The sequence below is a fragment of the Symphalangus syndactylus genome, chromosome 23, assembly GCF_028878055.3.
Source record: "Symphalangus syndactylus isolate Jambi chromosome 23, NHGRI_mSymSyn1-v2.1_pri, whole genome shotgun sequence".
NCBI lineage: Eukaryota > Metazoa > Chordata > Mammalia > Primates > Hylobatidae > Symphalangus > Symphalangus syndactylus.
Genome location: NC_072445.2, coordinates 69592425 through 69836217, shown reverse-complemented (window position 1 = coordinate 69836217; position 243793 = coordinate 69592425). Strand labels below are relative to the sequence as shown.

The 243793-nt window shown below is 43.3% G+C and overlaps 1 long non-coding RNA gene and 1 other non-coding gene across 2 annotated transcripts; one reads left to right on the top strand and one right to left on the bottom strand.

Moving 5' to 3' along the window:
- Positions 1 to 1482: 1482 nt before the first annotated feature.
- On the bottom strand, positions 1483 to 155010 carry LOC129473094 (uncharacterized). Its single transcript, XR_010119230.1, has 10 exons — positions 154757 to 155010; positions 152657 to 152864; positions 147581 to 147689; positions 48751 to 48880; positions 42578 to 42720; positions 42222 to 42402; positions 41646 to 41875; positions 31859 to 32120; positions 3495 to 3664; positions 1483 to 2792 (listed from the first exon to the last, which is right to left on the bottom strand). It is a non-coding gene; the product is annotated as an uncharacterized lncRNA (long non-coding RNA).
- An 82795-nt stretch (positions 155011 to 237805) lies between these two features.
- Positions 237806 to 237908, top strand: LOC129473882 (small nucleolar RNA U13). The gene has a single exon (XR_008654408.1). It is a non-coding gene; the product is annotated as a small nucleolar RNA U13 (small nucleolar RNA).
- The last annotated feature ends 5885 nt before the right edge of the window (positions 237909 to 243793 follow it).

Sequence of the window (243793 nt, the reverse complement as noted above, 5' to 3'; positions counted from 1 at the left end):
TGCATCATTGATTGAATTTTTTCTTTTAGATCCAGTGATCCCTAAAAGATAAGAATTTGAAATGTACTCAAATGTCCCAAGAGATGCAACACTCTGCTCATACTACACACAGCCTACGACCTCTAATCACACGTGCGATGGATTCAGGACCCATTTTCAGAGCTTCATCCCAAAGACCTTCTATGGGAAACAGATGGGTCGGATGAGTAAGGGCTGAGTCAGCCTCACAGAGGCTGAATCTTTGGTTCCAAGGAGTCTAAAACCCACTAAGCCATCCCCTCTGGTGAAGAGATTATACGCCAGATGGGAGCAAAACTTGCCCTTTTCTGATCCAGAGGCCGAAGTGTTCCTCATTAGAACACTGCTGTGCTTACTGGAGGCCTAAAAATCAAATCCTTCCAATATACTATTTAATATGGCTAAGCACAAGCAAGGGACAAACTTGCCCAACTCTTTTCCAAAGATCAAGTTTTTCTCATGTATAATTCAGTTTTTATCATAGTCTTTAGTTTTTGTCCATGTTGGTATTATGGTGTCTAGCATTTCTCAAGCCTGTATTTTAAGACACGTATCGGAAGAATCTTACTGATATTTACAGTTTAGAAATGACTTTCCACTAAGTTGTAGCTATCTAGAAAATAAATCAAATTGAAGCTTTAAAAGAATATTGCATACAAATTGTTCTGATCAGCTGCTTCCCTGTATAGCCATCTACTTTTGTATAAAAGACACGCGACAGCAAATATTATCTCCAATGAATTATTTCCGTGATTAGAACTCCAATACGATGTTGTATTTCCAAATATGGTCATGTTCTGAAGTAGTAATTAAATAATAAGTCTAAAGGAATTTAATCATATCAGTCTTTTAAAATCTACTCTGTTTTCTCAGAATGAATTTTTAAAAAGTGCATCATAGTTGTACTAGTGCTATATATTTGTATGTCTGTTTCTGGAGCAGATGGTTGTTCTAGGGTTAGTTTATCAAATATGGCAGCTACTTAGCAATATAGCATTATGGTAACTATTAAGCACTTTATGTGTTGTTAGTCTAAATTGAGATGTGGTGTAAGTGTAAAACATACTAGATTTTGAATGTAAAACATGTCAATATTTTTAAATTCATTGCCTGCTAAAATGATAATATTTTGGATATATTAGGTTAAATAAAATGTATTGTTTAAATAACTTTTATTTTTTTCTTTTGAAAAATGTGGCTGCTGGGAATTTTAAAATTACACATATGATGGCCATTTTTGCTTTTGTTCTATTTCTATTAAGTAATGCTAATCTACAGTCTCTAAGTACATAAAATAAGTAGAACTTTCTGGTTTTTCAGCTATCTGTAAAATCAGAGTACTTCTTTTAACCTAGTTTGACTCTCTAGTTCAGCACAACCATCACTTGCTATATTGTACCTAGTGACAAAAGCAGTTAATTTACCTCCCAAATATGCTCTTTTACAAGGAGGCAGTGACTTTATTTGGAAAAATTTGGCTTAATAAACTTTAATTGATGATAATATTAATAAACAAAAGAAGGATCAATTCACAATTACAGTTTATAAATAATAAGTAGTAAAAGACTCTGAGAATGTATTTATACATAAATTCATATGTACCATAATATATACTGGATGTAACTTACTACCATACCATGATGATATAAAACTACATGATTATGTATGTGTCTTGGTGCTTGCCTTCTTAGTTACTGGTAAATTGGCAGAGGTTTAAAATATAAAATTAGCTTCTTAACAGCTAGGCATAATTAGTTTTGAAATTCTTTTATCAAATCATTAAAACGTGAACACACAATGACTCACAAAAATAATTCAGTCTTGTTTGTTTATATGCTGGTAGGTATCTCTTTTATTCATCAGTTTCCCAGCTTGGCCTTCGACAGCAAGTGTTCCTGGAACCAAAGAGAAGCTGGTTCTTTAATTCCAACAACTCCCTCTGACAGGATTATCTAAGTGTTCTCTGCCCATCCGGATCCCTGGAGGGCCAACTTAGTGTGTTTGCGTGGCCTTGTCGTTTACATAGGATGCTGTTTTTGTTCTAACGCTAATCGCTGATGGTTTGTTGTCATGCTTGTGCAGACCGACGGGTAATCTCGCTGGTGACCTTCCTTCTATTCTCTTTGAGTTTTGCCATTGTCATTTGTCTCTACCCTCACACAATGATCTTCCTTAACTTCTCCTTCATTAAAAACAAATGTGCAAGGGGGTTTTGTGTCCTCCCAGACAGCATGAAATCCAACCAGAAGAAGCGGGGAAAGATAGACCAGTTTAGTAAACGTGATTAGTTAAATAATCAATATCAAGTGTGAAGCATCCAGTGGTGGTCTGCTACAGAGTGGTTTAATGAAACGACATGCTTTAATGATGAAAACAAGCATAAATGCTCCATTGATGAGTAGCTATTTTCATTATAGAGTAGAAACATTATGGCAATGAATTCGGTTTATTTACGAACCTAGATTCTTTTTGGCTCATTAAAAAAGTCGTGTTTGAAGTAGCAGGAATATTGTACATGTGGTTTATACGCCAAAGTGATTGCCTAAGAGGATGTAGTGTTTTTAAGGTCAGCACGATTTAGCTGACCACGTTTCATTTCGCTCTGTTTCCATTGAAAAGAGGCAGCCACAGTTACATGACTTCTGTAGATACAGAATCAATGATGACAGTGTTCTAAGAAGGCCATTGGTCTGGTGTCAAGCCTTTGAAAGTGCCTGTAGCCCCACAAGTTTCACTGAAATCCTGCAGCTCAAGGAAGGGCATCTGGATTCATTCTGGGAAGGAAAAAGCAACAACTTTTACTGAGTGATCTCCGCAAGGGCTTGTTCTCCTCTTGCCCCCATCAGGTTAGACTTGTAAGCCTTGGAGCTCTGGGCTTTAACTCTCTCACCTGGCTGGGGATCTCCTCTTTCTCTCCCTCCCCTGTTTGCCTCGTCCAGCTTGCAGGACCCTTTGTACCTCCCCGGGGAGGAGCTGCCTGTGGAGCTGGACTGGGCAGGAAGGGAAAGTACCTGCACCTTTGCAGGGCCCACAGCAGGCCTGGTGGCAGGGACCACAGCACAGGCCCTGCAACTCCCTGACCTAGAATCAGAGTCCCCGGACCAGGGGCCACATGGGCCATGCCAGCAATGCCTGGACTTTCCAAGGAACTTCTTTCACAGGCTGGCAGGAGTGCTCCAGTCACAAATGGACATTCCAGCTGCGAGTATCCAGGTTGGCATGGTTTATGTGGGGAGGGAAAGGCTTACGAGACATGCTATGATATTCAGCTCTGACACATTTCCTGGCGCTGCCTGACTTTTCTTTGTCCCTTTTCAAACTCTTTGCTGCACGTATTTGGAGTCCCAGCCAGCACAACACGTACCCACTTTCTTCCCCAAGCCATCCCTCTCCTATGCCTCCACTTTCAGACACGACACCATCACTTTTCACTTTCACCCCAGGATTAGCTCTGACCCCTTCCTTCCTTGTTTTACCTCCCCATCTTCACATCTAATCAATTGCTGCAGCTTGCAGATTTTCTTTTTTTCTGTTTTCTCAGGCCAGCACTCACCTGCAACCAGGCCCTCCTTGTGCCAGTCTTGGAATTTTATTGCTACGTAGCTACCACATTGGGCAAATTGGCACCAGATCAACCATCTGCTCTCTAAAATAGACACACACATTACATCATTGTTGCAATTATTGATTCATTTTCTTAAAATTCACTGTGGGAAAGACAAGCAGAGTGAATTGAGGGAGATTGATATGATTACATCTATTTTAAATATATCCTTTATTAGTACTTCAGAACATGGCCTCCTCTCATCTCCCTACCTTCCTGCAGGTGCATGCTTCCTTTGTCAGACTAGCCTCCCCACACGCCACTGACTACGCCATACCACGGGGCTTCAGCATTGATTTCCTGCTGGATAAGCTCCAGTCTGACATTCATGATTCTCCACTGCAGGGGTTCAGTCCTAGCTCTTCCATCTCCCCTGGTGAAGCCAGCACCCCAAACACTCATTCCACAGTTCCTCCCACACCATGCCCCCTAGTGAAATGCCTGCTCCCTGATTTCCCCCCATAGCTCCTTCATACGCCACTGAAGTCTAACTTTCCCATAAAGCTTCTCGGTTGACTTCACCCATCAAGCCATCCCATTACTAGGTATATACCCAAAGGTCTATAAATCATGCTGCTATAAAGACACACGCACACGTATGTTTATTGTGGCACTATTCACAATAGCAAAGACTTGGAACCAACCCAAATGTCCAACAACGATAGACTGGATTAAGAAAATGTGGCACATATACACCATGGAATACTATGCAGCCATAAAAAATGATGAGTTCATGTCCTTTGTAGGGACATGGATGAAACTGGAAACCATCATTCTCAGTAAACTATCGCAAGGACAAAAAACCAAACACCGCATGTTCTCACTCATAGGTGGGAATTGAACAATGAGAACTCATGGACACAGGAAGGGGAACATCACACTCCGGGGACGGTTGTGGGGTGGGGGGAGAGGGGAGGGACAGCCTTAGGAGATATACCTAATGCTAAATGACGAGTTAATGGGTGCAGCACACCAACGTGGCACATGGATACATATGTAACAAACCTGCACATTGTGCACATGTACCCTAAAACTTAAAGTATAATAATAATAATAAAAAAGAAAAAAATGATCTCTTCTTACTCTCAACTCATGGCTCATAGTGATTAAACCCCTCCTTGGCTAATAATTAGCTACCTCTTACATTTCTGTCTTGAGAAGTCTCACTATTTGATACACATATTGTTCGTCTACTTTTTACCTATGTGCTCATTTCTTCCTGACAAGATTATGCATTCTAGAAGAATTCCAATGAGGTTCACAGATTCAGGATTTTTTGTTTCAAATAGTCAAGGCTCTCCCCCTCTGAGCATTTACTTGGCGTTCCCTCTTATGCTCTTGCTTGTGATACTTAATTTGTTTTGTTTCTTCTTTGGACACCAATGAGAGTTTGTTTAATAAATAGATTATTTGCATAATAGTCCAGTAAAGTAGTAAAATTTCTTCTAGTGTTTTGTTTTCTGCGTAAAAGGTTTTTATTTAAATTTATTTTTCATTAGCTATTTGTTTTTGCTCCATTATTCCAACCGCTTTCAAAACAGAGTGCATCCCATCAATGGGAAGGGTGTGATTTCCTGAGCATCTTGAAGCAATTCTGTTTGTAATTCTGGGAGTAGTAACTGGGAAAGGCAGATTGTTCTATGGACACAGAGAGGAGGAGGAGAAGATGGAAAAGGAGAGACCCTAGGAGGACCGGCACCTAGGGTGGAGAAGAGAAGGGCCAGTTTTGAACAGCAAGGCAGCCCTCGGGGACAGAAATGCCACATGCGGGTTTGACTGTTTAATGTGAAGTGTGTGCCTCACCTCCATCTTCACATCAAGAATCTTCAACAGAGCTCACACTGGTTCCTGACAATCTTATAAGAATGGGCTATTTGGGGGAACTAGAAGGGATGTTGACTTTCGCATCTGGGTCAACAAAGTGCAGAGGTTAGGAAGGCTCGTCTTGGCCCCTGGGACTCATCTAAGGCCTCTCAGTGTTGAGAGCCACCAGAGAGCCCTCTCGTCTTCAGATGAGAGATGCAAAATCAACTCACATTTATAGGGCTCTTCACAACTAACAAAGGAACGTCATCCTTACAGAAACTCTGTGTGGCAAGTGGGATGGATTTTGCTAATTCCACATTACGAACTTAAACACAGAGATTCAGAAAAGTTGTGTCATACGCCAGCAAGCAAAGAATTCAAAGCCATGGTCTGCTCTTTTAAAACAACAAACAAACAAACAAGCAAACAAAAAAACTAGGACCGTGTAAGTAGCGTCCGTTCTTCCTCCTTCTTCTCCCCGTGCTAGCTGGGGTGTGCCTGCAGACTTGCTTCTCTGGAATTCATAGCATCACTCTGTGTCTGTTGTCAGTCGGCTTTCAGAAGAACAATTGCCCTGCTTTTCTCCTATATGTGAACTTTTACCTTAATGCTTAAAATGTTTGGCAATTTGTCAAGCTCTAGGTTTCAGGATATGTGTCATCAGAATCTGAATTGCATGTCCAGAATTATCCACACATGATAGTTCACATTCTCCCTCGTTAAGTCCTGTTCTGTAGTCTCTCATTACTTTGTCATTTTTCATCATTATTTTCATCTTTCTCATCAAATACACATTTTGTAAACAATTGTGATTTATTATTATTATTTGCTTTTTGAATTCAGTTCCGCTGCAGTGGTTTATGAGTTGTTACTTTTCCTCTGTGACTTGCCTGGACGTTATTTGTCCAGTGCTCTCATGCTCACAAGCCCTTCTGGATCATGGGTCTATGATTCCCAGCATCTGTTTCTAGCTCCACCTTGAAATGCATTATTTGATGAAGATTTTTTTTATTTTTTTCTTCACATGATTTAATTCTTGGCTAATCACTGTGATTAATCTTTTGGTTGAAAATTTCCAGTTGTCTTTTTAAATGGAAATTATTATTTCTCTCTTAATTTTTCCTCTAGTATGTTAGAGAGGCTCAGGAAATGGATTCTTAGTTATTTTATACCCTCTCACTGAGTAAAATTAATGTGCTTTAAAATTAATGCCATTAAGAAGCAATTGTTATTTGTAGTATGGAAAATGTGCAAGAACCAAAATGCCAAACTTCTAAGGGAGCTGTTAAATAAATTACTCAAGTCCTCTGAAACAGAGCATGATTTATAAATATAAAAAATTGGAAAGGGTTTAAAAGATAATTGTAAAATTAAATGCAATATAGCCATAAAACCATGTTTTTGAAGAATAGGTTTAACAAAAGTGCACATGGTACAATACTGAATGAAAAGATTTCAGGACACAAAAATATACATGCAATTTGATTCCAAGTTCCTTCTATTCTTAATAAATATGATTAACGTCGTATGAAACAAGCTACTTCTCATTTTAGATGTGTGCTTATTTTGCTTAAAGTGAGAATTGCAGTTTCATTGTATTCTTCTGCTTTTAATTTTTAGTATAACAACATAAATGGTACCTATTTTATTGCATTTATTCCAACACAGAGAAGTATACGGAGAAGAGATGCTGTCTGTGCTCTCCTGCAGTACATGCCCTAAGCCCACAGAGAGCAGGTTAGGCATGGAGGGAGAGGAGGGTAATCTGGGTGAGTGATTCACTCATGCTAAAAGGGCCCTGGCTCCCCTGGACTCATCTCCCAATTAACATTTCACTGGTGAGCAGGTGTGCGATCCCAGTAGAAACAGGGAAGGCATTGAGTTAAAATGAGGTGTTCTCATAAGAACTTAATTCCACGGACCCTTTGATTATGAAGTGCTTCAGAGAAGGGTGCGGAAGGCTTAAGAAGAGATTTGAAAGACTTCTTGCACTTGGTTTCTACCAAAGAGAATTTTGAACAATGAAGCCAGTGAAACAGAAACAGATGGCTCAAATTTTCTTTGAAATGTAGACAGATTGAAGAGGAAGAAGTCTGGCAAAAATACATTTGGGATATGGCCAAACTGAAAACATTTGAGAAATGGTATGAAACACTTTTGGAAAAGCATGAAGGTGCCTGAAACACTCGCACTAAGTGTAATGTGATGGGGACACATGAAGAAATGGAGCTTGTACAGACAAAGGCCACACGTTCTGGTCAACCATGGCCACCATGGCTTCATTCTGAGGGAGGACAGACACTGTCGGCTGGTGGCTCCACCTCAGCGACTGGAACCACCTGTGTGACTGCAACACCCTATGAGACTGTAACTGCCTGTAAGAATGACGCTACCTGTGTGTCTGAAACACTCTGTGAGACTGTAACTACCTGTATGACTGAACCCTGTGAGACCAAAACACCCTGTGAGACAGCAACTACCTGTGTGGCTGAAATGTCCTGTGAGATTGTAACTACCTGTGTGACTGTAACTACCTGTGTGACTGTAACTACCTGTGTGATGGAACAGCCCTGTGAGACTGCAACTATCTGTGTGGTTGAAATGTCCTGTGAGATTGTAACTACTTGTGTGACTGTAACTACCTGTGTGACGGAACAGCCCTGTGAGACTGCACAGCCCTGTGAGACTGCAACTATCTGTGTGGCTGAAATGTCCTGTGAGATTGTAACTACCTGTGTGACTGTAACTACCTGTGAGACTGAACAGCCCTGTGAGACTGCACAGCCCTGTGAGACTGCAACTATCTGTGTGGTTGAAATGCCCTGTGAGATTGTAACTACCCATGTGACTGAAACACCCTGTGTGACTGAAACTATCTCTGTGGCTGAAGCGTGCTGTGCAAATGAAATGACCTGTGTGGCTGAAATGACCTCTGAAACTGTGTGACTGAAACTATCTGTGCAACTGAAATGGCCTGCATGGCTGTAACTCCCTGTGCGACTGTAACTTGCTGGGTCTCCTTTTGCTTGTCTCTAACTTGAAGGCCTTGCAGTGGATGATCTGACATTCTTTAATGGAGTAGCCACCCGACTACCATGTCTCTTTCCCTCTCTCTGGGAGTGAGAAGCATTTAAGCTGCTTTTCGTGGAGACCAGGAAACATTCCTGAAAGAAATATTTGCCTGAGAGCTACAAAATCTATTTTTTTCTAAGACAGGATCTCACTCTGTCACCCAGGCTGGAGTGCAGTGGCATGATCTTGGCTCACTGCAGCCTCAACTTCCCAGGTTCAAGCCATCCTCCTGTCTCAGCCCCCTAAGTAGCTGGGACTACAGGCATGTGCCACCATGCCTGGATAATTTTTTGGTATTTTTTGTAGAGACAGGATTTTATCATGTTGCCCAGGTTGGCCTCAAACTCCTGGGCTCAAGTAATCTGCCTCAGCCTCCTAACGTGTTGGGATGCGTACCCATTTTTCAATGGACCTTTCTTTGGTAACATTTAAGTGAAAAAGTATTAATGCGTGTTTATGCTAATAGTCAGGTAAAAAGAAAACAACACCCACAGCAAAGGGCATGGAAATATAAATTTCTGCTTCGGTTTCCAAGGGGCTGATCCTTCTGAGGAGATTGGAAAGTCTTGAGTTGGGGCATTTGAGTCCAGGAAGCGAAGGAAAACCCAGGAGAGCTTATTAAATGCGCCATTTCAAACAAAGTAAAGATGAAATGACCTTCAGGTAAAGAAGAAAACACTGAAACACAATGAAAGGAGAATAAGAGCCCTATGATTTACAAATTACTTTTTAATTTTTAAATTGAGGATATTTCCCCAAAGTATATCAGGCTTTGGAATACTGGCTGGGGGCGGTTGGAGGAGACAAAACTATAAACAAGAAAGAGAAGTTTCAGGGGCAGCTGGGATGAATTCTGCTCTCCACACCTTACTTACTAACTCGTGGAAAAAGGGCAGAGGCACACGGGCACACGGAGATGGTCAAAATGGGAAGCAGAAAGGGTCAGAGAAGCCAAGCTGTGGGAGCTGGGAGGTCAGCGGAGACGGGACAGGCTTCCTGGTCCTGAGACAAGTGCACCTGGTATGGCAGTGGCTACCTGCGAGGTGGGGAAAGCTAGCAGCACTAGAGTTTCCTGGGGGAAGGATGAAGGGAGGGTGGCTGATGTAAGGAGGTTTGCAGAAGCAATCTGAGAGCAGATAAATCCCTCGGTACCCCCGCCACCTCCATGTGCCTGCCTCCCCCCTAGTGGGGCTGAACTCTGGAGGCTTTTTCTCTGAACAGAGTCCCTGGAATGGGGCTCTAAGCATAGTTGTGTTATACCCAAAGCAACGGACCTCACTGATTGCACGATTTAAAATATTCATGTAATTTAGCGATGAGCATGTGTCAAACTCATTTCAAACTTGCTCTAAGGAAAGAAACCTGAGACAAGCCTACTGAAATACTAACCCTTGCTAGGAGCATTTTAATGAAAAAGGCTAAGTGAGATCTCTCAGCCTGACTATAAGGTAAAGAATATCTTGTTAGAAATCATTAATCCTGCTGGCAGACTGAGGGGTGAGAAGCCAGTGTCCTGGAAGAGATCTCAATTCCATTAAACTTTACCACCTAACTGCTTAAACATTTGATCAGGAATTAACATTTCTTCTAAGAGGGAGGTTGTAAATTATATCACATGAAAAGTTCTGTCCTAGACCAGGTTTGATTTTCCTGTGGGAAACCTGACCAGCTAACCAGTTCGAGAGGTACTGAGGCAGCAGGCAGGGCTTGACCCTGGAGCCAGGGCTCGGACCCGGAACCAAATGAGGACTTGCTAAAACAGGGATGGGGTGGAAGCAGCTTTCCATAAGACAGGCCTACCAGCATGCCAAGTCAGTTTATCATCGCCATGGCAATACCCGTGAGTTACTGACCCTTTCCATGCGAAGACCAGATGACCCGAAAGTTACTACCCTTCCCTAGGCCGTTCTGCATACACAGCCCCTTAACTCGCATGTTCCCTAGGACGTTCTGCATACACAGCCCCTTAACTTGCATGTTATTAAAAGTGGGTATAAATGGGACTGCAGAACTGCCCTGAGCTGCTCCTCGGTGCCTATGGGGTAACCCCGCCCTGCAGGAGCAGTCACAGAGCATGACGCACACTGCTGCCTCAGTAAAGCTCTTTTCTTCTGCCTCTGGCTTGCCCTTGAATTCCTTCCTGGACAAAGCCAAGAGCCCTCGCAGGCTGAGCCCACTGTGGGGCTGACCTGCTCTGCATCAGTACAACCAGAAAATTGCTATCGGAGTTTTCCTAAAAGCAGATAAGATATTGGATTTAAGAAACCAGAACAAGATGCTAAGGACATTTTTGCAGAATCAAAGCATGATCTTGATGAATAAAAACAAGGTAGGAGAAAGGAGAAAAAAATAGAGTCATGAAGAGGGCTCTGGAAAGATGGCAGAGGGGGAAGCACCGGAATCCACCTCCCCACCTAGTCAACTGTTGCCCTGGCGGGATCTGTCTGATGTAGCTATTTTGGAACTCTGGGGTCTATCCAAAGGCTTTCAACTTCCAGAGCAAGGCTTGGATGTGCAGCTTTCAGCTTGGCAGCCACCCCCACCTTACCCTTCAATCACAGAGCAGCCAGCCATGCATGAATCCCAGTTTAAGTGTTGGACATGTCATTTTTAAAACATTTTTCTCTCTCTTTCTTTTCATCTCTTTGTCATTTGCTCTACTTTTGGTACACGTTGTGCTACATGATTTTATTTTTTAAGCTTTCTATCACTTTTTAAGAGAATTCCTTCCTGCAGCTCATCCTTCTGCTCCCACACGCCCACTCCCAGGATGCTGGAGCCATGAGACTCAGCCTACTGCTCTCTGATCACTATAGCTCTGCAGGACTCATGGCTAAGTCAGCCTCTACAGAGGAAAGTGCTGACTACTTGGTCTTTTCTGAGTATTCAAAGCCTCTCTCTGTTCTTATCCTTGTTCTTATTATTTTAGAGAATGAATTTAATTTTTTTTTTTTTTTGAGATGGAGTCTTGCTCTGTCACTCAGGCTGGAGTGCAGTGGCAAAATCTTGGCTCACTGCAAGCTCCGCCTCCCAGGTTCACGCCATTCTCCTGCCTCAGCCTCCCGAGTAGCTGGGACTACAGGCACCCGTCACCACACCCGGCTAATTTTTTTTTGCATTTTTAGTAGAGACGGGGTTTCACTGTGTTAGCCAGGATGGTCTCGATCTCCTGACCTCGTGATCACCCGCCTTGGCCTCCCAAAGTGCTGGGATTACAAGTGTGAGCCCCTGCGCCCAGCCGAATTTAATTTTATTCCTTTTATTGATGCTATGATACATTATCCAATAAAAAGCCCAAAGGAACAAATATGCAAAGAGTGTGCATCCAGTGCGCAACTTCCCCAGCCATGCTGTTCTTCTGTCCACAAGGCACAGAGTCTCGGGTGGTCTCTCTGGGATATTCCATCTAGATGTAACCAATGTGGCTGTATCCTGATAGCTTTGCGTTTTCATCTTCACTGCTGTCTACAGGGATCAGGGAGATCTCGTCCACATGAGGCATCTCATGTCTGTGTAGCGGCTCAGATTACGAACATATTTTTTGTGTTTCCCTTTGGTTTCAGTCATTTGCCATCGTCTTTGTGAACCTCACCAATAAAACAGAAGGTGCTTTTTACTTCTGCCATGTCTGGTTGTTCAGCTGCAGGGTGGCTATTGATATAGAGCCCTGCACATTCCACAACCTCAAATATTAGAACTCCTGCCATCGGTCTTGCTTGCCCTTCATTCTTGCTGGTCAGCTATCATTTTTGGGTCCCCATTAACCATCCTTCTTGAAATTTGACTATACTCTTGGTTATCCTGTTCCCTGAGTCCCATGTATTTATTTTTGTTCATTTATTTACCTTATTTGGTAGAGCACGTTTCCATTACCTTAAGAAATTGTCTGAAAAAAATGTTTTTCTTCTACCTTCCTCCTCAATAGATAGTTTAGCTGGGAATAGAATTTTAGATTAAAAAATGGTTTTCCTTTGGAATTTTGAAAGTATTGTTTCTTTGCAGTCTACCTCCCAATGTTGTTGCTGGGAAAAAAAGAAAGTTAAATTCTAATTCCCATCCCTTTCTTGTGACCTGTGGATGCTGTCGCTGCTGCTTTCTTTTCTTTCAGAAAGCTTGTAGGATCTTACTTCATCCTCACCATTTTGAAATGTCAGTGATTTGGGTTGATATGAAACTATTTTCATTGATTGTTTTGGACTTAGTGTCTCCTTCAATCTAGAAACTCATTCTAGGGAATTATTAAAATTCTTACACTGATGTTTTCTCTTCTCTATTTCCTCAATTTCTTTTTGGAAATCAGGACATTTATTAAGAATGTGAAGTGAGGATGGATGTGAGTGAAAAGTATTCAGTAAAACCCCACTACAAGCGTATAGCTTTTGGACATTTTTCCATGTATAGGTAAATATTTATTTCCCAGAATGAGATTATAAAAAAGATTGTTTTGTGATTGTCTTTCTTAGCTTGTGTGTATATGCTCAACTTTACTGGGGAATATTTTAATGTTAATACGAACATGCCATTTTCATTAGAAAATTTTCATTATATTCCAGTATATTATCATACAGTGAAAACTTCTAAAGGTGACTTCATTCGATACTTTTTTCCCAGTTAGAAACCTCATGGACAAAACAAGCCAGATAAGTCATAAATGAGGGACATGTATAAAATAATTTATAAACAATCACACAGTGCTCAAGGGGTAAACGTGTCCCAAACTAAGTACTGAACAGTTCAATGTAGGGATGGTGATCTACAGAAAGCTCATATTTTCATTTCGAATTGACCTTATATGGAAGTAGGTATTTGAAATTGAAAAATGCAGTAATACGTATGGCACAGGTTCTGGAAACGAAGAAGCAAACAAAAACATTTGACTTCCATTTAGGAAAGCATGTTCCAGAAATCATGTCCTCTAAAGTAGTAAGAACTCATGTGTTCATGAGTCCAAATTGGGCTACTTCTGTAGGTGCTAAGTAAATGCTTGTTAAAAGAAATTATTAAAAAAGAAATGTAGGTTAGAGTGCTGGGGCTGCTCTAACAAATACCATAGTCTGAGTGGCTTGGACAATGGGAATTTATTTTCTCACCATTCTGGAAGATGGACGTCTGAGACCCAGGTGTGGGCAGGGTTGGTTTCTCCTGAGGTCTCTCTCCTTGGCTTGTGAATGGCGTCTTCTCCCTGTGTCCTTGCCCGGTCTTCCCTCTGTGCATGTCTGTGTCCTCATCTCCTCTTCTGATGAGGACACCAGGCATACAGTATCAGGGTCTACCCTAATGATCTCATTTTAACTTAATTACCTCTTGAAAGGTATTCACATTCTGAAGTACAGGACGTTAGGTCTTCAACATAGGAATTTTGAGGGACGCAATTCACCTCATGACACAATGAATGAATTACGAAACCATGAGAAAAGTCAGAGGAGGAAGAAAACTCCTAGAAAGCTATTAACAAACTGAGCATTTCTTATAAAAATGATTTTGCATTCCATGGTTTGATGAGATGGGGAGATATGTTCAGAAGGGGTGGCTTGTCCCACCTGGGATTTCCTGAACCAAGCAAACCTAAGGAGGACTCTTGGCGACACTTGCCGAACCCTGTGTCTGTGTGTGGAAGACCTGCCCGACTACATAGACCACAAAACCATGCCTCATGACCCCTCTCAGCTGGTGATGTGTTCAGGCCAGGCAAAATCAATAGACTTACATGTCTTGCCCCTGCAAGCACCATTCTATATTTAGGCAACAGAAAATTGTCTTTGCCCTCACTCGGCCATTGTGTCGTGTGAAACAACAGCTTACTTGAATTTTATAAACTTGGCTCCTATCAGATAATGGGACACATATTTCCTGGTCCCCCACCCCTGCCCTCACCAGCCACCACAGACCTGCCATGCCACTGTTCCCAAACATGTCTGTGTCTTGGAATCACGCGAGTGTTTCAAGAGTCTGCTGCCTGCCTCTCCCAGCCCAGACGTCCTGCTTCAATTAGTCTGCGGTTGTGACCTGGCCACGGGGATATTTTTAAAGCTCCCTAAGTGATTCCAATGAATTTGAGAACCCTATCTCAGGCTAGTCTACATGAACTCTCTGCCATACACTCTATAGCACTTACTTTGTGACCAGCACTGCCCTAGTAATGACTGGATACTAATGACTGTCCTCCCCACCGCACTGTAAGTTCTTTCAGAGCAGGGATGTCAGCTGCATTCTTCACTTTGAGGTACCCAGAGCCCCACATTGCACTTATATAAGATATGAGGGTGATTAGGATAAACACATTTGTCCCCAGCCTCATCTTTTACAGGTGCAGGAGGTAGATCTAGTCCCAGGTGGCATGACAGACTTCAAAGCTTCAAATCTTCACTCTGTTACATTCCACTTTTTAAAACATTTAGGGCCAGGCTTGGTGACTCATGCCTGTAATCCCAGCACTTTGGGAGGCTTAGGTGGGAGGATAGCTTGAAGCCAGGAGTTCAAGACCAGCCTGGGCAAGATAACCAGATCCCATCTCTATCAAAAAACTTTTAAAAACTTAGCCAGGTGTGGTGGTACATGTCTGTAGTCATAGCTACTTGGGTGGCTAAGATGAAAGGACCACTTAAGTCCAGGAGTTTGAGGCAGCAGTGAGCTATGATCATGTCGTTGCACTCCAGCCTGGGCAACAGAGCAAGACCCCAACTTAAAAAAATAATTAGGTAATAATTTAAAGTTGGCTGACCAGTATTTTGGTATGCTTAGCAGGAGGGAAATGATATGCAATTAAAGAACTTTGAGATCCTTGGATATTTGGTGAAAATCTCAATCATCCTAGACTGTGGAACTCTAATTTCTCAGCTAAATTCTCAGTGTATTTTTGGCATATAATTTTTCAGTATAAATTTATACATACATAAAAAGATGTATTATAAATTTATATTAGAAACCTTAAGATTTGTCAATTAACGTATCTGTGATGAATGTCTATTAGAAATGAAAACGTTGTAGATTGCAGCTGGGACTATTACAGTTCTTTTTTATTTTTTTAATTTTTAAAATTATTTAAAACGTTTTAAATAAGAAATGAATCCACTAAACAATCCACAAAGAAAGCCGTCTGTCTTAAAGGTTCCCATGTTCCTAAAACTCCTGAAATGTGTAGTTTTTCTTTGGTAATTTAATTTCTTCTGTCTCTGTCCATCCAATTTATTTGTGATTAATCATAGATTTATTTTATCTTATTATTTCAATAGTTTTTGGGGAACAGGCGGTGTTTGGTTACATGGATTTCTTTAGATATGATTTCTAAGATTTTGATGCACTCATCACCCGAGCAGTGTACACTGCACCCTATTTGTAGTCTTTTATCACTCACCTCCCTCCCACCCTTTCCCCAAAGTCCCCAGAGTCCATTATATCAGTCTTATGCCTTTGCATCCTCATAGTTTAGCCCCTACTTTTAAGTGAGAACATACAATGTTTGGTTTTCCATTCCTGAGTTAATTCACTTAGAATAATGGTCGCCAAGTCCATCCAGGTTGCTGCGAATGCCATTATTTTGTTCCTTTTAAGGCTGGATAGTATTCTATGGTATATATATATATATATATATATACATACACACACACATACATATATATATATATACACACACATACCATATATATATACACATACCATATATATATGTGTGTGTGTATATATATATTTACCATGGTGTGTGTATATATATATATGGGCATTTATATGTGTGTGTGTGTATATATATATATATATATATAAATGGTGTGTGTATGGTATATAAATGGTATATATATATATATATATATGGTGTGTGTGTGTGTGTGTGTGTGTGTATATATATATCACATTTTCTTTATCGACTTGTTGGTTGATGGGCATTTAGGCTGGTTCCACATCTTTGCAGTTGCAAATTTTGCTGCTATAAATATGCATGTGCAAGTGTCTTTTTCCTATAATGACTTCTCTTCCTCAGTACTGAGATTTCTGGATTAAATAGTAGTTCTACTTTTAGTTCTTTAAGGAATCTCCACACTGGTTTCCATAGTGGCTGTACTAGTTTACATTCCCATCAGCAGTGTAGAAGTGTTCCCTGTTCACCACATCCATGCTGACATCTATTATTTTTTGATTTTTCAATTATGGCCATTCTTGCAGGAGTAAGGTGGTACTGCACTGTGGTTTTGATTTGCATTTCTCTGATAGTTAGTGAGGTTGAGCATTTTGTTCATATGCCTGTTGGCCATTTGTGTATCTTCTTTGAGAATTGTCTATTCATGTCCTTAGCCCACTTTTTGATGGGATTATTTGTTTCTTTCTTCCTGATTTGTTTGAGTTCTTTGTAGATTCTGAATATTAGTCCTTTGTTGAATGCATGATTTGTGAATATTTTCTCCCATTCTGTGTGTTGTCTGTTTTCTCTGCTGATTATTTCTTTTGCTGTGCAGAAGTTTTTAGTTTAATTAAGTCCCATCTATTTATCTTTGTTTTTGTTGTATTTGCTTTTGAGTTCTTGGTCATGAATTCTTTGCCTAGGCCAATGTCTAGAAGAGTTTTGTTCTTCTGATATTGTGTTCTAGAATGTTTATAGTTTCAGGTCTTGGATTTAAGTCTTTGATCTATGTTGAGTTGATTTTTGCATAAGGTGAGAGATGAGGATCCAGTTTCATTCTTCTACATGTGACTTGCCAATTATCCCAGCACCATTTGTTAAATAGGGTGTCCTTTCCCCACTTTATGTTTTTGTTTGCTTTGTTGAATATCAGTTGGCTGTAAGTATTTGGCTTTATTTCTGGGCTCTCTATTTTGTTCCATTGGTCTACATGCCTGTTTTTACACCAGTGCCATGCTGTTTTGGTAACTATAGCCTTGTAGCATTGCTTAAAGTCAGGTAATGTGATGCCTCCAGATTTGTTCTTTTTGCTAAGTCTTTCTTTGGCTATGTGGGCTCTGTTTTTGTTCTCTATGAATTTTAGGATTGTTTTTTCTAGTTCTGTGAAGAATGATGATAGTATTTTACTGGGAATTGCCTTGAATTTATAGATTGCTTTTGGCAGTATGATCATTTTCACAATATTCATCCTACCCACCCATGAGCAAGGGATGTCTTTCCATTTGTTTGTGTTGTCTATGACTTCTTTCAGTAGTGCTTTGTAGTTTTTCTTGTAGACATCTTTTACCTCTTTGGTTAGGTGTATCCCCAAGTATTTTATTTTTTGTAGCTTTGTAAAAGGAGTTCCACAGCTTTTGTAAAAGGGGGTTTGTAGCTTTTGATAAAGGGGTTGAGTTTTTTATTTGATTCTCAGCTTGGTCACTGTTGGTGTATAGAAGTGCTACTGATTTGTGTACATTGATTTTGTATCCTGAAACTTTACTGGACTCATTTATCAGATCTAGGACCTTTTAGGATGAGTGTTTAGGGTTTTCTAGGTATATGATCATATCATCAGGAAACAGCAACAGTTTGACTTCCTATTTATCAATTTGGATGCCCCTTATTTCTTTCTCTTGTCTGATTGCTGTGGCTAGAACTTCAAACAAGTAGAAAAAAGAACTTCAAAGAAGCTCTAGAATGATTTAGGGAGGGTTCCAACTTTGTCTATCTTTTGGAATAGTTTCAGTAGGATTGGTACCAATTCTTCTTTGAATGCCTGATAGAATTCAGCCACGAATCCATCTGGTCCTGGACTTTTTTTTGTAGGCAATTTTTTAAAATTACTCTTTCAATCTTGCCGCTTGTTATTGGTCTGTTCAGAGTTTTTGTTTCTTTCTGGCTTAATCTAGCAAGGTTGTATCTTTCCAGGAATTTATCCATCTATTCTAGATTTTCTAGTTTGTGCACGTAAAGGTATTCATGGTGGCCTTGAAGGAGCTTTTGTATTTCTGTAGTATTGAATGTAATAGCTCCGATTTCATTTCTAATTGAGCATATTTGGATCATGTCTCTTCTTTTCTTGGTTAACCTCATTAAAGGTCTATTGATTTTATCTTTTCAAAGAACAAAATTTTGTTTCATTTATCTTTTATTTTTTTTTGTTTCGATTTCATTTAGTTCTGCCCTGATCTTTGTTATTTCTTTTCTTCTGCTAGATTTGGGTTTGATTTGTTCTTGTTCCTCTAGTTCCTTGAGGTGTGAGCTTAGATTGTCTATTTGTTCTCAGGTTTCAGACTTTTTGATGTGGGCATTTAATGCCATCAACTTTCCTCTTAGTCTCGCTTTTGCTGTATCCCAAAGGTTTTGATCAGTTGTGTCACTATTATCATTCAGTTTAAAGAATTTTTAAATTTCTATCTTGATTTCATTGTTGACTCAAGGATCATTCAAGAGCATATTATTTAATTTCAATATATTTGTATAGTTTTGGAGATTCCTTTTGGAGTTAATTTCCAATTTTATTCCACTGTGGTCTGAGAGAGTGCTTGATTAATTTCAATTTCAATTTCCTTAAATTGATTGAGGCTTGTGTTTTTTTTTTTTTTTTTTTTTGAGACAGAGTCTTGCTCTGTCTCTCAGGCTGGAGTGCAGTGGCGCAATCTCGGCTCACTGCGAGCTCCGCCTCCTGGGTTCACGCCATTCTCCTGCCTCAGCCTCCCGAGTGGCTGGGACTACAGGTGCCCACCACCACACCCAGCCAATTTTTTGTATTTTTAGTAGAGATGGGGTTTCACCACGTTAGCCAGGATGGTCTTGATCTCCTGACCTCGTGATCCACCTGCCTCAGCCTCCCAAAGTGCTGGGACTATGGGCGTGAGCCACCACACCCGGCTGAGGCTTGTTTTGTGGCCTATCATATGGTCTATCTTGGAGAATGTTCCAAGTGATGATAAAAAGAATGTATGTTCTGCAGTTGTTGGGTAGAATGTTCTGTGAATATTTGTTAAGTCCATTTGTTTTTGGGGTGTAATTTAAGTCCATTGTTTCTTTGTTGACTTTCTGTCTTGATGACCTGTCTAGTGCTGTCAGTGGAGTATTGAAGTCCCCTCTCACTATTATTGTGTTGCTGTCTCATTTCTTAGGTCTAGTAGAGCTCCAGTGTTAGGTGCATATATATTTAAGATTGTGATATTTTCCTGTTGGACTAATCTTTTTTATCATTATATAATATCCCTCTTTGTCTTTTTTTTTAACTGTTGTTGCCTTAAAGTCCTTTTTGTCTGATGTAAGAATAGCTACTCCTGCTTGCTTTTGGTGTCCATTTGCATGGAATATCTTTTTCCACCCCTTTACCTTAAGTTTATGTGAGTCCTTATGCATTAGGTGAGCCTCTTGAAGACAGTAGATACTTGGTTGGTGGATTGTTATCCATTCTGCCATTCTGTATCTTTTAAGCGGAGCTCTTAAGCCATTTACATTCAATGCTAGTAGTGAGATGTGAGGTACTGTTCTATTCATCATGCTAGTTGTTGCCTGAGTACCTTGTTTCTTTTTCATTGTGTTACTATATTATAGGTCCTGTGAGATTTATGTTTTAAGAAGGTTCTATTTTGGTGTATTTTGTGGGTTTGTTTCAAGATTTAGGATTCCTTTTAAGCATTTCTTGTAGTGCTGGCTTGTTTGTGGTGAATTCTCTCAGCATTTGTTTGTCTGAAAACCTCTCCTTCATTTATGAAGCTTAGTTTTACTGGATACAAAATTCTTGGCTGATAATTATTTTGTTTAAGGAAGCTAAAGATAGGATCCCAATCCCTTCTGGCTTGCACAGTTTCTGCTGAGAAATCTGCTGTTAATCTGATAGGTTTTCCTTTATAGGTTACCCGATGCTTTTGCCTCACAGCTCTTAAGATTCTTTCCTTTGTCTTGACTTTAGATAACCTGATTACTATGTGTCTAGGTGATGATCTGTTCGCGATGAATTTCCTGGGTGTTCTTCGAGCTGCTTGTATTTGTATGTCCAGAATTCTGGCAAGACCAGGGAAGTTTTCCTTGATTATTACCTCAAGTAAGTTTTCCAAACTTTTAGATTTCTCTTCTTCCTCAGGAACACCAGTTATTCTTATGTTTGTTCATTTAACATAATCCCAAATTTCTTGGAGGCTTTTTTCATTAATTTTTTTCTTTGTCAGATTGCGTTAGTTCAAAAGCCACGTTTTCAAGCTTTGAAGTTCTTTCTTCTACGCATTTGATTCTATTGTTGAATCTTTTCGGTGTATTTTGCATTTCTCTAAGCGTGTCTTTCATTTCCAGAAGTTATGATTGTCTTTTCCTTATTGTATCTATTTCTCTGGATACTTTTTCTTCCATATCTGGTATTGCTTTTTAATTTTCTTTAAGTTGCTTTTGATCTTTCCCTGGTGCCTCCTTGAGTAGCTTAATAATCAACCTTCTGAATTATTTCCCTGGCAATTTGAAAATTTCTTGGTTGGTGTTCATTGCTGGAGAGCTAGTGTGATCTTTCAGGGGTGTTACAGAACCTTGTTTTGTCATATTATCATAATTAGTTTTCTGGTTCCATCTCATTTGAGTAGACTTTCAGTGGAATGATCTGAAACTCAAGGGCTGCTTTTCAGATTATTTTGTCCCATGGGGTGATCCCTTGATGTGGTGTTCTCCCCCTTCCTCTAGGGACAGGGCTTCCTAAGAGCCAGACTGCAGCAATTGTTATTGTCCTCTGGATCTAGCCACCTAGTGGGGCTACTGGGCTCCAGGCTGGTACTAGGGAAGGTCTGCAAAGAGGTAAGGCCAGAAACGGCTTCCCTTGGCTGAAGGTGGAGATCAGGAGTGCCTACTGCTGATCTTCCCACTGCTTCTTCTACTCTTATATTTTGCTGGGCTCCCTAAATCAATTTCAGCTCTAAGTAAGGTTAAATCCTTCCCCATGATCTGGATTTTCAGGTTCTCCATTGGGGAAGTATGTTCAGAGGCCAACTTTTCCCCCTCTCACACTTGGGGAACACATAGTTTTTCGACTGTCTCACAGCGTTTGCAATGGCAAGCCACTTTTTTCAAAGGCTCTTTGAATTCTCTTGGTTTTCCTGGTATGTTCCTGTGGTGGTTCTTGGAGAAAAAGTTCACAATGTGAATCTCCAAACACTGTTCTGTTCAACTAAGTGGGAACTGCACATTAGTTCTGTCTCCTTTCCACCATTTTTTCCTAAAACCCTATTATGATTCTTATCTTCAAAATTTCTTATGGGTATAAAAAGAAAGAATGCATCTGATTTGCTTAGCACAGTTCCTGCTTTTATGGTAAGAGTAAAAGGAATCCTGACCAAGTTACACATCTAAATGGAATACAATTTTATAGGGGCCTTTGTGAAAACCCTGCCTCCTCTCTGTCCACACCCATTTCCTCCACTCAGAGGAGTTAGCAGGTGCTTCTGTTTCCTCCCGGAGATGTTATGGATCTCTTTTTGTTACTCTAAGTTAACAGGGTATGCACAGTCCTTTGCATTCAATTATAAATGGGCCTGGTGCTCTTTGGGGATTAGTTCTATTTCTTTTGTGGTCTATTTAAAGTTTTTCCTTTTCTAAAGTTAGTTTTGGCATTTCATATGTTCCAGGAGAATCATCCATTCCAGTTTATTACATTTTCCAAATTTATTTGCATAGAGTTAAGCAAAGTTATTTTATAATTTTCTAAGAAACATTCTATTTATTCTTTAAAAGAATTCCTAGGACATGTTACACAATGTGACAGATATAAAATTATACACTCTACAAAAATCAGTCTGCTTCTAACATTGTTCCTCAACCACTTAAGAGTCCTTCATGGGAATCATCACTATAAACAGCTTATTTTGTAAGCTGACAAAAATGTTCAATTCAACTGGCTTGTAATATCCCCATAAGTACAATTGTAATAGCATATTCTATGTCACAGGTTTGAATTCAGAAAATATAGCCACTTCATTGTTCACTTTTAAGTTGCTAATTCACAAAGAAACTGCATGTCCACTTTGCCCTGTAAAAATTCAAGTTATACACCAATTGTTTTATATCTCCCTAGTCCTGTTCCCCAAGGTCACCAGCAATTTGAGGGCTTCTAATTAAAGACTGAAGCTCAGATGACAATTCAGGGAAATTAAGAGCTTTGCTCAGCTCTATGCAAATAAATTTGGAAAATGTAATAAACTCAAATGGATGATTCTCCTGGAACATATGAAATGCCAAAACTAACTTTAGAAAAGAAGAAACTTTAAATAGACCACAAAAGAAATAGAGCAAATCTCCAAAGAGCACCAGGCCCATTTACAATTGAATGCAAAGAGTTATGTGTACAGTTCCTAAATGTCATTTTTTCTAATCTGCGCAATTATACCTTGTACTAGAAGTTCGGGAAAGCCAAGGCACTTCCATGCTGTGTCACATTTTGGAGTTGCAATCTGCATCCCCTGAGTGGTTTTGCTTGGTTGGGTGAAATGCCAACTCAGAGGACCTGTGGATGGGCACCGTGGCAGAACACAGGAGGGAGACAGCACTATGAGTAGGACATACAGGGTAAACAGCCACCAGGAGCAGGCTTGTTTGTCTTTTGCATTTATGAAAAATATACAAATGATACTTAAATGCATACAGCACTGAAGGAAAGATACTTAAAAAAATATTTGTAACTAGCAGCATGGCAGAATTATTTGTTTATCTTAATCCTTTGGCCAAACAAATGTTTAACAAGGATTTAATATTGAAAAAAAGAAGAAAAAGCCAGCAGAGAAGAATGAAGCACCAGGTCCCTTCTATATGCAAAATCCCGTATCGCCCTTTGGATCCTGCATAAGTCACCAGAATGGCTTAGCATTAGTGGGAGTTAGGATATAATATTTCCTGCTTATGAGTACTTGGCACACACTATTATATAATAAATGCATCTGACCAGAGATTCTAAACTGTCAACATGCAGGAAGATTGAGAGTCAAAGACTTAAAGGATGATTAGTTACAATTGAATACACTTTAATAAATTTAAAGTAAAGTAGAGAAATGGGAGAAATGGGCAGTGAAGGCTGGGAAGAGAGTGGAAACGATCTCCTTAGTTTTTGGTCAGTTACCAGAGGCTTTGAATTTTTTTATTCTGGCAGTGCGTTAGTGGAGTTAGTACTGCAGACGATTCCAGGAGTACCTTTCAGACTCTTAGGCTTTTTCTGCCTTTAGTTAATTGCCTTATAACTTGCTTGATTTCTTTTTTACTGGATGTGTTCTATGACAAATTTGGAAATACATGAAATTGGTTTTTCTCTTTGCTTCTCTAAAATTTTTTTTTTTGAAGGGATCCACTTTTAGAGACAGCATGGAGAAACTTTGCCATTCTGTGCCAATCCTGGTGATCAGCCTTTTAGTGCTCTTTCTAATGCTTTTCTAGAAAGCTCTCTACAGGCCTCTTCTATGAGCTTCTTAGTGTCCAAAAATGTCTTTGAACACCCCACTCCTCAGCGCTGGAATGAGAAGTTACAGATGCTCTGTACTCTTCTCGATTTTTTTTTTTAACACAAAACGTGTCAAGAGCTTACAACTTGTCTAAGTCACATATTAACCTGGCTCTGCAAAATGCATCAGAACCCTTTGAACATCTTGAATCTGGACAGTTACCTGGAGATCAGCTCTGCAATGGACAAATCTCACAAACTTTGGTGCTCCCTATAGCTCTTTGACACCAAACCAAGTTCTCCAGAACTCCATATGTGAAGTGCCTATTTTCAAATTTTAGCCATTCATTTGATGCAAGGCTGGTTCAACATACGCAAATCAATAAATGTAATCCAGCATATAAACAGAACCAAAGACAAAAACCACATGATTATCTCAATAGATGCAGAAAAGGCCTTTGACAAAATTCAACAACTCTTCATGCTAAAAACTCTCAATAAATTAGGTATTGATGGGACGTATCTCAAAATAATAAGAGCTATCTATGACAAACCCACAGCCAATATCATACTGAATGGGCAAAAACTGGAAGCATTCCCTTTGAAAACTGGCACAAGACAGGGATGCCCTCTCTCACCGCTACTATTCAACATAGTGCTGGAAGTTCTGGCCAGGGAAATCAGGCAGGAGAAGGAAATAAAGGGTATTCAATTAGGAAAAGAGGAAGTCAAATTGTCCCTGTTTGCAGATGACATGATTGTATATCTATCTAGAAAACCCCATTGTCTCAGCCCAAAATCTCCTTAAGCTGATTAGCAACTTCAGCAAAGTCTCAGGATACAAAATCAATGTACAAAAAACACAAGCATTCTTGTACACCAATCACAGACAAACAGAGAGCCAAATCATGAGTGAACTCCCATTCACAATTGCTTCAAAGAGAATAAAATACCTAGGAATCCAACTTACAAGGGATGTGAAGGACCTCTTCAAGGAGAACTACAAACCACTGCTCAATGAAATAAAAGAGGATACAAACAAATGGAAGAACATTCCATGCTCATGGGTTGGAAGAATCAATATCGTGAAAATGGCCATACTGCCCAAGATAATTTATAGATCCAATGCCATCCCCATCAAGCTACCAATGACTTTCTTCACAGAATTGGAAAAAACTACTTTAAAGTTCATATGGAACCAAAAAAGAGCCCGCATCACCAAGTCAATCCTAAGCCAAAAGAACAAAGCTGGAGGCATCAGGCTACCTGACTTCATTTTTGAATATATTCATATAATTTAAAAATTTACAGAAGGATGTAACAACAGAAAATCTCTCTCCCACTCCTCTCCTTCTCAGCCAGTTCCCTTCTATGTGCAAAATCCCATATCACCCTTTGGACCCTGCATAAGTCAGCAGAATGGCTTTGTAAGAGGCACTGAAATTCTGGGCTGCTGTAGGGACCCAGGTATTCTTGCAGCCATAATTCCCTGCTGGGGCTGTACATAGAAACACCTGCACAGCTTGAAGGCAGATACTCAGTTGCCACGGCATAGATTAAAACAGGCCTTAGCATGCCATGTAGAGCTGTGGTAGAAAAGCTTTGTACCACAGTCCCAACATCTCCTGTAAACCCAGAAATCAAATTGGTGTAGAGTGTGTGATACGCTGATGGACCATACAAAGGCTAGCCACAAGAGGAGGGTTCTCAGTGTGTCCAGGTAGCCGCCATTTACAGTGACCATCTGGAAGGTTGCTGACCAGGGTCTTGCTTGCCAATTATGCAAACTGTATCTCAAAACACAAGTTGGAAATCTTTGCACTTCATTGTATACACATCTTACTGTTTTGTTTTTTGTGCTTTTTTTGAGATGGAGTCTCACCCAGGCTGGAGTGCAGTGGCGCGATCTCAGCTCACTGCAAACTCTGCCTCCCAGGTTCAAGCGGTTCTACTGCCTCAGCTTCCTGAGTGGCTGGGATTACAGGCACCTGCCACCATGCCCGGCGAATTTTTGTGCTTTTAGTGGAGACGGGATTTCGCCATGTTGGCCCCAGGCTGGTCTCAAACTCCTGACCTCAGGTGATCCGCCCACCTCCGCCTCCCAAAGTGCTGGGATTACAGGGGTGAGCCACCACATCTGGCCCAGGTTACTCTTAGTACAAACAGTTATGCCAGACGTTCTTAATTTTGTAGCACAAATACTGTGTGCCAGGGACTGTCCACGTATTATTTTTAATCCTTACAACCATCCCATGAGGTTAGGCATTCATATTTTTATTCTAGAAGTGAGGAGACTGAGGAGCTAGGAGAGAGAAAGTCACTCGCTCAATTTCATACTGCCTGGAAATGGCAAATTTCAGAGTGAAACCCAAACCCGTCTGGTCAAAGTATGGCCCCTGCATGTCACTGGGCTGCTCTGCTCTTTACAAAGAGGTATTGGCTTAAAAGAGATGCAGTGGAGAAAAACGAAGAAGATTTAACGCCAAGAAGTAGTCATTCTAACAAAGATGACAGGAACTGGGAACTTTATGTGGAGGCCACAGAATGAAAGATAAGTAAAATATTTAGTGCCAGGGAATGATAACCTGCCAGCCTCAATCTCTTTGAAGACAGAATATGATAAAAAGAGAATAACTTGGGAGGCTGAGGCAGGTGGATCACTTGAGGTGAGGAGTTTGAGATGAGCCTGGACAACATGGTAAAACCCTGTCTCTACTGAAAACACAAAAAAATTGGCCAAGTGTGGGGGCCTGTGCCTATAATCCCAGCTGCTCCGGAGGCTGAGGCAAGAGAATCTCTGGAACCCAGGAGGCGGAAGTTGCAGTGAGCTGAGATCAGGCCACTGCACTCCAGTCTGGGCCACCATCTCACAAAAGAAAAACAAAAGGAATAACTTTCTGGGGAATTTAGTTAGCTACAAGAAATAACTTCCTGTGGTTAGGCTGTGGATGCTCTATCCTTTGTCATCATTAAGAACCATGTTTACGGCTGGGCACGGTGGCTCACGCTTGTAATCCCAGCACTTTGGGAGGCCAAGGTGGCAGATCACGAGATCAGGAGATCGGGACCATCCTGGCTAACATGGTGAAACCCCGTCTCTACTAAAAATACAAAAAAAAAAAAAAAAAATTAGCCAGGCGTGGTGGCGGGTGCCTGTAGTCCCAGCTACTCGGGAGGCTGAGGCACGAGAATGGCATGAACCCGGGAGGTGGAGCTTGCAGTGAGCCGAGATCGTGCCACTGCACTCCAGCCTGGGTGACAGAGCAAGACTCCATCTCAAAAAAATAAAATAAAAAAAAAACCATGTTTAATTTAACTTTGGAGAGAAGCTCTGCTATTGGGAGGTGGGGGGAATGGTGGGCTTGGCTGCAAACAGCGTTCATTATTAATCTTACTGAAAAGATGACTTTGGGCAGCATTTGTCATGTCTTGATATTCTCGTCTAGAAAACTGAGAAAAATATTCAAGTGGGAAAAAGGATGATTTTGAGGATAGAATAAAATGACAGAGGCGAGTGCCTGGTGTGGGATCAGTGTGCAATAAAGGCGAGCTCTCTGCCTTCTCAGTTTGTAGAATAGTTTGCAGGACTTCTTCAGATACCTCTTTCCTTTAAGAGTTAGTTCTAGATTATGTGGAAAGAGAATGGGATTTCTGGCAAAAAAAAAAAAAAAAATTGTAAAAAGAGAATACAAATAATACAAAACTGGAGGAAAATCTCAAACAGTTATCTGTAAAAAGAAGATATAATACATGAAAACTGAAAAGCTGGATGCCACAGACCAGTGACACTGCAGTGCCACTCACAGATGAGGGGACTGAATCCTGCGACTTATGGGAAAGCCCACAGCTGGGCGCGTTGCCCCCTCTCGCACTGGGTTTCCCTGTGTGCACAGGTGTCTGCATACATCACGACTGGCAGTTTGAGCAGGAGTTTTTATGTCCTCTTCTGTATCTTGAGATCCCTCTGTCTGTGACAGTTTATCTGGCTCTAACCAAGCTACAGTCACCCTAGTAACTTTACATAATTCAATATTTTGCTGTTTTCTAAACATACAAAACATGTTCTAACAGTGAAGATTCATGATTCAGTGACTCTGCCCCAAAGCCTTAGGCTAACTTTTGCATGTGGCACAAGCTTATGAAGACACAGCTTAGGAGCAGGGTGGGGCTGGCAAGTAAAATCTAATTGGGTATGCTTTATTGAATAGCTTCATTTTGTTTAAAAAGAGGGTTTTCGGCCAGATTATAATGACAGTGATCTATTCAACTTGTGTACAAAAGTGTTTCAGGTGGCACTAATAGACTTAAAGCGCTTTGCATTCTATAGTTAGTGTACTGTTCCTCAGAGATGCAATCTTAAGCTCAGATTGGGTGCAGCTCTTCTTCTACCGGGATGTGAAGTGCAGCAATTCAGTGCTTCAAATATATTGCGGCAGTAAAGTTTCTGAGCATTTTGAATATTTGTATTTCACAGCTGTCATTTCAGTGTTTCCTGGGGTTTTAATTGTTTTACTTTTGGGGTGTTGAATAAACTCAAGCCATGCTCATTGCTGTGCAAAGTTAATCACTGCCAAAATACACCTCAGCATCACATGTCCGCTTGCCCCAGGATGTTGCCAGAAGCATTGAATGTGACCTGCAGACAGAAGTGAGTTAAAAGTTTCTTTTTCTATTTTTTTGTTTTTTACTTTAGGTTCTGGGGTACATATGCAGAATGTGCAGGTTTGTTACATAGGTATACATGTGCCATGGTGGTTGGTTGCACCCATCAACCCATCATCTAGGTTTTAAACCCTACATGGCATTAGATATTTGTCCCAATGCTCTCCTCCCCTTGTCCCCAACCCCCTACAGGCCCAGGTGTGTTATGTTCCCCTCCCTGTGTCCGTGTGTTCTCATTGTTCAACTCCCACTTATGGGTAAGAACATGAGGTGTTTGGTTTTCTGTTCCTGTGTTAGTTTGCTGAGAATGATGGTTTCCAGCATCATCTATGTCCCTGCAAAGGACATAAACTCATTCTTTTTATGGCTGCATAGTATTCCATGGTGTGTATGTGCTATATTTTCTTTATCAAATCTATCACCGATGGGCATTTGGGTTGGTTCCAAGTCTTTGTGATTGTAAATAGCGCTGCAGTAAATATATGTGTGCATGTGTCTTTATAGTAGAATGATTTATAGTCCTTTGGGTATATACCCATTAATGGGATTGCTGGGCTAAATGGTATTTCTGGTTCTAGGTCTTTGAAGAATCGCCACACTGTCTTCCACAATGGTTGAACTAATTTACACTCCCACCAACAGTGTAAAAGTGTTCCTATTTCTCCACATCATCTCCAGTATCTGTTGTTTCCTGACTTTTTAATGATCACCATTCTAACTGGTATGAGATGGTATCTCATTGTGGTTTTAATTTTCATTCCTCTAATGACCAGTGATGAGGGGCTTTTATTCATGTGTTTTTTGGCCTCATAAATGTCTTCTTTTGAGAGGTGTCTGTTCATATCCTCACCCACTTTTTGAGGGGTTGTTTTTTTCTTGTAAATTTGTTTAAGTTCCTTGTAAATTCTGGATTTAGACCTTTGTCAAACGGATAGATTGCAAAAATTTTCTCCTTTTCTATAGATTTCCTGTTCACTCTGATGACAGTTTCTCTTGCTGTGCAGAAGCTCTTTAATTAGATCCCATTTGTCAATTTTGGCTTTTGTTGCAAATGTTTTTGGTGTTTTAGTCATGATGAAGTCTTCGCCCATGCCTGTGTCCTGAATGGTGTTGTCTAGGTTTTCTTCTAGCGTTTTTTATGGTTTTAGGTTTTACGTTAAAGTCTTTAATCCATCTTGAGTTAATTTTTGTATAAGGTGTAAGGAAAGGGTCCAGTTTATGTTTTCTGCATATGGCTAGCCAGTTTTCCCAGCATCATTTATTAAATAGGGAATTCTTTCCCCATTGCAGGTTTTTGTCAGGTTTGTTGAAGATCAGATGGTTTATAAATGTGTGGTGTTATTTCTGAGGCCTCTGTTCCATTCCATTGGTCTACATATCTGTTTTGGTACCAGTACCATGCGGTTTTGGTTACTGTAGCCTTGTAGTATAGTTTGAAGTCAGGTAGGGTGATGCCTCCAGCTTTGTTCTTTTTGCTTAGGATTCTCTTGGCTATATGGGCTCTCTTTTGGTTCCATATGAAATTTAAAGTAGCTTTTTCTAGTTCTGTGAAGAAAGTCAATGGTAGCTTGATGGGAATAGCATTGAATCTATAAATTACTTTGAGTAGTATGGCCATTTTCATGATATTGATTCCTCCTATCCATGAGCATGAAATTTTTTTCCATTTGTTTGCATCCTCTCTTACTTCCTTGAGCAGTGGTTTGTAGTTCTCCTTGAAGAGATCCTTCACGTCTCTTGTAAGTTGTATTCCTAGGTACTTTATTCTCTTTGTAGCAATTTTGAATAGGAGTTCACTCATGATTTGGCTCTCTGTTTGTCTATTATTGGTGTATAGAAATGCTTGTAATTTTTGCACCTTGATTTTGTATCCTGAACCTTTGCTGAAGTTGCTTATCAGATTAAGGAGTTTTTGGGCTGAGATGATGGGGTTTTCTAAATATACAATCATGTCATCTGCAAACAGAGACAATTTGACTTCCTCTCTTCCTATTTGAATACGCTTTATTTCTTTTTCTTGCCTGATTGTCCTGGCCAGAACTTCAACTTCTATGTTAAATAGGAGTGGTAAGAGAGGGCATCCTTATCTTGTGCCAGTTTTCAATAGGAATGCTTCCAGCTTTTGCCCATTCAGTATGATAATGGCTGTGGGTTTGTCATAAATATCTCTTATTATCTTGAGATATGTTCCATCAATATCTAGTTTATAGAGAGTTTTTAGCACGAAGAGGTGTTGAATTTTATCGAAGGCCTTTTCCGCATCTATTGAGATAATCATGTGCTTTTGGTCATTGGTTCTGTTTATGTGATAGATTACATTTATTGATTTGTGAATGTTGAACAAGCCTTGCATCTCAGGGATGAAGCCAACTTGATCATAGTGGATAAGCTTTTTGATGTGCTGCTGGATTTGGTTTGCCAGTATTTTATTGAGGATTTTCACATTGATGTTCATCAGGGATATTGGCCTGAAATTTTCTTTTTTTGCTGTGTTTCTGCCAGGTTTTGGTATCAGGTTGATGCTGGCCTCATAAAATGAGTTAGGGAGGAGTCCCTCTTTTTCTATTGCTTGGAATAGTTTCAGAAGGAATGGTACCAGCTCTTCTTTGTACCTCTGGTAGAATTCGGTTGTGAATCTGTCTGGTCCTGGGCTTTTTTTTGCTTGGTAGGCTATTAATTACTGCCTTAATTTCACAACTTGTTATTGGTCTATTCATGGATTCGACTTCTTCCTGGTTTAGTCTTGGGAGGGTGTATGTGTCCAGGACTTTATCAATTTCTTCTAGATTTTCTAGTTTATTTGCACAGAGGTGTTTATAATCTTATCTGATGGTGGTTTTTATTTCTGTGGGATCAGTGGTGATATCCCCTTTATCATTTTTTATTGTGTCTACTTGCACACCTTACCACCTAGCATGAAGTAGAAGCTCAAAGTCTGAGCATTGAATGAATGGAATCAAAACCAGCTGTCAACCTCTCAATCCCCTGCTAATAATCTGTTACATTCCCTTTTTCAAGGAATTTACTCATTTATGCAATTTTAATTAGTTCTTCCAAATTTTCCCCATTCCCATCTAACATGACCTGCGTGGATATTTGTGACAGGTTGGGTTCTCCAAAACCAGGCTGCCTCAGGATGGCGGGACCTCCAGGGAGGCAGACCTTGAAGGAATTGGTAGCCGGAGAGTGTGTGCCCTCATTCCCCACATTGGGAAGCAAATCCTTTCCTGAAGGGAGGTCTGGCAGAGCATCTCCACTGCTATTACAGTATCTTACCTATTTTATACCTTCATCCAAGGCAGAAGTGTAACTGTCTCCCAGGAGCTCATAACTTTCCATTTGTTTTTGGTGTCATATATAAGAATCCTTTGCAAAATCTAAGGTAATGAAGACTTACCTGTATGTTTTCTTTTAGTATTTCTATGGTTTTAGCTCTTAAATTTGGGTCATTAATCCATTTTGAGTTAATTTTTGCACATGGTGTGAGGTACAGGTCCAATTCCATTCTTCTGTATTGGCTATCCAGTTGTTCTATATCATTTTTTGGAAAGACTCTTCTTGCCCTCATTGAATGGTCTTGTGACAGTTGTCAAAAAATTTTTGACTATAGATTTATCGGTTTATTTCTGAACTCTCAATTCTACTGCATTGATGTCTACCTATGAATTGAAGAACAAAAAAAGATATAAGACATATAGAAAACAAAATCAACGTGACAAAATTACCTTCTTCTCTTATCAGTAAATACTTTAAGTGTGAATATACTAAACTCTTCAGTTGATACTCTTCTGTTTAGTATATTCACACTTAAAGTATTTACGGACAAGAAAAGAAGATACTTCTGTCCTTAGAATAGGCAGAGATTGGCAGAAAGAAAAACTCCACAAAATCCAACTATATGTTGTCTATAAGTGACTCACTTAAAATTCAAAGACACATATAGGTTGAAAGTGAATAAGTGAAGAAAATAAATTTTATGCAAAGAGTAACCAAAAAAGATAAGTCAAGTAAAGGTATACAGGAATTATATAATAAGAAAGCCCCCAAATATGCGAAACAAACATTGACAGAATTGTAGAAAGGAATAGTTGGAGCCTTCAATATCCCACCTTCAGTAATAGATAGAACAAATAGAGGATCAAAAAGAAAACAGATAACTTGAATGATACTATAAACTAACAAACATATCAGTAAATTCTACCCAATAATACATATGCTACCCCAAATACACATTCTTCTCAAATGCACTTGGGACCTTCTCTGGAATAGATCATATGTTAACCCACAAAACAAATCTCAATACATTTTAAGACACTGAAATAATGCAAAGTATCTTCCCTGACCACAATGAAATAAGACCAGTGAACTAGTCTGTTCATGCATTGTTATAAAGAAATACCTCAGACTGCATAATTTATAAAGAAAAGAGGTTTAATTGACTTATGGTTCTGCAGGCTGTACAAGAAGCACGATGCTGGCATCTGCTTGGCTTCTAGGGAGACCTCAGGAAACTTAACAATCATGGCAGAAGGCAAGGAGGGAGCAAGGCATCTCACACAGTGGGAGCAGGAGCAAGAAAGAGCGAGAGACAAAGGTTCTGCACACTTTTAAACAGCCAGATCTCATGAGAATTTACTCATTGTCATGAGAACAGCACTAAGAGAATGGTACTAAACCATTCATGAGAAATTCTCCCCCATGATCCAACCACCCCACACCAGGCCCCACCTCCAACTCTGGGGACTAAAAATTTGACATGAGATTTGGTGGGGGCACAGGTCCAAGCCATATCAACTCGAACTCAAAAGCAGAAAGAAAATTTTAAAATTTACAAATATATAGAAATTAATCAACACACTGTTAAATAACCAAGATATCAAAGAAGAAATCCCAAGAGAAATTAAGAAAATACTTAAAGGCAAATTAAAACAAAAATATAACAAACTAGAAGTTATAGGCTGCTGCAAAAGCAGTGCTTATGAATAAATTTGTAGTTGTGCATGCCTATATTAAAAAAATAAAGATTTCAAAACAACTTAACACCATAGGAGACTAAATAAATAAGAGTAAACCAAACCAAAAGACAGCAGAAGGAAAAAATAATAGAGCAAAGTGAAATAAAATAGAGAATTAAAAAACAATAGGGAAAATTAATGAAACCAAAAGTTGTTTCTTTAAAAAGATCAACAAAATTGAGAAATTTTTAGCCAGGTTGACTAAGAAAACAGATAGAAGACTCAAATTACTGAATCAAAAATAAAAGTGGGAACATTACTACTGACTTTACAAAAATTAAAATGATTATAGGAGAATATTATGAACAATTGCATGATAAAAAAATTAGATCAAGAAGAAGAAACAGAAAACCTGAAATGACCTATGATACGTAAAGATTGCATCAGTAAACTAAAGCCTCCCAACAAGAAAGTCCAGATTCACATGGCTTCACTGGTGAATTCTACTCATCACTTAAAGAAGAATTAACACGGCCAAGCACGGTGGCTCACGCCTGTAATCCCAGCATTTTGGGAGGCCAAGATGGGCGGATCATGAGGTCAGGAGATTGAAACCATCCTGGCTAACATGGTGAAACCCGGTCTCTACTGAAAATATAAAAAATTAGCTGGGCGTGGAATCCCCATGTGTCAAAGGAGGGTCCTGGGAAGAGGGTAGGAGGTGATTGGTCATGGGGGTGGTTTCCCCCATGCTGTTCTCATCATAGGGAGCTCTTATGAGAGCTCATGGTTTTAAAAGTGTTTGACAGTTCCCCCTTTGCTCTCTCTGTCCTGCTGCCTTGTAAAGAAGATGCCTGCTCCCCTTTCAACTTCTGCCACGATTGTAAGTTTCTTGAGCCCTCATCAGCTAAATGGAACTGTGAGTCAGTTATGTCTCTTTTATTTATAAATTAGCCAGTCTCAAGTAGTATCTTTATAGTAGTGTGAACATAAAGTAATACAAAGTTCTAAGAGTAATTAGACAAGAAAAAGAGATTAGAGACATCCAAAATGAAGGAAAAAGTGAAATTACCCTATTAACAGATGACATAATCATATATATATGTATAACCTTGAAAATTTACAAGAAACTATGAGAGATAATTAACAAATTTAGCAAAATTGCAGGATACCACATTAACATACAAAAATCAGTGCACTGGAAATGAATTATATGTAAAGAAAATTAAGAAAACCATTCAATTTACAATGGTATCCTAAAGAATATAATACCTAGGAAGAAATTCAATCAAGAGAGCGAAAGACTTGTACAATGACATTGTTTGACTACAAAATATTGCTTATAAGAAATTAAAGAAGACATAAGTAAATGGAAAGATATCCCATGTTCATGGATTACAAAACTTAACATTGTTAAGATGGCAATAATCTCAAAACAACTTACTGATTTGATGCAATCCTTATCAAAATTCTAATGGCCTTTCTTTGGAGAAATAGAAATACTGATTCTCAAATTTATAGGGAATTGCAAAGTACCCAGAATAGCCACACACACAGAGACATACACACAAATTCTGAAAGAGAAGACATATAATTCTAAACTTACTACAAATCTACGGTGATTGAAATAGGATAGTATTGGTATAAGGATAAATATAAAGACCCATGGAATAGAACTAAGAGCCCAAAAATAAACCCATACATCTAAGGCCAATTGATTTTTGACAAGGACACCAATAAAATTCAAACGCGAAACACAGTTTCTTCAACAAATGATGCTGGAACAGCTGGCTACCAATATGAAAAAGAATGAAGCTGGAGCTTACATCACATCATTTACAATAATTAACTCAAAATGAACCAACAACCTAAATGTGAGAGCTAAAACTATAAAACTCTTAGAAGAAAACACAGAAGTAAATCTTCATGACCTTGGATTTTGCAAGGGGTTTTTACACAGGAAGCCAAAAGCACAAGTAGCAAAAGAAAAAAATAGAAATATTGGGCTCCATCAAAACCAAAAGCTTTGTGCTTTAAAATACATTATAAATAAAGTAAAAAGACAACCTATAGAATGGGACAACTATTTTGCAAATCATATATTTGATAAGGGTCTGCTAGCCAGACCATATAAATAACTCTATGATTCAATAACAAAACACAAACACCCAATTAAAAATGGGCAAAAAGCTTGAAGAGACATATCTTCATTCAGTCCTCATTACTCCAGTGCAGATCACGACCAACTCAGAGACTCAAGGAGAATGCTCCCCACAACTCTGGAGTTTGTTATCACTCCTTGCCTCTACAGCTTCCTGTGTTCTAGAGTTTAGCTTCAGAAATTCCAATTGCTTACAGTGGGGAGGGAGGCAGATCCAGTCTGGTACATCATGAGTGAAAAGAAAATCTCTAGATATGGCTTTACTGTACAGTGGAACACTGTACCATCCCTCAGAAAGAACGAGGAAGGTCTCGGTAGGGACGTTGAACAATCGCCAAGGTCTACTGCTAATTGTGAAAAAACAGGTTTCTTAAGAGTCTAGCAAAGAAGGAAAATGGAAATATATTTTCATGTTTTCTTGCATTTACATAGAGATACCGAAGAAATTTATAAAATAATGACTAAAAGTGGTTGTCTGTAGGTGCATAGGTGGAGAAGTGGGTTGTGAGGGAGGGGGAAGTAAGACTTTTCACTGTAAGCCATTTGACATTGCTTTGATATTTTGCTGTGTGTGAATGCATTATCAATTCAAAAAACTTTAAAACATTAATGTTGCTGCTTATCCAAATGGAAAAGAATGAAAGTGAATTTCTATATTACACCAGTCTTAAACATCAATTTCAGATAGAATAAATGACTATAAAAGACAAACTCATAAAATGTTTAGATTATGTAAGAAAATATCTTTACAAATTTAGAACAGAGACATTCATTATACAAGACAAGGATGTACAAATATTAAAGAAAATACTTGATAAATTAGACTACAATAAAATTTAAGAATTTAATTTTAACAATCAATTTAATTATGTATCTTGATCAAAAAACACAACAAAGGGTGGAAAAAAGACAAAAACTGAAAGAGAAATGTTTGTATTACATAAAACTAATAAGGAATGTATGCAGAGAAGATATAAAGAACCACAAATTATAATAAAATGGCAAACAGCCCAATAGAAAAATCAAGTGAGAGCCTTGAGCTGTCACTTAGCAGAGGAGGAAAGATGACTAGCCCATAATCATATATGCTTCACCTCAGTGGCACTGGGGCAGGGCAGATGGAGACCATGGTGACATTCCGTTTCACCTCCAGCAAATTGGCCCATCTTAAAACCAGGCTAGTGAGGGTATGCGGGAACACCAGCTCTCATCCGCTGTGTGGAAGGGCGTACATCAGCGGAATCCCTTGGAAAAGGTCTGGAATGACTTACCAAACTTGAACATGCCTATATTCTATGCGTAGTGACTCTACTGCTAGACACACACCCGGAGAAACTAGTGCTGTGTGCCAGACCTGAGCAGTAGCCCACAGTCACACTGTAACAATTGGGAGTCCACGGGTGCACAAGGAGCAGAGCTTGCAGGAAACCCAGTCGCCCCAAACTCTGACCACATCTCAGTGCATACCATGCCTAAATAAGCTACGGGGCAGGCACACAGGGAGTCCTACACAGCAGTGGAAGTGAAGGAAACGTGAGGGCACACATCAACATAGGTGAATCGCAGCTCTCATTGAGTAAAACAGAAAGTCACAGAAAAAAAATATGGTATAAAATTCCAATTAAATAAAATATGAAAGAAACAAACACTAAAAACTACACTATGTATGTACATGATTATGTATCTACATCTATAATCTACTTATCATCCATCATTTATGCATCATCTACTTATCTATTTACCCATCACCTATCATCTATCTATCCACCTATCTCCCATCTATATATCATGTATCATCTATCTATCTATCTATCTATCATCTATCATCTATCTATCATCTAACATATATCAACCATCTACCAATTCATCTTCTATGTATGTATGTATGTATGTATATATGTATGTATCTAACATGTATCAACCATCTACCAATCCATCTATGTATATATGTATGTATGTATCTATCTACCTATCAATCATCTATGTATCTATGTATCCAATTTGTCTATGTATGTATGTATCTATCTATCTATCTAACATGTATCCACCATCTACCAATCCATTATCTATGTATGTATGTATCTATCTATCTATCTATCATCTATCTATCTATCATCTATCTATCTATCTATCTATCTATCTATCTATCTATCTATCTAATCTATCCTCTAGCTAGCTGGCCATTCAGGATGGCAGTTAACTGGGCACAACAGAGCTTCTATCTATGTTAGTGGGGATATTCTATTTCTTCAGTTGTTTGGAAGATAGATGGGCATTTGTTTCACTTTTATTTGAATGGAACATGGATATTCTATTTACTCTTTTGTGTGAAAAATATATTTCACAAATTTTCTCTGCAGGTAAGGTTTTTTTTTTCCATTTCCTTGTACCACCATTTATTTTATACAAAGATGTTTTAATTAAATATTTACATACCCATAGACATAAAGAGACTGAATGTTAAGAAAAGAAAAAAAGATTAGATTGATCTCCAAGCCAGGGGAGCTGTAAACATTTGTAAAGTAACTACGACTATTTTAGCTAAGTAATAATGAACAGCTTTATTTATAAGGCAAGCTTTCCTTTCTGAATTATAAATTGTTTTCACTCAATATCTTTCAAACTCCTATTCTTAAATGGCTGTTGTAGGTGAGGTTGCCCAGGAAGCCGCTTTGCTACGGTGATGACGGTTCAGGAAATTTATTTGGGAATGCTCTCAGGACCAACACCTGTGGGAAGGGAAAGCGGCAGATGAGCAGAGGGACAGGTTGGGCTTCTACGTGGTCAAAACAAAAGCCTCAGCCACCCCACAGGAAGATCTCTGGAGTGGGGGCAGCCCTTTAAAGTTGTGTGGAATCGGGGTGAGGGGGCAGGGCCCTCTTATCACAAGGACATCACTGAACTGAGGCTGCTGCAGGGACCATGGGCAGGGTGGGTCCCCTCAGCAGAGGGCAATGTCTAGAGAGAGGGCAGGTAGGGGATGGTGCTGGCAGCACTCACAGCAGTGGGGCATGAACCCCTCAGTCCTTCAGATCTCAGAGAGGCTGGGCTGCGTGTCCCAGCTCCACACCCCCATGGTAAGAACACGTGTTAAGCACCATGGAGTGTCAAGATGCATAAGGTCTGGTCCTGCCCCCGAGAAGCTCATGCTCTAGTGCCATGTGGCTGAGGGTGGGCAGAAACTATGAAAGGGGAGGATCCAGATGGAAGCTCCAGAACTGCAGCAAAGGCTTGGGAGGAGATGGGAGCCAGCTCTCCCTGACCACAAGGAGGAGAATGAAGGCAGGCTGCAGGAACACACCTCAGGGAGGGCATCTGCACGGTTACAGGATTTGCTCCCAAAACTCTGGCAGCCAGGGAGGAGGAGGAGGACGGGTGGTTTTCAGGTATAGGACTGCTGAGGGAAAAAGAGCTGAGGCCAGGGAGGAAGAGTCCCAGGACACACATGATCTCACTGCTGTGCTGTCTGCGACCCCCAGCCCCTGCCTCCTTCCCTCTCCATCCTCAACTGCTTCCTGCCAGCTTCTGGGTGTGGGAATCCAAGAACAGCACAGAGGGCTGAGTGAGCAGCAGAGCTGGGCATACAGGGTCGTACAGGTGGGAAATTAAATGAGGCCGGCAATCCACCAGCCGACACTGGATAGACACATTGTGATAGGTCATAGCTGACGGAATATGATTCAGGCATGAATAATTATACATAATCACGTAGCGTGACACATGCTATGATATGGTGGACCTGGAAGACATTATGGGAAAGAAACCAGCCACAAAAGACCACACATGGTACGACTGCATTTATATGAAATGTGCAGAAAAGGCAAATCCTTACAGGCAGAAAGTAGGTTAGTGGTTTCCAGGGGCTGGGGCCTGGGGGAAGCGGGGAGGGACTGCATATAGGGACAGGGTTTCTTTTGGGGGTGGTTTAAATGTTCTCAAATTGATTGTGGGGAAGGTTGCACAACTCTGGGAATGTACTAAAAACCACTGAAGTCTACACTTTCAATGGGTGAACAGTGTGGTATGTGAATTATCTCTCAGTAGAGTTGTTGCTAAAAAGAACGTGAGGCCATGGGCACGAGGACAAGGTCCACAGTGGAGATGTAGACAAGTGGCTGAATAAACTTTTCCCATTTTCCTTTTGTTTGATCTGGTTCTCCTGGCCTATTGATCTTTCCTTTACACAGGCAGTGCTGGGAGCCTCGTGGTGGGTGGGCGTTCCCTTCTGTGCCTATTCATCTTATGTTCTCCATCAGACACTCCTCAAATTGCCTCAAAGAAATGTAGGCTCAAAACCAATCTAGGTACAGTAACAGAGGTATCAGAACATTCTTGAAAATGAAACTATAACTTTGAGACACTCCCTAGTCCCCCATTGTGAGCAGGTACACCCAATCCATTTCATCTTGTGTGCTGGGCTTTGTCATGCTGCCTGCTGGAACCTTGCACTTCCTCCCGACACCCCTCACTCCTGGTCTGCAGCACTAACCCCCTCTGACACTCTGGGCCATTGCTGTCTGCCTCTCTCTGTCAGAATGCCAGGCATGGGCTGAGAGCAGGTGGCACTGCCTGGCACAGGGCAGGGGCTCAGCAAATTCTTGCTGAGGGGATGAATAAATTCCACATCTCAGTGTCCCTGAAAACCACATTTCCTACATGCCTTGATGGATGCTGCAGACAAATCAAGGTAACACTGCTGTGGCCTGGAGGCCACTCATGTCTGCACAGAAGAAAGAGGAACAGTATCATAAACACATGACGGCACTGCCTGTTAGGTGTTTTCGTGCACAGTAATTTATTATCTGTACCGTTAATTTTAAAAAAGCTACTCTACCTACTGGAATATACAATAGGAACCTTGTAAGTTGTATAATGCTGGTCTGGGGATCTCTTTTTTATTCCGCCTACATTTATTGAGCATTTACTATGCCCCAGATGTTCATTATCTCATTTAATCTTCACAACATAATGTGATAAATACACTAATATAAACCCCATTTTTGAGATGAGAAAACTGAGACTGAAGGTTAGGAGAATTTTTCTGGATTCCATAGCCAGTAAGGATCGGAGACAGGGTAATCCAGGTCTCTCTGCAGTTTGGAAGGAGGAGATCACACTTCTCATTGTGCAGCTCGCCATCTCCATGCTCCATGCTCCAGGCATCTCAGCACTAAGTCAGGAGCCCTCCGTGTTCCTGGGCATCCCACTGCGCTGCAGCTCCAGCACATCTGCACAGGGGTCAGTGCCCTCACCTGCAGCCTGTATCTAGGGCATTGGGAAGGTTCCGCCTATCTTCTCACCTTCTCTTTCTTTCCTACCTGCAGCAGGAGCTTCACAGTTCTTCAGAGTTCAGTGGCTCTGGATCCTGCTCCAAGCCAGACCACACCCGCAGCCTTGCCAGAGGAGAGAACCCACCTGCTGCTCCTCTCCCAACAACAGCCAGCAGCCACCCCACCAAACCCTCCCACACAACCACTTTCAGTTGGTCCCGTCCTGTGCCAGACACTCATCTTTCCCTTCCAGGTCATCACCAGCCACCTCTCCCAGAGTTTAGTTCATGAGTTTGCATGGCCTGGAGTTTCTCTCTGAAGCTTTTGCTGTACATACATACTGAGGAAGAGAGGAGAAAAATTCTGAAACACGTATCAATACACGAGTATTACAATAGCAGTTTAACTGCCAAGATGTTTTCGGTACTGATGAATTAAGTTTCACACTCGCTTCTTCAGGATGCCATAGCAAAGCCCCGCAGACTGGTGAGCCTTAAATAACAGGAATTTATTGTCTCACAGTTCTGGAGTCTGGAAGCCCAAAACCAAGGTATCAGAGTTGGTTCCTTCTGAGGTCTACAAGGGAAGCTCTGTTCCAAATAGATGGCTGTCTTCTTCCTGTGTCTCTTCACGCCATGTTCTCTCTATGCACATCTGTCTCTGTTCAAATTTAACCTTCTAATAAGGACATCAGTTATATTGGATTAGGGCCCACCTGAATGACGTGATTTTAACTTGATTACTTCTTTAAGATTCTATTCCTCCAAAAAGGTCACATACTGAGGGACTTCAACATACCTTTTCAGGAGAACGCAATTCGGTCCATAAAAAGTATCAATAATGAGCTCCTTTCATATTTGGCTGTGTCATGCTTCATTAAGAATTGGCTTGGAGTACATTAAATAGATGCATTCATAAAGCCCATCACACACAGACCTATGCAGAATCTCCAGTCCTGCCACACCTTTGTGTCTGCCGGCTCAGAATCTGACCACATAAATCAGAGCCACTGGCTCACTAAAGGCCACCTACAATGGAGACAGATGTCAAGTTAGAATTACCAGATCTACAAATTGGAAAGGAGAGTTTTATTTCTTTTAGGGGGTTATGACCTGCAGACTGGCCACCCTGCGGGTTGGGAAGTGTAGCCTCCAGGAGAGACTGAAAGCACACACCTCAAGTGGGGAAAGGTAAGGCAGAAATGGATGCTGAACAGGTTGGCTAAGTAAACATATTCAGCAGGTTATAGGAGGAGCTATGGAAAGTCATGAAGGCGGGCGTGAACGTGCATAGTAAGCTAACGTGCGTGTCACACGGGCATCCTCGCCTTGGGGTGGAGATCAAACATTTAAATGCATTGCAGTTAGGACCTACACATCAAAAGGTGAAGCAAAGACATGAAGACACATGAAGGAGAAAGTGACTGAAATCAGCCTCTTGTCCAGTCAAGGCTTTAGTTCTGGCTGGTGGAACAGGGAGTCAACTAGTCAGCGTCCGGCAGCAGATGAGCTGCAATTGTTTCGATGTTGCTTGTCTTGTAGCCAGTGCTGTTTAGCTGCCAGAGAAAAAGAAGAACCTTTTAGCAGTTAGAACAGAGCTTATTGTTTAAGTGTAGAGGGGTGTGCATGGCCTTCGATCTTATTTATAATTTGGTATCTTATTGCCACAGAGTCCACTCCATCAGTCTGAGGATAGACTGAGGTTACATATGGATGAGTAAAACATCGTACCTTTGGCTCTTTCTGGAACAGAAATGGGCTATGCCATGTAGATGTCAATGATTGTCTCTATGTCCAGGCAGCAAATGCTTGTAAAAATGATGTCAGCATCCACGAACATCAGGGCTGAGTGGAAGTCATGCAGTTCAATAGATCTGAAAAATGCATGATGGAAGAGTCACAATTTTTCCACTGTGAGGCTTTCTCAGTTTCTTAATTTATATATTTCTTCAAGGGGAAACCTGAGAGGAGCTTTTGGTGTGCCCCTTCATGAAGCCCTAACCCTAAGCTGGCCACAGAGAAACATGAACTCTTAGGATCCGGGCATGGCCTGTGCCTGCACTTCCCGTTCCTGGTACGCAGCTGAGTTGGAAACATTTGTTAGCAAGGCTTTTTGAAGTCTGTTCATAGTAAAGCTGAAATGAATGTCTTTTGTGCTTTCTGAGCTGTTTTACACTGTCTTCTGGGAAGCTGTCCACTGACAACAAGACGGCTTTGGAGAAATGATCAAAGGAACCATCTCTAACGGTATGGTCTTCATTTCTGAGCAGCAATAACAGGCGTGCCAGCCCGCACTATTGTAGGAAGCTACAAATAATGCTGTGTTCCTTTGATCACCGGCTCTTCATTCTGATCTTATTTACTTTTCAGAAACAAACACTTGACAATGATGGTAGGGATTCTAAACCGCTTATGTGGGCAGAAAATCTGTATTTTAAAGTGGGAGTTTAGACTGAATGTGTCTATATATTTGCCCCTGAGCTGAACTATTCCATCTTTTAAAACCATGTAAATGTCTGCAGAGCTGTATCCACAAAAACACTGAAGTCTAGAGGGAAGATACTGAAAGCCAACTTCCCCTGGCAGGGTTTGTGACAGCCCAGCGACTCCCAGGGGCCATCATCATTGCTTTACCTGTTAGTTTCATGCTTGAGATAGAAATTGCCCTCTGAACTCTGACCTTTTGTTGCTTTTACCAATTCTGATTGTGAAGTTGGGACTGAGGACGTTCGAAAGCCCATGGTGAATTTATATGCCTTCAGAACATGGAACAGGGGGCCTGTTCTAATATGGTAAGCTTGTAAAACACTGTTAACATATGCACAAAAGTTTCATACATAAGATATACGAGGATATATAATTATATGGTCTCATGATTGGTACTATAATCTTCTGTGATACTGTATTTCTACTTTACAATAATTTTTCATCAATCACTGCTCCAAATAAGTCATTAAAAAACTTGGCAAACTTTGTCTCTATCTTACGTTAGAGATGGGGAATAGATTAAATTCATCATTCACCTGCCCTCTGAGTACCCAGGGAATCTTGTTGACATCCTTCTAGAAAACAAACGAACAAAAAAACACAAAAAGCCTGCTAAAATAGCTGTATGGTATTTTAACTTACCTTACACCATCCCCACCTTCCATTTAGGAAATGTATTATTTTATTGCAAGTCTTTTTCTGTTTCATTATATCCATGCTATTGTGAGGTAAAAAATGACCACACCACTGCTCTGTGAGTTTGATGTGGCTAGGTGATTTGTGGGACCACCCTAGACAAACAGATGACCCCCTACAGGTGAGGTGCCTTCTCTGAACCACAGAGGTTCTCTCTTGGGTCTCACCTGTGTCTCCCAAGAGCTGTGTGAACAGACAAAGCCCCAAACTGGTATTCCCACAGCCTCCTGTCCACCGCAGGCTGTTTGCTCTCTGCACTGCAGCCACCTCTGTGTCTTGGACCTTCTATCCTGACAAAACAATCGACAAGTGTCCTCAACACCAAACCTTATCCAATCTGGTCCCAGTCTATCAGCAGCTTTATCAGGGAAAGAATTCCAGAATAATTCTTATAAACAAAAAAACACCAACTGCCTTCTTACACAATAGACAAACATAAACCATCATGTTAGGGTTAGAAACAGGAAAGGTCAAACATGGGAAAGGGGATACTGTCTGTAGGTATCTGCAGAGCTGAGGACTGTGTCTCACCTGGAAGGCAGGGACTGCATTGAACGGGATCTACATCAGGCTAGTGTCACTTAGGATTATTTCATGTGGCCATTCTGATTCTTTGTTGCACAGAAATTTGTTCATGCAAAAAAGAAAAAAACTGTTCAAAATAACCAGGCTACTGGAGGTTTGAGACGCCTTTTGTCCAATGCAGACACTGTTTCATTTACTGTGCTGGGAACTATCTGTAGGGCCTATGGTCGTGGCAAGGAGAAAGCTTTGGTAAGGACCACCGTGGTTTTCCCAAGATTCTGGCGTTCAGGGATCACTTGAAGTTTAGAAAACACACGTTATTTTTTCTGAGGTCAATATTAGTGATGTCAAAACCCTCTGAGGTGGGCTCTACTGCCGTTTTCAAAAGATGAGAAAGGAGAAATCTTGTCTTCAGAAAGGTTCCCAGTCTAATCTGGTAGAGACCAACGATGCTGGCAGATGCTTCTGAGAGTCAGAATGGTTGGTTGGAGCAGCTCCCCCCTCACACGGAACCTTTTGATGTTCACCCAACCCCACTAACCCTGCCATGGAATGCACCAGCATAAACTCCACCACGAAACCCTAACAAGGCGCAATTGGGCCTGGAGACCAGAAACTGGGCCACGAATCTACAGAGCCAGCTGTGGGACTCATCATGCATGAGTTACCAAATACGCCGTGTCTTAGCTCAGCCATCTGTGGAAGACACTCATGCTTTCACCCTGGCCGCTAACCTCAAATCACTTTCAGAACAGTATGGTTCTGCCCCATGTTGATGTTAACTTAAGTTCAACTCCTGAGAATTACATGAAACAATGGCTCTGTGGGCCACAAATGATCATTATTTCCAAGTTTACAACGAACTTTGCCGCACAGAATCCACATTAGTGACATCTCTCTAAATATATGAAAATGTGGTGAACATCTCCCCTCTGCCCCAGGCATGATTTCCACCATGGAAGTAAATACGTGCTCTGAGTCAAAATAAAATAAGGCACCAGATGCGAAACAAATTGGCAATCTCACTCCTTTTTTCAATGCGCCTTAGTTTTATGAAAAATCAGGCTGCTACATTTATGCGATTGTGTGTTCACTTGCACACTCTTTTGGGTAAGGTTATGAGAAGTAGATGAGCAAAGGCTGTTGAGCAAAACTGAGCTGAGACATTCTAGGACCACACACTACACCCAGCACAAGATGCTCCGTGATGCCAAGAGGCATTATGAAGAAAAGAAAGGCTTTAACTTTGGCACCTTGTATATTGAGCGAAGAACATGAAGAACGGGAGAGCCAAAGATGGGGAAGGATACATTCAGGGGAAAAAATCGGGTAACTAGAAGAACAGCCAACTCTCTAGGCTGGGAACTTGCTGCCCCAGCTTTTAACGCCTGTTTCCCCTTTCCCCAGAGCCGGAGGGGGCCCCCAAACTCACCCCTCACTCCTCACCTGGAGCTTTTGCTTAAGCAAGAATAGATTTTCTTTAAAACAATGCCTCCAGGCCAAAAGGGGCAACTAGGAAATTAGAAGCTCCATATGCTATGTATTTACTTTTTTAGAGCATATCTATCTTGCATACCTTCCTCTTTTACCAGCCAAGACTAACCTACAAAGCACCTTATATTTTTCAAGAGAAAAATAATGTTTTTAGGAAATTGACTAGGCACAAATTATATCAAAAGCAGTATTTGAGGTGCTATAATTTTTGCCTAGATTTTTTATTTTTAAAAAACTTTTTAATGTTTTATATTTCAGACTTATGGCTTTTCACTTAGGGTGAAAAATCTCTGTTCATCCTTCATTCAGCTTTCTCAAATATTAACACCCGTAACCATAGCCATGATCAAAGTCAGCAAGTTAACAATGATAACACTATTAACTAATCTGTAGACTTCATTCAAATGTCTCTCTCCCCCATCTCCTTCTCTCCCTTTCTCTGCCTCTTCCTCTCCCTGCCTGTCTTTCTCCCTATCTCTTTCTCTCTCCCTCCCCACCATCTTTCCCTGTCTTCTCTCCCCCTCTCTCCCTCCCTCTCTCTCTCGTTCTCTCTCCCTTCTCACTCCATCTCTCCCTGTCCCCTCTCCCTCTCTCTCTCTCTCTCTCTCTTCTCCTCAGCGTTGGTTTTACATCCTCCTGTTGCAGACCTTCTTCCTCAAGAAAGTGAAGGGAACATGGGAGGGGCTGGATTGACTCTCTTCGCTAGTTCTGGCTTCAAAAACTCACAGAAGGACCCTGATGCGTAGATGAACAATGACCTCAGACAAGGTCAACCAGCTACCGCCAAAGAACAGAGTACTGGGCCCTGGGACCCCTGCACATCAGGGAAGGGCTTGCTGTGGGCCGGAAAACCAGCAAACCTTGACTTCACAGCTTCAGTTTCACCGTCAGCGTGGCCTCTCTTCCGGCTCCACACTGGTGGGTCCCAAGCAGACCTCCCAACTCCTCCCATCTCCATATCTACTTATCAGTAAGTCAGGCCAGCTCGACCCCTAAAATCCACCCAGGCCCCAGCCACCTCTCGCCACATCCACACGAGCCCACCACCTCATCTAGGCCACAGCCTTGCCTGGACTGAGGCAGGGACCTCCTTTGTGGCCTTTCCGGGTTCACTCTTGAGCCGCTACACCCATTCCCTGACGCAGCTGCCAAGGTGACTTCTGAAGCGAAGCGTCTCATCAAAGGGCTTTGCTTTGTGCTGGCCGGAAAGTCCAGCTCCTCACTGAGGATGACAGACCCCCCAGCGATCAGGACCATGGCCCCTTCTCAGACTTTAGCACATCCACTCCCAGCACCCCACAAGACCCTCACTTGCCCACCTGCTCCCAGCACCCCTCAAGACCCTCACTCGCTTGCCTGCTCACCCGCTAAGTCCTGCGGAGCTCCTGCTGCTCTTTGCCCTTCTGGCTCCCCTGCCAGGCCCCTCCTGGGTCTTCCTCACTCCCACCCCCACCCTGTGTGCAGCCAGAGTCACTGTTTCCACAGCCCCCTCTGCAGGTATTCACAGCATTGTCTCTAATGGGGTTACCTTGCTCAGTTAATTGTTTTCAGTCTTACCATGACTTTAAGATTTGCAATGAACAAATACAGGAAGAAAGAACGAGAGAATAGCTAAGGAAGAAAAAGTGAGCCAGGGAGGCTCCAGGTAGGGACTTTATTTCAGAGTTGATTTTAGACATTTAGAATATCCATGTAACAGTATTTGAAATTCTTTCACACGTTTAAAATAAATTTGAATTAATCAGAAGAAAAATTGGTTCCGTAAGGAAGTACTTCTGCTAGAAATAGCTCTACAGTTTGTAATCCTTATTTGTATTGAACAATAGAACGAGTTAACTCTTTTATATTAAATAGTCATTGTTCAGAAAGGAAAAATGAATTGAAAAGAGCTTTAATAACTTGATCTGCAAATTTGGGAAGAGGGGTGAATTAGTGGTATCATGTCTCATAGGGAGGAATTTTATTTATTTTATTTTATTCTTTTTCAAAACAGAGTCTTGCTCTGTCGCCCAGGCTGGGGTGCAGTGGCATGATCTTGGCTCACTGTAACCTTCACCTCCTGGGTTCAAGCGATTCTCCTCCCTCAGTCTCCCAAGTAGCTGGGATTACAGGCGTTTGCCACCACGCCCCACTAATTTTAGTATTTTCAGTAGAGACGAGGTTTCGCCATGTTAGCCAGGCTGGAGGAATGTTATTTTAAAAGGTTATTTTAGAAAAATAAAAAGCAAAACAAAATTAAAAACTCTGTGTTAGGAACTTCTGTCCTACAAGATACTCATTTTAAATGCAAAAATGTTCATGATGACTAATATCTAACCTACGAAATACTTTCTCACCTCCACAACTTTCATTTCTCTCTCCGTTTTTTCACACACACACACACACACACACACACACACAGACACACACACACACATCCAGGCACTCCTTGATAAGGATATAACTGGCCCCTGTTGAGAGATGTGTGCTTCAGCCAAACGTCCAGCTCTCAGTCAGTAAGGAGCTAGCAGGCCCTGGGAACCACACTGAACTCAGGTTTCCTTGCTTGCAGAAGTTATTCAGTGCTTTTCCCCTTCCAGGAAACAGAAGTAACAAATGATTTTTCTGATCTGGGGATGCATGAACATGTTTTTCATAAAGCGGCTGTATAAGATGGGGATTTTCTTTTCTAAGAGATAAAAGCAGTTCACATACACACAGACCTGATTCTGAGATGCGTCATCCTCTGAACGTGAATACCTGTGGTTTTCGGAGTTCATCCTGGAGAAGGGCTAGGTTGATCTGTCTCCTCAGAGCAGACTGCACAGCCTTCCCGAAGAAAACATGCAGGGCCTAAAATATGAAAATATGGAAAATTTAAGGTTAAAGTCCACTGGACAGCAAGAGTTCCCCTGTTCTCGGGTATTTTCAAGCCTCTCTTAAATGATTTGGATGTTGGACTTCCTTCTCTTGCATCTTCCTTCCTTTGTTAAACATGTGCCAGACCCACTCCAGGGAACCAGCTCCCTAGAGAATGGCTGACTCCAGGGCTGAGGCAGGAAAAGTACAGGATCAGCCTCAAAGTGAGGAACTGCTCAAATGATGGGGACAAAAGGACACAGGACTAGTTTGAAGGAGCTGCTACTGGGCACACATGAGAGAAACTGAGCATGAACATGGCTCATGAAGGCAGTGGGTGAAAACTCACTGCACAAAGAAACAAACCTGCGAGTACATAATGCTGGCAGAAAACAAGCAAATGAAGGGGTGGGACCCACGAGAAAGCCTTTCCTTCTAGAAGGCCAACGATAGAGGAGTTAGAAAATGACTGCTTTGAAACCAACATAATAATCGTGGGCCCAGGCAAAGATCATCGCTGAATATTAATATCATTCGGTGGAATTGTGGGGTGATATTGACCGTTGCCCAGTGCCTGCTCATAAATTCCTTTCTTTCCGAGGATAGAAGGTGCCTTTCCAGAAGGTAACTCTGGATGATACCACCTTAACCAAGTGACACCCAAACTGAGACCTCAGCAAAATGAAAGACCCTGAGCACTTCAGAAACGAACTTTCAGCCTCATGGAACAAAGAAAGGCTAAGGATTGCTCCTGATTAAGGAAGTCTAAGGGGACATGACACCTAAATGCGATGCATCACCCTAGATTGGATTTTGGTGTTGAGGGGAAAAAGTTGCTTTTAAGGCAATTTTGTAACCATCAACAAAATTGGAATATTCACCACATATTAGATAATAGTATTGTGTCATTGTTAAGTTTTCTAAATTTGATAATTGCACTGTAATTTTGTAGAATATAGAGATGGAGAGAGTTGGCATGGCTAAGTATCAATGGTGGGGCAACAGACAGGAAAAGCATATAATCATTAACTTGTCATATTCTTGCAACTTTGCTCTAGGTTCTGAATGTTTTCAAAATAAGAAGTTTAATTAAAAATCTTAAGAGAAGTTGAATGAAGAATAATTTCTTTCTAAAATTACGACTATTTCACAGTAATATGTGCTTTTGTAACAATATTTGAAAGGTGATTCAAAAAATGAAAGGTATCTGTTCTTTCACCACACATATTTAACATTGCAAACATTTAGGATGAATTTAGAAATAAATACATTTTTTGGGATCCCTTGAGGGCAGGGGTTCAAGGCCAGCCTGGGCAACATAGTGAGACATTGTCTCTACTACAAAATAAATTTTAAAAATTAGCCAAGCATGGTAGCCTATATAGTCCCAGCTACTCAGGAAGCTGAGGCAGGAGGATCACTTGAGCCCAGGAGTTTGAGGCTGCAGTGAGCTGTGACTGTGCCACTGCACTCCAGTCTGGGCGACAGAGCAGCACTCTCAGGAGGAGAATGGTGTGCCAGGTACGTGCCAGGTACCTGTTCACGGGAGGGTTTCAACCCCTCAGCTCTCCTCCTGTCTGACTCTTCTGTGATCTTCCAAGCACTCTTTCTTGCACATCAGGTGCAAATAATCAGTATGCCTACTCCCCAGAGCACGCTTGAGTGTTTTCTGGGAAGAGCAGAAGCAAAGTCAAGTTTGTTTTATAAGCACAGGCCCAGAGTGGCTGTGGTGCTGTTCATCATTCTCACAGGATAGTGGGATGTTTTAAACTCAGCTGGTGAAGTGAACTCTAAGAATGGTCCTAAGCCATTCATAGCTACCTGTTTGAAGATGGTGAATCAAGGCCAAGTGAGATGGGGTGCAGCCTGACAGGCTCCCCCAGACGGAGGGTGGCCCCTCACAGCAGGGTTCAGGGTCCCCATGTGCATGGCCTGCTCCTCAAAAAGCAATGAAATGCTACGTTAGGGCCATCGTTCAGGCTTGAGGCCCCAGAGTTATGCTTCCCTGACTAGAAGAGACGAAAACCTTGCCCTGACGGTTGGAGGAATGAAACTTAATTATCGTCAGTTGTTTACTTGGTGCCAGAGGAGACACAGGTCAGTTTCATCTATGTTATCTAACAGCAGATGTATATAAGAACAAAGCAGAGAGGGAAGACAGCAATGCAGGCAGTTTGCACACTTGGGATCAGCTTATTTGCTGTCAGCCAGCAAGGAGATCCACGAGGAGCAGGATCCGGCAAGGAGATCCACTTCCGGGATACCCGCGGAAGTGCCCCCAGGTGTTCATGGACTCTGCAGAAACCTTGCCATGAGCATTGGCACACACGTGTCAAGCCATCCCTGTGTCTGCCAGTGTCTGGTCAGCAACTGCACTTCAGTGATGCCGTCTCTGCCCATTTCCCCCATCGTGATTTCCAACTATGAGGCTGAGGCTAATGGCAGACTCCATCCTAGGGACAGGGAGAATGCCATCGCTGTTCTCCCTAGGAGGGTAAGGGCCTATGCTCAGGAGTGAGTCACACCAGGAGATGTGACTCTAATATCATCTGCCCCATCCTCGACTGTCAGCGCTAGACCAAAGTGCTCTTTGTGGCTCTTAAAAGAACCGCATTTGCTCTAAGCCAGGCTGTCTGCAGCCAGAGTGCCATCTGGGCTCAGGGCTGGGGAGAAGGGTTTCTTAATCCCAGGTGGGCAGAACGTAGGCTCACACTGAGGAGCAAACACTGCAGTAGAGACCAGGATGCTGACATTTGGAGCTGGGCAACACGAGGCAGTTGAAGCCTTGGCCACCGGAACAGACTGCCAGGATGCAGAACTTCCTTATGGCAACAGCACCAGGAGTTGACGAGTTTCTCGCCCATCAAGGAAGGCTCAGGATCTGCCAGTGTACTGAGGAGGAGAGGGAACTGGGAGACCAGACTCTGCAGCTCCCCCAGGTAGGGACCCGGTTAATGGAAATGCTTCTAGCATGCACACCCTTAAATAGCCTTCAGGTCCAGAAGAGCCTTCTGGAGTCAGGGTTGTTAGCTGATTTGACCTGAAATTATTCTAGAAGGCATTTTTCTCACTTAAGGATTGTGGGCTATTAGATCACACCATATTAAGCAGAGCCTGCTACTTTCGGACGACGAAATATGCTCATACCGTAGCCACATCAGTCTGAGTTACAAATATGCTAGATTTGTCAGCCTGGCCACACACCATCTCAGAAACACAAAACTTTAGAATTGGAAAGGATCCTAAGGATTATTTAATCCAAGTGCATGTTCTACAGATGAGGTGGCTGAGGCCAAGAGAAGCACAGCAGTGTCATTCCCAAGTGATTCTATGGACTGAAAAGCTGAAACCAAAGCAAGATTCCAGGTCTTCTGATTTGCAGGTGAATTATATATCAGCATCATGTGGTTACCTCCCTATTTACTGCTAAATAATTGTCTCTCAATAAGTGAGTGTATGTGCAACATTCATGCATTTTAGCCTCTTTATAATTATTGTGGTATACATATACTACATATATATGTAGTATATGTGTGTATATATATGTATATATACACACACACACATAAAATTTACCAGTTTAACAATTTTAAGTGCACCATTCAGCGGCTTTAAGTACATTTGCATGTGGTACAGCCATCACCACCATCCAAATCCAGACTTCTCTTCATCTTTCAAAACTGAAACTCCATCCCCATCAAACACTCACTCCCCATTCCTCTGCCCCAGCTCCTGGCAACCCCTGTTTGACTTTCTGTCTCTATGAGTTCAATTGCTCTAGGAACCTCAGACAAGTAGAATCACACAGTATTTGTCCTTTTGTGACCGGCCTATTTCACTCAGCGTAATGTCCTAAATGTTCATCCATGTTGCAGCATGTGTCAGAATTTCCTTCCTTTTTAAGGCCAAATCACATTCCATTGTGGGAATACACACATTTTGTTGATCTGTCCGTATGCATTTGGGCTGTTTCCACCTCTGGCTATTGCAAATAATGCTGCTATGAACACGTGTGTATGAACACCTGTTAAGATTCCCTGCTTTCAATTATTTTCAGTGTACACCCTGAAATAACATAGCGGGATCATATGGCAATTCTATTTTTAATTTTTTAAGGAACCTCACTGGCACAGTGAGGCATAGCAGCAGCACCATTTTATATTCCCACTAACACTGTACAAGGGTTCCTGTTTCTCCATATCCTCACCAGCATTTGTTACTTTCTGTTTTCTGTGTTTGTTTTGTGATAGCTGCCATCCTCATGGCTGTGTCTCTCATTGTGGTACTGATTTGCATTTCCCTAATGATTAGTGATGGGGAGCACCTGTTCATGGGCTTCTCCCTGTTTGTAATCCATTCTTCCTGTGGCCACCTGTTCTCTGTCTGCACAGGCAGCTACGTGTTTGCAGAAGGGCTCCATGAAATCCATGGCTTTAGGGCATCCATCCACCTGTGAACATTCAGACAGGGAGTTTGAAGTTGAAAACCCAAACTTGAAATCAGTCCCCTATGGCAGAGAGGCGAGAGGTGTGGTGGGGAGGGGTTTAAAGCCAGGGAGGCTGGTTTGATGAGCATGGGTTAATTGCTGAATTGTGGTTGCTCTGGTTCCCTCTGGTCTGACACCCAGCCAGGGCAGGTCCTCACACTCACTAAGTCACTGGGAACTGATGGCTTCTCTAGTAGCCAGGCTGAAGAGACCAGCGAATCCTCCCAAACACATCAAATTATGAGCTTTATGAAAGTACAGTGCAAACACAAAGAGTTTTTAAACAGAAGGCACACATTAGCCTTAGGCTCCCTCCAGCATCCTTGTGTCACTTACGCATGTGCCACAGGTGACAAAATCACTCCCAAAGACACAGGCTGAGGTTAAGCACCTCTTCCTGGGAGTCAGGACCCACTGCTGTTTGGCTCTAATCCCTCTTCCTATTTCCACTCATGTCTGTCTCACAACCATTAACTTATGCTCCCTCCCTCCCTCCCTCCTTCCCTTTTTCCCTCCCTTCCTCCATTCCTCCCTCCCTTTCTTCCTGTCAGCTTCCTACTGTCCACTAAACAAGCCACTCCTTTTCCTACCTCTGGCCTCTCGAGCCCCATCCCCCAGCACTGAACCTCCTTCCACCTTCTCTGGTTGCCCAGTCCTAACCATCTTACACACACTAGGGTCCTTCCTCCTCTGCTACTTCCCAGGTCATTGAAACCCTCACAGCGGCTTCTCCAGACCCCTTAGAATGACTGCCCTTGGCTCCTAGGACACGTGGAAGTAGGTCTCTCTTCTACTTTTCTTGCAGTTTGCTTCACACCCTTGAGGTAGTGACAACGTGTCACTCATCAAGAGATGGGGAAACCAAAAGGGCCCTAGTGTCAGGGACACATGTGACATCTACTCGCAGCCTTGTTGTGTAGTTTAGGGTCACTTTTCTCCTCAGTGTACAAGGACACGCTACTTAGTGATCATGACTGTGCTGTGATCCTTTTACCGTACACAGGGTGACATCAGCTTCATAAGCCCATATTGCCTGATGAGGTTCTGGGCTTCTGCGTTCCTGGTCTGCTGGCTACAAGGCACGCACACGATAACGTCGACTCTGAAAGCTGTCACTGCAAAGCTGACGTCCAACGTCCCAGTGCACATTTTATGAGTATCTCTGCCCTGTACATAACCCCAATTTCTGGTGCTTAGAGCGAATCAGCTACAGTCTGTCTTTAGTGTGCAGTAAATGTGCAGACCGAAAGAACATGTGCTTCCTGTGAAAAACCAAGGACGTTTTATTCCATCATTAAAGGTATTGCAGGTACTGCAAAGGGTTCCTCCCGTAGATGGTTTGAATTGGGCAGCATTTTTGAAAACCCAGGCAATTAATTTTAGTGACCTGAAAATAATATAGTTCAACCCTATTTTCCAGGTTTACTCTAGAGTAATTTCTTTTCTTGCAAATAATAAGCTTTTCTCTCAAACTCTTTTCCCTCAGTAATTTGCTCAATTCCTGAAGAAATAATGGAGTTGTCTATTTTGGAGTTTCCTCCCTTGGGCAGCCTCCTACTAACTGGGCAGCTTGAAGGGTTCTGCCGGCATCCAGGATTCAAGTCCTCTGAAAGCACTCTGCAGAGTCCAATCCTATGGGTCTCCTGGGTGCCTTCGCGCAGGCATCCGTGGAGATTGACTGCTTGTGTGATCCACAGAAGGCAAGGAAATTTCCAGGAGTCCTGGGCTCCAAGGACCAGGCCAGACACTGACCTCAAGATCCTGTTTCCCCAAACTCTCGATCTGGTGGTGAGGACGTAGTTGGGCATTTTATTAGTTTTCTATTGCTGTGTAACAAATTTCCACCAACTTATTGGCTCAAAACAATGCACACTTATTACCCTGTGATTCTGTCAGCCAGAAGCCCAAAATCGGTCTCACCAGGATAAAGCAAACTGTCATCAGGGCTGACCCCTCTGGAGGCTCTCGAGGAAGACCTGTGTCCCTGCCTTTTCCAGCTCCTAGAGGTGCCTGCATGCCTTGGCTCACGGCCCCTTCCTGCAAAGTCAGCAACATGGCATCTTTCTGAGCCTTCTTGCATGGCCACATACTTCTGCCTTTGACTACAGCAAAGACGGGGTCTCTGCTTGTGAGGATCCCTGGGATCACGTTAGGCCACCCGGATAATCCAGAATAACCTCCCATCTCAAGATCTTTCATTGCATCAGCGAAGCGACTCCAGCCTTCTAAGGCGACAGTCACAGGTTCCTACACACAGGTAGGATATGTGTGTGTGCGTGTGTGTGTGCGTGTGTGTGTGTGTGCGTGTGTGTGTGTGGGTGTGTGTGTGGGTGTGTGGGTGTTATTCTGCCTGGCACAGTGGTGGAGGGCAAGGGGCTTCCTTCACTTCCACAGTGCCTGTATGCTCTGCTGTTCCTCAGAGCTGGTCCCTGCTTGTCTTCCATCCCAAAGCTTCCTATTGCTGTCTATACTTTTCATCTAAATTGTCCTCCTGCTTTCTGGGTGTGACTTTTCTCTCCACTAGATGCTGCAGAACCAATCTGTCCAAATCTGCAGTCCCCAAAGCAAAAACCTTAGCAATCCCGGGGTGGGTTAGCTGTGAGTCGTTGTCCCCAACCCTCACAAGACAGAGCTCAACCAGGCTTCTCCAAGCCCTTGGTCTGGTTAGAGAGAGGAAAGAATTCACCTCTGTAGTTTTAAGCTTGGGAGCACTTATTTCTAACTGTTATGAGTTTAATAGATTTGCTTTAAAATCCAAAAATTGCAAGGCCATCTCCCTATATGATTATCTGTAACTTTCAAAGTATGTTGACTGCAAGCTGCTGTGAATTCAGTAATAAATATTTTAAAATTTGTATTTCATTAATAACAATGGCATCCACATAATTCAAAAGACAATACAGGTATGGGTAAGTGACGTTATTTGGGGGATTTATAGACCATGCATGCTGTGCATATGGATTTTCAGACACCAAACGTGACTCCATAGCCTTATAGGCAAGACTTCACCTGATGGTGGCTGACAAGTCCTGGTCTTATTTATTCTCCTGGGCTCCTCATTAAGTGACTCTGATATTGCAGGCTTTCCCAGACCCTCTCCAAGGAAAAGCCAGTGAGTGGTCTCCATAGGAACAACTTGAGACAGAGTGGCTGCATGTTAGTGGCTGTACACATGGCCCCTCCCTTAGTGCTTCTCCTGGAGGAAGGGAATCCATGTACAGCCCCAGAATACTGAGCATCCCCCAATAGGAGGCCAGGTCTTCTGGCCTTTCATGAAGAACCCACGCCCCCTCAGACAGTTGACATCCACATCCAAATGGCTTTTCGTGGTGGTGAAACCCACCCAAGCCCACTGTGACCTCTGCTCTCACTCTCTAAGCCCTACTCATCTGTCTCTGAATTTCTCCTCCTTATTTGTAGACTTGTCAGCTCAAGGCACTTTCTGTTAACTGATATTTTCAAGAAACTGCAAGAATCGTTACTTTCCTCCACTCTTCTGTCTTGGTCAATTTTGCCTTTTTGTTGTTGTGTTTCTCTTGAAACTTCAGCTCTACTCATTCTCTTCTGAGAATCCATTGTGGGCTTACCTGAGAAGTGTACTTTAGTTAAAGCTTAATAAATCAGGTTATATTTATGATTTTTTTTCTTTTGATGTAATTAACCATTAGGCCAAGTAAAGCTATGACTAACTTACAACTCATGTTATAAACACATTTCACTTGAAAGCTTATGTTTGCTTGGGATTATTGTCCTGCCTCTACAAGACAGATTTTTCATGAGTCTCAGCATTTTGTAATAAATACTCCCCGCTCAGTGCTTTCACTTTCCAGTTTTAGGACTGACTCAAGGGATGGGGCTTTCCAGTTGAAATGCTTTTCTAAGACTTTATTCTTAATAATGTTTCTCCTTAGACTTGGGGTGTTTCCTCTTAGCATCCCAACCTCTATATTTTTTAACAAATGTAGTACTGGTAGAAGCCTATCAGTGAAGTAAAATCTCCCCGGGGATCTATTCATCTTCCTGCTTGTACTTTATACTCATTTCAGGTGTTTTTGCACATGCTTGCAGGGGATGATGTTACTTTTCCTTCAGGTGTAAATCCTCAGCAGACGCACGGCAATGAAATGTCACCTGAAGGCCATTCGGGAGATTTGCACTCATAGAAACATTTCACAAGAAGCCTGGCCCAGTTTTGGGGGTCTGCTTGAAACTTTTGGTTCCTAAAACAATCGTGAGAGGTAAGTAAGTATAAAACTAAGACCCAACAAGGCTGAATGACTTGCCTGGGAACACAGCAAATCAACCCAAGTTGGGGCGAGATATGTCTTCAGAAATAAGTTCATTTCTGAACTCACTGGGAGTTCAGTGGGCCCTTTGGGACGAGGGCCCTTTGGGAGGAGATTGGGTCATGAATGGGATTTGTGCCTTCATAAAGGAGATCCTAGGGGCTGGCTAGCCTCTTCAAACATGTGAGGACACAGAGAGAAGGTGCTGCCAATGAGGCAGAGAACACACCCTCCCTAGATGCCGAATCAGCCAGCACCTTGCTCTTGGACTTCCCAGCCTCCAGAACTGTGAGACATAAATGTCTGCTGCTTATAAATTACTGAGTATCTTGTAAATTTTTTTAAGTTCCTTGTAGATTCTGGATATTAAACCTTTGTTGGATGGGTAGATTGCAAAAATTTTCTCCCATTCTGTAGGTTGCCTATTCACTCTGATGATAGTTTCTTTTGCTTTGCAGAAGTTCTTCAGTTTAACTAGATCCCATTGGTCAATTTTAGCTTTTGTTGCAATTGCTTTTGATGTTTTAGTCATGAAATCTTAAGTCAAACAAATTTATAAGAAAAAAAACCTCATCAAAAAGTAGGTAAAGGATATGAACAGACACTTCTCAAAAGAAGATATTTATGCAGCCCACAAACATATGAAAAAAAAGCTCATCATCACTAGTCATTAGAGAAATGCAAATCAAAACCACAATGACATACCATCTCATGCCAGTCAAAATGGCAATTATTAAAAAGTCAGGAAACAATAGATGCTGGGGAAGCTGTGGAGAAATACAAATGCTTTTACACTGCTGGTGGGGGTGTAAATTAGTTCAACCATTGTGGAAGACAGTGTGGCAACTCCTCAAGGATCTAGAACCAGAAATACAATTCAACTCAGCAATCTCATTACTGGGTATACACCCAAAGGAATATAAATTATTCTACTCTAAAGACACATGCACATGTATGTTTATTACACTATTTACAATCGCAAAGACTTGGAACCAACCCAAATGCCCATCAATGATAGACTGGATAATGAAAATGTGTCATATATACACCATGGAATACTATGCAGCCATAAAAAAGAATGAGTTCCTGTCCTTTGCAGGGACATGGATGAAGCTGGAAGCCATCATTCTCAGCAAACTAACACAGGAACAGAAAACCAAACACTGCATGTTCTCACTCATAAATGGGAGTTGAACAATGAGAACACATGGACGCAGGGAGGGGACCATCACACACCTAGGCCTGTCTGGGAGTGGGGAGTGAGGGGTGAGGGGAGGGAGAGCATTAGGACAAATATGTAATGCATGTGGGGCTTAAAACCCAGATGACTGGTTGATAGGTGCAGCAAACCACCATAGCACATGTATACCTATGTAGCGAACCTGCACGTTCTGCACATGTATTCTAGAACTTAGAGTAAAATTAAAAAGAAAAAGAAGATAATTTTTATGCCAAAGTAACATAAAAAAAACTACCCAGTATCAGGTGTTTTGTTACAGCAGCCTGAGTGAACTAAGAGAGTGCTGTTTCCTGTATAAGGGGTGGCTGCAGGGCCCTCCAGGTCACGGGATTTGCTGCCCTGAAGACACAGAAAAACTGAGCCCAGTCAGCCTTTCTCAACCCCCGCCCCACAGCACCTCCAGTGGGAACATGACTTCACAGTATGAGAGGCCTGACTGCACAGCACTAGCTTTATGCATTTGGAATAGATCCTGGTACTGCTCCCCTCAGTGTGGAAGGTGGCGCTGCTGTGGCCATGTTCATCTGGGCTCCTTCATGAACACCCAAGGGACCACTGGAGGTGAATACATCAGTCCAGTCTCAGCAAGCTGGGCCCTCCCACCTGAAGATCTATAACTGTGACATCCGAAGTCCAGGGGACACATTGAAATATGGGATGTCGACAACTATTAATGCATTTGGAGCCATAGGGAAACTTGTTGTTTATTTAATTAAATTTTTTATTCTTCATTTTAACATCATGTAGTGCGGATGCACAAACACACACTCACACACTTAATTACAGCCCAGCACACCAACTGCCTCTAAGGCTTTGACATAGAAATTAATCTAGAGACGGAAGACAGAGCATAAATAAGGAAAATAAACAAACCCCTGGTTGTCACATTTGTTTTCCTCGTTCCTGTTTACTCACTATTTATGGCAGCCCCATAAAATCCTGTCATAATAACTCCTCCTATCAAAGGGCTATCATGACAAACCAGCATTACAGCAACCAAGTTTTCAAGTTTCCTTTGAATAAAAGTCCTACATGAACCCCATGTTTAGTATAAACCTCCAGTTTCCTCCTCTACGAAATTATTTAGGGAAAAAAACAATTATTTGGGGACTTATGACATCTTCAAGTATTGTACATTTATTCAACCATGCATTTGTTCACTCATTGATTTATTCAATAAAAATGTACCTGTGCCAGGCCCAGGGATGATGCTGCAGGGAACATAGATGCCAGGTCTGGCTGTGCATGTTATGGACACTCAGTAAACACCGGCAAGGCAGAAGTGAAAATGTTGGTTTAGATTTGGAAAAGGGGAACTGATTTGGGTTTGAGATACCTGAGAAACAGATTAACTTAGTAGTTAGCCTTTGAGTAATTGTTCCTTGAAACAGATTTCCGGGGATGGCTGTGCCAGTTATGAGTGAATGCCCACAGTTCACTGGGGACTGGCTTGATCGGCGGTGGATTGCAGCAGTGGCTGCACATTAGGGTTACCTGGAGAGTTAAACGAATGAGCAGGATGCTTCCCACATCATTCGGAGATATGATTCAGCCAATGTGAGGTGGCCCAGGGATGGGTGATCAGCTCTAAGGTTCCCAGAGTGATTCTGCACAGCCAGGGATGAAAATCAGAGGTGCCGGGGGAAGAACACAGACTTTTGTGAACCTGAATCCCAGGAGTACTTATCACTAACTGTGTAACCTAGGGCAATCCACTTAACCTCTTTGAGACTTAATTTCTCATTTGAAAAAGAGAGAAATACAGGATATATAGGATATATTTACCTACAGGTAATTGTGAGACAAATGAAATAATAAAGGAAAGTTATTAGTAAACTCTTCGTGCATTATTAGTGCTCAATAAATGCTAAATACTATTATTAATAATACATTTTGTTATTAACTTGAAAGTCAACGTGTTGTAGGAAGAATGGGGTCCTAATTTATAATTTTTTCCCTCCACTTAAAAAAAATCATTAATTAAGCAGACAAGAATAAGTAAAGACGTCTCAGAATCGAGCGAATATCCCAGCAGGTCCTCGGAAAAATTAAAACTGCAGTAAGGGTGCACTTCTATTTGATTTAAAAGAAAATATATGTTAATTGAATACTTGGTAACTTTGCAAAGTTTAGACTAAACATTGAACACAAAGATAGCTTCTGAGATTCTTAAAGTAGTCAAAGACAGTTTCGTTGTAATAGCCTTGTTGAAATCGGAGTTTAAAACCCACTGCTTTTAGTTCCACTGGGCAAGACAGCCACTGGTGGATGTGCAGTCCTTACTGGCAGACACAAAGGAGCTGCTGGGCTGCAAGGTCATGAAACTGCTTTTAGGTGGACCTGGGACGCTACTCACCACAATTCCGGCGGGATCCCCCTTAATAACAAGCGGGGCCCAAGGAAATGACCCTGCCCAGTAAAAGATTGTCTGCCTTTACTTTGTAGGTAGAAATCCAGAGAGCTCTTTATCCTTTGGGGAACGTTCTAGTCTTTCTCCCTCAGGATACTTGTGTGTGGCAGAGGATACTGTTCCCACTAAGTGTTTCCACCTGTACATCCCAGAGCTCAACCCCATCCTGTTTCAGTTACAGGCTCAAACAATAAACATAAACACTTTCTACATCAGGCTAATTTATGGGGTCTGCTTTCCTGGCTTTCCCCAAGAAATTCCACTCCAAACACACTGAGAATGGGAAGAAAAAAATCTGTTCTTAGATTCACCATAAAAAGTACGCTATTGATTTAAGAAATTCGTATTTTCTAAAACGAGCGATTCCCGTTTGTGTGTATGTCACGCTGCCATCCACATTAACAAGAACAGTCGGAATGTGCGTCAGGAAGGACTACGCTGGCTTCTCACAGCCAACGGCAACTTCTTTGTGTGAATGTTGATTCTTGAGCTTTATTAAGTTTTTGTGCCGTGTACAAACTGCACATGTGAATCTCCATGAAACGAGTTCATTTTCCAATTCACAGCTAGTGCGGTTCCAATACTGACACTTACAATCAAAGTGTTAATCAGCATTAACCATTGCCTTGAACGACTGAATTGAGAAAAGCTTCATGAATTTCTGCTTCTTCTTCTTTTACTGTGCATGTGAGCATGTGATTTTAAGCTTTCATAATATGTGTGTATTGTTTAGTATTACAGACATTCACAGCTGAAAAGCAACTCAGAGGTTACTTAGTGAGACCTAATCATATTAATTTTACACATGAAGAAATGGAATCAAGATGAAAACATTTTCAATGATTTACCCAAGATCGAATTGTATCTCATGTCATAAATTAATCCAGTCTTTAAAACCCATCATTTCATTTACCCATCAATTCATTTACTAGGTAAGTATTTGTTGTGCATCTCCTGTGTGCTAAGCATCCCGCTGTACCGTGGGAATACAATGATTAAGACCCAGTCCCCTGCCCACGGAGAGCCCTGTGCGTTTACGGATAAGACAGGCAAGCTTGCAGGCAATGACAGGGTCTTAAGATAAAGTGACATGGCTGCACCTGGCTGTTCTCTAGACACCTCAAAAAGAGGAAATGATTCAGGCATTGAGAGTTCTGGGAAGGACTCATCTGATTTTGAATACTTCATTACTAAAATGGTAAGCAACAGAAACATGCTTTGACTTAGGGAGACCCAAAAACCTACATTTGATTTCAAATTCTGCTATATGCTTGCTCTATGACCTTAAACAAATGACTTAGCCTTTCAGAGTTTCCTCAACTTTAAATGGGGATAATAATATGAACCCCAGGATATTTGACAAGATTATATAATAAATACAGAATTCTAAGTACTGAATAAGTAATTGTTGCTATTCCATACACTTATTTAAAACTTAGCCTCTTGGGAAAAGCATATGGTAAAATTCAGGCTTCACATACACCCGTCTCTTTCAGGATGCGGAAGAAAATGGCAGAGGGGCTCAAACACAAGTCTTAGCCCCTACCTATTCTGTGCTCTTTCCACCCAAACAAATGGAATCAAGCTGCCACGGAGGCAGAAGCTTGGGGAGAACAGGAAACAAAAATGCAGAGATACTGAGTTTAAGAGTGATTGCAGGCACTGCAGTGTCGGAAGAGGTGTGGGGCTGGATGAGAGTGTGGGGACATGTTAGAAAATCGCTGTCAGAGGAGTTACCATAAAGAAAAGCTTTCTTTCTGATTTTTACATCCCATCACTCAAATTACGGTAACCTACAAAATTCATGAATATGCACTAGTTCCCCATTGCACTAGATATTTGGTGGGGCATGAATTCCGATTCTGGTAGGTGAATAAGTCGAACAACACCTTGACTTCTTAAATTCTAACTCTGTAAATTTGCAGATGAGAAACCAGGGTCCAGAGAGGTGAAGTGACATGACTATAGTCATTTAGAAGACACTGAGATGGGCTTACAGGCGTGAGGACTTTATAAATCCATGTGTGAGAGAGAATGGGTGAAGGGCCAGGGTAAGGCCTTGCAGCAAGCCTGACCCAGTGAAAGAGTGAGGGAGGTAAGTTTGGATGGCGGCGTCCCAGACGCCATGCACCCAGAGGAAGGTTTAGGAAAGCTGTGAAGCAAACGTCAGAGAAGCCCTGGCCTTCCAGGACCGGGCTGGCCTTAGTGTCCCTGCCGTCCTCAGTCACTGGCTGGGAGAACCTGGGAAAAGCAAATGTCGAGATAGATTTCAGAGGCAGACGCTGGGGTTTTTGTTCAAGTGTGCTTCTATAATTGGGGGTCTGTGCTACTCATGGCCACCAAGGTCCACATGGGTAGGGGTTCTCACTGACCACACACTGCAGGAGCAGCTCCTCCAGGGCCCCTATGAGGCTTTCTGCAGAGGGAGACACAGCTGAGGGAGGCAGGTGGGATGGACTGTAGGCCACATTGCTGTCATTGACTTGGGGCCCCAGCTGGTACTGATCCTCCCCTAACTCTGCTACTCATTCTAAACGTCCCTCACCCTCAGCACCTTGTCAGGGCTCAGTGGCTTGTCTGATGGCATGACCCGAAGGATCACACCCTTGGTCATCGTGTTCTTCTCATCCAAGCTTGCTGAGAGCACCCATTCACCTCTACGGCGGAACCCGGGTATACCAAGAGGCACCCAAGTGGAGCCCTGGGCGTGTTCCTCCCTGCCCCACTGTGTACAAGCAGCCACTGCTCCTCTCAATGACCAGGGTCCCTTTCCTCAGCCACCTCCTGAGAACAGCTCTGGAAGCAGGGTTACTTGGTGTCTCACGGTCAAGTAGCCTGCCTTCACCAAGGCCAGCAGCACACAAGAAACATTTCTCAAGGCTGCATAATCCTTTGTTGCAGATGGCAAGGCCTTGCTCCAGCATCCCAGGAGCCTGTGTTGTGGCTTTTCTGTGGAACTACTGGAAGCTCCAAGCTGCCTCTGTTCCCTACTGATGCCTCCAGCACCATAGGGTCTGCACGATCGTGTGGCCCCAGCAGCAGGGATGAACGCACCACAGTTCGGATTCACAGCAGAGCCCTTTCCTGCCCATGCACAGTACACCTGGAAGCCTTCTGGGTCACGCACAGTCCAAGAATGGAATGAGTTGCCACCAGAACCCAGGCACCATGCTTACTTCTTTGTAGTAGTTAATGCAAAATGCAGTGACTTATCTTTCACTGTGGAGCAAAATCCTGGCACTCCTTAATTTCTGGTCCCTAAAATCTTCACTGGAGTGGTCAACTCCCCAGTCTTTGCAGTGCAGCGTTTATCCCCTACCTGCAGCAGCACGTGTGTCTTCCCTACTCTCTCAGTGCATGAACCCCCTCTTGTTTCTTTTGTTCAGTGTGCATGAAGTCATTGGTCGTTACACTATTCTACAGTTCGGCCAAGCAGTCCAGGCCTGTTCACTCTATATCATGCTGTGCGCTGTGTTGGTTCGTGGGTTCATGGTCTTACCTCGCTGACTTCAAGAATGAAGCAGCGGACCTTCACGTTGAGTGTTACAGCTCTTAAAGAAAGCATGGACCTAAAAACAGAGCAGTAGCAAGATTTGTTGTGAAGACTGAAAAAACAGCTTCCACAGGTGGAAGGGCACCTGACTCTTGCCATTGTTGGCTGCGGTGGCCAGCTTTTATTCCTTTATTTGTCCCCTCCCATCTTCTGTTTTTGTCCTATCAGAGTGCCCTTTTTACAATCTTCCCTGCGACTGGCTACTTTTAGAATCCTGCTGATTGGTCCATTTTACAGAGTGCTGATTGGTCCATTTTACAGAGCACTGATTGGTGCATTTTACAGAGTGCTGATTGGCGCATTTTACAAACCTCTTGCTAGCTACAGAGCACTGATTGGTGAGTTTTTACAGAGTGCTGATTGGTGCATTTTACAATCCCCTTGTAAGAAAATTTGTCCAAGTCCCCACTGGACCCAGGAAGTCCAGCTGGCTTCACCTTTGAATGCCAAGAGGCACAGAGTTCATACAGCACTGTGGTTAAATTAGCAATGCATATCATCAGTCCTAAGTGAGCTGTTTCTGGTCCTCTTTTCCAAATGGAACGGTGGAGCATGCACTGGCAAACTAAGAGGCACATGCCCTGTTCTCGGGGCTTTGCTAATCTGCTCTAATGGTGTGATCTGGGCGACTGCTAGGTTAAGTCTGGTAGTAGTGGTAGTCTACATTCGTTCTCTGGGATCCTTACAGTTTCTGCAAGGGCCAGCCTGACAATTCAATGGAGCAATGATCAGTACCAACACTATGAACTCCTTAGGTCCTTAATGGTGGACTTCACTCTGCCTTTCTTTCCCATTTCCTGCCAAGATTCAGCGAGGTTGAGGGGGCAGCTTCAGGGGTTTTCACTTTTCCCAGTTGGCCTTTCCCACTGTGATAGCTCTTATCCCACAAACCAAGAACCCTAATGTGGGCGTAGCTCCACCTGCTCTGTAACTCTTGTCTAACAGTCCACTGAAGAACTGGGAAAGACCGCTGCTGAAGCCACAGACCCAGCAGGCCCACTGTGAGCTGGACAACAGCCAGATCCAGTAATGACTTGGCCCCCAGGTCCCCTACTCTACCAGGAAAGCCAAGAAGACTCTGTGGAATCCTGGGTATCCCTGGCAATTCAGACCTTGTGTCCAATAGTCTTTGAAATGTCAGGTAATTCCCCTACCCAGAGTAAAGTCACATGAGTAAATGGCCATAGGTGCCCTTGAGGAGGGACTGGGCGAATGCTCATATGCTGGCCACCATGCTGCAGGAATCTGCATTCTCAGGACAAGCCAGCTCTTCAGTCAATGGGTTTCAAGTCTGAAATTGGGTATGTCTGGGGACTGAGCAGGAGGCTTTGTCTTGGTTGTGGAGAGGCAGTCCTCAGCCTGCTTCTCCTCTGTTCTTCCTTCTTTACCATTACAATTACAGGCATAGGGTGGCACCCTTGTGGGCCTATCTGATACTAAGAACAACCTGCTGTATCAGCCATCTCCAAACTCCCTGCAGCTCAGGCCCCCTTGGCCACCCCTCCAACCTTGCTGTTCATCATTGTTGTGGCCTCTGGTTTCTAGCCTTCATTACTTTGGGGCCCCATCATCCCCAAAAAGACCCAGTCTTCCAAGAGCCACCTCAGGAGCTTTGCTTCATTTCTTGACATCCTGTCTACAATGTTAAATCTCATATTCTGAAAAAAATTACTTCTAACTATTGCTTATCTGATTTACAGTCTGATCAAATACCCTCAAAATCCAACCCCAGGCATACTCCCCTAGCTCCCATGTGGACACAGCCCAGCTGGCCTTTCATTATTGGGATGAAAAGTCTTTTCCTCCCCTCTCAAGCCCAGCATATTCTCAGCTGGGTTATGCTGGGATTGAAGCCTAGCTGTGCCCTGGCCTCCTATAGGGGAAGATGCCTGCTGCTTGTGGGGGAAGCTTCTGTGCTTGTACTAGGATATGGCGGGGCCACCTCTGCAATCTCAGAGGACTCACAGGGACTGTAGAGTCAACGTCCACAGGGAACGCCATGCAGAGGTCTCCCCACCAAGGGTCTGCCTCACAGATCACAGAAATGCCTGGACTGAACACCCACACATCTCCGGAGCTCTGACACTTTCACAAGTACCTGCTGCTCAACTGCACCTGCCCGCCCATGCCAGGTGACGAGGGTCCCTTCAGAAGCTATCCTTGAAGCTCTCTGGCTCTCACACTTGACCATTAACTGCTAGTTAATACATTCCAGCCTCCTTTTCCTTCTGCAGTACATGAATTCAGCTTTGCAATAACCAGTCAACTGTGCTGTCTTGTAGACATTGTTCCCCCAATATTTTCCAAATGCTTCCACCATTGTACCTGTCTCTGCACTATCCTCCACTGAGTGGTGTTTCAAGGCCCACCTCAGTGAAATCTTTAGCAATCGAGCTGCCATCCCTCATCAAGGAGGACATAAGTCCCTGCCCTTCCACCAGTCATCATGGAGACATTTTTACCTGCTAGCTAATTCACAATCTAGACCCAAACCCACATTTTGTCACCTTTTTCCTCTGACCACTCTTGGTACCACTCCTGTGAGTCTGGGTCTTCTGAGAAGAAGTCTACAAAGATTCTAGTGGCAGAAAGGCCTCCATGAGAGAAAGTGGAGAGGGTTAAGAGGCAGCCCTCCCGCCATGCAGGTATGAGTCCCAAGATAAGGACAGCGAGACTGAAGGTTGGGTGGAAAGTCCCAGATCTGTACCCTCTAAGGAGGGCCCTATAGGCTGCTGTGGGTCCTCACCAAAGCCAGCACTCACAGCAGCCCGTCTCTCCTTGTCGGCTGGCTGCTGTGGGGAGCATGGCTTTGGCCCAGGTGAAGGGCAGGTGTGCAGGCCTGGCAGGAGGCCGCTGGCCAATTGCACTCCTTGGCTGGAGCTGGGTGGGTGTGGCTTCAAGACCACAGTGGAGTTGGGAGCACAAGCCACCCTTCTTCCTTCCATGGCCCCTGGAGCCCACTGCACGTGACAACCTCATTATTGTAACTGTAATGAGAAAATCACTAGGAGAATAAGGACATGAGGAATTAATTTCTGCTCTGTTTAGAGAAGATGTCGAACTTTCTTTCAGTGGCCAAAAGGCAAAGCCCGATGTCATGGCTGAAGAGGTCTGGAGAAACTAGGACGCAGCAGTCACATCCCTCCCCACAGGGGTCACCACGCTGCCTGCAAGGAACTTCCTTAATGCTGCCTCTGCACAGCTGGCAACCAGGGGTTCTCAGAGATTGAAGGAGCATGCATTCTTTATCATGACACAACTAGGAAAAAATCACGGTGCCAAGTTAGCAAAGTTAAATTCAGGGGTGGTGCTCTGCCAGGAACCCCGCTGTGGAGAGATGTTTATTCAATGTGCTTTCTGCAGGGACCAAAGACAGGCTGATGCTTTTATGAGACACTGTGGTTTGCTCTTGGGTAACAAACACCAGTGGAAAAAAACAGGAAGTTTCCACTGTAAGATGTTCTAAATGAAGTATTTAATATACTAAATGTAATGAGTTGGTCCCCTGCTGACTTGCATTGAAGAACATAAATATGTAATAAACTAAGCTACTTGAGACTATTTGAAAATGCATTCTCCCAAAAACAACCTCTGGTTTACTGTCCTTTTAATAAAACTTCCTCCAAGTGACAATAATTGTCTTTAACACACTGTAGATCTTTCTTGACAAATAATAATTTTGAGGATGCTTTTGAACTAAATTGTGAAATTAATCCCATTATCCTTTAATACATTACAGTTGTAGTTTACTTAAGTTGATTTTGCCTGTCCCATTTTTAGATATTTTTAAAAATCTGATTTCATTTCTCCCTGGATTTTATTTTTTATGGTAAGTTTATAACATCTTTCCAAAACCAACCATGCTAAATGGAAAACATACCTTAGATTAAGAAAAAATTATATATTTTCCATTTATAATAATGGAATTCTTTGTGGTGTGATAGTCATTCATTGCAAACATTAAGCATATATTGATAATGTTCAGTTAACACTGATGTGCTCATAATATATGGATCATTAAACTGCATCTACTTTATCAGATTTTACTTGTTTAAATAATGACTAAGACTCTAGAAACTTTAATAACCTGCCAACAGTGGTAAACTGGGCCTTTGATCATAAAAATCCTGCAGCATTTCCTGATTCCTGTGATGTGAACACACTCACCATGGCTCTTCCCAAGCCTCCAGGGTGATGTCCTGGGATGTGGGATGGGAAGACGTGTGCAGAATTTGTTCTCAGGAGCTGGTATGGCCGAGAACAACTCAGCCACCAAACCAATTTCTAACCTGCCTTCTGCCCTCCTTGGTTCCGCTGAGTACACATGGTCCACCTTCTCTACCCTTTTAGCCTAACAAAAACTCTGGCCTCAGTAGCACAGACAAAGTGCAAATGCGCTCTGCCCTCCGAGTCCTCCAGGGCTCGCGGCGGTGCTGGACGGAGGTGAGGTTACTGGGCAGCTCCACCTTCAATCATGACAGAAGGCCTGTGAAGTCAGTGGCGTTTCTTCGTTTTTGGGTTTGGAAGCTGATGCTCAACAGGATTCAGGGACACCCCCCTGGGGTGGGCCAAACTGCCAGGAATGTTCTTTGCCCACTGGGCCTCACCGGATTTCCCTCCTAGAGGGCTGGTCACAGTGGCAAGGGTGAGATTGGAAGGATCAGCAATTTGACTTGGGTCTATTTAAGAGAAACATTGGTAACCTTCCTGGAATAAGTTTCTCATAAACCTCCATTGTGTTGGATGATAAAGGGGTCGATGGCTCCTTATGGAAAAGGGCAAATCCAACAAAGACAGCTCTACAGGAGGAAAGGTTGCCGACAGAAGGGCACACAGAATCCCCAGCCAAGCCGAGCCTGCTTGCCTCTCTCCCCACCCTCTAAGCACCACCCGACTGGGGCCAGGACAGGCCACTTCCTCAGCGGGACACCTGTCCAAGTCCGGACAAAACACCAAAGCCCTGTTCTTTGTTCCCCTTTGCACAGCTGAGAAAGCTTGGGATTTTCAAAAGAAATTTTTACTAAAACATCATCGGAAAACAAACAACAAATGAACAAAGAAAAGTCTAAAAGCACGAAAGCCATCTTCAAAGCACGGATACGGAGTCCTGTGCAATCTCCCTGCCTCACCACGCTTGCGGGCTTGCTCAGCAGCGCCCCTCGGAACCTGGCTGTCAGAACCCCCACCTTTGCACCCCCTGCCCATCTTTGCTGCCTCTTTTCTGGGGAGAAATTCTTGCTACATAAGAGAGAAATGATATGAGACACACGGGCTGGTGTCACAGCTGGAAAAATGCAGGCCTTGCCCTCCAGAGGTTTCCAGGTGCAGAGAAAGAAACCAGCAGATCCATGATTGCTCTCCACTTCCAGGGAGCATGGTGGGTAGAGACCAGGATGTGGGAGGGAGCCAGAGACACCCAGGATAGCACCCCAGATCTGCCATCGTTCAGCAGCACGACTCTGGCAAGGTGATAGTGTTGGGCAAGCCCTGGCATCCTCCTTAGTAAGATAGAAACACCACAGTGCCTGCTGATGGGATATGAGGACAGAATTAAATGGCAGTGACTGGCCTGTGTGAGAAGAACTCAAGGTGAGCTGTTAGTGTCATTACAAAGGATGACTTGAGTTTGACTTCTCCAGGACTCCTGGCCTTACTCCTTACAGGGGCAAATGACAAAGCATATAGATGCCCGTGGGTAGCCCTTAAACTGGCACAGCTCTGGGAATTCTGCGACACTGGCCCCAGGTTCTGTTCTTGCTGTCAGTAGCCACTCAGCCCTCGCAAAGGAACATGTGGGTGCTCCCAAGACCTGGAGACCTTGCTTTCATTACTATCTGGGGAACTGGGGGCAGGAAGGATGGGAGGAGGTAGGGAAAGAAGATCAGGAACAAGGAGGTGTGAACCATTCAAGATGACACAGAGTCCAGGCTTTGGGAATGGGCTGGGTAATTGCTGAAAGGCCAAAAAACAAGGAGAAATTGTGCAAGTGGAGTTTTCTTTGGGAGCCTTAAGAACTGAAAGCCAAGAAAAAGCAGAAATGTGCAGCATGTTTCTGGAGAGTCCTTCTTGCCTAGGACTCCCCTTCACTACCACGAGCAGTTTCCATGCCTCAATCCTGTGTCATCCCTCACGTGCCTCCCCCTAAATAAATAGAAAGGAAAAAAAACAGAAGAAGGAAGGGAGGGAAGGAGGCAGGGAGGGAGGGAGAGAGGGAAGGAGGCAGGGAGGGAGGAAGGAAAGAAGGGAGGGAGGGAGGCAGGGAGGGAGGGAGAGAGGCAGGGAGGAAGGAAGGAAAGGAGGAAGGAAGGAAAGGAGGAAGGGAGGGAGGAGACAGGGAGGGAGGAGACACGGAGGGAGGGAGTCAGGGAGGGAGGGAGAGAGGGAAGGAGGGAGAGAGGGAGGGAGGGAGGAAAGAAGGAAGACTATTACCCAGAACAGCTTGATGGTTTTAAACATGTTTTAAGTTGAGCTTATTTCCCCCCAGTTGTGTCTCATACACCAGACTATAAGTTCCAAAAGGGCAGGGGCAACGTCTGCCCCCATCACTGTCAAAACTCCAGTCCTAGAGCAATACCTACCACATGACACATGTTTAAAATACGTTGGCTTAATAAATAAAGAAAAAGCCAAATCATAAAGCTGATAAAATTGCTAAGTTAGGACTTCCAATTAAAGATGAGAAATCAAGCAATCATACTGTCCTTATCTCTAAAAACGACAAAAGTGGACAAAAAATAAAAATAAAGTAGAAGACCCCATTTTAAATTAAGAAAAGGAAACATTTTCAGCTCAAGAATACAAAGAATTTGTACCAGTTCAAGTGGCGCTTTGACCTGCTGAGAATACTTCCTGGCTGCCTCTACCACATCCACTCCTCTTTCCTAACTGTGTTCCGACGTCCTGCTGAGTTACTTTCAATGGGATTGAGCTTTCCCTTGCTCAAGCAGTAGGCCCTGATTAGCTGGAGGGGGTTGATGTTCTCATCCCTTGGGCTGGGGTGATGTGTTCGAGAACAGACATACAGTCCGAGTCAGATCCGTGCGGACGTGCAGGACTTAGCTCTAACACTTTGGTTGATCTTCTAGAAAGGCAGTGTTTTCCTACTGGAAGTAAATGAGACATTGAGTTGGGCAGGAGATTCAGCCAGGCTCTTGAGACCACAGTGGAGGAGGTGCTAGAGAATTGGGGCAACTCCGAGGATGCAGCATTGAGAAATAGAAACTGTTTCATGGCTGTGTTGTTTAAGGCCTGGATGAATCTCACTTGAAGCCAGACATGCCCCTGGGATGCTCTGTGGGAGAAAACAGAGTGTTCACATTTAGGGCTGTTTCAGTTGCATTTTCTAGAGCTTGCAAGGGGGTCCGAACTGCAGCTACCCCAAAGTTGACACACACCTCTGGAGAGTCTTAGCTTCTCCTGGAGGTGAAAGGCCTTGAGGAATCCGAGGATCCTACGGTGAAAACCAAAGGTGCCAGCACAGATGAGTGACAGGAGCACTAGGGAACAGGCCGTCTCCACCCCAGTGTGTGGGCGGGAGGTTGCCTCTGGAATTCTTGGCCTATTTTCTATGGACATGGCTTCGTAACCTGGAGAAACAGCCAGACAGAAGAAGATGCTAACCAGAGATGTATGAATAGAGAAAAACCAATGGTACGTCACAAACCATTGAGCTAAGAGGCATCTGAGAGTCACTGCCAGCTCGTGGGTGGGGGATCATTTTACCCCAGTCAGGTGACGCCCCCAAATCTAAGAAAAGGGATTTGTCCTCAGAGGAGACAGAGTTTGTGGGGGGAAAAAGTATTTGGTGACAGCAGAACTGTTTGAAAGTTATTGACTGTAACAGCCAATGCTCTGATAGAGTGTTTGTCCCCTCCACATCTCCTGTTGGAATGTGATCCCCAGTGTTGGACGCAGGGACTGGTGGGAGGTGTTTGGGTCATGGAGCGGATCCCTCATGCGTGACTTGCTGCTGCGGAAGAGCTGCTTATTAAAGAGTGTGAAACCTCACCCGGCTGTTGCATCTTCTCTCGCCATGTGACACATCCACTCCCCCTTTGCCTTCTGCCATGAGTAAAGGCTTCCTGAGGCCTCTCCAGAAGCAGTTGCTGGCACTGTGCTTCTTGTACAGTCTGCAGAACTGTGAGCCAAATAAACCTATTTTCTTCATAAATTAGAAACAATGGACTAACACACATTCTCTGCACTCCCCACGCTGTTTTTTGAGCAATTAGCTGGCGCTAATAATACCCATTCCAATAAAAACATGAGTAATATTCAGAAAGGACCTAAGATGTACCACATGCACAGCCAACAAAAATCACAAGCAAAGAGCTAAGAAGACTTCACTTAAGAAGAATCGCCGCAGGTAATAGAATAAAATTTTAGGCAAATACTTCTCTGTACTCTCAAATACATTGAAGAGTAAACAAGACTATTTTGGGGAGATGGTTGGAAAATACCTTTAAAAAGTTGTACAGGAGATATAAAATGAAATTACAGAGCCCAGAACAGCAATAGAAGATAACAATATAACTGTTACAAGGAGAAAAAATCAGATTATGTGCCACTGAACACAGAGTCAGTAATCTGATAAAATCACCCAAGAATAAACTAAGAAAGAAGAGATAGTGAATAAAGGCAAAATGAGAAATATCTCAGATAGAATAGAAAAGAACTAAATTGAGTATAATTGGTGTTCTTGAAGAGGTGAAGAGAATAAACAGAAAAGTAAAAGTACTCAAATATAATACAGAGGCAAGAAGAGTTAGAACATTTTTAAAATAAAAAGAAAATCTGAACCTGAAGATACAAAAGGAATATTTTGTACCAGGAAAAAAAAAGATACAATATTATCAACACTGAGGAATGTTTCTGAGCTTTAAGGATAAGGCACGAATGCTGTAGACATCCAGACAGAAAGCAAGTCCTTTGTACAGGACAAATGAAGGTGAACCTCAAGCATCTCTCCAGGAACATTCAGCATGTAAGATAAATGAGAAAATGCCCCAGGATTTGGAAAGAGAGAAAGTGTATTTACCCTATTGAAAGAGAAATCAAAATAAAGAATTCAGAAATGCAGAAGGAGCAGAATGAAGGAACTCAGTGTGAACATTACATATAATTATAAGGCTAACTAAATATATTTAATAGGGTCAGTTTTTAAAATGTAATAGCAATTCTGGTGGTAAACAAATCATCAAGAAATGAGAAAAAAATAAGTTTAAAGATTGAGAAAATTATTGTTACATAGAGAATATAAATATTATAACTTTTCAAAGTAATTACAATTAAATGTCTGGAAAATGGAGGATGGAAAGTTTTAGTTTTTAGTTTTTTTGACAGTCATAAACTATTTTCTACCGCATCAATGATGTAGAAGTTTTCCAATTTCTCCACATCCTTGCCCACTCTTGTTTTCTGTTTTGTTTTTATAATAGCCATTCTGATGGGTGTGAGGTGGTATCTCACTGTGGCTTTGCAGTAACTATTAGTGATGTTCAGCATTTTTCATGTGCTTACCAGCCATTTGTATATCTTCTTTAGAGAAATGTCTATTCAAGTCTCTTGACCATTTTTGAATTGGGTTTGTGGGGGTTTCTTTGCAAGTATTGAGTTGTAAGAGCTCTTTATACATCCTGGATATTAATTCCTTATCAGATATATGACTTGCAAATATTTTCTCCCATTCCATGTGTTGTATTTTCACTCTTTTGATGCACAGGTTTTAAATTTTGCTGATATCCAAAGTTACCTGTTTTTTGTTGTTGCCTGTGGTTTTGGTGTCATATCAAAGAAATCATTGCCAAATCCAGTGTCACGATGATTTTCCCCTATGTTTCCTTCCATGAGTTTTATAGTTTTAACTCTTAGGTTAGGTATTAAATTCATTTTGAATTAATTTTTGTGTATGGTGTAAAGGAAGAGTCCAACTTCATTCTTTTGCATGTGGGCATCTTGTTTTCCCATACTATTTGTTGAAAAGACTGTCCTTTCCCCAGTGAATGGTCTTAGCAACTGTTGAAAATCAACTGGCTGTTTATTATTTTTGGACTGTATTCTAGTGCATTGGTCTATATGTCTGTCCTTGTGATAGTAACACGTTGTTTTGATTTTGGTCACTTGATGGTAAATTTTGAAATCAGAAAATGTTAGTTCTTCAACTTTTTCTTTTTCAAGATTATTTTGACAATTTGAGGTTCCATGAGATTCCGCATAAATTTTATCATGAGGTTTTTATTTCTGAAAAAAATGTTGGGAATTTGATAAAGATCACATTGACTCTGTAGATCACTTTAAGTAGTACTGTCATCTTAATATTAAATATTTCAATCCATGAACATGGGATAACTGTTCACTTATTTATATATTCTTTAATTTCTTTCAACAATCTTTTGTAGTTTTCAATGGAGAAATCTTTCACCTTCTTGGTTAAATTTATTACTAATATTTTATTCTTTTTACATGATTATAAATGGGATTGTTTTCTTAATTTCCTTCTTGAATTGTTTTTAGTGTCTATAAATGCCAACAGAGTTTTATGTGTTTATTTTGTATCCTGCAACTTTGCCAGATTTATTTATTAGCTCTCACAGGTTTTAATGAATACTTTAGGGATTTTTTTTTTTTTTCTCTTTGAGATGGAATCTCGCACTGTCACCCAGGCTGGAGTGCAGTGGCGCAATCTCTGCTCACTGCAACCTCCGCCTCCTGGGTTCATGCCATTCTCCTGCCTCAGCCTCCCAAGTAGCTGGAACTACAGGTGCCCACCACCACACCCAGCTAATTTTTTGTATTTTTAGTAGAGACAGGGTTTCACCATGTTAGCCAGGATGGTCTCGATCTCCTGACCTCATGATCTGCCTACCTCAGCTTCCCAAAGTGCTGGGATTACAGGGGTGAGCCACCGCGCATAAGATTATGTCGTCTGCAGACAGGTAATTTTACATCTTCTTTTCCAATCTGGGTACTTTTTATTTCTTTTTCTTACCTAATTGCTCTGGCTAGAACTTCCAATACTATGTTGAGTTGAAATAGCCAAAGCAGGAATTCGTGTCTTGTTCCTGATCTTAGGGGGAAAGCTTTCAGTCTTTTAGCATTGAGTATGAAAAGAAAAACATTATAAAGTAGTAGCATGGTGAGACTATCCTACTAGCTATGAAAATATATTATAAAATGAAGACAATTTAAAAAAATGAGGCATTGGTATACTTATAGGCTGACAAATCAATATGTAGTAGATAATGTCAAGGCATAGAGCCATATACTCTGAAAATGCAATATGTGTAAAGGCACAGACTTGAGTCTGCAGGGAAATGATGAACTATTCAACAAACACAGATTGTTTTCTAAAATGATGTAGCCAACTGGAAGATAACATGAACTTGGATTCAAACAATGTTAATATATGGTTTATCAAGAAATTACAGAAAAATCAAATGTTTAAAATGGAAAACAATAAACTATTAAAAAATAGAATAAATCATGGCAGAATTTTTTGATTCTCATAATTTTATAATGTAGAAGCTGTTTCTAATATGAATAAAATAACAAAAGTAAGAAAAAAATTGATAAATTTAACTACATAAAAAGAAATGATTTCTACATGGCAACATCCACCAGAAGAAAATTTAAAACATAAACAATAAAAATGATAAAGCAGATTTGCAATTCATAATATGGGCTAAGCATTAATTCCCTGCTATATGTGTGTATTGTATGTATGTGTGTGTGTGTGTGCGTATGTGTGTGTACATGTCTGTTCAGCTATATATACTAGAAATCAGCAAGAAAAAGACTGGTAACCCAACAAAAACAAGCCACGGCTGCTGACAGCCAGCTTGTTGCTCCTGCATCACCAATTTGGCTGTCATGCTGCATTACTATGAGTGTATATGATTTATTGGATAGTATATTAAGAATAAACTAATATATAGTAATTTCCTCTTTTTTACTTTTACAAAATAATAAAAATTCCTGTATTCACTGCATGACAATACTAAATTAAATTAATTAAAGTGAAATTGTAATTGCCTGAGTCCTCACCATTTTGAAGACTAATTGAAAGTTTGTCTATTCCACTTGAATAAAGATTTTACATCATTTTTGCATCCAAATGAATCAGGAATATTGAACATTTGTTCTGTAACTTGCATTACCATAATGTTTTTAAATGACAGGTTGGGACTCTTCAGTGAGTTATGAAATCTATTGGATCACAACCAGCCTTTAAAGGAAATGAGAGAATAAGCATGATAGCATAGAAAATGTCAGGATGAATTACAGATAATAAAAATACACACACATATGTGTCTTGGGTTGTGATGAAAACTGTATTTCTTACATGCCAGGTGCTGGGCGTTCTGGTGCTGGAGATACAATGACAAACGAGATCAATTCTTGTTCAATCCTTATAGAGTTTACAGGCTACTGGGGTGGGGTGGGCGATAAACAAGCAAGCAAGTAGATCAGGCGATCCAGATGGTAAACAGCACCAAGAAGGAATTCACAAGGCGCTGGAGGAGGAACACCAAGGATGGCAAGACCTTAGAGTCATGGAGGGAGCCTCTGAGAAGGAGGTGTTTTCTCGGCAGCCTGAGAAGGAGAAAAAGCCCACCACGTGGGGGTGCAGGGAAGGGACCTCCAGGCGAGGGGGTGGCAAGCGTGGATCCGGCACAGGGAGAAGGTGAGGTGTGTGTCCGGAGTGGAAGAGGATGGGAGAGCAGCACAAGGCTGAGATGAATAGGGCCGGACCGTGCCAGGCCTCGCCGGCTGTAGGAAAACGCACGTGGACCGTGCCCTAAGTGCAGCAGGAGGCCACAAAGGAACTTTCATCAGGGGAGTTATGTGTTAGTGCTCACAGTTTTAAAATATTATCCTGAGTTCTCAGGATGGGGCGAATTTAAAATGAAGCAAGGGGGGAAGTTACGTAAACAGCTGGGAAGTTCTTGCTGCAGTCTCGGCCTGCAATGATGATAGCTTTGCCCAAGGTGCTTCCAAGAAAGAGGAGGAGAGGAGGGAAGGGATTTGACATTGATTTGGGAGGTGGACATGGCATCAGTGTGGGGGTAAGAGGGAGGGAAATGTCAAGAAGGACGACCAGCCTTGTGGCTTTCGTAGCTGGGTGGATGCCAGTGCTATAGATTGTATTTCTGTGGGCACCTGCCCATCTACCACACTTAATACAACGTCAGTGGCATCACACGCAGCCAGGTGCAGCCTAAGGGATGTGCCTTCCCTCATGTAATGCAGTAACTTAATGCGGATACTTTAAGAGCCTTGCCATTGCTGGAATTTTGTACATGTATGCATTTCTTACAACTTTGAATTATTCAATTTACGCTCAAAATAGAACCTTATGTTTATACTCTGTATAGTTTTCTTTTGATGTGATAATTTCGTGATGTTTCATCTTGGTGGGGTCCATAAGGCTGTTTTCTAAAAATTCATAAAATATCGAGGACTCAGGCAATTTGATTATCTTGGAAGGTGACTCCTCATGGAAAATGTGTAACACTTTCTTATTTTTCATCTCATTGATTTTATGTCTTGCTGTTAGTAGATTTGACACAATGGAAATATCAGTTTTGCTGTCTAGCATGATTTGTTATTGATCTTGACTCTAGTCTCTTCCATTCATTTTAAATTTCTTAAATGCTTTCAGCTTTTTAACTAAAAAATTAGAAAATAAAAATAGAAAATGATGAAAAATTATCACTTAAAAATATTAGAATTGAAACGTCTCAATTTCCAAATTTATAATAATTCTTTTCTACAGAATTATTATGCATAGTTTCACACAAAAAATTTTCAAACTATGTTTAAACAAGCTATAACATGATGTGTTCAGTTAGTTATTTGGAAATGGTTATGCGTAGATGAATGCTATGCTGTGCAGATTCCTTGGGCCTCCCCTGCCTTTAATGGAGTGGGTGGCTTTGTACCAGGCAGGTGGATTGCCAGTGTGCCCTTACCTGCCTGGATATCAACATGCCTCCCCTTAAAACAAGATCAATGCAGGATTGCACTTTTCCATCGCTGAGTTACGGATAACAAGTAAAAACGTATATATAGGGGTGGAGAGAAAGCAATTTTTAAAAGTCTTTTTAAAAAGGCTTAAACTAGGCCAGGTGCAGTGGCTCACACCTGTAATCCCAGCACTTTGGGGGGCTGAGGTGGGCAGATCATGAGGTCAGGAGTTTGAGACCACCCTGGCCAGTATGGTGAAACCCTGTCTCTACTAAAAATACAAAAATTAGCCAGGCATGGAGGCATGCACCTGTAGTCCCAGCTACTTGGGAGGCTGAGGCAGGATAATCACTTGAACCTGGGAGGCGGAGCTTGCAGTGAGCCGAGATCGCACCACTGCACTCCAGCCTGGGCGACAGAGCGAGACTCCATCTCAAACAAAACAAAACAAAGGCTTAAACTAATAGCCCAAGTAATTGCAGTGGTGATTGACAGTGTGTAGAAAAGCCTACAGATGATGCCTTTAAGAGAACATGCCCTTTTCTGTGGTTTTCTGAACAGTTAAAAAATGTTTGTTTGTTTGTTTGTTTGCAAAATCAAATTGGAAGAGAATGTTTGCAGAACCACGGAAGCACATCTCTGGGGCACAGGTGTTCCAGGAACAGGATTCAAAAGCCACAGGAACAAACACTGCCTGGGAATCATGATACTGATAACTTAGAAATGTGCCAGCAGGGAGTTAGATGCCACTTGGCAGGTTCTGCCCCATGTCCTCTTCCAGCTATCTCCTTCCTCCCCAACGGTTTTAGAAATACAGCCAAATAATGTTTGCAATTTCTGTGCAATATTGAAAGGGCAACAATAACAAAGAATTGGGAGCGGGGAGCCCAGAATTTCCCACTGTAACTGTGTAGCCCTTGGGCAAATAGGCTAACACAGCTCAGTGTTCTTGGCCTTAACACCCATCCCGTGAGGCGGTTCTGAGCAATGCACACATAATTCATGCAGCAGGTCTGCACGCTGCCTGATCTATATTAGGCATTCACTGTATGATTAATTCATGAATTAATCAGCAAAAGCTTTTATCCACTCTTCATGCATCTCAACCATCAGAGGTGTGGGCAATAAAAGAAATGGATGCAGAGCCCTGCCCTTGACAGTGAGTAGCGAGAAGGGAGTGGACAGGATTGCAGTCCTCCTCCCCACAACTTTGCTGGGCTCAGGCAGTGGCTTCAGTCTAAAGAACCACGTATTTAAAGAGATCACGTGTCTTTCAGTCTGAGATTTCATTCACGGGCTGTTAGTTTCTTTGCGCGGTACAGGGTTGCTGTTCTCAGTGGTTAATGGTCATGGGCGTTGACCGCTGGTGCTGGACCTTAGGCGCGCCATTTGTAACTGGGAGAAATACCCAGTCTCTCTGTATGCAAACCACTCTGGACCACAGGGATATGAAACTCGTGTCCAATATTTGGCACTATTCTGAAAGAAGAGACGTGGTTCAGGGGCCATGACAGGAGACCCAGGCTGGCCTCCTCACTCCAGAGATGCACACACAAACCTCTCAGCAGGATGAGGACAAGCCTAAAACCAAACTATGGATAGGTGTGACTAAACCCCAGAATTACCCAGTTTTAAAGTGTGATTCATTAAATCACAATTGTGATTTGCTTTGGGACTTTTCACCCTTAATTTTAAAACATAAGCTTGTTCCAGTGATATTTAATCAACTGGCACTTTAAAACCTTGTTTCTTTAAATCCTAATGTAATATTTAAGAATTATAAACAACACTTTCAAATCTTTGTGTGTGTGTCTATATTTGGGGAGGATTCCCCCCACTTTGTAAAATGAGTGGTTTAATTTCACCCAATGTAAAAAAAGAAAAGAAAGAAAGAAAGAAGAAATCCATGAATCTCGAGCTTGCTGTCACACCCTCACCAGTGCCATCAGCGGCAGGGCCCTTCCCTTCCTAGGTATTTAATGTTTGTGGAAAATGCTAACATGCTTTCACATATATGTGAAATAGGTAAAACAGACATCATTGTCTAAATTTTTCCAGTCAATAAACAGAAGTTACATGCCAGAGGCCACATGGCCAATACATGTCTGAACGGGTCCAGTGCTTGGGTGGATGGATCGGTGGTCCTGCCCTGTCCATGGGGTGGAGGATGTAAACTGATGTCAACTTGTTGGCATGAGTGATGGTATGCATGTATACATAACCCTAACTCCAGGAAGAAAAAAAGTCCCAAGGGAACCACACCAAAGGGTGGGGACCAGGAACAAAGAAATAAAAGACATTCTGCAAGGAGAACTCATGGACTGCTTTGATTAATTGCCACCCACACACCAAGGTGTGCTGCTGTTTACTTAGACCTCTGCCAGGGAGGAGGGCTCCGGATTCCTGAGGATTGCTCCATCGCTGGGTGAGCTGAAAGTCATTATCAGTGATGTCTGAGGCACAGCCACCAGCCAGCCATCCACTGTGCCGACTTGGAGCCACGCAGATAGATGTGCTCACAGCGGGAGGGCTGCCCTGCAGTCTCTCCTCATCTACACAGCTGTGCTCTCAGGCCCCCTCAGGCCTCTGTGCAACCTTGCAGGTCTGCGTGGCATCCGTTCTGCTCATAGCTTCATCTTGCATGTGTCAAGGCTTAGGGTCACTTTGTCAGTTGTGTGGAGGGGGCAGTGATAAGAAGAATAGGACAAATAAGAGAAGAAAAGAGAGATGTCTTGGAATTCACCTGGAAAGAGCGGACTTTGATTTGCTGCAAACCCACCTTGGAGAAGACGCTCCCAGCCCCCATTGGGAAGTAATCAGGGAAGGGTGCAGAACTTTCTCTTTCCAACCTTCCTGCTTCTGTGGTTTTCACTAAACTTCTGAGTTCCAGGAAAGAACTGATTGAAAGCCTCAGGGCAGCCCCGTACAACCCTGAAGAGGGCCTGGCTCAGGCATCTGGGCATCAGAGAGGTTGGTTCAGTGCATACTCACTCATGCCCGCAGCTTTGGCTTTCTGACTGTGAAGTTGCTAGTCTTGTAAGTATCTTGCCAAGCTGAGCAGGAACCTTCTTTCTCTCCCTTTCCCTTTGCTCAGCAACATAGGAATTGTCAGGTACAGCATCTCCTCCCAGCCCAGGTCCTGCCTTGGTTTGCTCACGAGGCCCAGGGACAGGAGGGGCCCCTGTAAAATGCCTTCCTCTCTGCTCCACTGCAAACACCACACACTTCACTGGCCTAAAGTCTCATGCCTGGACCTCCACCTCTCTTCCCCATGAAGTGATTGGGGTGCTTTCTTCCTATAGTCCCCACATTTGTAAAATAATTTTTTTGAATTATGGTAAAAAGACATAACATTTGCCACCATAACCATTTTCAAGTTCAGTGTGTTAAGTACATTCATGTCGCTGCACAACGGATCTGTGGTCTCTCCTTTAACACCGGAGCACCAGGACAGATGGCATAGCTGTCCTTGGCGTGGTAGGTGGGTGAGTATTCAGCAGCTAGGAGATGACCTCCTTTCCATAGCAGGCTAGACAGAGCAGGGGCAGCCAGGAACAGGGGAGTGCTGGGACAGACAAGGCTCAGCTAGGGAGGAAAACAGACAGCGGGGCAGAGAGGTCATGCCCACCTCTGGGAGCCGCCCCATCCTGGTGCCCCATTGTTCCTCAACCAAAGACAACAGGGAGGGGTGTGTGGGGGGCTCTTAAAGGAAAATGCAAGGGCTGCCGGAAGCAGTACTTCTCTCACCAATTACAGATGGCTAGTTCTCAAAACACACTGGCAAAGTCCATCGGGTAAAGAATTTGGTTAAACAAAGATAAACTGAAAACCAATGTTTTAAAAAAATTCCTTAGCCTTTTGATTCTTCACCTACATATTTGTCAGAATAAGGTATATCATAAAATTCATTGGTAAGTCTTAGGAATAAAATTCTCTAATTAAAACAGTCCAGGGTATAAAGCCATCAGTATAGAGTTCTGTACCAAACACAGGTTTGTCTTCTTTAATACCCAAAAACAGTTCTCCCACAATGCACTCTAGGCACTGTGGCTGGGAGAAAATGCTAGAACCCCAGAAGCACTTCTTGCCTTTTAAAAAAATGTGGGAAAATACACATAACGTACACTTTAACCATTCTAAGTATACAGTGTAGTGGCATAAAGTACATTCATATTGCTGTGTGGCCATCACCATATCCATCTCCAGAACTCTTTTCATCTTCTCAAACTGAAACTGTATCTATTAAACACCAGCTCCCCTCTCCCAGTCCCGGGCAGCAACCATTCTATTTTCTGCCTGTATGAATTCGACCGTTCTAGGTGCCTCGTAAAAGTGGAATCATGCAATATTTGTCCTTTTGTGACCAGTTTATTTCACTGAGCATAGTGTCCTCCAGGGTCATCCACGTGGCACAATGGACAGAATTTCCTTCCTTTATAAGATGGAATCATAGTCCATTGCCAGTGTATACCCCATTTTGTTTATCCAGTTATCTGTGGATGGACACCTGGGTTGCTTCCACATTTTGGCTATTGTGAGTAATGCTGCTGTGAACCCGGGGTGCACGTGTCTTCTTTGTAAACTCCCTTGCCATTGGGCAGACCATGTGCCATCTCACTACATCACGCCTGCAGCTCCTTCCAGGGCCCTTGGAGTCAAGGTTAGGCTTGCATCTGTTATTCCCTTTTACCATGACTTTCATCCCTGTGCTGTGTAATCCTCAGTAAATATGGCTTTGATAATTTCTCCCACCTTTTCAGAAGTTAGAATGGGAGCTTTCTTAAGAGCTGCAACTTCTGATCCTGGCGCTCTTTTAAGAGTTGCATCAACAAAATCAATACACCACTAGCAAGACTAATAAAGAAGAAAAGAGAGAAGAATCAAATAGATGCAATAAAAAATGATAAAGGGGATATCACCACCGATCCCACAGAAAAACAAACTACCATCAGAGAATACTACAAACACCTCTACGCAAATAAACTAGAAAATCTAGAAGAAATGCATAAATTCCTCGACACATACACCCTCCCAAGACTAAACCAGGAAGAAGTTGAATCTCTGAATAGACTAATAACAGGCTCTGAAATTGTGGCAATAATCAATAGCTTACCAACCAAAAAAAGTCCAGGACCAGATGGATTCACAGCCGAATTCTACCAGAGGTATAAGGAGGAGCTGGTACCATTCTTTCTGAAACTATTCCAATCAATAGAAAAAGAGGGAATCCTCCCTAATTCATTTTATGAAGCCAGTATCATCCTGCTATCAAAGCCTGGCAGAGACACAACCAAAAAAGAGAATTTTAGACCAATATCCTTGATGAACATTGATGCAAAAATCCTCAATAAAATACTGGCAAACCGAATCCAGCAGCACATCAAAAAGCTTATCCACCATGATCAAGTGGGCTTCATCCCTGGGATGCAAGGCTGGTTCAACATATGCAAATCAATAAATGTAATCCAGCATATAAACAGAACCAAAGACAAAAAACACATGATTATCTCAACAGATGCAGAAAAGGCCTTTGACAAAATTCAACAACCCTTCATGCTAAAAACTCTCAATAAATTAGGTATTGATGGGACGTATCTCAAAATAATAAGAGCTATTTATGACAAACCCACAGCCAATATCATACTGAATGGGCAAAAACTGGAAGCATTCCCTTTGAAAACTGGCACAAGACAGGGATAACCTCTCTCACCACTCCTATTCAACATAGTGTTGGAAGTTCTGGCCAGGGAAATCAGGCAGGAGAAGGAAATAAAGGGTATTCAATTAGGAAAAGAGGAAGTCAAATTGTCCCTGTTTGCAGATGACATGATTGTATATCTAGAAAACCCCATTGTCTCAGCCCAAAATCTCCTTAAGCTGATAAGCAACTTCAGCAAAGTCTCAGGATACAAAATCAATGTACAAAAATCACAAGCATTCTTGTACATCAATCATAGACAAACAGAGAGCCAAATCATGAGTGAACTCCCATTCACAATTGCTTCAAAGAGAATAAAATACCTAGGAATCCAACTTACAAGGGATGTGAAGGACCTCTTCAAGGAGAACTACAAACCACTGCTCAATGAAATAAAAGAGGATACAAACAAATGGAAGAACATTCCATGCTCATGGGTTGGAAGAATCAATATCGTGAAAATGGCCATACTGCCCAAGGTAATTTATAGATTCAATGCCATCCCCATCAAACTACCAATGACTTTCTTCACAGAATTGGAAAAAACTACTTTAAAGTTCATATGGAACCAAAAAAGAGCCCACATCACCAAGTCAATCCTAAGCCAAAAGAACATAGCTGGAGGCATCACGCTACCTGACTTCAAACTATACTACAAGGCCACAGGAACCAAAACAGCTTGGTACTGGTACCACAACAGAGATATAGATCAATGGAACAGAACAGAGCCCTCAGAAATAATGCCACATATCTACAACCATCTGATCTTTGACAGACCTGACAAAAACAAGCAATGGGGAAAGGATTCCCTATTTAATAAATGGTGCTGGGAAAACTGGCTAGCCATATGTAGAAAGCCGAAACTGGATCCCTTCCTTACACATTATACAAAAATTAATTCAAGATGGATTAAAGACTTACATGTTAGACCTAAAACCATTAAAATCCTACAAGAAAACCTAGGCAATACCATTCAGGACATAGGTATGGGCAAGGTCTTCATGTCTAAAACACCAAAAGCAATGGCAACAAAAGCCAAAATTGACAAATGGGATCTAATTAAACTAAAGAGCTTCTGCACAGCAAAAGAAACTACCATCAGAGTGAACAGGCAACCTACAAAATGGAAGAAAATTTTTGCAACCTACTCATCTGACAAAGGGCTAATATCCAGAATCTACAATGAACTCAAACAAATTTACAAGAAAAAAACAAGCAACCCCATCAAAAAGTGGGCGAAGGACATGAACAGACACTTCTCAAAGAAGACATTTATGCAGCCAAAAAACACATGAAAAAATGCTCATCATCACTGGCCATCAGAGAAATGCAAATCAAAACCACAATGAGATACCATCTCACACCAGTTAGAATGGCGATCATTAAAAAGTCAGGAAACAACAGGTGCTGGAGAGGATGTGGAGAAATAGGAACACTTTTACACTGTTGGTGGGACAGTAAACTAGTTCAACCATTGTGGAAGTCAGTGTGGCGATTCCTCAGGGATCTAGAACTAGAAATACCATTTGACCCAGCCATCCCATTACTGGGTATATACCCAAAGGATTATAAATCATGCTGCTATAAATGATGACTCATAAAAATGATGAGTTCATGTCCTTTGTAGGGACATGGATGAAACTGGAAACCATCATTCTCAGCAAACTATCGCAAGGATAAAAAACCAAACACCACATGTTCTCACTCATAGGTGGGAATTGAACAATGAGAACACATGGACACAAGAAGGGGAACATCACATACTTCACATACCAGGGACTGTTGTGGGGTGGGGGGAGGAGGACGGATAGCATTAGGAGATATACCTAATGTAAATGACGAGTTAATGGGTGCAGCACACCAATATGGCACATGTATACATATGTAACAAACCTGCACATTGTGCACATGTACCCTAAAACTTAGTATAATAATAATAAAAAAAAGGAAAAAAAAAGAGTTGCATCAAAGTTCCAGAAATTCATCTATCTCTTCTAGGTTTTCTAGTTTATGTGTGTGAAGGTGTTCATGGTAGCCTTGAATGATCTTTTGTATTTCAATGGCGTCAGTTGTAATATCTCCTGTTTCCTTTCTTAGTGAGGTTATTTGGATTTTCTGTCTTCTTGGTTAATCTTGCTAATGGTCTATCAGTTTCATTTATCTTTTCAAAGAACCAGCTTTTTGTTTCATTTATCTTTTGTATTGTTTGTTTCAATTTCATTTAGTTCTGCTCTGATCTTGGTTATTTCTTTTCTTCTGCTGGGTTTAGTTCGTTCTTGTTTCTCTAGTTCCTTGAGGTGTGACTTCAGATTGTCCATTTGTGCTCTTTCGGACTTTTTGATGTAGGCATTTAAGGCTGTGAACTTTCCTCTAAGCACCACCTTTGCTGAATCCCAGAGGTTTTGATAGGTTTATGACTCATAACAGGGATGAAAATCTTCATTGAAAATTAGTGAAAGTGGAGTGTAAAATGAAAAAAAATATAGGAAGAGCTTGAGTCTTGGTTAAGACTATGATGCTTTCTTGGGTCAGCAAGCCTAAATGTGGCTCTGAAAGCCTAAATAATCAAGGAGTTGGGCAAACAAATGTAGGAAGGAAGGCTGATACTAGGAAATCATCAACTACATACGTGCACTGAACAATACAGGAACTCACAACCTACCCAAGAAAACCTAACCGGATATTTATCCATTTTTCTAAAAGGACATTTTGTTGTTTTTTTTTAAAAAAAACATGAAATATGCATCAACATATAAATAAACCATGATAATTTCCGAGTTGGTGTAGCTTTTCCTGGTGGTACTAGAGAAAAGCTTTCTTGAGCCAGGTACATGCTGGCTCAATAGTACAGCAGGTCATTATTGAGTCCTGGCAGTGAATGGCTGGACTTTGATATCAGGGGTCAGGGTTTAAAACTGCACTCTGCTTCCTGGGTAGACTGCTTACTCCCAGACACCTGGATCTGTTTATTTTATTGTGAAATGGGGAGAATCACTTTTTAAACACCCCACGGGAATATCATGAGAGTTGAATAACAGGAGTGGTGCTCAAGGGGCTGGCATATGGCCGGCGCTGGATGCTTGCTCACCTCTCTCCCTCCCATGCCTGAGAGATCCCAGGCCTCACAAGTTAGGCAATGGTGTTTTCAGATCTCATCCCTGTGTTGTCATCTTCGCAAAGGGTGACTTTCTCTGAGCCAAACTTGTCCAGCTGCTAAGTAAGAAAAACATCTCTTTTTGATAGTACTTAGATGTTAGGATGATTCAGGAAGAGGGTGATCTGGCCCAGCCACAGGACAGGGTACCCTGATAAGCGCCCCTGAGTTCCTCACCCTTGCTGAGATGCTGGAGGACCCAGGTCAGCCGGGTGCCAGGTTGCTGCTGTGTGGGAAGCCTCCTGCCTCAGAGATGCCTTTGGTTTTGTGTCGGTCTTGCTGGTTATGGGCAGGTCAGCACGTTGAGGTCAACTGCACTAAGGGAAATGCCATGTGGTGATTAGTTTTTTCCTCTGGGTTCTTCAGCATTTGGTCTTTCACCAAAAACACGTGTCCATGTGGCATGTTCCTGTCCTGGCTGTCCTGTGATTCTACTGCTGCACTCGGCACTCTCCCTCGTCCTCCCTGGAGCACTCTGTACAGCGTGTGCAGCGAGGGAAGTGATGTACGCTGTTTGGAAATACTCTGCTCAACTCACTTCTCTTCCTTTCTTTGTGTAATTATCTGGAGACATGCCGTGTTTACCAGCGGTAAGCCAGGAGGCATGTGCCTTACTTCAGAAAGAGTATTGAGGGAAATGTGGAATGTGGTGGAAATTAAGACATCAAACCCAGGGACAGGAATCCGGAAACCTAAGCCCTTAACTCCTCTCTTACACAGAACTGCTGGCTAAACAGTAAGTAGCAACTCTGAGGATGTCGTGTTCTGAGGATGGTAGCGTCCATTTCTAATATCATTTGAATCAAATAAAAATAAAATCTTCTTGAATCACATTGAGTACTACTAAGTGGCAGACATAGAGAATGCAGCAGCTGCACCAGGGTAAATTCCCTTCCCTTGTCTGAAATCCTTCTGGGAAGATTGACATTGAACAACAGATTCTAGGTGTGGTCAGGGCTCTAACAGATCAAACCAAGGTGTTGCAGGAACGTAGTTTAAGACTCACAGGTTCAAAGGAGACTTCAGTCGGCTAGGCTCACAGAGGGTCACAAGAAAATGGAGTCAGGCTGTTGCTCTGAACAAGTCTTGTCAAACTAGTGAGTGCCCATGGGAGACAACTCATTTGAACCCCAGCACTGCCTTGATTGGGAGCTCAGTTGAATAAACCTCCTGGGCAGGTGCAGCCCTGGGTGCTGAGCCAGTGCAGGGCAGAGTGGTCTCCAGTGTCACTTCTCCAGGGAGCACATCCTGTGGATTTCCACCCCGAGGTTCCCACAGCTGGTGAGAGCCCAAAGTCTCCTGTGGGCAGTGACCTGCGGAACCTCCCTGGTCCATGGAACACTCAGCTTCCTCTTCAATAGGTGGGTTCACAGTGGGGAGGAGCTATCAGGTGCACCATGAGCATATTTTTCAGAACAATTGCTTTTTATCAGCTTGGCTTTCTTGTCCCAGAATGCAGTCCTTGGCAGGAAGTCACTGGTCTATTGACTTTACTAGTAGGATAAACAAACCTCCTTTGACACACAGAATGGCAGAGACTGTAATTTCCTTCCCGCCACATGGAGGCAAGGCAGACGAAGTAGGGGGAAGCAATGGGTTGGCTTCAACATGGATTAAGAGCAAAAATCCTGATGAAATATCAGGCAAAATGCTCCCTGTGCAGGCCGGAAGGGGTGAGAGGCATCACTAGGAGGCCTCAAATCAGGAGGGGAAGGGAGGACAGTGCAGGAAGAAGAAAGGGTGGATCCACTTTCTAGCTTCCAGGAGACATTTACTTCGCACACCGTGAAGTCTAAATGGGCTATTTTTGTTACAGGTCTGCACTCCTAATCTCTTCTGTCTTATTTGGTGAAATGATTGCAAGTGAAGTTGAAAGACAAAGGAGAAGCAGGTCCGTAACTATGTAATGGGTACATCGAAATCAAGACTGAGGAGTGAAATCATGAAAGCAATGTTTACTTTTCTTCTACTACCCTTTGAAACCGTCTCAAAGAGGTTTAGAGGTAGCCCTCCTTTGCTCCTGGATGAAAAATCAGGCCATCTCCAAGATCGTCTGGTCACTGTTTTGTAATAGAAAATACTGCCAACACCTTAGATACAAAAGCAAAATAAATTAGGAAACCATAACGCTCAGTCCACATGATACACAGAGCTCCAGGCTGACATCGCATGACAGCTGCAACCCCTTGCCTCTGCTGACCTGTAGTGGTGGCAGCATGGGGGCTGGAGAAAAATGGGCTTTATTCTTCTCTTTTTCACTGCTTTGCTTGCCAGGTTTCTGACCTGGACATGGTCAAGGGTGGTGAAGAGGGAGGAGATGTAAGGAAGGGGTGAGAAACATTTTATCTGATTGCTGCTCCCATAAAATGGCACCATGGACCTGGCAAATGTTTAGAGCTCATTCTTCTGTGAGATTTTTATGGGTTTACTGGGGTAAAAGAGGGCACTGAAAAATTTGCTTATGTTCCTGAAAATGAAGATGGTATATTTTTCTTCTGAATAATTCCAAGAAAACACTCAATAACTAGCATTTTTTAAACCTGCTGGAGAAACTGATGACATATCCACAGAGAGCAACGAATGTGTCATCCTATGCGTAGTCTTACAATGGAGACAGATGAGGCAGGTTCATTTTCTGTCTCATTTTGTGCATGTGACTTACCAATGTCCCTCTTCCTCCCTTTACTGGTCCTGAACGTCCAGTCCTCTGAAGCCTGTTCCATGGAGACAGTGTGTGCCCAGTGCTGTCTGTAGGGGCACTGAGCAAGGAAGAGAACCCCTATTCCTACCAAAGAGAGGTGTTGCTGGCATTGAACCTTGGAACTCAGATCACTTTTTTTTTTTTTTTTTTTTAAGTGACAGGGTCTCGCTCCGTCGCACAGGCTGGATTAAAGTGATGTGATCATAGCTCACTGCAGCCATAAAAACCTAGGCTCAAGGGATCAGCCCTCCTCAGGCTGCAGAGTGTCTGGGACTACATACCCAGCTAATTTTTTAAAAAGTTTTGTAGAGACAGGATCTTTCTATGCTGCCCAGGCTAGACCACATTTTTCTGTAGAAATAATGAGTCCTGGAATTTAGGAAATGGGAGAATATTACTGCCCCACTGGATGTGGGGAATCTCGGCTCTTAACAGAAACTGGGTTTAATCATTCAAAATGAAATTGGTTTCTTTCACACCTGGGTTTGCAGACTGAGTCACCCCACTCCCGCTGCATCCTTCTGCCTGCATGGTAGACCCATGTGCAACTGAAACAATGCTTATGATTTTCTAATATCCCTTCTTTGTAGCTAGCACCACATCCGCACAGAATTGAAGGAATGTTAAAGGATCAAATGAATATAAACTAGAAGGTAGAACACTAGCATGCTGTTTTCCAGGTTTTTCCTACTGATCCGTAGGTAATGCAATGTCTGAGGCAGACCGTAATTTCACTCGTATGCAGGAGATTAAAAAAAAAAAAAAAGAACTCAGCCTGGTGCGGTGGTTCAAGCCTATAATCCCAGCACTTTGGGAGGCCGAGGTGGGCAGATCACGAGGTCAAGAGATTGAGATCATCCTGGCCATCGTGGTGAAACCCCGTCTCTACTAAAAATACAAAAATTAGCTGGGCCTGGTGGTGCAGACCTGTAGTCCCGGGTACTCAGGAGGCTGAGACAGGAGAATCACTTGAACCAGGAGGCAGAGGTTGCATTGCGCCAAGATCGTGCCACTGTACTCCAGCCTGGCTACAGAGCAAGACTCTATCTCAACAACAACAACAAAAAAAAAAAAAAAGAAAAGAAAAAGAAAAGAAAAGAAAAAAATGAACTAACGTAAGTAAAGAGTAGAATAGACCCTGGGAAGGGTGCTGATGGGGAGAAGGAAGGATGGGGAGAGGCTGGTTATGGGATACAAAATTACAGCTAGTGGCTCATGCCTATAATCCCAGCACTTTGAGAGGCTGAGGTGGGTGGATCACCTGAGGTCAGGAGTTCAAAAGCAGCCTGGCCAACACGGAGAAACTCCATCTCTACGACAAAAATTAGCCAGACGTGGTGGCTGGCACCTGTAATCCCAGCTACTTGGGAGGCTGAGGCAGGAGAATCACTTGAATCCGGGAGGCGGAGGTTGCAGTGAGCCAAGATCACACCATTGCACTCCAGACTGGGTGACAGAGCAAGACTCTGTCTCAAAAAAAAAAAAAAAAAAAAAAATTACAGCTAGACAGGAGGCATGAGTTCTGGACTTCTGCAGCACCACAGAATGAACATGGTTAATAATAATTTATTGTATATTTTCAAAGAACTAGAAAAGAAGATTTTGAATGTTCACAACACAAAGAAATAATAAAAGTTTGAGCTGGTGGATTTGTTACTCTGATTTGATCATTATACATTGAGTACACATATTGAAATAACACTATGTATCCCATACATATGTATATTTATTATGTGTCAACTAAAAATAAAAGGCATAAAAAACCCAAAGATATTTGGCTACCAAGTTCTTGGTACAGGTGGAGCTTCAAGATCAGTTCTGGGTAGACTGTATCTTCTAGACATCCCTCAAGCCATTCCAATTTCTTTTCAACTTTCAGCATTTTCTCTTGTCAGAGTTTGTACTCAGCTTGTGCAGCAACCATTTTAACTATTTTTCTAGAATCTCAGTAGTTGCCTTCCTGAGCAAGTCATTACCATGAGGTTTTTATTCCTGCTTTCCATGGCTAACCACACTCAAGAGGCCACATACAACCCTCCAGGAAACTGACCACAGGTCACTTCTTCATTACACGAATACTTTAAGAGACGTCTTAATTCTTCTTCCAGCTTCTTCAGCCTTTTCCCCACCCACCCCGACCTCCACAGGGAAGAAATAAGACCAAGGAAAGCAGCAGCACGCTCTCCCTCTGCCACTGTCACTTCACAGCTCCTTCCCAGTAGAGCCCGCTCTAAGCCACGTCCATGGCCTCTGCCTGCTTTCTGCTCAGGAGTTGGAGGCTGGAGGCAGACTTCGCATTTCCACGTTGCTGCTGTCATGCCCCAAAATAGTAACTCCCGTCCCACCGTCCTTCAAACACGCACGCTTTTCCCTTTGCTTGCTTGACTTGCACAAAAGAAAGAAAACATTCTCACATCCTGGACTTCTGCCAGCATTCAAAAAGAATTAAACTTCCCTCATTTTCAAAGAGACTCGTTCTCCAAGGCTTCTAAGCTCAGATGTTCAACTCCAGGGGGCTGCCGAAGCTTTGCTTGACCTTTCCTCGAGACCTACCTGCGACACAACCAGCGACCTCGTGGGCAGACGGACAAGGGTTTTGTTATCTGTTTCCTGTTGTCTCGGCCGCTCAGGCTGATGGGGACTGGGAGTCTATGGCGGGGCAGAGGTTCCTGCTGAGGACAGGAGTGAGCTCATGTCCATCGGCCTTCCGGAAGAACAGGCTCAGCGCCTGTCCACTTTCAGCCTCTTTGCTATGTTCTGTCAAATGTGTTTTGAAATCTGATGGGGATTTTTCAGGTTTCTCCCCCACAGAATTTTCTCATCCAGTGGTCTCAAGCCTGTTGACACACTGCCCAGTAGTAAGCACCATTATGTCTGCTGTGGGAGGAGTTCTTTCCCACCCGAAGTAGATGGCTGGGAAAACAACGCAGTGCAGCAGAAAGAACCAGGTCTTCATCATCAGACCAGCTCGGATCAGTGTAACAAACCTGCCACTCATTCGCAGTTTCTTGGGCAAGAAATTGGCCTTTCTGGACATTAATTTCTCTGACTTTAAAATTAAAAACACCTATTTTTGCCTTACATGTTTTGTTTCTTAATTGAAAAATCATCCATGCAAAAGTACTTGGGCAGTGCTTGCCACAATGTTGGTCATCGATACGCTGTTGGGGGAAGTGTGTTTTCCACGCTCTTTGACACTTTGCACGAGCTTGATCACAATAAGAACTTAGGACAGCCACAGAATGATAGACAAGGATTAATCTTTTATCTTTTAGAGATGAAAGCTAAGTAGACATTGAGTTTTTTTTTAAATAAAACTGATGGACTGTTAAAGAAAACGAATGTTCACTTCGCCTGTTGGTGCATGAAAGCACCCCATTTTTGCAATGGATACTTAGCAGCTGAGAAGATTGAAAACATTTAGGCCTCAGAGTCAAGGAGTAAGGTATGATTCAAACTTGCAAAAAATAAAATGTGGAAAATCTGAATACAAATTCCAGCATTTCAAGCCCTGAATGCTCAGTCATATGAATATGAAAAAAATAAGTTTTACCTCTGATTTCCATCTTCAAGCATATGTACAATTTCATTTGAAAGATGTATTCAATCTATTTATATTGAGCGCCTACTATCTGCTCTGTCCTAGGACCTAGGGATTCAGCAGTGAACACGGCAAGCAATGTTTTCACATTCATGGAGCTTATCTTCTGGTCAAGTTTCATCTTGGACATTTAAAATTAATACCAATTCCTTCACTTATTTCTGAGAAATTTTAATTCAATTGTTATATAGGTTGGGGCCAAAACTTGATTGTTTTCCAAAGTTCTTCAAATGATTATTACCTACAGCCAAGATTGCATGGCAGGTAAAGGCCCTCGTAGATCAGCTGAGGATGCTGGGTTTATTCCAGTGAGATGACTAGACGTGGGGGCTCTTGAGCAGAGGAGCACTGTGATCTGATGAGCATCCCGACTGATGTGTGCAGACAAGAATAATGCTGATGGGAGCACAGGAGGGGAAGGGACCAGTTAAACGAGATGAGCTCCTTAAAGAAAACTCTAAAATACAACTACAAAAATCGATTAAATACTAAATTATATGCCCAGTGGCCCAAAAGTGTGACATAAAATTTGAAAAGGGAAAAAAAATTCAGGGTGTGATAAAGTTGTCAGCAAAGGATTTCTGGAGGATATGGGTCTTTAGGCTGGAGTTTGAGAAATAGGTGGGATTTCTCTAATCCACAGAAAGGGTTTCCCTAATACCCACATGGCACATTTCAGCAAGAGAAGCAGCGTGAAGAGTCACAATGCAGGAACACGGCCTGACTTGTTCCAAGGCCAGATAAAGAACTGGTCCAGCAAGTCTTGGGTGACAGTGACAAATGAGACAGTGGGCACAGAAAGGGGGCAAAGTATGGAGGAACTGGGAAAAGACTTCTGGGTAGGAGTGTATGAGTGGAGAAAACTCAAACTGTCTCTACCACTGCACGCTCTGACACCAGATGCACCAGATGTGTGAGGACAACCTAATTGTCCTCCAATTCAATTCCAACACTCCATCTGGAGACAGGGTCAGATCCCATAGTGGAGGGCTCAGTCTCCAAGACTGTTCACCCTTCAGACACCAGTGACAAGTCTAGGTCTGTGGAAATTCTGACTGAATGGCTTCAAGTTGGGGTTCCTACAACTCCCTCTTTGGGTTTGATTAGTTCACCTCAGTGGCTCACAGAAGTCAGGAAAACACGTGCATTTACTGGTTTATCATAAAGGATACTTTATCATAAAGGGTATTACAAAGTATAAAGATTAAGAGGTGCATAGGGCAAGGTAGGGGGGAAGGGACGCAGAGCTGCCTTGCCATCTCTGGGCATGCCCCCCTTGAGGAACCTCCCCCTGTTCAGCTACCTGGAAGCTCCCCAAACCCAGTCCTTTTGGGTTTTCATGGAGGCTTTATTATGTAGGTATGATTAATTAGACCATTGGCCATTGGCAATCAACTCAATCCTCAGTCACTCTCCCCTCCTTAGAGGCTGCAGGATGGACTGAAAGTCCCAACCCTCTAATCCTGGTTTGGTCTTTTCAGTGTCCAGCCCCATCCTGTCCAGGAACCGCCTAGGAGCTGTCAGCCATCAGTAAACTCATGCACATGAAAAGACACCGCTGTGGACATTCCAAGGATATGTAGAGTTCCATGCCAAGAAGTGGGTTGAAGACCAAATACATATTCATGGAATGACATGATGAAAGAGTTGTTTTAGCTCTCTGTAAAGCCATGTAGGATGGATACTGAGAGGGGATGACTGAGAGCAGGGATCCAGAGAGGAGACTGTGGAAGCCATGTCAGTGCAGGTGGTGAAGACTCAGACACGCAAGTGGACATGTGCACGGAGTGGAAGGAGCAGACCCACTGGCCATTCTGAAGGAAAACACAGTCGAGCTCCATACGGGAATAAGTATGAGTAATGAGAGAGAAGAGGGAATCCAAGATCTACAAGGTTTGACCTTTAGAAGGACTGGCATGAAGAGGAGATACTTTATTTGTTTGAGTATTCATGGTGAGTCTTTTATTCTCCAGGTTCTTGTTTTCTGTTGTTTATAATAGAATACCTGCAGCTGGGTGCTTTATTTTAAAAAGGCATTTATTTCTTATAGTTATGAAGGCTAATAAGTCCAAGGTTGAGAGACTGCATATGGGGCTCTAGAGCCTTCTTGCTGGTAGGGCCTCTCCGTAGAGTCCTGGGGCAATGCAGAGCATCACATGGTGAGGGGGCTGAGCGTGCTAGCCAGATCTTCTTCCTCTTCTTCTAAAGCCACCAGTCCCACTCCAAGGATAACCCATCAATCTATTAATCCAGTCATCCATGAATGGATTAATTCATTCATCAGGGAAGAGCCTTCCTGACCCAATCATCTCATAAAGGTCTCAACTCTCAATATTGCCATGTTGGGGATTAAATTTTAACATGAGTTTTGAAGGGGACAGACATTCAAACCATAGCAGTTCTTATTGGCTGACATTAACTGTAACAATTTCCATTGGCTTTGCTGCCGGATTCATAATGCTTGCCCTTGAAAATACCCGGTGATTTTAGCACGTCCAGGGGGGCCTCACCAATAGCCATGAAGGGCCTCTAGTGCTCTTCTAACCCATTTTCTTCTTACTGAGGTCTGCATTCATCCACTGGAGCTGCCATAACAAAATCCACAGACGAGGGGGCTAAAACAACAATCATTCATTTCTGCACAGTTCTGAAGGCTGGAAGTTCCAGAGCAAGGTGTGGGCAGGATAGGTTTTTCCTGAGGCCTCTCTCCTTGGCCCGTCAATGGCTGTCTTCTCCCTGTGTCCTCACATGGTCACCCCTCAGTCTGTGTGTTGTCTTAGTCCTAATGTCTTTTTATGAGGCCATCAGCCATCAGATTAGGGCCCACCCCATGACCTCATTTTACCTTAATTACCTCATAAAGACCCTATCTCCAAGACAGCACATTCTGAGGTCCTAGGGGTCAGGACTCAATGTATGAATTTTAAGGAGAACAGAATTCAGCCCATAACAAGGTCCCTGCAGGAAGAGCTTTTGAGGGTGACCCCTTACCACGATCTACCCTCAAGGATGACATCAATATGTGAGCCAGTAGTGTCTTCTCCCAGCGTTCCTGCAGCTGCCAGCCCTGAAGATGCAAAAGCACCCCGTGTGCTCTTTGGTCCTTCTTTGCCAGAGACACCCTGGACTCCCCACACATCCTTGGTCACTGGGTTCTGGATCTCACCATCTCTTCATGAAGATAGTGTCTCTAGCGCCTCTTTCATGAGGCTCAGAGATGAGTCCCCAAGGCTTGGCTGGTGGTAGGTTTCTGCGACGTGTCCACCTGAGGGTGTATTCAGAACCACTCCCTTCCTGACACTAGTTTATCTCACTGGAAAATAAGTTCATTCCCAAAAGGATCCATAGCCCCCGATCCTTCTGATGCACTTGGCATTGCGCAGTAAGCTGTGACTCCTAAACGGTGGGCTCTGTGGAATGATTTGTGCTTCTATGTTTTGTTCTTAAAAGACAACTTTCACAGCAGGCTTTTTATAGGTATAAATTTTTTGTAGGCATTTTATGGTATCTTTCTGCGATACTTTTGCTGTTGGTGCTTCATAGCCTCTGTCATAAACTAGGATGGAGGCCGGGCGCAGTGGTTCACACCTGGAATCCCAGCACTTTGGGAGGCCGAGGTGGGTGGATCATGAGGTCAGGAGATCGAGACCATCCTGGCTAACATGGTGAAACCCCATCTGTACTAAAAATACAAAAAATTAGCCGGGTGTGGTGGTGGGCGCCTGTAGTCCCAGCTACTTAGGAGGCTGAGGCAGGTGAATGGCGTGAACCCAGGAGGTGGAGCTTGCAGTGAGCTGAGATCGTGTCATTGCACTCCAGCCTGGGTGACAGAGTGAGACTCTGTCTGAAAAAAAGAAAAAAAAATAACTAGGATGGAATTTCATGAAAGCTTTGAAAAAGGAGGGAGAAAAAGAGTAAGCAACCAAGTGACTACTTACTCTATGAGGGCAGGGGCAGTGTCTGTCCTTTTCACCTATGTGTACTCAGTGCTTATCCAGTGACTGACACATAGGAAAACATCAATAACTGTTTGTGGATTGTTGAAGGCATGTGTGGCAATGGTAACTAAGCACTTGAACAAGACGGAGATCCAATAAATAATTACCATTTGGAGCTTAAATCATATTCTCTGGGTATTTTTTTGAGCAAAGACATACTGGAAGTCTTAGTCCTCCACAACTGACCCCAATTTAGGTCTGAAAACTCACATAGGCATAACCATACCCATGAACATAAACACAACCACAGACATAGACACAGACATAAACACAACCATAGCCATAACTACAGATGTAAATGTAGACATAGACATAGTCATCAATGTAGATATCAACAGCAACATAGATGTAGACATAGACTTAGACATAGCCATAGCCACAGCCATAGACATAGCCACGAACACAGACACAGACGTCAACAGTGACATAGACATATCCATAACCAGAGACACAGACGTCAACAGCAAAGTAGACATAGACATAGCCCTAGACATAGCCTAGCCACAGCCATATACACAGCCATCAATACAGATGCAGACATCAATCGTGACATAGACATAGCCATAGACACAGCCATAACCAGAGACACAGACATCAACAGCAACGTAGACATAGACATAGCATAGCTGTTAACGTAGACATAACCATCAACATCGACATAGACATAGCCATCAACACAGACATCAACAGTGGCATAGACATAGCCATAGACATAGCCATCAACATAGACATAACCATCAATGTTGCCATCAACATCAACATAGACATAGCCATCAACACACAGACATCAACAGTGACATAGATATAGCCATGAACATAGACATAACCATCAACATCGACATCCACACTGACATGCACGTAGACAAAACCATAGACATAGCCATCAACATAGACACAGACATAAAGGTAGCCATAGCCACAGATGCAGACATAATCATAGACATAGACATAATATAGACATAATCATAGACATAGTAGATGTAGCCATAGACACAGCCATAACTGCAGCCATCCCCGCACACACAGACATGCACATATTCGAATCGGTAGTTCTTGGTCTTCTATGGACACTGCTCCAGCAAAAGAAATTTGGAAACAGGAAATTCTATTCACTAAGAGTGTTTCTGTTCCATTTCTAGCATCTTCTCAGCCACATAGTACAGTGTGTGCACCATGGCTTCATAGTGTTCTGGATGCTGCCTGGGAAATAGTGACTACCCCCCTTCAGCGCACCCATGGCCCAGTACACATCCTGGATTCTGCAAGCCATATCTGGTACTGTTGCCACTTCATCAGTTCATGTTGTGGGAGGAATTAAGATGTGAGCCACCGCGCCCGGCCAATCATGACACTTTTGACATGTTAAGTCAGATAACATTTTGTTGTGGGAAGCTGTCCTGCGTACTGTAGGCTACTTAGAAACACCCCTGGTTTCCACCCATCGCTAAGGGCCAGGGACCCCCTTCCCCCCAGTGGTGACAATGGAATGCATCTCCGACTTTGGCAAATGTTCATCACCTCCTCCCTCCCCAGATACCCGTTGACAACCAGTGGGCCGCCACACAGCGAACAGAGTGGGGAACAGATATGGGAAAGGAATTTCTAGAAATCTTCAGGAGCTCACCACTGTGGCAGCAGGGGTGAGGAAATACACCAAAAGGGGATCTAAGTGGGAATTAATTTGAACTTGGCTTCCAACAGCTCCCCTTCCCATCTTCCTGCCTCCTCCACCCCCACCGGCTACGCACATTCTTTTCTCTTTCACTGAACCTGTTCCAGTATCTGTGCAATCCTCCAGATCAAATTCATTTGCCTTTGACAATCACCCCTTTGATTCCATGTGGAGGGGGAGGGTGGGCTGTCCTGTCCTGTGGTGAAAGGCTCCTTTCGGTTTCCTGTGATCTCCCTAGGTGTATAGATTGCAAAACTCAGGTATAGACAAGGAGCTTAGACAATAGACAGACTCATTAGGGAGCCCTTTGAAGTGAGCAAACAAGGCAGTGGCAGACGCCTCCTCTTCCCCTTTCTCCCTCTCTCTTTCTTCCTGTCCTTCATTCCAGATGCCCATGGTGGGAACTGGCAAAGCAAAGATCGAAAAGGACGGAATGAGGAAAGAAGTGAGTCTTTACGGGAGACATGGAGGCTGCCCGTTGCCTCCTCTCCTCACTGGGCAGACAGCCCAGGAGGCAGCACCCTGCACGGTCACCTGAGACTGGACCTGAGGCTGGGGGAGGCACTTCTGAGGCCAGACCTGGTGTTACTGTGGGGGCTGCAAGGGATTGGTGCTGGGGTGCGGAAGACAAGCAGGCTAGATGGACAAAGGCATGGCCTGAAATATGTCGGAGGGAACAACTCTTCTCTACTCCAAACTTCCTTTTCACATTTGGGTGAGAAAAGTCCACTTAAAATCTCCAGCCCCTACCTTTCCTCTCTATTCTTGGAAATCTGTCCATGCTTCATGCCAGGCATACCCAGCCCCCCCTACCTATCCCCTGTGATTCCCAACTTCACGCCATTGCGCTAGAGAATAGCACAGTCTAAAGATGTATTTGCATACTGAATAAATGCAAGGAGGCTGCTGCTTTGACCTTGCCTTATTCAACACAGAGACTGGAGGCTACTCTAAAAGAGATAAGGCCAGCATGAGAACAAATGAACCACAGGGCATCTACTGTCAACTAGAGAAGACCCGTGAAACCGTGAAAGCAATATTTCCAAAACAGCAGGATGGCAGCTTTGAAAGTCAAAGCAGGAGGACTTCCTGGGACTTTATGAAGAGAACCGTAACATCTAGCAGGTCCTGCTTCATGGAAGTCTTTGGCGGGTGAGTGTCACCTCTGAAGTATCTTCAAGTCTTTATACTTTGCTCTGTGCACAGCAAGTTTTCTTGCTAGAGAGAAACCAAGCCCTTCACTGACTCTACTTTCGGTGTTCACAACGCACTCCAGAGGAGCGGCAGTCAATCAGGCTTTGGGGTAAATGACCTCACTCGGACCAGTTGGAAAGTCAGTGAAACGTCTGGAAGCAGAAGACTCCACAGCCGGCTGGGCGCGGTGCTCACCCCTGTAATCCCAGCACTTTGGGAGGCCGAGGAGGGCAGATCACGAGGTCAGGAGATCGAGACCATCCTGGCTAACACGGTGAAACCCCGTGTCTACTAAAAACACAAAAAATTAGCCGGGCGTGGTGGCGGGTGCCTGTAGTCCCAGCTACATGGGAGGTTGAGGCAGGAGAACGGCTTGAACCCGGGAGGCGGAGCTTGCAGTGAGCCGTGATCGCGCCACTGCACTCCAGCCTGGGCGACAGAGCAAGACTCTGACTCAAAAAAAAAAAAAAAAAAAAGACTCCACAGCCCTGGTGTCTGGGAGACAGTGAGCACTGTCTATCTGGGACACTGAGCCACCGGCAGCCTTGACAGAGCCAGGACATGCGGCCCCACACAGGGCAAACACAAGGAGTCAGTGTGCTGGCCCCTGGCCCCGGCCCCTCCGGGAGCTGCCAGACACCCTGTGTTAGCTCTGTGCTATCTTCCAGGGGGCACACCAGCTTCCACAACAACACCCATCCTTTAAATAATATGGTCTCTCCTTTTATGAACAAATCTTAAACTGTTTATCATGATATTTTTTAAAGTATGACTTTTGTTATAAAAGATTACAGAGTTTTTGCTGAGAAATAGAAGAAAACAAAATAAACTATAGTCCCACATGGTTATGCAAAGATAACACAAAAGAAAATAAACTGTAATCCCACACGGTTATGCAAAGATAACTATTGCTAACATTTTGTTTATATTCACCCAGTTTGTTCTTTGCAGGATGTACTTTTTTTGGTAGAGTTGGTGTCTCCCTATGTTGTCCAGGCTGGTCTTGAACTCCCGGCCTCAAATGACCCTCCACTTTTGCCTCTCAAAGTGCTGGGATTACAGGCCTGGCCAAGATGTACATTTTTAAAGATAAGCTATGTATTACCCTTCATTAATTTTCCCCAAATGCTTTTGCTTTCTGGAAGGGGTCACACATGTGTCACACACGTGATATGTGAGTGTGTCTTAGAGCAATGGTTCTCAATGGTTTTCAGTGGGCACTGTACTCACCTATGGAGGTTTTGAAAATATGGATGCCTGGGTTCTGACCCCAGAAGCCCTTTGCTTTTTAATTGGTTTGGGTGTGGCCTGAAAATCTGGATATTTAAAACATCTCCAGATAATTACATTGTGCAACCTGTGTTGAAAATCTGCTCCTGGGTCTTCCTGCTAATGCCTTTTTCTGGCAAGCGCCAGCCTATCTGGGCCAGTGTCAGCCCTGCCGTGTTACACAAAGCTCACCAGAACACAGCCTTCACCCCAGTCCCGCTGCTGCTCCCTGCAGCTGTTGCTACCCTGCTTCCACCCAGTGCTGTCCCTCAGCGTGCCACCTCCACATGCCACCCACTAAGGAACTACTCACAGCAATCCCATGGCGACTTGATTTCTTTCTGCAATGAAGACCTACTTGTAGGCTCAAGGGTGGAGTTAGCAATTTAAAGAATTAAAATGTAGGTTGCCACCCATCTCAGCCTGGCTTGTGTTCCCATCATCCCCAGGAGGCAAGTAAAATGTATAGAAACCAGACACCAGGTTCCAGCATCTAGACACCTGAGAACCATAAAACCTAGTCCCTGCTGGCTGTGCCAGCAGCCTCCTCTTCCTGGAGAAGATAAGAAGAGATTAAGATTGCTTTTGGAAGCACTCTAAATGCTAGGTTTATGATAAAGCTCATCTGCCACTTGTAATCAGAAAGTGCTTGTCCTGATAACAAGAGTATTAAATCTCTCCTGGCAGATTTCTGTGTCTTTTTTAAAAAACAACAAGATGGAGGTTTCTTTAATGCCTGTTCTTACCTTTCCTGTTTGTCTGGGACGTGTGGATATCTTCAAAAAGCCCATACGTTATCACTTGGGTATATGTGCAGCTTAAAACTATAGTTTGCAATATTTTACAGTTGTCCAATTGTCCCCAAGCCCTTGTAGTTATGTCATTCTGCGGGTCTGAATGACGTAACTAGAACTGATTTGAAGAAGAGTCCCAGTCATTATTGATACTGTGTTTCCTTCCAACTCTTACACTCCGGGCTTCCACATCCAAGGAAGGCACTGTGGGGGTGAGTGCCCCAGCACGCTAGGCCTACCTGTGTTTTCCCACAGCGTGCTGGTCAGCAGACACAGAGCGTGCTGTGGCGATGACTGTATACAAAGCCTCTTGGTTTAAATAACATCAGGCCAAAGTGTTTGCCAGGGTGAGCCTGTTGACCAGGGGACACAAAGGAGGTAAACACTAAAACCTTTGGGACCCTTGTGCACTGTTGGTGGGAATGTAAAATGGTGTAGCCACAGTGGAACACAGTATGGCAGACCCACAAAAAATTAAACAAAAAATTATCCTGTGACCCAGCATTTCCACTTCTGGGTGTATACCCATAAGAATTGAAAGCAGGATCTCAGACAGATTCTTGCAGAACCGCATTCATAGCAGCATCATTCACAGAAGCCAAAAGATGGAAGCAAATCAAGCATCCATCCTTGGATGAAGGAATCCATTAAACGTGGTCTATGCAACTTACAAGGGATGTGAAGGACCTCTTCAAGGAGAACTACAAACCACTCCTCAATGAAATAAAAGAGGATACAAACAAATGGAAGAACATTCCATGCTCATGGGTTGGAAGAATCAATATCGTGAAAATGGCCATACTGCCCAAGGTAATTTATAGATTCAATGCCATCCCCATCAAACTACCAATGACTTTCTTCACAGAATTGGAAAAAACTACTTTAAAGTTCATATGGAACCAAAAAAGAGCCCGCATCACCAAGTTAATCCTAAGCCAAAAGAACAAAGCTGGAGGCATCACGCTACTTAACTTCAAACTATACTACAAGGCTACAGTAACCAAAACAGCATGGTACTGGTACCACAACAGAGACATAGATCAATGGATCAGAACAGAGCCCTCAGAAATAATGCCGCATGTCTACAACTATCTGATTTTTGACAAACCTGACAAAAACAAGCAATGGGAAAAGGATTCCCTATTTAATAAATGGTGCTGGGAAAACTGGCTAGCCATATGTAGAAAGCTGAAACTGGATCCCTTCCTTACACATTATACAAAAATTAATTCAAGATGGATTAAAGACTTACATGTTAGACCTAAAACCATCAAAACCCTAGAAGAAAACCTAGGCAATACCATTCAGGACATAGGCATGGGCAAGGACTTCATGTCTAAAACACCAAAAGCAATGGCAACAAAAGCCAAAATTGACAAATGGGATCTCATTAAACTAAAGAGCTTCTGCACAGCAAAAGAAACTACCATCAGAGTGAACAGGCAACCTACAAAATGGGAGAAAATTTTTGCAACCTACTCATCTGACAAAGGGCTAATATCCAGAATCTACAATGAACTCAAACAAATTTACAAGAAAAAAACAAACAACCCCATCAAAAAGTGGGTGAAGGACATGAACAGACACTTCTCAAAAGAAGGCATTTATTCAGCCAAAAAACACATGAAAAAATGCTCATCATCACTGGCCATCAGAGAAATGCAAATCAAAACCACAATGAGATACCATCTCACACCAGTTAGAATGGCCATCATTAAAAAGTCAGGAATCAACAGGTGCTGGAGAGGATGTGGAGAAATAGGAACACTTTTACACTGTTGGTAGGACTGTAAACTAGTTCAACCATTGTGGAAGTCAGTGTGGCGATTCCTCAGGGATCTAGAACTAGAAATACCATTTGACCCAGCCATCCCATTACTGGGTATATACCCAAAGGACTATAAATCATGCTGCTATAAAGACACATGCACATGTATGTTTATTGTGGCACTATTCACAATAGCAAAGACTTGGAACCAACCCAAATGTCCAACAACGATAGACTGGATTAAGAAAATGTGGCACATATACACCATGGAATACTATGCAGCCATAAAAAAGGATGAGTTCATGTTCTTTGTAGGGACATGGATGAAACTGGAAACCATCATTCTCAGCAAACTATTGCAAGGACAAAAAACCAAACACCGCATGTTGTCACTCATAGGTGGGAATTAAACAATGAGAACACATGGACACAGGAAGGGGAACATCACACTCTGGGGACTGTTGTGGAGTGAGGGGAGAGGGGAGGGACAGTATTAGGAGATATACCTAATGCTAAATGACGAGTTAATGGGTGCAGCACACCAACATGGCACATGGATACATATGTAACAAACCTGCACATTGTGCACATGTACCCTAAAACCTAAAGTATAATAATAATAATAATAATAATAAATAAAAACAAATAATAAATAATAAAATCTGAAAAAAAAAAAACCATGGTCTATGCGTGCAGCATGGAATTCAGTGTTGAAAGGGAAGGAGGCCAGGCGCAGTGGCTCACGCCTGTAATCCCAGCACTTTGGGAGGCCGAGGCAGGTGAATCACGAGGTCAGGAGATCGAGACCATCCTGGCTGACACGGTGAAACCCCGTCTCTACTAAAAATACAAAAAAATTAGCCAGGCGCGGTGGTGGGTGCCTGTAATCCCAGCTACTTGGGAGGCTGAGGCAGGAGAATCGCTTGAACCCGGGTGGCAGAGTTTGCAGCGAGCCGAGATTGCGCCACTGCACTGCAGCCGGGGCGATAGAGCGAGACTCTGTCTCAAAAAAAAAAAAAAAGAAAAGGGAAGGAAACCTTGACCCCTGCTGCAACACAGATGAACCTTTAGGACGCCAGGCTCTGTGAGATACGCCACTCACAAAAGGAGAGATACTGCGTAATTCCACTTACTTGAGGTTCCTAGACAGTCAAAAATCACAGAGACTGAAAGTTGAATGGGGGTTGCCAGGGCTCAGGGGAGGGGAGTGGGGAGCTACTGGTGAAAGGGGACAGAGTTTCAACTTGGGAAGATAAAAAAATTCTGGAGATGGATGGTGCTGATGATTACACAACGTCAATAAACAATGCCACTGAACAGTACATTTAAAAATGGTTAAGGTGGTAAATGTATGTTATGTGTATTGTACCACAATTTAAAGAAACTAAAAACTTAAAACCTTGCTTTTATGAACTTATACAGAAAACAACACAAATCTCCTCAATGCGATGGAGAATCACCTTTGTGTACAGTGGCTTAGTTGCTGTAAGAGCTCAGAGAGGGGAATGTCAGGCTGGGGTGGATGCAAGGGTCTGACAGGGATTGAGGCAGAGAGCCATGGGGTTGAGCCCTGCTGGTGAGGCAGGTTTCAGAGGCCAGAGGAGCCTGGGACTCAGGACAGAAAGAATTTTATATTCCTCATGAAGCCTTGGGGGAATGAGTATTAGACACACTAGTTTCTCTTCTTTTCCCATGTTGCTATCCATTGGAGACACTTTCTCTTTATATTCTCCCCCAGAGAACGCAGACTCACAAAAAGTGAATGACAAAGAGGATCTCTGTGGTTCCAGAAGGCGGTGAGTCCTGGGAAGGATAGCAGAGAATCGAAGGCACCACAGCGGTTTCAATAGTTGTCTTTTTATTTTGAAATAATTTTAAACTTACAGAAAAAGTGCAAGAATAGTACAAAGAATTCCATGTACCATTTTTCTGCCCTCTCCAATTGTTATTTAGCATATTTACTTGATGATTTTCCCTCTTTTTTACGTCTATATATCATACACACACACACGTATAAAACACACATGCACACACTTTTTACCCTAAACACATATTTTCTAAAGGCAAAGAAGCCTTCCTATAACCACAGTACAACCGTCCAAATCAAGAAATTAGCATTAACAACAATATGAACATACCAAACACCACCAAACTGTACACTTAGAAATAATTAAGATGGTAATTTTTATGTTATGCATTTTAACTACAATAAAAAATAAGTTAATTAAAAAGAAATTAACATTAATACATCATTATCCTCTAATCCACTGACCCCATTTAAATTTCAATATTTATCCCAATAATGTTTTTTACTGCAAAATATATATATTCAAAATATATATAAAATATATGCTACCTATTACTATCTATCTATGTATGTATGTATCTGTCTGTCTGTATGTCTATCATGTCTACCTATCTATAATCTCTATATATATAGATATATCTACCTACCTATGTATCTATGTATCTATCATCTCTCTATCTATCTATGCATCTGTTTGTCTATTTGTCTATGTAGCTATCTATCTATGTATCCATCAATTTATGTATCTGCCTGTCTGTCTATCTATACACACAGTGGTCCAGGATGGGATGAAGACTGCACCTCGCACTTGGCTGCCATGTCTCTCCTCCCCTCCTCTGAGGAAGAGTTGCTCAGTCCTTCCACATCTTTTATGGCCTCAACATTTTTGAGTACAACAGCCACTAAAATGTCACACAATTTGGGTTTATCTGGACCTGTCCTGTGGTTAGGTTGAGAGTGTGCATTCTGGACAGGAATCCCACAGAAATGGTGTCTTCTCAATGGCTCACCCGGCAAGATGGGTGACGTTGCAGTGTCTTACGGCTGCCCAGGCTGAATCAGCTCCCCTGGCGGAGCGGTATTCCTGGCTTCTCCACTGGAAAGTTCTTGTTTGTGCTTATAGTTTCTGACTATTCTGTAGTGAAAAACTTTGAGATAGGCAAATACCTCCTTCCTTATCAATCTTTCCCCCACTGCTTTTAGCACCCATTGGTGATTCCTGCCAGAATCGATTATTACTGTTTTGTTTCCAAGGGGGAAATGTTTAATTTCACATCTCCTTCTACACTTAATAGTTGGCATTCTACCATGAGGATAACTTTTACTTTTTCTCCCACGTATTTTTTTTTTTTGCATCACAGTAAACTCATGAATTCTTATTTTATTCAGTGGGTTATAATCTGTTATTATCACTTATTTTGATGCTCACATTATCCACGATTTGGCCAGTGGTTGCACCTGTGTGTGGCTCCTGCGTCCTTTCTATGTCGCCATCATTCTTGGACACGTCCTTACTTTCTGGTAAAAGATTTTCCAGGCTAATCTTGGAATTACCCTGGCTCAGCCTGGAATCAGCTATTTTTCCAAGAAATTCTGCATTCTTTTAGTGGAGAATGTTATTTAAAAACCAGTATGTGGGTGCTGGATAAGCTCATTGCTATTGCTGTATGTTCATTGAGATCTTCAGCAGAGGGAGCTGGGAGGTATACGTACATACGCATATCCCCCCAACACACACACAGGCAAGTATGTCTATATCCATCTCTAACTGTGTATACTAAAAACCTTGGGTTCACCCAGATACTACCAATTCCAACCCAACACGACAGGGCTTGTTCTAGCCTCCCCACTTTCCGCACTTGTAACTCTCCACTTCAGTGATGAGGAGCCTGACTCCCTCTGTCCTCAGCACAGTCACTCACCTTCTCAATCCCATTCATGCAACCAGTCTCCAGGTTGGTCACCTTCTCTGTCCTCCCTATGCTGGCCTCTCCTCATCCCCTCCTCAGTCTCAACCCACCAGGCCTTCTCTGAGCTTCTCTCCTGGGCCCTGACCACTCCCACTGCCTCTGGCTGCCTCTGGAGTCTCACCTCGTTGGCCTCCTCCAATAGATATTATTTAAACAAAATAAAGAAAACAATGGAAGCAACGGGAAGGACAACATCTTCATTTGAACTCTCTTACAGCTGACCCTTGAACACCACGGGTTTAAACTGTGCACGTCCACTTATATGTGGATTCTCTTCCATATCTGGTACCCCTGAGACAGCAAGGCCAACTCCTTCTTTTCCTCCTCCACACAATTTCCTTAATAATATTTTCTTTTCTCTAGCTTATTTTATTGTAAGAATACAGTATGTAATACATACAGCATACATAACATGTGTTAGTCGATGGTTTACGCTCTCAGTAAGGCTTCTGGTCAACAGTAGCTGTTAGAGTCAAGTTTCTGGGGAGTCAAAAATTGTATGTGGGGTTTTGACTGTGCAGGGATCACCACCTCTAAACCTGCATTGTTCAAGGCCCAACTGCTGGATGCTCCTGGAATCTCACTCTCTCTCTAATTTGTGGTTATCAAAAGCATGTAGAAGAAAAAGTTGTCTCCAAATCTGGAGGGCAAGAGGATTAGGGTGGGGTAGGTATAGGGGTTTGGGAGTGCCCTCTAGGGATTGTCTGGAAGCTGCCCCTACCTTCAACTGAGAATAGCTTCTCTAGATACAATTACTGCTTCTCGAAAGTTTCTCATTTACCACTGAAGCTAAAATAAATATAATTTGTATTTTTTGGATTCTATGACAATAACGATAAAATTTGTCATAGATGTAATATTAGCTTTTCAGGGGAAAATCCTCTTTACCTTAAATGTGTATATTAGACAGGATAGGATAGGCTATGCTGTGGTAGCACATGGAGGCCACAGTATTCTTTCACATCATCAAGGTTCATTCCTTTCTCAGGTCACAGTTGAATGTGGGCCGGGCCGCCACTCTCCTTATGCGGGGATGCCCTCTAGAGCACAGGTCCCCCACTGTCAGGGGAAGAGGGAAATGAAGGAGGCTTACTAGCTTTTAGCTGCCTCAACCTGAAGGAGATGCACAATGCCTTTGTTCTTATTTCATGAGTCCAGGAAAACTGCAAAGAAGGCTGGGAAATGGAAGAACGAGCATGGATATTTAGTGAGCACAAAGGATCTCTCCAGACTGTGTAATTGCCTAGTTACAAATACGTTAAAATGAGGAGGCTTGGAATTGAGGAAACATGTTTTAGTAATAACTAAAACCTTCTGACTCAAAGAGAAGTTGTAAACATTAGCGTCCGTTAGAAATTTAGCAGAATTTTGTTGTACTTTTAACCTTGGAAACTTTTAATGTTGGACACATGCATTGTTTTATTTTCCTTCACCAACATTTGCTGCTAAGCTGGTAGCATCGTGCTCAGCGTGCACTCATACACGATGCTGGACTTTTGTTCAAGGGTCTATGCCTCGTGGTGAGTTATGCCTAGTGAAATCCTTGCCTTTACCCAAGCATGATTTTCTTCTGTGCATTCAGAGCTATGCAAAGATTGCTTCTAAGACCAGGTGTATTTTTTGTCAAGCTTGCTGTGTCATAACAATCCCCCATTAAATAGCTTGGCTTTTAAAGTGGACACAGAATGGATCTAATTCGAATGGAATTTCACTTGACTTAAGAAGCAAATGTAGGATTCAGCTTGAAACTGTCATGAAGTCACTCCCACAGAAATCAAGGAGCAGATCAAGCCCGAATGTGCTTTCTGCTAAGAAGCATTCTGAGTTGCAAATCGCTCCCTCCCTGGTGTGTGACCGCTCTGTGCACCTCTCTCTGGAGTCCTGAGTCACTGCCTGGGCAACTCTCAGAGAACTCAACGTAGTACAGAGAACAGATAATACACTTTCATAAGTCAGTGAATCAATGTCAATTGTTGCTCAGGGCATGTCAGGGCTGTAGGAAGCATATAAAATTATACAGGGCGTGAACCAGGCACAGAACAATAGAAAGAGAGGTCATGTGTTTTCATATTGGTGATTAATAAGAAAAATGCAGGTTTTATTTATCCTGGGGACACGCCAGCCCATGGGCAGCATGGGGGTGTGTGAGGCCCTTTGTAGTGAAAACCAACAAGGAATGAAAGTGTGTAGGAATGACCTTCCTCTTTTCCCAAGTAAGGCAGCCTGCCGATAACACAGTTGGTACGCTGTGCATCTCTGCTTTACCGCCTCCTTTCAGGGAGGTAACAAGCTTGGAAAAATAATGACTTGCTGGACTGATACTGACTGTCATGGCCTCCAACACTCATGAGCAAAAATTCTCACATTCAGAGAGTCAAAAGCAGAGGGAAGATTTGGCACAAACTCTTGTGTTGGCAACATCAATGATCCTGGGATAGTCCTCTGAGATAAACACAGGAGGCCGGTCCTCAGAGCCAATGTCTGCATCGTCCTTTACAAAGTACTTTCATGCCCCTTCTCTCTAAAATTCCTCCCCGTGGCCCTGTAAGGACAGAGGTCAAGTGTCCTCACCCTCTACCAGATAAAGAAACACATAAAAAATTATGAGATTTGGGACTCGTGAACGATCAGGCAGCTAGTGGAGGCTAGGACTTGTAGCCAGGTCTTCACACTCCAAAGGCATTGTTGTCATATCATTCTAGGTCTCTGTGCTCAAGTGTTCTTGCTATGAAGCAGGTATCATGAAATCATATACCTCCAAGATCCAGGTAGGGAGGGCAGGTGAGGGAGGCTGGCTGGGAGGGCCCAGGGCAACAGGAGAGAGCCTGTAACACTCTGAGATGCCTGTGCACTCAGCTCCTGCAGGTCTATGCCCTGTGCAATGCAGGCCCACTGTTGCCAGGTCCTCTAGCCTTCAGGAGAAAAACCAGAAACCCAACATTTTGAGAGCTTTCTATTTGCAAGTGTTTGTGTTGGCAACTAATTTGATTTGTTCGTTAAATCACACACCCTTGAACTGAATTTGGTTTATAGGTTGCAACCCCTGCCTTGCAGTATCTTTGGAATTTCTGTGGGCAAAGAGTTAGATGAAGGATAAAAGGAAGACAAAAACAGAGACAGGGAACCTCAGAGGAAATGTAAAAGCATGAGCACCTCCTTTGGAAAGGTAAGATCTGAAATAAAGTTGAAACAAAAGAAAGGATCAAGATGGGAGTAATTCTCCCTCGTCTGAAGGAGGAACCTAAGGGAAGGCTTGTACTGCATGGTCTTGGAAGACAGCCTGCCCCTCAGCTCAGCTCATGCAAAGAAGATGCTAAAGATGAAGGAAGATAATTGAGAAGAGATTTTTGGGTATGACTGTGTAAACAGCCTTAAGAGTTTTGTATATTCAAGATACCTGGCCGGGCGCAGTGGCTCACACCTGTAATCCCTGCACTTTGGGAGGCTGAGATGGGTGAATCACTTGAGGTCAGGAGTTTGAGAACAGCCTGGCCAACATGGCAAAACCCCGTCTCTACTAAAAATACAAAAACTAGTCGGGTGTGCTGGAGGCTGCCTGTAATTCCAGCTACTCGGACGGCTGAGGCAGAAGAATCCTTGAACCAGGGAAATGGAAGTTGCAATGAGCTGAGATCATGCCACTGCACTCTAGCCTGGGCAGCAGAGCAAGACTCGGTTAAAAAAAAAAAAAAGCCAATAAAAACAAAACAAAAGAAAGAGAAGATAGGCAGTATGATAACCATGAAAATATGAAAATATCAAGCATACATTAAACACTTGCTTCACACTGAACACTGTTCTAAACCCTAGATATGGATCAAACCATTTAGCCCTCACAAGTCTATGAAGTACTTACCAGGATTATGCCCATATTAAAGATGAGAAAACAGAATTGGCTTCAGGCTATGGAATTTGCCCAAGGTCAGCCACCTTGGTTGGGGCACCCATGAAAGTCTGACTCTAAACATATGCTTTTACCTGCTTTACTATTCTACATTCTGAGAGAATAGAAGGTTCCCAAGAATGAAGAGATCAGACGGACTAACACTGATTCACGCATGAACACCTCCTCCGGAAATGCTGGAATTCCTAGAGAAACTCTTGCCAAGGTAAGATCCCCTAATCTCATCTGAGTAGACAAAGTCTTGACCAGATGAGCCAGATCCACAGTGTTAAGGATTACATCCGCGTCTATTACCCATCAATTCCACAGTGAGTGTTTGCAGAGGACTTGCTAAATCATCAAGCATAAATCGTGGCTCTTATCCTCAAGGAAATTGGGGAGATAAGATTTACACTAAAGAGAAAAGAGCAAATAATAGAATCACCACTCCAAGGCCCATTAGGATAGAGGAGGAAGTGGTACATTAGCCAGGGGAAACTAGCCCTGATTTATACAAGAGTTTGGGGAGCAACTAACCTTTTAGGCTTCTCAAAGAAACAGCAAAATCTTGAAAACAAAACTCAAATGCGTACCTTTCTACTGGCCTCATTAGCTAGGTGAGCAGAGGTGTGCTGGGGAGTGGAGGGATGCAGGGGTATGGATTCCCCTCTCCTCTCTTCACTTCTTTCTCGATCTGTAGATGAGGCCTTTGGCTCTGGCCTCTGCCAGCTTTGGGACCTGCCAGTGCAGCTGATAATGCAACAGGTTTCAGAGGACGTGAAGCCACCATACTCTGCCCTCGTCCCCAATACTGTGGGACTCCTTTCAGATGGACTAGATTAAACTAGAGGGCAAGAGGAAATCGAAGAAAATACTCGATTCCAAGACAGCAGTTCTTCAAATTTCATAGTCATAAACCAGGAGGAGCACGTGCATAACTCTGGTCTGATGTTCCACAGCCAGGCAGTGAGCTTGAAAAGAAACAGCCCCAAGCATGCCATCAGCAGCAGATGTTCTATAGCAATTCTGCGGTTGTTAAATAACAATTTACAATGACTTATCTAGTTTCATTGACACAACTACCCTCTGAAATCCAACTGCACGCTAGCCCTGTTGTCTTAAAATGCATTGGTCAGGAGTGCGTTGAAAGTACAACGAAAGATCTTAAAAAAAAAATTCTCCTACAAGTAAAGAAGAAAGCAGGGAAGCTCCTAGCTTTGGCCTGGTGAATTCTGAAGACTGTGTGACCGTGGATGTGTCGGCCCATCTCTCAGAGCTTCTGATTCCTTAATGCAAACTCAATAAGAATAATCACACACGCTTCACTCTATGGCTGGAATGGCTGGTTGTGAGGCAGGTTTGTGAGAGTCCTTTGACGTTTTGAAGTGCCATTAAAAGATGGAGATATTAGAAAGGCATCAGCTTGAACTAAGAGATTGCCCCTCACAGTCATAATTTACATGAGCAATTTTCCCTATTGGTGACCGGAATATTCTAAGATGCTGGTTTTGATTGACTGGAGGCCTGGAACAGGAGCCACAGATTCCACAGTTCCTGCCCAGCAAGTACCACTCTGCCTCCACGTGAGGAAACACACACACACACACCAGACACACCCACAGCCATGACCAGCATGAAGGAGCTGACCTTGGAGCACGTCCTCCCCAGGAGATTCAAAGCTGGTTCGAGCAATGTTGGGCACACAGAACCTTCTTCATCAATGCCAGAATGCCCAAAAGTACATGGTGATCAACTGTTTACTCATAACAGTAAGAAGAGACACACGTTACCCTGAGACCTTTCTAACTTCTTGATGAAGGCATTTCTAGAGCTGTAAACTCCTTTGGATGCATCCCAAAAATTCTGGCAAGTTGTGTCCCTATATTTATTAATTTCAATTAAAAAAAGTCTGCCATAATTTTGATGCTCACCCAAGAGATATTCAAAAGTAAGTTAATTTCCATATGTTTGTGTAGTTTTGAGAGATCTTCTTGGTATTTAATGAGATCTGAACCCCAAACCTCATCTTCACACCATATCCCCATGTAATAAATCTGCTCATGTGTCCTCTGTATCTAAAATAAAAGTTGAATTTTTTTTTATTTAAAAAAAGAATGGACACATGAGTTTCTGGGAAATTAAGTGATTACTATATAGTCAACTTTAGAGAAAAATCGACACCAGCCACTGGGTCTAAGCATATCAAATGAGTGGATGTGCACGTGTGTGCGTGGTGTGTGTGTGGGGTGACTTATCAGGTTGTCAGCATGTCAGTGAGCAGACGTCCTTCTTTCATCAGGGTTCGGTAAGTGGTAAAAGCTGAGAGTCACGGGGAAGAAATAATAGACGGTGAAACCAATGCGAGCAAACCAAGGCTGACTCACTGATGAAAATTGTCTCCAAAGATAACATTCTTAGAAAAATAAATAGCTCGAGTTGATAATGAAGTCAACAGCAACATCAGAGTAGCCTTTTTTTTGGGATAGGATATAATTTTCTGAATTCTTGTTCTTTTTTCTTAAATTCCAGTGACCACTGATATACACACAATTCTGAAATGTGCTCCACCACGTACAGAAGAGGCCCAGCTGATCACCCCACCCACCTGCTCTTTCTAAATTCAAGGTTATCCTTATGGGTGATTCTTTCCCTTTTCCATTAAAAAAGGCAACTCAATTCCCCAGCTGAGTCTTAAGCGGAGGTTTTTGGTGTTCCGTGTTACCGCACCCATCTGGTTTGTAGCCATGATGGCTGTCCTAGATGTAAGAAATAGAAACACACTCAGTTACCATGATGAAAGGGGGATATATTCTGAGGTCACGCATACCTTGGGACTGGGGTTAGAACACACATCAGGCATGGAGGTAGGTGGAGGTGTCCCCGTCTGTCTGTGTCTCTCTGCATGTGTATATGTCTCTGCGCGTGTGTCTGTCTCTCTCTGTCTCTGTGTGTATGTGAGTCTCTCTCTCTGCCTTTCTCTGCATGTTTATGTCTGTGTGTGTCTCTATCTCTGTCTTTCTGTGTGTCTCTCTGTATCTCTGAGTGTGTATATGTATCTGTCTCTATCTGTATGTCTCTCTGTGCTTGTGTGTCTGTGTGTGTGGTGTATTTGTGTGTCTGTGTGTGTGACTGTGTGTCTGTGTGTCTGTGTGTATGTGTCTGTGTCTCTGTGTGTCTATGTGTGTGCAGGTGTGTGTGTGTGGTGTGTGTCTCCGTGTGTGCATGTGTGTCTGTGTGTATGTGTCTGTGTCTCTGTGTGTCTATGTGTGTGCATGTGTGTGTGGTGCAGGTGTGTGTGTGTGGTGTGTGTCTCCGTGTGTGCATGTGTGTCTGTGTGTGTATGTGTGCGTGCCTATGTGTGTCTATGTGTGTGCATGTGTGTGTGGTGCAGGTGTGTGTGTGTGGTGTGTGTCTCCGTGTGTGCATGTGTGTCTGTGTGTGTATGTGTCTGTGTCTCTGTGTGTCTATGTGTGTGCATGTGTGTGTGGTGCAGGTGTGTGTGTGTGGTGTGTGTCTCCGTGTGTGCATGTGTGTCTGTGTGTGTATGTGTCTGTGTCTCTGTGTGTCTATGTGTGTACATGTGTGTGTGTGCAGGTGTGTGTCTCCGTGTGTGCATGTGTGTCTGTGTGTGTATGTATGTGTGTGTATGTGTGTCTGTGTGTGTCTGTGTGTGCATGTGTGTCTGTGTGTGTCTGTGTGTATGTGTGTGTCTGTGTGTGTCTGTGTATGTGTGTCCGTGTGTGTGTCTGTGTGTGCGTGTGTGTCTGTGTGTGTATGTATGTGTGTGTGTCTGTGTGTGTATGTGTGTCTGTGTGTGTCTGTGTCTGTGTGTGCGTGTGTGTATGTGTCTGTGTGTGTCTGTGTGTCTGTGTGTGTATGTGTCTGTGTGTGTATGTGTGTGTGGTGTGTGTCTGTGTGTGTATGTGTGTGGTGTGTGTCTGTCTGTGTGTGTGTGTGTGTCTGTGTGTGTCTGTGTGTGGTGTGTGTATGTGTGTGTCTGTGTGTGTCTGTGTGTGTGTGTGTGGTGTGTGTCTGTGTGTGGTGTGTGTCTGTGTGTGTCTGTGTGTGTCTGTGTGTGTATGTGTGTGTCTATGTGTGGTGTGTGTCTGTGTGTGTCTGTGTGTGTCTGTGTCTGTGTGTGTATGTGTGTCTGTGTGTGTATGTGTGTCTGTGTGTGTGTGTGTGTCCGTGTGTGTGTGTGTACGTGCCTATGTGTGTCTCCCCACTCTCATCATGTGCTCAGCAAATGCCTCCCTGTCAAACAAGACTCTATCTTCTGCCTGCCTGACCTGGACACAGCATCTCTCCAAAAATAAATGAAGGTGGTTTCACTGAATTTCCCAGCATCCAGTGGATTAACTAATTTATAAAGATTTGTTTATTGTTCTGCAGGGGATTCTTGAAATGCTTTATCCTGCTAGGGTTGTGAAGATGAAATGTTTTTCTTTTTATTTGGCTGATGTTCTGAAAGAGTAACAGTGACCCACGCAAAAAGGATCAAACCCTCTGAAAGATCAAAATAATCTGATGCTGCCCAGATAATTGACCAACTGTCTGTCACTGCAGTAAGCTTCACACTGACTTTGGTGTACTATCAGTGGCCCCATCTCTAATAATTAAGCTAGAGATAAATGTTAAAGTTACATCATCCCTGTGCTGAGAGGGCAGTGGTTTGCCTGCATTTCCCATTCTCAAAGGGAAGGCCCCACAGCCACCACTGCTCAGCCCTGGACTGGAGCCCCTCAGTTGTCTGGAGTGGCAGCGGCGGCCAGTGAGTGGAGGCCTCAGCCCCTTCTATCCATCCTGTGACCGCTCCATAGAACAGAGCTGAGCTTCTCAACATCCACTTCAATGTGGATGGGCTTTAAAATCTCCCCAAATTTTAAATGAACTCATCTTAGACCTCTCTAAGTGATGCTTCCCGTTCTCAAGCTTTCTACAGAGGAAAGCCCGAGGCAGGCGCGTTACTGATTCTGTTTACGTTTCCCTGAAGGAGGTAGCTGTGCCTTCCAGGGCTCTGCTTGTAAATCTCATGTGTGATAAGCTGGGCGTTGGCGAGTGTTTGCAGGACTTGTCTTCCCAGTGTTTTACGACTATCCGCCGTGGTTTCCAGAGAGCACAGCTTATCTGTGAACTACTTCGGCTCAGGCCCTTTTGGTTCCAGTCTGTCCTCACCAGCATGCGGCCACATCTCCCTGCGCAGCTGACACAATCAGATAAAACTAATCATGAGACCCTCTCCACCCCGGCGGTGTTTGGCCTTGGATGCTTGAAGCTGCATGGCTGTGGTTAGGGTTACCAGCCAGGACTGTGCTGGCCTAGCATTGGGACCCTCACATCCTGGGAACACCTGCAGTGCTGGGCAAACTGGGATGCTTAATGCAAATTCAGTAAGAACGCAGCAACTCAGTTGCTGCTTCCCTGGGCAGCTGGTGAGTGTCCCATAAGGCAAAGCACCCTAAACAGCACAGTGTCCAGGAGGGTGGTAGGCAGCGGCCCCTGACTCCAGGCTCCAGAAAGCACCAAGCTAGGAAGCGGTGAACTGGGACTAGAGCCAGAAAAAATACCTGGAACCAAAGAAAGTTGCTGCTGTTCCCGTCTCTCTCCTGTGGATCAAGTCATCTCCAACTACTGAATCAGAGACTACTTCACGGACACTTCCCAGACATGAACTCAGTGTCTTCAGAGGGCTTGGAAGGGCATCTTCCGAACTCAGTGCCTTCAGAGGGCTTGGAAGGTCATCTTCCTGCAACATTCCCACTTCCTCCTCCAATAAAGGCAAAGGGATCCCAAACCAAACAAGATTTGCTTAAGGTTTAATGTGCATGCTCAGAGCTACTGACGGCAACCCTGCCCATCGCACCACAGCGTCCCCAAAGGAAAAGGCTAAGGTCCCCAACTGTCTTCAAGGAAGCTGCAACCCAGCAACCCACTAAGACATAGGTGGGCAAACAAGCAGCACATGGGGCTGGTCAGGAGTGAGAATCCACATTCTTGCAGTAAACAGTGAGTATCACCGGAGTTCAGAAGAGGCCAAGCTTTCTTTCCCAAGCTTGAAAAGTGATTTTTTTTTTTTGAGACAGGGTCTTGCTCTGCTGCCCAGTCTGGGGTGCAGTGATGCCATCTTGGCACATTCAGCCTTGACCTCCTGGGCTCAAGCCATCCTCCCACCTCAATCTCCACAGTAGCTGGGACCAGAGGTGTGCACCACCATGCCTGGATAATTGTTTTTGTACAAACAGGGTCTCACTATGTTGCCCAGGCTGATCTCGAATTCCTGAGCTCAAGCAATCTGTCCACCTTGGCCTCCCAACGTGCTGGGATTACAGGCGTGAGCCACTGTGCCCGGCCAAAAAAAAAAAAAAGTGATGTTTGAGCTGAGCATGGAGAGGGGAGGACTTTGATGAGCTCACACAAAGGGGCAACATTTCAAGTGAAAGAAAGAGCCTGCCTGAACAAGTGGAATGTGCATGCTCAAGCAGGGTTTAGCTGGTATACAGTAGGCACTCAGTCACTGTTTTGTTGTTGGGTGGGGGACTAAGTATCTGCAGATTAGCAAATGCCATGTCATTCACCAGAGCTTTCAGTTTCAGCCACGCTAGCCAGGCTTAGGAGAAGGCATCACACGGTGAGATGGGGCACACCTTCCCCATGAGGAGCAGACCCTCCACAGAAATGTGGCAGATGGGGGCTTCCAGGGCACCATTCCCCATGTGTTTCTGAGCGGGCCTCTCCGTGTCTCTCGGCAGAAGAATGCTGGGGAGTCACCCTGGGCCATGTGGCAATCGGGGTTGCGACACAGCCATTTGTTCCACACACAGAACCCTGCAGATATGGCCTCACCGTCCAATTACCAGGATGACTGGGGAGGCAATTACCATTGACTTGGCCCTCGTTTAATTAAATCCACAACTGCCACATGGCGCGGCATCACCCATGTGTAACCAAAGCTCCTCAGCAGCCAAAGGAGTGTGGCCTGGAGGAGACAGAGCTGGAGAGTGGCCACGAGATGGGTCACCAGGGTGATTTCCTCCCCCCAACCCCCAGGATTCACTGCTTAAAACAGTCCTGAAACCAGCAGATACCTCCCCAGCCACTACAAAGTCATTTGGCCACCACTGGGGCCTGGGAGTCCCACCCAGCAGCTCTCAGCCTCATCAGGCCAGAGAGCAAAGGTGGGAACATTCAGAAAACATTAGAACTAGAAGGCATCGCCAAGGTCATGTGGGGTTGAGGCTTCCAAATGGTATGCTCTGGATCTTCGGGACATCTGAGCAGGTCTCTGAGTTACTAAAATAGACCTCCAGACCCCTGTATGTGTCAAGAAAGGGCCTTTATTGAGATCCACCCATGTGGCCTAATCTCATGTTTTAAAAAGCTGAATATACTGAGGTCAGAGGGCCCTCTGTGTCCATAAAGCCGATTTGCCAGGAAATCTGGACTAAATCTATGCTTCCTAACTCCTACTCTTGTCTCTCCACCCCAGCTGTTTATCTACCAACATCCCCTCACCCTCACCACACAGATACACATACTTACATATACACAGACACAGACATGGACACATAGACACAGACACAGACATATACACACACTGCATCAGAGCCATCTCTCAGTAGGTCCTTCCCCCCCAAAAAAATAGTAATAATAAACAACTATTACCTGCATAACAGCACACTTTCTCGAAGACATGCATGCGCCGAAAAACACGCTAATTATTTCCCATTTTTCCATCTACTCTTTGCAGTTACCCAGTGCAATAGGTGTCATCCCCATGCTCTATGGGGAGCAGAGTAAGGCGCACAGCTCGTGACTGAGGAGCCCCCGCCAGGAGCTTCCCCGTACCCTCTACAGTTCTTACTTCAAAGCTTCTCCCCTCAAAGGTAATGTGAGAGAGAAACTCCAACAAAGAAAACACCAGCCAATCAAGTTGTCTTGGGATTAGGACAGGAGCCTTTCAAAAGAATAATAATGGGAAGGCTAACGAGGCTGAGTGTGACGAATGGACTCCTTATGAAGCGCAGTTCTGTCTTTTTCCACGGAATATCTCAATATGGTGACTCCTGCACAGTGCTCCTGTATTTTTACGGAGAAGTTCTGCTCATCCACTAAAACTCTCACACCCGGCTCCTAGATGCATGCTGCCAGCCCCTCCAGGAGCAAGGTCACCTCTAAAGCCCCCTCCAACCACCACCGGTGACAGCCTTCTCTTCCCCACACCCCGCTGAAACCAAGCCTGCCTCTTGTCCTCAGTCCCCCTCATCTTTTTCAGCCTCCCTCCCCTGATCTGCACCTGCCCTGGAATTCCCATCCTAGCCATCTGCCATGACCTGCTCCCAGCCCTGGGTAGGACCTGCTGTCCCTCTTCCCTGGGACCCAAGACCATACAGAGGGTTCCACTGGGCTGGTGTGTGACATCTCTGATTGACAAGGCCCTCAAGGCCCGCGGCGGAGCTGCTCCTGGCCCTTCATGCTGCGTCTCCCTTAATCTGCTGCCTGCAGGCTGGGGTCCTCTGTGCCTTCTTCTCCCTCCCCCTCTTCTAGGCTTGTTTATCCACTTTCACATCCACTTCTAGGCTCCTCTGGGTCTTTTTCAGCATTTGCCTGAGACCACTGCCCCCGCCACCAGTTGTAACTGCCTTCCTCTCCACCCGATTCTGAGTGAATGGAAACACACGTGGATGTGCTCATCCTTGGGTGCTGTCTTCTGCCTGAGGGACGGCCTTCCAATTCAGCCATGGTTCTTGAACTTCAGTGTTCGCCACGACTGCCAGCAGGCCTGTCCAGAAAGCAGACTCCATCCCATCTCCCTGAAATGTCCGACTCAATCTATCCAGGTTGGGCCCAAGAATCTTGGAATGAATGTTTCAGATGATTGGGCTGTGTTTCATTCAAGGATCACACTTCAAGAAAAAATTACCTTAAGCCACCCTTCCAAGAATCTACCATGTTTCTCCAAAATCAAACCCATCTCACAGCCTGTGCTTCTCCCTCACCCTCTCGATCCCTGTAGCCGGGCGTCCTGGCCCCTCCACTGCACTGACTGACCCCAGGCTAATCACACGATGACACACGCTCACCAGGCAGGTGCTGGGTGCGCAGTTCCTCTGGTGTTTGGTGTGGCTGTTTACCCACTCACCTGCAACCTGGAGCTTGCAATCCCCTTGTTCTGTGTGTGCATGAGTGTGTGTATGAATATACACAAAACTTATTCTTCTGACATTTTTAAGTGTGCAACTCAGTGGCATGAAGTGCATTTGCATTGTATGTCAAGTTCTATTTCTTTTGAGACCAAGTCTTGCTCTGTCGCCAGGCTGGAGTGCAGTGGGACTATCTCAGCTCACTGCAATCTCTGCCTCCCAGGTTCAAGCGATTCTCCCACCTCAGCCGTCATGGGCTTTTCAAAAGACCTTCTTACTTTTCAGATACTTACCTGCAACTATTATTTGTTTTCAGCCTCTGTCTCCTCCTATCCTTTCAGTTCCTGTCTCTGATTCCACCTCCAAAGTTTCTACACAAGCTCCCTCAATTCTATTCTCCATACTCAACGTCCTGAGATACACTGCAGCTTTTTCGTCTAAAGTGAGCCCATCTCCAGAACCTAAATGCACATTTTGTGCTACTTGTCAACTTCCCTTAGTTTGGTGGCTGACAGGCATCTCAGGTTCTAGCTGCCCATTCGCCTCAGAGCACCTTCCCTGCACGCTCCCTGGCTGGGGTACGTCTTCACTAACTCCACTGCCGGGCTTGGCAATAGATTGTAACTCTCAGTACCTTGGACCATTTCTCCATAGAATTAATAGAAATTTCCTGTTGATTGTACCTTAATATTTATTCAGATAATATTTACTAGGGTTTACCATAGGTTGAGTATTTGGGATACTCTAGCGAATAAGGCTCTGTGGAGGAGGTTACAAGCTGGTTGGGGAGGCACTTACAGTACAGTGACTCCAGAACCACAGGCACGCGTGCCCTGAGTGTCAGCTCCTGCGCCAGGTGCCCTGAGTCACTGCTTCTGCACTAGGTGCCATGAGAGCACAAGCTAAGCAACTAGCCCAGTGACTCCAGGCCCTGGCTGCAAGTGATCAGAGGAGCTTGTGAGACATATTAGTGATACTCCTCTCATCTGTTTTCTCTTCCTAAAATTGGGTTGATAAGAAATTCCTAAAATTGGGTTAATAAGAAACACCATCTTTTTTTTTTTGAGACAGGGTCTTGCTCTGCCTCTCAGGCACAAACACAGCTCATGGCAGCCTCGACTTCCAAGACAAATGATCCCCCCGACATTGAGTAGCTGGGACTACCAGTGCATGATGCCCCACTAAAGTTAGTCCACCATGCCCTGCTAACTTTTTTTTATTTTTTTGTAGAGATAGAGTCTTGTTATGTTGCCCAGGCTGGTCTCAAACTCCTGGTCTCAAATGATCCTCCCACCTCAGCCTCTCAGAGTGTTGGGTTTACAGGTGTGAGCCACCCATCCTGGCCAACACCCATCAATTTTAACAGCAGTACGAAGCTATTTAAAAAGCTAACATACCAATGAAATCACATGGTTTCTGATTTTTTTTCTACTAATACAAGAAGGGGGAGAAGTAGGTGGCCTATGGATGCAAGAAGATGGATCATACATTGATCCTTGTGGAAACTGGGTGAAGGGTACATGGAATTCATTGTGCTAGTCTTTCTATTGCATTTCATGTTTGATAATTTTCATTACAGAATTTTTAAACAATTATATACAAATATGTACATATGTATGTATGTGTGTCTATATATATATACTTACAAACATACTCATATATATGCATAGGAGTAAGAGAAACCAAGTTTGGGGGTGTAGTTGGGGAGGATTACATAAAGGAGGAAGTGTTTGAAATACACAAATGTGCACTATCCTGGCAGAGAAAAGAGGATTTTTTTTATTTTTTGTTTTTTAATTTATTTATTCTTTTTTATTTTTTTGAGACGGAGTTTCACTCGTGTTGCCCAGGCTAGAGTCCTATGGTGTGATCTTGGCTCACTGCAACCTCTGCCTCCAGTTTCAAGAGATTCTTCTGTCTCATCCCAATCCAACTGGGATTACAGGCTCCCACCACCACACCTGGATAATTTTTATATTTTTAGTAGAGACGGGGTTTCACCACGTTGGCCAAGCTGGTCTTGAGCTCCTGACCTCAGGTGATCCACCTTCCTTGGCCTCCCAAAGTGCTGGGGTTACAGGCATGAGCCACCGTGCCCGGCCTAAAAGAGGATCTTTTTAATTCCTTCTCCTAAGAACCAAGCTAGTTGAGGCTTTAATTTATTATCTGCCTCCTGGAATGTTTCCTTTATCCACCTAACTGGCCTCTGTACTCCCAGCTCCTCCGTTCGTTTGTTCTCACTCAGTAAGGATTAATGAAGAGCCTACTAAGTGTACTATGTGCGGTTCACTGTTCTTGGTGCTGGGAATACACCTATGAACCAAAAATAAATTAAAAAAGAGAGAAAGTCTGTCCTCAGGAGACACATATTCCATAGCCTGTAGGAGAGGCTAAATCAATAACCATTCCTATGATATGACATCAGGCTCCCATGTGGTGCTATGGTAAAGCTGCTGTCAGTGGTGGAAGCTGCAGGTCAGTATGTGTCTCTTTAACCTCTAGGGCTGGAGGTGCCATTGCGGGTAGGCAAATCTTTCTCCCTGCAAACTGCTCAAGGGCAGTGCGTGGACTAAATGTGTCCCCACTAAATTTCGTGTGTTGAAGTCCTAACCTGCAGTGCGATGGTATGAGGAGGAGGAGCCTTTGAGTATTCATAGGTCACGAGGCTGGAACCCTCATGAATGAGGCTAGTGCTTTCTAAAGGGACCCCAGAGAGCTTCCCCATGCTCTGTCATTCAAGGATACAGCAAAAAAAGACGAAGCCACCTGAACCAACTCTGCTGGCACCCTGATCTCAGACTCCAGTCTTCAGAACTGTGAGAAATACGTTTCGTTGTTTATAAGCTGCCCAGACTGTGGCAGCGCACATGGACTAAGACAGCCCCCAGTGTTCTAAAACTGGGCAGGATACGGCCCGTGAGAGCCGGTTCCTCGTCAGTTGGCCAGGATGCCAAACCAAGCATCAAGTATGGTTGCTGGAATTGAAATCCTTGTGGGGTGCAGCCTCTGGGGAGTAAGGAAATTGCTAGTGTGAGCTGGAAAATAGGCAGTGAGGCAGCCATTGCCTCAACAGGGCATTCCTAGCTCTGAGGCTGCTTCCAGAATCATATTTGGAGATGGTCCTCTGTGTCTGGGTGAGAACATGGCCAGCTACCCACAGCCACACTTCTGTGGCTCCCGCTGAGTGTAGGTGAGGGTGCCCAACCATCCCAACCTGCCTGAGACTGAGGGAATTCCGAGAACACGGGACTTTTAGTGCTAAAACTGAGATGATCCAAGGCAAGGCAGGAGAAATGGCCACCCTATTGCAGGGTCGTGCTCTTAGGGTCAATGCCTGTCTTTCTAGTGGAGCATTCTAGTCCAGAACATGACATAGCACGATGTCTAAGCTTACATGGTCCTAAAAGGCAAATTGTCTTAAGTCGATGAATGTCCCCCCACCGTCCCCAGCCCCAGTGTAGCCTTGTAGTGAATCAGTGACAGAACAGTCCAGGTTGGACATGGGAATAGACTATATCACTAGAGGCCACGTTTCCCCTTCTGCCAAGAGATCACCAACTGCACTTACATCAGGGTCTAAGGAGCATCTAGCTTAGCAGCCCACCAAATTGGGCTCTGACATGACCAAAGTCACTTGTTCAATTGATAGCTTATTGATTTTGGTAACTTGGTGTTTAGAATAAGTGAAAGCACAAGAATAGGTACCTTTGGGGATGCCCAGGCCTCTTCTGTAAACCCTCTTGATGATACAAGGTATAGCCCCCGTGGTGCAGGGAGTCACAGCCTCACAGCTGGCTGGACAAATCGTGGACACTGGCTCAAGGCCAGCCAAGTAGCTTCTCCATCCCAGGAATGTCAAGTTTGGCCAATAAATTTCTGGTTATCTTTAGATATCAAACTTATTCAATCTGTCAAGCCATCAAATTAATAAATATTTATTAACCTGATATACAAATATGAAGGGCCTTCTAAGTTTTTGACCCTCAGGTGTGAGGATTCTAGAAATGAGATAATTTTCTGGGGATGCCCACTAGGAACTAAGCACACCGAGAAGCAAGTGGAGAAGGCTGGTTTGCAAAGAAATGCTGGAAGGTGTATAATTCCCCATGTTAAGCCTGAGAGGAGAGACCTGGGGTAGGAGGCAGGCGGGACAGGAGAGAGCCCCGCTGCTTCCAGCCCCATTCCAGCTCCTACACCTGCCCTTGGTCCCAGAGGCTTCCTGTATATTTCTGGTAAGACTTCCTTTTACTATGCTTTGGTGGGTCTGGCCCCTTAAAACCAAACAAACTCTGGCCAAGGCAAGCACTGAATTTATTCTGGCAACAACCCACAGATGAGGAATTTACATGTTGGTTAATTTGTTTAAATCCACTGTTCTATTCACAAAGCATGCTCAGAATGTTTCTTCTTTCAGTGGTTTTCCCAGGATTGCTATCTAATGGAACGTGGTTTCCTGTTGTACTCCTGTTAACACAAGCAAGGAAGAGCACTTTGCAGGAAGAAACACACGAAAGTCAGGATTTGTGTTTTCATAGCCTCCTAGTCTCCTAAAATCTTGAACATTTGATATATTAAATAGCAAAGACAATAGGAATACAAGGCTAACTACCAAATATATTATCTACCAAAGCTAACAAAGTCTATTCAGGTAACTATTCAAAGTCGAACTTCAAAATCATTTAGTAACTATCTGCTCCACCAGTCTCCCACTCAGGCCATTTCAGTCTGTTTGCAAATGTGTGTAAAGCTCAAAAACATTCTGGTGAGTTTGTTTGATTCTCCATGGACATGATGGTCCTAGATTTTCTACTTTTTTTTTTTTTTTTTTGCAACGAAGTGTCTCTGTTGGCCAGGCTGGAGTGCAATGGTGTGATCTCGGCTCACTGCAACCTCTGTCTCCCGGGTTCCAGCAATTCTTGTGCCTCCGCCTCCTGAGTAGCTGGGATTACAGGCGCCCACCACCACCCCTGGCTAATTTTGTATTTTTAGTAGAGATGGGGTCTCGCCATGTTGGCCAGGCTGGTCTCGAACTCCTGGGATCAAGTGATCTACCCACCTCGACCTCCCAAAGTGCTGCGATTACAGGCATGAGCCAATGCGCCCGGCCCTGCTGTTCTTTTATAATTGGGAGACTTCGAGGTTTGGATTACAGAGCGCAAGCTTCGTGTTCCAGAAGTTCAGGAAGTAAAATTTAGGTTTAGAGACAACGGGGAAGAGGCTCCAATGCCTAGTTCAGTCATGTAGGAACCAGAAAGACTCAGAGCTGCTGCACCTAGGATCCCAGCCTCCTGCACTCTGAGAATTTCTGGGTGGAAAGCAGAAGAGGATTCCGGACAGAGGGCAGGGAGGCAGGGCAGAGACCTTGCTGGGCGGAAAGCAGCCCTCCCACAGCTCGTGGGAGGGACACAGTCCCTACTCTGCCCTGGCCTCTGGGAGCTTCTGGAATACAGAGACCCAGGCCTGGCTACTGAGCAAAGCCCATGTCGAGGTGTTTAGAGAACATTATACACTTGTCTTCTTAGACCAGGTGTCAGCAAACTGCTGGCCACAGACCACATCCAGCCCCAGGAGCCCAGTGTTTTTATAAATAAAGTTTTATTGGAAAACAGCCAAGCCCGTTTGCTTCTGGATGGTCTGTGGCTGCACGGCAGAGCTGGGTGTTCGTACAGCCCAGCCCTCAAAGCCTAACATCTTTACTACCAGTTCCTTGACAGAGTAAGTTTGCCAGCCTTTTTCTAGACCTATGCTGAGTAATAAGCATAAAAACAAACAAAATTATTGCAAGGGTTCTAGTACTTTCTTCTTTGTGACTAAACCTACTTCAGACTCGAAGTTCACGGGAGTGGCAAGTTAGGTCATTCTGTTTGGAGTGAAAATGTTATCAGAAGCCATACCCTTGATCAACACTGACGGCTTTCTTAGATAAGCTACGAACTTGTTCTCAGGCTCCCCACGGGATCTTGTGCTTCTCTGGGGTGTGTGCAGCCACTGCTGAGCTAGGCCAGGGTAGCTGGGCCAGGGGCCCGGTGAGAGCTGCTAGCTGCGGGCTGCTAGGCCACGTAGGCAAGCGCACCTGCTCCCACCATGGGTCTTACTTCTTTGTGACATTAAGCTCACTTTCTCCGTCCTGCTTTGTGTTAAGAAAAAAATGTTCCAAAGGGCTGCTACCCTAATATTCCCAATAACTCTATAAGCAGAAAAGAGTTAACAGTTCTCCTTCAAAAGGGCAGAACCAATTCAAAAATTGGGTTATGTGCTTATCTGAAACAGAGATGAATAATGCCGCCATTAGTAAACAGTGAATAGAAAGCCTCCTTTCAACATACGTGGTGCGATTGGGAGGATATTCAAGTCATCAGGACGTATATTGCCCAGAAACTGTAGAAAAAGCGTTCCTCCCAGACAGTGCAATAGAGAGAAACACTTGATTAAACACACTCTGGGATGAAATGGGGAAATTGCTGGCAGCTGACATCACCGAGTGTTTGAAAAAAGGGCACAAGATTTATTTATTCTGTGTTCTCCAACTTTTCTGTCATCAAGGAGCCTTCTTCAGTTTGGACCGATCTGGAATTCACTGTGCCTACCCAGGCCATAACCACAGCCCCTACTGCAACAAAGCACCCATGGCCAGGCAAAAAAGCCACAGTTCCATGAAGATAGAAGCACGTTTCTGGGGCAGGCCAGGCAGCAGTCTTTGAACAATGTTTTGAAGGCAGAGAGACGGTTCTCTGGATCTGGGCAGCACACAGCTAATGCTGCTCTGCCTGTGTAGGTGAGAAAGACTCAGGCCTCGCAGCCTGAACCAGCAACTGGAGGAAGAAAAACTCAGAAGGCCCAGCAGGAAGGACTGAGCGCCGTGATGGGAGGAGCAGTCACAGGCACTGAGCAGAACAGAACAAAGCACGAGCTCTGCATACAGCACAGAGCACAGGAGGAAAGGCCAGGGAGCCTTGAGAAAGGGGCCTAGAAGGAGAGACAATGCCCCAGCTGTGGGATTTATTTCCCACGATGGCCTCGTTTTAATTAATCAAGATATGAAGGCATCTTTTAGATGCAGTCATTTTGGTCTCTATTAAATCCCAAGCAGTAGAATCCCTTTGTTGCATGTGGCGATTGTAGTCACATCCCAGTGGCTGACGGTGCTTGTGGGCAATGCTGCGAAAAGCTATCTCAGGCTCAGCCCATCTGGAGGTGCCGGCGTCGTACGGTCACTGCGTACAAGGCTCTGTCCCTATCTTGCAGGGCTCACTTTTCCCTCTGACAATAATTAGTTCTTCATCCCGATGACCCAGGGTGTGGATTTTCTGCAGATCTTACCACTCCCGCTCCTTTGGTTACTCAAAAGTTTGAGACCAACTTTACTCCCTGAGGGTAAAGCCAGGACAGCAGATAGAGGAGAGGACTCCAGCCAGTGAGTCCCGAAGGGCTTAGCAGCTCTTAGGAAGAGACTTGCTAAAGACACCTGCTAAAGAGACCTGCTAAAGTTGGCTCTATTGCTTATTAATGAAAACAGTTTAACTAGGTTCAATAATATTGAATGTAGCAAGGCAGGAAAATATACGCTGATCACTTTAGAAAAAAGTGTGCAAAGACTTGAAACAAAAAATGGAGATTTTGTCCAAGCCCCAGGAAGACAGCAAGAAAAATGAGACAGACTCGCTAAACTCATTTCCCAAATCAATTATTGCATTCCAATTTTTCTGTCAAAGGTATTCACTACAATTTATGTTAAGTTATGCTTCTGTGTAGGCTAATATCATTTTCAGGCGTATTTTTAACAGTTACAGACTTTTAAAAATAGATGCCATGGTAGTGAATTGTTCCTCTTAAAAATGTACTTAATAGGCTGGGCTCAGTGGCTCTTGCCTGTAATACCAGCACTTTGGGAGGCTGAGGCAGGCAGATCACCTGAGGTCAGGAGTTCGAGACTAGCCTGGCCAACACAGTGAAACCCTGTCTCTACTAAAAATACAAAAATTAGCCAGGTGTTATGGTGCACACCTGTAATCCCAGCTACTTGGGAGGCTGAGGCAGGAGAATCACTTGAACCAGAGGAGGAGGTTGCAGTGAGCCAAGATCACGCCACTGCACTCCAGCCTGGGCAACGAGAGCAAAATTCCATCTTAAACGAAACAAAAAGTACTTAATGAAGTGGTTTAGGGGAATCTTCATCCCTGAAGCCTCTGTCCTTCAGATGCTTTACGCTGGGCTGGTCTGTTCCAGATAGAATTGATCCCATCACTCTTGTGTAAACACATCAAGTGTCTGGGAGCAGAAAGGCTGGCTACTCTGAGAGTCAGGCCTGCCAATCAGACCATGGGAAACCCTCAGCTCATGCACCACTGGACAGGCCTGGAATGAAATCACTCAACCCACTCGTTAGAAAAGGCCCAGCAAGTTATCACAGCTCAGCTCCCTATGCTATCTCCGTGATACACACATTACATATACCAGGAATGTTTATCCAGCAGGGAATGCAAAACCGAGCAAGGGTGTCTTATCTACATCAAATTCATGCTAGCCTACTAAATTAAAACATAGAACATATTTTCTCCTGTATCTTGATTTAGAAAGTACTGATTAAATACAATAAAACAGATAAGTAGTCCATGTCACGCAATCCTCAAATAAGAGCCACAAACGTGGAAGATATATCCAAAGGAACCAAATTAAAGGAATGGAAAAAGGTAAGAAAGGACTATGCTTCTTATGAGTTTTATTTTCCTCAGTTTAATTTTTTTAACTTATTTTACGTTCGAGGGTACATGTGCAGGTTTGTTACATAAGGAAGCTCATGTCACGAGGGTTTGTCATACAGATTCTTTCATCCCCCAGGTGCTAAACTCAGTACTCAACAGTTATCTTTTTTGCTCCTCTCCCTCCTCTCACCCTCCACCGTGTCTGTTGTTTTTTAAGTAAAACTTGCACTTCTATCCCTAAGTATTTTCTGACATTGCTGCCCAGGACCCCTGGGTAGCTTTTAGACTGGATGAGCAAAGACCAGACTGAATAACTAAGGTTCTTCTGCAAGCCAGTGGGCCTGGCCTGGTACGTGGTATCCACTGACTTTCTCTTCCTATCAGCACTTCCCCACAACGCTGATGGATCTGGAACCACTTCTAAACCTGCTGCCTGTTGTGCGAGGAGGGCGGACCACTAACAGCGGGAAGGATGCATTTCCCCAAGCCGTGGACCACACTGCCGAGGCCCTGATTGTCCTTTCCCAGACCCCTGCCTGACACGCCTGGGAAAGGTTTGCCTTGGGGGCGGGGGCAGGTTGGCGCCAGGTAGCTTGCGGAATGTGTGCTCTGGCCCCAGTAATTGTGAAGTGTGCTGACCGTGGGCCCCAGCTGCACCACCAACCCCTGCCTGGCCACCCCACCACTTACTTGACTTCCAGGAAGCGCCTAAAAGAAAACATGAGTTCTGATATGTACAGCTCCAGTGTGTTTAAATAAGCTGTTTTCAAACAGTTTGGGTGCCTCTTCAGACTAAGCCCGTTTGAAACCTCCATCTTCTTTCTACGGTATTCTTCAACGGGGGCTTAGATGATAAACTGAGACCCCTGTTCCCTACCAGTTGAAACTGTGTCCGTGGCAACAGTAAGCACCCAGCCGAGGACCAGGCAGCATGGCGCATCACAGCCAGCCCGCTGCCAAGCATTTCGTGAGCTGTGTAAAGTCATTACTCTGAGTTTCTGTTGCAAACATTTCAGACTGTGAAACTCTAAGAGGCGCTGAGATATAAGAGACTAGGGGAGAGGGAACCAAGCGAAAGGGGAAAAGGTGTTAATATTTACCTCCATTATCATGAAGAGATTATCCTGCCCTCTGGTACACTGGGACGTGGTCATTGCTCAAGCGTTTAACTCTTTTTCTTAATGTGAAGTACCAGTACGAACCAGTTTTGAGGTGTTTGCATTAAAACTGCTCTGCCATTTGAAAAATCTGATCAAGAGATCCCAACTGCTCAGCTGGTGTAAAGAACCCCGAGTTCGTGAAATTATTAGGGTAATCTAAATGAAGCTTAATAGCGCTTAGCACTTCAAAGCACACTGAACACATTAACTAATTAATCGCAGCCTTACCCCTTCAAGGTACATAAATGGCTATTATCCTCACTTTACAGTTGGGATAAATGAGACCTAGGTAAGTAGGAGCAGTTGCCCTGGGTCCCGAACGAAGTCAATAGCTACAGTAAAGGCAAAATCGGACCGTTTTGGAGTCGCCTGTCTTGGCTGCCTATCTGCTCTTCTTCCCACATTTTCTTTCCTTCTAGAGCTTGGCTGAAAAGCTTCACATTTGGATTTGGAAAGATTTCAAATCTTTTTCCTACATATGACTGTTTCTGACATAGATACTTTAAAACCAAGGGGGTCCAAACTGATTAAAGTTATAACAAATTGGAATGCTGGAAAGTGCATGTCATCAGCCAAGGAAAGAGGTTAGTCTGATTAAATAATCAGTTTCATCTGGGTCTGTTTATGCCATCTGTTGCAAAATGTTTTCCAAATTGTGTAGTGTGCATGCAGGATCTCACAGAATAGGAATATCAAGTGTTATAACAAAAGTAGTATGTTCTTACTCTTCCTAAAAAAAAAAAAAAAAAAAAAAAAAAAAATATCTTTCTCAACGTCCCTATGGCATAAAACATGCATGGCAACGATGTCATAACACAATACTCAGAAAATTGTAGCTGCCTTTAACCATGACATTTCCCCAAATTAATAACCGCACACTAACGACTGTGTAATAACTCTATGAACTTTTTCAGCATTGCTACTTCTTCAGCACTAGACCTGATTGTTTCTAAAACCTCTGAGACACATAACTTCTGATAAAGGGAATAATTTTTCTGGCAAAGGAAATATTAGAACAGGAAGTGAGTCTTGAAGTTCCTGACTTCAATCCATTAAGGTGACAGGCAAGAAATCTGAAGTCAGAGAAATGAAGCAATAAGAACAAGGATTCTGGTCCCCTCGTTCTCAAGCCACTGCTTACACAGACAGAAGGGAAGCTGGTTACCATGTGCACGAGGGCTGTCATTTCACAGATGGTAATTTGAAGCAGAACCAGGAGCAGGACCCAGGCGTCCTGGTTCTCAGGTTGATGCTGTTTCCATTCCACTGTGCCCTGCTGGCTTTGTGATTCCTTTTCCTTTATTTGATTCAGTGAATTGTTCATTTCATTTCATGGTTTGCTTGAGCGCCTTCCCCAAAACACCGCCATAAGTAAATCATTGCAAAGTGGATACTATTTTCTCATGGGAACAATGATAAAAATCAGGGATTTATTTCTAGTCAAGGAGGCAGCATCAAACAGATCCTATATATGAACAACACCAGTCATAAGGCAGGGATTAAACAACCACAAACCTCAATGACCTCATGTGTAAAGTAGGCATAATAGGGGGATATCTCTCAAGACACTGAAGGATTAACAGAGACAACGTGGGCAAAGCACTGGGCACAGATCCTGGCAGTTAGCAAGGGCTCAGGAAGCACCGGGCTCTCTCTACTCGCTGTGAGTTACGCACTGGCACTCACATGTTTTGCTGGCTCATAATCCTCACACAGTGTTAAAATCTAGGTGCTGTCATTATGCCCACTTTACAAATGAGGAAACAGAGGCCCGGGGATGCAAAGTACCTTGTCAGAGACTACATAACCAGCAGGCAACCAACCAAGATGGCATTTCACCCCAGACGATTTGACTTCAGGGTCTATACTTTGAACTCTTATTTTAAACATATAGTTGACATATAATAAATACTGTTAATATTATCACTTCACTTAAATAGATGAGTTATTATCTGTATCACACACAGTAGATGTACTATGACCATTATTTCACAAAGGCCTCATTTTACTATAAAGTAAGCAAACATATGAAAATAGATGCCAATCGAGCATCAAGGTGGCCCCAAACTAATTTCCAGATTTCAGTCCAGTAACTTAGAGGCGCGTTATACAATGTGTGACCCATAGTATCATAACATACTACTGTGCGAGAAAATTGCAGCTCATTTCTTTTTTTTTTTTCTGAATAAATTTCTTACTCAACAGGCATCATCTAAAAATACTGTGTGTGGCTGGTGCTCCATACTGGCTGCTATTGTGAAGAAGGACATTTTAGTGGGCGTTTCGGTGGTGAAAAGCATGTTTGTTTGTTTGTTTTTTAATTGTGAAATATTGAAAGTGTATAGAAAAGGGTAGAAAATACAGTAATGCACTCACATATATTTCCCACTCAGCATTGTCAAACCATAACATTATATACATTTCAATGTTGTTTCACTGAAACACAGGGAAAAGGAACAGAGGGGAAATTCCTAAACCTGGAAAGAGCAGCTACAAAAATTCCACAATTGGGCCTGGTGTGGTGGCTCACGCCTGTAATCCCAGCACTTTGGGAGCCGAGGCTGGTGGATCACCTGAGGTCAGGAGTTCAAGACCAGCTTGGCCAACATGGTGAAACCCCATTTCTACTAAAAATACAAAAAACTTAGCCGGGCATGGTGGCACATGCCTGTAATCCCAGCTGTTTGGGAGGCTGAGGCAGGAGAACCAGTTGAACCCGGGAGGCAGAGGTTGCAGTGAGCCGAGATCGTGCCATTGCACTCCAGCTTGGGCAACAAAAGTGAAACTCCATCCCAGAAAAAAAAAAGGAAAAGAAAATTCCACAATTAACCACACCCTTGGTGTGTCATATCCTTTAAAGCTGAAAACAAGACAGACATGCCCACCTTGCCTCCTGTGTGCAAGGACTGGACTTGGGGGACCTGACAGAGATGAGAAAAGGAATAGGGCAAGGATCCCAGAGGAAACTGTGGAGCTGCCATCATTCCATCTGGGGTGGTGGTGGGTTTCCTTGTTAGCTTCCGGTTTAACTGGATGTTAGCTGGAGAACATAGTGCATACTAATTCTTGTTTTTTGTTTTGTTTTGTTTTTCTGGGGATGGAATCTCACTCTGTTGCCCAGGCCAGAGTGCAGTGGTACAATCTCGGCTCACCGCAATCTCCACCTCCCAGGTTCAAGCAATTCTCCTGCCTCAGCCTCCCGAGTAGCTGGGACTACAGGCGCCCGCTACCACGCCCGGCTAATTTTTTGTATTTTTAGTAGAGCTGGGGTTTCACCGTGTTAGCCAGGATGGTCTCGATCTCCTGACCTCATGATCCACCCGCCTCGGTCTCCCAAAGTGCTGGGATTACAGGCGTGAGCCACCGCGCTGTGCCCTAATTCTTGTTTTTTATTGAGATTTCCATTCAGGCTAGTTCTTGGTCAATTCTAGGCAACGTCCCATGGGGGCTTAACTAGAATGTGTGTATTCTAATAGGGGAATGCAGAATTGCCTATATACAGTTAATAGGATCAACTTTGTTAATTGCATAGCTGGAAACAGCATAGAAATGCACTTGCTGTGCTCTAAAACCTTTCGTTGCTAATGAGTGAATGGGATAGATTGTATAACATCACACTTAGGAGTGTGCTCTGTGCCAGATCATACACACCCCAGAAGGCCCAAATTGTCACTGATTGTCCCTCTCCTGAGCATGGGACATCGCCAAGAAAGAATTACTCCATATCCAAATAAGCCACATGATCATCGAATTAATTTGTTCCCTTGGGTGGTTGAATTTCCTCTATAGAGATCCCATGAGGCAACATGAATCCCTCCAGGGCTGGACTGCACAGCCTCCATTGATACCCTCCAGTGATGGGGCGCTTGGCCTCTGGTGACACGTCCCCTGGGAATGGGAACTCACTCTGCCATCTTTCAAACCACCTTAAGTGGCTCCAGAAGAGCAAGGACAAAATCCTTGACTTTTTTTTTCTGGCATTATTTGCCAATTCCTTTAACAAATATTAACCAAGCACCTGCTGTTCTAGCCCCTTGGAGTAAACAGTGAGCAAAGCTTTGAGGTGCCTGCCCTCACAGAGTTTATTATAATTTAGGGAAAACTAAGTTAGTAGTTTTTCCATTTTCTCCTTCTAAGCCTGTCAAGTTTTGCTTTAAATACATTGAGATGATGTTACTAGGGTTATATAACCTTAGAATTGCCTATTTTCTTATTATTTAGTGCCTTAAAAATTCTTAATAATGATGTTTTACCATAACGTTAAACTTGTTACGAATATAGCTTCCCAGCTCTTCTGAATCTGCATAGTTCATCTCCATGTTCTGCAGGGCCATTGATGAGAATTCCCAGGGGAGATTTTTGTCCACTCCCAGTCCAGAAAAGGCAGAAAGGCCCAGTGTCACCATAGCTGTTTGCTGGGAGACATCCCTTCATGCTGCTCGCTCACTGAGACAGCAATCCTTAGTGGCCCTGGTGAGAGGCAGGATTCGCGCATGGTTCTCAGCGTCCACCTCGCTTACCCTGGGCGGCTACAAGCCCAAGCTCTACATCCCTGGGATGCCACCCACCCACCCCCAGCCTGCCTCAGCCTATGGGCTCCTTTTTCTGTTCTGATCCCGGAAGCAGCCCATACTTTTTTGCAAGCTCAGCTCCACATTTAAAAGGATGTCTGCTTCCATCTCCCATGCTTTGCCCTGGACCCGCAGTGAGTGAGAGTGAAGCTTGCGTCTTCTCTGTAGACCCAGCCATGTTGCTTCCTTCCTTTTCTCAGCTTATTTTCTCCATGGAGCTAGCCCCAGGGTGCCATGAGCCTGGGACTTAGGAGAAAGTAAAAGGCACCACAAGACTAAATCTAGGCTACGTGCTGCGGCTGAGATTGGAACCTGTGCTTAGATGTGAACTTCCACATGGGTGCTTCCTTGAAGAGTTGAGTGCTCATTCGGACCTTTATAAATTGCCAGATCCATTGAGTTTACCAACCTCTCTGAGATCACAGGAATCAGATGACCGGGTTTCAAATCCTACCACTTACTAGCTATGTGAACTCGTCTGTGTCTTCCTCTTCCTCATCTCTAACTAAAAATAGTAATTCATAACTCATAAATTTGCTGCAAGGATGGGAGCAGTGGGCCCTGGGATAGATTCTACAACACCACATCGTGCAAACTAAGGAATGGCATTTACTGGGGAAATTTAGAAACTAGGAGTCAGGCCCCAAAGGCACAGGGGTCTCCATCTTCTCATCATCCTATGGAAAACTGCACCAATGCAAAGACAAAGCTCTGTGCCATGCAGTGGGCTGCAGTCCTGACCTGAATGTCCTATCTCCTCGAAGGATAAACATGAACACCACTTTCCAGTAAGGAGACGGGGACCACTTGATTGCCAGGCAGTCGGGGTCTACATGCCAGCAGAGCTGAGGAGGCATCTGAGGAAGGCCAGCTGCCTGGCACCCGGGGACCATGGGTCCTGGGGAGTGGGGCAGCACTCCTCTTGGGGAATGCTTGTGGCTGGTCCTGTGGGAAACTGAGTTTAGGTGCACACCCTCTTTCCAGGAGGAGGGAAACTCCAGTCCCAGCCAGCTCATTTTCTAGATCATGTAGACTGAGATCTCGGGATCATTTTTTGAATAGTTCTGCTTGTTTGCCCATGGAGAATTAAGCAAAATAAAGCACATAAAGTATTTAGTATAGTATCTAACAAGTGCTCACTATATATTAACTGTTATTGTCTTAAAAGGATGTTTGCTAACATTTTCCTAGCACTTAGAGATATCTGGATCTGGAGAGGTTTCAGATTACTTATCCACAGCATTTCTGGAACCAGAGGCCTCTCCTGAGAAGCATTTTTAAAAGCAGGAACAACTTAACTTTTCTTACCTTCACTCTCTCTTTTCTAAGTTTAGTCAAAGCTTGACTCAGGATCTCCAAATGTCCTAGGTCATTTGGGACCTGGTTAAAAGGGGTTCAAATCACCTTGTCCACACTTGCTGTGGCAGGCAGAGTTTAGCAGCTTGAGGAAGCTGAGGCCTGAAGTATTTTGGTTTATCAGGTAACTCTGAACCTTGAAAACGTCAAACATGCAGATTGCCTGTGTATATTTCACCCTCCCCTGCAAAGCAGCTCCATGCTTCACAGGAAAAGGTGGAACATAAATCCAAATACAGTTACAGTGTTGATATCCCGGGCTGCACTAGTTAAAAAGAACCTAAGATTTATGGCTCTCTGAGATCACCGAACCAAATCCCAATACCTCCTGTCAGATCTTCTCTCCTTCCAGAAGCAAATACTTGGGGATTATAAAAAGTGATTTTATGGATGATGTCTCTTAAAATGTCAGACCAACTTGATGGCAGGATCTGCTGTTCAAATTTCTTTAAAGGCACCTCCTCGCTGCCCCGCCCTTGCCTCTCTGCCAACGAGTGCCAGCCCATGCACACACATGCACAGGTGTGTGCCCAATCATGTGACTTCCCTGCTACCTCCAGACTAAGCAGGCGTTTCCTTTACATGTGCTGTTTTCTCTGCTATCGTCTCCTTCCATCATCTGTTCATTTTAACATATGTTTACTAAATGCCATTGTTCCAGAAACATCGAGGCATATGAAAGTGAATAAAACCAGCAAATAAATCCCCATCCTCGGCCAAGCGTGGTGGCTCACGCCTGTAATCCCAGCACTTTGAGAAGCCGATGTGGGCGGATCACCTGAGGTCGGGAGCTCAAGACCAACCTGGCTAACGTGGCAAAACCCCGTTTCTACTAAAAATACAAAAAATTAGCCGTGCATGGTGGTGGGCACCTGTAATCCCAGTTACTCGGGAGGCTGAGACAGGAGAATCTCTTGAACCCAGGAGGCAGAGGTTGCAGTGAGCTGAGATTGTGCCACTGCACTCCAGCCTGGGAGACAGAGGGAGACTCCGTCCCAAAAAAAAAAAAAATCCCCATCCCTAAGGACCGTATATTCCAGTGGCTACTCGTCATTACTGCTACCATCCATTGCGTATCTGCTGTACACGAGGCTCGGTTCTAGCTGCTTTACATACACATTATTTCTAATTTGCATAACTTCTCTGCAAGTTGAATTATCAGCCCATCTAACAGATGAAGAAGTTGAGTCTCACAAAAATTAATAAAGCCCCAAAAGTGATTCAAAGCTACATTCCAAAGTCTTTGCTCCTTTCCTGCCAAGGTGCAAATCTTTCACCTGAACCAAGCAAGTGTCTTGCTGACCTGTGAAACCTTTACCCTCCCTCCTCCACCCCTGTACCTCCCACACATCTGCACTGCAGTGCTAAGCTTCCTGCCATGGTAACCGGTGGACACACCAGTCCCTCTCTGAGCTACTGAAGGTACAGACCATATTCTGCTCGTCATGGTTTCATCGGTGTTTGGCACAGTACAAGATCAAATGAAAATAAGCAGATCCTGAATTACTACATGAATGTTCCTTACATAGTGCTTACTCAGCTTTTAGATTCATTGCCATCTCTACTTCTGTACCATCTGCAGGGACACCACCCATTGAGGTGGTAGAGATTGGCTTAAGGTTGTACAAACAGAGATTGGAAACTTCTTTCCCTGACTTGTTCTCATTTTACTGCCATATTTGCCAATAAGCACTTAAAATGCCAACTCACACAGCTGGGTGGAATATCTTAAGGAAAGTAAATGAGACAGTGTATACATGTAAGATGATATACAATAAAAGACAATATGGAGTAATGTGAAAACAAAAGATAGTATTATTACTGTTGTTCAAGCCAGCCCCAGGCCTTTTAGCTAGCAAAGCTTCTCAATCCGGTAACTGCTCACTTTGTCTTAAACGCTGTAGTTTTACTCTGAATGAAAAATATATTTACATACCTCCTCTTAAAATCATAGTTAAAGTTTAGTTCTCAAGATCAAGATTTATTCTGCTTAATAAAACTCATTACTAATTTTTTTCTAACCTAATAACTGGTGTTCTAAATGCTAATCTTCTTAGAATGCACTTCTCCTCAAATCCAATGTGTCTCCTCTCCCAGTGAATCACTGGCTTAGAAATAATTGTGGCAAACCTATATTACATGCTTAATAGGTGCCAGGCACCCTTGTAAATACTTTTCAAGTGCCATCCTCTTTGAATTCCAAATTCGTGGTTTTAGGTACTATTATTATTCCCATTTCAAAGATTAGGAAATAAATGACAAGAGGCATAAGATGCCTAAGGCCACACATCTGCTGAGTGACAGAGACTCAATTTGAACCCAGGAAACCCATTCTGGAGCCCACATTTTTATTTTTGAATGACTTTAGTTTCTTTTCAACATAGGTAACACATCACCTGGTTTAAAAACAAATTCTAGAAGGCATGCTGTGAGGAGTCTTGCTTCTACTCTGGTCCTGCCTATTTTCTCTTTGCTCACTCCTGATCCCAACTCTAATACACAGTTGACAACTTTTAGTAGTTTCTGGAATATACCTTTGGAGGTTTTGATGAAAATGCAAGCACATGCAAATATATGCTTTTTGTTTCTTCTACCTTCCTTTCACAAAATGTAGTATGCTCTACACACCTTTTTTTCTCTGTTATTTATGTTTCTCAGAGCTCTTTCCATAGCAGGATAAAAATCCTTCTCATTCTTTGATGCTGCATATTCTGTCATATGACTGTGTCATGATTTAACCAGTTCAGGATTGGTGGACACTTTCAATTCTTGTCTATTCACACAATACAGTCATGAATAATCTTGACGTTCATCTTTTCCTATGTGTAAGTGTAACTGTTGGGTAAATTTCCAGAGGTGGTACTTCCAGGTTGAAAGATTCTTGATTTTTCAGCTTTTATGATTTCCTAATATTCCTGGATTTCCCTTCAATTAGCACATTTTCATGCAGTTTGTGTAAATACCTATTTATTCTATGGCCTCATCCTCAGAATGTGCTGTCACACTTTGAATTTTTGCCCATTTTATAGGTGATAAAAGATATTCTCATTGAATTCACATTTACCTTATTATGAATGAGGTTGAACACCTTCTCATACATTTAGGGCTTGTTTATTATATTTTATAAATAAGCTATCTTATTCATACCCTTTGACAATTTTTTCAGTTGGTTTGTTGGTTTTTTACTTAAACTAGAGATATTCTTTTAACTATTTTGCAGTAGTAATTCCCAAGAAAGAGTGAAGACATTAATAAAGGAAATTGCCATAAACACAGTAGGTTATCAAAATTGTTTTAGGTACAAGTTAAAAGACTTCTCTGGTTACTTTTGACTTTAAACTCTATTTATCAAATGAAATGATGTATACCAAAAGTTCTACAAACTCTAGTCCCTAAGTTATTCATTATTATAATAGACAAAACATTTAGAGATGATCATGTGAAACTCTAAATAGCTAAGATTCAGACCCCACAAATTTCACTAACAACAGGTCATTGATCTACTCTAAGAACCTTTCATCTGTACTCAACTGATCAGTGACCTTTTCAATAATGAGAAAATAAAAATTAAAAGCCTTTTCTTCTGTCATATTTCCCAAAGTGTGTGCCAATTAGTTTTAGTCTAGATCTCTCAAATACGATGTCATTTTTCTTTCTTAAAGCACTCACAGGACTCAGTAACGATCAACAGATCATCTCCTTAGAAACGTAGGCTCAGGAGTTGCCCATAGAAACCATCCTGAGCCTTTAGAGTATTTATATCTGCAACACCCAGATTTTAGGCAACTGGTTGTCTTGGACTGTAAGTGCTCAAATCTGTACAAAACATTTTTAATTTCCACTCCTTAGTGTATCTTTTGTTTTTGTTTTTGAGATGGAGTCTCCCTCTGTTGCCCAGGTTGCAGTGCAGTGGCATGGTCTTGGCTCACAGCAACCTCTGCCTCCCAGGTTCAACCAATTCTCCTGCCACAACCTCCAGAGTAGCTGGGATTACAGGAGCCTGCCACCACGCCCAGCTAATTTTTCGTATTTTTAGTAGAGATGGGGTTTCACCATGTTGGCCAGACTGGTCTCAAACTCCTGACCTTGTGATCCGCCCACTTCGGCCTCCCAAAGTGCTGGGATTACAGGCATGAGCCACCGTTCCCAGCCAGGTATATCTTTACAATGTGTACGTTTCTAACCTTTCCCATTTTCCCTGGTCTGGGGAAAGGTAGAGGCTGGTTCCAGAGCTGATCTCAGGGCCTCTGTGAGCTCAGACATACAGTAATGGCACAGGACCATCTGCCAGGCCAAGGGCTTGCTTCCTCTGTGGTTATTTGGTTATAAAGAGCCAGCAAAGCTAGGAGACCTCTCTGAAAAAGATATCCATAGAGCCTAATATGTGCAGTCATTTATATATTGTATGAATAAACATACTTAATACACATTTACATATACATAATAAAGGCAGTATGAAGCGAATGCTTACAGGACACAGGGCATGTGTATGGGCATAAGACTTTGGAGAGAAACTCTGAAGCCCACAGAACCCTCCCGTGGGTCAAGATCTAATGCCTACAAGGTGCTCAGAGCCAGTCAGAGCTGGATTTGGGTAGAAGATTCCCTTTTATGCACAGCTGCTGACATAAGTGACAGGACGCTTCCTTATTGATGTCTGGAGTTTACTGCCCTTTCAGTTGATTGCCTAATACAGTGTGGCCACAGAATTTTTTTTTTTTTTTCTACGCAAAGGCCTATAATTCTATTACAAGCACACACCTTGGAGATATTGTGGGTTCAGTTCTAGACCATCACAATAAAGCGAATATTGCAATAAAGCAAGTCACACAAATTTTGGGGTTTCCCAGTGCATATAAGAGTTATGTTTATGCTATACTATAGTCCTTTAAGTGTGTAATAGCGTTATGTTTAAAAACACAATAGTGTGAAAAAAACCCGCAATATCTGCGAAGCACAATAAAGCAAACTGCAGTAAAATAAGGTATGCCTGTATTTTTTTAAATGCACTTGAGCCTTTCTAACCCCTTTGAGAATTAAGAAGTAGTTTGCACACCCTCTGCAATCCAAAATGGATGCCACATCTATGCACACACATGCAGGACTAGGTTCATGTATTGTATAACCCACACACTCAAGTCCTGCAAGATTCAATAAAAACCTGTAGTCAGGCTCATTCTATTTCAGATGCAGAAATTGTTTGTAATGAATGAAAAACAAACAGTATTAGCCATGTGCTTTTAGAATTCACTAGATAACATATGAAACCACTAATGTTGTCCACTAATGATGACTACCATCATGACCAACACAACAAAACCAGAAACAGTATTTCCTCCTTTTTTTTTTTTTTTTTTGAGACAGAGTCTTGCCACCAGGCTGGAGTGCAGTAGCACTATTTCGGCTCACCACAACCTCCGCCTCCTGGGTTCAAGTGATTCTCCTGCCTCAGCCTCTGGAGTAGCTGGGATTACAGGCGCCTGCCACTACACCCAGTTAATTTTTTTGTACTTTTAGTAGAGATGGGGTTTCATCATGTTGGCCAGGCTGGTCTCGAACTCCTGATCTCGTGATACACCCGCCTCAGCCTCCCAAAGTGCTGGGATTACAGGCGTGAGCCACCACGCCTGGCGTATTTCCTCCTTTTTACATTGTACTTTCGTAGCTGATTCTTTCCTTTCAACCCAAAATGCAAACACAGGCTTTAAGCGATTTCATTTCATTTCAGAATGACTCTCACATCGAGCTGTGACCTGGAGGCCCAACAAAAGGCAGGCTTGTTGCCCAGTGCTATGGAGAGAGTAGACTTGGGGATGTCCTTCCATACCATTTATCCTGATGGCCTGAAACAAAAGCACATCACCATGTCCTTTTGATCACAGCATAGATGGAATACAAAAGACGACCTCCAAGACTCCGCCTGACCTTGCTCCATCTACCTCCGCAGCCTCTCCCACCCAACTCTCCCCAACACCTCTGAGCTCCAGACACAAGGGTCTTCCTTCAGTTCTGCAAACACACCCCACTTCTCCCACTCACAGCCACCTCAGCACCACCGCAGGATGTTGCTGAATTTACAATCACCTCCTCCCTCTCTCTCCCCTCCCACGAGCCTTTGCTTTGCCTGGCTAATATCCACAGGATTGCAGATGACTTGTCACTTTCTCCAAGAATCCTTCCTTGACCCCCAGATTTCTCCTCGTGGGACTTAATAATTTTGTGTCTGAGTTCCCTGCTAGAGTGCCGGCTCTGTGAGGGCAGAGACAGACTTTGTCTTATCCCTGTCACATTCCTGGCAGCTAGCACAGAGAAGGGAGCAAATGTCCGGTGAGAGAATTACGAGTGCCACCCTGACATGGGCTGTGTCTCACTGTCTGTGCCACGCCGTCTGCTAAAGAAATGTTTACCGAGTGAATAAATGGATGAATCAATGAGTTGTTAAAAAAAAAAAACTGTTCACATCAACACAATTTAGCATTAAAATACTCACTATAAATCATAAATATTATTATTTTTATCATTTAAGTTCCATTCAAGTGTTTTTCCCCCACATAGTTTCTTAGAAATTTTATGGCCAAAAAAACAATTCTCGGGCTAGGCATGGTGGCTCACGGCTGTAATCCCAGCCGTTTGGGAGGCCAAGGCGGGAGGATCACCTGAGGTCAGGAGTTCGAGACCAGTCTGGCCAACATGGTGAAACCCTGTCTCTACTAAAAATACAAAAATTAGCCGGGTGTGATGGCAGCCGCCTGTAATCCCAGCTACTCCTCCAAGGCAGGAGAATCTCTTGAACCTGGGAGGCAGAGGTTGCAATGAGCTGAAATTGCACCACTGCACTCCAGCCTGGGTGACAGAGTGAGACTCCGTCCCCCAAAAAACAAAAAACAAAGGACAACAATTCTGGGATGCCTGAAAAATGATCCAGCCCACAGAAAGCGAACTGGGAATCTTTTTAAGGGTAGGTATCATTTCTCCCAGGACTGGAGTCCTTTTAAGTGACTCATAGTTCCCAAGATCTGAGAGGTTTCTCACTTGGCCCTGTCTCATGACCCATTTCTGAACATCTGTGTTGATTTTTTCTTTCTTTTTTTTTTTTAAATCTATTTGGCTCAGTGCTTAAGATAAATAAGTTTCACATTCTATCCTAAAGGCTAATAGCATCTGGCTGTACTGGATTGCGATTCAAGAGTCCAGTGATGTGGCTTCTCCTAAGAAAATACCCTTTCTCCTTATTGCCCTAGAATCCCGGGGACCTATGAGCAAAACCTCCAGGGTTCGAAGTCTGAGTTTAAAGAGAGAAACTTTTCACACACACACACACACCCCACCCAAAACAATCCTACACACACCCAACATGCACACAGCACCCAAAAATAACCCCTCCACACACCCAACATGCCCCCACTCCCAATTCTCACAAACAACCCAACACATACATGCAACACCTGCATATGCGACACACATAGAACACACACTCCACCTGCAACCCCCACCCTCACATATGCAACCCTCCACACCCCGCCACACACACCACACACACACTGGGGCCTGATACTCCTCGGTCCTGAGCTGAGGGTCTCCTGGAGACCCAGCTTCTCTCTTCTTTCCCTACCCCATTCCATCATCTCATCCAGGCTCTATTGGAGGCAGTTTGCCCTTATTCTAAAAGTTATTTTAGTTTTGATTAGGGAAGACTTGAAAGTAATGTCAGTTCTTAGAAAAATTCTAGTGAAAGGCTGGGCAAGGTGGCTCACACCTGTAATCCCAGCACTTCGGGAGGCTGAGGCAGACAGATCACCTGGGGTCAGGAGTTTGAGACCAGCCTGGCCAACCAACATGGTGAAACCCTGTCTCTACTACAAATACAAAAAATTAGCTAGGCAGGGTGGTGCATACCTGTAATCCCAGCTACTTGGGAGGCTGAGGCAGGAGAATCACTTGAACTCGGGAGGCAGAGGTTGCAGTGAGCCAAGATCACACCACTGCACTCCAGTCTGGGCAACAGAGGGAGACTGTCTCAAAAAAAAAAAAAAGAAAAAGAATAAAGAAAAAGAAAAAAGAAAAAAAAGAAAAAATTCTAATGAAAGCAAATCAAGGGTTTGGCCTCCTGGTGGCTTTTGGGTGCTTGTCTTGGAGACTGCAGTTGGATACCACAGCAAATTGGCTGTGGATTATTTAGTAATTCTGATTTTTCATACAACTGCCTCTGTTGCCCCCTTTCCTCATTTTTTCTTACCAAATGGTAGAATTGCCCTTCTCACCTTCTACCGTTATGTCCTCCTATCAGGAAAGCAAACTAGTGCATTAAACTACCGTGATCACCACCACAAGCCTGTGAACAGAGGAAGGAACCCTCTTCTCCATGAGGACATGAAAGTGGAGGGAGGCAGAAATAATGCCGCATATCTACAACCATCTGATCTTTGACAAACCTGACAAAAACAAGCAATGGAGAAAGGATCCCCTATTTAATAAATGGTGCTGGGAAAACTGGCTAGCCATATGTAGAAAGCTGAAACTGGATCCCTTCCTTACACCTTACACAAAAATTAATTCAAGATGGATTAAAGACTTACATGTTAGACCTAAAACCATAAAAACCCTAGAAGAAAACCTAGGCAATACCATTCACGACATAGGCATGGGCAAGGACTTCATGTCCAAAACACCAAAAGCAATGGCAACAAAAGCCAAAATTGACAAATGGGATCTAATTAAACTAAACAGCTTCTGCACAGCAAAAGAAACTACCATCAGAGTGAACAGGCAACCTACAAAATGGGAGAAAATTTTTGCAACCTATTCATCTGACAAAGGGCTAATATCCAGAATCTACAATGAACTCAAACAAATTTACAAGAAACAAACAAACAACCCCATCTAAAAGTGGGTGAAGGACATGAACAGACACTTCTCAAAAGAAGACATTTATTCAGCCAAAAAACACATGAAAAAATGCTCATCGTCACTGGCCATCAGAGAAATGCAAATCAAAACCACAGTGAGATACCATCTCACACCAGGTAGAATGGCGACCATTAAAAAGTCAGGAAACAACAGGTGCTGGAGAGGATGGGGAGAAATAGGAACACTTTTACACTGTTGGTGGGATTGTAAACTAGTTCAACCATTGTGGAAGTCAGTGTGGCGATTCCTCAGGGATCTAGAACTAGAAATACCATTTGACCCAGCCATCCCATTACTGGGTATATACCCAAAGGATTATAAATCATGCTGCTATAAAGACACATGCACACGTATGTTTACTGCAGCACTGTTCACAATAGCAAAGACTTGGAACCAACCCAAATGTCCAACAACGATAGACTGGATTAAGAAAATGTGGCACATAAGCCGGGCGCGGTGGCTCACGCTTGTAATCCCAGCACTTTGGGAGGCCGAGGCGGGGGATCACGAGGTCATGAGATCGAGACCACGGTGAAACCCCGTCTCTACTAAAAATACAAAAAATTAGCCGGGCGTGGTGGCGGGCGCCTGTAGTCCCAGCTACTCGGAGAGGCTGAGGCAGGAGAATGGCGTGAACCCGGGAGGCGGAGCTTGCAGTGAGCCGAGATTGCGCCACTGCACTCCAGTCTGGGCGACAGAGCGAGACTCCGTCTCAAAAAAAAAAAAAAAAAAAAAAAAAAAAAAGAAAATGTGGCACATATACACCATGGAATACTATGCAGCCATAAAAAATGATGAGTTCATGTCCTTTGTAGGGACATGGATGAAACTGGAAACCATCATTCTCAGTAAACTATCGCAAGGACAAAAAACCAAACACCGCATGTTCTCACTCATAGGTGGGAATTGAACAATGAGAACACATGAACACAGGAAGGGGAACATCACATACCGGGGACTGTTGTGGGGTAGGGGGAGGGTGAGGGATAGCATTAGGAGATACACCTAATATAAATGATGAGTTAATGGGTGCAGCACACTAACATGGCACATGTATACATATGTAACAAACCTGCACATTGTGCACATGTACCCTAAAACTTAAAGTATAATAATAATAAAATTTAAAAAAAAAGAAAGTGGAGGGAGGTTAGGTGGTGTACATTGTCCCAAATCTTCCAGTGAAGGAGGATCCCAAGAGAATGGAAAGGTGGTCTCCTTTTTTGACACCCACACTCCTCTGTCCCCACACGGGGGACTGGACTCTGCACGACTGCTGTGTCCAAAGCATTGTCCCCTGCAGAAGGTACACCCCTGTCCTCCCTCCACCTCTTGCTGCACTCAGACAGGAAGGCAGTGAAGCCAGCTGCTCCAGCCTCAGAGCAGGCACTGAGGGCACTGACACTCACCCTGGCTCTCCAGAATCTGTGGAGGAGAGGCTGTGAGTCCACTCTTGTCTTCTGCTTATCCCAGTTGTCCTACCTCATTTCTTCTTTTAATTTCTATTATGGAAAGTTCCTAACAGGAATAAAAGTACAGAAAATTATATTAAAAATTCCCACGCGCCCATCACCTACCTTCAACAATAAACACCTTGTAGCTAAATTTATTATTTTGTATTCCTGAGCTCACTTACTTCTGCGAATTATTTTGAAGCACATTTGGAAAATCAGGTTAATCTGTAATTAAAAAAATATGGACGACTTCCTTTTAAAAATAACCACAATACCATCACCAGACACAGAAAACTAAGATTTCTTTAACGTCAGCACCTATCCTATCTGTGTTTGCCTTCCTCCAACAGTCTCATGAATGTTTTAAGATTTGCTTGCCTGAACTGGGGTCCCAACGAGGTCTACACTTTGCTCTGAATTCATGCATCCCTTAAGTTGCTCACTCTACTGGTTTACTCTACGTCTCTTCCAGACTCCTGAATTTTCTTCTTCTTCTTGAAGAAAATGTTGCTTGTCCTGTCTGAATTTTGCTGATTGCATCTTTGTGTTCTTCTCTCCCTTTTATTTTCTGCAAATTCGTAGTTATTTCTGGAGGGTTGCCTGAGTTCAGTTTCGGTGTCTTTGGTAAGAATCCTTCGTAGGTGGCGTTGAATGTGGACTTTCATTGGGAGGCACAGAATGTCTGGTTGTCTCCCTTTTGGGGTGATGGTTGCCCAGAGTATGGTTTACTCTTAACTCCTATAATGTAAAGGGAGGAAGGAAGGAAGAAAGGAGGAAGGAAACAAGGAAGGAAGGAAACAAGGAAGGAAGGAAAGAAAGAAGGAAGGAAGGAAAGAAGGAAGGAAGGAAGGAAGGAAGGAAGGAAGGAAGGAAGGAAGGAAGGAAGGAAGGAAGGATGGAAGGAAGGAAGGGCCCATCAGCCTGCTGCTTGCCCGAATGTGACTGACCACCGCCCCAGGTGGTGGAGCTGCCACCTTCTGTGTCTGCTTGCCCCCAGGACCACCACTTTCACCGACCACACTCAGAATCAGCAAGCCCCTCTGCAGCGCCTGCCCTGTCTGGGCTGACCACCTCCACCGGCAGAGCCGAGCCAGAGACTTGGCCATTTTCGGGAGTGCCATAATGATTATTTTGACAGTTTCGTCCAGCGTAATAGTTGCTTTTAGGGAAGATGATTTGTCAGACTCCTCCTTCTGTCATGCTGGAAGTGACTAAGTATTTTTGTAGCCTCTGAGTAACAGTAAAGCCCACTCTAGGGTAGCAAGGATGAGCAGAGGCAGATTCTGGGTTGGCAGGAAGGGTTTAAAGAGAGTGAGGCTGAGTGAGCTCCCCTGGCCCACAGAGCAGGGTTGACAAAGGAAGGAGAGGCCCTGTGGTGTGGCCCCAATGAAGGGCACTGGCGCCACCTCTGGATCTCCGTGTCCTCACCTCTGGGGCAAGGGCATGCTTCCCTTTGGGGTGGATGTGGCTGACAGCAGATGCCCCATCATGGCTCTTGCCTCAGCTGTGCGTGTCCCCATCTTTCCTGTCCTGAGGCCAGACTCATAGGTAAAACCGGGTCTCAGGCATCTCTCTAGGAGAGTGGATGGGACACCAACCGCAAGCTCCTTGACCCCGCCAGGGCTGTCCTCTCCCAGCTTTCAGTGGGTAGTGGTGGCCCTGTGACCATCACTGCACTGGGGACACTTGTCCCTGCAGTGGCTTTAGGGCTTCCAGCTTAAACCCAGTCGAAAAGCAGAAGGTCTAGTCACCAGAAGACAACATTTGACAGTAGTAGGAATCACAATCAAACATTGTGCTGTTGTACAATTGTTATTTGTCAATTACAAAATAATATTAAAAAATAAAGAACCCCAAAACATTGTACTAGCCATTAGAAAATCATTCCTGACATCCGTTACCTACCAAAACAGAGTCATATCTATCTTAAACATAGCATAACTTAGCTTTTATTGTTTTCTAAGGGAGAAAATAATAATGGGATTCTGCACAAAAAAAAATGTTAAATACAGACTGGGAACTAACTCACCTTTTAAATCTCAATCTCCAAGGTCATCTAATTGTAAATAGGATTTTCTAAACTTTTGTAGAACACAGGACACATTGGTCATTTTCAATGTAATTAAAGTTTTGCTGATTTTTTTAAACTTAGAACTGTTTATTAATTTAAATGATCACTAATATTTTATTTAAAATATCTTTAAAATGAGTCAAGTGTTTTGCACTTTTCTCCAGCACAACTCTAGTTTATTTATTTGCCAACCCTTTTTTGTTTAAACCATTTGTGATTCTTTTTTGCTTAAATCATTCAACAGGCAGCATGAAGGATCACAAAACAAAAATTGTTCTAAATATTTATTTAAAATATCTTTTTCCCTTACAAACAATGTCTGTGAAATTCTTAATTAATACAGACAAGAATCTAACTAATAATGATTCAAACTCTCACTATTACGCTAGGTGATTTTTTTTACTGTGTTAAAATTGCATTATATAATTTAAGTTGGACAACCAAGACATTTCATTTTTGATGTTGATTACAACTTTCAAAAATTCGCAATTTACTAACATAATTTATTTATATTGACTTAATGTAAGTAAATCAGTTGTGCCTTTTAAAATGCTACATTGTTCATAAATGAATACCAAGCTTATGCATAGCTATGTACAGGGAGGTGGAAAATATTCATCTTCTCTGATATTAACAGACAGTTAAATACAGTACTATCCTTCTCCTATATATCATCACTCAAATAGCTGTTTCCTGTGGAGTCCTAGCCAAGCTAAGGAAAAAAGAAAATATATTGACCTCTAAGATATATGTCAGTTGAATCAGAACTGTGTAGTAGTAGAATGCTTGGCAAATACAATGATTTGTAGAATACATTGATACACATTGTGAAGTGGTTGAGAGACAGCCAGCAGTTGCCACAGCTGCCAAACTCCAGAAGAAGGCTGGCGTTGGTGCAGGGCAGAGCTTAGGGCAAAGTGTTGGGGGGCTGGGGACAATATGGAGGAGGGAGATTTGTCTATTCAGTGCCCAGTCGACTCCACCGCTGAGGGCCAGTATAGTGAAGTTAAAAACCAGTTTCACACACTGTGATGAAATTCTATAAACTCAGGATTATCCTGTCAAATCAAGATGACATGCATCCCATTGTTTAAAAACATTCTAATGGATGGAACTTAGCAAATACTGCTAAGAACAGAACCACCCGAGCTATGCTGCAGCCTCTGACATGTTTCCACTCGCTGTTGCGACGTATTTGTCAAATAGTTTACTTAGAGAGCTGCGGAGCTATCAGAGAGGAGAAGAGAAGCACTTCGCCCTCACTTGAAGAACAGTAACTGCAGTTAAGCAGAAGACACTTCAAACAAACAAACAAACGGACAGACAGACGGACAGATCTCCCCACTTATTCTACTGTTCTTGTGCTTACCTTTCATTTTTCTTGGCCTCCTGCTTCCCCTCTCTCTCTGATGGCATCTTAAGGGACTCGATATTGAAATGGTAGCAGACAGCAGCCCATCTCGAGGCAGCATTAGCATTTGAGAGGAAAGATCTTGATGACTGAATGTGCTTAGCCATCTTGCACATCGAACCTGTGTTGTTCCTCGGTTTTCCTATGGAGAAGGATCCCCCTGTGTGAGACTGGCATCCTCTGAAGACCACAGGACTGTACCATAGCACCATGATTGCAGGGCTCTCCCTAAAAGTCCAGCCTCAAGCCCGAGGCTCAATTTTCCAGTAAGCTGAGAGCATGGAGAACACCAGAAAGCCATTTCAGTGTCTGCTTATTTCTTCTCTACAGGTTTTGAGGGTTGAAAAAGCACATTCCAGAAGAGGCAGTGGAAAATTCTAAAATAAAAGCGAGGCAGAATCAGAGTGAGGGCATGTTGAGAATGCCTCTACCATCTTGAACAGAGCAAAAGATGGCTCATATGTTGACAGCTCCCAATCCCCCACTTCTGGAGCAGATTTTCCAGGGGGAAGGACATTACAGAGTCCAGGTTCCTCTTCCATGATTCCAGCACCTCCCATGTCGTAGGGTCGTGTTATGAGCACCCTAAAGATGGCACTTCAGCACACGGTTGTCTAAATTCTGACCATTCTATCTTCTTTTAAATCCCTCTGTTTTTCCAAATCCTAAAGCCGTGTGACACACCAGTGATGGAGCCAGCAGCTGGTAAGCGTCTTTCGAGAGGAGGGGCAGGCCAGCAGGGCCACCACATCTTCTTTCCCCAGCTTCATCCCGGATGCCTGGTACTGTCTCAAGACTGCAAGCACTGAAACGTGACCCCGGTGTCTCAGGCTAAAACAGCAAACTCCCAACCGAGTTTTTAAATTCTCAACAATTTGTGGAAATTATGAGATTTTTATGAACATGTATTTTACAGGACTTCCTAGAATGCCTTTTTGAGAACTCTGGAAGGGGATAAAGGAAGTATCACCCTAGGGGAAGTAGAATTAAATGTGTACTCTCTCCTGTCTCTCTTTTTCTCTCCTTCCTTCCACCCCATTGAGAAAGCTACAAGCCATCCATCATCTGACCCTGTAAATTTGTCTTTCTGAGATACTAAGGTGACACAGCCTTTGCCAGGTCAGATGCTACTTTCATAAAAACTGCTGAGGTGGTGAGCCAATGCTGTGAATAAGGTTATAATCAAATTTCATATTTCTTCCTTGAGCTTCGCAGTGATGCCTACTTTTCATGGATTGTTACTCAGGGAAGACGCATAAATGCCTCTCAGAATCACCTAATTCAATCCTCATAACAACAATCTAGGTGAGATGGCTTTGTCCCATTACAGGCGAGTTCCAAGCACAGAGAACAAAATGGTTTTCCCAGGCAACATGCATAGAAGGGATTGTAACCCACAACTGTCTGAACCCAAGCACTAAGCTTCAAACCAGACTCTGTGCTGCTTCTGCTTTATACACAGGCCCTGGCTGAAAACCTTGACTTTACCAGGCATACAAGGAGATGCTAAGTCCACTTTGGCTGGAGGCAAGAATTAAGTAGGACTAACCTGGGTGTTACTAATAAGAAGTTCAACCCGGGCCCAGCAATCAAGGAGGGCTTCATGGAAGAGGTGGAACTTGGAGTGGCCTGGAAGGATCGCATAGAATCAGCAAAACCATGGAAGTAACAATGAGCAGGGAACACACGCAGGTCCCACTGTGACAGGATGCACATGGGTGATGAGCAGACATGTCGTCAGATGGGTAGGCAGGACCCTGGAAAACAGGAAATGGAGTCTGTGTTTCACAGCAGAAGCAATGGCAACCACTGTCATCTCATTCATTCATTTAATAATTGTTTATTGAGGGTATCCTGTCAGGTGCAGTTCTTAGTGGTAGTGACCTAGCAGTGAGTAAGCCAGGCTGAGTCCCTGCCCTCAAAAACGTCAAGATCCAGTAGTGGGGCCAGATGGACATTAACGATGTTTAATAGATCAAGTAGAGTTCCCCTTCGTTGATATTCTATTTCTAAAGACGTCTGTCTTCCCTTCTAATAGATCTCTAATGACCACGGCCCGAAGGTCAGTTTCAAATGCTTGTTTCAGCTCTGCCCTCCCCACATCAAATCCCACCTCTCTCACGCTAAAGCATCATTTGTGCTGAGAGTTGCCTTAGAAATCATTCAGTATTCAGTTCACAGGGGAAGAAACAGAAAGCCCCTAGAGGGGACTTCATTAGCCTACAGTTGCCCTGAGAACTGGTGGCAGAAGCAGATTCATGTCCAGCCTCCTGATGTGCATGCCAGTGCTCTTTCCCCTAAGCCATGTGTCTCCTGGTCACGCCCTTTGTCCTTGCTGTCCTCTACTTTTCTCTTCTGGAAGACTCACGACGAGAGAGCCAACTTCTCCAAACTGCACTCCTAGCTCCCTGGGGCCCAGCAGGAACCCCTGCCTTCCAGCCAGCAGTTTGAAGAAGGACGGCTACCATCAAACACAAACTTACAGCCTCCCTGATGCCCTGGATGCCAGCAAATGTCTGGACCAGTCAAGATAAGAGCGAGGCAGAGCCAGGAAGAAGTGGGGACAGGAGTTCCTCTTCAAATATATAAAGAATCCTTTCCTAGGTGGAGAAAAGTCATCTAGCAATGTGAATGATCACCTCTCCGTTTATCTGTTTGATCAACCGGAATTTCTATACAGAAGGTTTATACAAAGAAGCCACAAACAACCATTGTCACAACGACCCCTACGTAATTCCTTGTGTAAATGCTCTGGAAATGCACCCGGAAGTCTGGAGAAGGTCCAATCAAACTGGGTGGCAGGAAGAAGCAAGCTCTGGTCTCAGATCTTCAACAGAATCACCTGGACGCTGGGGTTGCCACCATGCTAAGCCGAGGAGACCTCTGAATGCACGGGAGTGCAGGGTCTGAAGGGAGTTGTTAAAAGGTGGTTCTTGATCCAGGACCATGTAAAGACCCAAGAGAAATAGGTATCCCAAAGAGGACAGCATATAAGATTCATAAACCAATGACAAACACGCTGGGTTCACTGCTGGTCTCCACAGCTGGTTGGTTCTGTAGGGCTCAGCTGCCTCTTTCTTTCTACTTCTGGTTTCAGAAAATACAAGAGAGAGAAGCCGAGTGCTTGTGGAGTTTCCTCAAAGACTCAGCAAAAACTAGGCTTTGTGTTCTGAGATCAGGAAATAATAGTGAGAGTCCAAAATTTTCTTCCTGACAACATCTCCTACTCAAAGAGGGCCTGGAAGTCACCCCACTAGAATCAAAGCCTTGACATTTGCAACCTCATAGTTTATTTCTTCTCCCATCTGCCCGTTGACAGATAAATCCCAGAGGGAATAAAAACAGCACATTGCCCTCAGCAGATGACTCTTCACTGAAGAATACCAGTCTTTTAACACTCCGCTACAGAAATAGCTTTCTGCCGGCTGATGGCTTGTTGTGCTGTGCTAAGATAGCCCGCACACCTCGAAGCTTCATCAAGCAAAGCCTGATTTCACAGACCCAGAAATGTTTGCTTTCTCTAAGCCAATAACACATGCTTGGGTTTATGCCAACTCTACCAGAGGCGCACAGATTACAATGAGGCATGAAGTTCAGAATAATAGAAAGTAGAGAGTTGGAAAGCACAGGAGAACCCATTTAGACCAACCTGTTTTGTTGACAAAGGAGCTCCCTGACCCAGAGAAGTTAAAGGTTTGCTGTGAGACGGTGCCCCTGGTTAAAGGCAAAGGCAGCATGCAACACTGTCCTCTGATCCCCAGCTTCCTAGGGCTCTTGCTGCTAGGTCACACTGCCTTGAGGCCAGGAGCTGATATTGATTGAACAGATGTGAAAACAGAAGAAAAAAGAATTGTAGTGACTGCCCTCTGATAATTTTGCACTTTCTTTGGACCAATTTTCTTTGCCATTATCTGGAAAAAAAAAAATGTCCAGAAGAGCATTTTAAATTCAGGAAGCGGTTCTGGAACTAGAAGAAGACACACCTTGATGACAGTAATATTGTCTAAGTGAGAAGGAACAAGCTCTTGAATGTTTCTAGAAAACCCAAATATCGTAGGAGACCATAAAATTATACTTTGTCATATGGATTTCCAGTTTGAGAAAACTTAGTGGCTAAACAAAGGTGCCGCTTGAGGGATGCAGACAGAAATCAGCCTCTGCCAGGTTGATCACTGGAGACTAGGAGTTCAAGACCAGCCTGGCCAACATGGCGAAACATATGAAAAATACAACTGACAAACCAACAAACCAACCAAGCGACAACAAAACAGGTCTACCCTGGAGTCATAGTCTAATTTTTTCTATTTTCCTCCCTTTCTGATCCTTTATCCCACTTTCTTTTTCTTCCTTTTCCTTCTTCTTCTTTGTCAAATAGAGGATTGAGTTATTATCATTGATCCATACAAAGTCCCTCTCTTATTTATTTTCTTTAATTCCCACCCCCCATTTCTATTCCCCGTCTTCCCATGTGCAACCTTCCTAATATGTTTGATATGCACCTTTTGTTTGTATGTACTTTTAGAAAATGTCTAGTTTTGTGTGCAAAAAAAAATAAATAAATAAATAAAAAAGAAATCAGCCTCCGCTTTAAGAACAGGTTGCTATGCTGAAGAATGAGAAGAGGAATGGGGCCCAGAGGCTGAAGGTCTGGACCAATCTCTCTTCCCAGATAAGCGCCTGGACCATCGTTCCTCAGAAGCCACGTGTAATTACCAGCTCTCTTGGGCTACAGAGCGCATGCCCAGGAGGCTTGGAGAAGCAGGAATTTGAAACATGCTAGTTTCCGAGCCAAGATTGGTGACAACACCGTCAGTTACTGTTTGGGCTTCGGGAAGCCGTGGGCTGCAGCACTGGGTCTGGTGTCCTGGGCTGTGTGGGACCGCAGCAAGGTTGTTTCCTGAAATGAAAGCTCCTCTTCTGGGGGATGACACACCAGGACCACCTGCAGACGATATTTATGAATCCCCCAGCAGGGGTGGATTGATCTTACAATGGTACCGTGTAATATAAACATTTCATTATTCTACAAAAGAATATGCACAATACCACCTAAGGGTCTCTAAGAATAGGTTTGGAGAGTGACAATGAGAAAACGCCACTCACAAAGAAATAGAGCCGCATTCCTTTTACACAGCATTAATATTAAGTTTACTTACAGGGAAAAATGGCATTTTACCTTGAGAGTTGTTTGTAAACTCTCTCCACACCATGCGATAAAATTAGTGCAGAGCTCAGAACTCTGAATTTCCTCATTTGGGGGCTAATAGACTTTAATGGGGGCTCTTCTTGGCATGCAAGTGAACGTGTGTGTCTCTGAGTGCATGTGTCTGTGTGTGTACACACATCCCTTTGAAGTTTATTTACTTGGTAGCACTAATTGTAAAAGGGCACACCCAAGAGAATTTAATGAGGTGACATGCTAGAATATAGACATTAGAAAGGGAATTAATATTTTCCTCATAATAGCAAGTAGGCAAAGTTGAGTATGAGGACAGAAGGAAAGAAAAACGAAGGCAGGGAAAGAGGGAAAGAGAGGACAGGAACAGGTTTTGATGGTCCTAGATAAGAGCCAGTAAACACTGTTGCTTCACACTCCTGAGTACAACTTGGCAGAATTTATTTATTGGGAATCAATTGCTTTTAACCTAATACAATCTATTCAGTGCTTCTTAGACCTCAAAAAAATCGTTTGCTAGAGATGCAATTTGAAAACAACACTGACTTCTAAACCAAATGGATGTTTTCTAAACCAAATGAGGTTTGTGTTCATTGAGAGCTGAGTGTATTCTAGAAACAGCAGGAAAGCAGACGACAAGCCCTTTGGTTTTGTCTGGACACCTTCCGGAGAGGTGCCTCTAGCAGGTGGGGGTGTGGATTCCAGTGAAGTCAAATTATGCTATATTTGGGTATAAACAAACTCCATGCGGCATTGGAACTTATGACCACTGGGACTGCCTGTGGGAACATGTACAAGCTCAGATACTACAAACTGCGTTCCTGTGGTAGCCATGACATAACTACTTTAGGTGATTACACATCTACAAATGAAAATAAACTGTGAACAAGGCCTCACTTCACCCTGCATCAAAGGCTCCAGAATGTCCTTCAGAACAGAACAGCAAGGTGAGGAAAGCCTCCAACATTGGAAATCTCTCTACACAGACCTGTCCTTGCCTGCATCTTCTACCAATGACCTCACACCTAGATGATGATGGCCTTAGCCCTGGTCCATTAGCAGAAGGGAAGGATGGCTGGCAAAGAATGCTGCACAGAGAGGAGGTCCATGTGAAATCATTGGCTCCAGGGGCTCAATCCCTGGTTACCTGACCTTGAATTATTCTCTTAACCTCTCTGACCTTCCATAATTTCATCTCTTAATAGTAATAGTTGCCCAGTCCACACCAGCAAAGAAGGCATGAGGCAAACAAGGTAATTGTGTCGGCATGCTTTATGAAATGCAAAACCCTGCAATACAGTGTCATCATAGTCTTCGGTTCTTTGAAGTCATTGCTATCTTTGGAAAAGGGAAAATTGAGATCTGTGGTTCATCAATCCAAATCTAGGGTTTAATGCACTCCTTGACATTCTGTTCCACTCAAGGTGGAAGATGAATTCTCACTCTGATGAAGAACTAAGCCATGGGGTCTTTGCCTGCAGAGAGAAGCTACCAGTGCCACAGACACAGGCCTCCGGGGCGGTTCTTCCTGCAAAAGGCCGCAGTTTGTGTCATCTTGATCATGGCCAGGGCAACATCTTCTTTGGCAAATAGTCTAGGGAGTGAGCCACAGGATTCATTCTGCATTCAAGTCACTGAAATTCCAGCTGAACTAAATGTACTTTTGTGGAAGAAAACAGTGTCCCTCGTTTCTTATGTATCTGTTTAGTAAGAGTTTAAATAGCTGCTGACTCACACCAATTCATCACACTTGAAAAAAAACCTAATCATTTTAACAAACAAAACTCAGACCTATATTTAATTGCCATAAAATGGAATGAAATTAAACCAGGTGGATTTGAACAAATGTATGCCTAGAGCAACCTATAAGTGCCTGGACCCTCTGCTAAGTTGTTCAAAGAACACGGACGTGAAGAAGATACAGTCCCTAAAACACAATGCCAAAAATTTGGATTTGGATTAAACTAACCAGGATAAGATTCAAACTCTTAGTTTGCCTAAAATCCTAAAGTCTTTGAGCGGACAGATACCCTGAGGTTCTTTTCTAAGTCATTTGTTTGCAGATCTCTTCTGTAGTAACTGTACTTAGACCACCATGCTTCCATGGGCCTCTGTAATCAGACTTAGGTAACCTGATGTTTCTTAGGAACCTGTTCACCTTTGAAAGCACTTGAAACAGGAAATTCTCTGCTGTAGCTGCACCAGATGCCCAAGGTTCAGATTAAGCTAATTTCCCTTCTCAACCCTAAGGGGATGTTTTGAAGCTCACCATTCATACCTTCGGAAGATGATTTTCCTAGTCTGTTTGGGCTGCCAAAACAATAGGCTGTGTGGCTTATAAACAACAGAAATTTATTGTTCACTGTTCTGCAACTCTAGAGCCTGGGAAGTCCAAGATCAAGGTATCTGCAGAGATGGTGTCTGGTGAGGTTCCCTGCTTCATAGATGGCAGCTTCTAGTGGTGTCCTCGCGTGGCAGGAGGGGCCAGGGGTCTCTCTAGGGCTCCTTTATGAGGACACTAATCCCATCCATGAGGGCTCCACCCCGTGACCTCCTCACCTCCCAAAGGTCCCATCTCCTAATACCATCACCCTGGAAGTGAGAATTTCAACTTATGAATTTTTAAGAGACACAAACATTCAGACAGTAGCAATGACTGAATAATTACCCACCACGTTTCTTCATTCATTCATTTATTCATCAAAATTGATTTCAGTGCTGCTTCTCTGCACCAGGGGCTGTGGCCCAGAGGCTCTGGGCACATGAGAGTACGGGAGACCTGATCCTTCCCCTTCAGAGGTCAGTAATGATAGCAAAGGAAAGTAAACAAGCAGATACCTGCAGAGGGTGCAGCACTGGAGAAGAGGGAGCCACCGCCCATCCCCAAGGCTGCTGGAGGATGGGGATGGATGACAAGGAAGGCTTCCCATTTTAGTGGAGTCCAGAAGAATAAGAATCCTGTGCTCATTCCTGCATCCTTTCTGATTGGCCTGTTCTTTACCCCAAATCTCAATTTCCTCCTCCCATTCTCCAGGTGTGCTGAACCTTGCTGACTCTGCCACACTCGCCTGCTAACCATCCTGTAGACACCTGCATCCTCTGCCCCCAGTATGTCCCATGGGCCAGCACAGGCCCCATCTCATCTTCCTCAGCAGGGTTTCCAGCCATGTTGCCAGCTATGGGAAACCCTAATGAATTGGGAGGTGGATTGGAGGTCAGGGTTCCCTCCCTCTCACCTGGTGGCTGGATCAGGATGAAAGGCATTTACTGGAGCACGATGTTGGCAGACCCTTGGTGTTTCCTTGTGGGGTGGCATCTCATGCACAGCTTGCCGTCCTCCCCACTCCTCACATTGCCGTCCCCTGCTTCGATCCAGCAGGCTGCTCGAATGGGTCTTGGCAGCTCAGGGAGACATTTGCTCTGCTCCTCCTTTCCTTTGGGGTACTTTTCTTCAACTCGCCTCTCCTGTTGAAGTTCTAGGGCCTGGGGCCTGAGACTCTTGTGGGGCCAAGGCAGTCCACAGCCTGTTTGTGTTCTCCACCTTTCAGCCTCCCTCTCTAGAGAAAGAGGCCAATGGCACTGTGTGGTCCAGTCTGCCTACCTGGAGACGACCATGTTCCATGTGTGAACTGACATGGCACTTTGGTCTGCATCTTTGCCCCAGGAAACTGGGAGGATGCCACGTGGCTGGTGAACACCCTGGAGATCAGGCCTCTGGATCTGGCTGAGCATCACAGCTGTGGAACAGCAGAGCTGTCAGGGTCTCTGCCTCCTCTGCACCCAACACCTTCAACATCTATCCCCAAATCTCACCATGCTCCTTCCTGCTTTGGGGTGTGATTTTGTTCCCTGATAGGCTGTCAGCTCCCCGAGGACAGGAATCATGTCATCTAGAGATTTGTGACCTTCATCACACTCAGCTCAGCATAGAGCCTTGGGAGGTGCTGTGGGGAAGCATTTGCTGGTGGGCTGGCCATCCTCACCAGCCTGGTGTGGACCCGAAGGCCACGCCTGACACCCACTGCTCTATGCTTCTGTGACACATGCCAATTTTTGTGCAATCTCATCTCGTGACCAAGCGCAGCTCAAATACATGCACCAAGACAGGGACTTGCACACTTGTTTTACTACGATCCACGGTGAGAAATATGGTGACATGACCTCCCATCACACACATACATAACTGAAACAAGGGCATCGTAGATGAACCTTATGCTATGGGATATGCATTTTCTGTTTTTTTGTTTTGTGTTCTAGTCTACTCTGATCTTTCTTTTCTAATCTGTCTAGTCTGTCTTTCCTATTTTATTTTTTAAATGCCAGCAGTGTATTCACTAAATTGATGCCACAACCCACCAATGATTGCAAAACTTTGTTCTGCAAAGTTTCCTGACATCTTGGAGCTCTGTGGGGGAAATCCTGGGTTGCAAAAATAAATAAGGGTGCAGTCCTAGCCCCCAGGAAGCTCACTTGGGAGTCAGGTGGGGGTGGGGAAGCAATCACATTAAAAATCAGAACATATTTTCTCATTAGCATTTTCAAAATTAATACACATTATGCAAGCAATGTGTCTTTTATTCCTAGAAAAGCTGTTACTAAATCAGTGGTGTGTGTTACAATGAACAGTGTCTCAGAAATGAGGAAACACAGTGTGGTACCATGCTCTAAGGATGGCAGTCTTCATCTAACTAGCCTGCCTAGGGCTCCCACTCTGAATGCCCCAGGTGGGCCACTCAGCTCATCTCAGGAAAAGTCACCTGTGCCTCCCAGATGGCTAGAGGGTGACTCCCTCTACCAATCGCCCATTTACAGGAATCTTCAAGGAGAACTTCAATTTGGACTCCTGCCAAGTGAGCACTACCAAAAACCTTGATGCCAATATTATTCCACCAGGCCAAGGTGAACAAACTTTTTCTGGAAAGGTCCAGACAACAAATACTTAGATTCTGCAGGTCATATGGTCTCTATCACAAATGCTTGAATGAGTGTGGCTGTGTTCCCATAAAACTTCATCTATGGACATTGAAACTGGAATTTCATATCATTTTCACATGTTATAAAATATTTATTCTTCTTTTGATTTTCTTTTCAATATTTAAGAATATAAAAACCATGTTAGCTCACAGGCCATACAAAAACAGGCTGGAGCTGGATTTGGCTTCAGGAACCGTAGCCTACTGAGCTCTGTTCCAAGCCAATCGGACCTTTCAGGATGGAAAATATTTCATATCCACCAGGAGCTGAGATGTGCCACCTTCGGCCGCATTAGACCCTGGAACACAGACAAACAGAAGAAGCCATCCAGTAGTTTTCTCTTGATGTATACACCACAGAAAAGTCATGTGGTGAATACGAAGTGTTGATGAAGAGGTTTTCGCCTGGGGCAAAACCATCTTAAAACTACTATAGTTTTCTAAAAAAGGAGGAGAGGTTACAAATGGAAGGGCTGGCACTCGTGCTTGTGGACACAACTCCTTTCAGGATAAAAGAAATAAATCCACCTTTTAAAGCAATCAGGCAGGCTCAGCCCATGATGTGGATTTTTAATATTGCGTGTCTTTCCAGGATAAACTGTCACCTTGTTTCACATTGTATTAATCCAATCTTAGCTATGATGGAAAACGTTCATAAGCCAGGGGGCAGCAAGTGCAATGAAGTGTTTCATTAGCCAGATGGGTCCTGATTAACCTCCAATGTCCAATGAGCAGCTGCACAGACCAGGCTCATTACTGTGTGGCTGGTGTACCAAAATGTGGTGCTGGTCAGGTGTGGTGGCTAACAGCTAAAATCCCAGCACTTTAGGAGGCCGAGGTGGGAGGATCACTTGAGGCCAGGAGTTCAAGACCAGCCTGGGCAACATAGTGAGATCTTGTCACTACAAAGAAATATTTTTTTTTAATTTAAACTTGGCCAGGCATGGTGGTGCACGCCTGTAGTTCCAGCTACTTGGGAGGCTGAAGTGGGAGGGTCGTTTGAGCCCAGGAGTTTCAGGCTGTAGTGAGCCATGATCATGCCACTGCACTCCAGCCTGGCTGACAAAATGTCTAAAAAAAAAATGTGGTGCTAAGTACTTGGGCAGACCTAGGTGATGTTCTCCAGCCCCGTACTGGGACGTACATCTGTACCATTTCTTAAGGCATTAAAGAGTGCAGGACACAACTAGACAACTTGGTCACCCCTCCATCACACCTGCTCTCCGTTCTTTTATTTACCACATTCATACATGCTCATTTTTAAAAGTCAATCCAGAAATGTCTATGCTAAATAAACAAAAGACCCTGCCCTGCCCCTTCCTCAACCAATTTTTTTTTTTTTTTTTTGAAACACAGTCTTGCTCTGTCACCCAGGCTAGAGAGCAGTGGCGCGATCTCTGCTCACTGCAAGCTCCGCCTCCCGGGTTCTCCTGCCATTCTCCTGCCTCAGCCTCCCGAGTAGCTGGGACTACAGGCGCCCGCCACCACGCCCGGCTAATTTTTTGTATTTTTTAGTAGAGACGGGGTTTCACTGTGCTAGCCAGGATGGTCTTGATCTCCTGACCTTGTGATCCGCTCGCCTCGGCTTCCCAAAGTGCTGGGATTACAGGCGTGAGCCACCGTGCCCGGCTCCTCAACCAATTTCATTCCCCTCCCTCACACAAAATTACTGTGGGCAGCTTGGTGTGCCCTGTGTAAACACACACCCACACGCACAGACACCATGTATGTGTTTGTGCCATTGTCATGTGTTTTGAGCTGCTTCCCAGCACTTTGTGTGGTGACCTAATGAGGCTCTGCATCCTTGTCGGTGCATGTGGAACCCCCTCATTCTCACCCAACAGCCTCAGGCTCCTCCACATGCTGCATCTTCTTTACAGCCTACCAGTTAAACCCAATGTTTTTACCTGGAAAATGTCATGGGCTTTTCTCCAGAAGCAGCAGTGAGCTGGTTCATTGGCGTTTAGTGACTTGTTCGGTTGTGCTCCACACATTCCATTACTGCCACACCTACAGACACACTGGTGTCTCACTAAGAGGCGAATTCCAAAAGGCGACTGGGAGGGGCTTGCTAGCCGAGGTTCTTCTGCAGAGTGTTTTTTGGTCTTAATGCTTCTGAAATGCGTTTTAAAATAAGCCAAACTGGTCATGTGGCATCTGTGATATTATCTAGGAAAGTGTGACTTGAGGGAATTCCTCCAGAATCAAAGATGTCTGAACGTGTCTGCATGAACAGAACCCAGGATGCTCCTTACTAAGTGGGCTCTGCAGAACAAACGCAAGCCAGGAAGGAAAGAGGAAAAGGCAGGTTGGTGACATGGTTTGGAACGGGGAAGTTCGTGTGTGTGTGTGTGTGTGTGTGTGTGTGTGTATAACTTCATTGAGGTATAATTCATATACCACAGAATTTCCTTTTAAATATACAATTGGCTTGTTTGCAGTAAGTTTTTAGAGTTGGGCGCCACCATCACAAGCTCATTTTAAAACATTTCCATCACCCCAAAAGAAGCCTCCTGCCATGAGCAGCCACTGCCCACTCCCACTCCAAGCACAACCACCACCACCCACCCACTTTCCTCTCTACATATTTGCCTTTTCTGGAAATTACATAACATGGAATCATGCAATATGTGGTATTTTGAAGCTAGTTTCTTTCACTCAGCATCACATATGTTAACTATTTTTTTTTTTTTTTTTGAGACAGAATCTCACTCTGTTGCCTAGGCTGGAGTGCAGCGTGGCATCATAGCTCACTGTGACCTCAATCTCCCAACCTCAAGCCATCCTTCTACCTCATTCACTCGAGTAGCTGGGACTACAGACAAGTGCCACCATGCCTGGCTGATTTATTCTTATTATGATCATCAATTATTTATTTTTAGTAGAGACAAGGTCTTGCTATGTTGCGCAGGCTGGGCTCCAACTCCTGAGTTCAAGCGATCCTCCCACCTCAGCCTCCCAAAGTGCTGGGATTACAGGCGTGAGCCATGGCACCCAGCAGCCCTTCATTCCTTTCTGTGGCTGAGCATTCTTCCACTGTGTAGATATAGCACATTTTGTTGATCCAGTTGCTGGTTGATGGACATTTGGGTTGTTTCCACGCTTTCGTTATTACTAATAATATTGCTGTGCACATTTGCGTACAGGTCTTTGTGTAGACATATGTGTCATATATTTTCATTTCTCTTGTGTAGATAGATACTTAAGAGCGGAATTGCTGGGTCATATGGTAAATCCATGTTTAACGTTTTAAGAAACTGTTTTCTAAATTGACTCCACCATCGAAAGTATGTAAATTTGCTACTTGCTTACAAAATACTTAATTGAGGCATAATTGACAAACACAGAGTTCTACATATTTAATGTGCACAATATGATGAGTTTGGAGATACACATGCAGCCATGAAGCCCTCACTGCAGTAAATGCCATAAATATATCCATCACCTCCGTAAGCTTCCTCTTGCCATATTCATTGATTTTGATAAGAACACTTGACATCTACACTCTTGGGAAATGGCTAAGTATATAAGGCAGGATTGTTATGATTGGCAGCATGCTGTACAGTAGATCCCCAGCACTTACTCATCCTTCAGAACTGACACTTTGAACCTTTTGACCAATGCCTCCCCCTCTCCTCCTGTCCCAGCACCTGGTTACCATAATTCTACTCTCTGCTTCTAGGAGTTATACCTGACACTAAGACTCCTAGGAAAAAAAAAAAAAAAAGAGAAAAAGCTTCCTGACTTTGGCCTTCGCAATAATTTTCTAAATATGACCACAAAAGCACAGGCAACAAAAGCAAAGGTAGGCAAATTGGATTTCATCAAACTATGAAGCCTCTGTACAGCAAAGGAAACAACCAACAAAAGGAAAATGCAACCTACAGAATTGGAGAAGATATTTGAAAATCATATATCTGATAGAAGATTAATATTCATAGTATCTGAGGAACTTTTACAACTCAATAGCAGAAAAACAAAACAACCAGATTGAAAATTGGGCAAAGAAACTGAATAGGCATTTCTCCAGAGAAGACATACAAATGGCCAGCATGTATATGAAATGGTCGATATCACACTCATCATCAAGGAAATACAAATCAGAACTCAGAACCATGATGAAATTTATTTCACATCCCTTAGAGTGACTGTTTCATATGTGTGTGTCTGTGTGTGTGTGTGTACATATATATGTAAAAAAAATGTTGGTGAAGATGTGGAGAAATTGGAACCCTTGTACACTATTGGTAGGAATGGAAAATGGTACAACCATTATGGAAAACAGCATGGAGGTTCCTCAAAAAATTAAAAATAGAACGCAGTGTGACCCCAGCAATCCCACTACTGGGTATATATCCAAAGGAGTTGAAATCAGCATGTTGAAGAGATACCTGCACTCCTATGTTTATCACAGCATTATTCACAACAACCAAGATATGGAATCACGTCTTTTGATGGCATGTCTTTTGATGGATGAATGGAGAAAGAAAATGTGGTATTTAAATATAATGGAATATTATTTAGCTTTAAAAAAAGAAGAAAAATCTGCCATTTGTGACAACACCGATGATCCTAGAAGACATTATGTGAAGTGAAATAGGGCAGACACAGAAGAACAAATACTACAGGATCTCGCTTATATGAAAAAGACATTTGCTTTTCAAAAAAGATCTTGAGATTGTTATTTAATAGCCCAAGAGTAACTTAAGATTAATCATTGCAACTTGTTGGCCCCGTTCTGGGGAAAAGGCATTTATTTGAAGTTATTGTGTAGATAACCAATGTCATTCGATGGTTTTGAGTGATTTATAATCCTGGGGATTTCCGTTCTCCTCTGATTTGAAACAACAAGCATATTCAGGAGACTTTGCCCCATTCTGACTGTTTCTGTCACAGCTATGGTGCCTGGGTACTCTGCCTTTCCGACACCAGCCTCTCGCTGCGTGTGTGAGAGAAAGAGATCAAAGCCGGGATAACAGAATCCAGATGCAAATTTACTACATAAATAAATGTTTTAATAGTCTGAAAATGTTTGTGACCTTTTATTTTTTAAAACATCTGCTCCTGCATTAGTCATGCTCTCTTCCAGTAATAATTAGCGAGTGTATTTATATATATATCACTCAGGGCAAGCTCTTGTGATTTGTATGTTTCTAGTAGGGCTTTCCATCACAGCCCAGGAAGAAGGCCCCTTGAGACGTTCTCCCTCTGATCCACCAGCACCCTTTCTCCTTTCCCAGTCTCTCCCTTTCACCTGGCTCCTCCCAACGCCATGAACAGCTGAATCGTGTTTTCCTGCCACCCTCCTGAACACTGTCTTTCTGAGAGTGTTCTGAGAGTCTCTGATCACTCTCTTACTCTATTTTTTTGTTTAAAAAGCTGCTTCTACTCCATCACTGAATGAACAAGGCTGTTGGTTTGCCTCCAGCAATCAGCAACCGTTTACACTCCCTACACCCTGACCCTAACCCTAACCCTAACCCTAATCCTAACCCTAACCCTGACCTGGGTGCTGGGGGCTTTTTTTCCTCTCTGTCTCTGGACATCTCTGGTGTACTTTTTCAGAAAGCCTTTTCTGACTCAGGGTAAAGTGATGTGGCCGGACACCAAGACCCAAACCGACCAGGACTTTCATCTTTCTTGGGCCTCAAAGTAATGGAAAAGAGCTGTTTAAACTCAGGAGATTTCCGCCTGGCATGAAAGTCAGTGACATGTTCCTTCCTTTTCCTTCCTCCCTTGCCCCCAGCTGCAGTAATGTCCCTCCCTTCCTGCCTCCATCAGTGTCTTCTTCCTTGTTCCCACCCCTACAATTCCTGGTATGGAGTTAAAATGGTGATATTCCTGTTGGGCAGACATCCTGTGTGCAATCCCAACCACAGCTCACAAGATGAGTTCTCTGAGGGTGCGATGCAGGTGTATCAGAAAGGGATTTATAGATAACTTAGATGCATCCCTTTTTATCCCTGGGAGCAAAAACAGCTGCCTAGGGCTGTGAGAAGGGAAGGCTTCACTGTCTCTCTAGCAAGTTCCCCCAGCATCAAGAGTCATTTTCTAATTCCCCTCCTTCAGTGTGGTTGGCCCTGTGGTGACTACCTGTCGTGGCTTAGAACTCTAAGGCATAGTTCCTTAAAGATTTGGTGCCTCTCATCTGCTGGAGGAGAGGTACTAGAATTAGCCCCGTCCTTGAGGTCATCCAGTTCTTTTGTTCTCCCAGTATTGGTATAGTGTATGTATGTAAATTTCTTTACTCTTGGAATAGGCCAATTTCAAAAGGAAGTCTCTAGTTGGCAAAGTGGCATATTTCTAGTGAATTTAGACTTCTCCTTGTGTCTCACAAGATATCCACCCTTCAGAAGCGGGATGCCTGGACTTTTAACCTAGCTATCCTATTGGCAGGTTGGCCCCATCACCCCAAGCATCTCCTTCTCTGTATCCCCATTGGAAATATAGTATCTTTCCCTAAAGGGATGGAGAAGAACATCTTTTCTTGTGGAAATATGTCTCCCTCCTTGAATATTTTTCTTGCCACACCCCATCAATGCCCCACAGCTGAGATGCAAATGTTAGCTAATCCTAGGCCCCAGCCACATAGGAAATGAACTCTCTAGGTTTAACCTCTCCTCCCATACCAATGGGGAGCATCAGATCTAGTCCGGTGAAGAGGAGGGTAGGTCCTTCAAACCAAGGTCTTTTCCAATATCTCTTAGTTTATGTTTTGGCTGAAACTCTAAACTAAACTAAAACATCAACATCAAAAGATATTACATTGCATAGCCATGTTGCAAGCTCAACTTTAAAAAGAAGCATGTCTTTCTGTCAAACAGAGTGGTTTTGAGTCTTTGTGGTCCAAACCCATGAAAGGACAAATCTCTCCATTATGATGGCAGCCACTCTATTCATGGAGTCCGGGGATCCCCAGTATTGCACAGAGGTGCAAATGAGCATCTCCCTGCTTCACCCAGAGCCTGGGAACATGAAGGATCAGCTCTTAATCAGATGATTTTAAGCTGCTGCTTCTTTTCATTAGGAGATGCTGGTTTGGAGACAAATATCCTCTCATCCTGGACTCGCCATCCTGGACCACAGTCTAGTCATGGGCTGGTGCTGGGAACAATGAGGGTGCCAAGTCCCAGGCGGGGGCTGGGAGAAGAAGGTGCTGCGCATCAGTGTGGCATCTATACCAACAAGGAGGAAGGAGAAAGTAAAGATGAAGACAATACCAAGAGGTGATAGTGTGCAGACAGGGAAGCGTCCTGAGTCTGGCCACCATTTGTAGAAGTGACACATGAAAGTCAGACATTCCATAGTCAGAATCTTTCCACATTTGATAAAAGAGTCTGTGAATATATTAGTCCATCATCCAAATGATTTCTGGTATGTAATGCCAGCCCTCACTTATATGAAGGAATTCAATCAAAGAGCTCAGACCCATACATACAGCTATGTGTGAACTCTAATCATTGCTAGAGTACTCAGCTGAACCTCAAAACTTGAGTATCGGTCCCCTTGGAATCTCATGTTAAAACCGAATCCCCATTGTAGTGATATTAAGCGGGTAGAAAATGCAACTATGTATGGTATTTGAGAGGTGAGACTTTTGGGAGGTAATCAGGATAGGATAAGGTCATGAGGGTGAGGCATTAGTGGTTTAAAAGGGAAAAATGAGAGACCCGAGCTGGCATGCTGAGCCCCCTCTCAGGTGATGCCCTGTGCCACCTCGGGACGGTGCAGTGAGTCCCCACCACAAGAAGACCCTCACCAGATGCAGCTTCTCGGCCTTGGACTTTCCAGCCTCCAGAACCGTAAGAAATAAATTCTTTTTTAAAATTAATTACCCAGTCTCAGGTATTCAGTTACAGCAAGAGAAAAAGGACTAAGACCTCCTCTCTCCAGAAAAATTTACATCCACACGTTTTTACAAGCAATTTCGGGTGATTTCACAGATCATAAAGCCATATGAAGAACTCTATCTTAGAATCATGCTGCACAACCTTTTTAGAAAATAATCCACATTTGAGAAATGTAAAAATCTCATATGCTCTTAATGTTGATTGCCAAACAGACCAAACAGTGTAGCTTTAAAAAAAAAAGAGCAAAGTGGTGAGATGAAGGAGACAAAGCTTTTCCTAATTAAAAGGCCCACTTACAATTCTTGGAAATGGCTGCCCTACAGATGCATGGAATAGCAGGCAGGGCAGAGGCTAAGCCCCAGCAATAGGAATAATTAATATCACATAGCATTTGTGGGTTATTCCATTCTTGACATTTGATTCTTTCGGAGTCCGTAAGAGGGGTAGTATACATTTCATGTTTAACTTGCCATAGTCACATGGCTAATAGGCTCGAACCTGCGTCTTCTTTCAATCTTATGTTCAGCCTACTCTTTTTTCTCCTGGTATACCTTATCTTGTTGAATCTATCAAAGTTTGTGATGCCAAAGTGAACAAAGTTCACATATAGCTAGAAGTTCACTCTGTCTCCGGAAAGAGACCTAGTAGGATAAGGAAGTATGAGCGGTCCAATTGTCAACAAAATATGAGTCTATCGACTTTTTCCAAAAGGGCACTTTAAATCATTTTGTCATTTTCTACAAACAAAATAAGAAATGTTGATTATAGAAACTGTAACAATTAATTGTAATTGTTACAATGATCAACTATTAATAGAATTGGAATTTTAAATGAGAGTACGAAATAGTCATTTCCCCACTTTGGAACCTGGGCGTCTCTGTTGGAACATTGTGCCACTACGCTTTTCTAATCCAAAGACACGGCACTACATAGAGTGAGGGGCTATGTCCAAGCCTGGAGAGAAGGCAAGAGGGGTGCAGGGAGGGAAGGCAGCGAGCCACTGTCTCTAAGCAAGGAAGCAGTGAATGGCCATGCTGTTGTTTCAAGATCCCAGAATCCTGCTATTATTACCCACCTATCAATTTGCTTTTCTGAATATCTGAGTCCAAGTAGATATTTTTAGGTTTCTACTCTCTTGCTGTTTCAGTGATAAAATCATGAAAAAAACAACAGAGTAGAAACTCAAAAGTGCATTTTTTTCTGTTACAGAGTGGGTTTTCAAATGGACAGGGTGTTCTACGCTGCTTGCCCTGCGGTGTGACCTTTGCCTTCTTGACATCTCTTTCTGCAGATGAGTAGAGGAAAGAGAACTAAATAAACCTCCCACCTGCCCCTGTCATTCATCCAGATAAAAAAAGCATAATGAAAGGTTTTTGTTTTATTTTGAGGATAGGGAGGGCACAATTTTTCCCTTGATAACATCAGACTGGAACAACTGCCTTCTCTTCGCAGTTTCACAGCCACTAAAATTCCCTCATCTAGAATTGTGTTGGTGACCACTTGTGCAAAACGATGCTTCAGAGGGCATGGGGGACGTCTTACACATAACCTACTGCTAATGAGCAGACCTTTGTGCCAGACAAGTAGCTACTGCAGTTATTACCTTGTATTAGTTAGGTACAATGCAATAATAATGCTGTAACATGATTTCCCAGATAAGATGCAGTTTTTTCTCTTAATGCTGTGGCTTGAATGTGTCCCCCAAAGCTCATCTGTGGGAAATTTTATCCCCTGTATGGCCGTGTTGGAAGGTAAGGTCTAATTGGAGATGTTTGGGTCACGGGGGCACTGTCCTCAGCATGGATCGATGCCATTACCATGGGAATAGGTTTGTTTTTGGGTTCCTTGTGAAAGGATGAGTTTGGCCCTATTGTCTCTCTCTTGCCCTCTCTCGCCCTTCCGCCTTCTGCCATGAGATGATGTAAACAAGAAGGCCCCTCAATCTTGAACTTCCCAGAGAAGCATGAGCCAAATAAGTTCCTTTTATTGTAAATTACCCAGTCAGTGCTATTCAACAGACTGAGACAGGTAGGTAACAAGACAGTGATGAATGGTCCAAGGTGAGAGAGTCTTGACAGCACCTGGCTTACAAGTTTTTCCAACTAACAGGAAAAAAAACAGAAAAGAGACATCGAATGTATCTTCGTTTCTACTCACCTCCCATTGGATCAAACTTAACCCCCTGGTCACAAAGAAAGTGCAAGGTAGACAAGAAAATGTGGTCTGCAGATGGGTGATCATGTTTCCCACAGCTAGAGGGGTTCCAGAAGGCACCATGGGAGAGTGGACACTGGAGAACAGTAAGCCATCTCTGTCACATGGGCTATCTACAGCTGGCTGGCTCGGCTGGAGATCAGCACATGATAAGGCCACACTCAGCAGTCATTTGAACTGTCAGCCAGATATGCTAGTTAATTTTACTCTATTTTGTGTTGGCAGCCTGCCCTGCTATCTCATACCGTTTCTCCCACCTAAGTCAACCCCAGTTACCACTTACGGCTTCCTTAATGAATCTACCTGTAAATTCATAAATTAGTTCACACTTCAAGCAGCTGAACTTGTGTGCTGCCCATACAGTTTTCAGGTAATTGCCTTCTGCCTAGAGCATCAATTGTTAGTAATTTCTTGGTAATCTGTACTGACTATCATTTGCCCCTTTTATGTCCTATTTGGTATCACCCAAAGTTGTCCATTGGTGAGTGAGGACCAAGAGGGAGGCACCCCTTGGACACCATGCTTCACTTCCCTCTGGAGTCTCCAGGTTCTAGTACCTGCCCTACTTGCCCTGTGTAGTGTAGCCTTGATTGGGCCATTGTGTCCTGTCCCTGTGACCTGAATTTTCCCCTCCCGTTCTTCTGGTGAAATGGGTAAGCAGGAAGGGATGAGCCAGAGGCATCCTCTGTCAGGAGCTCTCAAAGCACCGTTCCTTCTGACAAGCACGTAGCTGCTGGAGTTGGTTACATAACTGAAGACAAGCTTGGAGAGTTCAAAGATCTTTGGGTATATATTTAATTGATCTGCATTGCTATATTGATCCTATGAATTAAAGTTTACATTTTTTATTTTTCATTCACAAAAGCACTAGGAAACTGAGACTAAATTATTTTTCCAAGATTTCACCGCTGTGGAGCCAAAACCAGTGCTACTGTTCATATCAAATTTTAACCTAAGAACCCTACTTCTAGGCGTCCATGCTAAAGAAATAATCACATATGTAAACAAAGAGCTATGCACAGAGCCATTCATCCAGCATTGTTTATTATAGCAAAACACTGGAAATTACCTAACTGTCCAACAAAAGGACAAGCGTTAAGAACATTGCTTCTCAGATTTTAGTCACCTACAATTTTTCTACATTTACTTAACACTCTTTTTTAAACCTGCTTTAAACAAATTGACTCTTTTTTATTTAGCCTCATTCTAAGCAATAATGTGCATGACATAACGTATACATAGAGTAGCTAAATATTTTTTTCTGATGTACATTAAAATGAATACAAAACTATTACATTAAAGGTATTTATCTGGACTGGAAACAGTGGGTTATGCCTGAAATCCTAGCACTTTGGGAGGTAAAGGGGGAAAGATCACTGAGCCCAGGAGTTTGAGACCACCCTGGTCAATGTAGTAAGACCACATCTCTATTAAAAATAAAAATAAAAAAATTAGCTGGGTGTGGTAGCACATGCCTGTAGTCCCAGCTACTTGGAAGGCTGAGGAGGAAGGATTGCTTGAGCCCAGGAGTTTGAGGCTGCCATGAGCTATGATGGCACCACTGTACTCCAGCCTGAGCAACACAGCAAGACCCTGTCTCAAAAAAAAAAAAAAATATGATATTTATCTTCACACTAGCTAAAATAAACTTATATGCCATCAGGGACCCATAGACCCTAGGAATGTTGAGGAAAGCATGGTCTATCCACACAGAGAAGTATTAGCCATTAATAATCGTTAGGTGATGAAATTCATTACTTGCTGTTTTCTCTTTTTTTGCATTTTATAAGTATGCATTGATTCTAAACTGGGGACAGAAAAGCTTTATTTTTAGGTTGTCGATTAAGCATGAATTTGGGGAGTCAACAAGCTAGACGTTGCCCAAGGGCACCCATGACACAGATGGATCTACAGTGCTGTGAGCATCAGGTAATGAGTGCGTGGAGTGCCAGTGCTGCTCCCAATAAGGAAGCATCTCCCAATTGCTTATGCTTTTCCTGTCCCACGTTGGCTGCAGGAGTATCAGATGGTCTCCCAGGGACCTAAGTGGGAAGAATCCGAATAAGCCCCTCTGAGGACAAACAGATGTCCAATAAGAAATGGTGGCTTTGATTGGCTTGTCATTAGCTGAGACCTCCCTGAGACACCTTAAAAGCCAGCCCTTGAGGCGTTTTCACAGGGTTCTCCATTTTTACAGATGGGACCCGCCTGGCCTTCTAAGACCCTCCAGAATCAGAAACAGATGAGGAATCGTATGCTGCTGTCACACGTGAGAGCCACTGACCAACTCCGGTCTCACAGTGCCCTCACAAAAAAAGGAAGCATCAACTCAATGATAGACCAGCTTGATGACTATGAAGGTATGTGTGATCACTTATGGAAATAGGAATAATATTAATAAATTAATAATAATGACCAAAAAGCCTGTTGCTAGCAAGTACAAGCAAAGAGAGCTGAAACTTGTGTTTGGATGGAAACAGTGACCTCCAGGGAGGGACCAGCCCTGCGGTGAGCTGTGGGAATGAAAAGATAAGTGACAGAGTCCCAGGAGCCAGGGAACTCCCACCATGGGGAGGGGAGATAGCCAATCACTTCATCTCCTGGAATTCTTAGCTAACATGACGTGAACATTGAAGTTTATAAAAGGAAATCATTTTATGGTCAGATTTCCTCAAGTGATAAATTTTTCTCATTCCTCCATAGATCCTTTTCTTTTAGTTCTTCCCTTTCTTCAAGAACTTATTACAAGTTTCGTGTCCTAACAGTAAGTAGCTAGAGAGCTGGATCTGAATAAATAATCCTTGTAAGGAAAAATGCAAGAAATTTAATAAGGGGTTATTTTAATTTTATTAGTTGTTTTAAGTCAGTAACAATCACAGAGTCCAATAACCTTGACAGATACCTTCATGGAAGACAACAGTATTTAAAAATTTCAGTGATCATTTTGAAACAAGAGTCAGAAGGTTTGAAAGTCAAATAAGTCACCTAGATCTGAGCCAGAGCCTTCTCTGTCGAAAGCCTGGCTCTGGTTGCAAAAGACGTAGGATCCTTAAAGAGAAATCCAACAAAAGGGAAGAGCCACAGAAGCTCATGCCCCCATGAAACTAGTTAGGGACCCGACCACATCTCCAAATACACACGGGTACATACCCGCGCACACCCAAACTCAAACCAGATCATCTTACATGACCATCAGTCCTGACCGAGGGCTTTTAGGTGCCGAGGGCTCTGGGAGTTCAAAGGAATGGCCCAGGACTATCCCTGTGTGTAGGTCAGCAAGGATTCCACCTCTGGCAAGGTGAAAATCTGGGCTTCTTCTAGACATAAAGGATGCCTGAGAGGAGGTGGGGTACTATCTTTTTCTTGGATTCTGCCCTAATGCTGACCTTCAACTCAACCAACCCCAACAGACAAACCTGGACTTAACTCCTGGAACTGCCTACCATTACCTGTGGCCCTGGTCTCACAGACAGCCAGTACCCACACTCTCCTGTCTCACTCTATGCTTTTCAAGCGCAATGGGAGCCTCTACCTCAATTATTTGGCCCAGATCCAAGCACGCAGCAGAAGGCGGAGAAGAACAGGGAGACAGAACTCTAAGATATCCACGATCTTCTGAAACAAACTAAAGAAGAATGTCATGCCAGAGTAAGGCTTACATGTGGCCCAGAAACATCAGAATGCCCGTGTCCCAAAGAGCAATGCTCTCACACTGTAACTGTTGTCCTAGGATGACCACACCACAAACCTGATATGGATGCTCTTGTCCCAGGTTTTTCTGTGTTTTAGGAATATGAGAGGCATCTCAATTTCTTTCAAAACCAAATCCTTCTTTCTGTGCAGAGTATTTGAAAACTGTACCATGAGCCTGGAAAATAGTGATCAGACTGGATACGAAACATGGTAAGGCCAGTAAGACAGTTGAGGAAGGACAAACGTGTCACTCTCTCCCTCAAAATGGGATTGAGTCTGCCATCGATAAGCAGGAAAAAGTCAAAATAGATTCAAGGTACACACTGATGTTTCAGTGCAATGTGTCAAAGTGGACCCACTGCCTGACTTAAATCAGGATAAACATTCAAATAATGCAATCACTAGTTAAATATAAATAAGAAGGTAAAGCCTTCTATTTTTTATATGCAGGATGTGAAAGTGAATGGACAGCAGTATCCATCAATGGAATTTTTTTTTAGCACAAGCTATTTGTGAAAGTTTGTACAGGCTCTATAAAAAGAAGGAGAAAGATTTCTGTGGTTGAGATGCTCAGATTCTAGCTAGAGATACACACTTTTAATGAATACTGCAGCAGAAACTGCCCCATCCCCCCAGTACTTTTGTCTTCCTCTGGGTAATAAAACCCCCTAAGTTTTAGCCATGCATATGGCTCCTAGGTCAAAACAATAATAAAAATACATTAACCAGCCTCCTTTGCAACTAGATATGGCCAGATGTGTTAAATGAAGGGCAATGGGCTGTGAGTAGGAGTGAAGTGTAAAACAGTGCACAGTCTCCCAGAAGAGAAAGTTCCTTCCTCTGGATTCTCTCCTGGCGCCTTCCCCTTGGTTAGAAATGGCAATGATACCACCATCTGGGAGGTCACAGGTTGAGGATGACAGAACCACCGCACCAGCCCTAGACCACTCACCCCTGGACTGTGACCACCAGAAAGAAACTGCATCCTAATTAATTCACTATATTTAGAGTCTTTCCTAACAGCAGCTTAGATTATAACCAAACTAGTTAAAAGACACAATTTCCTAATAGCAATACCCTGGTGTGGGAGGTAGAAGGGATGAGTAAAAGGTCAGGAATTAATGATGGGTAGACAGGGAGCAGCATGGGCAGAAGTGATCCATGAAAGATGCTGCTAAGCTTAGACTAGAAGGGTGGGCAAGACCCAAAAGGGGCTGATAGGTAGAACTCAGGGGTTCTGTGAGCTCTTCTAAAGGTGTTAACAAGAGGGGAATCCTAGAAGGATGTGTGGACCGATAGTGAACACAGTACAATGCACATAGTAGGCACCAAGTAAATATCTGAGTGAGGCCCATGTGAGGCTCACATGGTCACCCAAGCATGCAGGACACCATCCTACAGGCAGGTGTAAAGCAGCTGGTGGCATGGTGAAAGCAGTGCTTAGGGAAAATCAACTTGGCAGAGGTCATGTGCAATGGGATGGGAGTCCTGAAAAACATTTAAAAAACTAAGCAAAAAATTCTGAAGACTAGGGTTATAGAGAGGGCAGCCACATTGTTTATCATCCAAACTGGCACACACTTGTGTGCTGTTAGTAATTACGCTGGAACACCAGGCATGAAGTAGGACTTTCTGAGCAAACCATGATGGATGGTTAACTTGGAAACAGATAACTTGAACGTCCTTCTCAGGTTGTCCCCCCTGATTTTCAATAACCCTTTTGGCAACCCCTGCCAAGACTTTCTCTGTATGGATCCGATCCAGGATCCATCTGAGCCAGCTGAGTCTGTAGGCTTGGGCACGTTTGGTGTTCTATGCTCCATTCTGTTGGGTGAGAAAGGTGAGTGTTTCTCAAGGATTTTTCCTCATCATTTGCTCCTCTTTTATCTATACAGGAAGTAAACACTGGTGATTTTTTATCACCTACTTTTACCACCCTTTTTTTTTTTTTTTTTTTTTTTTTGAGACGGAGTCTCGCTGTGTCGCCCAGGCTGGAGTGCAGTGGCGTAATCTCAGCTCACTGCAAGCTCCGCCTCCCAGGTTCATGCCATTCTGCTGCCTCAGCCTCCCGAGTAGCTGGGACTACAGGCGCCTGCCACCACACCCGGCTAATTTTTTGTATTTTTAGTAGAGACGGGGTTTCACTGTGTTAGCCAGGATGGTCTCAATCTCCTGACCTCGTGATCCGCCTGCCTCAGCCTCCCAAAGTGCTGGGATTACAGGCGTGAGCCACCGCGCCTGGCCACTGCCCTTTCTGGAGCAGTAGGCTTGTTACTTTTGAAAAGCAACCGTTGCTAAAATTCTGTGTTTGCTTTTTTTTTCTCCCCATTCTATTGATAGAAATAGACTGAAGTCCTTTCAGTTGGCGAGAAAGAAAGATGACAGTGCCACGGGGATGGCACAGGCCAGGAGGAGGTTGGGGACGTGTGGATGGCACTTGGGAAGGAGTCACCTGTGAAAAGAATGACGGCCATGCACAGCTCCCCTAAGCTCAACACAGATTAATTGGGGGATTAATTCCACTGTTGAAATTTTTCATCTCCCTCTTTAAAGTATTCCACATTCACAAGCTTTCAGCACTGAATCCCGCAGAAATGTCTTGAAAGGGATTTACCTGGTTCACAGTTCATGATTACACAGATGTTAGTAGCCTCAGCATTTTAGCAAACAAACCCACACACCCCTGTTCTCAGGTCTCTCTTAGAGGTAAATTCCAAGACAGGGAGGTAAACAAATCGCTCCCCCCAGGGCTCCCGTGGATCAGCCTGCACTGCCTCTGGTGGGTGTAAAGTCCTTGGGGAGGTTTCAGGATGAAGGGCAGGTGGAAACACGTTCCAGCTGCCGCCCAGGAGTCAAGTATTTACCTGTTGAAGCCCAACAGATTTAGGCTCATGTTTACACCCTGTGCCACCTAATGGAATTTTAATGCATTCCAAGGCTTCACAGCTGCCACCTACCCTCAGTCCAGAATGGAAATCATTGTCATATAGAATGTAAGGGACCCAAGACACCTGGTTTTGACCCAGATCAATCAGTCATTCTATAGTTGTAGAAGTGGGTCCTGGAAAACCAAGGGAGTGACCCAAGTTTGCACAATTACGGGTGGTGCCATGCTGTGGGCTTCACCACGGCTCGAGGTCTGAGCATGTCGGAATTGGCCAGACTAAGGGTAGGGATGGGAAGTCAGGAGGTGAGGGAGACCTCTCCAAAGAATCCAGGGATATGCCTCAATGCCGGGTGAGCAGCTGGTGACTTCAGTGACCACAGGACACTCTGGTCTGGCTGCTGGCCGGGAAGTTAGCAATAGAGCAAAATGTCCATTATCTGTTGATTCTTTCTGATTTAAAAACACAAAACACGATCATTCTCACCAAATCTGGGTCCTCACAGCCTGTGTATAAGGCGGAAAGGCCCAGATAAGTTGCTGATTTAAAAACACAAAGAACCATCATTCTCACCAAATCTGGGTCCTCACAGCCTGTGTATAAGGGGGAAAGGCCCAGAGAAGTTGCTGCTTAGTTTGGCGACTTTAAGGGACCCAAACAGTCACTTTAAGTTCATATCTATTGATTTTCCCTTCCTGCACCTGTCTCCAATATTATTCAGCCTTGTCATTTATCCAAATGCCCAAACCAGAGGGTTCTGTCTCAATGTCTGGCACACGGTGTATACAAAAGTGTTAACTGGGACAAAAATTGAAAATGATCACACAGATTCATGCTGTGTTCAGAAACATACTTTTTTCTTCCACCTCAGCTCTGGATACCATGTAAAAAGAGGAAAGTGTAGGAGCTACAGTGGGGGCAGCCCCTGGGCTCTTATTTGTAGCTACACTAAGAGAGACCTCATTTCCACCCTGAGGACATGGGGCATCAGTGGGGGAGCCACGCAGGACCCAGTGGGGTTCAGGTGGTGCCACGCACTGGTGACATCTCCATGCACAGGTACTGGCATCACTGCATGCACATACATGTATGCAAACACAGACTTACTACTATGCTGCAACTCACGCAGACTTAGAAATTAAACTACAGCATAAAGAACAAACAGGCCGGGTGCGGTAGCTCAAGCCTATAATCCCAGCACTTTGGGACGCTGAGGTGGGCAGATCACCTGAGGTCAGGGGTTCAAGACCAGCCTGGCCAACATGGTGAAACCCCGTCTCTACTAAAAATACAAATGTTAGCCAGGTGTGGTGGTCCATGCCTGTAATTTCAGCTACTCGGGAGGCTGAGGCAGGGGAATCACTTAAACCCAGGAGGTGGAGGTTGCAGTGAGCCAAGATCACACCATTGCACTCCAGCCTGGGTGACAGAGACTCCGGGGGGAAAAGGAAAGAAAGGAAAGAGAAGAAAAGGAAAGAAAGGAAAGAGAAGAAAAGAAAGAAAGAAAAGAAAGAAAAGAAAGAAAGAAAGAAAGAAAGAAAGAAAGAAGGAAAGAAAGAAAAGAAAGAAAGAGAAAGAAAGGAGAGAAAGAAGAGAAAGATGAGAAAGATGAGAAAGAAGAGAAAGAAAAGAAAGAAGAGAAAGAAAAGAAAGACAAAGAGAGAGAGAAAGAAAGAAGAGAGAAAGAAGAGAAAGAAAGAATGAAAGAGAGAGAAAGAAAAAAGAAAGAGAGAAAGATGAGAAAGAAGAGAAAAAAGAAAGAAGAGAAAGAAAAGAAAGAAGAGAAAGAAAGAAAGACAAAGAGAGAAAGAAAGAAGAGAAAGAAAGGAGAGAAAGAAGAGAAAAAATGAAAGAGAGAGAAAGAAAGAATGAGAGAGAAAGAAAGAAAGGAGAGAAAGAGAAAGAAAAGAAAGAGAAAGAAAGAAAGAAAGAAAAAGAAAGAAAGAAAGAGAGAGAGAAAGAATCACATGAGGAAGAAAGACTGAAGCTTGCCAGCTCCAGGACGAAAAGATGAACACATCTGAGTAACAAGCCTGACTGTAGGAATTCTATCAACTAAGCCTAAAAGGAAAAATGAGTTGAGCTGTGATGTTTTCATTGTCTGACAACAGAATTTGCACATGACGAGAGATTCTTTTTTTATAAAGCTAAACTTTCAGGTGGGACTTGACACACTGGGACTGGGATGGAAATAGTCCCATCTGCTGGATCACAGCAGGGATCCTTGCTCACTTTGCCCATCCAGACCTGCGCACTAGAGTGGCCCGGAGAAAAGGCCTGGGTGTTTTAGACAGAGAACAGCACAACAGCACAACTGCCGACCTTAACAAGCAGCTGCCTCCGTACTCATGGACCTCTGTAGCTTTAGTAGTCCCACTGTGATGCCAACCTCAGGCAAATGGGGTCTGTGTTTCTAAATTAAGCGAATTATCATTCCTACACATATTGACTGTGCATTGTCTACAACCAACAATAATGACCATTAGCCAAATTATTTTTATGGCAAATAGAAATGGAGGAAAATGAAGATCGTCTGAACCCCTATGTAGTAGTCATAGTTCTTGGTGGCAAATAACAGAAATGGATCCTTGCTAAAGTAGTGAGAAAAAAAGGTTTCCTGGAAGGCTATTAGGTATCTATGAAATCACCAGGAAGGCCAAGAAGCAAGCTTGTGAAAGTAGCAGGAAGCAGGACCATCTGGGTGGCCGAGGACAGGCCAAGGACCCATCCACAGAACCAGTCCATCTCACAGATGGCCTCCAGCCAGCTCTGCATCTTTGCACCTCCTTCTGTGTTCAGAATCTCACACGAGCCATCCAGCTGCCCAAAGCTGGCCCCCCATCAACATGCCAGGGGAAGGAAGAGGCCATGCCTGGCCCCTTCAGGGTTTTACAAATGGACACAGCACCCTGCCCACCACTAGATTCATACATTGAGGAGATACCCCTCTCCCGACATGCAACATACAGAATGGAACTCCAGATGCTGGCCAGTGAAGCAATACCATCAGCAGCAGTAACGACAAAACCTAACGGTTGTCCACTGCAGGAAGAACCAACGAAGTGTGTGTGTGTGCATGTGTGCATGCTTGTGCGTGTGTGTGTGTGTGTGTGTGGTTTGAGGATGGGGCTGGGGGAGTGCCAGTGGAGCAGAGTACTGGGGTAGGAGGAGCAGGGAGGGAGAGACAAAGAAAAAGGAGAAAAAGAGGAAACGAAAGTCAGAGACCAATGCTATCATTCTAAAATTCCCATATACCAGATGTGATGTTCTTCAGATTAGGGAGTTGAGAACATCCAACAAATATCCTCAAAACTGTGAAGGGACAGCGCACTGGATCATAAGGAGTAGAGACACCACTGACCACTCTCATTGCGCTATAGTCACGTCCTGCACGAAAGGGTGGTGTGACCACGACCTGCACGTCTGCTACAGGGCAGCGGTGTGGGCTTCAGGGAATGACTGTAAACAAATTTCGAAAATTTTAGACACATTTCGAAAAATATGAAGCCCTAATGTCCATCCACTTCTGCATATCATTTCACATCTGTCGTATCTTTCCTACTTTTGAAGACTATTGCAGTTGAAATCTTGTAAATTCTACCAAAGGAGTCCCTGGTATGGCCTTTCATGACGTGAAGATTAAGCAGCCATGTTTTACTCATCCCAATTGCAGAGCTGTTTTTATTATACATTTATACATCCTTTTGTAACATACATTTTGGGAGTTATCCAATGACAACCCATTTTGTGAGCCAATTTTGCCCAGCTTATGTCAAACAGTTAGAAGCTAAGAAAGAATGAAACTGCACAATTAATCACAAATTCTCCTCCAAATATGTGAATAAGAAATTAAGCGCCATTTGCAGATGGATCATCAATAAGTATTACAGAAAACATAGGTGTTGAGAAGCCACATGGCTCATTTGACATGACACAGCAGAGGGAAGACAGGACTGGAAACCATAACCTGATGTCTGGATGTTACTTTTGTGGCAGCTGTAATTGTGATTATCATTACTTCTTTGTCCCTGGTACTACACATTTCATCTTATAACATATAAAAGTAATTTTATAGAAATGTCTTGGAAACATTCCAAATGCAGTCCAAACACAGGGGAGAGGGTGACTTAAGTTCAAGATAAAAGCCACTAAGACCTTCCCCATAGCTTTGCTACCAAGAGAGCTGGCCCTTCATGGCCAAGTATTCCCACCCGGCTGGCTAAGCACACGCCTCCTCCCTCCCTTCCCAGCCTCCTATCGACACATCTGGAAAGCCTGTTTTCCCAAGTGAACTTGGTCTGGCACAGGAATCTTGACATTCCACTCAAATCAAAGAGCGTATTGTTGAAAACTAGCTGCAGAGAGACACACAGACAGACAGGGATACAAACAGTGTCATCGCGTGATATTTCACATCTAAGAATGGAGCTCAGCAGCAACACACCGGACAGGCGGGGTCGGGGGGGTGGGACGTGGTGAGAAATGCAGTCCTTTCAAATTACTCCTTGACATTCTAGAAGGTCTGTCCCAACACACAACTGATGTTTTGATTGATGAGCACCCTGGGGCCTTTGCCCCCTTGGAGGCCTTGAGCTCAGCCCCCAGAAAGGATATGAAGATGCCACTTTAGGTGCACCCCTGGCTCCTGAAGCTCACAGTCCTGGCCGAGACGCCCAGTTTCCTTCTTCTTTTCTCAATTTTTTATTTCAAAATAGGATTCCTGACCAGGTACAGAGGCTCACGCCTATAATTCCAGCACTTTGGGAGGTCAAGGCAGGAGGATTGCTTGAGCCCAGCAGGTCAAGACCACCCTGGGCAATATAGTGAGACCCTGTTGCTACAAAAACAAAATTAAAAAAAATTAGCCAGGCGTGGTGGTGCATGCCTGTGGTTCCAGCTACTTGAGAGGCTAAGGTGGGAGGATCGCTTGATCCCAGGAGTTCAAGGCTGTAGTGAACCCTGATCACACTACACTCCAGCCTGCACAACAGAGCAAGGCCTTGCCTCCAAAAATATATATAATAATAAAATAACCAAAAAATGCCAGAGAATGGCATGCACAGATTGCCTTCAGGATTGAGTGTTCGTGTCCAGGAATTCACTGAAACATGGGGACCTAGGAGTGACCTGAGGAGCCCAGCCTTTCAAAGATGGAAATGCAGCTGGCGACATGAAGAACAGAAATGCCAACTCCATAGGGCCTGGGAAGGCATCTCCCCTTTACTCCATCGTCATCACAGCTTTCCAGAGGAGAGACGGGATGGTTGAGCCCACTTCTCTATTGTGCTGTGTTTCACCAGGACCCCCTCCCTGGCCATGGAGGCTACTGGCCCAGCTAATGTCCTAACTGTCGATGTTCATCTCTGACACACACATCATACGTGGTCGGTCAGCTGTGGAAGTAGGGATGGAAGTAGGGATTTCTTCTAAGACATGCCCTGGCAGCTCCCAAAGAAACAAAGGGCAAATGCTGCTTTCTCTGGAGGTGTGGAGAAGCATCTTCAAGCCTGGAGCCCTTTCCTGAGGCCAGGATGAAGGACAGGTGTTCCAACCGCATGTTTTTTATGACACTGAGTTTGGATCTGTTTTTCTCCAGATTCACACTGAAACCCTTCCTCCAAGGGCTCTCAGCCCAACAAGATACTGGAAACGAGGTTTGAACCCAGCTCCTCTAGTATCCTATTGGCCTGTTTAGTCAGAGCGCCAGCACCATCATTTCTGGAAGGAGCTCCTGGTGGTGAGGCTGTGCTAGAACCTGGAGAGAAGGGGCCCTCTGCCTCACCAGTAATACAGTTTGAATCCCAGTAGATGACGGAGATCCATGCAGTCATCACCGGGTGTTCTCTGCAGCCTCAGTGACCCTCAGGGGAGCTTCCCGGAAAGGCAGGCGCTGCCCCGGAGCCTCTTTAGCAGGAACTGAGTACATCAGGGTTCAAGCGTGAGCTTTAACTTTGGCCTGAGCTACTCACATGTAGCCACTTAAACAGAGAAAAACCTGACAACTCGTGACTAAGGCAATAAGTCAAAAAGCAACTTTTGTAAAAACCTAGTGACATAAATGCTCTACAGGGCACATCAGATACTGCAGCAAATACAGAAGTAAGGCCCACAGCTACTGCCCGGAGCAAGCTCTCCTACACCTGCTAAGCCCTCACGCAACCCTCTGAGGCGGGGCCAAAACCTGTGGCCAGACCCAGGAATTCTGGTCGCTCCTTGATGGAGGCCAGAGACCTGGCCAAGGTCATTAGAGCAGACTCCATGGAAGCACAGAGTAGAATCGAAAAGCAACTTAGATTTGGATCTTTGGGAACAAATAAGTGCCCCTCAGATCTGGACATAAGCCCTTCCTGGTAGCACTGTTTTCTAGAAAGAAGACCGTACTAAAGTTCTGGATAACTCTCTCCCTGCCCCCAGTGACGTCTCGGAGCAGCCTCATGGATTGACTTGACCAGGCTCCCAGGCTGCCTGCCTCCAGCCCAGCTGTCCTTCCCTCTGCCCCCAGGCCTCAGTGTCTCTCTCCTTTCTCTCTCTCCAACTGCTGTTTCCTGCTCTTCCACTTCCTCCATCTTTCTCCCTCTCATCTTTCCTTCTCTCTCTCCATCTGTCTCGTCCTTTCACTCTCTTTTTGCCTCTCTCCGCCTACCCACCCTTCCCTCTCCTCCTATCTCCTCATCTCTCTCCCCTCTCCTCTGTCTCTGTGTGTGTCTCTCTCCCCCCACTCACGTTTCTCCCCTCCCCCACCCTGCTTCTGGTTAATGTTTGCAGTTAATTGACGTGTTGTTGGCGTCTCAGATTGGCATGATTCAACAGCCCTTCCTGGGGCTCACATGACAGGTCCTGCATGTTAGTCACAGAGCACTAAGAATGCCCCAGAGGAGTGGAGACCACAGACAGGATTATTCTCAGCTCTGACATGCACGGCATAGCACTCAGCACTGAATAAACTTGGGAAGTGTTCACAGTGCCGCGGTGTGTATATAGCACTGCAGCCTCCAGGCCAGAATAATTACACACGGATTTGTAGTTTAGTTTACATTTAGAATATAGAAGGGACAAACTTCTTGCCTTAAGATCTATTTTCAGTGTTGACTTAGATTGAGACGTATGAGACGTGTCTAGGGCAGGGGGGTGCGTGCATGTGCACAGAGGCCTAGAGGACCCACCTGGCCTCTGAAATGCTCTCACCTCAACCCTAAACGTACACCTGCTTCTACAATTAGAAGTTCATCACTTGGGCTTAAAAATTAAAGGTAGGGGTGTGGGTTGGGGGCAAGGACGGCCTATCTCCCACCAAGATATAAATCCTCCTATTTCATCAGATGCTTCTTTTTCACAGTAAAAGCCTCCCACTGATCTTTTACTGAGATTTGCTTTTCCAGGAATGTCAGCAGTCTGGCCTGCACACATCATGGGTGAGACAACAGGCTCCATAAGGGGGAGTGGCCAGTTCAAGGCCAGCAGGTTTAGGGGAAGCAGGTCTCCCCACATCCCTGGCAGGCATTTTCCATCATAGCACATTGCACGTGGATTTCATAGCTCAATCAAAACATGCCATAGAAAAGATACAATTTACAAACAATACTGCCTAGAAGTAGATTCCTGAGGTAGGAATATCACTAAAATTTGATAGTTCAAAAGAGTGCAAAAGATTTCCAGGTTCTGGTAGCAGAATAGCAGCTCCTATCAGACTAAATCTCTTTCAAGTAACAACTATAAACACTAGTCAAAACATTTTTAAAAAACAACTATCTGGAGGCACTGGAGAGAAGCAGGCAGAAGCAAGGGGAGTCCACACTTGGAGGAAGGCACCACACTAGACAGACAGTGTTTGGTGTTTCAGTCCAGTTTAGTTAACTGTCTGCTAAAATGGAAATTCAATGCTCTGTAGAGAAATATGCCATAATTCAGAACCTCTACAGCACATCATTTGCACATCCAGAACAGGATCCCAAATCAGATATTCAAAGAAATTCAAGGGGAGTTTCAAAGAAGACTGACCGAGAATCACCTAGATGTCGTAATGAACAGATAAGGATTTTTAAGCTCAGCTCTGGGACATAAAGGAAATTATACTTGTAATTAATGAACAACTAGGAAAGCACAGCCAAAGGGAAATTCCAGATCTGAAAATACAATATCTAAAATGAAAATTTTACTTAATGGGCATAACGGGAGAGTGCAGAGGTCAAAAGAAAGATTCCGTGAACTTGGACTTCAATCTATAGAAATTAACCAATTCGAAGAGCAAAGAGAAAAAAGGATAAAACGAAAGCAAGTGAAGAAGCCTCAGCAACCAAACCAGAAGCTCTCAAATAGATGCAGTGAGTGCGATTAGAGTTCTAGAAGGAGAATGCTTGAAAAGTCATGGCCAAATATTTTCCAGATTTGGTGAGAAAGAAATTCACATATTCAAGAAGCTCAAAAGAGTACAGAAACTTTAGAGGGATAATTTATAGAACACCCATATTAAATATTTATTAATACTTCTTTCTTGCTTTGTGTATCATTAGAACAGACGATTCTGTGACTGCCTCAATATATTATTGCTTCTAATTAGACTTGAGGTTATCACAGAAACCAACTTTGCCTCACATTCTTATCCTTTTTCTTGTTCTTATAGAATATGATCAGAACACTTTCTTTTAGAGCATAGCTATTCCTAAATTATTTTCATTTAACATATACGAATGTTTGAGTCTATATTTTTAATTGATACATCATAATTGTACATATTTTTGGGGTACAATGTGATATTTTGATACATGTATACAATGTAAAATGATCAAATCAGGGTAATTAGCAGTTTGTCACCTCAAATCTTTATCATTTATTTGTGTTTGTAACATTTGAAATCCTCTCTTCTAGCTATTTGAAAAAATACAATAAACGGTTGTTTACTATAGTTACCCTACAGTGCTGCAGAGCACTAGAACTTATTCCTCCTCCCTAGCTGTAATTTTGTATTAATTAACCAACTTCTCCCTATCCAGTCTCCCCTGCTACCCATCCTGGCCTCCAGGAACCACTAGTCTACTCTCTGCTCCCATACTTTTTTTTTTTTTTTTTTTGAGACAGAGTCTTACTCTGTCACCAGGCTGGAGTGCAGTGGCAGGATCTTGGCTCACTGCAACCTCCACCTCCCGGGTTCAAGCAATTATCCTGCCTCAGCCTCCTGAGTAGCTGGGATTACAGGCACGCACCACCACGCCTGGCTAATTTTTGTATTTTTAGTAGAGACAGGGTTTCCCCATATTGGTCAGGCTAGTCTCGAACTCCTGACCTTGTGATCCACCTGCCTCGGCCTCCCAAAGTGCTGGGATTACAGGCATGAACCACTGTGCCCGGCCTACTTTCAAATTTTTAAGCTTCCACATATGAATGAGAACATGCTGTATTTGTCTTTCTGTGTCTGCCCTATTTTACCTAACATAATGTCCTCCAAGCTCATCCATTTTGGCATCAATGACTGGATTTCTGTTTTTTGGTGAATAGTATTCCATTGTATATATATACCATGTACCACATTTTTCTTTATTCATCTGTTATAGTCATTTAGGTTGATTTCGTGTGTTGGCTGTTGTGAATACTGCTGCAATAAACACGTAAGTGCAAATATCTCCTCAGCACGTTTATTTCCTTCCCCTTGGATTGAAAAGAAATCCAAATCCATACTGGGTGTATACCCAGCAGAGGGATTGCTGGGTCCTCTGGTAGTCCTATTTACAGCTTTTTAAGGGACCTCCATACTGTTTTTCATAATGTTTTCCTTTTTCTCTACATCTTCACCAGCATTTGTTACTTTTTGTCTTTTTGTTATCCTAACTGGGGTGAGATGATATTTTATTGTGGTTTTAATTTGAATCTCCCTGATGATTAGTGATGTTAAGTATTTTTTCATCTACTTATTGCTATTTGTACATCTTCTGAGAAATGTCATTGTGGCTCCTTTGCCCATATTTTCATCAGATTATTTTATTGTTATTATTATTTGCTGTTGAGTCGTTTGAGCTTTTGTATGTTCTGAATATTAATCCCTTAGTAAATAAATAGTTTACAAATCTTTTCTCCCGTTCTCCAGCTGTCTCTTCTCTCTTTTGATGTTTCCTTTGCTGTGCAGAAGCTTCTTAGTTTGATATAATCCCATTTGTCTATTTTTACTTTTGTTGCCTGTGCTTTTGAGGCCTTAACAAAGACAAGACTATTGTCTCCCCGGTGTATGTTCCTGGCATCTTTGTTGAAAATCAGCTGGATATAAATACATGGATTTATTTCTGGGTTCTGTCTTCTGTTCCACTGGTCCATGTGTCTGTTTTTATGCCAGTACCATGTTGTTTTGGTTACTTAGATTTGTAGTAGACTTTGAAGTCAGGTAGTGCAATGCCTCCAGCTTTGTTCCTTTTGCACAGGATTGTTTTGGCTATGCAGGGTCTTTGTGGTTCCATACAAATTTTAGAATTGTTTTTTCTTTTCCTGTGAAGAATGCCATTGGTATTTTGATCGTAAATTTGTAGATCATTTTGGGTAGTATACAAATTTCTAATGCATTTCTAAACTCTAAAACAAACATTTGAATTTGAAATGTTATTGAACTTAAAGACATAACATGGATTTGTAAGCAAAAAACGTAAGAATTCAAGATGGTACTAAAAAAAAACCTCATATCTTTTTTTTTTCTTTAGCCTTCAGTTTATTCCACAAATTAATAAGTAGAATAAGCCCTGAAACTTCAGTGACTCCTCCCTATAAAAGCGATATCTGAATTTTGCAACCGGCGAAGCTGGGTCATTGAATTTTTATGGCCTATTTCTCCATGCCTCTGATGTAACAGGAAGGAGAGCTGTGCCTCCCAGTGCTTTGTCTTGGGTGCCAGAGATGATCTCCCGTCTCAGCATCACCTTCTCTCTCTCCTGGGAGTGCACATCTTCTGAATTAGCACTTACTGCCCAGAGTGTGCCCAGGTCATCTAGAGAGTGAAACTGCAAAATCACATCAGTTCTCTGGACATCATTACTTTGAGGAGGCACATCTGGCTACTGAGCAAATAAAAACCAGTGTACAGCTCTCCAGACGTTTCTCCATAACAAAGAGGCTAAGAGGCTTGCTGAAGGGCTTCATTCTCGGTGCTCGATCCTTTCCAACAGACCAGAAATTAGCCTTTCAACTTAGGTCAATGATACACATTTGTTTGGCCAACAATGCAGGCAGTGGAGTGTGGTGCAGGCTCTTGAGAATCGATCTACACTGACAAGTGATCTTAAATTGCTGCTGCCAACATCAGTTCTACTTTTGTGGGCTCCTGGTAGAAAATAGGAAAACCAGTCTTGTCCCTCTGGATAAGCATCTCTATTATTATCATCATCATTTGAAGGAATTTTAAAAACTTGCTGTGTTTTGCAAAAGGGTGCAAGCTGCCAAATGCCCTGCACGAGATGGAGGGTTACTCATCCAGCACTGTCAGTTTTTCTCATTGACTTTGGCAGAAAGGTCCATTTCAGCAGGGAAGAATCAGTACGTCAGCTGAGACATGTGATCTGTTCTCAGCGTCACTGCTAGTGCCAACTCGCAGGAAATTAGGCGCCTAACTTATTAATAGTGATGAATCCATTAGAGTTGACAGGCGCCTGGCTGTGCTGCCACGGATTAACTGTGAGTGGTCAGAAGCACTGTTGGTGAACAAGCGCAGAGTCAGATAATTAGAGGACCTGCCACTTCTCTCCAGGCTTTTCCAAAATGTAGAGTTTAGGAATTGAATAGACAAAGATGCATACAGTGTTTGAGATTAATGATCTGAGCTAAAATTAGAAACATTTATGGCTTGGCACAAAACCTTAAGTTACTGTAAAAACAGAACATTAAAAAAAAAACCCATTTACAACTTGGCATAATTGGACTCCCCCGTTTTGTTTGAAACACTTTCCCTTAATGGCATGTGGTATTCTACAGAAAATGCCAGAATTCCACCCCTGGGCTGGTCCGTCTGTTGGCAGCATGCCCACCTGCTTTGAAATCTAGTTAATTGAAATTACCACATAAATACCTGAATGATTTTGAAAAGTCATTAATGTGTTTCAAGCCATATGCATACACTTAACAAAGATAAGGTCACCACTTTAACAGGACACAAACATGCCTTGAGATGGGGGCATGAACTGGGTCTGTGGAGACACTTACAAGTAGGCGTACAAGCGGGGGCACCGAATGCCCTCTTGTTTGATAAACACAAAGCAACTCAACCTGGCTGAGCGAGACACTAAGTTTTGTCTGCAATGCAGTGTGGCATTTTGTGATTACCTTAAATAATATGACTTTCTTTATCTACAGCAAACAGGGTCTTATTTATTTATCTATTTTGAGACAGAGTCTCGCTCTGTCGCCCAGGCTAGAGTGCAGTGGCGCGATCTTGGCTCACTGCAAGCTCCGCCTCCCGGGTTCGTGCCATTCTCCTGCCTCAGCCTCCCAAGTAACTGGGACTACAGGCACCCGCCACCGAGCCCGGCTAATTTTTTGTATTTTTAGTAGAGACAGGTTTCACTGTGTTAGCCAGGATTGTCTCAATCCTCTGACCTCGTGATCCGCCCACCTCGGCCTCCCAAAGTGCTGGGATTACAGGCATGAGCCACCACGCCTGGCCAGCAAATAGGATTTTAAAAAATAGCTTAGGGCTGTGTATAATCAAGTGAATTGCAAAAATCCTTCAGAGTGATATTACCTAATTGCAGCATCTTCAACTCTAATAAACCCCCCAATGGTCTGTTTTAAATCCTGGTATCACTCATTCTCAGTATATTCAGAAATTTGAGATTATAGAATTTGTAACACAGGAGAGTAATTTGTCTAAAGGATACAGAACTGGAAACAAAAGTTTTACGTTGCAGAATTGTGTGTAAACTTTAGCTCTAGCAGTCAAGTGTCCTGTTTTAGCTCAGTTCTAGGAGACTTTGCAAACAGCCAGCAAAGGGGGAAGTGAAGGATAAAATGACTTAAGATCTATGACCATGTAGACTGAATACATCCCCAGATTTGAAAAGAATATTCTTGTTATTTGAAGGAGTCAGAAATGACCCGAGTTAGAAAGGAGGTGGGCTGGGCTCAGTGGGTCACACCTGTAATCCCAGCACTTTGGGAGGCCGAGGCAGGGGGTTCACCTCAGGTCAGAAGTTCGAGACCAGCCTGACCAACATGGACAAACTCCGTCTCTATTAAAAATACAAAATTAGCTGGGCGTGGTGGCGCATGCCTGTAATCCCAGCTACTCGGGAGGCTGAGGCAGGAGAATCTCTTGAACCCAGGAGGCAGAGGTTGTGGCGAGCCGAGGTCACACCATTGCACTTCAGCCTGGGCAACAAGAGCAAAATTCTGAGAAAACAAAAGAAAAGAAAAGAAAAGAAAAGAAAAGAAAAGGAAAGGAAGGAGGTATTTGGAATCAGAAAATATATTTTTCAAAACACCGAACAGCTAAATAGCCATTGTTCTTCTGTTGTACTATAAATTCCAAAATGCTGCCAAGCTGCACTTTTTTTACACCATTGATTGGATCATGACCTAAAATAAAAAATTTTGTCAGGTCTTTTCCACTGCTTAACTGTCCACCTCCCTAAACTACATTATTCTGTTAGGTGGTCTCATCATGCCCTGAATTTCTGTCCTTTTTGTATATAGCTCCCACTTGTGATTCTGTACTAAATGCAGATCTTGCATTCCTAGAGCTTCATGCGGGCAGGGCCTGTGTCTGCATTTTTCACCAACATATCCCACCTTGTACGGTAAGTATTTGTTGAAGAAATGAATGACATCTCTTAAAGACACAGAACACCAAACCAACAGAAGCTCTTTCCTTAACCAGTCGCTTCCATCGGCCTCACCTATAATGAGAAATGCTTAGAGCTGATGCTGCAGTTTGGACAGGTGAATGATGAAGATTGTGGATGGGCCTTATTTCCAACTGCTAATAGTAAAAGTAAATACAAGAATATTTAGCACCCAACAAAGTAAAGTTTCCAACAAAGATTAACAGGCCTACGCAAAAGCAGGAAAACATAATTATTAATAGAATAAATAATCAATTAATTGAAACCAACCCAGAACTGACATATATTAGAATCGGCAAAGATATTAAGACAGTTATTATAATCGTGTTCTAAATGTTCCAAAATTAATTTTAAAAATCAATGAAAGGTATAAAAAAGTCCAAATTGAACTTCTACAGACAAAAAATACAGTTTTGCTAGCTATAATGTAATGACACATGAGACATGGCAAGAGAAAAGATTTGTTACTTGATGATGTGGCAATATAAATTGTTCAGATGAGAGGCACAGAGAAAACAGAAACAAAAAAAATTGAAAAGAGTATCACTGGACTTTGGGACCACTTTAAGTTGCCTAACATATGTATACTTGGAGTCTCTAGACAGAAAAATATTTGAGGAAAAAATGGTTAAAACATTTCCAAATTTGGTGAGAGCTATAAATCCACAGATCTAAGGAACTCAATCAACACTAACCACAAGAAATATAAAGAAAACCACACCAGGGCATATTGTAATCAAAATGCTCAAGCCAGTGCTAAAGAGAGGATCTTAAGAGCAGCCAGCGAAACAGACACATTACATACCGAGGAGCATAGATAAGGATAATATCAGAATTCTCATTGAAAAAATGCAAGCAAGAAGATAGCGAAGGAACACTTTAAAGTACGGAAAGAAAACAATAGTCAATCTAGAATTCTATACCTAGCCAAAAAAAAATATATTTTAGAAGTCAAGGTGAAATAAAGATGTTTTCAGACATACAGAAGCCGAAAGACTTCCTTACCAGAAGGAATGTTCGCCAAAGTCCTTCAGACAGAGGGAAAATGGCACCTGATCAAAACAGGGACCTGCAGAAAGAAGCACAGAGCACTGGAAATGGCAGCTGCATGGGCAAATGGATGAGATCTTTTCATGATTTAAGTTCGTGTAAAAGATAACTGACAATCTAAATGAAAATAATTCCACTATATTTTGGATTTATAATAGATGTAAAACAATGGCAAAATAAAAGCCAGGAGAGAAGTAATGGAAGTAAATTGTTGTTAGGTTCTTATACCACACATGAAGTGATATAATATCACTTGAAGGTAAACTATGATAAGTTAAGATGTATGCTATGAATTCTAAAGCAACCACTAAAATAACAAAGCAGTTAGAACTAATAAACCAAAAACAAAGATAAAAATGAAACATAAATAACAATCTTAAAAAGACAGAAAAAGAAGGGAAAGTGAAGAAAAATCAGTAGGAAACAAATAGTAAGATGATAGATGTAAATCTAACCAAGTTAAGTACATTAAAAGTAAGTCTCTATGTAGCCCTATTAAAAGGCAGATATTGTCAGACTAGAAAAGAGAACATGGCAAAACTATACGCAGGCTATAAGAACTTTAAAATCAAGACAAAAGTGGGTTAAAAGTAAAAAGATAGAAAAACATGGCCATGCTAACATTAGCCAAAAAAAGCTAGAATTACTCTTTTAATAGTACACAAAGTAGACATTAAAGCTAAGAATATTTCCAGGTAGAATTAAGGTCATTTTGTAATGATAGAGGAGTTGATCAGTCAGAAGGACTTAATCTTAAAGGTGTATCCCCTTAATAAATACATGAAGAAAAACTACATGAAGCAAAAAAAAAAAAAAAAAAAAAAATGAAACTGAGATGAAAAACAGGGAAATTTATAATTACAGTTAGAGATTTCAAAAACCTCTTCATAATTGGCAAAAAAAATCAGATAGCATCAAAAATATAGAATATTTGAACAACACTATCAACCAACCTGACCTAATCGAAATTAACAAATCATTCCATCCAACAATAGCAGAATATGCATTCTTCTCAAGTATTAGTTTGGTGCAAAAGTATTTGTGATTATTGCCATTGAGAGTAATGGCATGGGCTGGGTGCAGTGGCCCATGCCTGTAATCCCAGCACTTTGGGAGGCCAAGGCGGGTGAATCACCTGAGGGCAGGAGTTTGAGATCAGCCTGGCCAACATGGAGAAACCCTGTCTCTCTACCAAAAATACAAATTTAGCAGGGCATGGTGGCACACACCTGTAATCCGAGCTACTTGGGAGGCTGAGGCAGGAGATTGCTTGAACCCAGGAGGCAGCGGTTGCAGTGAGCCGAGATCATGCCATTGCACTCCAGCCTGGGCAACAAGAGCAAAACTCCGTCCCTGCCAAAAACAAGAAAGTAATAGCAAAACCTCAATTACTTTTGCACCAACCTAATACATACAGCACATTTACCAAGATAAGCCATATTTTGGGCCACAATACAGATCTCAATGCATTTCAAGTTAAACAAAGTGTGTTCTCTCACCCCCATGCAATTAAATTAAAAATGAGTAATAAAAGGTATCTGGAAAATTTTCAAACATTTAAAAACTAAATGACACATGGGTCAAAGAGGAAATTAAAAGGGGAATTACAAAATGTGTTGAATTACAAAGTAAGTTATAATGGAAACACAGCATGTCTGAATTTGCACGGTGCTGCTACCACGGAACTTAAGGCGTAGGCATATGGCCCATACGTAGGTATGTGGCCCTCTGTTACAGACTTTCTTCACAAAGCAGCTGCAGCCAGCTTCCGTCAGCATTGAAGACTGAACTCACAAGCAAGGAAGCCTAATCCCTGACATGGGACACACCTAAATCCTGTGTGTGCTCATTCTTTCCTTTTGCGTGTGTCAGTGATTAGTCCTTTTTAAAAACTTTTTATTTCCATGAATCTATCTGTGGGGAGAAAAAAAGAAAATGTGTTTGTTACAGGAAGATGTTTATAAGAGAAGGAGTAGAAGGAAAAATTCAAAGGGCTTGGTGCGTGCAGGTTAATCTGGTGGGGATCGTGCCAGTTGAAGGCTCTAAGTATTCAATCACCGTCCCTGCAGAGCTTGGGAGCCTGGCAGACACCAGCTGTGGTGCTGAGGGCACGGGCATGCACGTCAGAAGCCTGGGCTCCCATCTGGTCCTTGAGGGTAGCTCCGTATCTGCATTGAACAAGGCACGTCATCTCCCACCTTGCTCACAGCACCAAGAGGACAGATGCATTAGACCAGAGATGCCTTATGCCGGTGTTTTTCAAGCTACATCCATTAACACATTTGTCTCCTAACTTTTTAAATTGTATGTCCCTACAGTAAAAGTTTTCAGAATCTACTCCCAGGAGATGTATATTTATGTATTTATAAACAACATACAGTCATTCGCTGCATAACATTTCGGTCAGGGAGGGATGGTGGCCCATAAGATTATAATGGAGCTGAAAAGTTCCTATTGCCTAGCCACAGCCATCGTAACATCGCAGCACAACGCATTACTCACATGGTTGTGCTAATGATGGTGTAAACAAACCTACTGCACTGCCAGTCCTATAACAGTATAGCACGTACAATCATGGATAGTACATAATACTAGATAATGACGATAATAAACAACTATATTACTGGCTTACATATTTGCTATACTGTATGTTTTATAATTACTTGACAGTATACTTCTTCTGCTTATTAAAAAAAAAAAGCTAACTGTGAAACAGCCTCAGGTAGGTCCTTCAGGAGGGGTTCCAGAAGAAGGCACTGTTATTAGAGGAGATGACAGCCCCCTGCGTGTCATTGTCCCCAAAGACCATCTAGTGAGACAAGATGTGGAAGTGGAAGATCCTGATGTTGTTGATGATCCTGACCCTGTGTAGGCCCAGGCTAATGTGCGTGTTTGTGTCTTAGTTTTTAACAAACAATTTTAAAAAGCAAAAAAATAAAAAAATTTCAAATAGAAAAATAGCTTATAGAATCAGGATCTAAAGAAAATACTTTTGTACAAGTGTACAATGTGTGTGCATTTTAAGCTAAGCACTATTATCAATGAGTCAAAAAGTTAAAAAAATTAAAGTGTATAAGGTCAAAAAGTTACAGTAAGCTAAGGCTTATGTATTTATTTATTTATTTTCTTTTGAGACGTAGTTTCGCTCTTGTTGTCCAGGCTGGAGTGCAATGGTGCGATCTCAGCTCACTGCAACCTCCACCTTCCAGGTTCAAGCAATTCTCCCGCCTCAGCCTCCCGAGGCTAATTTATTATGAAAGACAATTTTAAAAAATAAATGTAGTGTAGCCTAAGTGTGCAGTGTTTATAAAGTCTGCAGTACTGCACAGTCCTGCCCTAGGCCTTCACATTCACTCACCACTCACTCACCCAGAGCAACCTCCAGTCCAGCAAGCTCCACTCACGGTAAGGGCCCTGACCTGGTATCATATTTTAAGTCTTTTAAACCTTTCCTATGTTCTCATGCACAAAGCCTTACTGTTGTGCTCCGATTTCCTCCAGTATTCAGTACAGCAGCCTGCTGTCCAGGTTTGTAGCCTAGGAGCCATATGCTGTACCACAGAGTCTAGGTGTGTGGCAGACGCTACCATCCAGGTTTGTGTAAGTGCACGCTATGCTGTTTGCACAATCATGAAATCACCTGATCACGCATTTCTTTTTTTTTTTTTTTTTTTTTTTTTTTGAGACAGAGCCTCCCTCTGTCACCCAGGCTGGAGAGCAGTGGCTCGATCTCGGCTCACTGCAAGCTCCGCCTCCCGGGTTCACGCCATTCTCCTGCCTCAGCCTCCCAAGTAGCTGGTACCACAGGCGCCCACCACCATGCCTGGCTAATTTTTTGTGTTTTTAGTAGAGACGGGGTTTCACCATGTTAGCCAGGATGGTCTCGATCTCCTGACCTCATGATCCACCCACCTCGGCCTCCCAAAGTGCTGAGATCACAGGCGTGAGCCACCACACCCGGCCTAATTTTTTGTATTTTTAGTAGAGACAGGGTTTCACCATGTTGGCCAGGATGGTCTCGATCTCCTGATCCTGTGATCCATCCACCTCAGCCTTCCAAAGTGCTGGGATTACAGGCATGAGCCACTGTGTCCGGCCCTGATCACGCGTGTCTCAGAACATAACCCAGCGGTTAAGCGAGGCATGACTGTGTATGTATCTGTTCTACCATGTCAATATGTTACATACATTGTAAAAAGTCACAAAAATGTTTTCTTTAAAGATGAGATACAAACAGGTAGACTTTCTCGCTTTCTTCCCACATGCCCCTTAACAACTTGCCTATTCCATGGAGTCCCAGGCTCAAACCAGACCCCTAAGTCTGTCCTGGCCAGAGTAAATGGTAGGTCCTGGAGAAGGGGGCTCCCAGCCACCACACACCAGCTCTCCTCTCTTCTGCTGTGTGTATTAGAGGCCCATTGACTAAATAATTTTGAAAACCATCAAACCAGGTTTTTTTTTCTCTAAGTTTCTTTTTTTGCTCAAAGAACCGATATTCCTCATTACATTTCCCACTATATAAAATGTTATGCATTCCTCCTACTGGAAGTTAATTTTAACAAGGGAGAGTATAAATGTGTTTTCAATCTGTGGGAATATTTTAGATATTACAGTTGAAACCCACATGTAGCAAACTGTACTACCAGTACAAATATTTCCTGACCAAAGAAATGTGTCAAGCTTCTTTCATCTTTGTTTTGTTTGGTTCTTGATTTTGTGAGCAGCGTCGTCATCACACTCCCCCATGAAGTGAAACGAGGCACGTGGCCATTCTCATGAAAAAAAGGAAAGCATTTTTTTCCTCAACTAAACTTAGACTAAGCGAGGCCCACTGTAAAAAAGCATTGCTTTACACATCAAAAGTATCTTAAGGAAAACACACAAAGAGACAATGAATTCCCAAAGTACGATTTTTAATGATCTTCCAATAAACAGCTGTTTGTGGCAAAAGTGACTGTGAACCTGGTGGTCCAACCAGAGGGCTCCTGGAAGTCAGGGGAGCCGTGCTTCTGTTAAATCACACGTTGATCAAAGGAAGGAAGGAAAACAGTGTGCTTCCAAGCTGTGTCCCCCAGACGAGAAAACGGTAGTGAACCTGGCTGCACTTCGGCACCCCCAGAAGGAGGCGGCACTGACCGCCTGGCAGGTCTCCTGACCTTTAGGGGCTTTTATGTTTGTTTGCTTTTGTTCCAAGTTCCCAAAGGAAATTCAGGAGGCACCACAACAAAACTCCTGTTTCCTGACGCTGCAATGTAGCCCTTGAAGTGAGGTCCTCTCAGAGCCAGCTTGCCATCAAGTGCCATTCTGGGAAGAAAAAGAGTGGTTTTCTCCTAAAATCAGGGTCGAGTGGCCTCTTGAGATACAACAGAGCCTCATGTTGACTCATAAAAGTGTTTTCAAGAGTGTCTTTCCATCCTCTTCCCCAGGAAGTCCCGGTCGGAGCCTCCCTAACATTACTGCCTACCCACTAGGGCTGGAAAGAGTTAACGTGAGGCGTGCCATGGAGATGGGGCATCAACTCAAAGTGTAATTATCCTTACATATTAGATTGCAGCCTGAACATGCTTACCCCATCATTAAGAGCCTTGTAAAGATAACTAATGCTTTTTTGTTGTTCTGCCCCACATCTCCCTGCCTGCTTTTTAGAAGTGGCCCGGCAGAGCCCCAGGCTCCCAGGGTCTTGATGGAAGCTATGCAAGAGCAGTTCAGCTCCTCTAAGGTAGCAAATCTTACAGACTTCAGGGGACAGCAATCCATGGCCCACGGCTGCTGCAGGCAAAGTCTCTTCTTTTCTGCAGGGACCCTTCTCTCTCAAGACCAATTGAGTACATCAGAGGAGGAGACTGAAATCCCCACAGATGTGTGCAAAATGGGTTCCTTCTGGCTTGCCATGCCTAGAAAGAAGCAGCCAGGTACCCTGGAGGCAGCAGCCAAAAAACAGGAGCCATGGACCAAAAGAGCAGCTGGGCATCTCCCCACGAGGGCAGAAGAGAACGGGCAGGTCCAGGCTCAGCCACCGGCCGGGAGAGGGAACAGCAGGTGTCCAGTCCATAGGCATCCCCTAGCTACAGAGAGAGAGCCAGAGCCAGAGAGACAGGCAGAGACAGAGAGATAGACAGAGACAGAGATAGAAAGAGACAGAAGGACAGAGACAGAGACCCAGAGCCAGAGATAGGCAGAGACAGAGGGAGGGACACAGAGAGACAGAGACAGAGAGACAGACAGAGACGGAGATAGAGACAGAGAGGGACAGAGACAGAGACAGAGATAGAGACATAGAGAGACAGAGAGGGATAGAGATAGAGATAGGAGACAGAGGAGCAGAGAAACACAGAGACATAGGAACAAAGATAGAGACAGAGATGGAAAGAGAGATAGAGAGTGACGGAGACAACTAGATAGAGACAGTGAGATGGGGAGAGAGAGAAGAGAGGAAAAGAGAGACAGAGAGAGAAAAGAGAGACAGGGAGAGACAGAGAGAGAGGGAAGAAAAAGACAAAGGGGGACGGAAACAGAAAAAGATGGAGAGAGAGGGGAGAGACAGACAGAGCAGGAGAGGCGTGGGTTCTTTCCAGCCATCTCCGCCCCCGCACAGCCCTTTTCTTCTCTAAAACGATGATCTCTCCTCACATCCCACAGGCCCGCCAACCTCCTCTTCATGGATGGGACCACCCGTTTCTCCTGACTGGAAAGGAAAGGCGGTGCAGCTTTTGTTGGTGGTGAAGTTGCATCCAGGATCAGAAAACAGAACGGCGGTCCTGGCGGGGGATGGTGCCTGTGGCGTGGCAGGGCCCGTGTATTCTAGCCCATGGCCCTGCTGCTGGGCCCTGCAGGGGCTGCACGTTTGCCTGTGACGAGGACCCCCGAGGCCACTCACAGAGCAGGCCTCCCCCATCCCCGCCAGGGCTCCTGCATCCTCATACAGCACGTCAGGGACTGAGACATGGTGACGAGGATTCTTCCCACACAGTGTGATTATAAATGGTCTCATCCTCTTGTCCTTCCTCAGGAGACCCGGCTGCACTGAAAGCCTTGGTGACAAAGAAGCAAGTCAGACACCCCAGCCACTCCAGCAGTGGGGTGACCCCTCTGGAGTCCCTCCCTGCCATGGCCCCGCAGGGGCCTTTCAGGCCAGGGTGCCTCTGTGCTGACAGGCAGGAAAGGCATTAAGACACCTGGGCTATCCCTGTCACTACCCAAATTTTCATTAGCAGAGAATAACTCCAGGGGAAGCTGTCAGGGTTGGCTGAGCAGCTAGGTGAAACCAAGGGGTGCAATTTCTTGGTGAAGAAAAACTCCCCAAATGTACCAACAGATGAAGGTCACCAGCAGTGCCCTGCCCATCGGGAGAGCTCCTCTGGGTGGGGCCAGGGCCTACTCACCACAGTGTACCCCACTTGGACCCGGGACAGCGGCAAGGTGCAGTTAATACTTTTTGCCTTACTGAGCTGAAGAGGCCTCTGCAGGCACATGGAACTTTATCCCAGGAGCCATCTCCATCCTCAAACTTTTATGAAAGCACTTAAAGTGTCCAAGGTGCTGGATGCCAACTTCCATAGGGCACCACCTGCCTCAGGCAATGCAGCATGACTTCAGCATGGCTAGACCCTCTTCTAGGGTCTGTCGGCTGGTGTACTTTATTTAAGAGGTTCATATTCAGAAGGTAATTAATACCACAGAAAAAAAAAATAGCAGGCAAACTCTCAAAGTGACCCCAGGAGCAAGAGATGAGTGTGACCAATTCAGTATCCCATCTGTTTCTGCATTTGAGGGAGATAGTAATGGGCAGCATCTCTAAAAGTTCAAGTCCATACATGTCTCTGTCCCTGCTGATTCCAGGAGGCTCACATTTGCAGGGAATATTAGTAAGACAATGGATCAGCCTCCATCAAAGCCTGAAAAACTAGTGTATTAGTTGATTCTCGCATTGCTACAAAGAAAGTCCTGAGACTGGGTAATTTGTAAAGAAAAGAGGTTTATAATTGGCTCATGGCTCTGCAGGCTGTACAGGAAGCATGGCAGCTTCTGCTTCTGGGGAGCCTCAGGGAGCTTTGACCCGTGGCAGAAGGCAAAGCAGGAGCAGATGTGTCACATGACAGGAAAGGGACCAAGAGGGAGGTGGGGAGATGCCACACACTTTAAAACAACCAGATCTCATGAGAACTCAGCACTGCAACAACGGCACCATGAAAAACTGCGCCCATGATCCAGTCACCTCCCACCAGACCTCACCTCCAGCACCGCGGATTGCATTTCAACATGAGATTTGGGTGGGGACACAGAATCAAACCATGTCAACTAGAAGAAGAGTGACAGCAGATCTAAATAGCGGAGTGACCCCTCGCAGCTCCCAACCTTCCTCAGCACAGGCAGAGAGATGACAGTCACCCGCATTGCAAATACCAGCATTTTAAAACTCTCAATAAAAAGTTTGTTTAAACTTTTAGAAGCCTACTTTTTACCATAAAATGTGTACATAGCATCTGTGACTCAGTCCTCATCCCTCCATTGGTCGTTCTTTTCTTCAGTTTCTCCTGGCCTCAGTTCTGATCATGAAGGAGGCTCCCGGCCAGAGGCAAAGCCGCTGTTCCCTGGCAGTGACAGCGTGGCCCAGAAAGGTGGTTTCAGGGAGTTCAGGGCATGAGGTGAGAATTATTGTTGGTGGTACAACAATTAGTACTTTTCCATTCACATGTTTATGAGGTTTGTCTGTGAATGATGAACATTCCTGAGACAGATATTTATTGAGAATCTATGACCTGCAACAGACTACCTTGTTGTATTTTGGCTTTTAGTTAAGATGCTACTTAATTATATATGTGTCAGGGGTTGACAGACGCTTTCTGTAAAGGGCCAAATAGGAAATATTTTAGGCTTCTGGGGCCATGAGGTCTCCATATCAACTGCCAACCTCTTCCCATGTAGCCCAAAGGCAGCCATGAAAATTATTGAACAAAAACAGGCAGTAGGCTAGATTTTCGCTCACCCCTGAGCTATAGAAACATCAGGTTGCTCCTTCAGCAACCTGCGCTATTGAACTACAAATCTAGAAAGAAGAGGAGGAAGGCAATATAAACCTCTGAGCAGCCACAGTAGATACCAACAGGTTTGTAAAGCCAAACTGCACACTTGACACATGGACTAGCATAGTCTGAAGACCATAGTCCCAACCAACTGACACTTTTTAAATGTTATAGGCTGCGTGTTGTTGTTCTACCTGCTTTTATAAAGAAAGTTTTATTGGCCCAGCCATGCCCATTGTTTACCTATTGTATTGTCTGTGGCCACTTTCCTCCTGCAGGAAAAGCTGGCAAAGCTGGGTGACTCGAACAAGGACCCCATGGCTTGCAGAGCCTTAAATATTTGCTACTTGGCCTTCTAGAGAAAACGTTTGCCACCTCTGTCTTAGACTATCATTCTGAGGGCAGATTTAGTAAAGCCTGTCCTAGGACATGGTTGTGGGCCCTATCTCTCCGGCAATATATTTAATAAAGGACCCACAGTCTGAGTATGTTTATAAACATAAAAGTCCCAGAAGAAAAACAAACATGGATCTCATAATTGAAAATGAAGTCAATTAAGACAGCTCAAGCAGGTACTCATCAAGAGTTCCATCTTAGACAAATAGGTACTTTAGATACTTGGCATATCGACACGAACTCTCTCAAAGTACTTATTCCAGCTTTATCAACTAATTAGGGCAATTATTATATTTGCTTTGGTAATAGCAATTCTTTATCTCTCTCCAAGTAAATTAAACGCATATGCAAATCTTCATTAAATGCCACAATATTTTTTATCTTCTAACCTTTTAAAATGTATCAGATCACTGTTTTAAGGGTGGGGCTCTTTGGAAGAAGCCAGTAAAGGTGAGATCGTTGTAAGCCCGCACCAAAAAGACATCTTGATTAGAGATGTTAGTGTTGGTCTAAAACATGAAAATATTAGTTGATGGTGAAATAAAATGCATAGGATATTAATTGGAGTTTGGTGCAATAACAGAATGTAAGGACGACTAGAAACCGAGAAGCAAATCTCACCCTTTCTGAGGCTGAGCAAATTGATGCCAGCTTCCCTTAGCAGCTAGCAGCACGCAACCCGAACTTGTCAATGTGTTTCTGCCTACTTGGGCAGTTCCCATGTCTCTCAATCACAAAAGAAGTAGACGACAGTATATTCTCAAAAGCCAGGAATAAATAATTGCTCAAAAAATTTCAAACAACTTGAATTTAGAACGCCATGACACTAACGTGACCCCTTTTTCGACTGCATCCCTCCAGTCCTCTCTCCCTCCAGACACCTCCAGTCAGTCTCCCTCTGCCCTCCCCAAGCACTCTCTTCTCCTTCTCCTTTTTCTCTCTTTTTTTCTGACTCCTCTCTTATCTGCCACATCTGTGCTTGCTGTAGACTGTGGATCCCCCTCATCTTGGCATCGTGGAGGTGTGAGTAGGATGGGGGAGGATCTCTCCCCTGCCTGCGTGGAGAACACAGCGTGTGACATCACCGCAGCTATCCAGCTTCCTCAGGGAACACGTGCTCTATGGTACCTAAAACTTGTCCCTTTACACAACACAATATGTCCTGCTTTTTCAAAAAATTTATGGATTTATTATGTAAATTTAGGGGGAACAAGAAAAATTGTGTTACATGGATATGTTGTGTAGTGGTGAAGTCTGGGCTTTTAGTGTATCCGTCACCAGAATAGCGAACATTGCACCCATTACATAATTTCTTATCCTTCACTCCCATCCCATCTCCCTCCTTTCTGAGTCTCCAGTGTCTATTATCCCATGCTCTACATCCATGTGTACACATTATTTAGCTCCCACTTGGAAGTGAGAACATGCGGTATTTGACTTTGTTTCTGAGTTATTTTACTTGAGATACGGCTTCCAGTATCATCCATATTGCTGCAGAAGGCATGACTGCATTATTTTCCATGTCTGAGTAGTAATCCATGGTGTGTATGAACCACATTTTCTTTATTAAATCATCCATTGATGGACACTTAGGTTGACTTCATGTCTTTGCTATTGACAATAATGCTGCCATAAATATACAAGTGCAGGTATATTTTTGATGCAATGATTTCTTTCCTTCGGGTAGATACCCAGTAGTGGGACTGCTTGATGGAATGGTAGTTCTATTTTTAACATCTCCTGCTGCTTCATCTTAATGCTCTGACTGATGAACGTTCAGCTACATTGACTGTATCCTGCTTAATCAAAGGGATTTTTATTATCATCTAAGGTCATTTGTCTCTTCCTTTAAGGAACTTAAAATCTAATTGAAGAGGCAAAACTAAGGTAAAACATTTGAGAAAGCAGGGAGTATTTGGAAAGCACCAGGGGACAGGGTAAAATGACAGACACGTGCAGCAGTCTACCTCCCTCCAAGGAATGGCTTGATGCTGGCTTATTTTAGCAAGCCCTCAGCCTTTCTGAAGGGCAAGTTCCCACACAGGGGTTGATAATCCATGGTTCACAGACACTCGGCATGTCTACAGGCCCTCTGAATGTGCATGCATTTGTGTTTCTGTGAGCAGTGCTCAGAGAGGAGGGTTGACAGCTTCCATCACATTCCCTAGGGCCATGCTCACACCTACAGGTGCACACAAACATGCAAAATACAAATCTGCTATAAAGTCTAAGTGTGTTTGAATAAGGAAGACAGGGTGGCAGTTTAGAGAAGCAAGGTTGGTGCGTCAGTCACTAGCAAAGAAGGAAAGTTGTGTGCGTGAGAATCAGAGGGAAATTGCTGGCCTGGGTAGAGGGGTTTTCCAGGGAGTGGTGCTGAGTAAGATCGCTGAGGATCAGCCTGCAGGAGCCGTGGGAGTTCAAGAGGGTCCCAGGCAGCGTGAGAGGACAGAGGCTCAGTAAAGATTTGGAGCAGAAGAAACATCTGCTGAGGACAGGGCTCACTGGGAGAAGAACGTTGGCTTGGTGAGAGCAGAAGAAACATCTGCTGAGGATGGGGCTCACTGGGAGAAGAGCGTTGGCTTGGCGAGAGCCTCTGGAAAACCCTGCTGTCAGATCAGTCTGGGGAACATTTCCTGCCGATAGCCAAACAAAAAAATGGGAGTGGAACTTTACAGTGTGTCAGAAAACACATAAAAATTTTTAACAAAAAAGCCAAAATGTTTGTTTGATAAATGTATTCAAAGACAGTTTTTGCTAAGGATATGTTAAAGCTGACATTCATCATCATGTCACAGGAACTTCTATTTGTAATAGAACATGATACAGTTATGTGGACATTCAAAGCAAAATTGACAAAAATATAGGCCGGTCATGTCTTGTTTCCAGAGCATCTCTTGAACATCTTCCAAATATTTAATTCTAGTGTCAGTGTCTTTAACTGTGATGAAGAAAAAACAATTATACTGGACGATGGCAATGGCCCACATGGTGTCCAAGTCTAAGAACGTTTAGCACCGAAGGAAAATTATTTCGAACAGAGTTAGGTGTTTGAGTTAAAAAAAAAAAAAAAAAAAAAAAAAAAAGTCCCAAGTAACCCACTGAAAGATGTTTAAGCACCTATAACCATCAACACTTATTGAAGTGATGATAATTTTAACCTCAGAAACTTCTTCTACAGCTGTAGAAACATATTCTTCTTTTGAATTAATTTAGGTAAAATTGCAAAAAAGTATTTAGTGGTTTGAAAGATAAGCAACTTTGTCTTTCTTTGCTTTCCTTTTGTCTTTGTCCAAAGACAGGAGATGAAGAGAAAGGAAAAGGCTGAATTAACTACATAATTCATCATCATATATTTATTTGTTGACCTGGAAGAAAGCCCATTTGAATTTTATTTTAAAGGATTATATCTAACGTTTAGAAATGTGAAACAGATTAAAAGTCCATATGCTGTTTTTATAAAAATAAACATGAGGAAACCATACAGAATATATAAGCTTAGTATTTTTTCCTTAAGTAAAATAATTTAAATGTGTATTGTTTAAATGTGACAGTGGCTCTCCTTCTTGTATACTTATAGCACAGTGTGCAAAAATATCCCCTCTAAATTTATGATTAATATGCTTAATTAGAAACATTTCTCCTTATAATGACTTGACAAGTATGCACTTCAATTAGTAACCATGCACTCATAAACCAAATTAATATTCTGCTTCCTCATTTAAGTGCAAAATTAATCTGAAAAATGTAATCAAATACGCACTATATTTAAATGTATGGTGTGCTTTCCTTCTTCTTCGTCTCACTCTTCCTCTTCCCCCTCCTTCTATTCCTTCTTCTTCTTAAATGAAAATTGATTTAACTCAATCAAAAGGCTTTAAATCAAATCTACCTAAGATCAGTCATAAGTAAAACTTAAACAAGTTTGTAAACCTTGGCAACAAACCACTTAACAAATTTCTGCACTGGTTCCTAGGAAAGTCTGATGGATAAGATAACCATTTGTCTCAGAAGCTTTTTGTGCTTGGAGGCAAAGTTCTGACCTAGATAAAACCTAGGAGTGTCTGGAGCTCTATGGCTCTGTGACTCTACAAGCCAAGAAGAATGTCTTCAGACTCTTGAGCCAACCACATCAAAGTATGAATTCCAGAAAACTTCAATTTGATATTAAAAAACAAAGTGAAGCCCTGTTAATTGTAATACTATGTGCAAAGTTCAGAGACTTGAACATTTTCAAAAGACCAATTCTTCTGACTCAAGAAGCAAAATGGGAAGAAAATATCTAGGCTGATTTCAAGCCAAGATTTGCAATGCTGCAACTTTGAGGATATTACAATTGCCTCCAAAAGAAAGTAGTGGGAGCTTCCCTGCTTGAGCTATTTCTGAAAGTGGATTAACCCTGGGGAAAAAATGGCATTGTCCTATGGAGAATGGGTTGGATGAATTCCTAGGTCCTTTTCATGGCCTTACCATGATTATAATAACCTGGTGGCAAGGCAAAGCCAAAATGGTCCTTGGGCTCCTGCAGGCTGGGAGTCCTTTCTTGAGTAGAAAGAGGAACCCTTTGTCCAGAAGAAAAGCTAGTTGAGTCTAGATATACCAGTACCATTTGGATGTGACTCCCCTCATTCCAGAAGTCCAGGACTGTGAAGAAAGCTGATATCAGGATGCCTCAGCATTGTGTTTCAATTATTGAGGAATTACATTCTCTTGACAAAAACTAACAGATCCTTTTCTACCAAAATAATGAGTCTCAAATGTTGGTATACATCAAAATTACCTATGCATCTGCAAAATAGTAACCATAATAACAGCATCTAGCTTTTGCTGAGCAGTTAATCTATTGAAAAGTATTGCTTAAAGTTCATTATTTTAATTTCTCTGCAATATAATAAGACCTAAGCTGTGGTGATGAGCTGGTAAATACTTAATAATTGGCTCTAAAAACCCCAAGTCCCTTATTCCTAGCATTTGCCAGTTTCTGTGGTGTAAATACTCCTGCTATAGAATATTTGAAGCTAAGAATGGAAAATTACTGAACCAGAGTAGAAAAGAGATACCCACAACTGGCTCTCTTATCCCCATTTTACTGATGAAGAAAAAGCACTAACAAATTCCAGACCTTCTGAGTCAGAATTCTCCAGCAGTAAAACCTGGACATGAGCATTTTGACTCCACCAATTCTGCTGGTGGTTCTGATGTTCCCCCACGTAAATAAATCTGCTGGGGTCCACCACATTAACTCAAGGACAAAGAGAACCAGGGCTCAACATGTGTGTTTGTGTTCTCGGCTAATTGACATATCCTGTGGAGAGGGTTTGGACCCTATGAACGAAAAATAGAAGTCTAACCAACTGAATGGTCCCCAAGCAACTGAATGGACACCCCTCTTGGCCAAGGGGACCCCAAAGAAACCTGAAAAACTAGCTCAGGCCGTAATGGGAGGTGGGGGAGTCAGACATCCCTTATTGTACATACCCTCCTCCCTTTGGAGTTTAGACAAAACTGATCAGCATTATAATTCAAATAGAGACCTTAAGACACACAGAACAGATTCTTTGTAGCAATAAGACACGAAATTCCAACCTGACTCTTGTAGAGCATCACATGACAGATAACAGACACTGAAGAAAATAAAAGCGTTTTACCCCAAAATCTATTTCTTTGACATTTAGCTCTGTAAACTTGACTCTTGTGAGGGAAATTTGCATGCTGTAGATAATCTCCTTCTCTTACTACGTCTTTTGTAGAGAGTCTGACATCTTTTAGGGTTAGATCAGAGACATTCATAATGTATTCTCTCTTAAGCTTGCTACCTGAACACTTCATCTACATGACAAGAATCTTGCCTTATGATATGATGTGGCTGTGTCCCCACCCAAATCTCATCTTGGATTCTACTTCCCATAAATCCCCACATGTCATGGGAGGGACCCAGTGGCAGATAATTGAATCATGGGGGCAGTCACCCCCATGCTGCTATTCTTGTGATGTAAGTGAGTTCTCATGAGATCTGACGGTTTTACAAGGGGCTTTTCCTCCCTTTACTTGGCACTTCTCCTTCCTGCCATCATGCGAATAAGGACACGTTTGCTTCCCCTTTCACTATGATTGTAAGCTTCCTGAGGCCTCCCCAGCCATGTGGAACTGAGTCAATTAAACCTCTTTCATTTATAAATTACCTAGTCTTGAGCAGTTCTTTATAAAAGTGTGAGAATGGACTAATACAGTAAATTGGTACCAGGTAGTGGGGTGCAGCTATAAAGATACCCCAAAATGTGGAAGCAACTTTGGAAATGGGTAACAGGCAGAGGTTAAAACAGTATGAAGGGCTCAGAAGAACACAGAAAGATGTGGGAAAGTTTGTAACTTCCTAGAGACTTGTTGAATGGCTTTGACCAAAATACTAATAGTGATGTGGACAATGAAATCCAGGCTGAGGTGGTTTCAGATGGAGATGAGAAACTTCTTGGGAAATGGAGAAAAGGTTTGCCAAAGAGACTGGTGCATTTTGCCCCTTCCCTAGGGATCCGTGGAACTTTGAACTTGAGAGAGATGATTCAGGTTATCTGGCAAAATAAATTTCTAAGCAGCAAAGCATGGAACAGAGCATAAAAGTTTGGAAAATTTGCAGCCTGATGATGTGATAGAAAAGAAAAACCCATTTTCTGGGAAGAAATTCAAGCCAGCTGCAGAAATTTGCATAAGTAATGAGGAGCCAAATGTTAATCACCAAGACAACAGGGGAAATGCCTCCAGGGCATGTCAGAGACCTTCACAGCAGCCCCTCCCCATCACAGGCCTGGAGGCCTAGGAGAGAAAAATGGTTTTGTGGTCTGGGACCGGAGCCCCCCTACTCTATGCAGTCTCAGGACATGGTACCCTGCATCCCAGCTGCTTCAGCTCCAGTCGTGGCTAAAAGGGGCCAAGGTACAGCTCAAGCTGTTGCTTCAGAGGGTTCAAGCCCCAAGCCTTGGCAGCTTACATGTGGTCTTGGGCCTGTGGGTGCACAGAAGTCAAGAATTGAGGTTTAGGAACCTCCACCTAGATTTCAGAGGATGTATGGAAACACCTGGATGTCCAGGCAAAAGTTTGCTGCAGTGGCAGAGCCCTTATGGAGAACCTCTTCTAGGGCAGTATGGAAGGGAAAGAACCTCTTCTAGGGCAGTATGAGCCCCCCCATACAGAGTCCCCACTGTTAGAGCCCCTGTTAGAGCCCCCCCAACAGAGTCCCCACCGGGGCACTGCCTAGTGTAGTCGTGAGGAGAGGGCCACCGTCCTCCACACCCCAGAATGGTAGATCCACCGACAGCTTGCACCATGCATCTGGAAAAACTGCAGACGCTCAATGCCAGCCTGTGAAAGCAGCCAGGAAGGGGGCTGTACCCTGCAAAGCCACAGAGCCAGAGCTGCCCAAGGCCATCAGAGCCCACCTCCTGTATCAGTGTGACCTGCATATGAGACATGGCATCAAAGGAGATCATTTTGGAACTCCAAGGTTTAATGACTTCCATATTGGATTTTGGACTTGCATGGGGCCTGTAGCCCCTTTGTTTTGGCCAATTTCTCCCATTTGGAATGGGAGCATTTATCCAATGCCTGTACCCCCATTATATCTAGGAAGTAACTAACTTGTTTTTAATTTTACTGGCTAGTAGGCAGAAATAACTTGCTTTGTCTCAGATGAGACTTTGGACTTGGACTGTTGGGTTAATGCTGGAATGAGTTAAGACTTTGGGGGACTGTTGGGAAGGCATGATTGTGTTTTGAAATGTGAGGACATGAGATTTGGGAGGAACCAGGGGCAGCCCCTGGTCAGAATGATATGGTTTGGCTGTGTCCGCACCCAAATTTCATCTTAAATTGTAGTTCCCATAATGCCCACCTGTCAAGGGAGGGACCCAGTGGGAAGAATTGAATCATGGTGGTTCTTTGACTCCAACACATGGCTGCTCTTCTTATGATAGTGAGTGAGTTCTCACAAGACCTGATGGTTTTATAAGGGGCTTTTCCCTCTTTTGCCTGGCACTTATCTTTCCTACCAATATGTGAAGAAGGAGTATTTGCTTCCCATTCTGCTGTGATTGGAAGTTTCCTGAGACCTCCCCAGCCATGCAAAACTGTGAGCCAATCAAACCTCTTTCCTTTATAAATTAGCCAGTCTTGAGAATGTCCTTATAGCAGCATAAGAAGGGACTAAGACTCTTAAGCTCCAGCTTAACTCTTTTAACAAATTGTCAATCAGGAAATCTTTGAATTTGCCTATGACCTGGAAGCCTCTGCTTCAAGATGTCCTGCCTCTCTGGACTGAACCAATGTACACCTACACATATTGATTTATATCTTTGCCTGTAACTACTATCTCCCTAACGTGTATAAAACCATGCTGTAACTCAGCCACCTTGGGCACGTGTTCTCAGGACCTCCTGAGGCTGTGTCACAGGCCATGGTCCTTAACCTTGGCAAAATAAATGTCTAAATTGACTGAGACCTCTCTCAGATAATGACAACCCCAAGAAGAAATTTTAGACCCTCTCATACTAGTGCCCAAAGGAATCAAAACTCCACGTGGGCGACATAGCAAAAATAATATTTTGAAGTCTATCCATTCCTACCCCTCAGCTACCATGGTTTTGGCGAGAAAACAGAATTAGGCACCCTTGTGGGGTCCTCCACCAATTCTCTTAATCACTTTGAAACTTCTTGGACTCAGGACTTTTCTTACACCCTTAAAAATCCTTAAGGGTCCCACAAAGAGCTTGTGTGTGTGTGTGCGCGCATGCCTGAGTGTGCATATATACAAAATAAAATAATAAATTCATCACAATTGCCAAAACAAAAATTTAACAAGGTAAGTTGCATTGTTTTTACATTTTTATAAATCTCTTTCATATCTGGCTTAGTATGGGATTTTCACATCAGCTTTGCATCCAGCATTTTGCAAAGTGCGCATTGTTTTGGTTCAAATATATGAAAAAAAATCTCACCTCACATGTATCTAAATATACGGTTGTAAAAGGGGAAGTATTTTCAAGGCCTTTCCAGATAATTGTGGATATTCTTCTTTGATACTATTTTAAAACTTAACAAATGGTAGTTTCTTAAAGATTAGTTGCAAGGTGGAATCTGAAGCAACCAAGGAACTTTTCATATTCTGTTACCTTAAAATCCGTTATCTCTCTTGTATAATTTTGTAATATGGGCCATCTAAAAAATACGGGTCCCCTGCACTATATAGCTCTTACAAATGATGAAAAATGCCATTATTGTACAATACTGTAAAAATGACTTTCATTAACATTATTACTGATCTCATCAGAAAAAATCTTTATGTATTAGGACACTATAAAGCTAACAGTGATGGATAAAAGCTTTCCAAAATTCTAGTCTTTTCTTCAAAACTCAAAGTTTATCATTGGCAATAAAGATAGTTCTCCTCCTTAAACTAACAGACTCATTTCCTTCATTTTCAAGAAAATATCTGTCACATCCTCAAGTTCAAGTAATCAAAGCTTTTTTGTATGTTGTTCCTTTTTAAAACTTTTATTTTAGGTTCAGGAGTACATGTGCAGGTTTGTTATATAGGTAAATTTCATGTAGCAGGGGTTTGGTGTACAGATTATTTTGTCACCAAAATAATAATATAAGCGTAAGGTAATAAGCACAGTGCCCACAGTTTTTGGATCCTCACCCTCCTACCAGCCTCTACCCTTAAGTACTCACCAGAGTCTGTTGTTCCCTTCTTTGCGTCCATATGTACTCAATGTTTAGCTCACTTGTAAATGAAAACATATTCGGTTTTCTGTTACTGCGTTCGTTTGCTTGGGATAGTGACCTCCAGCTCCATCCATGTTGCTGCAAAGAATATAATCTCGTTTTTGTGGCTGCATAGCATTCCACGGTATATATGTACCACATTTTCTTTATCCAGTCTACCCATTATTTAAAAAGTCAAAAAATAACAGATGCTGGTGAGGTTGTGGAGAAAAGGGAATGCTTTTACACTGCTAGTAGGAATGTAAATTGGTCCAGCCATTGTGGAAAGCAGTTTGCTGATTTCTCAAAGAACTCACAGCAGAATTACCATTTGACCCAGCAATCCCATTATTGGGTATATACTCAAAGGAATATAAATAATTCTACTGTAAAGACACTCTACTATAAAGACACATGCATGCATACATCTTTGTTCTTGCATGTAAAAATGTCACGCCATTCAAACAGCAAGAGTCTTGCTCTCAACTGGGTCGCATGAGAACTTTTCCTGGGGGTGCCCATTGCACACAGGGGGGCAACAGACATGCTTGGCACTGCCTCTGCTTCCCTCACACAAATTGGAAGAGGACCTGTCCTCCAGGGCTGAGAGGAAATGCCATCGATTATTTTTTCTCCTTCATCCGGGACATTCTTAAGTGAAACTCATTTCAATTTGCTCATTTGTTTCCCAAGGGGCATGTGTGGAGAGATACAAAGACCATGCACGCTGTCGCTGCTGCCAGTTTGGTTCCTGCCAAGATGCCCACAGTTTTGCACACACTGCGTTGGCACCATCAGTGTGATGGCAAAAAGGACAGAGTGTTGCTGGAGTCTGCAGACCACATTTTGAGAACCATAGCCACACAGGCAAAACCCAGAGTGGTTTTGGTGAGAAAACAGAAACAGGAATGAATACTCAGCCCCGCAGTAGAACCTGTGCTGCAATGGAGGTCGGGAGGCCTCAGTGATGGCTGGCAATTAAACCTGGATAGACCACTTAACTCATGTAGGCCACAGGAAAACTGGAACAAATTAATCTTGCAGGTCATGAATCCTTGCCTCCAAACTACCATGGTGAAAATTCAGTGATTTGAGAATCTTATAGCTCAAGTACACTAATCAGCAGGCTGTCTATTTCTGCCCTGCTGGGGTATTTTAGACTCCAAGACCCTCCTAAAAACTGAGAAAGTTTAAACTAAGGATGGTAGTCCACCTCTTACTGTACCTTTTGCAACACAGATGCTGTTTACAGCACAGACCGGCCCCTAACTCAGTCAATAAGGGACCAATCTAATGCTTCATAGCCTCTTTTCTCCCATCTATCAGGTGAGAAAACTAACAATTCCTATGTCCTAGGAATACTGTCATGATTAAATGGGATAATGCATGACGAATGCTTAGCACGATACCTGCCGCTTCAGGAGTGCCCTCTCATTGTTAGCTACTACTGGGCATTTATTAAAGCAACTTTTACCAGCTTCCTACATTTTTTTCTAACGTTATGCAGAAGAGGATTTCACATTTTTCCACCTCCCCACTCTAACAAACAGAAGGAAAATTCCACCTGGAAAAATATGTGCTGATGCCAAGAAATAGAGCTGCATAATATTGTTTAATGATGCCCAGTATAAACTACCAGACTGTGGGTTATGTAAACTCTGCTAACTTATTAGCAGGAGTGGCAGATAAAGGATCAAGGATGTTTGGTTCTTGTCTGGGACAAGGAAAAAGCCAAGATTTTCAAGTCCAACCATGTCAAACTATGACGATTATATGGGTGAACCTAATTTCCAAAGTAGCAGGCAGTGAGCAGGAAGGAGAAGAAGGGCTGGTGTGAGCGGAGAGGCAAGTGCTCCCAGCCTTCTCACCGTGGGAACATGCGATTCATCCCTGATGAACCTTTTCCCACACAGATAATCACCCTCTTCTCTAAGCATGTTCTAATCCATGTATATTTGGGTGGACCCTTGACAGACACACACATCTCCAGAAATGGTGTTCACAACAAATGAATAGAAGCATGTTTGTGTCTACAACAGGAGGAAGAACAGAGGGTAGGAATTTATTAATTTATAATAAAATATGTGGGAGATAATCTATCAGTTAGGAAAGCTCTTGGCTCCAAGTGACAAAAAACTCAACTACAGTGGCTTAAAAAGGAAGGCTTATTTTTCAACAATGTAAGTAAGAAGTTTTGATCTAAGCAATTGCTAGTGTTGGTTCAGCAGCTTAATAATGCCAGGTTGCTGCAGCTCTGATCAATACATTCACATTCAAGGCAGAAAGAAGAAGAAAAGACCACACCAGCCATATCTGTCCCTCTACTGGGAGAGAGGCAGCATTCTCAGAGATCCAGTAGATTTATGCTTATGTGTAATTGGCTTGAACCATGACATATCTGTCGCTGTGACAAATGTGTCATCCCTACTTATAAGGGAGGCTAGAAAAGTAAGTATCTGGGCTTATCTTCTTCCAGAATGACTGGTGTCGTGGGAATGAGTATAATGCAGACAACAACCAGCCCCTGCCACAGACTCCAGGAAAACTTCCATTTTTGTTTTCATCATTGAACACACATTCCTCATGCACAGCCACCAAACTTATGGTGACCTGAGCAGTATATAGTCACAAGGTCACTTTGAGCGTTTACTACCATTAAGTCCCTCTCATTCTCCAGACAACGGGATTATCATTTTCTTCCCCTTGAGGGCTCCTGTTACCACAGGTCCTTGCTTATCAGCAAGGAAGAGACAAGAGCAAAGAAAAAGTGAAACTGGCGTCTCTCACTTTGCCTACTTGCTAGAAATGCTGAGACTTTTGGGGTGGAAGAAATTGAAACAAATGAGTAGTTTAAAATGAGGCTGGAGCTGCATTCATTCAACTGCGTTTATTTTGCCTGTTTGACTGAGAAAGAACAACTTGAAGAAAACTGAGTCTGGAATTCACCATAAGATGAAGAAAAACCTGTTATGAAATCACACTGAGGCTTGTTATACTGTTTACTTTGCTTAGCCACCCTCCTATTTTGAGAACTCTAATGTGTTCAGGTAAGCGCAATACATTTTGCTTAGTAAGACCAAAGTTTTGTAAATTAAATTTTTGGCAAAACAGGTGGAAGAATCTTGCACTTTTTAGAGTTCACTCTTACTAAATTTTTCAACAGTGCCTGGGGCAAAAAAGACAAATACTCTCAGCTTTCTCAGAAGCCTTATTAAGGTTTTACATGCAGATAAGCACATGGTAGGCTCTTAAGCATTTAATAAAACCTAAGCTAATTTTCCAAAATAAAGGATGAAGAGCAACCTGTTCAGAGAGCATTAGAGTACATGGTGCAATCTCTTGGGATTAGGAAATTGTCAAAACTTAGTTCCTTCTGCTTGGGGACTGGTTCACGAAGAAGGAAGGAGAAGCTCAAGAAAACCCAAGGAAAAACCCTACAAGGGAATAATCTGACCCACAGGGAGAGGGAGGAACGATGAATGTGGTCTGAAGAAAGAAGCAGAAGGGATAGATGCAAAGGCGAGGGGGATGATATCCCTCCTAAACTCACCAAGCTAAACAAAAGGAAAGGTGAATGAGAGGATGGATGAAATGGGAAATGCTGATAGAAGCATAAAATATCAGAGCATTTTCTCTGGCCATGGCCAGAGAAACTTATATGTGGAATCTAAAAATGTTGAACTCATGGAAGCAGACAGTAGGATGTTTACCAGGGGCTGGGGGATCGGGTCTAGGGGATGTTGTCAAAGGGTACACACTTGCAGTTACACACAGTGAATAAATTCTGGGGATCTATTATACAGCAAGGCAACTATAGTTAATAATACTGTACCATATACTTGAAAATTGCTGAGAGTAGATCTTTTATTACAAATTTATTTGTTTTTAACAGACAAATAATAAATGTGTATATTTATGCGGTATAACAATGTGATGTTTGATCTACGTATACATTGTAGAAAGATTAAAACAAGATAATTAATCCATCACCTCACCGGCTTACTGCTTTTTTATGAAATGTTAAGAAGAGAGTAGATTCTAAAAGTTCCCACCAGCAAAAAAATTGGTAAATATGTGAGGTGACGGATATATTAATTGGCTTGACTTAATCCTTTCAACAATATATGCATATCTGAAAACATCACACTGTACAGTGTAAATATATATAATTTGTATTAGTCTATTATGCCTTAATAAAAATAAATAAATCTGAAGCTTATATTACCAATTAATTACATATTAGTAGATGTTCTTAATCTAAAAAACAAGGCAAAACAAAACAAAAAAAGGATATCAGGGTTGGAAGAAGCTAGAAATTATCTAGTAAAAACTTCTTATTTTCCAACTGATGAAACTGAGAACAGAAAACTTTTGAGATTGTCCTGAGATCTTATAGTCAACGTAGTGCCCAAGCCAAGAGTAAAACCCAAGCTCTGAGAAGTTCTCTGTCCCTTTAAGACTGTGAACGGGTGAAATCCTCCAAGGAGAGCCCAAGGCAGAGGGATGGCTCGGGCTTCCTGCTGTGTGCGGGAGCAGTGAAATCACAGAGATTGGGCAGAGAGAGCAAGCCTCTTGCCATGAGGCTTTCATCTGGACAGCTTTGCTTTAGGAAGACATGCTCTCCCAGAAGTCTGGCTTACCATCCTGAATTCCCAATGCATCTCCCAGCTCGAATCACAAATTTAGATTCCCTACTAATATGGCACCCAGAACAAGAGTCCATTGTCAGAACTCACTGGACAGTCGTATGATCTCAGTTAATGCCAGCAAGGCCCTTAGCGTGGAGGGAAGGCAGACGGGCCTCAGTCAGAAGGCCTCACATTCTGGCCCCAGGAAAAAAAGGAGAAACCAGGAGCCACGCCCCATATTCTGAAGTGGCTGGAGTGAGTAACGGGACCCACCACACATGACAGGGAGCTTCAGACCCTAACAGAAGGGAGCTGAGCTCATCTCCTGCAAATGTCCCTCTCCTGTGGCCGGGTGGATGTGACTGACAGCTGTCACTCCCTTCCATGGGACCAGCTCACAGCAAACGAGAACATTCCCTTCCTGATGGGCCCTATGTAATTCTACATACTCTTCTGTTCTTTTTCTGTTCTTTTCCTTGACACTCAGCTGTTGTGTCTTGAATGATTACCTTTCAAGATTTACTTCAGTGACTACAGGGTCAATTTCCCTTTTAAGTTATATGCAGCTTTTGCTTGTAAGCATTTAAAGAGGTGGAAGCTGAGGTTTTCAACTCAAGCATTAATGGAGTCAACTAATCCACGTATGTATTATGTGATTTGTTAAATGCTTAAAGCCAACAGATTAATTTGTTTTCTCCCCTGAAATGCTGCGGATACTATGTGCAAATATTATGCATGCAGAGGCTGTCATTACACTGCTTAAATGTTTGCAATCTCTATTACTTAATTACTCTAAGTGACATTTATAGAGTATCTACTAACAGGTAAGGCATCTAGGGTAAAGCTGAAAAAAAAAAAAAAAAAAAACAGGAAAAAAGATTGTATTGTCAGCATATCATTTTCTAAAGCCTCCCAGCCTTCTTGAGCCAGTTCTTTACTTAGTATCTGCGGCCATCAGGTTACAAATCTCCTTCCCCTGAACCAAGTGCTACCTGGCAATCCTTCTTCATTACTAGAGCTCAGAAAAGCCTAATGAATCAAAACAGCCGACGGGACTGAGGTAGCTAAGAAGCCAAGTCAGCCCTTCCAAAATTCAGCCTGTGGTTTCAGACACCTGGAGGTTTCTCAAGTTGTCTGAGACCACTGAGTCAGGAGGCCCACCCCTCTGGACTGTGTCATGTCTGGAAATGGAACCACCAGTGCGGTAGAGCTGTGGTCCATTCTGTAAACTGACAGACAACAGCACCTGCCTGCCCCATTGCTGTTCGTTCTCACCATCTGCTGCTGCATAACAACCCAGGGGGCAGCTTGTGTGCCTCTCGTGGCTTTGTGGGTGGACTGGGCTCACCCAGGCATTTCTCTGTTGGGATCTCTCATGTGGAGGCAGACACAGGTCAGCTGGGGCTTCAGCCATCTCAAGTCTCCACAGAGCTGGGCTGGCTCATTCACATGCCTGGCTGGGAGCTCAGCTGGGGCTGCTGCCCAGATGCCCTGCACCAGGAGGCCTCTGGGCTCTGAGACAGAGCTCCCAAGAGCAAGCATTCCAATGAATCTAGGCAGTGCAGAATGTATTAATGCCACTGCTTTCCATCAGCCAAGCACGTTGCTAAGGCCAGGCTGGAAGCAAGGGGAGGGGAATCAGACTATTCCTCTTGATGCAAGGAGTAGGGTGCATGAGCAGGGAAAGGAGGCTTTGGTGGAGGCCAGCTGTGCAGACTTCTCCATGGCCTATCTCCACTGTCGGCTGACATCTCTGAGAGCAGAGCAAGCTGGTGTAGAATCCAAGATCTTAGATCTAGCAGCCTTGAAGGCAATGTGTGCCAGCCATGCCCTCAAATATTTAAGGGGGTATGATCTCCATTCGACACTTGCCATAAAATGAACCAATTCTTGGTCTCTGTAATCCTGAAAGCTGCCCCAGCTCTCCCCTCCGCTGCCCTTGAAAAGGAGATCCCAGACAGTTATTGTTTCCATGACACTCTGTCTGGAATGAATTCATCTTGGGAAATGGTAACTCTGCTTTGAAAGTTAATAAAGGTGCTCTCTGACAAGAAAAGTGTATCCAAAGAGGAACACTGGTCTCAACAACTGTGTGACTGCAATCCAGCCTTGGGCAAACAAAACCAGCCCCTGCGTGTGCCTGACCGGCAGACTGACGGAATGAGAGTTTCTCTGGTGGGGCCTCACTGGGAATGGACCCAACTCGAGGGGAAAGGCACACATCGCAAGGGCTGACACCCAGGGCTCTGCGGAAGCCTGTGCCATCCTTGTGTGCAGAGGAAGAGCGGAAAGAGGTCAGGAGAGCAACTCCAGGCAGGCTGGATCCACCCAGCAGCTGGGGAGAGTGCAGCAGGGACAGCAGAGAATCCCAAGACCAAGCCACTGTTTCCCTTGGTTTTCTCTCAGGTCCAGGAAAGCGCACCTGCATCTTGGGTTTCCTGAAACACTACAGGGGAATCTGACTTTAGAGTCTGTCCCCAAGGGCCCCAGAGAAGAGACCCAGAAGTTAGTTTCTTCTTGTGCAGCTGAAGCACAAAAGTTACCACACTATTCCTTCAATCTCTGAAATTATATTTTTTTTCCTCAACAGCATAAGAACAGCATTAGAATAATAAATTACTGATCCCCTTGACTCCCCAAAATCTCACATCTCAATAACAACCTATTTTTTAGCACCCACATGTGTCCACTTCATTGGCTTTTTACTCGTACTTTTTCTAGTATTCACCAAAGCTCTGCCAAATACTCATCATTTGCCCCCATTTTAAAGGGGAGTTTAGGGACTTGCTCAAGGCAAGTCTTTCTATGCCTTTTCTAGGACAGCACGATAGAGAGGCAGCCGGCAAAAGGGCTCCCAGGTCTCCACTTGGCTGGCTTTGTGTGAGCAGCGGGACCCTTTTCTGGAAAGTCCTCCAGCATGGAAGTCCGAGGTGTACCAGCTGCTGTGGGTGAGGCTGAGGGTCCAGGGCCCAAGGGATGACCCAGTAGAGTGACTTAACTTTACAGAGAGAACGTCTGCAGAGGCTTCAGCCATCCAAGAGCTTCTGCGAGGAAACACACTTTCATCCCCTCCCACCGCGGGGGCTCTCCCACCAAGCCCTGCAGAAGGAGGGCCTCTTAGTTTCCCCACTTTGAATATTCATGACCCTCTACTTATTGCCCAGACCTGGAACACTTTTGAAAGGGAAAGGGGGAGGATGTTTTGATCATTTTAATTATCATTAATTACAATCATGATAACTTTTAAGATCATTATACCAGAGTTCAAAAGATCTATTGTACATCGTGGTGACTCTAGTGTATAGTAATACACAGTATTCTTGAAAATTGTGAGAGAATAGATTTTAAGTGTTCTCATCACAAAGAAGTGATATGTGAAGTAATGCATATGTTAATTAAGTTGGTTTAGCCATTCTACAATGTATACATATATCAAAATGTCATGTTGTACACCATATTAACATACAATTTTTATTTTTTAATGAATTAAATAAATAAGGCAATTATACCAGAACAACAGGCACGATTTAGAACTCTCCTAATCAAACTGGGAGAATGAAAATCTTACACTGATCAAGGAACAGAAGAGTTTTTACCCATTGCAGGAATATTTATGTTTTCAGGGACAATCTGGAAGAGACATCGTCAAGGTGCACCGTCAGTGTCTGTGGAGGCTGAATAATGCCCTCCCCACCCAAGGATGCCCATGTTCTAATCTTCAGAACCCGTGCATGTCACCTTCTATGACAAAAGGAACTTCACACATGGGATGCAGTGAAGGGTCTGGAGATGGGGAGATGGTCCTGGATGATCCAGGGAACCCCACAGGTTACCACAAGGTCCTTATAAGAAGAAGGCAGGAGGGAGAAAATCAGAGAAGGAGCAGCAAGGACGAAGCAGGGTCAGGGTGATGTGAGGAAGGGGCTGAGAGCCAAGGGGTGCAGTCGCCTCTAGAAGGGGGACAAGGCAAGGGAACGGGTTCTCTCTGGGAGCCTCCAGAGGGAGCCAGCCCTGCCCACACCTTGACTTCAGACTTTTGTCCTCCAGAACTGTAAGAGAACAAATTCGTCTTGTTTTAAGCCACTAAATGTGTGGTAACTTGATACAATAGCAATATTGAATACAATACTGAAACTAATACAGTACTGTATCCAAATCAAAAATGTTGGGGGTTTTGTTTTTTGTTTTTAGAGAGAAGGTCTGGCTCTGTGGATCTGGCATGCTCACAGCTGCCTGAAGCCTGGACCTCCCGGGCTCAAGCAATCCTCCCACCTTGGCCTCCCAAAGTGCTGGGATCACAGGCATATGCACCACCATGCCCAGCCCAGAATAAAAAATGTTTTAAATCCACACGTTTCTGAATGAATTTTGGCAAGAGTCTAGGGCTTGGATTCTGCCCTGGAGTTAAACTTTCATTCCTTCAACAAAATATCCTTTTGTACTTAGGTCTTAGATGCAAAGTTTTAACTATAACTCCACCTTATAAATGTATTTGCATCCATGGATTACCTATGAGCAAGAAAGCCTCATGCACACAAGATCAGGTTTCTAACAATAGCTGAGTAATTAATGAATTACAACCAAAACAATGGCAGCAAACATTTATTTAACCCTACATGCCAAGGGCCGTTCTACAGGCTTCATGTGAAGATACACGTAATAACACCGTGAGGAGGGCAGAATTTTTATTCTCAGTTTACAGATGAGGAAACTGACGCAAACAGAGGCTAGATGTCTTCCTGTAACAAACCCACTTACTGACAGTCTCCTACAAGACACACCCCCACGCACACCATTTGAGCACAGAGATCCTAGCGGATATGTAGTGACTGCCACTGCCAGACACTGCTGAGAGTGCTTCAGATCAACTCACCCACTTAATCCTCAGGACAACCCATGAGGTGGTACTGTGATCGCCCCACTTTACAGATGAGAGGACAGACACACAGAACCGTGGAAACCGGCCCCAGGTCATACAGCTGGGAAGGGGCCTTGACTTTCCTACTCAGGCCTGCTGCACACGGAGCCCCAGAGAAAGGCTCAGGAGAAGGGAAACGCGTGGGACTAATGGTCTTGGAAGCACAGCCGGGGTGACCGAAGGTAAGGTTCATTCTGATACAGTTGCTGATGGGGTGTGGAGCTCACCCCAACCTGTCTGTGCCAAGCAGGCTTCAGCCCCTGGCCTGGGAGGGACCTGGGGGGAGATGGCTGACTATGGGTGGGCTACAGGAAGAACACCACCTTGGGTCTGGCAGTGGCAGTGGCACAGAGAGCTGCCATTCACCTCTGAGGACCATGGAGGCCAGAAAAATAGCTGTGGGGCCTACGAAAAAAGCCACCAGGGTGGCAGCAGGAACAGCAAATGCAGAGTGGCTGGATGGGGCCAGAGAGAGGAGCCCCGCACGAGCCTGGAGGCCCCCAAGCTCTGGCAGTCCCTGCGGCTCCAGGGTGCTCCCTGGACAGGGCTCCAGGGTCAGAGCCTCATGCCATCTCCATCCCTATGGGCTGCTCAGCTGAAAATACAGGGCAGCTAGAGAGCTACTGGTCAAGCAGCCTAAAGCCCTCTCTCTGTGGGTTCAGGATGGCCCCTCAGGAGACCCGAGCTCTCGCCCAAGAACCCTGGGGCAGCTGAATACCTCTTCCAGGCCTCAGATACCTCATTTGTCAAATGGGGGAGTCAGACAAAACCATCTCTGAACTCCTTCCAACTGTAACATGTGTGGTCTGAAATTTTTATAAAGGGAAAGGCAAAGAAAGCAGAGAAGAGGTGAAAACAGGGGGGGAAAAAGAACAGAGAAAAATCTCTGTATGCTGGGGGACGGCTTTCCTTCCAGCTCTGATGTACTTACCTCTGTCCATCAAGAGAAATCCCTCCCCATCATACTGTTGGCTTTTGGCCCTTCATCTGTTACCAAACCTTGTTCTTACTGCATCTGTGCTTCTATTATGAGTGGCCTCTTTCCACCTTGAAGTAGGCAGGGTATAAACAAATGAAACCAGGGATCCCAATTACCTCACTTGTCTGTGTTCAACGGTCGAGGCACAGAGAGCCGAAGATGCAAGAACACGGCAGCTAGGAGGGACCAATTCTCATGCAGGGACAACAGTGCCAGCCGCAGGCAGTGTCACGGGTGTTGGGTAGGGGTCTGGGCTGAGAATCTGGGTCTCATCAGCGACATCAACATGGATCATGCCACCAGCAGTGACAGCATCTTCATGCAGCCAGAAGCCACTAACTCTACGAAGAATGGAAGACAGCCTCAAGTGCTTTCCAGGTACTGGCACATTGCCAAGGCCTCTCACGTCCCCCTTTCTGCCTGAAAATTCACTGTTTGTGTGCTACTTCTGCCGGAGGTTTAGATAAGAGGAGGGAGCACACAGTTGTCTGAAGGTAAGGGGCACCATCCTGGGACCTTCCACATCCTCCTCAGTGAGCAATGGTGCACCCTAGGTTTGAACCAAGGAGACAGGGAGACTTGGGGCAGGTCAGGGCTTCTGGACCGTGGTTCATTTTGCTGCCCAGGTCCATCCAGGGGCAGCATCCCTGACACCATTTGCTTTTACCTAATAATCCAACACACACACTAAAGAAAGGAGGAAAGGCACCCCTGCTTCCATCTCTTGTCTACTGCATTCATGGCCCATCCCAACTTTACAACTTTATTTTTATTTTTATTTTTTGAGATGGCGTTTTGCCCTTATTGCCCAGGCTGGAGTGCAAGGTTGTGATCTCAGCTCACTGCAACCTCTGCCTTCTAGGTTCAAGCGATTCTCCGGCCTCAGTCTCCCGAGTAACTGGGATTACAGGCATGCGCCACCATGCCCGGCTAATTTTGTATTTTTAGTAGACACAGGGTTTCTCCATGTTGGTCAGGCTGGTCTCGAACTTCCGACCTCAGGTGATCCGCCCACCTCGGCCTCCCAAAGTGCTGGGATTACAGGTGTGAGCCACTGCACCCGGCCTCCAACTTTCTAAGGGAAGGTATCCCACCACTGGGTGAAGTCTGGTCTCAATAATCAGATAACAGAAATCGCCCAAAAACAAAGAGGTCCTACCTGCCACGTAAGTGACCACACTTTGACATTTCTTTCTGCCTCTACCCATACAGGTTTGAACTTCACTAAGGAAAAAGAATAGCCTGTACACATGTCAAAGCCCAAAGGGAAAACAAGTCCTCAGCATAAGCAGGAACCATTCCAAGAAGGGAGGGAAAGTGCCTGGAAAGCTGATGAGTCCACACTCAAGTTGTTGTTGGATAAGTTTTACAAAATGACAGATTGGGCCAGAGACAGACATATTTGATGTACATTCTGGTACTTGCAGATTTCAGGTGCAAAATTTTTACCATTGATTATGAGACATGTTTTGGTATTTGCGCATATATATATATATATATATATATAGAGAGAGAGAGAGAGAGAGAGAGAGAGAGAGAGTCTTGCTCTGTTGCCCAGGCTGGAGTACAGTAGCTCAATCTTGGCTCACTGCAACCTCTGCCTCCTGGGTTCAAGCCATTCTCCTGCATCAGCCTCCCGAGTAGCTGGGACTACAGGTGCACACCACCACACCTAGCTAATTTTTTGTATTTTAGTAGAGATGGGATTTCACCATGTTGGCCAGGATGGTCTCGATCTCCTGACCTTGTGATCCACCTGCCTCAGCCTCCCAAAGTGCTGGGATTACAAGCATGAGCCACGGCTCCCAGCCTGGTATTTGCATATTTGATCAGGTATATAATTTTTAAGCCATATTGATTATGAGAGTACAGGAAAAACAAACTATACTTTGGAAATGTACATGTGTATATTCCATATATATGCCCCATATGTATCCCACATGTAGATTCCATGTATACTCCATGTACATATGACAAAAGAGCTGATGTATCAAAACTTCTTTTGAGATGGCTAATTAGATTTATTTTCCTATATTTTAAGTTTACAAAATGCCTTTGTTTGTTGGATTTTTCATAAACTGGCTCCTTGCCTGAGCCATGTGTGGAAGAATTCTTTTAATTTCATAGCTTCTAAATGTTAGCTTCTAAATAAATGTTGTTGGCTAAATGAAAGAGGGGTCCTTCATAAATCCACGAACAAATATCAAAGTGTAGGAAACAAAGCACACATTCAAATCTTATTTCATCTTTCTCTTGCAAGTGTCGATCCAGGAAAGGAACCCTGTGCATTCTGATTTTTTCTTTTTATACTTTAAATTCTGGGATACATGTGCAGAATGTGTAGGTTTTTTACATAGGTATACATGTGCCATGGTGGTGTGCTGCACCCATCAACCCGTAATTTACTTTAGGTATATCTCCTAATGCTCTCCCTCCCCCAGCCTCTCACCCCCTAAAAGGCTCCAATGTGTGATGTTCCCCTCCCTGTGTCCATGTGTTCTCATTGTTCAACTCCCACTTACGAGTGAGAACATGCAGTGTTTGGTTTTCTGTTCCTATGTTAGTTTGCTGAGAATGATGGTTTCCAGCTTCATCCATGTCCCTGCAAAGGACATGAACTCATCCTTTTTTATGGCTGCATAGTATTCCATGGTGTATATGTGCCACATTTTCTTTATACAGTTTATCATTGATGGGCATTTGGATTAGTTCAAGATATATATATTGGAATATTTTTCAATAATTCTTACTTCTCATCCTCACTCCTTTGAGTTAAGTGCCTCACAAAGTGGTACTAACAGTACACTTGTAATGCTGTTTTGTGATCATCTGCTATTTGTTTCTAATCCTGGACTGCATGCCCCTTTTTTGCAGGATTCACATCTTTTTATCTGCAGTCTCTGGCACATGTTAGCTTCTAAATAAATGTTGTTGGCTAAATGAAAGAGGGGCCCTTTATAAATCCATGAACAAATAAGTACCCAAGTGTAGGAAACAAAACACACATTTGAATCTTATTTCATCTTTCTCTTGTAAGTTTTGATTCAAGAAAGGAACTCTGTGCAGTCTGATTTTTAGTAGGGCTTTCCATAAAAACATCGGAGAGACAGGGCTACTTAGCTAAGAGTTTAGTGCTCTCCCGGTGGAGCTTGCTAGAGATCAGACGCATCACTTATCCACTTTCAATGGGGCAGCGTGCTTGGGGAGAAATGGATCTGCAGCTACAAGCCTGCATTGCACAAGCCTGTGGGTTCCTGCTGCCTATATCAACAGGAGGCCTTTGCCCAGCAAATGGTTTGGTATACTTTTCACCTTCCTTGACAATTAAAGCTCCAAAGTGGCATGTTTGTGTTTCAGGTGAAAGGTTTAAGGCACTAAGGAAGAGTCACCCTTGTTGCCTCATCAACATTAATTAGCTGGCATGATTTCCAAATAGCCTTTGATTAAAACCTTTGAGACAGTGACAGTCAAGAACAACAAGGTCCAAGTCTTCACTCATCGAACAAAACAAATGCAGTCTAGAACAATCATTTCTTGGCGATCATGTCCCGAAAAGCAGACCCACAAAAGACGAGCCATCACTCAAGTTCATCTGAGAGCAAGCTGCAAGCGGATCCAGGCTTAGGGCATAGCAAGACGGCCCACAAGCCTCGACTATAGAGAGGTTCACAAGCACTTCTCAAGGAGCCTGCAGGAAGCTCTGTTATCCCTAGCAGATAATACAGACAATACTAAAACACGGCCCACCATTGCAAGACCAAGTCTCAGATCTCTCCTTCTGGGTTGTATCTGCTGGCCAAGGGCCTCCAAGTCCCAACTGGAACATTCTATCTACACCCGCAGCCGCCTGGCTCTTCCCTCCCTTCAGCTGCTGCAGCCCATGTACACCTCACTCACCTCGTACACATTGTACGCCTCATCACTTCTCTCCTCTCGCAGCTTGGTGAGATCAAAGGCTGCGGCTGATGTCGATAAATTACACTCTAATGTGAAAGACATTCAGTCATGCTATTGCTTTACCTCAGGCATCAGAGTTGGGTAATAAAGAAAAGGCTTGTGCCTGGGTAGAAAAGGACTCCAGGCATCTTTCCAGTGCCCTTTGAATGGAGTCACTCCAGCTTCTTCCGGGAGCTGTTCTGAAGCCACTGGGTTCAGTCCAGCGCCCCCTGAGTGCCTCCTCTGTGCCAGGCACCGTGCTAGGTACAGAGGATAAAAAATGGGTAAGACACAGCCCAGGGTCTAGTTGCAGGGTTACACGCATGATCTTGCTCTGCTTCCTGGCGTGGGAGAGGTAGATGAAGGAAGATACACCCTGGTTACCCCGACAAACGCAGCTCTCTTGCGAGGGAGACTGGTTACAGGCACGTCTGTTCCAGGCTCCACCTGCTCACTCACAGCCACAGCCCACCCAAATTCCACATCCAAGGGTTGCTCTTTCTGCCTCCATCCCCTCTCCAGAGCTCCTGGCTCCCTACAAGCCCAAGTCTCCCTCCTGCTCAGCCCCACCCACATGAGAAATCCAGAATCTGTTTTCCCTAGGTTTGCTTCCAGCTCATATGTTCCCTGTCCCACGTGGTGAGAGCTTTTCTGCAGTCAGTCACAGGTAGCTTCCTTAATTGCATAGATTTCTGGTAGCAGATTTTCTTCCTCAATTTTGACCCACTCTGGTCTGTAAAACACTTATGAACCTATTTATGTTTTCCTGAAATCACATTAACTGGAGATTTGAGGGCTGCCCTGCTCCCAAACATGTTAGATAATGTTAACTCAGGGTCTTAAATAATGCTGCAAATAATTCACTCGGTACACAGTTTACTAGCAAATACACAAGATTTGGCTGAATGAGATTAAGTAAATTAAAACAGTGAATGAGGAAACAAAAGGTAGAAAAGTATCCCCTCTAGAACTAGAAATACCATTTGACCCAGCCATCCCATTACTGGGTATATACCCAAAGGATTATAAATCATTCTACTATAAAGACACATGCACACGTATGTTTATTGGACCACTGTTCACAATAGCAAAGACTTGGAACCAACCCAAATGTCCATCAATGATAGACTAGATTAAGAAAATGTGGCACATATACACCATGGAATACTATGCAGCCATAAAAAAGGATGAGTTCATGTCCTTTGTAGGGACATGGATGAAGCTGGAAACCATCATTCTCAGTAAACTATCGCAAGGACAGAAAACCAAACGCCGCATGTTCTCACTCACAGGTGGGAACTGAACAATGAGAACACATGGACACAGGAAGGGGAACATCACACACCGGGGCCTGTCCTGGGGTGGGAGGAGGGGGAAGGGATAGCATTAGGAGATATACCTAATGTAAATGACGAGTTAATGGGTGCAGCACACCAACATGGCACATGTATACATATGTAACTAACCTGCACGTTGTGCACATGTACCCTAGAACTTAAAGTATAATAAAAAAAAAGCGTCCCCTCAAAGAGTGACTCAGTAGTTATGTTAAAATCTATTCAACCTCAACTGACAATCCTTATTCAAGACCCCCATAATTGTCCTGACTTTAAGAATCATAGTAAACTAACACAGGTAGGTAATAAACTCTTCGCACTTGGTGGAGGCTTTTCGATCATACTTTTTGGTCATTTTTCTTGTTGTTTGTTGACAGTTGGTGAGTGGGGAGTACTTTTTTCTTTGCAACAGTCTGAGGTTGAACTTCATTGGTTTGAAATTGTGCATCACAGCATGCATGCTTCTCATCCACAAATTGCTTCCCTCTAAGCAGTGATTCTCAGTTGAAAGTGATGGCACTCTGACCCTGGGCAATGTCTGGAGACACTTGGGATGAGCACTGGATGTTCCTGGCACCTAGTGGGTTGGGGCCAGAGATGCCACCAACCATCCTACAACATCCAGGTTAGGCCCCACAGTGGAGAATCACCCAGCCCAAACGGTCAACAGGACCACAGTTGAGCAACCTGCTTTAAAGGAATCCACTGGATGCCTGCAGTGTTCTCGCCACCCCAGGTTCACTGCGATTGTCCCACATGTCATCCTTCCATGTCACTCAGGTGAGCTCAGTAGGAGGTCCTTCAGGAATTCTCCATGAGAAAACCATTCTGGCTTTCAGTGCTGCTACAGCTGGGGTCTGGATGGCTTTCAATATTCTCTTCTACAGGAGCATGTCTTTGCATGGTGCCAGGGGAGCCAGAGATAGCTAGCAGATTCCCCTGAGCCTCATTGACATGAGAAGCCCTTGCTATTGTCAGAAGGGAACCTAAAAGAGAGTTGGATATTTAACTTTTTAAATTTGTTTGCTCAGTTCAGATACATAGGTGGGATGGTTCCATATTACGATACACGCTTGGCTCCATATTGTCTGGATAACAATCACCACCATGCTGGACAAGCTATGTATGGTGTACATGGACGCTTTCTGGAGAGCACCTGTCACCTCTTACCCTCAGAGCCTCCTGGTGAGGGTCTCCTTAGGTATAAGTCACCATAATTACTTTGGAGATCTTGCTATCCTGGCCACAGTGAACTAGACCAAATATTGGTGTCTGGCCCAAGTATGATCCAGAAGGGAGCCTGGAATAAGAGCTCCACTCAACATGAGTGCTTAATACAGATGACAGACTGGCAGGAACCACCACATGCTCTGGGTTGGGGTGTTTGTGCTACATATAGAGGCAGACAATTGAGAAACACAGCCAAGGCAGTGGACAGAACCCATGAACCTCAGAGGATATCAGCAAGCAGAAGCACACTGCAGGAAGAACACCAACTTGGATGTGTGCCTGTGAATCCCAGGTACCCAGAGCCACCGTGGGCTCACGGGTAGGTGTTCAGTTAATATGTGTTTAGGGAATGATTTAAGAATAGGGAGATGTCTGGCAGCAGTAGCAGGAGATTAACAAGCAGAGACATTGGGGAGCTCCTGACCATGGTGTTGGAGCTCAGTGTAGAAAGTGTCACCCACTGCTGAGTGGAGACAAGATCACCTGATCCCTAGATGTCTCATGTCCTGTACAGCATGCCTCCCTGCCTGAGGCCAAGCCCGGCTACTGTTGGGGCTGCTTCCTGCTCTCTTTCTTACCTGTGTAATTTCAAAATAAAATGACAGTAACTTAGATACTCTGAAATGTCTCTTAAAACCCCAAAAAAGGGCCAGGAGTGGTGGGTCATGCCTGTAATCCCAGTACTTTGGGAGGGCGAAGCGGGTGGATCAGAAGGTCAGAAGTTCAAGACCAGCCTGGCCAAGCTGGTGAAACCCCGTCTCTACTGAAAATACAAAAATTAGCTGGACGCGGTGGCAGGCACCTGTAATCCCAGCTACTTAGGAGGCTGAGGCAGGAGAATTGCTCGAACCTGGGTGGCAGAGGTTGCAGTGAGCTGAGATCATGCCACTGCACTCCAGGCCTGGGCAATAGAGTGAGGCTTCATCTCAAAAAAAAAAAAAAAAAAAAAAAAGTCCACAAGACCTTGTCAAGGTGGAAATGAAGCAGAGACCTTGAACCTGGAGAGGTTTTTAAGTGAATGGGGGACCAGTGAACCTAAGATGTGTACCTGCCCCTGAGGTTAATCCTTCTAGTTCATAACTTGGATTAATAATGGGACAAAATCTCTTACTAGGACTAAAAGCAAGAAAGAATATTTTTTAGATGCTTTTTTTCCCTCCCCTGCTCCAGCCACACTGTGCCTCTTGCCAGATAAAATACAAGCATTTCTGTACCTTCTCCTGCATGACATAAACAAGACCTAGGATCTGATGAGTTCTGTCTTAGATGAGACTTGGGACAGGCCACAGCTCTGCCCAGCCTCATCCTGAATGAGTCAACATTAACTTGATCCACCCTATAATCAAAGCATGATTTATTCTGGAACCCTGAACCCACAGCAAAACATTAGATAACAACTAGCCTATTAATAAGAGATGAAAGTGTTATTTTTAGATTAGGTTAACCTGGAAAAAGGTTGACTCAATTTTGACTTACTGAGACGACCAAGCTGTGTACATTAACGGCTCATCTATTTATGTACTTAGCAGTGCTCAAATTAACAGGCACGCATCCACTCTCACAACGCTGTGGTTTTCTGAAATGGGTGCAGGTGTTCCACATAGGTAAGAGTCACCTCTGTGAACACATGCATTTCTCTTTCCTCTTAGAAAATACCTGAAATCTCTTCTGAATGCTGTGCAGACTGAGGCCTGTACGGGTATTACAAATTGAACCCCCGCTGCACTCCGACTCTGGCTGCACACTGAGTTAGCATCTGCTCGCCCTTCTTCCCCATGTTCTTTGAGGGTGGGGAGGTGGTAAACACAGGCATGACACAGTGTAACATGACTGTTGCCGCCGGCTCTTACTGTAAGGTTTTTAGTTAAGAATTCATTTCTCAATTCCCCATGGAGCTAACTTACAAAAGAATAAGGAAGAATAATGAGAGCACTTTATCAGGAAAAAAAAAACAAAAAACATTCTTCCTCTACTTAAAAAAAAACAAAAAAATAGCCCTGATAATGATGTAGATGAGATCGTGCCCATTTTACAGACAAAGAAATTGAAACCAGAAGGCTCATCATTGCAAAGTAATTTTCCATTGATTCTGGAATGAAAATCCAGTTTTTAAAATTTTAATTTCAGTACTATGGCCTCTGGAATATGTATTTCATTACCTGACTAGGAAAAATGAGACCAAAGAAAAGAAATGGAACTTCTAACTCAAACTTATTAACACAGAAGTTCCATTTCTGGCTCTGATGGAGTGACATGCATCAATCCAACCATCCTGCACTACATCCTAACTACAAAAGCTGCACAAAATAAAAAACACATTGTTGAAAGACAACCGAGAATAACCAAGTCAGCCAGTACTGGAGGGGCAACGATCCCAGAGCAAAAGGCCCCCAACAGGTGAGTCCTGTGTCATTCCTTGCTTCTCCCCTTCGAGCATCTGCTATTTCCCAAGCGACACTAACACAAAGGCAGAGACTTAGTGTTCAGGAGGCTTCACTCCAAAACCTGGAGTCCGGGACTACTGCGTCTTCAGAACTGGAGAAGCAAAGAATTTAGAGAAAAAGAAACTACAAAGAAGTGAATACACAGATTGAAAAACATAAGCCACAGTGATAAGGTCTAATGTACAGGTAATTAGAATTCTAGGAAAAGGGGCTGGGGAATAAAGAGACATAAACAATTCTCAGAGAGGCACTGGCCAGAAATGTTCCCAAAGTGCTAAAAACATTAATCTGCAGATTTAAGAAGCTCTACAAGATTAAAGCAGAATAAACTCAAAAGGCAAAAAATACACATTGAGATACATCACAGTGACATCTTGCTGAAAACCTCATGGGCACACATGCTGAAAATAAAAAACACAGGAGAATCTTCAAAACAGCGGAGGGTGAGGGCTGGAGGCAGCCGGAGAGAAGGACACATCACACTCAAAGGAGCAACAATTATGCCGATAGCTGATCTTCCAGAAGAAATGGTGGAATCCAGAAGACAATAGGATGGCATCTTTAAAATGCTGAAAATAATTGCCAAATTCTTTTTTTTTTTTTTTTTTTTTTTAATGAGACAGAGTCTTGCTCCGCCACCCAGGCTGGAGTGCAGTGGCACAATCTCGGCTCACTGCAACCTCCACCTCCCAGGTTCAAGCGATTCTCCTGCCTCAGCCTCCCAAGTAGCTGGAATTACAGGTATGCACCACCATGCCCGGCTAATTTTTGTATTTTTAGTAGAGACAGGGTTTTGCCAGGTTGGCCAGGCTGGTGCCAAATTCTAGATCTGGAAAAATATAAAGCGAAGGCCAAATAACGCATTTTAGTTAAATTTATTGACAGAGTATAGCAGACAACATTGTAAACGTACATTGAAAACATTTGTGTCATACATTTTTCTGCGAATGTATATGCCCTTTCCCACTAGGTTACAGACCTGCAAGGAAATACACAAGATAAGAAACAATATATTATTTTTAAGAACAATCAACCAATGCCTATCAGGTTTTTCCTTGTTCCAATTCACAGCTTTCAGCCAGCTTCACCTTTGTCATCAAAATATAAAATGCTGTGCCTAAGAAATGTCTCTACATAAGTAAACTTTGTGGCTAATTTGAAAACATGAGAAAAACTAATTTAAATATTTTACCTGGCACGACGCAGCAGCTGAAGAAGAAAGGGACAGGCCTTACCCTTCCCTCTGCATTGTGTTCCTAATTACATTCCTGATTCCACTCCTGAATCCTGTGTGGGACAGAGGAACTCAAGGGAGTATGTTGAGACTGTATCTAAAAACGTAATCGGCACCTTTCTTAATAAAGTTTGTAGAGTGTAAAAAACCATCATGGGTTTGGGCATCAAATAGATTTTTCAGATTCCTCTTCGAATCCATCAGTTCCTAGTTGTCTGTTCTTTTTTTTTTTTTTTTGAGATGGAGTCTTGTTCTGTCACCCAGGCTGGAGTGCAGTGGCGCGATCTCGGCTCACTGCACCCTCCACCTCACAGGTTCAAGCAATTCTCCCTGCCTTAGCCTCCCAAGTAGCTGGGATAACAGGTGTCTTCTATCACACCCGGCTAATTTTTGTATTTTTTAGTAGAGACGTGTTTTTGCCGTGTTGGCCAGGCCCATCACTCCCAGCCCAGTGGTATGCTCTTGGGCAAAATATTTAACCTTTTTCAGGCTTTTCCTCATTTTTTCCTTTTTTTGTGTGTGAGACAGGGCATTGCTCTGTTTCCCAGGCTGTAGTGCAGTGGTGCGATCACAGCTCATCGCAGCCTCGACTGCCTGGGTTTAAGTGATCCTCCAGCTTCAGCCTCCAAAGTAGCAGGAACTATAAGTGTGTGCCACACATGTGGCTAAATTGTTTTAAAAATTTTTTTGTGGAGATGGAGTCACTGTATTTTTTCCCATCTTTTAGATGAGACTACTGGTACCTATCTCAAAGACTGGTGAAGATTGAGATAATGAATATATGCCCAGTACAGTGCATGACTCATAGTTGACACTGAAAATAGTAGGTATTATTTTTATTATATAGTCACTCCAGGTAGTAGGAAACTACTGAATAACAAAGCATTCAGTGGGAAATAATAACAGATAAGTCCATTGTCACTCAGAATGATGAGGAATATGGCTGAGTACTAACAAAAGCAATATGTTATTTATACAGGCTGATTTCCCTGTTTTGCAGGCTGTGAAATTTGGTTGCTTTAGAGATAGGGTGGTTATTAGACATCAGTGAAAATAAGCACACTGTGAGAATTTATAGGGAAATACATTTAATTAACAGCCATCTGAGCCACCCACACTGTGAACAAGGATTCTGGCAACAAAAGGTTATTGTTGCCAAGTTCCTGCCAAATGTTATTTTCCTAAGTTAGTGTGTTGGTGGTGGTGGTAGTGTTTTTTCTGGCCAAAGCCTGAATAAAGAATTCCAGATGGCAACATGGAGTGAGAAAGCCTCATCACCATAGACCAAAAGTCTCCCAAAGTCCAAAGAAGATTGGGAAATCCTTTTAAAATATTTCCTTTGGATGGAGGAAGGGGGTGGATACCACAGGAAATGTAAAGTGGGAAATAATGGCGATTAACTTTAGGGTAAATTCTTTGAGGATATTAATTCATTTCTTAAAACTTAGAATGTGCTTCCCCTCACTCCCAAGGAGGAACACCAATGCAAGGCCTGTGCAAAGCACGAGGTTCTCACTAAGTGCTAGTTGAACTGAGCAAAACTGACCCCCAGAGCACAAAGTAAGTACACAGAAATGACATCGACAATGACCAGCTCATTAAGCTCTTCTGCAGGTTTCAGTCTCTGCACTGAGCACTTCACATGTATCATCAGATCCTGCAACAACCCTATGACAACCTTATTTCTTCCTTGATTTTTAGCTATAGAAATTCAGTCTCAGAGAGGTTAAAGACTTTCTTTCATCACAGAGCTAGTCAGTCACAGAGCTGGGATCAACCCCAGATCTGTCTGACTTCCAAGGTCATATTCTACCACTGCACTGAGAAACCTGAGTAAAGTCCCAAAACTCCACCTTCACATCAATAGGTTACTAAAACAATCAATGTGTAAGATTAGGCTTGGCCAGCAGAGGAATTCTGACCAATATGAAACTACTGGTCTAGAAACTCAGGAAGATACCTACTGCGTTGGGAAATCACAGGACATTCTGTGTAACAAAGTTCAATGTTATGGGGTAAAAACTAAAACACCCAACAAGCCAGTGAGGGCCACTTGTATAACTGAGCCTCCACGTTTCCACTAGAGGAGCCGAGTGTGCAGGGATGTGGTGCAGCGCCTCATGCAGCCTTATGCAGGAATGTAGTTTGCACACCCTTCTTTCTCCTTGGCCAGTAGAAAAAAATGCAGATATGCAGGTTGAAAGTATACATGTAAAAATTGTTTAATTCATTGTTAAATATTCTTATAGCTATCAGATATAATGAAAAAGACAGACAATGCCAGAAGTCATGTTTTCATAACTCTTTAGAAAAAGAAAATAAGACAGTAAGGATCTGGAAAGCACGTAATCATAGGCTGCAAGTGCAATTTTGTTGCATGAGAGTGACCTGCCTCCACCCCAAGTCTCCACCATCCTTTAGACTTATCCTTTATAAGCTGAAGACGGCTATGTCACTCCCAAAGTCTCTGCTGAGCTGTAAAACCATATATCCAATTAGCTTTCAGATGGCTCCAGTTACATGTCACAAAGAGTTCAAATTCAATATATCAAAAATATCCAAAATTTAGCTCATAATCTTATAGTCCAAATACATTATTTCTTTAATATCTGCTATTCCAGTGAATAGCCCAGGTATTCTTACAGCCATTCATGCTGGAGACCCAAGGACCACCTCGGACTTGAACTCCTCTCTATCTTCTTCCCTCTACAACTGAGTTCTCTCAGGTTTGCCTTTGCATATTTCCTGATTTCATCTTTCTCCCTTTCTCTCTCTCTCTCTCTCTCTCTCTCTCTCCACCCAGCAGTGGTGCCTTTAGTTCATCATTGTTTCTCATCTGAATTAAACCAAGTGCACCAAGTCCCTCAGTTATTCTTTCTCTAGTCTTGTTCCAACACAATCCATTGTCCACTCTAATCTGGTCCTTTCACCTCATTGACTCTAGACACTTCTGTATAAAGTCCAAAAGTCTTCACATGCCATATAAGATCTTTCATGATCTGATACCTGCCCACCTCTCCATTTTTGACCCTTGTCCTTCCTACCCTGTGCCTCCACAATCTAGTCAAAGCAAACTCCGTACTTCATTTCAAATGGCCTTCACTCTCATCTCTGTGCTTATCCTCCCATATCTGTCAAACTCTTTCCCTGCTAACCCCTCCACACTCCTATACAAGGTAAGGTCGCTTCTAGGAAATGTGGACTCGGCCCCCATCTCCTTCCTCTCATGGCACCCTGTGCTCACCTCTGCCCCACTGTTGTGGTACTTACCATATTGTGTTGTGATCATCTTCAAAGCTAGCATCCCAAAAGACAGACATGGATTACTCATCTTTGTATCTATCACCTAGTAGAGTCCATGCAATAATAGGTGGTCAATAAAAGTTTGTGCAATGAATTAATCTAGAAAAGAAGAAAGGAAAGCAAAAAGGGACACCATATGTTGCGGAGAGTTTGTTTATAGGCACATTTAACAGTTGTGAGACACAGATGATCTATTATGTTAACAATTGTGAGAGACAGATGATCTATTATGTTTTCAGAGTTTGGGACTTCAACAGGGAACTAAGAGGAATAAAAGGAAGCCTGATCTCAATGATTTAAACAACATAAAGATCATAACTGAAATATTTAATTGCCTAAAGGGACAAATGGATTCATCAACCGAAGGGTAAACTAATCTGTAAATATCCCAGGTCTAACAGTGTCTGGCATAAAGCCTTGGGGAAAACGGGCATACCCTGTACTGCACTCTGGTGATGACCCTTGACAAAAAGTGACGCTGGAGCTTTCCTCCATGCACAGCAATTTCAGCCAGAGAAGAAGTAGGGGCAAAAATAATAATCATGAAAGATAAATACATAATGGATAAATGGATGGATGAAAAGATAGGTGGTGGATGGATGGATAGATAAGATAGAATAAAAAGATGATTGATAAGTAGATGATGGATAGATAGATGAAATCAAATAGATACATGATTGATAAATAGATGATGGATAGATAAATGATGGATAAATGATAGATAATAGATGATAGATATGTAGATAAAATAGAATAAATAGATGATTGATAAATAGATGATGGATAGATAAATGATAGATAGGTGATAGATGATAGATAATAGAATAAATAGATAGGTAATACATAGATGATAGAAAGATAGATGGATAGACAGATAGATAGATAGACAGACAGACAGACAGACAGACAGGCTGGCCATAGCTCTTTTGCTGGTGAAGCTGCAGTGGCAGAACACTGTTGCAAAAACAAATGCAGGCAAAAAATTTGGAATGTGGAAGCCAATGGACTGTCAGTGGGATCTGCTAAAAAGAAATTTATGGTCTGATCCCACAGATGGTGATATCTGTGGAGGACCAGCCACTTTGTGAAAAGCTGGGAAGAATGAGAGGAAAAACTAGACAAGAACTAAACAAGTGAAGAGAACAAAAGAAGATGGTAAAGAAGAGGATCTAAGGCAACAGCAGCTAAGGTGTTGACCATTAGCAAAACCAGTGCAGAGAGAAAAGATAAATTGACACTGAAATTAGAGAAGAGAATGCATTAGTCCCAAAGATACAGAAGCTGAAACAGCCCAATACTCAGGACTTACATTTCTGGCCATGATGGAGTAACATGGATCAGATTCACCCTCTTACCTTAAACAACAACAAATGGAAATAATTTTAAATAATTTCAGACACTGGACAAGAGGCAGCAGAGGACAGTGATTCCTGAGAAAAGGGAGAACAAGCAAGGTGAGCCCTGAGATGCTCCGGCTTACCAGGTGGACAGCGTTTTCAGTTAAGTGATGGTGCAAAAAGACGGAACCTAAACAAAGCCTACTGGTTTATGGACACAAGTGAGAATTTAGGGATGACACTCTGGCTAACCCCGTAGATGAGAGTAATGGAGAAAAGAGAGCTTCACAGGGAAGAGAGCTGCACAGAGAGACCTGCACAGAAGGAGAGCCTGGAGATGGAAAGGGGTTTCCCCTACTCTTCAGCTGAGTACTGGTCAGGGCGTGGATGTGAAGAAGCTGCACCAGGAGTGAGCGGGTGGAATCATCCCTGAGCTAGGGGGCAAGGAACTTTGATGTCCCCATAGCAGAGTGGAGAAATCTTGTAATACATGGTCGTGCCCTCAAAAGGAAAAAAGCACCCCTAGACCAGGTTCTTTTGTGGTTCGTAAGTGTGATGATTGGGTTTTTTGCTCATGTGTGAGATGTGCCTCCCTCAAACCTCATTATGATGTCGGCACATCACTCATCTGACGTGGGGAAAAAAAAACATCCCTGCACCAAAGGCTGCTCTGGTTCCATCTAACCATGCTTGAAAGCAAACTTCATAAAGATTAACTGTTTCCAAGCAACTTAAGTATGTCCCAGAACAAAGACCAAGAATATTTAAAAGAATACAAAAATATCTGACATCCAACAAGATAAAAATTATGTCTGGCCATCCGCTCAAAAATTACCAGACATGCAAAGTAGCAAGGGAACATAATGGACAATAAGCGGGAGGGAAACTGATCAACATAAACAGACCCAGAAATAACACAGATGCAGGAGTTAGTAGACAAGGACATCAAAACAGTTATAAACTATGTAGTTTTTTGGTGCAGGTACGTTCAAGAAGGTGGAGAAAAATGTGAGCATATTAAAGATATAAAAAGATATTTTAAAAGAGCCTTAAATTTGGGAGAGGAGCACCTCAAAGCTTGAGGTATCTCTGATATGTTAAAAGAAAGTAGCAATATCCACTTTCCTTATCTGGTGTAATCATACCAGGCACTTTCCAAACAAGTAGACTTTTGAGAATGAAAGGGGTGCAGTTAATAATGAGCTTGGGACCATCGGCATAAACAGAGACTGCCCCGGGTTGACTGTGACATATGATGGGGCCAACATTTCCTCCCAAAGCTTAGCAATATTTAACAGTGTGTAGGGACATGAACTTCAACAACAGCTGACATTATGGTTTCAGTCCTTAAAGGGATGGCCTCAGCCTCTGGGAACTCTCAGCCATGCCTACTAATGCACACCACATATCTCTCAAAAATAAGTTTGTCCTTTGCAGTCCTCTCCTTTTGTTCCACGGCTGACTTTGACCTCTCTCTACTGTGTTGTGCCTGACTCTTCCACTGACAGCCTCAGGCTCAGACTTCACAATCCTTGTCCCAATCAAACTTAGGTGACTCTAGTCTCAACCCCACAGGACCATGCTGCCTACCACTCAACAGGAGCTAAAATGAAAAAGTTGTGAAAGAGTTAATGAGTTACTGCTCCTTAGTAGGGAACTCATAGTAAAGCTACCGCCACCCTCCTGGCTTTGCACAAGAGCCCACCAGTTATACCAAACCGAAGTTTGCCTAAGTATTGGCAAATGCCCTGTCAAGTGGTATCTGTAAATACCCTGAATTATTTGTCCAAGTGAGTCAAAATATTCAGGGTGCCAAAGAGAGAGACGATCTCTTGCGAGGTAAGCTACAAGAAGTCTCGTGAAATCTTCAAGTCCCGATCCAGTGGGGAGAAATTTCCATCCAATGACAGAGTGAAGAGACACTGGGTGTGTTGGGGACTGCAGTGCCTCCCTTTATTTCCACAAGCCTCTGCTCCTGTGAATAATGCAATGATCACAGATTCTGACTTCATGTTATGACCTGATTGAAACCCAGATCCAAACCTGTCCTGGAGCATGTGATAAACCAGATGAGCCTGGAGTTCAGTTGTCACCACCTTCTCAAACACAGGCATCTTAATTAAAAAATTATAAGCTATACTTTTGCCAAGGATTCAGATAAAACATCAAAAGGGTGGAAAAGAGTGTCTTTCTTTCAGTTAAAGGACAGGTCCAAGATTGGGGGATGAGAATGGAAAATCAGGTAGGTGAGAATCCAGAGACAGACCAAAGCTGAAGCTCATCCCTAGTGAGGGGACCTTCCCCATTTTGGAGACAGATTGTGCTGTACTGATGACCATGTGCATAAACAAGCCTCTTCTCTCCACTCTTCAACCTTGTCTTTAAAAACAGGCCTGTCCCAGCATGTGGGGAAAACATACAAAACATGTTGAACTCAGATATGAATCTGAATGCTGTGGAAAACAGCCAAAAAAGTGGCATCTTCTCCGCCACTGACAATCCTTTGCATCCCTCTCCTCCTTGCGGGTAAATGAGAGCTGGAACGCAGCCTTGGCTCACAGCGGAAAACAATTCTAACCCAGGGAGCATCCACATTCGTAGGGAAATGTTCAAGTGCTTGATCATAGATGCAGGGAAAAAAGTCTGATTTGTTGGCATCAGACCTAGTCTTTGGATGGGAAAACTAATAAACATCAACCTTGAAGACAAGTGACAAACATTTCTTCTCCAGAAATATACTGACAGTGACCTTATAGTCTTCAAACATTTGAGCCTTTAAAATAAACAGACTTTTATAAAATATCTAATTAACAGTTAAAGGTTGTAAGTGAAGGCTGGAATATTGAGAAGATAAATAATTGGATTTCATTTATCTTCAATGCTCTAAATTTTTGTTTCTTCCACCTTTGCCTATAGGATGAACACATCCTGAGAACTTAGGCTAACCCAGGCAGAACCAGGGGCAACACAACTAGCAGACGAAGTTGAATAATGACTCTCACCCAGACCTCCCTTCACTTTGGTGCCCAGAATTTGGTCTTGTAAAAGATTCAGACATCCATGCTTCTCCAATTAGAATAGGCTTTACTTCTACAGATAAGCACAGGTAAACCAGGAGATTCAAATCTATACCATATACCTAGAACATCTTTTCAGAGCAAGTTTCACTTGAAGATTTAGGGGAAGGGGTGTTAAGAAATGTTCTTTCACTTTAAGAGCAAGTCCAATGTTTTTAATATTGAAGTATGGATGACTTATAGGACTATAATTAATTTGCAGGAAATTTGAATATAAAACACAAGACTTCTTGGTATTATACTTTATGATGGGCTTTGGGGTCCTCATCTGTAATCTTTCTGCAATGCCAGCACAACATTTCCATTTCAGTCTAGAAGTCTGATCCACAATGTCCTAGGTAGACGGTGACGCTCTGAAGAACATGCGCCTTGCGCTTGCTCCTGGTTCATTTGTCCATTGCTCATCATAAACCTCAGAGACACCGGAGAGAACCAAGCATCACCAACAGTGACTGATATGGTTCAGCTGTGTCCCCACCCAAATCTCATCTTGAATTGTAATCCCCATAATCCCCTCGAGTCGTGAGAGAGACCTGCTGGGAGATAATTGAATCATGGGGGTGGTTTCCCCTATGCTGTTTTCGTGATAGTGACTGACAGAGTTCTCACGAGATCTGATGGTTTTATAAGCGTCTGGCAGTTCCCCTGCTGGCACTCTTTCTCTCTCCTGCTGGCCTATGAAGAGGTGCCTCCTATCATGATTGTAAGTTTCCTGAGGCCTCCCTACTCAGGCAGAACTGTGAGTCAATTAATCTCCTTTCTTTTTAAATTACCAGACTTAGGGATTTCTTCATAGCAGCATGAGAACATATGAATACAATGACCAGTTATGGATGAGAAGTGCCCAACTGCACAATCTTATCGATTTCATACCCCCAGGTCTCACAGAAATGGTATGGAGATGTCTCAAGATCAAATCAGAAAAATCATGATTCCATGAGGAGCCAGGCACAGTGACTCCCACCTGAAATCCCAGCTACTCAGGAGGCTGAGGCAGGAGAATCACTTGATCCCTAGGATTTGAGGCTGCAGTGAGTTATGATCATACCACTGCACTCCAACCTGGGTGATAGAGGGAGACTCCATCTCTTAAAAAATATATATCCATAAGGGTAGAGGTCTTTATTTTGTTGGTGAACTTATCCACCAAGCACGTAAAATAGTCAGGCTCATAGTACATGCTCTGTAAACATATGTTGAAAATTAATTCTATACGCTACTTCCCCAAACATTATTTTCTAATTATCTTCCCAAATGGCTAGTTAGATGAAAATCAGTTGTCTCTTGTACCATTCTACATTCAGAAGGAATGAAAGGTAGGCTATAAGGAATGGGGAGTGTGAGTAACTAATTTGAAGGAAAAAAGTAACCAAGGTTTTCAGTGTTTGTGGATGGATATATAGACATCCTGTCCCTCTTTGAGTCATTGGGAATTTGACATCATTTCCCAGAGCCAATAACTTGTTGTCCTATTGGGAAGCCTCTGTCTTGCTTCATCAGCCACATAGCAACCTCCTCTGCTCAGCAGTCACGCTCCCTTTCATCCACTCCTGATGAGGTCATTTCCTGCCTGGCTGAACCAGGGGCTTAGTTGAAAGTGAGCTGGCCAAGATTCAATCAGGGTAAGACTGAAGCTGTGTGCTTGGACTGGGGAAACGCTTCAGGAGTCACAGGAGCGATCTCTTCCGTGTGCAGATAGGATGCATTTAACCCTTGCCATTGACAGTGACAGCTTTAGGTCAGGATGGAAGCAAGGCTTGAGGACACAACTGTGGGCTAGAAACCAGAACATCTGGGTGCCAGTGCTGGCTTCCACAATAAATACCTGGGGCTGTTAGGAGGATCAAAGCTTTGGGCAGGAGGCAGGTGGGGGTATTCTGAGGGAAGTTTTATTTTCCTTATGTGGAAAATGATGGGGTTGGAATTGATCATCTCCAAGGTCCTTTCAGCTCTAATTTAACGTTGCTCCAGGCATCTCTGATGATTTCTGAGATAGCCTGGATACCATCTGTGCTGGTGTGGAGGTCGCTACCTCCTGTTCCAAATGCTGGCCAAGGTGACTCTCAGGTGGATTAACCAAAACCACAATTGGGAAAGAAGCTGAGGCTGAGTGCTGATGGCAGATGCCAAGAAAGTGCGACACAACCTGTCCACAACACTACTGAAGATGCTCAGCCTGGACATGCCTGCCAGTGTTCAGAGACATTGAGAGGGCCTGGGTGCCAGGCTGCCATCTAGGGCCGGGGAGGAGGCTACACAGGACGGTACATCTGCAAGGAATGAGAAGTCAGAAAACTCTCCAAAGACACCTCAAAGGATTCTGGTCAGCCAACCAAGCACCAGGTGGTTTGTTTATGGGGCAGGAGAGTACAAGTGGATGAGGCAGGGCCTTGGGAGAAATCCACTCTGAAGTGAGCCCAGATTATAGACCATTTGGAAGAGCAGCTAAGAGCACTCTGATGAACGAAGAAAGAGAAGGCATGCCCCTAAGACACCAGCACATGTTAGAAAGGTGCAGAGGTCAGGATGGCGTGATCCTGGAGTAAGAATAAATAATAAATCAACTGAACAGAATAAAGTAGAAGATCAGACCCAAATACATAGAAATATGTATTTCTATACACATTTCTATACAAATGTATACATTTCTAAACAAATGTATTTCTGTACAAATGATAGCTACACATATAATAAAAGTTTGCTTTTAACGTTAGAAAGGAAAATAGATTATTTAGTATGGGGCTCTGTTCCTAACTCACATCATATACCAAAATAAATTTCAAATTGATTACAGAGCGGCATACTGAAAATTACCAATAAAAGAATTGAAAGCAATAAATCTAAATACTTATCCAATCCCTGTCAAGGGAGAGTGTTTCTAAGCATATGCACAAAAGAAGATAGAATAAAGGAAAAGACACTATGTAGAACTGTAAGAAAATTAGAAATTCTGTCTATAAAAAGGAGCACTATCTAAATTAAAAGATGAACAATAAACCAGGAGGAGAGAAGTTAAAACAATTTGACAGGCAAGTGATTAAAATCCTACATAAGGCGCTTCTAACAAGTTGGTCTGCCTATCACTAGCTATGTGACTTTGGGTGGGTCATTTAATTTCATAAACTTCTATTATTTTAATGGGGATAATAATCAAATATATTTCAGCGGATTGCGAGGATTATAAAATACATGAAAACTAGCACAGTAAAGACTTACTAAATGTTGGCTGCCATTATTATCAAAAGTATTACTATATCATTATTCATTAGTATAATAAAAGAATGCATATTTATATTTAGCTATAATAAATAAATTATTATTATTAAATACCACAAGGGAATTAGAAACAAAAACTTGAAGAGGCAATTCAAACCAGAAGAATATAAATGGCAAACAAACGAAATGGAATCTGCTCATCAGCTGTCAAAACAGGTATATTTTT